Source organism: Brassica rapa, chromosome A01, assembly GCF_000309985.2.
Source record: "Brassica rapa cultivar Chiifu-401-42 chromosome A01, CAAS_Brap_v3.01, whole genome shotgun sequence".
Classification (NCBI taxonomy): Eukaryota; Viridiplantae; Streptophyta; class Magnoliopsida; order Brassicales; family Brassicaceae; genus Brassica; species Brassica rapa.
In genome coordinates, this window is record NC_024795.2 from 13,978,280 (window position 1) to 14,266,637 (window position 288,358).

A 288,358-nucleotide genomic window follows, 5' to 3' on the forward strand; every position below is an offset into this window, starting at 1 on the left:
AATGTCGTTGAAATATTCCGACGACCCTTGTTTTCTCGGAAATTCGTCGGAATTAGCCGACGGAATTCCGACGACTTTAAATTTTTTGTTTTCTTCGGAAATCGGTCGGAAATCCGTCCAAAAAGTCCGACGCCTTTGGCGTCCGTCGGAATCTCCGTCGGAATTCGGCGTATTTTCTTGTAGTGAAACCGAATTATCACAACACAAAAGCTGTCATTTTAAATATTTGCATATCAAAGGAAGGGTTGTTGCTGTTGAATACGAGTTTGGCAGGTCGAATGATAATGAAATGAACTCGGTTTTGTGGATCTTACAAAGACGTTTTATTCCCAATATAAGATAAACGAACGAGATTACAAAGAGATTAGGGAAAGAAGGAAAAGGTCGGAGCTTTGTTGAAAGACTCCGACAGAAACACTAAGCAGAGCGATCGGTTGTAAACCCTAGATCTTGCCGTCAGTGTCTTAGTGTCTGTTTGCGAATCATTTTCTATGTTCTTTATGTTATCCTTTTATAGACTCGGTTGGTCTTCTCTTCGTTCGCCCTAAAGTTAGTTCGCCCTAGAAGCCTGGCCCAAGTCTAAGCGAAATGGGCTTTCGAGTAAAGCGAAGGCTCGTCAGGCTGACGTCGAATAAACGACTCAATCGATTAATGGGTCGAACCGATCGATCAAATGTTCTGGCCGATCGATCCGTCAGCTAAACCGGTCTTGACCGGATTGTCGATGTAAACGGGCCAAATGCCCATTGTTTGATGGGCCTTGCGGAGAATGTTAAATTCTTCTCTAACAGTTGCCTTGTTGGTTCTTCTTAATAGCATGCCCAATATTATTACAAGGCTTCGACGGCTTGGACTGTGCTGCTGTGAAAAGGCAAAATAGAGAAGAAAATAGCAGATTTTACCAATTTTTCTTGTGGTTTACTATGAAAGCAAGCTTGAACAAATGAGAGATTGATGCTCATATAGACAAGTTACAGGAGGTGAAAGACAACACTCGCATATATATCAAATCACTTGGAAAAAAACTTTAAACACATGGCTATGGCGTAATATTGGGCTTCTAAATGATGGCTTGGGCTTATGATTAATACTCTTCTGCAAACTTTGCGTGGGTGATACTGAAGTTGACTTGATATAACCATGAGTTTTTGAACAAAGCTTCGATGTAGGCAGTTTGTTTTATTTGCCACGGAAAACAAATTTAGGGTGAGATCTGTTCAAGTCTATGCATGGAAAGTATGACGAGATATTCTCTTGATACTTGGAGAGTTTAGTTGATTTTCCTCAAAGGTATTTATGACCTATTTGTCTCACTGAGGAGTTGATTGGCAAGTATTTTAGAAGTGTTGTAACATCTCTCTATGGCCTAAATTATTTCTACAGCCTAAATTTTTCTCAATCATGCTTTCTAAAGATTTTTTTAAAGCTACAGATTTTTCTTTCCTTTTTATTTTTTTTAGCTGTAGAGCACTTATTTTTTTTGTTTTAAAAAATTTATATGTAAGTTATTGAATATTTTTAAACCTACAACTGATATTCTACAACAAAATTATCTACAGCCGAAGCAAAATCTACCGTTTTATTTCGAAAGCAAAAATATAAAGCTAAAGCTACAGCTCCTTCCAATCATCCCCTAAGAATTTGTTTTTTTATCCATTTTCTTCTCCTAATCTGTCTCGTGAAGAAAAACATCTTTTTATACATACTAAATACTCCCATTCATTCTCTAATTCTTATTTCCCCAGGGGCGGTCTTAGGTAAGAAGTAGGTGTGGCACAGATCCCACACAGATTTTTTACTTTTTTTAGCAATTAATCAAAATATATTTATAAATGCTTATTTTATATACAAATTAAAATTTGTGCCCCATACTAAATAATGTTCTCCGTCCGCCCCTTTATGTCCCTCTGATATTTATTACAAGTGGGCTATAACATAATAATCGGTTTCTTAAAAATGGTTTCGGCTTGTGGTTGATATACTTTAAGCTTATTTTGTTGGATGGCATGCTTAAAGCATCAGGGATGAGTATTTCAATATCTGAGTTATATAATATTAGTTTAGTTTAAATATGTAACTTCAATTTAAGTATATAAGAAAACTAAACCATTTACTTGAAAACACATCATTTTTGAGTTTCTAGTCATTTGTTTAAAATCTTTTAAATGAGAGACAGTCTCTTTCTCTCTCCTTCTATTTTTTGTCATTTAGAAAATAATATTAACATAAAAGGAGGTACAACAGCACACAAAGACATTAGTCTTTCCGGAGCCAAGAACCGACAAGGATCCCAATTTTTTCGGAGCCTTAAACTGGACGGGAGCAACCTATTTCTGGAAGGAAACAATAAAAGATTATAGACAAGCATAGAAGCATTACATATCTAAAGCCTAAAACCAAGATTATGTAAGAGAATACTTGAACTTCCGGCGAGACATAAGAATCTTGAACTCGGCACTAATGATTGCACTTTGAAGAGAAGAACAAAACAAACTCCAACTTAAAGGATAGAACCAGGTAAGTAACTCTGAGGCAAACCTGAAAATCATTTATCCATAGAACCATAAAGAAAGTTGGTGAAGAACTCAAAAGACGGCTCCACAGAACGCCGTAACCCACGCCGGAACCCGCGCCGGTTCAACAGAAATGAACAACCATTGACCTTCACCGAAAATTTACTTGAACAAACCCTGTTGCAGACCAAAACAGCTAACGCCACCAACAAGAACCCGCAAATATGGAAGTGATTTTTTCAAAATCTTACATTATCGCTACCACATGAAGAGAAGATTGGGTAAGACTACGTCAAACCGGGCAGAGATACCAGATCTAGAATTGGAACATCATATGTGCCGCCAACACCAACCACAACCACAGCTGCATGATCTGTGGCGGAAAAAAACTCGTTTTTGCGGTTTTTGGCGATAAAATTTGTTTTATGGCGGAAAAATTTGTTTTGGCAGAAAAATTCATTTTTGTTTTTGGCGGGAAACCCTTTTGGCAGGAAAAATTGTTTTGTGATTTTTGGCGGAAAATTTCATTTTTACGGTTTTGGCGAAAAATTATATTTCCATGTTTTGGTGGGAAAACTTGTTATTACGGTTTTTGTAGAAATTTTTTTTTTGTGGGTTTTGGCGTGGCACCGGTCACCAGAGACAGAAGATCAAAAGGCTAGAGGAAGTAGATAAAACACAGAGGAGAGACTGGTATTATTTATAAAAAAAATTGATATTTATAATATTGATAGAAGATGTCAAAACAATGTAAAAAATGTTGAGAGGCTCCATGAAAGACTATGTGTTAAATTTTATGAATTTCTAACTTATAATCAATTTGTTTTAAGTTTAAAGCCTAAAAAATTTAATATACTATCAAAGTCCAAACACGCGCTATCCAAGCAAACCAAAATTGATCCGGCCTATCTAAAGAGGCCTGATCAGTTTTAAACTAGCTCCACTTCAATGGTCTGACCGAACTGAATCATAGACTCGATATTGTCAAAACTAATAGTTATACATAATATTATTTCAAGGGGACGGGTGAGAATACAAATCTTCCACATTAGGAGTTTTACTGGGACATGACTAATAAATAAAGGATCTGAACCAATCCTACTATATAAAAGGGGCTAAATTAAAGCTCCCTAAACACTGCCACATAGGCAAAAAAATCCTCACCAATCATTCAGCCATGTCATTTTGGATTGGGTTTGAAATTAAAAAAATTTAGTCACCTTTGCAGCCCATTTGACCCATCTCGCAGCTCATTTAAACCATTCTCACCAGCCTACTAAAACATCTGGAGTTCTCTGATTCCTATCAGTTTTTATCTATTTGAAGCGTGGATTTAATAACGTTATCGATTGATTCTGATCAAAGGCCCTAAAGCCCCATTCTCAGCCCAAAATAGTAAAAATCAATTTTTGGTATTTTATATAAACGTGTATTCCGTGTAGTTGAATAAGAAAGCCTAACCAATAGTAGTTGATACATGGTATAGTTTTCCATCAGTACCCACAGTCAAAATAACAAAATATTTTTCTTTCTAATATCAGAGTCATCAAATGCGAACAAGGTGACACGAAAACGTGGACGGGCCGCTAGAGATACGGAATAAAGTGAAAGGTATACACAAAATTTAATAGAGACATGTCTCGCACTAATTGATCAAACAATTACAATTATTCATTTATTTAATCAATTTTTTTGCGGACAGCTCCATCTGCGGGAATTATGCAACAACATTTCGCCCCTCAATTCTTTGACTGTGAGTTATCCATCTATTATTCACAAGAAACTAATACTATATAAATATATTATATATATATATATAATTAATTGATAATTTCGTACATATATTTTACTAATAATGCTTTTATGGGAAAAAATGTTCCCTCCGTAGGTGGCTGTGAAGTATGTGCGTGTATTTATTGACTAGATGAATATTAACACACATTTAAAATTTAAATCCATGCAGTGTCAAGAAAAAATACACGTGGCATGCGAAGGACAATATTGCTATCTAAAAGTCAATGTTTTTAAATCCGACCCGGACAATGAACCGAACGATTTACCGGGTTGCTGGGTTACTGGGTCGACCGCGGATGAACTGCGGGTTAATAAATAAATAAATTTTATTATATAATAATATATCAGCTATGTACAATAAAAAAATAGAAACTAAAGTTTTAATTTTCTAAATGTTTTTTTAAAAACATAAAATAATAGTTTGGATATGTATATGTTTTATGTTTAAAAACTTTTAGAAAATACTTTACTTTTATTTTCATTTGACATACAAAATATCAAAAAGTAGTTTAGACTATCTAAAATTTTCTCCAACAAAGTAAGATTTACGACATCTAAAAAATCAAGACATAAAATTTATAAATATTTAAATGTCTAATTGAATAATAAATTATACTTCAAATACAAAATAAACCAAAAATAAAAAATTATTGTAATAAAATGTCGATAACGGAAATAAACTAACACCAAATCACATCAACTAATTTTAGTTATCTCTACCATCGTTCACTTCATTTTCTTCAGGTGGCATAGTGAAACTGAAATCTTCATCAAAATCTAAAAATCACAAATATAAAACTGAAAAAGAAAAACCTAACTTTTTTTGTCAGCATCTAACTTCTTAATTGTAAATTTAGAATATAAAATATAATCTAAAAACTTAATCAAAAACTTTAAAAAATGAAGTAAAAGTTATTTATTGGTTCGACCGGTGGTTCAACCGGTATCGGATTCCGGGTTTTACTGGATTTTTACGAGTTTTTACGGGTTTTTAAATATTGGGTTTTTCATAAAATCCAAACCGGATTTTTTCTGAATCATCGGGTTTACCGATTCAACCGCGGGTCCAGGTCGGGTTTCAAGAAGGATGGAAGGCAAGCACCAAATAGTACAACTACAGCTTCACATTAAAATAAATTAATTATGTTGACTAACCAACAACCAGTTTGATTACAGGACCTAACACATCTACGTCCGCAAGAAATAGACAAATCGATAGAGCTCAAGGAAAAGGTACATACTTTCTTACTTTATATGCATTATATATATATTCACATTAGACCATTAATACAACTTGCATCATCATAAGTTCTTAGTGTTCAATATATTTAAATTAAAATTAGAGGAACTTAAAATCGTTAATATAATCAGTATATTAACATATTTCTTAAATTCAATTAGTTATCTATTTATAAAAAAATGTTGTACACGAAAAAAATAAGTTTTTAGATCGGGTCAACTAACCATTTACCTGATAATGGAGTTACCACTGGTTCCAAATACCTATTAAATCATCATCTTATAGTCGTCTCTTGACTATTTAATGTTTTCAGCCCCTTCAGATGTATCCTCCTCCTCTGAAGCGAGAACAAACCCAATTTTAGAATGTCCATCATGTGGTGCTTTGGTTTGAGAATCTGAGAGCACCGGAAGAGACCCTAAAACAAAAGAATTACACTTCAGCATTTGTTGCAACCAAGGACTGATAAAACTTCCGCCTCTGAGACAACCTCCCCCATTGTTAGAAAAGCTACTGCAATATATACAATTTTGCGAGACAATCCTAGTCTACAATGCCCTCCTAGCTTTTACATCTATTGGAGCGAAATTAGATTACAGTGTTGTTTTTGGCAGAGGGTCATTCACATTCCGTATTCAAGGGCAGACTTACCACCATATCGGATCCCTCATTCCTAAGCCAAGTTTACCACCCAAGTACCTACAAATCTATATTTTTGATACGGCAAACGAAATTAAAAATCGGCTGGAAGCTTTAGGTCAAACAACCTCTGAAGGAAAAGCAGACGAAGCCACATTAAAAGTCCTTATAGAAATGATGGATGCCAACAATTGCCTTGCAAAGGTTTTTAGACGGGTTCGAGAATGCTATGAGGCAAACTCTGAACAAGATTTTACAGTCTCATATCTGATAAAGGGGATGGCAAACAATATGACTTACCTCAATCAAATGAGGTAGCTGGACTTATTGTTGGCGACATGTCAGACACTATCTGTGAGAGAGATATAGTCGTCCAGTTTCAGTCAACTAATTTGAAGGAGATACGAGATGATCATCCGCTATACATGAACCTCCAGTTCCCACTTTTGTTCTCTTATGGTGATTATGGTTTCAATACCGAAATCCTTTTGCATTTAGAGGAAGGAAGCTCGAGGACAAGAAAATTTCTCAGTATCCGGTAATTTTATGCTTCCCAAATACAAACGCGGTTAAAAGAAAGAATAACACTCATTAAATCTGGACAATTTTGTTACTTAATTAAACATGTTATCCGCGCGAAGCGCGGACACCGACTCTAGTTCATTTAATATCAATTGCTTTTAAGTTTGGAAACCCCAAAAAATTAACACGTTAATGAAGATGTTCTTCACTCACACAATTGTCTTAGGATGTGATTGGTGATTTGGGCTTTAAAAGTCTTAAAGACTTTAAGATAATTCTATAGTCCTGGAAGTCATTATTTACCCAATCGGGCTTTATTGATCTAAAAGCCTTTAAAGTCTCCTAAAAATCTCAAAAGTCAAAATCATATTTCCTTTCTTTTTGTGCACTAAACGTTGGACTCTTTCTAAAGCCTAATAAAACCTGATTTTTACTGAAAGCCGTTAAAGTTTCTACAATGTTAAAGCCTAATACCAAAAGTCATTACCAAACACAACCTTAAATAGTCACTTCTCTTTGTGTTTTACTTTGCAGCTTATCATCATGGACTCTAAATAAATTGTGAATTGTTTTGAAGGAAAGTGGAAGTAATTCTTTCTTTTTTGGGTACAAAATAATTGCATCCAATCTTGTAGAAGATACTAGGTGACCGGCCCGCACTCTGTGCGGGCATAAGAACATGATCGGTCCGCACCCTGTGTTCTCTCTCGGTCAGTACCTCAGGAGAGGGAACACAGTAACGCCAGTATGAAGAGGCAGATATTGTGTGTATGTATAATTGCAACGTCACAAAATATTTTGTGTGTTTACGAAGATACTTTCATTCAAAAAATGGAATAAATAGTGTATAGTTTTAGAAGTAACAGATTTTATATTATCATTAATTAAAATTGTATTGTATATGTTTCGTAATTCTTTATTTTAGGTGAATAATATTATTTGTCCATAAATAATAAACAAACATTTATGTAGACATATTAAAAGAAAATATAATAAAAATCAAAATATTATCCATAAATAATATAAATTATGAAGTATATTTCACGATAAAGAAAGCAAATTCAATTAGAAACTTGCAAAAAAAAAAAAATTGTAAGCAATTTGACGGGTTAACATTATTTGATAGATTTCTAAATTTCTAAATTTTATTGAACATGAAATAATATTAAATTGACATACCGTCATCAATCTCCTAACTCATCACAACCCATCTAGCAAATACAAAAAATAAATAATTGCAACAGTTTATTCATTTTAAAATTTGTATTTGAAAAAAAAGTTGACTAAAATTACGTACCGTGACTACGAAATATTCTGAAAAACTTGTTTGTAGACAACATTCAATATTTTTGTCTGCGGCTTCCCTTCTTTACCAGTTATTAGGATTTTTAATCCAGATCTCGACTTAACTCTTGAAAGTGAAACTTTGCCTTGCATTTTGTAAGCATTTTATAAATTATTTTAAAATTATGATAAATTTATTCTTTAAACAACGATAAATAATTTAAAAATAATATTAATAAACATTTTTGGATTTTGTAATATTTAAAATAGTTATTATATAATTATATTCGAACATAATTCATCAAGTAGAGTATAAAACTATTATAATTATCTTATATAAAATTTCGTTCATTGTATTTTATAGTTTATAAATATTAAAAGTAATAAATAAAACATTATTAATCTTTCTATAATACTTCCAAGGTAAAGTGGGTGGCAGAGTCGATTCATCAAGTAGCATATAATACTTCCAAGGCAAAGTGGGTGGCAGAGTCGATGAAAGATGAGGAGCATTTGCGTCTAAACACATTTTTCTTAGCATACAAGCAGCATCGTCGTAATACCTTAATAGTATGAGAGGAGAGATTTGTGAATAATACTTTAAAGAATGAAAAGAGAATGTTTGTATTTTAAGACCTTGGGTGTCTCATATATATATACAGTCGATTTATTTCTCATATTAATAACGCACAATATTTTGCACAATAAATAATGAAATCGTTTAAAGAAAGATATTAAATGTGTATTGTCAAAAAATGATTTGCATATGATATGATTTTAACTTGCGCAAGTAATCCATATTAGAAAGGTAAGTTATTAAAAACAAACAACCTAATTATAAACATTAAAATATTTTGTAAGCAATGTAATAAATATGATATCAACATACGCAAGTTTACCGTTTGAATAATAAGGAAAGTTTTTAATATTTGTCTTAATTCTAAATCTTGTCCAAAGGTAAACTAAATCGATAATATTTACTGATTTCAACTTGCGCAAGTAATCCATATTGTGAATAAGTGATTTGCATATTTAATGATTTCAACTTGCGCAAGTAATCCATATTAGAAAGGTAAGTTATTAAAAACAAATTTTGTCAATAAGTTATTTGCATATTTAATGATTTCAACTTGCGCAAGTAATCCATATTAGAAAGGTAAGTTATTAAAAACAAACAACCTAATTAGTACGGGTGGGCACTTTACCCGATATCCGAAGTGGCATCCGAACCCGATCCGAAAATGCATGTCAAGTTTTTTATTTAAAAAATTAACAAAAACTTACATCCAAATTTTTTTTTAAAAATAACTAAATTAATGCCTTTTTAGTTTTATATTTTATGTCTAAATCTATTAACCATTCAATCTATTAAAAATAAAAAATTAGTTAACTGAAAGTTATATATTTAAATATAAGAAACTTGAGAAATGAAAATTTTAATTTTTTTTTTAAATCTAAATATACGAATCCGATCTGAAATAACCGAATCCGAACTAAAAATACCCGAACCCGACCCGAAGCATTAACTGAAATAACCCGACCCCGAATCCATATATAATATAAATTATGATGTACATTTCTCGATAAAGAAAGCAAATTCAATTAGAAACGTGCAAAAAATTAAATAAATTTTGTAAGCAATTTGACGGGTTAACATTATTTGATAGATTTATAAATTTCTAAATTTTATTGAACATGAAATAATATTAAATTGACATACCGTCATCGGTCTCCTAACTCATCACAACCCATCTGGCAAATACAAAAAATAAATAATTGTAACAGTTTATATATTTTAAAATTTGTATTTGAAAAAAGTAGATTAAAATTACGTACCGTAACTACGGAATATTCTGAAAAATTTGTTTGTAGACAACATTCCATGTTTTTGTCTTCGGCTTCTCTTCTTTACCAGTTATTAGGATTTTTAATCCAGATCTCGACTTAACTCTTGAAAGTATAACTTTGCCTTGCATTTTGTAAGCATTTTATAAATTATTTTTAAAATTATGATAAATTTATTCTTTAAACAACGATAAATAATTGAAAAATAATATTGAAAAACATTTTTGGATTTTGTAATATTTAAAATAGTTATTATATAATTATATTCGAACACAGTTCATCAAGTAGAGGATAAAACTATTATAATTATCTTATATAAAATTTCGTTCATTTTATTTTATAGGTTATATATATTAAAAGTAATAAATAAAACATTATTAGTCTTTCAATAATTTCGAGAATAGTTTTCATAAATTGTTATTTGTAATATTCGTTAGATTATATGGCAAGTGATGTTAAACGTCAATAAGTTAAACAATTCTTCCATATTTGGAAAACATATATATAACAATGACAAATTAAATGGTAGAGTATGTAAACACCTGTTTTCTACCAGCGTGAGTTCGAACACCGCCGTATTTAAGAATCATAAGGGCCTCTACAGGTCTTTATTCTTCGCCTTCACGATTCCACTTCAGCGGCTTTAGTTGAACCTTCCTGTATATCCCTGAGAAATTTCCTCCCTGCGTCATTCTAAAAGGTTTTCTGCTATGAGAAAATGACCTCATGAATTAAATAAAAAATGCATAATGTTAGCTTACTTATAAAATAGTATATTCAACAAAAAAAATGATATAAGATAATATTACTAAATGATACTATGTAATACTTTTCCGGACAATATTCAACAAAGAGAGAGAAAGTACTAAAGAACCTCTTCAAGAACTGCTTTAACTTGGCGAAGCTTCTCAGCATGTTCAATCAAGGTTTTCTGGATCACTATCACTCTCACGACCTGGTCTACATATAAAAAAAGGAAGACCATATTGTCGTTACCAGTATTCAACACATGAAAAAGATAGATCAGACATGCTTTTTGGAGACAAGACACAAAGATGTGAGTTCAGTGTTCTAAAGATGAGGAGCCTTTGCGTCTAAAGACATTTATCTTAGCACACAAGCAGCATTGTCGTAATACCTTAATAGTATGAGAGGAGATATTTGTGAATAATACTTTAAATAATGAAAAGAGAATGTTTGTATTTTAAGACCTTAGGTGTCTCCTATATATATACAGTCGATTTATTCTCATATTAATGATTTTAATATTTTGCACAATAAATAATAAAATCGTTTAAAGAAAGATACTAAATATGTATTGTCAAAAAATGATTTGCATATGATATGATTTTAACTTGCGCAAGTAATCCATATTAGAAAGGTAAGTTATTAAAAACAAACAACATAATTAGAAACATTAAAATATTTTGTAAGCAATATAATAAATATGATATCAACATGCGCAAGTTTACCGTTTGAATAATAAGGAAAGTTTTTAATATTTGTCTTAATTCTAAATCTTGCCAAATGGTAAACTAAATCGATAAAATTTAATGTATATATTTAACTTGCGCAAGTAATCCATATTGTGAATAAGTGATTTGCATATTTAATGATTTCAACTTGCGCAAGTAATCTATATTAGAAAGGTAAGTTATTAAAAACAAACAACCTAATTAGTAGAGATGAGCACTTTACCCGATATCCGAAGTGGCACCCGAACCCGATCCGAAAAACTTGAACTGAAATCCGAACCGAAGTAGCAAAATACCCGAACGGATATTGAATAAGGAGAGATTGGATACCCGAACCCGAACGGATAATACCCGAACCCGAATGGATATCCAAAGATAACCGAACATATGTATAATTAACCTTATATTTTTAGTTTACATCTCTCATTTTATATAAAATATTTATATTGATACTACACATACTTTAAGTTCATATGATATACATACAATTACGAAAAAATTGATTTGCTACTCACTTAAAATGCATGTCAAGTTTTTTATTTAAAAAATTAACAAAAAGTTACATCCGAAATTTAAAAAAAATAACTAAATTAATGTCTTTTTAGTTTTAAAATGTTATGTCTAAATCTATTAACTATTCAATCTATTAAAAATAAAAAATTAATTAACTGAAAGTTATATTTTTAAATATAAGAAACTTGAGAAATGAAAATTTTAATTTTTTTTTTCAAAATCTAAATATCCGAACCAGATCCGAAATAACCGAATCCGAACTAAAAATACCCGAACCCGACCCGAAGTACAGAAATACCCGAACGGGTTCTACACCTCTATACCGAAATACCCGAAAATCCGAAATACCCGATCTGAATCCGAACGGGTACCCAAGGCTAAACTAATTCAAGAATTATTATCCCTTAGCTATATATGGGCTTAACGAAATCAACAATAGTTTTGGGCTTGTCTACATAAGTGATTGATTAAAATAAATGAAAAAGAAAAATTCAAAAAATCCAGCCAATAGAATTATAACGTTTTTCCTGAGAAGCTCTATATGAGTGCCACCTCAGCAAAAATCACTAAAGTGACTTCTCTTTTAATGTATAGGGGGATATTTATATTGATACTACACATACTTTAAGTTCATATGATATACATATAATTACGAAAAAAATGATTTGCTACACACTTAAAATGCATGTCAAGTTTTTTATTTAAAAAATTAACAAAAAGTTACATCCGAAATTTAAAAAAATAACTAAATTAATGCATTTTTAGTTTTAAAATGTTATGTCCAAATCTATTAACTATTCAATCTATTAAAAATAAAAAATTAGTTAACTGAAAGTTATATTTTTAAATATAAGAAACTTGAGAAATGAAAATTTTAATTTTTTTTTCAAAATCTAAATATCCGAACCAGATCCGAAATAACCGAATCCGAACTAAAAATACCCAAACCCGACCCGAAGTACAGAAATACCCGAACGGGTTCTACACCTCTATACCGAAATACCCGAAAATCTGAAATACCCGACCCGAACCCGAACGGTTACCCAAGGCTAAACTAAATCGATAATTATTATCCCCTAGCTATATATGGGCTTAACGAAATCGACAATAGTTTTTGGCTTGTCTACATAAGTGATTGATTAAAATAAATGAAAAAGAAAAATTCAAAAAAACCAGCCAATAGAATTATAACGTTTTTCCTGAGAAGCTCTTTATGAGTGCCACCTCAACAGAAATCACTAAAGTGACTTCTCTTTTAATGTATAGGGCGATTCCACCATCTTATTGCCAGTTTATGTAGAGAATGTGACATATATGATAATGTTTTCTCCGGCAATTTCATAAGAAAAATTCATTATGATAGAAATTTTTAGTTTATTTTCACAGAAATAGTTTTCAAAAAAAAAATGACCAAAAAAAATTTTACTTAAGGATAAAATTACATTTATACCATATGGTTAACTAATTTAGACTTATGGTTTAGAGTTAAAGGGTGGGGTTTTGAGGATAGGATTTCAGTTTTTTTTTTTTTTTTAAAAAAAAAATTAAAATTTTGAAAATAAAAAAAAATGCTATTTTGGTCATTTCCTCCTTCAGAGCTATTTTTATAACAAAAACTTTAAAATAATAACTATTTGAGAAAATTGTCAATTTCATAATCATATGATAAGCCCTAATCTGAAGACTCATCCATAAATTTTCGGTAGCACAAATGATGGAAGAACATAGTCAGAGTACAATGTTTAGTTTGTCCATGAACGTAGATAGTAACAACAATTAAAAAAAAAGTATATTAGGTGGACTTCGTCTTGCTAATAATTAAGTGAAGAGCAAGATTTCCATTTCTTAAGGTAAATCTATGGAAGGACGAAGTGTATCTTGTAGTCCATAACCAAATATCGCATAAGAGATTATGGAGAGCTATATCTTTTCGGTTGTGATGAATATTACTAATCAAAACATTAGAATCGCCTTCAAATATAACATTAGGAAAACTAGTACTCCATGTTGATTGCATTGTGAAGAGGAGGGACATTGCCTCTGCTTCCAAAACTGAACCTACTTGCATATACGGATCCCCACAATTTTGTAACTCCATAACTGTCTTGAACTATCCATCCGCATTGAATTTGTTGGTTGTTTAAATTGTAAGCTGCACCATAGTTGCATTTTAGCACTCCATGTGGTGGACGACGAATGCAAGCTCTATTACACCATTGATCATTTCGTCTAGCTTTTTCAGGTTGATGATCCATAAGGGTACTAGAAATCCATTCTCAGTACGAGAGTTGCTATTTTTCACAACGAAAGCCTCATATAGTATTTATGGGCTGACAGATTACCGGGCCGAAAATCACAATTATTAGACTGAAATGACATAAAATCAGATGTAGTTTCAATATGAAACTAGATTTTGATCCGCGCAGGCGGATGTATATTTTGAAAAATATATTGATATTTATTTTTCATATAATTATTAGGGTTTTACAAAATGAATTCAAGGAACAGAACCGATACCGATCCGAAAATATAGTACCAAACCCGAACATAAATTGATTAAATTTCGAATTATTCAAAATTTTGTTATTTAGAGAACCAAATCTGATCCGAACCGAAGTATTCGGGTACCCGAATTTATCTAAAAATAGATTTATATACTTATATATATATATTAATTATTTTTAGATTTAACGTATATAAAACATTAAGAATGATACTTTTAAATTGGTTTAAATACTTGAAAATATATATAGATAGTCAAAAGTAAATATTTGCAATAGTTAAAGTATACTCAAATCACCAAAAATACTTAAAATAATTATTGATTCCGTATCCAAAATTTTAAATCAAGCCAATTGATATGTTAAGCTTAGATATTCTGACATACGTTATTTAAATTTATAGATAATATATTATTTTATTTATAGATTTTGAGAAATTTAAAATAGATAATAATTTAAAACTTTAAAAATAATTTAAATGGGTTATCCAAACGCGAACCAAACCTGCAAAGATCTGTATCAAACTCAAACCAAAATTTAGAAACATCCTAACAGGGCTTAAATCTTTGACCCCGAAAACCCGAAACACAAACCGATCAGAACCAAACCCGTATGGGTGCCCGAAATTTCATTCCTATTCATTATTATATATCGTATACTGTCATCATATAATTAATCGTATTTTATATGTACCATCATATAAGTAATCATATAATTAATAGTATTTTATACGTACCATCATATAAATAATTACATATATCTATCTTATTAAAACTTAATATGAAATATAAAAACCATAATTTGAGTTGGTATTTCAAATTGGGCTTTGTATTGTATTTTTATTATATATATTGACAACATTTTCTTATAATGGTTATTGAAAAATAGTTTAGTAAAAATCTATTTTTGAATATATGTATTATTTTTTAATCAATTTTTGATATAAATCAACTTTAAATTATTATTTTGATTTGAAATATGTGTATAAAGTTTAAATTTTGTTTTATGGTTAGTTTAGAAAAGAAAAAGTTTTAGGCAATTAGATTAACCCTTTTCGTATATTTTAAATCTGGCCGAGATAGATAGTTTCTTATAATATAATGGACTTTTAATTTTTCTTAATAACATAAGCTCATTACTTTTTTTCTTAATACTACTATCATTGTTTTCAAACAAAATTAATTTTTTTTAAAAGACTACAATTCATGTTTTCAAACAATCCAATTTTTTTAATAGTCTTATTCAAGTTTTCAAACACTCCAATTTTGTACTTGAGTTTTAATAAGATAGATGAATCTTTAACAGATAACGCGTGACCAACCTCCAATAAAATAGGAGAGAGACATACACACACCATTGGTCAATATAAACCCAACACACACATACACAAACCAAACAACTATCGAAGTCTTTCAATCAAGTCAACGGAAACCATGGATTCAGAGATCGCCTACGACTTCTCTCCAGCGTTCATAATCTACAAGAGTGGCCGCATCGAGCGCCTCACCGGTGAAGCCATCGTCCAATCTTCTTTAACTCCCCACAACGGCGTCGTTTCTAAGGACGTCGTTTATTCTCCCGGCGAGAGTCTCTCCGTCCGTGTTTTCCTCCCGGAGAAAGCCGCGAAGACCGGTGAGAAGCTCCCTCTCCTCGTGTACTTCCACGGAGGAGCATTCATCATCGAAACCCCTTTCTCACCGACTTACCACACTTTCCTCACGACGGCTGTCTCTGCTTCCGACTGCATAGCAGTGTCGGTGGACTACCGGCGTCCACCGGAGCATCCCATTCCGATCCCTTACGAAGATTCATGGACGTCTCTCAAATGGGTATTCAACCACATCGCCGGTTGTGGACCGGAGAATTGGCTGAACAAACACGCCGACTTCAGCAAAGTGTTCGTCGCCGGAGACAGCGCCGGCGCGAACATCACTCATCACATGACGATGAGAGCTGCGAAGGAGAAACTGAGTCCCCATTTGAGCGGTTCAGGAATCTCGGGAATCATCTTGGTTCATCCTTACTTCTGGTCGAAAACACCAGTCGACGACAAGGATACGACGGATGTAACGACAAGGTCCAGATCGGAGACGCTCTGGAAGATAGCGAGTCCTAGTAGCAAAGACGGAGTGGATGATCCGTTTATCAACGTCGTTCAAGCAGAGTCGGTGGATATCTCAGGCTTGGGATGCGGAAAGGTTTTGGTGATGGTGGCGGAGTTAGATTTGCTAGTGAGGCAAGATTGGTGTTACGCGGCGAAGATTGAGAGGAGTGGTTGGAAGGGAGAAGTGGAGGTGATGGAGACTGAAGGAGAAAAACATGTCTTTCATTTGAAGAATCCTGATTCTGAGAAAGCTCATGAACTCGTGAAGAAGTTCGCAAGCTTTATTAAGGGAGACATGTAAGTAGCTACTACTGATATTTGGTCCCTCCAGCTTAATATTTTCAGGAAAATAAAATTATCACATTTATCATCTTATACAAAGTTTGAACACAAGGACGTGAATTTTACAAAACAAAAAGAGAAGAAACGTTTGAAACAGAGCTTTGCTTTGTTGTTGTTCCGCAGCTATTTATCAAGATCAGATTCGAAACCAGTTAAGAAACATAATGGAAAATTCTAGATGAGAGGAGTAGTGATTAAACCTGTTAATGAAAAGCTTTCTAGACGGCAATACAAAAGGTATTTCTTGAATTTCTCAAACTCTAGATAGACAGTTGAGTAAGGCAGGAACTCAGAGAAGAGGTGGTTAATAGCAACAGCGAGTTTCAGGATTCAAAGGTTTTCCTCATTAGTAAGTGTAGGAATAAACCTCACTGGATGGCACCCCAAAGTTCGATGAGGCCATGGAGCGCACACAACTGTTTTTATGAAGAAGAGGGAAGAATGGAAACGTATGCGACCAACAGTTTATATATTTACTTGAAAATACTTTACAAGTCATCCAATGTTTGGAAAATGGTATTGATTCATTTGTGTATAGATCTCTTCCACGCAACTTTGGACATTAAAGAGACATGACCACGCCATCAAACAGGAATCGTTGGGGCTTGGCTAAACATGGCCTCACTAGAAGAAAAATGGCCGTAGTGGATAATCACAAAGAGAATAGCGTCTGATTTGCTTTCCATCTCTCTCAAACTGAATAAAACAATTTCAAGCAATAACACGCGAACCGAACAAGACTAAACGGAAGAAATGCCAATTGAAGGTAAAGCGAAAACCAGGAATCTAATAAACTGTTAAAACTTAAACCGGATTCTAACGAAGCTAACTTTCACACCACAAAACCCTTAAACCAATTCGAGAATCAAACATGGTAGACTCTGAATATTTAAACTTAATGCATATTCAGATTCACATATTCCAAAGATGTGCGTTTACACCAGACACCGCAAGTTATAAACAAAACAAGAGGAGGAATATTACATTTTAAAACAAACCGGTACGAAGAACACAATGATAAACCAGACAACCGAAAGAAAAAACAATACAAATTCGTCAGGGTAGCATTAACCGGCGTAGATGTGGAGACGAATAGCGATGGTGAAGATGGTGATGAGACCGAAGTAAATGATGGTGTGTACAAGAATCGATGCTCCGCTTGTGTGCATATTCCCAAATTCGACGACTCGACCTCTCGCCGGAATCTGAAAGAGAAGTCCCGGAGTCAGAAGCACAAATAGTACCACAGCGACCACTACAGGTCCCCAATCCGCCATACTTTGAGAGAATTAGCAGAGAAGAAGTTGACAGCGTGCGACGGTTTCTTTTTTGGATTTGAAGAGTTCGAAACGTCTTGTGCTATGTGAAAACGAGACGGCCGTTGGCAATGTCACGTGGATGCGTTGTTTTCGAAAGACTCGACACGTGAACCGTGACGACTAGTGATTGATTGACTCAAAGTTAAAGAATATGACAGAGCAAAGATTAAAATGGCCTCATCTATTATCTGATCCTATCTGGGCCTAATCTCAATTTGGCCCAATACATATAAAATACAAAGCTGGAGCTTCCGGAACCGGAATCAAAACCTTATGATTCCAAAATATTCTCTTTAAAAACACGTTAAAAGCTTATAATTCCATTTGGAATCACATTTCTGTTCTTTTAAAAAATAATATAATGTCATATATCAATAGAAAATATAATCATAGTTTTTAATTTATATAAAATCCAAATTTTTATAGTAATGAATCGAGAGAATATAAATATTAAAATATTAAAATTAATACTATAAATTATTTTTATGTATTGAGGTTTTTATTAAACATATATCATATATTCAAATATATTGTGTTAATTATTTATGAAGTATTAATATAATAATTTCTTTTTAACTTAATTTATGTATATTTTCACAGTTTTAGTACGAAATCATTTCAAAATTATTATAAATGAATAAATACTTTATTTTAAATTTATATCATATAATTCTTAGTCCTAATTTTTTAATTATATTTTAATATGTATATGTATATATAGATATGAATATATGTCTCCAACACGTATTCACTTCTTAATTTTTTAAAAAATCTCGCTTCTGTGCTTCCATACACTTCCGCTTTTACGTACCCGCTTCCATTTCCATGTAACATACAGCACAGTAATATTAATCTTTGCCAAGTTGGGTAGGTTTTTTCTTAATCTCCTCAATATCCACTTGCAGTCTTGCACTGAGTCACTGACATATTCTTCTCTACTTTTCAAAAATGGGTGAACTGTATATACATATCCAGGGGCGAATGCAGATCCAAATTGTGCTGCATGCACACTTTTCATAATTAACTATCTATTAATCCATATAATTTTACATTGAAAAGTTTCAAAAGATAATCCGTGCATGGTGCACCCAGTTTTCTCTCTCTTTGGCTTCCGCTTCGCCACTGTATATATAGATGTATATTAAATCGGTTAAGGACAAAGTTAAGACGTCTTGTGGTTTGTGCATATGAATGCATTCAGTGTTCACACGACCAAATCTAGTTGGTTGGTATGTCGTGATCAGTTCAGTACTCACGAGCTCAGTGGCGAACTAGTGGGCGACTTTTTTTCTCCTGTTATTTATACCATTTTTGGCTTCATTCTTCTTGTAAATAGCTATAGATGAGATCTTGTGACAGAAAAAAAAAAAGCTATAGATGAGATCATAGGAGCAGTAGATATGTACTTGTTCTTCAGCATCGTCTAAGATCACAAAAATAAAACTACATAGTACAATCAAATAAATTCTGAAAACAACTATATGGTAACTTAAAAGCACTATCATTTTCTTGTATGTTAAGCACTATATATACATTGTATATATATATACACTTTTTTTGGTTGAGTCACTAAAGATCAGGTATTTCTTTAATCCCGAATTTTGTAAATGGAAATCAGCGGGGCACGTTAGCCAAAAATAGTGATCATGATGGTGATTATTTTTTGGTAAAGTGTAGTTAATGTATATGAGCACTATAGGTACAGATTAATTTATAACCATACTCCTAAAATAGCTTAAATCAGAATTAAAGTTTAGTCTCTAGTATACACATTTTTAAGATTATTTATCCTAGTAAAAAAATATTAATATCCAAACTAAACTTTTTTTATGTATACAAACTAAACTGTTCATCAAGATCTCACAAAATAAACCAAACAACTAAGAACTCTAGGAATCCACATATAGCATCAAGAAGAAAACAAATGATCATCTACGTGGTTTTCGCAAGGCCATGTCTTCTCGTGTATATGCATTTCAAAGTTTCATATAACACCATTGGTCCCCTTTCAGCTAGTCTTTGCTTCCTGGAATCTGTTTTGGACATCACCACCGGAGCTTAGTAGACAAGCTTCTAAGTGGGTCGAGCTCGTGTTCTTTTCTTGGGCTGTCTCCGTTACCACCGGTCTCAGCATCTCGACAGCAATCTATTACCCTCTTTCGATTCTCGCAGAGGGGGTACGGCATTGGAGGTTGTGGGTTCGGTTGGTCAGTGAACTTTGCGACTCCTTGGTGGTACTGTACGGAGGGTTAGCATTTCCCAGGAGCGTATCTGTCTCATGATAGCTACGGCTGTGCTGGCTCTCTAATCTCATTGTTCAGGTCTTGTGAGCTCAGTCCGAGCTGTATTCAGCGGCTTTCTCTGGCCCGGTTTCTTGCTGTTCAGTTGGCAATTGTATATATGGAATAATCAGGAGTAGTTCTTCTTTGGGATGCATTTTGGTTCCAACCTAGAAGGTCCGCTACGGGTTCTCCGTTGTGGGTGCGCGAGAGGAGTATAGAAGTTGGTCTTGTCAACCACGTCTATCTTTCTTGGTGGTGTCGCGTACTGAGCATGTCGGCTTCAGAGGCTTGATCTTGGGCTGCCTCTTCTCCACCTTTTCAAGGTGGTGCCTGCTCTCTTTGTCTTTTTGGTATAGGTCTTTGGCGTGTGGCGATCCTTGGAGGCTGTTCTGTCCGAATAATGCTCCTCAAGTTGATGCGGGTGATGGACCTCTAGTGTGGCTGTCTGTTCGGGTTAGCGGATGCTCGGGAAGTCTTCAGCGAGCTGTTCTTGGTCGAGCTAAATCTTTAAGAGCGGATCATCGGGGAGGCCAAAATTACCGGGTTTCGACTCTCGATATAACTGTGGCTCTTCTTTTTGCGGCAAGCTGTAAGTGCGGATTGGTTGAGGCCCTGGATTGCAGTTATTACTTGTTGTGTTTGTTCTTGTTTAGACTTGATCGAGTTACTGTTTAGATTTTTTTTTTTTCTTCAGCTTCTTGTTACCATTGTACTTCTGTCAAAAATCTGATAATTGGTAATAATATCTTTACATTTTTACAAAAAGAAAAAAATTCAGATAAATAACCCTCAATTTCGGAGTTACATTGACCATGAAAAAAGAGTAAATCTCTGTGTAGTGTGTACTGAATTATTTTATCAGTGAGAACAGAATCTTCTTTTACGTAACGAGCCCACCAAAATTAAAGCAAAAACAAAAGTAAAAATAAAAGCAGTAAATAGACGCCATAAGAGTTTCTCGTTTAAATCAAACCTTCTCACTCTGTACTTCGCTCTCTCTCTTCATCTTTTGATTTATTGCTTTTTGGTTCAAAGAGACAATTATCTCTCCACTGTCTTTATGTTCTTTCTAAAATCAATCCAAGCGAAAACAAAACCACAGAATCAAATCTTCTTTCTCACACCTTGCTGAGAAAACTAATCCATTCATGAAGCCATCAGCTTCTTTTACTTTCTCACACTTTCTTGCACTCTACTTTCTTCTCACATTGACCCATGTAGCTCAAGCTTCCCATCAATGGCAATCACCAATCAAAACCGTCGTTGTTTTGGTCATGGAGAATCGGTCCTTCGATCACCTCCTAGGCTGGATGAAGAAATCGGTTAACCCTTCCATAGACGGTGTAACGGGTGAAGAATGTAACCCGGTTCCGAATTCTACTCAAACCATATGTTTCACGAGTGATGCTGAGTTTGTGGATCCGGATCCGGGTCATTCGTTCGAAGCTGTAGAGCGACAGGTATTCGGGTCGGGTCAGGGTCAGATCCCGTCAATGATGGGTTTCGTTGAGCAAGCGCTTTCGATGCCGGGTAATTTGTCGGAAACCGTCATGAAAGGCTTCCGGCCTGAAGCTGTACCGGTTTACGCTGAGCTGGTTAAAGAATTCGCTGTGTTCGACCGATGGTTTTCTTCCATACCTGGTCCGACTCAACCGAACCGGTTGTTTGTCTATTCGGCCACTTCACATGGTTCCACAAGCCATGTCAAGAAGCAGCTTGCTCAAGGGTACACCTTTTCAGATTCTTTCTTTATTATTTTCTTGGTACTTAATTTGAACTTAATCATGGAATTTAGTACTCGAGGATTTTCCATAACAAATCTTGAATAACTGAATGAGCGAAATTCCTAATTTTAGAAAATAGTTATTATATGCTATTAATAGCAATGATTTAATTCATTTTAATCGATTTCAAAATTATTTATTTTTTTGTAATGAATGTCTGGGGGGGGGGGGGGGGGGGGGGGGGGGTTGTAACGGTTTAAAGATACTGATATTAATACAATTTCATTTTAAATACTACTCTGTAGCAATAACTTAATTGTCAGACCTTATTTATAAGATTACCATTATAATTTGTAAATTTGCAACTATAAATAAATTTAATGTGATATCGTAGGAGTAATACTAAACGGATATCTATCTTATTAAAACTCAAGTACAAAATTGGAGTGTTTGGAGACTTGAATAGGACTTTTAAAAATTTGGAGTGTTTGGAAACATGGATTGCAGTCTTTTAAAAAAAAATATTTTTGTTTGAAAACAAGGATAGTAGTATTAAGAAAAAAAGTAATGGGCTTATGTTTTTTTAAAAAATTGAAAGTTATCTAGGCCACTTTTATAATATACCAAAATGGGTCAATCTAATTCCCTAAAATTGTTTTTTCTAAACTAACCATAAAACAAAATTTAAACTTTATATACATATTTCAAATCAAAATAATAATTCAAATTTGATTTATATCAAAAATTGATTCAAAAATATACATATATTCAAAAATGGATTTTTACTAAACTATTTTTCAATAACCATTATAAAAAAATATTGTCAATATATATAAGAAAAATATAATACAAAGCCCAATTTGAAATACCAACTCAAATTATGGTTTTCATATTTCATATTAAGTTTTAAAAATATAATATATGTAATTATTTATATGATGGTATGTATAAAATACTATTAATTATATGATTACTTATATGATGGTACATATAAAATACGATTAATTATATGATGATAAAATACGATATATAATAATGACTAGGGATGGGCTTTTGGATACCCATACGGGTTTAGTTCTGATCGGTTTGTATTTTGGGTTTTCGGGGTCAAAGATTTCAGCCTTATTAGAATGTTTCTAAATTTTGGTTTGAGTTCGATTTGGATCTTTGCGGGTTTGGTATGGGTTTGGATAACTAATTTAAATTATTTTTAAAGTCTTAAATCATTATATATTTTAAATTTCTCAAAATGTATAAATAAAATAATATATTACGTATAAATTTGAATAACATATGTCATAATACTTAAGCTTAACATATCAATTGGCTTGATTTAAAATTTTAGATACGAAATCAATAATTATTTTAAGTATTTTTGGTGATTTGAGTATACTTTAACTATTTCAGATATTTACTTTTGACTATCTATATATATTTTCAAGTATTTAAACCAATTTAAAAGTATCATTTTTGATGTTTTATATACGTTAAATCTAAAAATAATTAATATATATAAGTATATAAATCTATTTTTAGATAAATTCGGATACCCAAATACTTCGGTTCGGATCAGATTCGGTTCTCTAAATAACAAAATTTTGAATAATTAGAATATTTAATCAATTTATGTTTGGGTTTGGTACTATATCTTTGGATCGGTATCGGTTATGTTCCTCGGATTCATTTTTCCAAATCCTAATAATTACATGAAAAACAAATATCAACATATTTTTCAAAATATACACCCGCGCGCCTGCGCGGGTCAAAATCTAGTTAAGTATTAACATATTATCATCATTTGATTTCAGGTATCCTCAAAAAACAATATTCGATTCGCTCCACAGCAACGACATCGATTTCGGAATATACTTCCAGAATATTCCGACGACATTATTCTATCGTAATCTCCGACAACTAAAGTACATATTCAAATTTCATCAATACGATCTGAAATTCCAGAGAGACGCAGCAAAAGGAAAGTTACCGAGCTTAACCGTCATCGAACCTAGATATTTCGACCTCAAGGGCTTACCGGCCAACGACGATCACCCATCGCATGACGTGGCTAATGGTCAAAAGCTGGTTAAAGAAGTGTACGAGACACTTAGGTCGAGTCCACAGTGGAACGAGACGCTCCTAGTCATAACCTATGATGAGCATGGTGGATTTTATGATCATGTGAAAACTCCTTTTGTCGGCATACCCAATCCGGATGGAAATACCGGACCGGCCCCTGGCTTCTTTAAATTCGACCGGTTAGGTGTTCGGGTTCCTACCATTATGGTTTCACCTTGGATTCAGAAAGGCACCGGTAAGTTCTTTTTTTTTCTCTCTATAATAGTTTTAGTGTTTTACAATCTTGTTCTTTTAGTAAAAAATTTCAACTTTTATAACTAAATCAATAGAGTATATTAACTCCGCTTTTGAACATGATTTATTGACATATAAACATTGCATATAAATAGAGTTATAGCGTGTTGAAAAAAGAGTTATAGCTTGCGGAGTGTATATATTATGCATATATAAATATTGTAGCCTTTTTTTATTTTGACAAAGCATTGTAGCCTTTAATTAATTGTTGATTAAAAATGTGTATCCTATAATAATTTATTTCGAAAAATTTACCATGAAAGTTTATCATTTCAACATACTTATTCTTTTTATTTATACTTTCCACCTAAAATTATCGAAAATGCTTATTCTCCAATAATTAAGAAAATCTATTGCTAATATGACATGCTTGTACTTCATGTGTTTCCACTTTTTACTGTACTATTTTCGACAGCCTATTGACATTTGCTAGCAAAATCACATGGATACAAAAAAAAAAGACATAGATTTGACAACTATATAACATTATTTTAATATCTTCTTGAATCTTGATTGTATTCATTAATTGTGGTGTAGAAATAATTTGAAATCTATTGATTATTCCATTCAAAGATGTATATTAATTAGAATTTGTCGGCGTCGTCGCGTGACTCGTGTTTTCAACCATACTCTGACAATCCATTTGATTAATTTTTTTTTCTTTTTTTTTGTCAACAATTTATTTTATTATGACTTTGATTGGTGACATGAATTACCCTTGAATAAGTTTAAATTAAGAATATAACTCAAAAATGTTACTATTCATATATATTTTTTTATTTTTTTTGAGTTGTTCTTTGAGTTACAATATATTATATATGAGTTATCTCTTTGAAAAAATTGATAAGTCAAAAATATTAACTCAACATCAACAAATTTTCATGCACTAGAAGTTGACTTATACTGTTTTGGTTTTATGTTAGTTACCCTACGGTTACTTTTAATTTTTAACAATTTTACTTTTCTTTAATATATGCATGGTTGTCTCACGTTTGATTTTTGTTAGTTAATAAAGCACTTTCAAAATTTTACATATATGTTTACTAGTAAGTCAATTTATAATCTACTATTTACATTTAAATTATCTAAGCTAATTCTATTTGGTAACTAAAAGATTCACATACATAAAACTATATATAAATATACATAGGTATCTTTTGTTAGAATAAATGCATAAGTATATTACTATATTTAGTTATTATAAATTTAATTAATTTTATTTAATTTATAAGAAATTTTGTTATTATCGATATTCATAATTTTTTTCTACATAATATATACACATCTCAAAATATCATAATTCATATTTTTACTGCGAACTCACTATATAAATTTACGGTTTTTACTACATAGTTTTTACTGCATGTTACATTCTAAAAAAATGTTACATCGAACTATAACTTTTATCGTAATTCAACTATAATATAACGTTTCACTAAATTTTAGCTTACAACATTTTTTAATATGGCTCGTGTGAGTGAAGTGGTGAGTGAGGCAAAAGGACCAACAGAGAGCTCAGAGTTCGAGCATTCATCAATACCAGCGACTATCAAGAAACTTTTCAATCTTTCTTCCAATTACTTAACACACAGAGATGCTTGGGCTGCTACTTTCGAAGACGTGGTTTCTCACTTAACCTCTCCTCGAACTGATTGTCCCATGACTCTACCTGACGTTGCACCCATGAGAACCACTGAGCCTAATGAAAACGCAGCCCTTTCTGAGTTTCAGGGTGAAGTGGTTCAGCTTGCAGCGGTTCTTAATGGCGATCACTTCCTCAATAGCTTCCCGGACGAAGTTGGGAAGAAGATGAATCTGAAACAAGCTCATGAGTATGTCAAAGGAGCTACTTCTCGTTTCATTAGAGCTAGCAAAGAAGCAATGAAACTTGGTGCCGATAAATCTGCCATTGTTGATATGCGATCTTCGCTCACTACACGGCCACGGAACCTGTGACAAACGAAAAAGAATGATAACAAACCTTTGTGTACTTTATCAAAAAAAAAAAAACAAACCTTTGTGTAAATTTGTAGGTTTGTTTTTGTTTTCCTTGCAATTTTAATTCCTATGTTTTGATCCGAAGATATGGGATTTGATGACCTTATAAACTAATAATTTATCATAATTTCAATATTTTTAATTTATATAGTTTTTATTTCACGTGTTTAAAGATTATCATTATCTTAAATTATCTTAGAAAATTTTATTTTATTAGTAATCAAAACCATTTCAAATTTAAATAATAAAATAGCTGTTCGTTGTAAATGGACTTTATTTAATAAAAGCGGTTGGATCAAATTATTTAACTCAAATGGGCTTTAATTTGTGAATTGTGAAATGAAAAGGGCATATGGGTTAAAAAGAATATTTTCAGTTTTTTTTTTTTGATAACCGAGTGTTCTGGATCTACCGTGGTGGTCCAGACTAGAGACCGAAGCGAGCAAAGACATTGCCAGGGCGTCACCATGTGACTCACTGTTAACGGTCTTTGGTCTCGGGCGCTGGAGGGTCCGCATGTAAATTCCCCAGTGGCCGGGTTTCGAACCCAGGTGGCGGAACTCACAGCCGTGAGCCCTATACCACCAGAGCTAGAAGCCCCAGTTAATATATATTCGGTTTTAACGATTACTAGATCTTGATCCGTACCATAAATATTTTCATTTTTTCTTTTCATAATCAAATATAGAACTGATAATAATTTTAATTGTTTTTACATGGTGTTGGTTGCTCATGTCTTTTGGATATCCAAGTAAGCAAAATGATATGTTATATAAAACATTTGATAACATTTTACAAAATAATATATTTTTCTAGTGTATTTATAAAACATAGTACTTAATATGTTTGTAAAGATAAAATATATTTATTTTTTAAATACACAGATTTCATAGCAAAATAATGTCATATTAATTAAGAAAAATCATTTATATTAAACTTTTTTGGAAAATTACTATTGAGATATTTTTGATATTTTATTCACTTATATATTGGATATGCTAATTTGGTGGATTATTTTAGTTTTTTTTTTTTGTTTAAATAAGAAAATCTGTCTTATTATGATCTACTAGGGGCAATTACTAGGGGCATTGCCCCTGCGCAAGCACGAAGTTGTGGACATAGTTCTTGTTTCATCTCAATATTTGCTAGGATTATTGTAGTTGTGAATTTTGCATTTTGGGTTAATCATTGTTTTTCAAGATTTTTATTGTTATAGGGTTAGAGTTGTGACGATGAACTATATATGCATTGTTCTCCACTTATGAATGACTAAACTGTGTTAGTAATGTGATTGATATAGTTCGTGGTGTTGCTTGTTGTGTCACTAAGACTTATTGTTTGTTTATCTTTTTAATATATTTCTTGTACTGTTGAGAGTACATAAAGTATATTAAGGTTGTTGATAGCACCTTTTGTTTTTGGATATATTTTTTCCAGTTTAGTTGTATAAGTTGTGTGTATTAAGTAATAATTTTTATTATCCTTATTATGTTTGTTATATGTTTTTATTTTATTTTTAAACTTGTTGCTTTTACCGGACCTTTAAAACAAATACATGAAGACTTGTAGAACTAATTATAAAATGAGTGTCAATTCTGAGTATTTGAGCTTAATGGGTTTTAAACGAATTTATGTATTTCTTATAAGAAGACAATAGTATTGGTCTATTGACATTAGTCATGTAAGCTATTTTCATAAGACAAGAGAAGTGAGCAGGTAGAGATGTTGTTGTCGCCTTTGTGTCTGTCGGGATTGTCTCTTGTCTCCTGGTGTGACTGTGTTTGTTTTCCTTTTATTTGATGGATAATATATAAACAAAAATCATTGTTAGTTGTATTTATTAGAGTTCGTAACTTACTCTGATTTTTTGTTTAGGTAATTTCATTGATCTTGGTTGTCGTCTTGGTCTTCTTCGTAAGCATTTGCAAAAGTAAATTTGTAAATTGTTAAATAGATGGTCGTGTAGTTTGTATTTGTTTAGCTGACTCGATGTATATGTCGTTTAGTTTTAGTTTAGGTGATTGGTTTGGTATATTGAAGTTTATTTGTAAGATTAGACAAAAAGAGAGGTGATCATTAATGATTCGTCTTTTTTTGGGATTCGAGTTTTTGGTGGTTTAATTGTTTGAGTTGTTGTGGTTTTTTTTAAACTGTAAAATAAAAGTTTCTGCAAAATTAGTTTGATAAGTAAGGGAGATAAATAGACGACCACATATCTTCGGTAGAAAATATTTTTGATTATTAATGTTAACGCAATATAAAGAGTAATATAAAGAGAATTGAGTGTTGATCGTTTCTTACAGATCAAATGAGGAGACAGATAACGACTCGAATTGTTTCTTTGGTGAGGTCAGAGCCCTGGACATAATAGATTTTCCTAATCACATCTCTGAGTTTAAATATCAGTTATGATATCGAAACATAATATAAACTCAAATGCAATATGATAATATACATGAGAGTTTTAGGTTTGTGTTCGCAATCACTTGGAGATTGTCGAACAGTCTAATCATGACTGAAGATTGATCTCAGGAGCACCCGTGATGACTTCATCAATAATAGTTGGTGAGATGAAACGAATGAGGAATGGATGATCAGTTATCTTGTATATGCTTGAGCACCTTGCAACCTCAAAATGATCGATTTCACAATAGAACCGGCTTTCAAAGATGACATGTAATGATTAGCACGTCCGGCGGGAATAAACCCATGATTAGCACGTCCGGCGAGAATAAACCCATGATTAGCACGTCCGGCGAGAATAAACTCATGAATCACAAAATCTACAAATAACATTATTCAACAAAGAATCGGAAATCAATTAAAAACAATTATGTTAAATAAGTGTGATAGATCGAAAATTAACTTACCTTTTCATCAAGGAAGAGAACCGTGATTCCCATAAACTCACTGTCTTTCTTGAAGTTCAGGGAATCTCAGAAGCCGAGGAGGCCAGAGGCTATGCTCTGACTACTACGACCAAGACGAAGAGACTCGAAGATTAAGTGACGGACGCCGGGGATGCTGGTTTGAGGAACTGGAGAGGCAGAAAGATGCATTTTCTAGAAGATAGTTAAAGTTAAAAGGAATCAATGAGTTTTGTGGAGATGCATATTGGGTTCATCAAAGATGAGAATCATATATATAGGGTTTACAGAGGGGCTAAAAATCATGAACATTTATGATCAAGTGATTTAAGATGGGGAGATGAAGAGTTCACCGGTGAAAAAAATAGATTACGAACAGTCACACAGCGCAACTCTGTAACTCAGACTTGTCTAAGACAATGATGAAAAGAACTCTAACTCATGTTAAACGACGACAATTTACAATATAGGAAAATTATAATTGTTGCAAATTTGTGTTTTTTTTATATATCGTGATGAATCCCATTTAAAAATGAAACCCATAATACACTTGTAGGCTCGACCCTCAGAAGAAGCCGAAGAAAGCAAGGGCTTCCGACCTTTATAAAAATATATTAGTTTCGACCATCAATGTATAAAATATTCTTTAGTTTAGTGGTATAAATATTGATGTATATATCTCAACAACTTATGTTCGAGTCATGGATTTGACACTTTTTCATAGTTTTTAAAAGTAGGACCTACAAAATGCTGATGTGGTGCGCCGAAGAGTGAGCAGCACAATGGCTCATTATAACGTAGATTCATCATTAAACGTCGATCTAGATTAGTGCTTATTTCAATCCATTAACAGTATAATTTTATACATGTCCATTTGCAATAAGATAATACATTTTTCATATAAACTATAGTGTATGTGGGAATTAAAATTCGCACTGTCGATTTCCGTTTAAATTGGAAAACTAGGAAAACCCTAATTTCCCAGAGGACCCGGATCTCTGCGAGAGCCAACGACAAGTGACCAAATATATACGAAAATCATGAAAAGATAACAAACGAGTTTAGAGAAAACAGTAGATCTTATGTCGAGTCCGCGTAAGAGCGTTGCGATCATTACAAGAGATCATAAAAGCTTTGGCCGCAAAGGCTGTCAGCGAGTTACTTAGTTCTAACGGCCTAATAGCTCAAACCTAGTTTAGTCGCAGCTCGATAACAAAAGACGAAATAGATACAGAAAAGGTTTTTGATTGATTTCGGACTGAACGTTGTTGAAGGCTGCCTACGTACCCCTTTCGACGATCAAGCCGAACGTAGTTCAATTGATAGAGGTGGACAAGAGATCGAACTGCCTGGGCGAGTTCGTCTAGTAATTGCGTGCCAGTCATAGAAACCAAACTTGTCGAGAATAAAGCCTAAAGTTTCTAAGTGCAGAGAATTCCGAGTCTAAAAAGTTCCCCCCCCCATGTCTCTCGCCTAGGACTCCTTATATACTCGCTCCAAGGTCGGTTTACGCTTTTACTCTTCTGTCCTTAAGCCATCATAGCAAAAAATGGAGATATTCCATTTTTTCCGATCTTCGTAATTATCTTCAAAATTCCGTATTTATCCGCGGAAACTTGACATTTATCTTTCCTTGCGAACCAAGCGTAAACCATCCTACGGTTTACGGGCTTTTGGTTAAGAAATCGTAAGATGGTCCTCGAGTCGTGCCTTAGGTCCCTTTGGGCCGTATTCCGACTCGAAACGTTTATTGCGACTTCTTTCGATAAAGAACAGACTTTCCGCGGGTTTTACCGCAAAGTTTGATCGATGATTTAGAATGGCGGAAAACATGAACTGAGTTCGCTACGGTGTTCGGGAGATAGCATCGAAGGATAGACGAGAATGCATGGACTGGTGTCGTATCGATGTTTCGGAAGAGCTCGGTCGCTACGCAGCGACCGAGCGGAACGGACGCTCGGTCGCTACGTAGCGACCGAGCTGTGTGCATGCTTGGTCGCCGCGTATCGATCGAGCTTGGCTTGTCTGCGGTCCGATTGCCATACTCGAGCTTGTCCGCGGCTGATTTGGATACATGTCTGTTGCCTTCGGACAATCGTATTTAGTGGTTCGATTGAGATTTAAACAAGATTCTACCGCAAAGCTCTTCGTAAAGATATCTTTTCGAGGATTACTTTTCGTAAAAATGTTCATGTTGATTTTTACGGACTTTCAGATATTGATTTCATCGTAACCGATTTTGACCCCAACAGTGTACAAATATCAATACTGGTACTTGTATGATGTATAAAAACTGATGCATGTATGACATATAAACCGAGAAATAACTGCGGTTGATAACTATATAATTATATATACATGTATATTAACCAGAATATGGATGGTTTAATGGTCGATTTCCAGTGATCTCAAATTTATGCCTAAACCCGTTATCTATATAAATAATAATAGATGTATGATGTATAAACCCATATATAATTACCAGTACATTTATGCTAAGTTATATCAAAAATAACATTTATGTTAAGTATAAAATATGCTAAATATTAAATATTGGAGTTAAAATCGGTCACAATGAAATCAACGCCTAAAATATTCCGATAAAATATTCTTTAATTAAATACAAGCCGGAAATTTCAAATTAACTACACCACACATAAGCCGACTCGGACCATAAATAAGAATAAGATAACAAAGCTCCATGTATTTCATCGCGGACCATAAATGAAAGAGTTTCTGTTCAAACATGAAAAGATCAGAAAATGTTCTTGCGAAGGATTTTTACGATAATTTAGAAGTTTTACGCAACAGTCTTGACAAAACAAAATTTGAAAAATTTCCGCAGAAAAACCTCTCAAGAAATCTATAAAAATAATCTTTCGTAAAACAATTTTCGGGAAATCTTTGAAGAAAAACCTATGTAAAACAAATCAAGTGTTTTTGAAAGTCTACAAAGCGATCAACTTAGATAATGAAGAACAGAAGAAAGGAACCAGCACCCTTCCCACTCACTCAAATCGCCACACACACTCCCTCACTTAGCCACACAGCTTCACATTGCCACACACACTCCCTCACTTAGCCACACATCTTCCCATCGTTACACACACTCCCTCATGGCTTCACTTCGCCACACACACTCCCTCACTTAGCCACACATCTTCACATCGTCACACACACTCCCTCATGCCTTCACATTGCAACACACACACCCTCATGGCTTCACATCGCCACACACACTCGCTCACTTAGCCACACAGCTTCACATCGCCACACACACTCTCTCATGGGCCACACACACACAAACACACAAGGCTCACATCGCCTCACATGAGCTCACATCACCTCACACGGGCTCACATCGCCTCACACAAGCTCACATCACCTCACATGAGCTCACATAGCCACACACAAGCTCACATCGCCTCATAAAAGGCTCATATCGCCACACAAGAGCTCACATCGCCTCACAGAGCTCGTCTCATTGCCACATAAGGCTCACATTGCCTCACAAGGCTCTTCACATCGCCACACAACTCTTCTCGCTCCTCCTGATCGCCACAAAACATTCTCATCGCCCACAAGGGTCTCATCATGTTCTCCTTTGAATCTCGGTCAAAATTTCTTTCGTTTAGTCTCAATCGGAGTTTAGTTGAGATTTTACAAAGAAAACAAGCATGACGTCGTTTTCTCATAAGAGTTCAAGTGAAACGTCAGGGTGATATAGGTTAACTTAACACCATAATATCCTCGACTTGATGAATTGATTTGGTTTGGTTCATAAGACCAACAACATTTTGAAAACGTGCAGCAGACAAATCGATGATTTCTCCGAGAATAATCGTAAAAACACAATGAAATTCCACTTATGATTTAAAACAAGAACATTCCCAAATTACAATGACGATTTATTCGATTTGGATAAAGGTAAATGTAAAACTTCCAAGATAAACATGGAAATCAAGAAGATAATGAAAACTTCCGTAAAGAGATAAACTCCAATCAGGGGCGGAAATGAAAAAAATGGCCGACCTTAGAGACATATATAAGGAGAGCCCAAGCGAGGAGCACGGGGGAGACACAAAAAATACATAGCAACTTTAGCACTTGGAGCAATTTTTAGGAATTTTTTTTGTTTTTGTTATTGAGCGACTCGACTAGGTCTTAAGGTCTTAGGTGGTTAGAACTAGAGAACACGCTGACAGCTCTTGCGGCCAAGGCTTTTTCAGCTGTTGTAATGCTCATACACATATCCGAAATAAGATCATCCTCTTTTTGCTCTTAAATTTCGCATTGTTATTTTTCGTTTTGTTCATTGTTTGATCGTTTGTTGTTGACTTACAGAGAATCTGGATTCTCAAGGAAAGTAGACAGCTTTTTTACTTTCCTCCAATTACTAAAATCAACATTGCGAATTTTTGTTCTCACATTAAACACGTTTCACATGACCTCAAACGAGCAATTATATATCAATGGTTTGGTTTTATAACTATTTTCTTGATCAGTTGGAGAAATGAAGTCCAAACTGTCTAAATGTTTGACGCCAGTAAAAGCTTCTTGAAAAAACGATTGCAATATTTTATGTTAGCTAAGTATTAGGCAATTTGGTGGAACACAAATTCTTTTAAGAAAACTGAGATTTTTTTTTGTAAGTTGATTAAAATAAAGTTTATTATGGTTAAAAGTAAAACAAAAAAGAAGGAATGACATTAAGCGTAAATAAAAGCTTATTTTAGGGGTTAGTTCATATTTATACTTCAGTTATAATAGAATATATAACATCTCACATCGATAAAAAAGAAAATTGAGTTATATACATATGGACATGCTTTGCATATGTTTACAGAATGCTAGAGAGGAGAACGGATCCACCATGTGCGTGCACTGCCGCTGGCTGGGCTTAGGCATTAGACCAACTCCATCGGTCGGTTGAGGAAGGGGTTCTAAACCCAAAAAATGAAAAAAATAAATCAAAAATGGTTTTATTAGAAAGAACCGCTGCCAAACTAAGAGAGTTTAGAGTTGGGTAAAACCCCATACGTAGCAGGAGCGTATTGGGCGATGCATTTTACGGGAAATAAATGTCGTCTCTTTCTCTTTCTCTTTCTCTTTCTCTTTCTCTTTCTCTTTCAGTTCATCTCGACATCTCTTCGCCTTCGCTTTTTCAAAAATCTCCGAGGGAGACGATCTTTCATCTGTTTGTTCGTCGATGATCATGACTCTCTCTTGTTCGATTTCCTCGAAATCACATCCTCGGGTCTCTCTCTTCCTCGTTGATTCCGTCGAAACCTCGAATGGAGATGTCGTTTGATTCGTTTTTTTCTTCGTCGATGTTCTCCCCCAGACTCGTGCATGCAATCACCATGAAAGTCCGTTTCATAAAGCTTTTTATTCCCGTGAATTTGTGTCACACCCGGTTTTCTCAAAATAATATAATTGCGAAAAATAACAAAATAATAAATACTGAAATAATAATAATCTTCATATCATAATATAAAAGTCAATACGATACCACAAGGCCTAAAAGCCCAACATCGATAACATCCGAAATATAAAATACAACATAAACCGAAAGTCTGAAATAGGAAATAACATAAACGATAAAAGTCCAAAGGCCCGATAAAGATAAAAGCGGTAAAAGCGATAGAAGCCCAAAAGCCCAATAGCACCGGTCCAATAATCACTCCTGCTCGTCGGTCTCACCTGAAAGGGGGAAGAGTGAGGGGTGAGCGATAGGTGAATCGCCCAATGAGGTATGGGGGATGCTACCCCGAAATCCATGGACCCGGACATAACACCCCGAATAAATATAATTTAATTCTAATACATGTCAAGCACGGCACCTAAAGTACCCAAGCAACAAACAATGATCCTAGCGAGGCGCGCTCTCGCCGCCCACTAACAGGCCAAACAACACTTCCGAGAGAGTGCTCGGACACCGCCCTCAGACGATTTATCGACCACACCAGACTACGGTCCAGCCGGTCGACTGACTGGCCGTAGCCTCTCATACAATCCGGCATACAGAAGTCCGTCTCTGTATCCGGCAAAACAATTCTAACTAAGAATTTACATTAAGCGAAGCAATCAATGTTGAATCCTCTAACACCCTAATTCCGGTTTAAGCAAAGAACCTAATAACTAAACAAGCAATGACAGACTCGATTTCAAGCAGACGGAACATATTAGAAATAAGATATACTTATTCGAAGTCCTAAGCCGTGTAAGAGGAGTTCGGGAATAGCCCCTCACCTTAGAAATAGGGAAATGTGGTATCTATGAACTCCAGCTGCTCAAATAGACTCTAAATCTGAAATCAGGGCGAAATTCTAAGTCAGAACGGCTTTCGAACGGTTTAAAACGGGTTTAGTCAAGATTTACGGAAAAGTCAACACGCTGGTCAAAGGTCAACCCGGTCAACTTTGACCCAAGCCGGTTAACCCTTGACCAGATTGGAATTGATTTAAACCAACCGGTTGAACTCAACCGAAATCGATTCCAATTGGACCATCCGGTTTACCTTAACCAACAATTGATTAATTAATTAATTAATCTATCTAACCGGTTTATCCTAACCGAAATCCAATTGATTTTAACCGGCGGTTTAACCTAGCCAACCCTAAATCAATTTAAACCAATCAAACCACCGTTTGACCGAGTGACCGAGTTGACTCACCGGGTCGACTCGGCCGAGTTGGCGAGTCGCCGGCGAATCACCGGCACTAGTCCCGGCGGCAACGGCGGAGGGTGGCGGCGGCTTACCGGAAAATCAGCGGCGGCGACGGCGGCGAGGCGGCGACGCGGCGGCAGCTTCTCGGCGGCGGACGGACGGCGGCCGATCACGGCGGCTCCGGCGAACGGCGGTCGGAGACGGCGGCGAGTGGCCGGAATGCGCGGTGGCTCCGGCGGACGGCGACGGCGCGTGCGTTTCACGCTCGCGCAGAGGCGAAACTTCGGGAGGCTCTAGCGGCTTCGTCCGGGCTCCGATTGCGGTGTGGTTGGTGTCTACGGCTTCGTCTCGACGAGAGGAACACGATGGTGGTCTTGCATGCACGAGATGATCAATGGTTAGGAAGTTATGGGCGATTTACTAAACGGAAACGAAACTGAAACTTAAGGCATGCGGTTTCCGGCAGTTACCTAGGGTGTTGATCGGGGGTGACGAGCTGAACGTGATCACGGCACACGGTTGCTCCGGCGACGAGCTCCGGTGACCCACTCACTGCAAAATGATCACACTTCTTCTTCTTAGTTCACTCTCTCTCTTACTCTTCTTTATTTTCTGAAGTTTCTGAAAAAACAAGGTGGAGGTGATGGTTATTTAAGGCAAAATACCTTGGACTTTTTGGAGTGAATTTAGGCCTCGCTGAATGTCAGATGGACCTGGGTTTGGGTCATGACAACTCTCCTCCACTAATAAAGAATTCGACCCCGAATTCGAGTCACCAAACTCTCCAATGACACCCTGAAACAGCTCTGGATAATCAATCCTCATTTGAAGCTCGGACTCCCAAGTCTCCTCCTGAATCCCGTCTCTCTCCCAACGGACCTTGACCAACATGGTCATCATACCATGATCTGCTTTCACTTGGCGATCCAATATCTATACTGGCTGGCACAACCCACGTAAACCTTTGCCAAGGTCTCTAGGTGGCTGCTGCAAAATGAGCTCTGGCTCTCTCACGACTTTCCTCAAAACCGATACATGAAACACATCATGGAAGTCTGATAGCTCTCCTGATAAATCCAATCGGTAAGCAACTGCTCCAATCCGCTCCAATATAGGATATGGTCCCATATATCTCGGTTTAAGCTTCTTTAGCTTCCGAGTCTTAGATCCTCCCTGAAATGTCCTCATTTTCAGGTATACCAAGTCGCCAACCTGAAACTCCAAGTCTTTTCGCCGCTTATCTGCATAACTCTTTTGACGGTCATGGGCTACCTTAAGCCGCATCTTGAGCATCTCAACCTGCTCGACTGTCTCTTGAACCATGGCTGGTTCTATCTCACGTCGCTCTCCCACTTCCGTCCAACAAAGTGGTGTGCGACAAGGTCTACCATATAGAGCCTCATATGGTGCCATCCCAATACTCGAATGATAGCTGTTGTTGTAGGCAAACTCGGCTAGAGGTAGATACTTCACCCAACTACCTTCCCAATCTAAAACACAAGCTCTGAGCATATCCTCCAAAGTCTGAATAGTCCTCTCTGACTGACCATCTGTCTGCGGGTGATAAGCCGTACTCATATGAACCTTTGTCCCAAGCGCCTTCTGGAAGGCTCTCCAAAACTCAGACGTGAACTTTGTATCCCGATCCGATACAATGCTGACCGGAACTCCATGCAATCTCACAATCTCGCTGATGTAAGTCTGTGCTAGCTGATCAGCTCTGTCTGTCTTCTTAATCGCTAGAAAATGGGCTGACTTCGTAAGTCTATCCACGACTACCCATATGGCATTCTTCCCTCCTGACGTAGTCGGTAAACCCGTCACAAAATCCATAGTTACCATGTCCCATTTCCACTCCGGTAATGGTAGGTTTTGCAATAACCCGCTAGGAACCTGATGCTCGGCCTTAACCATCTGACACGTCTGACATTGCGATACAAATGAAGCAACATCTCTCTTCATACCAGGCCAATGGTAATATCGCTTCAGATCCCTATACATCTTGGTATTTCCTGGATGAATAGAGAAACTCGAGTGGTGTGCTTGCCGTAAGATCTCCTTTCTTAACAGCTCATCATTGGGCACACAAACCCGGTTTCGGTACATGAACATCCCGCTGGAGGCTGTATGATAACCAATACTCTCCATCTCGATCTGCTTACGCAAAGCCTTATCACCATCCTGAGATTTGCGTATCCTCCATAGTAAGTTTGCCCGCTCTACAGCCTCAGCGCCAACTGACTCTCCTTCTACAGTAATTGCACATAATCTGAGACTAGCAAGTGTCCCAGTAAGCTCCTGGACCTCTTTGGTTCCCGATACATCGCTTCTGCGCCTACTCAAGGCATCCGCCACATGATTGGCTTTTCCCGGATGATATGTGATCTCCAAGTTGTAGTCTGCTAACAACTCCATCCATCTACGCTGCCTCAAATTCAAGTCCGCCTGCGTAAATACGTACTTCAGACTCTGGTGGTCCGTGAAAATCTTCACCTTCTCTCCATACAAGTATGACCTCCAGATCTTTAATGCGAATACAACTGCTGCCAACTCCAAATCATGCGTAGGATAATTGGCCTCGTGAGGCCTCAATTGTCGTGATGCATAGGCAATGACCTGACCCTCCTGCATCAGTACACATCCCAATCCGGTGCCTGACGCATCAGTGTAAACATCATATGGTATTCCTGGTCTCGGGAGTACCAAAACTGGCGCATGGGTCAGCTGCCGCTTCAACTCAGTGAAACTTCCCGAACATTCCTCTGTCCAATCAAACTTGGCGTCTTTTCCTGTTAGCCGTGTCATTGGCTTTGCAATGCTAGCAAAACTGTTGACATACTTTCTGTAGTATCCTGCCAAACCGAGAAAACTGCGGATCTCCGTCGCACTCTTAGGTGTCGGCCACTCTGAAATGGCGGTAATCTTCTCCTGATCTACGGCAACTCCTGCTTCTGAAACCACGTGACCCAAAAATCCAATCTTCCTCTGCCAAAAGTTACACTTACTTAGCTTGGCAAACAACTGATGTTCCCGAAGCTTACCCAACACAATCCGCAAATGCTCAGCATGCTCTTCTCTACTCCGAGAATAAACCAAGATATCATCGATGAAAACTATCACAAACTTATCCAGCTGCTCTCGAAACACATCATTCATGAGCTTCATGAACGCGGCTGGTGCGTTCGTCAACCCAAATGGCATCACCACAAACTCGTAATGTCCATAACGGGTACGGAATGCCGTCTTCCGCACATCTCCCTCAGCTATCGCAATCTGGTGGTATCCCGATGCCAAGTCAATCTTAGAGAACCATGAAGCTCCCTGCAACTGGTCCAACAACTCGTCGATACGCGGGAGCGGGTACTTATTCTTGATGGTCACTTTGTTCAAACCTCTGTAATCGATACAAAGTCTGAAGCTCCCATCTTTCTTCTTCACAAACAACACTGGTGCTCCCCACGGTGACGTACTCGGCCTGATAAACCCCTTATCAGATAGTTCCTCCAACTGCTTCTTTAACTCTGCCATCTCAGTTGGTGCGAGACGGTACGGAGCTCGTGAAACTGGTGCTGCTCCTGGCTCTACTTCTATCGTAAGTACGTCCGCTCTAGCTGGTGGTGGCCCTTTTAAAGCCTCAAAAACATCCTCGTACTCGGCGACCACTGGTATATCATGCAGCTCCTGCTGACCGTCCTCCTTAACCATCGAAATGGTTGCCAAAAATCCCTCTGCTCCACTCTCCAATAATTCTTCGGCACGCAACATGGAGACGATAGGAATTTCCCGGTGTGTCTGAATGCCCTCGCAAATGATCTTTCCTTCTTCTCTAGGGATATTAACTCTTGCCTTCGGACAATCCAAGACTACTCGATGTCGCGACAACCAATCCATCCCAAGTATAACATCGTAGGAGCTCATCTCCATCTCTGTCAAATCTCCGAGCAACTCGACTCCTCCAAGTAGAACTGGTACATCGTGATGAATGCCAACTGCTCCCAACTTCTCCGTGCCAGCAGTCTGAATCTGCTTAGCCTTCGGTTCGAAGACACCCCGAAAAGACCAAGACTGGACTAAGCGCGGACTCACAAAACTATGAGAAGCTCCCGTGTCGAATAAGGTATAAGCTGACTCTCCTCCAACCGAAACCGATCCTACACGTGATTTTTACTAACTACACATGACAACCACGAACCAAAAGACTCAAACACAAACAAGTATGGAAAAGTCTCATACCTGCTATCGGCTCAGCTCCCTGAAGATCTCCAACCGCAAACACTCGTGGAGCGATGGCTAGACGCTTCGGTGGTGGTGGAAGTGCCGCATTGCCCCTCCTCGGACAATCTCTGATGAAGTGACCTGGCTGACCACAGCCAAAACAAACCTGCGCCACTGCTGGTGCGGCAATCTGTCTGACTGGTGGTGTATCCACTGGCTTAACCTGACAATACTTCGAAATATGTCCCAGCTGACCACAAGTAAAACACCTAGGACACCTCCCACTATGGCGGCGACGACAACGGGGACAAGTCGGTAACCCTGACTGCTCTCCTCCTCGGCTATGGGACTCTGGAGCTTTTCCAGACTTAACATGAACTGCTTTGGTAAGTTTCTGCTCCTCTGCCAAACCTGCCTCCTGCTCGGCAGCTTTCTCCACCAAATCTCCCAATCTGTGGTAAGTGACTACCCGACACCTGTTGCGAATCTCCACTCGCATCCCACTCAAAAACTTCCTGATCAAGTCTTCCTCTGAAATGCCCACTCCAGCAAATCTGCGAAGTTGGTTGAACACAACCTCATACTCCCTGATAGACATCTCTCCCTGGCTTACATGCTCGAACTCGCACTTCTTCCTGTCCATAGCTTCCTTTGGAAAGTATTTCCTATCAAACTCTCGAATGAAGTCAGCGAAGGTAAGCCTCTCTGGCCCAAAATGACTCAATCGTATTCCCTCCCACCATATAAGAGCATCTCCACGAAGATACTGCATAGTCAATCTGAGCGACAACTCTGGTGGACACTCAATAATCTCCAGCTTCCGCTGCAAGGCTAACTTCCAATCATGTGCAGCTACAGCATCCACTGTCCCGCTAAAATGCTCCATATCCATGTTTCTCATCTGACATGTCAGCCTGTAGAACCTCTCATCATAAACCGGGTAAACATGAGGTCGCAGTGGTGGTGGCGGTAGATCCTGAACACCATGAGCAAACTGCTGAGCTGGACCCTGCTGCAGTGGAACCTGAGGAAGGGGAACCTGCTGAACGGGATCCTGATGATCATGCTGATCCTGCTGAACCTGAACCGGTGGAACTTGCTGAACCCGAATCTGTGGACCCTGCTGCACCTGAACCTGAGGACCCTGTTGAACGGCAGCCATCTGACGAGCAACCTCCTGAGCAGCTACTCGGGCAGCCTCTTGAGCGGCCTGCCTGGCTGTCTCCTGGGCAATCTTCTGAAGTGCCTCCTGAGCGGCCTGTCTAGCGGCATCCTGAACCATCTGTCTCAATGCATCCTGATCAACTGGTGGAGCCGCGGGTGGCGGAACTGCGGGCTGCTCATGCTCATCTACATCGTCTCTAACAGCTCTGGTGGTCTGGGCACGGGTGGTTCTTCTCCTTGGCGGCATCTGAAAGGAAAGCGAAATGTTAACTTACGCTCAACTTTTGATACCAACATTTCAGGAGAAGTGATATCGAACGGAAAGGTGCTATTTATTTTCGTTTACAAAATTCCCAAATCCCCGAAAATATTTGAAATCATCTAAAACCGTCTAAAACCGAATAAAACCAGGTCTCCAAAAATCGCCATCCCGGGTCGGAGCCGGGACGGAACCCCGCTCTGATACCAAAAATTGTCACACCCGGTTTTCTCAAAATAATATAATTGCGAAAAATAACAAAATAATAAATACTGAAATAATAATAATCTTCATATCATAATATAAAAGTCAATACGATACCATAAGGCCTAAAAGCCCAACATCGATAACATCCGAAATATAAAATACAACATAAACCGAAAGTCTGAAATAGGAAATAACATAAACGATAAAAGTCCAAAGGCCCGATAAAGATAAAAGCGGTAAAAGCGATAGAAGCCCAAAAGCCCAATAGCACCGGTCCAATAATCACTCCTGCTCGTCGGTCTCACCTGAAAGGGGGAAGAGTGAGGGGTGAGCGATAGGTGAATCGCCCAATGAGGTATGGGGGATGCTACCCCGAAATCCATGGACCCGGACATAACACCCCGAATAAATATAATTTAATTCTAATACATGTCAAGCACGGCACCTAAAGTACCCAAGCAACAAACAATGATCCTAGCGAGGCGCGCTCTCGCCGCCCACTAACAGGCCAAACAACACTTCCGAGAGAGTGCTCGGTGTCACCGCCCTCAGACGATTTATCGATCACACCAGACTACGGTCCAGCCGGTCGACTGACTGGCCGTAGCCTCTCATACAATCCGGCATACAGAAGTCCGTCTCTGTATCCGGCAAAACAATTCTAACTAAGAATTTACATTAAGCGAAGCAATCAATGTTGAATCCTCTAACACCCTAATTCCGGTTTAAGAAAAGAACCTAATAACTAAACAAGCAATGACAGACTCGATTTCAAGCAGACGGAACATATTAGAAATAAGATATACTTATTCGAAGTCCTAAGCCGTGTAAGAGGAGTTCGGGAATAGCCCCTCACCTTAGCAATAGGGAAATGTGGTATCTATGAACTCCAGCTGCTCAAATAGACTCTAAATCTGAAATCAGGGCGAAATTCTAAGTCAGAACGGCTTTCGAACGGTTTAAAACGGGTTTAGTCAAGATTTACGGAAAAGTCAACACGCTGGTCAAAGGTCAACCCGGTCAACTTTGACCCAAGCCGGTTAACCCTTGACCAGATTGGAATTGATTTAAACCAACCGGTTGAACTCAACCGAAATCGATTCCAATTGGACCATCCGGTTTACCTTAACCAACAATTGATTAATTAATTAATTAATCTATCTAACCGGTTTATCCTAACCGAAATCCAATTGATTTTAACCGGCGGTTTAACCTAGCCAACCCTAAATCAATTTAAACCAATCAAACCACCGGTTGACCAAGTGACCGAGTTGACTCACCGGGTCGACTCGGCCGAGTTGGCGAGTCGCCGGCGAATCACCGGCACTAGTCCCGGCGGCAACGGCGGAGGGTGGCGGCGGCTTACCGGAAAATCAGCGGCGGCGACGCGGCGGCAGCTTCTCGGCGGCGAACGGATGGTGGCCGGTCACGGTGGCTCCGGCGAACGGCGGTCGGAGACGGCGGCAAGTGGCCGGAATGCGCGGTGGCTCCGGCGGCTGGCGACGGCGCGTGCGTTTCACGCCCGCGCAGAGGCGAAACTTCGGGAGGCTCTAGCGGCTTCGCCCGGGCTCCGATTGCGGTGTGGTTGGTGTCTACGGCTTCGTCTCGATGAGAGGAACACGATGGTGGTCTTGCATGCACGAGATGATCAATGGTTAGGAAGTTATGGGCGATTTACTAAACGGAAACGAAACTGAAACTTAAGGCATGCGGTTTCCGGCAGTTACCTAGGGTGTTGATCGGGGGTGACGAGCTGAACGTGATCACGGTACACGGTTGCTCCGGCGACGAGCTCCGGTGACCCACTCACTGCAAAATGATCACACTTCTTCTTCTTAGTTCACTCTCTCTCTTACTCTTCTTTATTTTCTGAAGTTTCTGAAAAAACAAGGTGGAGGTGATGGTTATTTAAGGCAAAATACTTTGGGCTTTTTGGAGTGAATTTGGGCCTCGCTGAATGTCAGATGGGCCTGGGTTTGGGTCATGACAATTTGATTCCTTCGATTATTATTGCCAATTTTGTTGCGATGATGAGATTTGACTCTGTTTATTTCAGATCGATAGGGGAGTTGTGGTTTTAGCAGCGACGAAGGGACTATGGAGACGATGATGAACAGAGGCTCATGTTTTTTGCTTGTCGAATCCGATGACTCAACTCGCCAAATTGTCACTGCCCTGCTTCAATAGTTCAATTACAAAGGTCATTGCTTTACTCTATTTAATTGTTTGATGTGTTAAAGGTTCTTTCTTTGTCTTGATTTTGAAGTTTGAGTAGACTCTGGTTTTGATTCAAAACACTTAATTGATTAAATCTTTATTGTTTTACTCTGTTCCAAGTTTCATAAGTTAACTATAGTGTTGGGTTTTTATTTGAAATGACAAGGTTAGCTGTGTGGGTAACAGTAAAGGAGAAGAGACATGGACAAAGGTCTTGCTGGGAGCAGCAAGATACGGATCACGCGTCATCAAAGCGGATCAAACCTGTCAACAGGTAAGTACCAATCCTTTAATGCGTGTTTGACATTGTTTAAGTTGGGTTTAAATGGAATTTAGGTAGATACATTCAGTTCAAGACTGTGTACTTTCAGTTCAAGAGTTTTGTCTGAAATGATAAAGTTGAAGTTTTTGATCAAAGTCCACAAAAAAAAGTTATTGCTTTGTTTTGATTGGCCACAGGTGTACCGAGGCCTTGATGTTGGATCAGCCAAGCCATCAGGTGAAGACTTGTGACACAAGAGAAGACTCGATTCTGTAGTTTGCTTACTGGTGTCATCACTCTTTGTTGTCAAACATTTAGAACCCCATTGGGGTTCTCCCATTGGAGGTCAAAATATTAATTACCATTAACCAAGGTTCTTCAGCTTTCAAATCACCTTTTTAATTCTTAAATTAATCTGAAGAACCCATAAGAGGTTCCTATGGATGGAGGTGCTCTTAGTCTTAGTGAACAGCCAAATTTTGGTTGATTAATTATGGATTAACCATATGTTTTTTCCCTTCATTTGTGTTTTAAATTTGAAAAAAATATACCAAAAATTCGAGCAATGATCCCGACTCTCACGCCACGTGTGCACGCGCCTCCCTTTGCGGGGCTAACAATACTCTTGCATGCCTTTATAACAAAGAGATGGTCTTCTTCATTTCTCACATTTTCACAAAAAATACCAATAATCTTTCAAAATAAGTCAAGTCTCCAGAGTGTTTCGTAGTTTAGTAGTTGGTAGAGACCGTTCACGAGTGTCACGTGAAGGTCTATCATGATTTTATTTGGAATTCCTATTCGCTATGATCCGCTGCATTTACGGAGACAATGTAAAGAGTTAAAGAAAGAGATGCTACATCTCGACTCCATGGTCATGTTTATGAAAACATTTTATTTCATCTTTCATTGAATAACTTTTCTTACTATTGCCTTTCTAATTGTTTATTTCAATTTGTTTTTTGGTCTGTACAATATTAACTCGTAATTGCTTTCTCTCTAAAGCTTGGATTGAGTTTAATATGATGTGTTATAAAACGATTTCTTATAAGATTTTCTATATGTTTTTTGGTTTTCTATCAGATTTTTTTTTTTGCGATTTCCTTTTATTATCTCTGCAAAATGTTTCTGAAACTTTTCTTAAACGTTATAAATCATGAGTTTCCACAAAAACTTTCATGAGTTAGTAGTCTTTAGAGTATTTTGAGTCAATTTAGTTTTCATATGTTTAGATTCATTTCTATTTATGTGGGAGTTACTGGATCAATTATTTAAGCCAGATGGACTTGGAAAATAGTTGTGAGAATATGAAATGAAATTGTCCTACGGGTTAAAGGAAAAACCTATCGCTTTAATGAATTGGAACTATAAATAACCCACATTGCTGAGAGGAAGCAAAATTGAGCTGTGCATATATATGGACATGCAGAGCATGTGTTTAAAGAATGCTAGAGGGTAAAATGGATCCGACACGCGAGTGCGTGCGCTGCCATTGCCCGGCTAGTTCAACTCGGTTGGCTTGGGTCTTGGGTCTAGGTGAAGTGCCTTAGAATTCTTTTGGGCCAAGTTTTGGTTGATTAATTATGGCAAAACCATATGTTTTTATGCCTTCATTTTTCGTAATATACCAAAAAATTGACCTAAATCTTATCATAATTCCGGCCAACGATCTATCCCTCTCCGCACGTCGAGCGACGATCCTTAGTCTCATGCCATGTGCGCACGTGCCTACTTGTGGATCTAACATCTCTCTTGTCTGACTTTATGAATAAAGTGATTGTCTTCATTCATTTCTCAAGTTTTTCACAGAACAAATACCAGCAAACTCTCAAAGTAAATCTCAAGAGTGTTTCGTAGTTTAGTAGTTCTTAGGGATCATTCGCGAGTGCCGCGTGAAGGTCTATAATGGTTTTTATCCTGAGACTCCTATTTGTTATTATTCGTCGCATTTACGGAGGAAATATAAATAGTTAAGAAAAGAGATGTTACATCTCGACTCCATGGTCATGTTTACAAAAACATTTTATATCATCTTTCATTTTGTATCTTTCCTTAGTTTTGGTTTTATCTGATCCTTTATTTCAATTTGATTTTTCGACGCATACATAAATAGAATTATTCCACAAATAAATGCATTTGGTTTTCAGACATTTTAAGGGATACATTGCAAATGGGTATGAAATATTCTTCAATAGCGGAGAGGTATATTGTAGTTAGCAAATTCTTACCAATAAAACTATAAAAATGTCCTCATGATTTTTTTAAATTCCTTAATCAAGATTTTCGACTGACCGGAAAGACCGAAAATGATTAGATAGTTCACGATTATAAAGTACTTGGCCAAATTGCAATAATCTAAAAGAATAAGGACCTAAAATGTAAAAACAAATCTGGATGCGACGTATCGCAAAAGCCCCCTGCTACTTGTCAGAAGAAGGGAGAAAACCAACTTTATATATATACATTTTATTTGATGTTTGAACTTTACGAAAACATAAAAAGAATAAAAATATTTTTCGCATTAGTTCTTGAATTTTTCAGTATATCTTGGTGTAAGACTTATTATAGTATAATAATCAGTTTTCCAACATAAATGTTGATTAGTATTTCTACTTCAATAATCATGATGTTTTAAAATAGTATATTAATTTTTTTCTGAAAAATTCACTTTAAATCATTTTTAATATTGTAGTTAATTGAAACATATAGAATTGGTGTAAACTATCTATGTTATTTATGTTATGTAAAAAAATTCAAAAAAAAATGAAAATCAAAATTGATGTTAGACAACACCAATAAATATGTATGATAGATATTCAGCTAAATATAAAATATATTGATTGATAAACATCAAATTTGGTTCATGCTACCCTACCTTAGCATCAATAGTGTGACTATAACATCTTTCTATATATTATATATTATTGAAAATTTCTTGATATACAATATTTTATAGAACATTATTGATATGTTTTGTGTCTACTTTAAGAATGTTGAGTCATGCAGTTGTAGTGACTCTTTGATAGTGAAGCATACAATTGTCCATGAGAGACCATCTTGCATCTGTTAGTGTGAGAATTATTTTGAGAATAAGAATCCGTTATTTTGGGAATAAGAATCTGTTGATTATTGATTTTAGTTAGGATTTATGCTTTCGTGATCATGTTGTCTAGGCTGGTTATTAGTATTCCATTGCAAATTTCTTTTCGTTGATTTAAATGCTTTAATAACATGACTGGAACATCTATCTTGAGATCAAATTCGTGATTTGAAATCCCTGAAAATTTGAACGTATTTAAAAATATATGGGATACATAATATGCTGATTTATAATTTTTTCTTTGTCGTTACCAATACTATCAGAACACAAATATTCTTTTTGCTCACCTTCTAAGCAAATTACCATATTATTCACTTCACCAACTTTTTCATTCCTTATTCTTTGGAGTAAACATTGCTTTTTAGATGAGATAATTCTTGTTTATATATACGTTGTAATGCATTCAATAGGAGCTGTATTTTTTTGCAAGAAAAATTTGTTGTCTGTCTCAGAAAGTAAATTATGTGAACATCAGTTTAGATGTGAAAGGACATACAGAAAAACTTACCCAAATATAAAAGTCAATTATTCATAAATAAATTGACATTGACATTAACTTAACTACAACAGTGTAACCAATTTATATTTTCGATAAGAACAAACACTTATAAGCATAACAATCACATTAATTTTTGTACAACAACATAACTGCATAACATCTATTTGGCTATATGTACAAACACCAAAGTATAATCGTGGGTGGCAATAACTAACGTACATCATCACGACAATTATGACAAAAAAATCAAAATCAGTTTAAGAAGAAAAAAATGTGACGATCAGGAAACCTAGTTATTTCGTCAATATGTGACAAAAAGAAGATCACGCAAAGATATGAAAAAATATGCAGAAAAACTCACCTACTATTTTTCTTCTACTCTTATTATGTTTGCTGGCCAAATATGAGAGAGCTTAATCCAAAATACATATGTGAATAATTGTAGTTCCTTTTGGTTTATGATTTTTAAACAGAAAATTAAATATTTAATTAGAAGAGTTGATTATTCATAAAAATACTGAAATAATTATTCTACAATTTAAGGAAAATTACTATTAAACACTCTGTTACAATTTTCCTATGTTTAAAATTTAGAAAAGGACAATTACTATCAAATATGTTTTATAGTTATCATTTCTTTAGGATTTTAGAAAAGGAAAATTAGTATTAGATAAATTATTTTACAAATACTTTTTGTTTAGAATTTTTAAAAAGAAACAAATTTGGTAAAAAATACTATTAAGCAATTTTTAAACTTACTTCCTTTATAAAATCATTTTTATTATCTTATCTTATATAATTATTAACCATGAGATATTTTAATATACATCACAATTTTAAAAGAAAAATTACTATCATATTTTCAAATGCTGACAAAAATATATATTTTACAATTATCTTTTCTTTAGGATTTTAGAAAAGGGAAATTAATATTAAGTATGTTATTTTACAAATATTTGTTTTAGGATTTGTAAAAAGGAATTTTTCTAGAAACAGCTAATATTAAATAAATTTTGAAATTAATTATTTCTATTCAATCATTTTCAAATTTCAAATTTATTATCTTAGCATATATATATATATATTTAATTATGAGAGATTTTAACACATGTCGATATATTAAAAGGAAAATCGATATCATATATTATTTGCTTAATATTTTTTAAAAATAAAGTTATTAGTAAATAATATTTATAGTTACTTTTTTTACAAATCACGTTTTTGTTATTATCTAATTATATATATTTTTAAGTTTAACACATGTCACAATCTTAAATATATAATTGCCATATGTCACAATCATGTTAATTAGCAACTTTGAAGAACCAAACTTTAATATACATTACAATTTTAAAAGAAAAATTACTATCATATTTTACAATGCTGACAAAAATATATATTTTACAATTATCTTTTCTTTAGGATTTTAGAAAAGGGAAATTAATATTAAGTATGTTATTTTACAAATATTTGTTTTAGGATTTGTAAAAAGGAATTTTTCTAGAAACAGCTAATATTAAATAAATTTTGAAATTAATTATTTCTATTAAATCATTTTCAAATTTTATATTTATTATCTTAGCATATATATATATATTTAATTATGAGAGATTTTAACACATGTCGATATATTACAAGGAAAATCGATATCATATATTATTTGCTTAATATTTTTAAAAAATAAAATTATTATTAAATAATATTTATAATTACTTTTTTTACAAATCAGGTTTTTGTTATTATCTAATTATATATATTTTTAAGTTTAACACATGTCACAATCTTAAATATATAATTACCATATGTCACAATCATATTAATTACCAACTTTGAAAAACCAAACTTTATATAATAAGATAGGTATGTACAATAAATTTTTTTTAAAGTGTTTTTATTTGATTTTAAAAATATTGGATAGGGCCCCCAAATTTGTGAAGTCCGGCTCTGCATATCATCATGTCCACCAGTGTTATGGAATATATCAGATGAGAATAAAACAGTAATTAAGAATAATAAACCCAAATAAAGTAGTGTATTGGATTCCACTACACCACTAAGAAATGTTTTAATAGAAGTTAGGTAACTAACGTGTCTTTATTTATTCTCATTTAAGGGTTGATATTCACTTTGGAAGATCATATATTCCTAATCCTTTTTTGTCCTTTCGCTATTTCAACCATTCCTAATCCTTTTTTATCCTTTCACTATTTCAACCATGTGCGTTTAAATTTATTATACAAATAGGTAGTTTTTTCTCAGTCTCTACCTCATCAATAAAAAAGAAATTAAATCAAATATTGTTAACTCATTTAGTACATACATATTTATATTTTTAATTTATATTAATATAAGATATGAGCCCGTTGCGTTCCAACGGGTTTTGTTTGATATTTTAATTTAATAAAAATCATAAAATAATAAATCATTTTATTAGAGTTTTATGATTATTTTTTACATATATAGTTTGAGATTTATTTTATATTAAATATCGTTTTCATACATAAGTTAAAGTTAATATTTATATTTTATTATCATGGTGCATAGATGAATTGTTATAAACTTTGTATTTTGGATTAGAGAAAATATTATACCTAAACATTAAAATTGAACACAATCCGAGATAAGAAATTGAATAAAAATTAAAAAGAAATAAAATTCAAATACACCAATCGAGTCAATGACAAAATTATACATGTTCATATGTACTAATTTATTGTTTTATTAAATAAGTCTTTAAAGTTTTATTTTTCTAGGATTTTTCAAAAAAGGAAAACATTCTATTTTATAAATATCCTTTTTATTTACAATAAAAATATAAAAAATAATATTAAATAATATTAACTATTTTTAAAAGTTGCCATTTTCAAATTGTTTGATGTTTTAATTTAATAAAATCGTAAAATAATAAATCATTTTATTACAGTTTTATGATTGTTTTTTGCATATGTAGTTTGAGATTTATTTTATAATTAAAACCCGTTTTCACACATAACTTCAAGTTAATATTTGTATTTTATAATCATGGTACATAGATTAATTGTTATAAACTTTGTACCTCGGATTAGAGAAAATATTATACCTAAACATTTAAATTGAACACAACCTGAGATAAGAAATTGAATGAAAATTAAAAAGAAATGAAAGTCAAATACACCAATCGAGTCAATGACAAAATTATACATTTTCTTATGTACTAATTTAATGTTTTATTAAATAAATCTTTAAAATTTTATTTTTCTAGGATTTTTAAAAAAAAGGAAAACATTCTATTTTATAAATCTCTTTTTTATTTACAATAAAAAAAATTTAAATAACATTAACTTTGTTTAAAAGTTGCCATTTTCAAAATTCATTTTTATTATCTTATTATATATATATATATTTATTTATTTAAATCATTATATATTTAAACACATGTCACAATATTAGAAAGAAAATTAGTATCAAATAATTTTTTGAAATTATCTTTTGATTAGGATTCTGAAAAAGGAAAACTATTATTAAATAATATTTATAATTCTTTTTAATAAAATTTATTTTTGTTAATATCTTTGTATATATATTTTTAATTATGAGATAGATTAACACATGTCAAATCTTAAATATATAATTTTCATGTGTCGCGATCATGTTAATTAACAACTTTTAAGAACCAAACTTTATATAATAAAATACTTTACAAAACGTAACAATACAAACAGTAAACAAATTATAATGTTTTATCTAATAGCTACCAAAATTACTAGTTAAAAATGACTACAATTACTTGTAAAAGTGTTCAAATATGAATTAAATTTAAATATTAATTAATATATAAATATAAAGTTATATAAAGTTTCAAACATATACTTTTTATTTATATAAATTTGTTTATACTATGTTAGATTAGAGAACATTATTAAAACATATGATTTTAGGTATTTTTTAAACGTATTTTTTAAAGTTGGATAATTATAATATTATAAACTATAAAAAATACTACATATTAGTTTACAGCAGATAATTCTACCTGGTTTATGAGGATTCATGCTTAGTGGTACTATTTTCGCTAAGCTATAGATATCTTGTAAAGTTTTTTCTATTAATTGGCAAAATTCCACATTCTAAACAACGCTTAATTATTTGCTCGCCTCTTTAGAAGCAGGTACTTCCCGCAAAAAGATTTCCTTTCAGCTGCAATGGGGTAACAACCTTCGTATGCGTGGAGAAGCATCCAATTCGGTAAAGAGCTTCTCATTCAAGGGCTGAGAAAACAGCTTGGAAATTGTACATCGATATCAGTGTGGGTGGATGAATGGATAGTTGGTGAAATCCCAAGAAGACCTCTCATGAAGAACATTTACGTGGACCTTATGCTCCCGGTGGCAGCTTTATTGGACATCCAGAATAGGTCTTGGAATATTGATAAGCTGCAAGAGCTATTCTATGAGGCTGATGTTGACAGTATTCTGGCCATGAATCCGGTTTTCGAGTTGGAAGATTACTGGGTGTGGGTGCATAACAAGAGTGGGGCGTACTCAGTTAAATCCGGTTACTGGCTCAGAAACAGGGTGAGTAAAGTGGAAGAGATAATACAAGCGGAAGTAAGACCATCACTCAACGACCTCAAGTCTGAAACTTGGAAGATCAAAACTCCACCGAAGATAAAAATGTTAATTTGGAGGGCGATCAGCAATGCTATCCCAGCAGGTGAATTGTTGGTAAGAAGAGGGATCAGAATGGATCCAGTGTGTCAGACATGTGGTTTTGAAGGGGAATCAATCAATCACATTCTATTCACATGTTCTATTGCGAGACAGGTTTGGGCTTTGGCCAGTGTTCCAAGTCCAGAAGGGGGCTTTGATCTGGTGTCTCATTTCTCGAATTTTCACTTCCTCCTAAGGACTATGACAGAAGATAAATTACCGGTGAGAATATCTCAGGTTATTCCTTGGACGATCTGGTTCCTATGAAAGTTCCGCAATGGCATTTTGTTTGAAGATAGAAGGTTCACTGCTTCGGAGACAGTGGTGAAAATCTATGAAGAGGCAGAGGTCTGGCTCATGGCTCAGGTCGCTGAGAAGACTAGAATGGAAGAATTAAGGACTGAAGGCCAAGAGCAGAAGGTTTGGGAAGCTCCTCAGAATGGGTGGGTAAAATGCAATATGGGTGTTGATTGGAATAGAGAAGAAAAAATGGGAGGAGCAGCTTGGGTGGTCAGAGATCCTAACAGGAATAGCAGAAGAGCTTTCTTCAATACCTGAAGTAAGCGGGAGGCTACTTTTAAAGCCTTGGTGTGGACGATTGACAGCCTGGCGTCACACAAGATCAATAGGGTGATGCTAGCAATGGAAGACAAGCTTCGGTGGGGATGATAGTTCGACCCAAGGCTTGGCCGAATTTCAGATTTGAAGCTCTTGAGGTTTTAAAATGTCTATCTAAAATAGAGCGGTGGAGAATAGGAGTGTAAGAAAGATGTACTAACAGAGGAGCTTTCCTCATTGCTTAGAGTGTAACCAAAGGAAGGCGCATTCAATCTTTTTTTTTTTTTTTTGATAACTCTGGTATCTGGGCAGCCACAATCCCAACTATCCCTCCGAAAGGGGTCCAGTGCCCCAACGGAATGGATGTTAAATCCGTTGTGGCCAAGACTCGAACCCGGGTGGCGGGCAGTACAGTTGTACCTCCTTTACCACCAAGCTACGAGCGCTTGGTTAAATCTTACATAGCGCATGGCTTTCCTAGTTGGTTACACGCTTTGTTCGAGAGTGAGGAAATCAGATCCTCTGTTTTGGTATATGGCAGTGAAGAGGCTTGATTTTTTGGTTCTGATGATTGGGAGAGTATTCTCATCGCATCTTGGTTGGCTTTTGGGATGTTCTGTAGGTTTTGGATGGTTGTTTGTAGTGATCCCCTTGTTCTAACTTGTTGCTGTTGTATCAAAACTATATAATTTACAGATGACAAAAAACAGCGTTTAATTTAAGTTTCCTAAATTACACCAACGTTGGAAAACAACAGCTGTAGATTAATGAGAAAAACTTGGGTTCACCTCTATGTAGGTTCACCAACCAATCAAAAAATAGTATATTAAATGCAGTTTTTTTCATAAAAGGAAACAAAATATTTTGAATTTACTTCTTAAAATAAATATATAAAAATAAATAAAAATATTAGTAGCTGTAAAAAAAATATTTTTTAATATAAATTGTTAATTTTGTCTACCCTAAATCCTAAATCATAAACGCTAAATCTAAACCCTAAACACTAAAACCCTGAACTCTTAGGTAAACCCTAAACCCTTATGTAAATCATAAATCCTTATGTAAATCATAAATACTAAACCCTAAATTCATAATCCTAAACACTAAACCCTAAGCCTTTGGATAAACTCTAAATTCTTGGATAAATCCTAAACTTTTGGGTAAAACCCTAAACCCATAAGATTTTATTCAATGGTTTAAAATTTGCCCAAGGATTAAGATTTACTCAAGGGTTTCAGATTTACCCAAGGGTTTAGGGTTTACCTTAAGTTTTAGGTTTTAGTTTTTAGGGTTTATCTAAAGATTTATGATTTACACAAGGGTTTAGAGTTTATCTAAGAGTTTAGGATTTAGTGTTTATGATTAGTGTTTATGATTTAGAGTTTAGGATTTAGTGTGGACGTTAACAACTTTTAGAAAAAATGTTTTTTAGATCTACTAATATTTTTATTCATTTTTTATCTATTTATTTTAAGAAGTTAATTCGAAATATTTTGTTTCCTTTTATGAAAAAGACTACATTTAGTATGCTAATTTTTGATTTTTTGGTGAATCTAAAGGTTCACTATAGGGGTGAACCCAAGTCTTTCTCTAGATTAAAACCCAAAGTTTTATAGTCCTAAGCTCCTAAAAGAAATTAAATATACAGTTCTGAAATTAAATTGTTCCTGGTGATAAAATTATTTCTTGGCCACCGAATCACTCTTCAAATATTTCTTTTCAAAAAAAAAAAAAATTGCCTCCAACTCAGCATATGTGATCTATATAATCATCTAACTGGTCTCTACTACTCCATCAGTTTATTAAAGAAGAGATAGATAAGAGCAGCACGTTAGCGAGTTAGGGAGAGAATAGAGACTAAGAGTGGGAGACTAGGATAAGACACGTTTGATTACTAATCATGGGTTTTATCGATGGAAAATCGGCACCGGTGATAATAATGATTATCGTGATTAACATGATTAACGGGTTGGTTAACGCTTTGACTAAGAAAGTTCTTGATGGAGGCATTAATCATATGATTATTGCTACCTATCGTTTGGGTATTTCTACATTTTTTCTTCTTCCGATCGCTTATTTTTGGGAACGGTAAATCTAATTTTAAATTTTAATAATTATTTTGCTTCTTAAACTTCAATCTATATAATTTTAACTGCTTAATAAAAAAAATTCAATACTTACTTCCTTATTGACGTTTAATGAGGTTTTATGTGTAGACTATAGACAGAATCATAATTTTGTGTTCCGGACAAAATAAATACTCTATTTCATATTTGGTCAGGAATACAAGGCCGAAGCTAACAACAAGCATCTCGTTTCAGCTTTTCGTCAGTGGCCTTTTTGGGTATGTTTTCTCTTAGTCCCTTAGCTCATAATTGCTTACAATTCAGTCCCACTTTTATTGTTAGACTCATTTTAATCTTTATTGAACTACTCCCTCCGTTTTTCAATATAAGTCGTTTTAGAGAATTTTTTTTTTCCAAATTATATGTCGTTTTCGGTTTTCCATGTAATATTTATTAATAATTAATGTTGTCTAACCAATGATAATATATCTTCTATTTTTCTATTGGTTGAATTGTGGTTAGGTAAATAATTAATGATGTTTTTGTTTCGAAAATATAAAAAATTAATGATTTTCTTAATTTATGTGCATAGCTTTAAAACGACTTATATTAAAAAACGGAGGGAGTATTATTTTGGCAGGGCGAGTTTGATGCAATATTTCTACTTGCTTGGCCTCAGCTACACTTCTGCCACCTTGGGATCTGCTTTCTGGGGCACATTGCCTGCTATAACTTTCATTCTGGCATTAATATTTAGGTACACTTATTATCAAGCATTATTACAATTTAAGGGATTTTTTAATTGAGAGTTTAAAATGATTACTGTTGAAATCACATTCGTTGTTATTCAAATATGAATTTTAAATTTTTTCTTAAAATTTAGTGTTATTAAATCATTTACTGTTATCAAAGATAAATTAAGTTATGAAATTTAAGAGGTTCTTATTGATTTTAAAGCGTTTTTTTTTGGAGTTTTAGTTAAAATGGTTAAATTTCAAATCTAATTGTTTTAAATTGTATTTTATACTCCTTCCGTCTTTTAATATAAGTCGTTTTAGAGAAATTTTTATGTTCCAAATTATATGACATTTTCAATTTTCTATGTAAAATTTATTAACAATTAATGTTATATGACCAATGATAATATACCTTTTATTTTATTATTGGTTAATTTCTGGTTAGGTAAATAATTAATGATGTTTTTATTTAGAAAATGTAAGAAATTAATGATTTTCTTAATTTGTGTGCACAATTGTAAAACGACTTATTTTAAAAAACGGAGGGAGTATTGCTTTAAGTAAAATCATAGTCTTTTCAATTCACCTAAAATCATATATAAACTTATGCATGGGCATTCGGGGTCCCAATCGGGTTTCGATTTTTCCAATCGGGTCTCGGGTTTTCGGGTTTATCAAAATCAGCTCCATTCGGGTTATACAAAAGTTTGGTTCGGGATTGGTTAGGGTTCTTTCGGGTTCAGGTCGGGTTAGTAAATCTTCAAAGAACCGGTACAACCCGATGTACTTTCAGGTTCGGGTCCCAATCGGTTCTTTGGTTTAAAAGTACATAATTTGTATTTACTTTGTAACCAAAACATAAGTAAAATCGGTTCTTCGGTTTTAAAATACCTGATTTATATCTATTTTGTAACCAAAACATAAGTAAAATCAATTCAAAAATAAGAAAAGAACATCAAATGCGATCATTCAAAATTAAACGAAAGGTAAATATAGTTATTGATAGAAGGAATACAAAATAAAATAAAGCATAAAACGAAAAACCAAGTTCTCATGAAATGAAAAATATTATTCAATGAAAACAAAACCAAAATCTAAAAACTTCAAGCTTCAAGCTTCAAGCTTCAACCATCAACATTAATGTAATAGATAATTACTTTAGATGTTCAATAATTTCTTAGTGTATTTTGGATACATATTAGGAATTAATATCATGTTTGATACAAGCTATTTTTGGAGATTATGAATCTTTCGGGTTCTATCGGGTATCCATTTAAGTTCAGGGTTCGGATAATACTCATAACCCAAAATACCACAAAACCATCCAATCAGTATTTACGTCGTGTTCGGATCGGTTCGGATTTATTTTTATCGGATCGGATTCGGTTCGAATTTTCGGGTTCGGTTTATTTGCCCAGCCCTATATAAACTTATTAAAAATCAAATTGCTCCAAATCATTGAAAAGTTATAGACTTAATACGCCTATATAAGAGTTTTCATACATGTTATCATTTCAAGTGGATAAAACCATATTTTCAAAGGGTTTCTAACTAATATGAAAAGGAGACTAATAAGGAGGAAACATATAGAAATGTGAGAAAAGTATCTTAAATGAGACATTCAATTTTTTTTTAGAAACTCATTTTCACATGTTATTATATAATCGGTTTAGCTTTTTGAACTTAATGATTGAAATTTAATTAAAAAGAAGTAATCATCTTATATTTGGTTGGATTGTTAAATATAGTGTGTGGGGGGGGGGGTGTTTAATTTGGATTTCGATTTGATTTTCATTTTTTTTTATATTCAGTTTTCTATTTATAACGATTAGCTAATACTTTGGTTTGGTTCAGCTCAAAAACCTTTTTGTTGTGTATTTATTCGGCTTTAACCAAAACATATTATCATTTTTATATTAAATTTTTGTATTTTTATTTGATATAGTTATAAATAGATTTATTATAATATAAATCGATTATTTTATTCCAGGTTTTTATTAATCCATTTATTAAATATTATTAATTGCATAATAGTAATTCAAACAAGGACTCATTGAAGAATCATAATTAAAAATAACAAAAACTATTGATATTTTTAGTCTTAAATAAATAGAGTTAAACACAAAATTTGCAATATAAGAAAGAAGATATATTTTATTTAAGATCTATGAATATGAGAAAATTAGAATTTAAATAATATAATATTAATAAAATCCAAATTTTAAATAAAAGTTATATCAATAAAATCATTTAAATATAAATAATACTGTTTATATTATATAGTTTACATATAACAACACTATTATCTGCTTTTTTTGTTTTAATCAATCATTTTTATGTTTTGTTTTTGTTCGATTGATTTATATCTAAAACATATTTATATACAATTTCTAGATAACAACATTTAAACTTTATGGTATAAGCAAATTTGAATGTATTTTTTTTTGTTTAATTTGGATCAATATGTTTACCGGACTGAGCACTCATATAAATTATCTATCCTATAAATTATCTAACCAATAATAATGCTATAATATAACACATGTTAATGTTCATTTTTTCAGATTCGAAAAGCTAAGTGTGAAAACAAAGGCAGGGTACGGCGTCGTACTTGGAGCTATGATAAGCTTAGCTGGAGCTTTAATTCTTACGTTGTACCAAGGCATTCCATTATCGAACCCTCACGAACACGCAACGATTTCACACATCCAAAAAGGACATGAGAACTGGATCAAAGGCTGTTTTCTTTTATCCTTAGGAGTTATATTTTTCAGTTCATGGATGCTTATACAAGCCAAGGTCAACGTGAGCTACCCGTGTCCATACTCAGGTACGGTCATTTTATCGGTCTTTGGGACGCTTCAGTGTGCTCTTCTTAGCTTGATCAAGACTAGACATGTGGAAGATTGGATTCTCAGAGACAAACTCACCATCATCACCGTCATTATAGCGGTATAAATACATATATTATGTAAATTCACGACAATAAAAAAAATTATCGTCTATTTGTGTATATATGTCTGTAGGGTGTGGGTGCACAAGGAATGTGTACGGTGGGAATATCATGGTGCATCAAACAACGTGGACCTGTCTTTACATCAGCATTCAGTCCTGTCACACTTATGTTCGCAACCGTTTTCGATTTCTTGATACTTCATCGTATTATTTATTTGGGAAGGTAAAATAAAACTGTGTTTTTAGTACAAAAAAAAATTGTGCAAATCCCCTGAACATTATTTCTAAAGTGCTTAAAAAAAATTACTTATGTGTTATCATTACCATCGTCTTAAAGAGAGATGAGATAACCTAGTGAAAACTATAACATGGTTTCAATCATATTATAACACATACATTTTTAGTGATAAATATTTTTACTTTTGATAAAATTCCAAAATAAGATAATACTTAAATATGGTTCAATTATAATTAATTATTGTTTTTTTTTAAGATTTCTAATAACTAAATTGGTTGCATAACAAAATTTTTAATTAAATACATAATTACTGTTAAAATACTAAAAACTAAGATAACAAAAATATAAGAAATTTTTCATTTAACTTAGAATAAAAGTTAACAAGTTTTGTATCAAACACAAATTAATACCTAAACATTATTTTATTTGTGAAGTGACTTTTTAAAATTTTTTTATATGTCACCACTATATTCAGTGATAAATAAAAATAGGATATGGCTTAGTATAAAAATACGACATAGCTTCAATTATATAATGACATCTACAAATTTAGTGATCAATACTTTTTAGTAATATTCCTATAATAAGATAATGGTTAAATTTGGATTAATGATATATATATATATAAATATATATATTTATAATAGCTAAATTTGGTTAAATACCCGATAATAAATCAAGTAAACAATTATTTTTAAAATTATAAACAGTAATATTAACACAAATATAAGAAATTTAACTGAGGATAAAATTTAACAAGTTTTGTATCAAACATAAACTAATCTAAATTTATTTAACATTCAAAATTTAATTATAGTTAAGTGCTTAAAATGTATAATTATACCCATAAATCATCATAGGTAGACGAGATCAATCGAGTTTCTATCTTTAAAATTTTTTTAAAATGATACAGTATAATAATTTTTTGTGATATCATCATAGGAAATTTCATGTTTACCATTTTCATGATACCATTGTTCATCTTTACCATCTTCCATTACTAAATGAACATTTTCAAAAATAACTTCTTTATTGTTAGGGAATTTTTATGTAGGATTTTTGTAAGTACTATGGAACAATAGAAGAGCGAGAACAAATATAAGAAATCGAGACTAAAAGATGTTTTATTGACAAATTGAGCAGGAACTACAACGGTTGGTGTATAAACCCTAGTTCTAGCCGTTTAGCTTTAATTTCTTTGTTTATGAATGTCGATCTTTTATTCTAGGGTATGGGCTCCCCTTATATAGTCGTAGAGAAGTAGGTTGAACATGTCAGACTCTTCCATATATATATTTAAGAATCACTCTTAGTAGAAAACTTCCATTTTACCCGGAGGCAGGTCCGGAAACAGGGGTAGGAGCCCGTTTCTCATATCGAAGGAGTCTGGAGGCCGGTATCCTGCCCGAGGCCTGGAGAATAGTAATACTGGAGTATTTTTCTCCAACATTCATTACACGACAAAAAACTCTTTATACTTGTTCTCTATATATATAATAAATAATTATTTAAACAAATAAAAGTAAAATAAAAATAAACATATATTATGTTTTCAGATTATATTTTTTCAAATTCAAACTTTTTTATAATTGTTTTTTGATTTTTCTTTTTCAAAATTATTTTTTGAAAATCGAAAATTATGTTTGAAACTATATTTTTTTTTTAATATTTAAGTATTTATTAGAATATTAAATTTCGCATTTCAAAAACCCGATCCCATCTCTCAACTCTAAATCTAAAGTCTAGATTAGTTAACACTAGGGGGGGTATAGAAATTTTTTATCCTTCGTTAAAAGTGGTGATGGTAAAAATGATTATTGTAAACCAAAAAGTGGTATTATTAATGTGGTAATTTCCCTTTTATCATATCGATTCATGAAAAGGATTTCATGTGTTTAGTATATAAAAATTCAATTTAAACAAGAATAAAATTTAACAAATTTTGTAAAAATATCTATATTTTATCAAAATTATAATAATTCATTATTTTAACAATACAGAAATTAAGAAAACTTTGATTAAAATTTAAAACTATATTATATTTAAATATATTTAATATGGTTAATTTCATAACTAAACGCATATTAAGTTTTAAATTTAAATTTTAATTTATATTCAAATTTTAGATTTTTTTTAAAAGAATGAAATTTAAATTTTAAATACTTCGTACAGTGTAAGAAACCACTGGGTTAGTGTCAAAACAATCTACATACGTTACTAATTCAAATTTTTCTTTGTTATCAATGCAGTGTTATTGGATCTGTAGTAGTTATTATCGGTTTATACATATTTTTATGGAGTAAGAGAAAACAAATAGATATCAGTAAAATCACTAAGTTGCCTACTACTACAGTAAAGGAAGGAAAGGAAGAAGAAGACCATACAAATGTTAACAATTAGGTTGTCTTTTAGTTATCCCATGAGTACTTTATCTACTTTCCTAAACCCTTTTTTTTTGTCCAGAAAGATCGATATGACCTACGAATCAACTATGAAGAAGATATGAAAGTGGTCATTTGATTGTTATTGAAGTATATTATCGCGTGTGTTGCAGTGTTAACCTTTTGGATTTTACTTTCCAGTGACTTAATCTGGATATTGTAATTTTTATAAAAAAATTAATATTTCTTTGGACAATTTTCAATTAGAAGATTTCTTTAGTATGAATCACTAATGGAGAGAGAGAGAGAGAGAGAGAGAGAGAGAGAGAGAGAGAGAGAGAGAGAGAGAGAGAGAGAGAGAGAGAGAGAGAGAGAGAGAGAGAGAGAGAGTATCACTGCAAGGAAACTAAATTTAGACAGTAATGATACTAGTCTTTGGAGAGGAAGAAAAGGGTTCAGGTCAAGTTTTTCCACTCAAGAGACTTGGGATTTGGTGAGAGAGCATTACTCGGTTTGTACTTGGGCAAGAGGTCTCTGGTTTACTCAAGCTACGCCGAAATTTGTATTTATGGCTTGGATATCAGTTCGTGATCGCTTGTCAACATTGGATAGAATTGCGAAATGGAACCAGGGTATCGATACTACCTGTGTTCTCTGCAAAGGGTGTCTTGAATCGAGAAATCACCTATTCTTTGAGTGTTCATACACTGTGTAACTCCTTAACTAATTCTTGGTCTGAGATTATGGAGATTCTAGCAGATTTGACTAGACACAAGAAAAGTCTGTTCTGTATTCGATCTGCTTTCCAAGCGGTACTATATGCGGTTTAGAGGGAGAGGAATAAGCTCAGGCATGGTGACAAGTTGTTATCACTTCATGTTCTGATACGGATGATCGACAAGGGGGTTCGAAATAGAATTACTTTGATGAGCAGACATGGGGTCAAGGGAATGGAGGGTTTAATGCAATACTGGTTTAGTACTAGAATGTAATTTTCTCAGTACTGTGTAGCTATGGGTTAGTAGTATAGCTTTCTTTGAAGTAAACAGTATGCATTCTATGTAATAAGGTTTTTTTGAATAAATTTAACATTTATTCGAAAAGAAAAAAAGAGAGAGTTGTGACCTTTCTTTACCGCCACCATCACTGCTCGACACAACACCACCTCCACCATCTCTGCTCAACCGGTTTTCAGGCGAGAATAAATGAGATGAGAAAGTAGCTTGTGAAGATTGTTTGAAGAATCACGGATGAGGAGAAGAAGAGAATCTGATAAAGTGGTGAAGGAAAAAGAGAACGAAAAGAAAAGGAGGAGTTGAGAACAAGAGAAAAAAAAAGGTTGTGTTATAAGAGATGACTAGGTAATAACCCGCGCCTTGCGCGGGATGTGATTATTAGTTTCGTTATTTTTAATAAAAAAGACAATAAATCTGTTTAATCTGGATATTGGTTAGGTTTTACGTTTTTTTGTTTTTAATCTTCTAAAATATAACTATTATTTTAAATTAATATTTATTTTAGTTTATTCGGTTAAAACATTTGATTTTTTGGTTTTTTCGGATAAAAACCTAAAATTAATATTATATGTTTATTTTCATATTATGAAGTTTAGATAGTTGTCATGTCGAACCAATAGTTTCATATTATAGTTTTTAAACAGATAATAGTTTAAGAAAAAGAAAAGAAAATTATTAAGACAAATCATTTCACTACAATTTGGTCGGTAGTGAAAGAAACATTAAGAAAAAATATTTCAACTTTCAAAAAAATTAGATACTTCAGCTGTGGTGAATACTTAGTTATAAGATGCTCACATCAAGGTGCACATGTATGTTTATGTAAGAAGTATATAAAAATAGTTAAAAAATATATAAAGATATTGTTAATTAATATTAAATGACATTTTTGTTTAGAATAATACATGAAAGATAAAATTAAAATTTATTTAAAATAAAAAAGACCTTGACATTAGTCATTTTTTCATTAAAAGAAAATAAAATTATATTCGTAAATAGGGGTGGACACATATCAAGTATCTGGATATTTGGAAGCATTCTTGTCAATTCGATCTTTAGCCACCTAGATATTCGGTGACTCCGATATCCGAAATGTTTTAGAATTTTAAAGAATATCCGATTTGATTCGTAAATAAAATAAAATTTTAAAAATAATTTAATAATAACATTTTATTACAAAAATAAAACATTATATAACCTTTTAATTTTAGTACCTAATATAATAAATTTATATTGTAAAACTGATATAAAGTATAATATATATAATTCTTTTCATATATGTATATATATGCATATAACATATCGAATTAGATATATGTTCCTAAAAATATTGGTATTAGTGATTTGCTTCTTTTTTGGATATTGTATTTTAGTATTTGATTTGTTTCGTAAAGTTTCAAATATCAAGATTTTTTGGTTCAAATCAAAACGGATAACAAATCGAATCAAAATTTATGAATACTTTGCTCAATTTTATCTGTAAACAATAAAAATAATATATATATAGTTTGGCTTTTGATTCGTTATCTATTTTTATTCGAACCGAAAAATCCAGAGTTTTATTGGAACTATGTATGTGAGTTTTATATTAAAAAAATCACAAAGTACATAGTGTGAACACATTTATGACTATAGTGTGAACGCGTTAGCATATTTATTATCAAATCATTGTGAGGCTGCCACGTGTCTATTATAATGTGAATGCATTTATTACAATGCTTCTCTTTTAATATATAAGGGATTAATCATTTATAGAACAGTTGTCCCATGATCAGTATTATGTTTGTCCTAGTTACTAGTACACATGTTTTTTTGGGGTGTAATTATGAATGTGTGTCGATCATTTAATCTACTATAAATAGTAGTCACTTTATTTATAACTTATAAGAGAAACATGAAAATATAAAAACGCACAAGTCTTGTTTTTCTCCCTCTCTCATGTTTTCTCTTCTCCAAACACAAACAATATATATATATATATATATATATATATATATATATATATATATATATATATATTATAATAAACACTAATATATAAATATATTACACGAACGATACCATACCAACGAGATAAATTTTAATTTATGTCTTTCAATGAATTTAATTTAATTTAATTTTATTATTGTTCTGGAGTGATACTTAGACCTTCTCTGTTTAATTTTTGGGAAGCTAGGCGTTGTCTTCTACAACTTATCGTTATGGTAAACTATGCTTTCACTATCAAAGGATCACATATTAGGTTTTACCTCCGTAAATAAAAAAGATCAAAATAGTATGTATCCACTGACCATAGGAAGACTTTGCCTTCTTGAATATAAAAAGATTCAAAACGGTAGACCATGTTTCCTCGGATCATATGGAAGGCTTTGCCTTATTGAATAAAAAATGGTCAAAATGGTAGACTATGCCTCTTCGAATCTGTGGAAGGTTTTGCCTCCCCGAATAAAAAAAATGTTCATTATGGTAAACTATGTCTCTTCGATCATGTGGTAGGAAAGTCTCCAATTTTCTTTACGTTTTTTAAATTTCTGCATTTAATTTCTGCAGTTAGTTTCCGTATTTAAATTCTCTTCTTTATTATATTTTTACATTACTGTTTTATTAATACATTTATCATGTCAAATTTAACAAATCTCGAAATAAATGTCACTGATATTACTGAGAATAATTATATGACCTTGGTAGTAGGTGCAAAGATGGCCCTAAGTAGGAATGACAAACATGTTGATTCATCCCGTTTCGTTCTGTATTGCAGCGGGTTCGTATGGAAGCTGGTCACAGCGGTTCAAGCCCACGGATTGCGGTCTTCATAATGGCTGACCAAACTCATACCGCAAAATATGTAGGCCTTTGCGGATCAGCCCGCAGGACTTCCGATCTTCAACTGCCTGCACATGAGATAGACTGTGTTATGGACTGACGTATTCTGTTATGGTACTAGCTATGCCATTCAAGACTAGCTCGTTTTGGCTAAAGTACATAAGTAACTTCAGTACTTTAAAGATGAGAATTAGCAACAACAATAAAATGGTTCAGGGCACGAATTGGCATCAACACATGTGAAATTGAAGCGAAATAAGTTCATAACCAAAGCAAGCACACAGATGACTACTCTGTTTGTAGCTAGCTACTTTCAATCAAAATATATCAATATTAAGCTCTTTATCACAATACGAAGCAAGCACACAGAAGACCCAAAAAAGCTTAACAACTTAACAATAAAACAATTTAATTGTAAAAACAAAAAAATTCAGTTCAACATTACAAAAACTTAACAACAAATCAAATCTTAAAGCATTTTCATGTACTCAACAAGGTTTCTACTCATGACCCGACAAGGTTTTCTTCTCAAGGGTTAAAACCCGACAAACAAACAAGCACTCAACTTGACAAACAAACAAACAACTGAATAAATTCCTTTGATTGAAGATTCACAGATAGTTAGAGACCAACAAATAATGTAACCATTTCGTTAGAAATAGTGAGAAGATGAAGCAGGTAAAGGCAAACTCTGGCGTTGAGAACAGCTTCAAAGTGACGAGAAGAAGATCGTGGTGGTGTTTTGAAAATCCAAAGTGATGAATTAGACGAGTGACTGAGTGAGAAAGAAAACAAGGTCTGGTAGTGAATCGGAACTAGAAGGTGCAGAACAAGACAATTCATGGTGGACTGGAGGTGGATCGAAGAGTCGCCTCTCGGTGAAGAATAAACACGAAGAGTCAAAGGAATTCGCGGGATTACGGATGTCCCGCAGTACAACCAAGGCCATCCTGCTTTTGACCAAGTCGCGTTTCAACCTGCCCCGCAAGGCCCGCTTTTTATGGGCCTAAAAAATGCCGGCCTAAACCCGCCCGACAACAGTAATTATTGGGCCAGGCCCGCGCTCCAGGTTTCCAATTGCCATCTTTAGCCCTAAGAAGAAAATGAGCTTTTAGAAATCATTGATAAATTCAAAATTTTATCGGATGAGAAAGGGATATTTTACACCACTTCAGTGATGGTTTATAAGATAAGATGTATCATGAGAAAAGATCTTGGAGATCTTTGAGTGATTAAATCTTTGAAATAGGATTCACCATGTAACTCCTCCGTGTAAATTGACTACAAAGAAGGAACTTATGATAATAAACCATCATGCCCGTTGTAATGGATCTGATCCACTCTCTGAAGTGAGTTTTGCATTATCGAGTTATAATACTTTGAAAAGACGAGGACGTGGACACAGTAGAAACCGCTATCGTGGTCAAGGATGAAAAAGAGAATTCCATCTTTATGATGAAATAAATAAAAGAAACCATCATGGGAGATGAATCATAATCTTTATAAATTTCACTGGATATGATTTCTTCAAGAAGACCCCAAATCATGATCCCACACTAGTGAAAACTCCCTGGGAATCAGAACTTGAAGGTTGGTAAATGGATAGGCTTTGAATCGAATAATCGATCAAAGGAAAGTGGAACGAAGGGTCACATAAAGGTTTCAGAAGACCTTTGATTTACCCACTCCTAAGCCCAATGATAAGACGCACCAACAAAACCTAGGAGGATTTGTTGCTCAGATTCGCAGACCTCAGAATAGAAGTACGATGTCCATACATACAAATGATTCAACAAGTCTAAGAAAATGTTTTGTTTGATAAAAAAAGTTGAATGATCTGAAATTAAACATACAATGTATTTAAATAGAAAACAAATAAGGCTTGCATGTCTACCTTGGAAGCAACACAAGGCTTGCATGACAGCTTTGAAATAGATAAAAGTAGAGATGGCAATTTGGAGGATTGCCTGTGGCCGGGCCCGTTAAGCTCTGCAGCGGGGCGGGATTGGGCATGAAGATTCAGGCTCATTTTCTTAGCGGGTCTAGCTGGATAGGGACTGTGCGGGATGGGCCCAGATGAGTCTGCGGGAAATTGAGGATCCACATCATTCTCTCCAGTAGCCTCTTCACCTGAAAAAAACGAGAAGAGTGAGAGATATGCGATTTAGAGTATATCTATGCCGACGATGGTTCTTGGGGAAGGTCCAGTGATGGCGTTTGAGCTCGGACGGTGGTTCTTGTGGTACCTACATCTTCGATACCATCAGAGTCTCACCGACAAAGAAAAAGAAGTTTGGATCACTGACAAAGCTCTGACAGTGGTTCTTGTGCTCCGGCGACGACGATTCAAGCTCCGATACTTTGGTAAGTTTTTTTTTTTTTTTTTGCTTAAAACATCGGTTAATATTTCTTGAAGTTTTCATTGTGATGAAACTATGGCTAATATCTTGATTTATTTGTCTATCCAAGTGCCCATGTACATGAGATGACAAAAAAAGAGAAAGCTTCTGTCAGTTGAAGAAGCTTGTGTCTTAGCAAGAAGAACAATCTACCATACGACGTTCCGTGATGGAGCCAGTGGTTTAGTTATCTCAAATGTGATACCAAACTTTCAATATACTAAATATTTGGCTAATATAATAATATTCGTCTCTTGTCATAAGATCAGTGTACAATGTGGGTCCTAATGGATTGAAGAATTGTCAGGAGATGATATTGATGAGCCTTGAAAATAAGCTCGACAACATGGAGATTGTCTTAATGTGTAAGCTCCGGTGATGTTTGTTCTGTTGCTGGTTATTTTTGTATGTTTCTGTGTACGCTTGTCTTGTTCTATCTGCTCCATTCCTCAGCTCTGCTCCATTCCTACGATTCCCAATGCTTAGGCTGAGCATCATTGTGTTTAAATGATTCATAGAAGGACTTATGTTGTGTTCTCATCTCTATTGGTCTCTTCTTCTTGCAGGTGATATACGCAGGTGTTGATGAATATCGGAGTCACGCGGGGCTGAACCTCCAAGGCTTGTGCAAGTCGTGGGTCGGGATTGGGCAACACTTCTACGGACAGCATCCCACGCGGGCATGTACTGCCAAGACCCGCATTGACCGTGTACCGCGGTGGGCGGGACAAGGCGGTCGGTACAACCCAATTGCCATCACTAGATAGAAGCATAAAATAAAAAGACTTAAATGAAGTAGGTGCTGGTTGAGACAATGGTGGTTGCAGCCTTCTCCTCATGAATTTCGACCAAGCTTCTTCTTCACTCTTCTTAGGCAGATAGAAGTTGATACTGATGTTGAAATCCCTCCTCCTCCAACCCAATCCTCTCAGCCTCGCAAACAATCTAGTTTTGGATCAGGGAGTGTCTCAAAATCAAAGAAAACCATGATCCAGTCATCTATATCCGATGGAATTGCATCGTCTTCAAAGGCGAGTCAAGGCAGAAAAAAATGGTTGCTGCTGCAATACGTGGAGGAAGAAAGTCTTCCAAGCCGATTCCAAACAATAGAAAGAAGAACGTTTTCCAGGCAGACTTGATTTAGCCGAAAAAGAAGAAGAAAATTCATGATGAGGAGATTAACGAATGTTGATTATGATGAGGATGATATGGATGATGAAAAGGAGAGTAGGCAAATGTCAGATGTTTGGGTTGATTTTGTTGTGATTCGAAAACCCAATGGCGAGGAGAAAGCTAAATGCCATCATTGCAAGAATGAGTATGCATGGAGCTCTCACTCGCATGGAAATTCCGCTTTGAGAAGGCATCATCTAATAAGTATGCAAGGATTAATGGAAAAATGAATTTTAATGTTGAAGGCAAATTACAACCGAAGGCAAATTACAACCTCGCAAGTATGATCATCTTGTGTTTAGGCAGCTGGTAGCTAAGAAGATAGTCCAGCATGACCTACCTTATTCTTATGTGGAATATGAAAAAGTGAGAGAAACTTGAAAATATTTGAATGCTGGTGTTGAAACACGGCGAAAGCAGATGTGTATCAGTTTTATGAAAGCGAGAGAGAGACAATGAAGAGGGAATTAACGAGTCTTCCTTGAAGAGTATCCTTCACGTCTGATTTGTTTTCATCACTAGAACTTGAGGGTTATTTGTGTATGACAGCTCATTATATTGATAGGAATAATAAGTTAAACTCTAAAATTTTGACTTTTTGTGCTCTCCCACCACCTGCGATGCAGCTTCTTGAATCTTTATAAGAATAGGAAATTGAAAGAAAAAGTTTTTTTTTCTCACATTAGATAATGCTACAAGTAATGACTCGATGCAAGATATTGTCAAATCACAGCTGATGTTGAGGGATGACTTGTTGTGTGGAGGCGAGTTTTCCATGTCAAATGTGCAGCTAACATACTCAACCTCATTGTGCAAGATGATTTAAAGGATATTAGAGGCTCTTTGCACAAAGTAAGATAGAGAGTATTAAATATGTTACAACAATAGAGGCGCATGAGATATTGTTTGGAAATTGCATTAATGTTGCAGGTGCAAAGCTGAAAGCATGTTTGATTTTGGATGTGCAGACAAGATTGAATTCTACTTACCATATGCTTAAAAGAGCCATCCAGTACCGTGAAGCATTCGATAACTTGGAAAAATTTGATAGGAGAACCTACAAGTTCTTGCCTACAGCTGAGGAATGGAAAAGAGCTGAGAAGATGTGCGGTTTCTTGAACCCTTTTACTGAGATAAATTGTTTGATGTCAGGTTCAAATTACCCAACTTCAAACTTATATATCTACAAGGTCAGAGAAATCCATAATTGGCTTCAAGTGAATGAGGAAAGAGAAGATGATATATTCAAACACATGGTCATACCAATGAAGGAGAAGTTTGATAAGTACTTGGAAGAAGTTAGTGATGTTTTCACTATGGCATCAGTCTTTGATCCACGTCTGAAGCTTACACTTTCAGAATATTGTTTATGGAGGCTTTACATGAGTACATGTGATTTGAAGTTGAAGAATTTGAGCTTTAAGATGGATACTCTGTCTGAATCCTGCGATAAAATATCAAATTCAGCTCACCGTCTAAAGAGCCATGTGAGACGGTTGCAGAAAATGTTTATGATGAGAGACCTAAGGCAATGTTTAACAACTATGATGTGAGTGTTTCTTCCAATTAATTACATTCTGATTTTTTTAAAGGATTGGTTCTGATATTTTTTAACCTTCATAGGATTTCTTTACATTTTACAAAGTCAGTGTCGTTGCAAGTGGAAAGACAGCTCTACAATCTTATCTTGATGAACAAGCATTGAACTGTGGTAATTTTGAGAGCTTGTACAGTCCCTAGTTCTGGAAAGATATTACTCGTAGGTATGAAGATTTGTTAGCAATGGCTTGTGATCAACTTAGTATTTCTATTACAACATGGACTTCAGAGTCATCCTTTAGCATTGGATAGCGAGTTCTTAACAAATACATGAGTCTACTTCCAAAATATGTGAAAGATCTAATATGTAGTAGGAAATGGCTAAAGGGAAATGAAGCTTTTGAAAATGGTAAATTATTCACATATATCTATCTATACATATAAAGTAGGTTTTTTCTATTCTTATGAAATGTGTAAAGCGGATTTGCTGACACATGTCCCATATATTCTTTCTTTTTACATTTTAAGTCGTTCTTCTTTTAGAATAATGCAATCTGGCCTAACACTTTCTAGTTGTGCACTTTTCTTCTTCGATTGGTCACAAATTTTTTAATCGTGGCCCTAACCATACATACAAATGACTCTTAAATACAACTCAGAGCACTAAAATGATCAAAAATATGAGACGTCACATGCTACCTCCCATCTTTCTCTATCTCTAGATTTGAAGCTACAATCATTCCATTGATCTTGATGATCACCGATTTTTCTCAAGAGAAAAAAAAGTCTACAAATTCTTATTGGATTTGTCATCATCGAATCCACTATAAATGTAAAAACCTAGAACTCTATAGGTATTTAAAAAATATTTGAGAAAGAGACTAATTTTTTGGTTAAGAAAAATGTTTTCTTTTTCCATTACAAATAGCAAACGAAAACGTGGTCTCAGCACACAATAAAAAATGGTTCAAGTTATAGCGTCTAAGTGGCAACATGCAGAACAACTGCAGTGTAGTACTAATAGTAACAAAAACATATAGATATAAAGGTATGTGGAGATTTGGTTACTAAAATAGCAATGCGGTTTGTAAATATTCGGAGCTATAGTTTCTTTTTGTTGGTTTAAGTATTTGAGATTTGGAAAATCAATAAAATAGGGTATCAAAGCGAGAGGTAGTTAAAAGAGCATTTTCTTTTTGTAAATGTCTATTTTCTCTTTTAATTTCAATCACTAAATTAAACATGATCTAATTTGATAGTATGACAGGTCTGAAGCTTTTAGTTAATCCTTCTCGCATTAACCATCATCTTATGAAGTTTTGATAAACTATTTTATTGGTCATTAAAATTCAAGATGAATAAATAAATAAATAAAATAATATAAATAATTTTTTTATATTTAATTTATTTACAACTAAAAATAACATAAACATTTACTATATTTATTATTATTTACTATTTTCTATCATTTATTTAGAAAATTACATATTTATTTAACTATTAAAAATCATAAAATAATCAAACTAATAAGAAGAAAAAACTAGAACACAACACAAATGTAATTCTAATACCTCTACAATCACATAGAATAGCAAAATGTCATAGTATCACTAACTCAATAAAGGTTTGGCGCTGAAAAGAGATCAAGAACAAAGACTAACTTACCTTACCTTACCTTACCATAGAGTGTCTTGGCTAGAATAAGTAGAGGTCGGAAAACGGCAGAATGATAAAATCTGAGATAAAGCAATCCCTCGAACACAAATTAAAGGAGCATGATCAAGCACCAACGCAAATAACCAAGAAAGCAGGTAAGAGGAAGAATAATCACTGGAAGGCCAAAGTCACCGCAAACAAGAAGACACATGCCTAAAGCACAAGAAGCACAACCACCAGCTAAGAGGTAAGAAATACCTCACAAACTAAACAAGCACAGACAAGTTGCTCATGCCAACGAAGAACCACAAAACTCTAGATAGAATAGACCAGAGCTCTAAGAGACTAACTCCGCACACCTACACCAAGTGAAGCAGGAGAAGAAAAGAAAAACACCTGAGGGAGGGAGAATGAAAGACAACCACCGAGAAATCAGAGCCCAAGCTTGAGGCCAGAAATAATCTTCCAAACACACAGAGCGTACACAGAGAAAAACACTATCCAAATCTGGAGTGGCAAACATGGCGAAAGGCAGAGTCACTAAAGATATGAGCTGCGATGAAAGCTGCAACAAGATGAGAGAACAGAGAGGGAAGGAGAGAAAAGTGAATAAAAAAAACTGTGGAGCCGTCCTTGAGCTATGAAAGAGAGCATAGAAGCTGATCACTAAAAACCATATCTTGAAAACAAAGACGAGCAGGGAATATCGACGGCAAGCCAATAACAAGGAAGACACCATCAAAGACAACTAACTCTGAACCAACCCATGGAGATGCAATCCCTAACATCAGCTGAAATCTAAGGAAGAATATGAGTAGCCAATATTAACCGGAACATCCTACAAGGCCGTAAGGAACAACCGCACAACTGAGAAATCATGAATCCGATCTACAACAAATACTAGATAATCTCACAGGAGAAGAAGGCGAGGAAGAACAAGAGCACATAGGTGAGTGTTTTCTGGTTATGGTGAGAAGCACCACACACCGGAAAGGTAAACAAAAATGCATAGATGGTGACGCCTCAAGATTAAAATATAGGGAGAGGATAAAATAAACTTAAAATAATGATTTTCAAAATGTTGAAAGAAATAATATACACTTTTGACGTTGAAACCGTAAATCTTAGAATCAGAAAATACCTAAATGCAAATTTATTAAAATTTAATATGCTTTAAATAGAGGCTCACTTCATTATTAACAAGTCCAGTATATACACAACAACACATTATTGAAAAAACAAACATAAATTAAATATATTAACATATCACCTACTACTGAATAACACAATAAAAACACCAAATCATTCTTTTAATAAATAAGACGACCACATAATTACATCATCCTAAAAATTATAATTAACAACAATATAAAAAGTATCCCGTGCGAAGCGCATAACGACCGAGCTTTCCCGAAACGTCGAAAACAACACGAATCCATGCATTCTCGTCTACTCTTTGATGCTATCTCCCGAAGACCGTAGCAAACCCATTTCATGTTTCTCGACATTTGAAATCATCATTCGAACTTTACGATAAAAACCGCGGAAAGTTCGTTTTTTATCAGAAGAAGCCGTAATAAACGCTTCAAGCCAAAAGATGGCCCAAAGGGACCTAAGACATGACTCGAAGCCCATATTATGATTTCTTAACCAACAGCCCTTAAACCGTAGGACGTTTTACGCTTGGTTCGCAAGGAAAGAAAAATGTCAAGTTTCCGCGGATAAATACGAAATTTTCGAAGATAATTACGAAGATAGGGAAAAATAGAATATCTCCATTTTTTGGCTATAACGGCTTAAGGGCAGAAGGAGAAAAGCGTAAACCGACCTAGGAGCGAGTATATAAGGAGTCCTAGGCGAGAGGCATGGGGGAAAACTTTTTCAGAGCAAACTTAGCAATCTCGCCGACAGCTCTCATAGCCGAGACTTCTACCTTGTTGTAACGCTCATACGCGAATCGGAATAAGACACCTTTTGCTCTTTTTACGATTTTTTTTATATTTTTATCGTTGTTATGTCGTGTTCTGATTGCTTGGCGTGTGATATTAGCAGATATCTGGAACTCTGGGAAACTAGGGTTCTCCTACTTTCCTAATTTAAACGGAAATCGACAGTGCAAATTTCGGTTCCCACATCATACGAGTAATACACACGAGCTACATACGTAAATGAAGCATTGGTAATGGTTTGGTAATGACTTGGTTACGAAGCATTGGTTTGTGAAGCGGATTACATATGATACACTCGAGCTACATACGAGTAATACACACAGCAAACTACAAATTACAACTTATATTTATGTTCTCTCTTGTTATCCTAGGTAAAGTACCTTTCTTTCCAAGCAACAACCAAGGAATTAGAACTCTACAATGTCCAAACCACAACAAACGTGTTGCAGCAGCTGTTGGAATTTGGAACATATGGAATAAACACTGCATTTTCACGGCCTGTGGGATATCCCGCAAAGGCCTATCTAGTTAGCAGTGCAGGTTTGGGCAGAGGTGTTGAGTACTGCAGTCACGGCGGGCTGACCCGCATTGATCCGCCAGAGATCGAGACGGCGAAGGGGTGGGACACGGCGGGCGGGTGATTCTAATTGCCATCACTAACACCATGTATCAAATAAGAATAATTATTATGTAACATTATACTAACCACTTATTAATTAACATGTATCCTAAACGACGATGAAGAATTGAGAGTCTACTGGTACGTATGTAATGTCGGGTAATTACAAAATTGCTAGCCAACATAAATGTTATTCGTAATGAAGGAATTTGAGGATGATCATGTTAGAAGTCATCTTCAAGGAGAGAAAATCTGTAAATCGAGACTTCTTCAAGCTTAACGTCAACAATGATGGTGGTCTTTACAATCACCAGCGCGGCGGATTCCAGATGAGTGAAAGAGACGTTTGATTTTTTATTGTTTACACGGATTTGTTATCTACTCCCTCTGTTTCATATTAAATGTCGTTTTGGGTTTGTGCACACGGATTAAGGAAACAATTAGTTTTGTACATTTCCTATATAAAAACACAATTACCAATACACCTAACCATATTTCAACCAATAGAAAAATAAATTATTAAATAAAACTAATAAATTTTGCATTGAAAGTCGAAAAACGACACTTATTTTGTAACGAAAAAAAATTCTCTACAATGGCACTTAATATGAAACGGAAGAAGTACTTTTTACCAATCAACTAACTATGTATCATGTCAACCAACAACGAACAAAACATGTGGAATTGAATTTTTGTGTTGTTCAAGAAAAAGTAACTGAAATAAAAGTTCTAAGGGTTCCACTGCGTTCCAATAAACAGATATACTCCTTGCGTTTCATAAAGTTACATCTTCTAGAGAAATTTTTTGTTTAAAAAAAATCTAATTTTTTTGTATTTTTAATGCATGTTTTATTAACTAATTGCAAACTTTAAAAAACTTAATTGCACTTATTAGATTTTTATTGGCTTAAAATTATGGGAAAAAGATAATCACAAAACTTATGCAAATTTAATGTGTTTTATTAAAATGTGTGAAAAGTCTAAAATATGTATTCCCTCTCTATCAATTTAAGTGATTTTTAAAGTTTTTACACTTGAATTAAGAAAATACAAACTTCTATACAATTTGTCTTTGTTACATAAAAATATCATTAAATGAAATAAATTCAACCAATAAGAAAAAAATCAGTATTTTGCAATTGGTCACAAAGTTTAAATAATATTAAATTATATCTAGAATAATGAAAACATAGGTGATGTGGTGACCTTTGCAACTGGACCTTGAACCAATTCGTGAAACCATACGGGATAATAAGGATCGTCATAATCAACCTGCAAAAAACATATATATATTCTTAAACACTTACTTAATTAATATAATAATATGAGATATATTACCTGCGATTTTAACCACTTGACAAAGTGCTTATCTTTACGTGTATCCACATCAGTTGCAGATATTCCTGGTATTGCTTCTTCAACTTGAGATACAAACATCCTGCAAATTGAACAATAATCAAATCATACATAATTAACTTTAATTCATATAATTAACATTCACAAAAATATTTACCTTTCAAAGTAACGGGTCATTGCATCCTCGCAGTTGAGCAGAATATAAGTGTGGGCACTATGTTTATCTTCTTCACATGACCACCATACTTCTTTCGTTTTACCACCAAACCGTCCAATTTCGCAGAAAATGTCAGGAACACCATCAATTGGATATGATGTCGGTACTCCACCATCATCATATCTCCTAGGAACTCTTTTTCTCGTACGAACAGTTGGAGCAAAGTAGTATGATGTGAAGTTAGATGTTTCGGCTGTCAAACTCCCTGCAACTATTGAACCTTCTACTTTTGCAAGATTTCTTGCTTTCCCCTTCAAATGTTTCATCTGTCGCTCATACGGATACATCCATCCGTTGTGAACAGGTCCACGAAGCAATGCTTCATACGGTAGGTGGACAACTAGATGCTCCATGACGTCAAAAAATGAAGGAGGAAATATCTTCTCCAGGTTGCACAATATGATCGGAATGTTCTGATGAAGTTGTTCGATGACTTCTTCTTTGAACGTACGTGTGCTAAGATCTCTGAAAAATGCTCCGATGGCTGTATATTTTAAAAGGAATCAAATTAATACATTTCGTAACATATGTATATATATAAATTTATAATTACCTGCAAGTGCTTCGTGGACATTTGCTGGAAGGAGCTCGGCAAATCAAATGGAAGCAGTCGTTGCATAAACACATGACAATCATGACTTTTCATTCCGGAGAACTTTTGACTCGTTCAATACATCTTGACATATTTGAAACATAACCATCAGGAAACTTAACTTCCGATGCAACCCAGTCAAACAAGGTTGTTTTGGCTGCTGATGACAACCGGAAGATGGGAACAGGAACGTTTCCATTGCTCTTGATATGTAACTCACTTCTTGAGCAAATATCAGGTAAGTCCATCCTTGACTTTTTGTTATCTTTTGTCTTCCTAGGGACGTTAAGTAATGTATTCATGATGTTCTCAAAAAAGTTCTTCTCGATATGCATGACATCCAGATTGTGGCGTAAGAGAAGATCCTTCCAATAGGGTAGCTCCCAAAATATACTCTTCTTATGCCAATTGTGAGATACACCATACCCATCAGGCATATTTCCAGAAACATGCCAATTTCCTCCAACCTTAACTGTTTCCTGAGCTCCGTAATAATCAATGTCCGCTTCGATCTGCTGGCCGGTGAGATATGGAGGAGGACTGTCTCTGACAATTTTTTTGTGTCGAAACAATGTCTTATTTCTTCTGTACGGATGGGCAAGTGGAAGAAACCGACGATGACAATCAAACCAACAACTCTTCCTACCATTCTTCAGTTGGAAAGCATCCGTGGATCCAAGACAATACGGACAAGATAATCTTCCATGTGTTGTCCAGCCAGACAACATCCCATAAGCAGGGAAATCACTTATCGTCCACATCAGAACTGCTCGCATCGTAAAATTGTTTTTCAAGGAACAATCGTACGTCCTCACCCCTTCTGACCACAATTGCTTTAGCTCTTCTATCAACGGTTGAAGGAAAAACATCAAGAGACCGTTTTGGATGCTTCGGCCCTGGGATTAATATGGTCAAAAATAGAAATTCTTGTTCCATGCACATATCCGGCGGTAAATTATACGGCGTAAGAATGACTGGCCACAAAGAATATTGTCTACCAGACATTCCAAATGGACTAAATCCATCGGTGCATAACCCAAGATAGACATTCCGAATATTTGTAGCAAAATCTCCGTGTACCTTGTTGAAATGTTTCCACGCTCTTGCGTCTGATGGATGTGCAACCTCACCATCTCTCTGGACATGTTCGGCATGCCACCTCATCGACGCAGCAGTCCTCTCAGATTGATATAATCTTTTCAATATGTCTGTAATTGGTAGGTACCACATCCTTTGGTACGGTACCCTATTCCTCCCACGGCCTTGCGGTTTGAATCGTGGTTTTTTGCAGAATCGACACTCTTCTAACTTGTCATCTTCCTTCCAGTAGATCATGCAGTTGTCGATGCAAACATCAATCATCTCCGAGGGTAACCCAAGACTATAAACCAATTTCTGAATCTCATAATAAGATTCAGCAGACACGTTGTCTTCTGGCAAATACTCTTTAAACAACTCCGCCCATGCATCCATGCAATTCTCAGGTAAATTATGATCCGTTTTAATATTCATCATCCTAGCTGCTAGAGACAATTTAGAGAGACATTCTCTACAACCAGTGTAGATTGGTTGATTTGCAGCATCTAGCATTTCATAAAACCTTTTTGCATCCAAATTAGGTTCTTCTACATTTCCAGTTCCATCTGCTATTGTTGTAGTTGTTTCTAAAAATGCATCACTAATCATATCTTGAACCCTATCATGATCTACCATCTGCTCCTCTTGATGATAATTATATTCATTATGCACATGATTCAGTTCTTCATTATGATGAGCATCCTCAAAATTAGCATTACTACTACTAGCTTCATTTCCCCCATAACCCTCTCCATGTTGATACCAAATGTATACTCTTACTAAATGATTCTATACAGTTTCACTACGTGCAAATTTCGAATTCTTGCATTTTGAACAGGGGCAGAACATCTTACCGCTTTCCTGCGTGATCGGTGTACAGCCCGCCTGGTGCATGAATTTCTCTAGCCCGTTCAGAAATGCATTCGTCACTCTCCCGTTGGAATCTTTGTGCAAATACATCCAACTTCGTAACTCGTAAATACTACCGCCACCGACCATTTTTTCTTCTATTTTTTTTTAAATTTTTTTTTTCCGTTTGGGTCTTGTGAGGAAGAGAGTTGTGTGTTGTGAGGAAGAGAGTTGTGGGAAATGACATATATATAGAGAAATTTTCGAGTTGGGTAGTTGAAATATAACAACGATTTTACAAGGAAACTTTTACATGGATTTTACATAGTTTTTTTACAACGACTTTACAACGAACTTCGATAAGTTTTTCACCTAAATATAACGGTAACATGATTCGTTGTAATATCGATGTAAAGTTTTCTTTTCGACGTACTTACGTCGTAATATTACATGGCGTTTACGACGAAATTTGGTTTCGTTGGTTTCGTCGTAATTGCATTGTTAACCCACTATTTACTATTTCTAAGACAACGATAAGAAACCTGTGTCGTTCGTCTGTCTGCCAATTCAGTGGAACGACAAGGAGAAAGTGGACGGAAGTGCAGCTGGTTTGTACTTGAGAGGAACCTTTGACGATGGTCGGAGGTTCCACTCAAGTATAAACCAACTGCACTTCCCTCCATTTTCTCCTTGTCGATCCACTGAATTGGCAGACAGACGAATGACTCATGTTCGTTATCGTTATCTTCGAAATAGTAATTGGTGGCTGAATGAGGAGTTGTGTGTTGTGAGGAAGAGAGTTGTGTGTTGTGAGGAAGAGAGTTGTGGAAAATGACATATATATAGAAAAATATGGTAAGTTTTACATGGATTTTACATGGAAAATTTACAACGCGTTTACAACGAATTTAGGTAAGTTAAAGCACATTGAATACACGTTTTCACCTTTATATAACGGTAACATGATTCGTTGTAATGTCGATGTAACGTTTACAACTATTTCGCATTCCACGTACTTTCGTCGTAAACTTACATTGACTTTACGACGAAAACGTTTCGTCGTAAATTACCATGGAGTTTACGACGAAGTTATGTCTCGTCGTAATTGCGTTGTAAAGCGTATGTAAATTTACGAGGAAATTATTTCCTCGTAGAACGCCGTTGTTACTGCTACGTTTTCTTGTAGTTAATTATTTTGAAACATTTTTTTTCTAAACACCACTTAAAGTGAAACCGAGAGTAACATTTTGAAAGGGATGGAATATTTACAAAGGGATTTCTGACATCTATGTTCAACACATTTTTTAAAACTTCTCAAACACGGGTGAAAGCGAAAAAGAAAAAGCTCCCCCATGAAGATAAACCACCGCCCCCTTCTTTCTCCTCCGGCCTGGTTATCGCTGTCACTGGTGCCGAAGTTATTTGTTCTTCTTGTTTCTATTTCCTTTGCTCTCCTCTCTCCTTCCTCTCTTATTTGATATGCTCGGCACCCTGGAGGAGGTTTCTCAGATCTGTTTTTCCGATCCGGTAACTTTGAATCTGGTGTGATGGCGAGACGAAAGGGGTGAAGGCAGTAGAGTAGGGTCCGCTTTTAGGGTATCTAGGGGTTGTATATGTGATATTTTGCTCCTCTGTAGAAATCCAATCCCTTTAAGGAGGTAGCGTGTGGGGACCAGACGAGTCTCCTCCTAGTCGGATCTAGAAAAGGGCTTTGGTTCTTCTCAATCTAAGGGTCCGTTGTTGGAGTGGGCTTTGGCTAAGGGCAGATCCTTGTCTCGGCGAGTTGACTACGGTGAAGCTCTTAGTCGAAGCCAAGGTCATGTTCATCGGGATTTTCTCGGTGACACACGTGCGGAGAGGCTTTTGGTTTTCGTGTGTTAACAAATTTCTTCCGGCTAAGACGTGTGCATCAAGGTTTGCAGTGCCATGTAGGGTCGTCTATGGCTCCGGCGGTGGTGTGTCTAGCGTTTTCTCTTCTTTAGAAAGTTGGTCTCATGGCTTCTTCGCGTCGTAGCTTTCTCGGGAGATAGTGATGGTGTTTCTTTGGGACGTTTTATCAGTCTACGGTCTTCTCTGTTGTGGTGGGTCTCCGTTGCTAAACGGATTTTTGCTTCGGTGGAGCAATATAGAGCCGTCCTTTAGTTCTTAAAGGCGGAACGCAAGAAAGAGATAGCGGATCTGGTGTGGTCTACCTGAGTCGTTTTTTTTCTCTTGGTGGTGGCATGTTTCAATTTCATGGCCTTCCAGTTGCTAAAAGGCGGTAAATCTGGGTCCGTATTTGGCAGGCTGTGCTTTGTCTCTTGTTGTGCAGGTAATTGATTCTCGATCGATGTGGCGGCTTCCTCCGCTACCCCGATTTTATTTTGGTTCTTAGAGAAATGCTCTTCTCGTCTTGTCTTTTTACATTTTAGATACTTATTCTTTTGGATTACTGCAATTTGGTTCACTATTTTCTAATTATACAATATCTAATCATTCTCACACTAACCATCATCATTTGAAGTTTGATAATCTATTTTAATCTATTTTATTGTTCAAAAAATAACAAAACGAATAAAGAAATAAGTAAAAAATAGAAATATATTTTAAATATTTAATTTATGCACAGCTAAAAATAACATAAATTTTTGCTATTTTATTATTTTTTAATATTTTCTATTATTTCATTTACAACTATACATTTATCTTAATATTAACCAAACTAAAGGAGAACACATAATCTAAACACAAAACCTCCATGATCACAGAGAAAAAAATGCCAAAGTAACACTAACTCAATAAAGGTCCAGAGCACAAAGGCGATCAAGAACGAAAACTAACTTACCCCACTTTATTATAGATTGTCTTGGCCAGAACAATAAAAAATCAGTAAAATGTAGAAAGATAATCTTGAGATAAAGAAATCCCTCAAACACAAATGAGCGTGATCAATGACCAATGTAAAGAACCAAAAAAGCAGGATAGAGGAAGAATAATCAACAGAAGGCCAAAATCACCACGAAGCAGGAAGAGACATACATAAGGAATGATAAGCACAACCAACAGATAAGAGGTAAGAAACACTCCACAAACTAAACAAGCACAAACAAGACGCCTATGCCGGTGAAGAACCACAAAGCTCTGGATAGAAGGGACCAAAGCTCCAAGAGACTAATACCGCACACTTATACTAAGGGAAGCAAGAGAAGAAGAGAACAACATGAGTGAGGGAGAACGGAAGCCAACCTCCGAGAAACATGAGCCTAGACTTGAGACCAGAAACAATCTTCCAAATCTACAGAGCATACTCGGAGGAGAACACTATCCAAACCTAGAGTGGCAAAGATAGCGAAAGGGAGAGTCACAGAAATGCAAGCAGCGGTGAAAGCTGCAACGGATGAGGGGACATAGATGGAAGGGTAGACAAAACTAAATCATCAAATCGTAGAGCCGTCCTCGAGCTATAGAATTCATATCACCAAAACCCATATCTTGAAAACCAAGACAAGAAGGGAGTATCGATGGTAAGCCAACGACAAGAAAACCAACTTCAAAGACGACTAAACTCTGACCCAACCCAAAGAGATGCAGTTCCTAACATCAGCTGAAATCTAAGGAAGAAGAGGAGCATCCAATATCGAATGGAGCAGCCTAAAATGACGCGAGAAACAACCGCACAACTGGGAACTCCTAAACCCGATCTACAACAAATACAAGAAATCTCAAGGTGAAGAAGGCGATAAAGAAAAAGAGGAGGAGGTGAGTCTTTTTCGGTGATGATGAGAAACACTGCATACCAGAAAGGTAAACAAAATACATAGATGTTGAAGGTTCAATGTCAAAATATGGGAAAAAGGCAAAAACATCTTGAAAGTTATAATGTTCAAAAATATAAAAATAAATAAAAGACAATTTTGACGCTGAAACCGTTAATCTTAGAATCAACAAATGCATAAATGCAAAGTTATTGAAATTCAATATAGTTTTTACAATAGAGACTCACTTCACTACTAACAAATAATATACAGGCAAACCAAATTATTGAAAAAACAAAGATAAAATATATTAACATATTACTATTACTACTACATAACACAATAAAAACACCAAATACCAGTTCTTAACAAATAAAAGTGATCACATAATTACATTATCCAAAAAATCATACTTTTAACAACAATAAAATAATATTGTGCGCGAAGCGCAGACACCCCCTTAGTATGGTATAAATATAACATTTAAACTAAAAACAAAAATTTATGTTCAACACGTTTAGATACGGCTTGACCTTTTGAAGATACGCGTCCACGAGGGTGAAAGATTTTATAATGTTCTTAAGGGCAATTCTTTCGGATAACACTAAAATAGTTTTTTTACCAAAAAATCACAACAAAGAAAATGACCAAAAAAGTTTTATTAAAGAGCCAAAAGATACTTGTACCCTTATTTTATAGATATATAAAATAGTTGTAAATAAAATAAATAAATATAAAAAATTATTTAAATAAATAAAAATTTATATTTTTATATTTTTCGAATTATACATTATTGAATTCAAAATTTTATAAAAAAATCAAAAAATAATTTTTAAAGTTTTGTAAGAAATTTTGTTTTGATGAAATTAATAAAATTCTTTTTAAACTATTTTAAAATTTTATTTTAAATTTTAAGCATTTACATTTTTTAAAACAAAATTCTAAAGCACATCCCCAAAGTTCAACCCTCAAATCTAAACCTTAAGTATAAATTAGCTAAACATAAAGGTATAAATGTTTATTTACCTGTTTGAACAAACATTTTGGTCATTTAACCATTAGGGGCTATACTTGTAATAAAAAAAATTAGGGTTTAGAAATATCTCTATTCTTATTCAATTTATGGCTTGATTGGCAGAGCATTAAGATAAACATTATGCTGTTTATTGTCCAATCAATAATTTTTTGAAAAGCATTCAGAATAGCATTTAGATGATGCAAATGCTCTCCAAATACTTTCTACCAAATTTGGGGTACCCAGATCCGGATCCGTCGGATCTGTGAATTTAATATCCGGATCCGGATTCGTGGTTTCCGGATATATGGATTTCGGATATCCGTCCCGATATTCTATTACCCGCAGATATCCGGATCCAGATCAAATATTTATAAATATATTTATATATCTCTATAATATTGTAAAAACTAAAATATAATATTATAAGATTAGTGCATGTATAAATATTAATATATTAAATATAATATTAATAAAATTTAAAAATTTAATGTGTTTTAAAAATACGGATCTGGATCCGGATATTTGAACCTAAAAATTAAAATATCCGGATTTGGATTGGAAGGATTCCAGATTTTACTATCCGGATTCGGATCCGGGCACCCCGGATATCCTATTTTCGGAGCAGATCCAGAGCAGATCTCAGATCGAATTCGGATCTCGGATAATAAGTTCCAGGCCTATTTGTCTTTATATACGTTTGTACATTCACTCAATCAATCAAGGAAATATACAGGCTTTCGCTCAGAGTATTCGAGATGAATGCTAGTTTACTTTTTTGTTGAAGACAACGGATATTACTCAACTCTGCCTTGAATTTGGATGTCTGATTGACAATGCCTGAAATTTAATTTAAAAGGCTTTACAAATAAACAGTAAAACACAACTCTTGTATCTCTGTTAACTTGTAATGTTACTGTAGTAAAATCAATACAACTAATTAGCTAGCGATGGCAACAAAGTAGTCATTTTAAATGATACTCCTAATATTTGATAGTAACAACTTATTACAAAGCATGTTACAATAACATTTGTTCTTGTCTCAAAGTTTTTCGTTTTTGTAGGCTGATGACTCTTTGAAAAGTATTGATCTTTCTCTAACCGTAACTTCTGCATTCTTGAGGCACCTTTGGATATCGCTTTCTGTCCAAGCAATAGTCGTAATCCAGGTAAACCTTCCTTGCATTCATATACAGTTTCCTCTCTTTAGAGCTTAGCTCCCAATTCTCTTTACGGTTCCACCAGTATTCAAGACTAAAGCATTTATCTATGCTCATAAACTCAGTCGCACACCCATCGATCTTTGATGCCTGGAACTTAGCAGTGCAAGACATCTCCATAGGGTCAACCATTGTTCCGTTTTCCACACTGCCATGCATGAACATCGTCTGCACCGATGGGTAGTAAATGTCTGGATTCTTCTTGTACACCCGGATGGCTGTATCATCTACATAGAACCTGAAATTTTGAAGAAAATAACACTATTTTGTTATGTTAATCAATTGATTGATGATCTCATTAGGTATTAATAAATACTCACACAACTTGATATGGGTTCCAAAGAAACCTATAGGAATGATAATCTTTGGTTGGATCAAACCAAAGACGAAACCTCTGATATTTATCTCCTTCACCGTATACAAATATATTTGTATTCAGCAAATACGCTGTTTCGTTTCCAAAAATCTGGAAACAGAGCCCGTCATTGCGGCTTGATTTGGATCTTAGCTGCAGTATAGCATTCAAGATCAAAACATATTTCAAGAACTCCTCCAGGTAGGTACGTAACGTAAATCTCACCATCATTCATACTTACGTAGAAGGAAGTAGTCACTTTCGTAGACTTGCTTTGGGGTGCCTTGATTCTGATGTTGAAAGATCCTGATCCGTATATCTTGTAGGACTCAAACCCGGACCCTGTCAAGGAACATTTGACCAAACATAAGCACCGTATAGAGACACAAACACAAGTTCATAACACATGTAGAGACAAAACACACAACCAAATAGAGAGAAAAGATAGAAACCAGATTTATGATCGAGGGTGAGCTGGAGCTCAGAGGTTTCATTAATAACCAAAGCTGGATGTCCCCATGTTGTGTAGTAGTTATCGCCCCATGTCACGAACCCGTCTTCACCTCGAGCCGTCGCTGCAACTATTACAACCATCATAACAATTAGTATATTCTTCTGATCAGATCCTCTCATCTTCATATCTCTCTTTCTTTGCTTATTTCTCATTTCACTTGACCATAATAATAGAACACGACCCTCCTTGGCTGTATTATATAGCAGCCACGTACGTTACGTTCTTTTTATTTTCACCAAATGGGTATCTATTCATTGCATCATCATAGTCCATATTAATTAATTAAGATGTCTTTTTGTTTTAGTTTATCCCCTCTAGCTAGGATTTGAGCTGTTTGCGATAAACTTTTTCGTAGTGTGGTGAAAGCTATTAATAGCTTATTTTATACGCAACAAGCAATGCATCACAAAAGCTACAATTTCCCGATTCATTTTTTTTAGCCTTAAATAGTTATCTATATAATATTAAGTCGAGCAACTCTATTTATCTTTTGGCTAGTACTCATTGGGTCATTATATTCTAAACTTTTTCATTATGGTAAATCATTGGTGATGTCTTGCAAGTCCTTAATACTAATTGTTTATAATACATCAATTTTCAATTTTAGTCATATTACATTTAATTTTTATAACATTTTCTAATCTTTTTATTAAAGTTTGTTATTGTTATGCTGATAAACATGATATTTACATGAACATACATACCACTACCAGTCTAGTAGTAATTTTTTTTTTACAACAAATACAGACTCATATTAACTCTATAAATCAAATTGATAACACTCATGTCTAGTTGTACTACTAATCTAATAATATGAGTAATATTTAATGTAATTAACCAGAGGAAAGGAGGTTTGTCTGTTGTGGTTAGTGATCAAAATAATAAATATTTTCAAGACTAGAGAGATCATTAAAGATTAGCTGAAATGGATGGTGACTGTTGGTTGGCTTGAATAATTATCATTATTTTTTTGGTTTGAATAATTAATTAGGTTTAGCAAAACGTGCAGCCAACTCTAACTTTCGTAGTTTGTTTGCTCTGTTTATGGTAAATACATAAACAGAGTACAAAAGAGTTGCCACCAAGACGACAGTTCATTGCACAACATGTCAATACCGCAGTATACCACGTCGCTTACGTGTTCAAACTATGCATTATATTGTCATCAGCAGCGTGAATCACATACAAATTACTTTATCAGAATGATGAAATATTTGAGCGGTTTAAAACTGAGAGAATTAGGTGTTGACCTAACAAGATCTGATTTAGACCAGACTACATACTATTGTGTTCTGTGTTCGTTCGCTGGCCAATGCTGAAACGCTTTTTTTCTTAACATTAGAGACTCGTTACCAAACAGAGTCCATAAAACTACTCACACACAAACACCATCTAATAATAAACGAACACGAATGTGAAATAGGGCTGCGGGTTTGGGTTAATTCGGTTAGTTCGGGTCGGTGAAAATTTCACCGAAGTGAACCGAAAACTTTTTTATAACAATAAAGAGTTTTGAGTTAGAACCATCTACCATTAAAGAGGGAAAATTGGGTATACGAATAACTAGCTCTTTGAGTTAGAACCATCTACCATTAAAGAGGAAAAATTGGATATGACCAAGTCTTGTGTGCCATCTTGATGATTCAGTCGATGTTGTAAGGTGTATGCATTGAGTGCCTTCGGCTTCTAGAGTGACCTTATACAAGCGATTCCTTGTGTTTACTAAGGAATGAATTGCATCTTTCGTGTGTGTACGTCTACAATCTACACAATCAATTTTCTCCAATCTAAAACCATAAAATCTCTTCGATTGTGACGGGTTAGACGAGCTTATGAATCATTACCGCTTTCCGATGATTGTGTACGCACACACACATGCCTTATATTTTGATAAGAGTGGCCATTGTATGAAGCTCACAACCGCAGCAACTGATGGTATAACAGACTGTCCTGGGTACCATGAGATACATCCATCCCAACAAGATGGTAGGAACTTGTGTTACTAAAAGCATTGCTGGTGAGCTCCATAGTTAACATACAATTCAGTCCACCAAGCTTGGCATTTATCTTCAGGAGAACATTGGTATACACGTAGAAGCTATACTATCAATATTCTCACATCCTAAAAACAAAAAATCTCTACGTTTGGAAACATTCATAAAATCAGTCGAATTTAGTTGAAATTACTACTTCTATTCATTAACGTCTCTTTAATATGGATGCCAAGTCAGCTTGGAAAGGTACTTTTTCGCTACTATGATAGAGCGAACAAATGACTTGTATTGAATTGCTGTTTCTAGAGATATTCTGAATGGGAAGAATGAAAAATTCAACAGGGACAGTAAATTGAGTGATAGCAGAGAAGAAATAGATAGGATTACTCAATAGCTAAGTGAATTCAACAGAGACATAATAAGAAACTGAATTTACTGGAAGAGAAGGGAGACAATAAACTCACCAGATAGTCATCAAGGACAGTATTGCAGGGAAATATATCGGATTGAAGAAACTAAATAGGGACACTAAACTCAACAGAGACAAAATATGAGAGTGAAATTACCTGAAAATGAGAGAGGATTAAAGGAAATAAGATATCCGGCAAAGCATGGCAACAAAACAAAGGGAAAGAGAGAACAAGAGAAAACCTCAAATAAATTTGACAACCTATTCAATCTTCAATATATAGCATTATGAAAAGACATGTCTCTTAAGGGAAGATGACGAGTGGGGGATACGAGAAAAATTCTGCAGTTTTTTTTAAGAGGCACCTTTGAACATGTATGACTTGGTGGGATGAAGGCGTCGATTGGTAAAACTATGGTGTCATACCTTTCACTTTAAACAAAAGTATATCCCTTAGATCATATTTTTAGAAAAATCTCCACCGTTAGGTTTTGATTAAACAAAAATATGCTTATTGTAATTGCAGAAACTCCAAAGGGAATAATTATGATAATTAGAGAATTGCAGAGAAATAAGGGTTAACAATAATATAATAGAGTCTGGGATTAATAGACGGTTCCACTGAAACAATGAGTGTGAAAGAATACAATTCTCAAAGGGAAAATAACTTTCAATTTGTTTTAAGAGACGTCTTTGAAGAAATACGATGAAGGCATCGATTGTTAAATCGATGGCGTCCTACCTTTTATTCTAAACAAAATTATATCCTTTAGATTATATTTTCAGAATTATCTTCACCGTTAGATTTTGTTTTTTCTCCTATAAAAATACGATGACGTCAGCGGTTAACAAAAAATGAGTTTATTATTATATATAAATTATATCATAGCCTAAACATTGTTATGTACATATTTTTAAATGTCGATATATTGTGGATTTGGTCTTAATTTCTGTAAAATAAAATTACTTCATTGTTTTATATAAACAACTCTATGGAAGCCTTCTTAATATCTACCTCCTATCCTTTTCATTTAAGTCAATCATGTTTAATTTTATCCTTAGAGCAGCTAACGTTAAAGCTGACTCTGTTGCCAAACATGTTTTATGGGCTTTTTTAGACCAAGTTTAAAAGTTTAATGAAATTAGTTTGAACAAAAAAAAACTCTATTATTGCAGTTTCCCAACTTGTTGCTTAGATTCAGGTCTCACAATCAAGAAATCAAGAACGGTTAGATCTGTAAAAGCCGGAAAACCGGACTGACATAAACGATAAAATAAGAAACGATGTTAAGGAAATATACGAATGTAAAGACGAATACAAGAACGATAAGAAATCGTATTCGCAAAGAGACATGGAGTCGAGATATGATCTCTTTCCTTAACTCAAAATATTCGCTCCGTTAGTGAGACGGAACTGTACGAATATAGAGTCTCAGGATAAAACCATGGCAGACGAATCACGCCTCACTCGTGATCGCCCTATCGAACTATAAACTCTACGAAACACTCTCGCAGAATAGACTTACGCAGAGGGATTTTTGCTGTTGGATTTCGATACCGAAAAAGTTCAAGAAAATGAGAAGATGAGAGTCCGTATTTAAAGAGAAGACTAGGAGCGGTTTTTCGAAACTGTTGCGAACGTTTTTCCGAAAATCTCGCAAAGATCTCGGAGTGGAACGTTGAGCAGCTTTCTCCGCAAGTTTCTCTCTTGTTGACTCGTTCTGATCCATTTCGAACGGATAAACTTCATGTTGTTTTTAAACGAACTACATGTCTTTTTAGAAATAAAATGGCAAGCGTTGAGCTTAAATTAGTCCACCCAAACCGAGCCGGCCGGACGGCGGCGGCACGCGCGTGGTGAGCCTTTCTCTCTCACCAAGCCGTTTAAACTCTCATAGTGAGAAAGTATATTTATATCACTCCAATTCTCTCCTCTTGGCCGATGTGAGACTCTTCCCCTTAACCATATTTCATTTAATTGACATTCATTTGGACTCACAACATCTGAGGCCCAATGTCATTTGTATTCACATTATTAATAAAAGCCTAATGGCTATTATTGTATCCAACAAGATCCACAAATTCTACATTTTATTTAATAAGTAAAGTGACAAGTAGAGAAACGAGATTAGATTCTTTCACTTGAGAGTTCGTTCCTCTGCATCCATAATTAATAAAGAAAAGACCAAACAAACAAAAATCATATTCCAAGGGTATTTTCGTAAACAAACAAAACCCTCACAAGCCTCGTTTTATAAAAACGATTCACGTTCACAAACTCATTCATCATCTCTCTCTCATTTCTCTCTCTCTCATCTAACCATGGCGGCGGCAACATCGTCTTCTCCGATCTCCTTAACCGCTAAACCTTCTTCCAAATCCCCTCTACCCATTTCCAGATTCTCCCTTCCCTTCTCCTTAACCCCACAGAAACCCTCCTCCCGTCTCCACCGTCCTCTCGCCATCTCCGCCGTTCTCAACTCACCCGTCAATGTCGCACCTGAAAAAACCGACAAGATCAAGACTTTCATCTCCCGCTACGCTCCCGACGAGCCCCGCAAGGGTGCTGATATCCTCGTGGAAGCCCTCGAGCGTCAAGGCGTCGAAACCGTCTTCGCTTATCCCGGAGGTGCCTCCATGGAGATCCACCAAGCCTTGACTCGCTCCTCCACCATCCGTAACGTCCTCCCCCGTCACGAACAAGGAGGAGTCTTCGCCGCCGAGGGTTACGCTCGTTCCTCCGGCAAACCGGGAATCTGCATTGCCACTTCGGGTCCCGGAGCTACCAACCTCGTCAGCGGGTTAGCCGACGCGATGCTTGACAGTGTTCCTCTCGTCGCCATTACAGGACAGGTCCCTCGCCGGATGATCGGTACTGACGCCTTCCAAGAGACGCCAATCGTTGAGGTAACGAGGTCTATTACGAAACATAACTATCTGGTGATGGATGTTGATGACATACCTAGGATCGTTCAAGAAGCTTTCTTTCTAGCTACTTCCGGTAGACCCGGACCGGTTTTGGTTGACGTTCCTAAGGATATTCAGCAGCAGCTTGCGATTCCTAACTGGGATCAACCTATGCGCTTGCCTGGCTACATGTCTAGGCTGCCTCAGCCACCGGAAGTTTCTCAGTTAGGTCAGATCGTTAGGTTGATCTCGGAGTCTAAGAGGCCTGTTTTGTACGTTGGTGGTGGAAGCTTGAACTCGAGTGAAGAACTGGGGAGATTTGTCGAGCTTACTGGGATCCCTGTTGCGAGTACGTTGATGGGGCTTGGCTCTTATCCTTGTAACGATGAGTTGTCCCTGCAGATGCTTGGCATGCACGGGACTGTGTATGCTAACTACGCTGTGGAGCATAGTGATTTGTTGCTGGCGTTTGGTGTTAGGTTTGATGACCGTGTCACGGGAAAGCTCGAGGCGTTTGCGAGCAGGGCTAAGATTGTGCACATAGACATTGATTCTGCTGAGATTGGGAAGAATAAGACACCTCACGTGTCTGTGTGTGGTGATGTAAAGCTGGCTTTGCAAGGGATGAACAAGGTTCTTGAGAACCGGGCGGAGGAGCTCAAGCTTGATTTCGGTGTTTGGAGGAGTGAGTTGAGCGAGCAGAAACAGAAGTTCCCGTTGAGCTTCAAAACGTTTGGAGAAGCCATTCCTCCGCAGTACGCGATTCAGGTCCTAGACGAGCTAACCCAAGGGAAGGCAATTATCAGTACTGGTGTTGGACAGCATCAGATGTGGGCGGCGCAGTTTTACAAGTACAGGAAGCCGAGGCAGTGGCTGTCGTCCTCAGGACTCGGAGCTATGGGTTTCGGACTTCCTGCTGCGATTGGAGCGTCTGTGGCGAACCCTGATGCGATTGTTGTGGACATTGACGGTGATGGAAGCTTCATAATGAACGTTCAAGAGCTGGCCACAATCCGTGTAGAGAATCTTCCTGTGAAGATACTCTTGTTAAACAACCAGCATCTTGGGATGGTCATGCAATGGGAAGATCGGTTCTACAAAGCTAACAGAGCTCACACTTATCTCGGGGACCCGGCAAGGGAGAACGAGATCTTCCCTAACATGCTGCAGTTTGCAGGAGCTTGCGGGATTCCAGCTGCGAGAGTGACGAAGAAAGAAGAACTCCGAGAAGCTATTCAGACAATGCTGGATACACCTGGACCGTACCTGTTGGATGTCATCTGTCCGCACCAAGAACATGTGTTACCGATGATCCCAAGTGGTGGCACTTTCAAAGATGTAATAACCGAAGGGGATGGTCGCACTAAGTACTGAGAGATGAAGCTGGTGATCCATCATATGGTAAAAGACTTAGTTTCAGTTTTCAGTTTCTTTTGTGTGGTAATTTGGGTTTGTCAGTTGTTGTACTGCTTTTGGTTTGTTCCCAGATTTACTCGCTGTTGTTGTTTTGTTTCCTTTTTCTTTTATATATAAATAAACTGCTTGGGTTTTTTTTTACATAATGTTTGGGACTCAATGCAAGGAATGCTACAAGACCGCGATTATCTACTAATCTTGCAAGGAAATTGCACTTTACATTGGGTGTGATTGTCATGTTCAATGATTTGGATTTAGATTAGGACTTCGTTTACACAGATGACAGTTTCACTGTGTTCATACCTCATATTTTCAGTTTTGTAGCTACGAGAACGATGAAAGTTCAGATTTCACACACTATATTTATATGTTTGATCGATGTTGTATGCTCTTAAACATTTCTATCTTTCCTTTTATCATATTATCCATCACACTCTTTAATATGATGTAAATTGCTTCTTCTCTAAGCTACACCAGTCGTAAGCAACATACGAAGAAGCTTTTTGAAAACATCTTTTATTCTCTCATCACACTTTGTGCATGTGTCAGTAACATGTCAACTACATCTGTGTTGAAATAAACATTCGGTTCATTGTAACAACAATAATTTCTGTCCTTTTTTTTATCAACACAATAATTTTTCTGTCTTACACCTATGTAACACATGTTCTTTTCTTTCATTCTCCCCATTTTTATTTAAGTGCGACAGTTCAAACCCATTAACAGATCAAACAACCAAACCACATACAGCAGCTTCACATCAGATAAACGAAGGAATGCATTCTTGACGTCAAGCTGATATATGGGCCAATCTCTCGCAAAACTTACATCAAGAACATCACGAATTGTAGCCGGTTTCACCACTGTTGCGAAGGTGTCTGTGTAGTCTATGCCTTCCTCTTGAGACTTTCCATTTGCAACCAGGTGTGCTCTATGGCGTTTAGGCTTGCCTTATGCATCAAGCTTATGTTTATAGAGCCACATACAACAAATAATATTAGTATTAGTAGGCTTTGGAGCAAGATCCCAAGTCTTAGCCTTATCAAAAGCATCCATTTCTACAGTCATTGCAGGTGTCCAGTTTGGATCTTTTAAAGCATTTATATGGCTAGTAGGCAAAGGTGAAACAGAAGAAAGAAGAGAAAACTGTTTCTTAGCTATTCGAACACCTGTTTGACTACGAGTCTGCATTGAGTGATGTATAGGCTGCTCAGGCCAGTTCACATTTGCATTGACTGGTGCCGAAACAGAGGAAGCTGAAGCAGAGGCAGTGTTTGAGGTTGAAGCAGCTACAGACGGCGTTGCGACAGGAGAGGAACCTTGCAAAATTATTTTGAAAATAGGAGAAGGTTCGTCATTGTCTCCTAAATAATGATAAGTTGCCAGAGCGCCTTTAGGTGCAGCAGCATGAAAAATAGATTCATCAAATAGACTTGTCTACAAATGATGATCTTGTTGGTTTTTAGATCCATGCACCGATAACCTTTTTGGGGTACCCAAGAAAGAGGCACGGTGTGGATCTAGGCGCCAACTTGTGAAGGTGAGAGTGATTCAAATTTGGAAAGCAAAGACACCCAAATACCTTAAGATGGTCATAAGTAGGTGGTTTATGGAAGAGAAGAGTGAAAGGAATTTGGCTTTTTATAGCAACAGACGGAAGAATGTTCAGGATGTGCCCGCGACATGTAAGGCTTCCACCCAATACGCTGGCGCCATGTGAGCTTGAAATAACAAGGACCGGATTGCATTGTTAATGGTTCTGATCATCCTCTCCGATTTGCCGTTTTGCTGGCATCCTCTCCGATTTGCCATTTTGCTGGGAGGTATGAGGGCATGAGAACCGCATTTTGATTCATTTGTCATCGCAAAACTCATGAAAACTTCTATTATCGTATTCACCTCCATTGTCACATTGCACATCCTGAATATGAGCCTGAAATTGGTTTTCTACATAGTTAGAAAAGTGTTTAAACTTTGAGAAAACCTCACTCTTCCGTCTGAGAGGATACACCCATAAGAAGTGAGTATGATCATCAAGAAAGTATCGAATGTTTGTGTTAGAAGAAATATGCGAGGTCCAGACATCCGAATGTATTAACTCAAATGGTATAGAAGCATAAGAGTTTGATTCTCTGAAAGGTAATTTTATGTGTTTTCCCAACTGACAAGCTTTGCAAGAACTCGCAAGTTTGTCTTTATTACAAAAAATAGAATCTGAAATAGCTAAAGAGCGCAAAGAAGAATTATTGATGTGCGCAAGCCTCTTGTGCCAGAGTTCTGGTGAAAAAGAAAGCAAAGCAGAAGATGTGGGTGTTGGTTTTGAGTGTGATGATGGAAGCGAGTAAAGATCACCAGAGCTGTTACTGCGAAGAAGTGTTGTAGTGCTGTCGGTTGTTATTGTAACGACCCCGTCCTCTGTTTCCATTGCGACGACCCCCGCGATTATTGTTGTAGTTGTTGTTCTGACGTGGTTGCTGAGTGGGTGGGCGGTTTCTTGTCTTGATCCTCCGTGACTGCAAGGACCGTGGAGGAGGAAGATGAATTATCTTTTGTCGTTGTAGTAGTCTTGTTGAACTTGAGAATTCACTTTTCTTCCATCTCCAGCATGGATTGAGCCGCCTCAAATGTAGGAAATGGATCACGATGCTTGATGACGTTAAGGACATTGTCAAAGCGATCGTTGAGACCATTAAGCATGTACATTACTAATGTACGATCCGCAACCGGGGCATCGAGATTTGCTAGAAGATCGGAAAAGGACTTGAGTTTTTGACAGTATGCTTGAATTGTCATGTCACCGATCTCCAATGTCCGAAGCTCGTTATCAGTCTGTATGACTCTTGCTTCCTTGTTGTTGCGGAATTGATTTTCAACACGTAACCATATGTCTCGAGATGTACCGCCTGGTTTGAATGAACTGCAAAATAGCTTAGGCGCTAACGTTCCATAGAGCCAGAGCTTCACGAGACTGTCTTTCTTGAGCCAGGGGACATCATCGTCGTTGGCAGGAGTAGAGGTGCCGTCGAGATGTCCTAAAAGATCAAAGGCATGACAATGAGTTTGGAACAACTTGCGCTTGGCGTCGTAGTTGTGATCTTCCAAATCAAGGATTAGCAGAATGTGGGTTTTGATATTTGTAACCCCAAACGCTCTCGTTCAACGGGATGAGGATTTGCAGCCATTGAAAGATGAGAAGAGAAATAAGTAAAGAGATTAGAAGAGAAAGAGAGAACGAAGAGAACTGGTTCAGGAGCAAAGAGGCTCTGATACCATGTAATTTGATGAAATTCCCTTGAGGGATACGATCTTATTCACATGCCTTTAATAGCCAAGTCTGTTACAGAATATTAGGAGAATATCCTTGTACAATATCTAAACTATACAGATTTGCTAGTAACAGAATATCAACATTCTATCAGACACACCCCTATGTCATCGCATTTCATTCTCTCCTTGCTTAAATGGTCAGAGTCTTATACAAACCATAATTTCTAGTGACATTGTAACGGCCCGATCCTCCACGTCCGACCGGGGTTATGAAAGGGTGTTATGGACACGTATCTACTCGTTTAGACAATCCTACGTGTCCTGTTACTGGTCCCAAGAGTCGATGGACGCATAACCTTCTGTGAAATACTGTCACACCCGTATCCATATACTTCTACTTACAGTCATGCGCACATAGAAATGGAAAGGGAAGGCCTGAGTAAATGGGTTACTCAGTGAAGTGACTATAGACCAGCCTGCCCGCATGACACTCTACACTACTCTATGCGGGAACCAGGACTGACTAGCCACTACAATCAATCAAATGCATTCTTAAAATTTCATAACATCATCATTCTACGCATTTCTACCAACCTAGCCCATTCTGTTAAGACACATCCTTACTGATGGCTTCAAAATAATCATCTAATGTTCTTTAAAATCTTTGCTCGACTGACACATGGTAAAATTGTGAAATCAAATGTCCGTTGAGGCGTTCCAACCGGCTTGTCACCGCATCAATCTTCTCACACTCACAAATGACCCCACGTACCACAATCATAACATCTCTTACTTAAATCCCAAATCGAGTCTCCAAAAGCGTTCTCATCCTCAGATTCCTTTCATCTCGTATGCATTTTCATAACACAACCACTCTTGTCGGCTTAATCCTCTGATGGTCATGTACCTCTTCTATCCTTTCATAAAGTAGTTCATCAACAACAATTATATCTGCTAAACGGTTTCCTGGATCATCTTAGGCTCTAGATTCTGATCTCCCCCACTTTGGTCTAACATAAGGGGTCCAACATGGTTGCTCATACAAGTCTCATAGGGGATATTCATTTGCTCGAGTCGTAGCTAATGTCTTGCATGGGTTCAACTAATATCAGATTCATTAACCAACTTCCTCTCCAAGCTCAGCACACATGTACACCACATAGGTTGATTGACATGTCCTTGGCGACCCAACAACAAAAATCTATTGTTATCCTATTCCATTTGCATTCTGACACAGACAACTCTTGCATCAATCATAGACAGACTCACATCCTACCGTTCTCAACTAACAAGTCTCAACTGCTAAACTCCATCAAAAAACATCTTCATCCTTACCCATGGCAGTTCCTCTTCGAATTCTGATAAATCTGTTTGATGCCCACTATAATGACCATTGTAACCAATAAACTTGTCCGATGATCTCTTCCTTCACCGTTGCGTTGCATCCAACCACATCTCCGTTGATTAACTTAGCGAACACTTCATCTCACGAAACTTAACAAGCTACTCCCAAGTACCAGCACACTCCTCATGTGGAATAAAATATTGCATCTTCGATCATCACTACCGCATGCGTATCTTGATACTCTTGAGGCACCTATGCGCTATGCCCTATAAAACTGTGACGGTTACCTTTTAAACTGCATAAATAATTACTAATAATAAATCATTTATACATATATAATTTACAATTCATAAATTATAATAATCATCTTAGATTAAATGAGAAGTCACTTACGTGACTTTTTCTTATGTGTCACTTACTTGTGAAGTCTTATGAACATTTTAAAATTTGATTGGTTGATGATTTTTAATTTTTATTTATTGTAATAAGATCTAAACATTTAAGGTAAGTCTAGAATCAATATACATCACTTGTCAAATAATGTTAAAAATATTTCAAATAATAACTTATGGTAACTAATTTTCGAAGTTATAGAAAGGCTAATAATGTTTGATCAATTATTTTTAATATTTATAAACTATATAATATAGCGAACAAAAAAAATTATATAAAAATAAATATAATAATTTTATATTTTACATAATGAATTATATTCATATATAACTATATAATGACTTTAAAATTATATCAGGTCCACACATGCTTTATAAATCATTAATAATGTTTTCTAAGACTTAAAACTCATTTATAATCTATTGCAAAATCAATTTATCCGAATTTAAAAATAATTTATAAAATTACAAAAATCATTTATAAAAATGTAAATTATTTATTTAACAAGAAGTCACTTAAGTGACACTTGCTTATGTGTCCATCATTGGTGAAGTCTTTAACATTTGTTATAATTTAGTTGGTCGCTGATTTCTAATTTTTATTTATTTTAGTTTGATTTAAAAAATAAATATTAAATCCAGAACAAATTAATATCACTTGACAAATATCCAATAATATTACAAATGGTGATTTATGGTAACTAATTATTGAAATTATAGAAAGAGTTATGATGTTTGATTAATTATTTTTATATTTATAAACTATATAAATAAAAATATATATATAAGTGAATATAGTAATTTTATATTTTACATTAAAAATTATATTCATATATAAGTATGTAATAACTATAGTGTATTATACAATTCATACAAGCCCTACATGTCATTTATATTAATTCAATAACATTTAAAATTAATTATGATGGTTTAAATATTATTTTATCAGAAATTTTAAATTATTTATAAGAACTTATAAATTATTTATTAGATAAAAGTAGAAAAAATAAACAACGATTAGAAACTTACAATAGAAAAATGTTATGTATTCAATTAAAAATAAAATAAAATAAATGTGATAATTAGATGTCAATATAAATGTGTGATTATAGCAATGTACACTGAAGAATATATATGTTAATCGTTCAATATATAAGCTTTAAAGACATATGAGAATTTTGCAATTATAAAATATTTTGTGTTTAAGTCAAAGAGACCATAATATAGTAGATATATAAGATAATGTGAAGGTTGAAAAAATATTTTAAAATTGATTTTTTTGGTTCACTGATTATTGATTGTATTTTTTGTGTTATTATTTAGGGGGAGATTGAGATATTTGGCAAAACAACATGTAAGGAAATTAGGAAGAAATTAGCATATTGTGTTAAATGTGATAAAAAGAAAGAAATTATAATGAGATAAATAAGAAGATACAAAATAAGACAAATACGAAGAAAATGTATAATATGCATTGGAGAAGTTAATTTGATAATTGCATATGTAATTCTATAAATATTTGTTATTACTAAATACTCATTATTTATTTTGTATTAAACTTATGAAAACTTTGCAACTCGGAATTATTGTGCATCAAAGTTAAAGGGGGTGATATATAAGTTAATGTCATGATATATAAATGCTTTAAAATATATTTTACGTCCACTGATCATGAGTTCGTTAATAATTTGATCCAACTCATGTAAAATAAATAAATTTAGCAACTTAGATTAATATTTTGAATTATCACTAAATTTAACGTTTCTAAAATTAGAATACTGAATTTTAAAAATTTTAAACTATTTTGAGTTAAAAATTATCTTTTTATATTTCTAATCATTATTCAAAACTTATGGACATGATATACATAATATATATATTCATACAATATTTAAATTTGCGAATTCGTAGACAATCACTTAGTTGATATATATTATAGTATATAATTTTATAAAAATAAAATTTGTGAAGAATAAGTTTTAATATAAAACATTACATATTTAATATATTGTTATAATTTATAAAGCATAAACCACCTAAATAATAATTTAGGCTCTGATTAGTCATTGTAGGCGTTAGGCGTTGAGTTACTGTCTGTTTAGCGCCTCACACTTCTTAGAACATGTACACTTATTGTGATCTACTGTTATATAGATTGTACAGTATCAAGCATATTATACTTGACTACCATCAACAGCACTGGTGCATCAATGTCTTCTCCGACAATGCAGTGTCCGTAGAATTACCACCAACCCATCTAACAACTTGTTTGGTCGTGAGGACGTCACACATATATCCCTGTTCATTTCACAGTAGAACCCTAGGTACGTAAATATTTCAATAACCATCTGTTCCTATTTATTACGAAGGGCATGATCCCCTTCCTAATCGTCGTAGGTTGTCGCGCATGTTTATTTCCTATAAAACAAAGGAGACTCCGCCAACAGAAAATATATTTGGTATTTCCAACTTTCCTTCCCATATCACCGCATTCTTTGGTATGATGTCAAGTGCTTCTTCTCCAAGCTACACCAGTACGTACAATACGAAGGAGCCTTTTGAAAATATCTTTATTGCCACATCACACTTCTTGTATGTGTCAAACTGTCAATAACATGTGAACTTCATTTATATGTTGAAACAAACTATAACGCATTTCTCTCTCGACCTCACCTTCTAAATCTCGTGAATCTTACCCTCCGGCGTACGGCCGGCGCGTCCGCGCGAGTGCCGGAGCCGGAGGGGTCTCTTTCATCCCTTTCCTCATTTTTCTCTTTGCTCTCAACCCCTTCTATCCTCCTTTGCTCGATATGCTCGCAGTTCTAGATTAGGGCTCACGGAATCCAGCGGAGGCTTCAGTCGCGAGTAGCTGATTCATGGTGGAGGTGGCTCTTTCTCCGGACCTGCAGCGAGGGTTCTGTGAGATGGAGAGATTGAGAGTCGGTTTTGGGTTCATGGAGCGTTCCGTCTTTCCCCATTTAGGATCGCTCCGGTCTTCGTCGTCGTAGTGTGGAGGCGATGGGTCTCCGCACGGCCAGGTTTGTTGGTGGTAATCTGCTGCAGATCTTGTGTTTCGTGCTTGTTCGGTGAGGGTGGTGGTTACTTAGGGTTTCTTCGGGTCGGAGTTATTCCGGTGGCCACTCGCTGTTATCAAGAGTTCTCCATTCTTTGTTTGAGATGGAGGCGAGGCTAAAGGCGGATGTAATCGTGGTGAAAGTGTCCGGCTTGATGCCTTGTGCGCGTGCCTCTGGTTATGCTTCGACGGGTCGTCTATGGCCTTGAGAAGGTTGCTATATGTACCGCATCTCTTTCAGAGCCTCCGCTTCCGGTGTCCTGCTTAGTTTTTCTCCGTGAGTTTGGCGACGGCCTCACTTGAGGAGTCAAGTCTCCTGTTCTTCATCGTGGTATCAATCCTATGGCTCATGGGTTGATTTGTTAGCGTTCAAGGAACTGGTCCTTTGGTTCTCAAAGGCCAGGGATGCGTAGATGGTTTCTCGGGAGTCATTGCCTTCTACGAGCCAGCATCTCGTCATAGCTCACATCCCGGCACTGTAGTGTTCTATGGTGGTGTAGCTGACTTTCTTGCAGGTTTTGGGACTGCTTTTCAGGATGTGGCGGTGTAGACAACCCGTCTTTTGTTTAGGTTTCGTTGATGGCTGAAGCGAGTACTTACTCGTTCTGGGATCCGGTTCAGGCGTCGTGTGGCGCTTCGTTCATTCCGGCTTTGTTGTTGGCAAGGCTCTGGTATGTACTTGAACTCTCCCCTTCGGACGTCTAGAGCTTCATTGACAGAGAAAGTTGTGAGCTTCGTGGAGATCATCGGGAACTAGCTACTCCAGAAACGTCAAGGGAACTCCCCGCATCCGAGGAAACGAGGAGAACTTCACTTTCCCGAGAGTTACGTTGATGGTTGAGAACGGCTACCGATATCGAAGGATTTCGAAAAACAACCTAGCGGAACGTGCCGGGTTTAGTGGGTGGGCGAAGCTAGGTTTGTAATAGTTAGATTTCGACATTTTGTTCAAAACAAGCTTGTAACCACATCTGATTCCCGATTCTTCGGGCAGATTTTATATATATAAGTATTTAAAAAAAAAAAAAAAAAAAAAAAACTATAACGTCCCGACCACCATTGTTAATGGGCTTTCTGTGCCTGCTCAATCGGTCTGTAGACTCCATTACGTGCAAATGGACGGTGACTTATTTTTTTGAAAGATCATAAGCTTTGTTTTCTGGCTGAAATACCAATGAGTTCTCCTCTTGCTTTAGCTTCACTCGCACGATACACAAATCATTTTTTGATAAGTAACGCATCCTTCTACTATTCCAATTAAAGCACACTTAACTCATGGGTTCTTTCTTGAGGAATGTGAGCCCATACAAGACTTGTAATGCCCTGACCTCCCAAGGCTAATGGCCTTCCAGACCCGTCACTCGGCCCGTGGACCCATCCTTTGTGACGAGCGATGAGCTAATTTTTTTTGGAGGCTTATAATTCTTGTTTACTGACCATGTAATTATCACATGATTTCTCTATGTGCTTTATCCTCATTCGCATGATATCGTGAATCCTTTCATGGTTATTCATCCTTCCACAACTCTAGATCAAGTACACACAATTCTGGAGTTGTTTTGGATGACCAAAAAGATAAATACACTTTGATGATATAGTCAATTTTTTTTAACCTTTTCAAACGTGTACCACAAACAATTTTTTTGTATCAGCAACAACTTATAATGTACTAGATTCTTGGCCGCGCGTATGTTTCAATTTTTTTTGGGAAATATAGATTATATTTTAAAATTTTGGTGTTTCAATCGATTAGAGGTGGAAACTATTATAATTTAATATTAAAATTATTTTGAAGTTGATAAATAAAAATAAAAATTACGATGTCTCGTGTTTGCGCGTTCGGTCGTTACGCAGAGACCTTATTCGGGTTTTTCTCCGCTGTCTCGTGTTTTCTCCGCAAGGTTCTTTGTAAAAATAACTCTTTTTCGAAAGAGTTTTTGTCGTAGAAATATTCTCACTTATTTCTTCGGACGTTTGAAGGTTAACTTCGTCGCAACCGTTTTTTACCCCAACAATCTACAACAAATACAAGATAATCTCACAGGACAAGACAGACAATAAGAACTCTACTCCAAAACATAACAATCATTCCTGGGAGAAGCACCGGTGAGGTAAACAAAATACAAAGATGGTGATAGGCAAGGTCAAAATATGGAGATATGGCAAAAAAACATCTCAAAAGAAAAATGTTCAAAATTTTGAAAAAATGTAAAATATAATTTTGACTCTGAAATCGTTAATCTTAGAAGCAACAAATATATAAATGAAAGGTTATTGAAGTTAAATATGCTTTATATGAGATGCTCACGTCACCACTAACAAACTACTATATACACAACACATTATTGAAAAAACAAACACAAAATATATTAACATATCACCTATTACTACATAATACAATAAAAATACCAAATAATTCTTTTTAACAAATAAAGACGACTATATAATTACATCATTGAGAAAAATCATACTTATCAACAATATAAAAATATTCCGCTCTTCGTAGTCCCAATATTGACTAATATACATGAATTAACAAAAAAAAAATTAAAAAATCCTTATAGTTTTAGTGAAAATGAAAGTTTATTAAACATTGACGCAGACGACTTCCACGGAGGTCGTCTGGTAGACTTATAGGAAGTCGTCCATTTATGTTAGTTTTGTAATTGATTTTTAACCTAGACGACTTACATGGAAATCGTCCATCCTTGTTTGTTAAAAAAAAAAATTTGAGACGACTTCCATGTAAGTCGTCTAGGTAAACGGGTTAGTTTTGCATTTGATCGGATTGTGTCATAAATTTAACTTTTTTGGACGACTTACATGTAAGTCGTTCAGTAGAAAATTAAAAATCATTATTTTGTTATACCTAGACGACTTCCATGCAAGTCGTCTCAAGGTAGTTTTGCAATTGAAAAATAAAACAAGAAATATTATTTTTTTTCTAGATGATTTACACGGAAGTCGTCCGTTCCACGACTTACATGGAATTCGACCAAGATAAGCAAGGTTTGAAAAGAATCTCGGAATAAAATCATGGACGACTTTCGTGTAAGTCGTCTGAAGGACGACTTCCGTGTAAGTCGTCTAGACAAAAATATTTTTTTTGTTTAATTTTCATTTGCAAAACTAACTTCTGCCTTGACTAGAAGAATTCCATGTATGTCATCTACAGCCAGACGACTTACCCGGAAGTCGTCTGGACAAACAGATCTGGAAAAAAAAAAACTAATTTCATAGTTTCAATCAGTGAGATAACATTTTTAGCACACAAAAGTCTTCTCCAAGCACCCATAATCTCAAACAAAAGTGACCCACCAAGAATTGTAACCTTTAATGGCTCTGTGAACCATAAAATTTTTAGAATCAAAATCTTGGGTTTTCTTTGGATGAATATGGAGAGAAAGTGAAAGAGATGTTGTTTTTAGTTCATAAAAATTGATTTTAAAAAAGAGTGTAAATCAATTTGAGGTGCATTACTAGCTTCAAATTGGTTATTCATGGTGGTTGGTGTATTGGTGGCAATGTTAATTTTGTAAATACTTGAAGATGATGAGGTTGAGAGAGTAAAAAAGCAATTTTCGAAAAGAAAAAAAAACTAATGACATTTTCGTGAATAATATGAACTTGTGGGGTGAATAGGGCAAAAAAAAAATCCAAAAAAAAACATGGATTTGTTTTAGATTTGACTTTGAGTTTTCACTCAATTTTGCAAATAGCCCTAACATTAATTATAAATAACAAATTTATCATATAAACTAAATTATTAGTAAGATAAACTACATAAACAACTATAATAATGTTAATTAAATCATATAAAATAAATATTATACAAATAAATTCGTCTTAGCACTAAATAATATTCAATTAATTTATTTTAAAAAATCAATTTAAAACAAAATCCGCGTCGTCCCCCAGGTCATGATCTAAACTATCTTTAAAACATAAAACTTTACGAGTACTAACAGCTCCGCGTACACTTTGATATAATTAAGCCTAGATCTATTCTTTAGTTTTAGTTATTACCTTTTCGTTTCTTTCATTAGTGGAACAACTGAATACGCGATTTGGACCATTAATATATCTCCACTAGATCTCGATCCGTGCAATCACGCAAATTTTTATTTTTATTTAATTTTATATAAATATTTTGTTTTCAATTCTAAATTAGTATAATTATAATATATATGTATTTATCAATTTTTAAAACATAATAAGTTTACTGAATATTTTTTCATTGAATAAATTGTTTCAAACTTTCACATGTATTAGTATCTTCTTCTATATATATTTTTCGGATTATTATTTCATTATTAAAACCGTAACTATATATATAAAAATTAGTAAAATATTATTTTATTGTCATATTCAAAGATATTATAACATTTCACAAATTTATAAAGTTTTTTAAAAATTAAACTTTTCGCTTTATAGATTTATATTATCAAGTAAATAATTAAACATTTTGTTTTTGTTTCATTTTTAAAATAAAATATATACTTTAAAATTTGTTTTCATTGGTTTAAGGTAGTAAATATTAATCATTGTTAGATAATATGATTTTTTGTTATTTAAAAAAAATATTTATAATTTTAAAAGTTAACATCGACAAATATTTAAATATTTAGCATATAGAGGTATAGTATTACAACATTAAATTATATCTATTTAATTTATAATATATATAATTCCAATGGATTTATATCTAATTATTGATATAGTCCAATAAAAATTTCTGGTATGCCCAAAATTTAAATGATAAGATTAGATATTAAATGTTACGTGACTTTCTAGGAATAGGTCCATTAAGTTTATTTTTAAAAAAATTACATATGAATCAAGATTGTGACTTCTGTTTTAATATATAAGATACAAGAAATTAGCCATTTTTGGGGATATATTTATGTTTTTCATTACTGTTTGAATGGTGTCTTCTAAACTAGGCATGGGACGGATCCAGATATTCAAAAAATTTGGGGTACCCGGATTCGGATCCGTGAATTTAATATATGGATCCGGATTCGTGGTTTCTGGATATCCGGATTTTGGATATTCGTCCCGATATTCTATTATCCGCGGATATTCGGATCCAGATCCGTAAAAATAAATAAAAATAATAATGTTTTTAAAAAAATGCAAATTTTGTTAATATAATACATAAATCAAATATTTATACATATATTTATATATGTCAATAATATCGTAAAAATTAAAATATAATATTACAAGATTAATTCATGTATAAATATTAATATATCAAATATAAATATTAATGAAATTTAGAAGTTAATGTGTTTTAAAAATACGGATCCGGATCCGGATATCTGGACCTAAAAATTAAGATATTCGGATTCGGTTTGGACGGATCCAAGATTTTACTATCCGGATTCGGATCCGGGCACCCCAGATATCCTATTTTCGGAGGGAGTCCGGAGCGGATCTCGGATCGAATCCGGATCTCGGATAATAAGTCCCAGGCCTATTCTAAACTACTACTTGTTTAATTTTTCTTTTAAAGGAATAAAAAGATCAATAAGAAACTCTAAAATGCTAAAAATACTCAAAATATAAAGAGATTCTTCAATTATCAGGGGTAGGGGTGGACGTTCGGGCACCCGTTCGGGTTCGGATCGGGTATTTTGGATTTTCAGGTATTTCGGTATAGAGGTATAGAACCCGTTCGGGTATTTATATACTTCGGGTCGGGTTCGGGAATTTTTAGTTAGGATTCGGTTATTTCGGATCGGGTTCGGATATTTAGATTTTGAGAAAAAAATTAAAATTTTCATTTCTCAAATTTCTTGTATTTAAAAGTATAACTTTCACTTAACTAATTTTTTTTAATAGATTTGGACATAACATTTTAAAACTAAAAATGCATTAATTTAGTTATTTTTTTAAATTTTGGATGTAATTTTTTGTTAATTTTTGAAATAGTAAACCTGACATGCATTTTAAGTGAGAAGCAAATCATTTTTTTCCCGTAATTGTATGTATATCATATGAACTTAAAGTATGTGTAGTATCAATATAAATATTTTATATAAAATGAGAGATGTAAACTAGAAATATAAGGTTCATTATACATATGTTCGGTTATCTTTGGATATCCATTCGGGTTCGGGTATCCAATTTCTCATAATTCAATACCCGTTCGGGTATTTTGCTACTTCGGTTCGGGTTTTTCGGTTCGGGTTCGAGTGCCACTTCGGATATCGGGTAAAGTGCCCACCTCTAATCAGGGGTAAAGTGAAAAATGGTCATCGAATGATCCGTAATCTGAAACAATTTCTTATTACAAGGGCATCTCCAACCCTACTCAATATTTGATTCCAAACTTAATTTTGGAGTAAAATCTTCTCCAACCCCACTTCATATTCAATTCTAAAATAGAGTAATTGCTAGAGTTACTCCATTTATGGAATAATCTTACACATTACTCTATTTAGGAGTTGAACTTTTTCGATTTTATGAAATGGTCATTGTAATCTTTAATGTTTTTATTTCATACTTAAAATAATATAATAATATGAAAAATATAACACTCCGCAAAAGATTATGGAATAGCTTACATAAAATATGCATAAACTCATAAAAGTCAAAACTAAGAATAAATAATATAAAATACAATATAATGTAATATAAATAAGTAATTTAATAATTCTGTAAATTGTTTTCGAAACTACCAAAATCGGTGAAGTATTATTCAAACGAAATAGATGATTTTTTTAATCTTGTGGGTCAAAATATTGATTGATAACATTTATACTTGTTGAACTTGATATATGCACAAACAATGGGACACAATTAATACATCATTCAAATTACAACAAAATTTTGTTTTTTTTTATGTTTTTTAATGCATATAAATATTTTTGAATTATAAAATATGCATATGATAAAAACTGCACTTGTATTATTAATGATAAATATTTAATTTAAATAAAATATATTATTATGGAAATTTTGTAAACATAAAATAGTTGGGTTAATTGTTAAATTTTTATAAGTTGAAGGTACTACTAACAATTATTAAATAAATAAAAAAAATTGGAGTAAAAAATGGAGTAATACATTGGAGTAAAAAAATGGAGTACTACATTTGAGTAAAACTCAACTCCATTTTGGAGTAAAATTTGGAGTAATACATTGGAGATGCTCTAAGTTGCCTTCAATTTCGTTTTTAGTTTATCTACCGTTTTACTACGGTTATAGTTTTTAACTTTTTTTTATCCATGTATTAATATATGTAAAGTTAGACCCAGTAATATTTTTAAAATAGGTTCACTGCAATATGAAATTAAAAAGTCAAAATTTTACATAATTATGATATCTTCGTTTTAAGTAATTATATATTTTGTTAATTACTCTCTTTATTATTATGTCGTTTAATAGCGTTGGATAGTTTTTTGGAAAACATAATTAGTTCAAATTTATCTCTGTTGGTTGTGTTTCAATTGTAGAGAATCCCAACATCTTTTGTTTAATGTCAATCTTTGGCTATTTAATTGATGGAATTTTTAAAATATTTCCTCATTTTCATTTAATTGCCATTTTAAACTTATGCACACATGCTTAAAAAATATTTAATTTATCCAGTTTCTAAATAAAAACAATATTACCTATACACATTCATATTTCAACCATTAGCAAAATAAAATTAAAAACAAAATTAAAAAAATTGTATTAAAATTTTCAAACAACACTTATTTTGAAACAAAAATTTCACTTTACAATGACAGTTAATACTATAGAGGGACTATTTGTTTAATAAAATATATGTAAACTAGATATAAAAGTAGTGATGGATCACATGATGAGAGTAACTTGCATCATCCATTGTCCCCTCTTCCTTCCCTAACACTGTCTTTTCACTCCCTTCCATTCTAAGGGCATTGTCACTTTCTCTTTTAAATCCAACCGAACTTGGCCTCTTCTTCTTCCCCCTATTATTAGAACTAACTGAACCTCCATTTATATGCTATAGTTAATAGCTAATTTTATCTTCAACAAAAGAGCTAAATTTTTTTTTGTTGAAAAGAAGAGCTTATGTTTGTTGTTTATACAAGTACATAATAATAACACTAACATATATTACGTATACATAGGCACATATACCGGTTATAAGATTAGTCTTGATTCCCAATTCACCTAGATTCAAATCAGTATAAAGTTTGTTGTTTATACAAGTACATAAATGATAATGTCTTAATATAAATATAATTGTTGAAGGTGGACGAAAAGGCGATATACATGCACAATAATGAAGCTAACTTGTGTAAGGACCACAAATATATATATATATATATGGACATCGAAACTAAATCAAATCTCTGTCGTAACGATATAGACTATAAGAGACAACACCACTTACTATTAAATCGTTTATATTGTAGAAAGAAGCAGTTTGAGATTGGTGTTCAAAAAAAAAAAAGTAGTAGTTTGAGATTTAATATATATATATATATATATATATTTGGGAAAAAAATATAAGAAGAGGGGACAAGCAAAGATCCATCCCACATGGGATTCAGAAAATATGCAAATTGGTGAAAAAGCTGAACAAAGGAAAACAACATTTGGAAAATGATGGCTCTCTTTGATCTCTTTCTCTCTCACAGACACCAATATGATTGATTCTGTATACACTGATATATCACATGTATATGTGTATGTATATACAAAAGGTATGTATAGATATACAGACTGATGATACACACACACGCATATAAATAAATAAATAAATATATATATATATATAAAGACAAATGGTGAAAAGACAAATGTTAAGGTTGTGTCACAATGGGCAAGATTGCTATATGTGTCTTGATGTATCTAATCAGTTTCCATGATCTTCCATTTCTCAGATAAACCTCTTTCTTACTAGTGACTTCAACGTTGTAGTTATACATCAATACTATTAAATTAGGAATCTGCTCAATTGATAATAGTTGAGTCCAATTTATAATTTAAATAATACATTTCTTTTTAATATAACTACAAAGAAAATAAAATGTAACCACCACTTTATTTGCTAAAAAATTGGCGGCCACCACCATAAAATGTAACCACCACTTTTTTAAATAAACAGATGAATAGGTAATAATATATAACGTCAGTTTTTCGATTTGTTACCTAATAATATGGACCATATAAAATCTAATTTCTGGAATATATATTAGATCTATAGTAAAGTCAGTTTTTTCATTTGTAGCTTCCATCCTAAATTCTCGGTACAAACACATATATTACAGACAGTTTTTGTTTTCGAAAAATATATTAACCACAGTTATATATATATATATCAACAAATGTTCCTTCTTTTTGGGTTTATATCAAACGTGGTTTGATCCTAAGCTTTTTTTATTTAATCATCACTCCATGGATTTAAGTGGAATGAATTTTGAGTACTGAATAATTTTAATCTAATAATAACATTAAATATGAAATCAAATCATGAAAATTTAATGAAAATATATAATTTTATCTATTTAATTGCTAAACAAAATTGTAACTATACTTTCTTATTTAAAAAAATAATAATAATTAACCACTATTTAGAAATAAAGTTCAAAACTAATGAATGAAATGACTATGACATAATCTATATTATTAAAGTTGAAGTACACATTGAGATTGTTTGGCAATATAGATAGTAGTTAAAAAAATAGTACTGTTTGGAAACATGGATAGTAGTAAGTTAGGAAAAATAATAATGGGCTTATGCTACTAAAAATTGGAAGCCCATTACATTATATTAAAAAGTAATGGGTCTATGTTATTTGATATATAATATATTCAAATCAAAATAATAATTTAAAATTGATTTATATTAAAAATTCATTCAAAAAAAAAAATATATATATATATATATATTCAAAATTTGATTTTTACTAACATATTTTCTAACAACTATTATAAAAATATTTTCAATATATATAAGAAAAATACAATACAAAACCCAATTTCAAACACCAACTTAAATTATGGTTTTTATATTTCACATTAAATTTTAAAATATAATATATGTGATTATTTATATGATTGTACGTATAAAATATTATTAATTATAAGAAACTTATTTGATGGTACGTATAAAATACGTTTAGTTATATGATAACGCATATTTTGTAACCTATGATGACACATATAGGATATATATGTAATAGTGATTAGGGGTGGACGTTCGGGTTCATTTTCGAGTTTTTTTGGGATTTCGTGTTCAGTTTAGATCTTTGAGGATTTGGTTCGGATTTGGATAACCAATTTAAATAGGTTTGGTTTAAATATTTAGATAGAGAATTAATAATAATTTAAGTATTTTTGGAGTTTTGAGTATATCTTAACTATTTAAGATATTTATGTTTGATTATCTGTATATATTTTCAAGCATTTAAGCGAACTTAAAAGTTTACATCATATATATAAGTAATTTAAGCGAACTTAGAAGTTTACATCATATTTTCAAGCATTTAAGCGAACTTAAAAGTTTACATCATATATTTAAGTATTTACGTTTGATTATTTGTATATATTTACATCATATATATTCTGGATGTTTTTATATATATTAAATCTAAAAATAATTAATATATATAAGTATATAAATCTATTTTGGATACCCAAAATACTTCGGTTCGGATCGGATTAGATTTCAGTTCTTCAAATACCAAAATTTTGAATAATTCAGATATTTAATCAATTCCGGTTCAGATTTAGTTCTACTTATTCGGATTGGAATCGGTTCAATTCTTCGAATTCGAGTTTTTTTACCAACCTTAAATAGTGACATAAAAATCAAATAGCATCATATTTTTTTTAAAAATACACCCGCACGGACGTGCGGGTCAAAATCTAGTTTCCTTTTATTTTTGTATGTACGTAGAGGCACACTCATAATGGTAACATATATAAGTACTCTTCCGTGACTGTACAACAAATATATGTATCTTTGTATACACACTGTACTATCTACTAGTAAATAAATTAATTTTCTTTTACTGAAATAAATTGATTATTTTATACAAGAGGTGTACATTATATTGGTTTCATGATATTTTAGCTGAAGATTATTTTTTTTAAGTAATAATATAGATCAATAAAAATTGACACATCAACTCTCTTTTGTTGAATTTTAAGTAATAATAATAGATGTTTGAAAGTTGTTTATAGACTGAGTGTGTAACTTTTACTTACTACAAGGATGTCACTACAAGAAAAATACGTTTTAATAGAAGACCGGAATAGCATTTCTTACGATTGTGCTATGGTTGATATACACGTGTTTTTAAGATAGCGTTTGTATATTTTGAAATGCTATATAAGAGTGTCGAGCTGGAAAAACAAAATTAAGCGTATGGTTAAAGAAGAAACGCGAATGTATAATAGCAATAAATGATAAAAAGTGTTATGGTTGAGTTTCGCGGTAATGCACGCGACAGTTGACAAATATTTGGCTCCTAAAACAATTAGAATCGACAAAAAAACCCAAATTATTAGGGTTACGATCTTCCCTCTCTCTCGTATCTCTTTGCGTCCGATTTGCTCGATAGAATCAACCTCAATCTCTCTCACTGCTAATTTCATTTTCAATTCCTAAGCTCTTACCTTTACTCATCCCGAATCCACTTTGATTAAAATCCCCTCTGATTGAAATCCATTCTGAAACCGTCGAAGGTGAACTCGTGTTTCATCACTTTGATATCCCGTCAGATTCAAAATTGAATTATCTCTTTCTTAGTTGTGATATAGGGTTATTGCATGTTCAATTGATTTGTTTTTTTGTGTACTATTTTGCAGGAAGATTTTGATTCTAGAGCTTTGGATTAAGGCCCCTCTACTTCTTAATATTTGGGTTTCTCTTTTACTTTGTGATTTCATTGTATTCTAATACAATTGTCTTCTATTGAAGCTGACTCTAAGTAAAATTGAAGAGATTTTATTGAAAGGTAAAAATAAGTCACACTATCATCTTTAATTTAGAAATCTCGTTGTGTTTTGTTGTTGTGGCTTGATAAAGTGAGTGTCTTGTATGTACATTTGGTCGGAACTGTAACATAGATAAATCTTGGGTCTTGTTACCAAGGTATTAACTTCACTTCACTGTCTTTTACAAATTGTTTTTGGTTTATATAATTTGTTTGTTAGTCTGAATTTTTTGTTCTTACTTAATCTAACATGACAGGAATAGCCTTGAGTATGAGAAAGAAGCTAGTGACTTTGTGTCTTCTTCATCAAGACGTTTAAGTGATCCATCTGAAATGTTCTGCCCATGTGTTCATTGCCGCAATGCCTGCCATCAATCTTGTGAGACAGTTTTGGAGCATCTGGTGATTAGAGGAATGGATCAGAAGTACAAGAGTTGTATGTTTTGGACAAAACACGGGGAGACAAGACCTGATAAGTCAGCTGATGTCTACTCGTCTGAAAATGAGGCTTACGAGTTGTTTAGAACAATCTTCATGGCAAGTGAAGGCAATGAAGCAGCTGAAGAAGAGAATGCAGGAGCGTCTGAGGGGACTGACAGGCCAGAAGAAGCTGAGTTCAGAAAGAAGTTAGACGATGCAGAAACTCCGTTGTACCCGAAGTGTGAGAAATTTACAAAGGTTGCTGCAATCATGGGACTTTACAGGATAAAGGTCAAGAGTGGGATGTCTGAGAACTATGTTGATCAGCTACTGTCGTTAGTTCATGACATGCTTCCCGGTGAAAATGTTCTACCTAAGTCTACAGATGAGATGAAGAAGTTTCTGAAACAGTTTGGGTTTGGCTACAATGTCATCCACGCCTGCAACAATGACTGTATTCTTTATAGAAAACAGTATGAAGATGCGGTTAGCTTTCCAAGATGTAGTGAATCAAGATGGGAGAAGGATAAGCAGACTGGTGAGGAGAAGAAAGGGATTCCTGCTAAGGTGCTTAGGTATTTCCCGATAAAAGACAGGTTCAAGCGAATGTTTAGATCAAAGCGGTTGGCTGAGGACTTGTGTTGGCACTCCACTAATGCTTCTGAAGTTGGAATTATGCGACATCCAGTAGATTCATTGACTTGGGTTCAGATAAACAACAAATGGCCGGAGTTCGCTACTGAAGCAAGAAACCTAAGACTAGGTATTTCAACAGATGGCATGAATCCATTCTCCATCCAGAACACCAAGCATAGCACATGGCATGTTCTATTAGTCAACTACAATATGGCTCCAACGCAGTGTATGAGGTCCGAGAACATCATGTTGACAATGCTAATACCTGGCCGAACCGCACCTAACAACAACATTGATATATATCTACAGCCATTGATAGAGAAGTTGAAGGATTTGTGGACAGAAGGTATGGAAGTTTATGATTCCTTTAAGAAGGAGAGTTTTACTCTTAGAGCTATGTTGTTGTGGAGTATCACCGATTATCCTGGTTTAGGGACATTAGCTGAGTGTAAAGTGAAGGGGAAGCAAGCGTGTAATGTCTGTGGGAAGGATACACCTCATAGGTGGCTCAAGTTTAGTCGCAAACATGTTTACATGGAGAACATGAAGCGGCTCATGCCTAGTCATCCTTATAGACGAAGGAAAGGATGGTTTGACAATACAGTGGAGGTTGGTACTGCAAAGAGGATTCAGAGTGTGGTGCAGAAATCTTTGACAGTCTTAGGGACTTTAAAAACGATTTTGAAAAATATTTACCTAAGAAGAATAAGCGAAAAAGGAGTGAAACAGATGAGGATGATATTGTTTAACCTTATTGGAAGGTATGTTTTATTTCAACATTTGAGAATAGAGCATATGATATCTGAAATTGTTAATATCATGTTCTGATAAATACTTGTACAACTTATTGCAGGATATGCCTGTGAGGCATAAAATCGACGTCATGCACTTGGAAAAGAATGTGTATGATGCCCTGTTGTCTATTCTGATGTATAGTTGCAAATACAAGGATGGCCTGAAAGCAATAAAGGATTTAAAAGAGATGGGTATTAGAAGCAACTTACATACACAAGTAAGGGGGAAGAGAATTTATTTGCCTCCAGCTGCGTATTAGCTTTCTAAAGAAGAAATGTTGCACACACATACAAGGGATTTATAGTTAATGGACATCGATACCAGACAGACGATGTCAAGCGGAAGACTCAGAACAGTGGGGTTTCAAATGAAGCATTTTCCATGTGCAGAGCTAGTTCCAAAGATTCGAAGCAAATGGCAGACATGGTAGCATACTATGGAGTCATAAAGGAGATCATATTGCTTGACTACCACATGTTTCAGGTGCCTCTGTTTAAGTGTAGTTGGGCTCATAAAGGGAAAAGAGTTAAAGAGGAAGACGATTTTACACTTGTGAATCTCCATATGAACCAGTCATCATTTGTAAATGATCCTTACATTCTGCCTTCTCAAGCTAAATAAGTTTTCTACTCTAGAGAGGATGACAGCTCACCTTGGTATGTTGTAATGAGAGCACCACCGAGAGGATACCATGAGTTAGAGACTGAAGAGGAAATTTGTCCGGCAACGTTAACAGCCAAGCATGAAGAAGATATTGGAGATCAAGCTTCTGATGACGAGAGTTTTTGTGTTAGTAATGATTGTGAGGGTGTTCGAATATATGAGAAATGTTAAGTTTCTTGTTCCTTCAGGTAATCTGCTACAATGAATAAAGTGCGTCAGTAAACGGCAAGCCGGCCTTGATGTTAGTCCTGAAGTGTCTTTAACTACGAAGAAACAAGGGAAGAATGGTCCAAAGGTGAATGTGGAACTACAGTCACAGCCTAAAGAAATGGAACAACATACCCATTCTGAAGAAGTCGAACAAGAAGCAGAACCCGTAGACGATGAAACTCAACCACCCGAAGAAGATATAGACGACGAAACTGGACCACCCAAAGATGATATAGACGATGAAACCGAAGAAGAAGAAGGCGTTCCTCCTACAATAAACGGAGTGAGCACTCCCTCTGTGACACAGACACAACAATCCGATAACCAAATAAAGAAGACAAGAGGTCCAACAAAAATGTGCAAAGTGGCAAAACATATAGAGGACAAGGTAAATGTGGAGTTTAACTCTTTAGGAGAGCATGTTGGTCGTGGATCAGTGACATTGTCCTCCTTCCTTGGTCCTCTTGTGAGAGAGCATATGCCTGTACTGCTAGATGACTGGAGACATCTCGAAGAGAAAACAAAAGACGCTTTGTGGGAGGAAATTCAGGTAATTTTGTTAACACTTTCATTTGGATTTATGTATAAGTATTTAAATTGAATATGTGTTACAGGGAAGATTCAACTTGACAGAAGAATGGCAAAAGGATGTAGTCTTTAAGCAGATGGGTTGTTTGTGGAGGGCCTATAAATTTAGACTCTCTTCCAAAGTTAGAGCAACATAAAACAAGGCTCAACTACAGATAATTAAACCCAGCAACATACAATCTGCAACAGCTTGGAACAATTGGGTGAAAGGAAGATGTACTACAGCTTTTCAGGTAATATATATTGTGTCTTGCATAGGATCAATTGGGTTATATAAGTAGAATTAATTTCAAATGGTAATTAGTTTAGGTAGGAACAAAGTGTTAAATATAGGGAACTCAGGAAGGGTCAAATTCCTCACACCACTAGCCGTAAAGGCATGAATCGCCTTGCAGAGGAGATGGTATGTTTTTCAATTTGATAAAATTAGTATGTTTTTCATTAGGAAATCAACAACTGTTGACATCAATTTCATTTAACTTGTAGAAAAAAAAACAGTTCTGATCTTAAGCAAGTTACCAGGTAACTAAGGTTTGGGTAGCTGGTCATACGCATTCTGATGGAAGACCCGTACGTCACGAATTCGCAGATACAATGTAAGATTAATTTTAATAATATTAACTTTGTTTTTAAAGTACATTTTACATAAATTGTGGAAATTTTGATTGCATGAGAAGATAAAGAGAATTGACAGTGAAATGGAATCAAGTTCAGCAGATAAATCCGTGAAGATGCTGTCACTCAAGTTCTAGGAAAGGATAAACTAGGAAGAATTAGGGGGATGGGACGAGGGGTTACTGCCACCAAGTTGGCATACTTACATGCTAGGGATTCACATGTCCAGAAGCTTGAAGCTGCTCAAGCAAAACTAATCAATAAGGTTGAAGATTTGCAAAATGTGGTTAAAGACTTAGCCGGTAAAAAGGTAACTTCCTTATTCTTGTTTTTTAATTATTCAAACATCTGTGATCTATAAGGTTTTAAGTTAAATGTTTTTGGTTATTGGGTTAGCAAAAAAATGGATATGATTCTACTTCTGAGTTAAGCGATGTGAGCAAGGGAGGAATAAGGTGCCAGCTACTGGATTGGGTTTCGACTGATGATTTGGTTGTTGCTGAAGGAGAATTCTACTCTAGTGAACGGACATATAAGATTGGTCGAATTCCACTGGGTCCTAATGCGGCTGCTGTTGTAGTGAAGTTTGTATCAGTCGTAACAGTACCTATATGGAGACTTACTCCAACTTGTGTATCGCTTACTCAGGCTGTTGGGGTCAAAATTGCATGGCCATCTGAGAAGCTCATCTTGGACGATGCTATTGACTTATCAAACAATGGTAACACTGACGGGTCAGAGGTAAATATAATCCGCTTTGTCTTGTTTGATAATCACTTTAACTTTTCTAATGGAAAATTTTGAATATATTTTGCATGATTCAGGCTATAGCTGCATCTTTAGGAAAAGTTCAAATATTTGATTACTGGAAAATACAAGATGAGTTGATTGCTGAGGGTATTGTTGACAACTGAACCTACTCAACTCGTCAACCAAATTCCCCTGGGACCGAATGCCGCAGTTCTTAGAGTCGAACTGGTTTTTAAACCTGATGCCTTTATCTGGAGACCGACGCCTGAAATGACAAAGATGGGTGATGCAGTACACGGGACAATTGCATGGCCTCTAGATAAGCTAGGACTACCTGATCAACGTTCACCTACTGAAACAAACAAGAAATCCAATCAGGTAAGTTAGTAAAATCTGAGAATGGTATTAGATATTGTAATGTCTTAAATTTGTTAGGTTTCTTGTGATGATATTGTGATGAATGCGTTTGTCATTTTTGGTTTTAGAGTGGTAGTAACAGCAGTGGTAGTAGCAACAAAGGTGGTAAACAGAAGTGCGCTCTCTTGGACTGTCATAACTCAGAACAGAGAGTTGCTTTAGGTCGTGTGTACTCAACTGATCCAGCAGAGAAGGTGCATTTTGTCCCTTTAGGACCCAATGCTTCGAAGGTCTGGGTATAGGTTTCCGAGTTTGATGGGGCACGAGTGTGGAGGCCAAACTCTGAAATCGAATTCATTGGTGATGCAGTAGAAAGCACCGTGGCTTGGCCAAATGATAAGCTTGTTTATATCTAAGACAATTATGTTGCTTTAGTGTGAACTTTTAATGTTTGTAGTGTGAACAACTTATGTAATCTGTTTATGTTGAATCTTTGAAGTTTATGTTTCTTAATATAAATTGATGTTTTGTTTCAAAATCCAAAATTCGAGTGTGTATAAATATATAAATATAATATATATAGCACTTATGTAACTGCTATAGTAGTTTTAACAATAACAAATCGAAAACGCTGTTAATAATATAAGTAATAGCATTAATTATACGCTATTAAATAATTTTTAATTGCAAATAGAAAAGCGCTATAGTATCGGAAGAAAAGATAGCAGCGCATAAACCTGCTATGTCATTTACCTATTATGATGGACGATGATACAACGCTTCAAAAACCACTATAGTATCGTTATATAGCGTTATTTGTACGCTATTAAAACACATTTTTCTTGTAGTGTGTTATCACGAATAACAAAATGAATCACGATTTAAGTGTATTCTCCTGTCTTTAGTCAGATATTTAGAATCATAAATCTTTTGACCAACGTATCTTAGTTATTTAGAAGCACAGCAGGAGGTTTTTGCTAGAAAAGCGAATTAGGTGGTATTGGTTACCGAGGAAAGGGAAATCATATTTGCAAGTGTTTAGCAGAAATATGTAATCTCAATCTGATAAACAAAATAAATATAATTTGAAGTTTGTGTTAGAGAAAGGTCTAAGAAGAAGAAGTCGAAAACAAGTGGATACTACTCCTCCACCCCTTGATGTCTTTGTAATTCTCTCATCAATTATTACTCTATATATATAAACCGATCGATTGTGTTTTTTGTTTGGTCCATTTGTTCTATCTTTCAATATCAAAGGTTCCTATCGTGAAAAATATGAGAGCCATGGCCCCTCCAGTTCCACTCCATTTTGTTACTATGTATATAATTTATATAGTACAGTGATTAATCCGTCCAGTATAGTTTCCGAGCTTCTTTTGTTGACTTAATAATTGATCACCAGGACACACATACTTCACCGCTGTAGAATTCCTCTACTTTTCGTTAACTGTCCAATGTTTTATCTATGCAGAACCCTTCTCTCATTTTATCTCCAGAAATTATACAATATACAGTTTTTTTTCCTTCCTCTTTTGCTATTTTTAATCTCTTATATTTTGTTAGCATCGTGGACTATTTTCGGATCACGCGTCAAACTTTTAAACATGTAAATCCTACCAGATTTTATCATCGATATTTTATTTTTATTATTTTTCATAAATATATAAATGTACTTAGCATTGGGTTTATATACTTTTCATAGACTTGAATTGTTTTTTAGAGCAAGAAAATGATAACTATGTTCTTTTAGATTAATATATATTTTGTGCCAGTTTTGTCTATAATACCTTTTAATATTTTTAAAAATAAATTTAATAAATAGTTTTACAAACAATTCTTTTGGAAAAATAGTAATTATTGATAAAATACCTATATGAACTTAGTGGTATTTTTTTAAATTCTAAAAATGTTTAAATCAAAAATTTCAGATTATGTTCTAAATAAAGTAGAAATGACATTTTATGAAGTAAAAAACGAAATCCACTTCTACAGATTTACTGTCAATCTAAAACATGTAGAAATCAAAATATACACATTACTATTTTTTTTTTTTTGTCATCAATTTTACAGACTCATATTGACTCTGTGAACCACATTGGGAGATATTGATCCATGTGAACTACAAAAGACGTTTCCTTCCTAGCGCTTCTAGCTAAGCTATCCGCCTTCTTGTTCTGTGTTCTTGGTACATAGATAATCTCTGCACTTGTAAAACTCTCTTTCAGGATGTGTATATCTTCCAAATAACTTGCAAACGCTGGCCATTCTTCTGATTCCGAAACCATCTTCACCAGTTGAGAACAATCCGTTGCAAATGTAACTTGAAATTGTCTTAAGTTTTTCATGCATTCCATAGCCCATAGTAAAGCTTCCATCTCTGCATGGAGAGCAGTGAGTGAAGCGCGGACATTCCTTGCTCCCATTAGTCCCGCAAATCCTTCTAATGTGCTGTACCACCCTTGACCTGAGAAACTTTCATTTTCTTTCCAGGATCCATCCGTAAAACACCATCTTCCTGGAATTGACGGAACAATAGTAGCCTCTATATGTGTCGTCCTCTTTTTATCATTCAATATTTGTGCCTCCGCCCATAGTTTTGATTCCGTTTCCGCCAGTTTAAGAGTATCCATAGGATCCACATCAACATTACTAAATATTTTATTATTTCTTCCTTTCTAGATATACCAAAGTATCCAGGCAAACTGATGATCCTCCATTTGTGGGACTACTCTCCAAAAGAGATGATCCATATTCACAAATAGAGAGCTTGTGGGGAACAGAGCTGGATTTGTTGGGATCTTCGAAAGCGCCCATACCTGAAGTGCAGGGGGACATTCAAAAAAGACATGGTTAATCGATTCCTCATCTGCTCCACATCTTGGAAAACATATATCTCCGGGTATCCCTCGCCTATGCAGATTTTTCTTAACGGCTATGCATCCTGTCACCAATTGCCATAGAAAATGTTTAAGTTTCGGGGCACACCTTATTTTCCAACAATATGCCTTCAAAATATCCACTGTGGGTCCAAACACTAATGAGGGTTTTTCCTTATCTGGGTATATCCTTTCAACTTGATATCCAGATTTAACCGTATATTTTCCATTATTTGTGAAATGCCATCCTTCATGGTCAGCCATCTGAGTTCTACTCAATGGTATACTTTCTATCAATTTCACATCATGTGGGTCCACCAAAGCCCGTAGTATCGGCGAATTCCATCTTCGCAAATGAGGATCTATAAGAGAATCCACTGTGAGGTCTGGGAAAAGATTGTGTTGGTTTTTATTGGCTGGTCTCGGGCGAGTGGTTGGGAGCCAAGGATCATTCCATACTGATATAGATGATCCTGTTCCCACCCTTTTGATTAGTCTTTTGCTTACCAGAGATCTAGCAGATACAATACTCCGCCATCCATATGACGGAGAATATGAACGAATCGGATCCAGGGGTGATGCATTCCTGTAGTACCGACCTTTAAAAACTCGAGAAAATAAAGTATTTGGTTTCTCTATCAGTCGCCATAACTGTTTACTAAGCATCGCTGTATTGAAATCAGTGATGTCTTTAAACCCTAAACCTCCTTCATCCTTACTGATGCATACTTTATCCCATGATTTCCAATGCATTCCTCTTATGTTGCCGCCAGGGCTCCACCAATATTGCGCGACCGCACTAGTCAGTTTTTTTGCAGTAGCCTTTGGTAAACGATAGCAAGACATCACATGATTTGGCAAAGCCGTAATCACTGATTTAATAATCACTTCTTTTCCTCCTTTCGTAAAGAACTTAAAAGTCCAACCATTGACTCTCTTATTTAGCCGATCCTGTACGAAGACAAAAACCTGTATCTTAGAGCCCCCAAGACTTTCCGGCAGACCTAGATAATTTCCCATCCCTCCCAAATTTTGTATGCCTAAAATATCTCTTAGTTCCTGCCTGGCAGATTCTTCAATCTTATGCCCAAATTGAATTGAAGACTTATCAAAGTTTATTAGTTGACCTGAAACTTCCTCGTATTTCTTTAAAATCCTTAGAATTGTGTAACACTCTTCCTTTTGAGCCTTATAGAAGAAGAGACTATCATCCGCAAAAAGCAGATGAGATATTGAAGGACATGCTCTGGCCACCTTGATTCCTGTTAATTGTTTTTCCCTCTCTGCCTTCTTGATATTCGCTATTAAAGCCTCAGTGCACAAAATGAATAAATATGGAGATAAAGGATCTCCTTGTCGTAAACCCCTTTGAGGCACAATGAGCCCCCTAGGTTGTCCATTTAAAAGGACCCGATATTGAACCGATGATATACACTCCACCATTAGTTTAATCCAATGTTCATGAAACCCCATTTTCTGTAGTAATGCCTTAATAAATTCCCATTCTATTCTATCATAGGCCTTACTCATATCCGTTTTTACTGCCATATACTTTCCTTTACACGCCTCATTAGTCCGTAATCCATGAAACATTTCCTGTGCAATAAGAATATTGTCAGAAATCAGTCGTCCTGCCACAAATGCCGATTGCGTTTCTGATACTAGAGAGGGTAGCAACGATTTCAAACGCTGACATAAAACCTTCGAAATAATTTTATACCCTACATTACATAAACTAATGGGTCGCAACTCCGTCATCCTTGTAGGTCTCTCCGTTTTTGGAATCATACATATATTAGTAATATTTAACCTCGAATCCAATTCTCCAGAAACCAAAAAATCATTCACCATGTCCACTAAATCTCCCTTAATAATATGCCATGAGTGTTGGAAAAAAAGAGCTGTCATGCCGTCCGGTCCTGGTGCCTTCTCTGGATGCATCATAAATAGAGCCTCTCTGACTTCCTCCTCGGTCGCAATCCTCATTAGACGTTGATTCATTTGTGGAGTTATGCCCGGTGTTACCTCTGAGAGAAATTCCTCAAATCCTGATGGAGAAGTTGTAGTGAATAATTCTTCGAAATAGTCAACCGCCACTTTCTCTACTCCGTTGTCCTCTGTAATCCAATTTCCATCACCATCATATAGCCCTACTATCCTAATACGAACCCTTCTTTGTTTAGTTAATGCATGATAAAATTTTGTATTTAGATCCCGAGATGAATACCACATATTTCTGCTTTTCTGATGCCAGTACTCCTCTTCATCCTTATATGCCTCTTGTAACTTTCTAGACACTTCCAAAATATCCTCCTGAGATCTAGTATCATCTGTTTGTACTTCCTCTAGAGCCTTCTGTAAATCTGATATTTTTTCCTTCCCATAAGGGGGATTATTTTTCCTCCATTTTGCTATTTCATGACGACAATTGCTAATTTTTGCCACTAAACCCCCTCCTGTTCCTCCACTATTATCAGACCATCCCATAGTGATTGATTCAATAAGGCCTTCTTGTCCTACCCATCTTTTATCAAACCTAAATTGTCCTTTTCTCCTGATAACTTTAGTTTCTATGTAAGCCACCACTGGACGATGATCCGATGCCACCAACCCTAAATATTCTGTATAGGAACAAGGAAATAGCGTGTGCCACTCCTCATTTGCCAATGCTCGATCTAAACGACATCTAACCGTTACTGCCCCTTTTCCTTTCCCTCTTCTTCCTTGCCATGACAACTTATTTCCTTTGGCAGGAAACTCCAGTAAACCACAATTCCTTATCATGTTGTTAAAAGGAACAAATGAATTCGCACTTCTCAAAGCTCCACCTTCTTTTTCATGATTTCCTGTAATCTCATTTAAATCACCAATAATAAACCATGGCTCGGATCGGGAAATTCCATATCTAGTTAAACGTTCCCACACTCGTTCTCGCAAATCTTGAACTGGATCTCTATACACAAACGTCATATATACCGTTTTCCCAACGCCACTGCTTCTACATCTATCATTCGATTACTTGAATATAGAATATTAACCTGGAACTCATTATTGTAATAAAGCGTCAATCCACCACTTCGTCCCACTGGATCCACTGTGACCAGATTATCAAATCCGAAATGAGCTTGAAATTTCTGGACAAACTCAAATTCTTGTTTTGTTTCCGATAAAAATAAAAAATCCGGTTTATGTTTATGCCATATCTCTGTTAAATAACTTATAGTCCACTTACTTCCCATTCCTCTGCAATTTCAACTTAGTACTCTCATTTAAAAAAATATAGAAAGCCTCTGCTGAGCTGGCTAAATTGGGTATAATGAGACCCTAAAATTTCTAAACCCCATGATAAAAGGACTGTCTCCACTCCCTCCCTTAAAAAAATTCCTTGAAGCCTCCAAAGAAACCACTTGTATATCCCGTGAGCAAGTAAAATATTAGGAAAATATCTAAACAAACACAAATTGCCAAACTCCAATCGCCTCTTGTAATTCATTATTTTCCCAAATACCATATAAATTACTATCTGAAATAACAACAAAAAGCTCCTAATTACCAGTTGCCGTAGAACCAATACACATAGCATGTCCATAAAATACAAGAATTCTCGATCCATATATAAGTAGCCCCAATCACAAATCCAAACCATATAGTAACAAGACCGACCAAATGTGCCTCCAGCAATATCATAATCCCAAAGACCAATATATATACAAACCAAAAAGACGTAATTCTTTACTGTTAGCTTGACCCAATACTTGCTCAACCTACTATCCAGACACCGTATATCTTTGTTCCTGCTAGGGAAGAGACAAAGTGCCAATATTGCAATCCCTAATGCAAGCCTCCATGCACCAAATAAAACCTCAAACCCTATAACCCAACATTCATTTGGGATTTGAATTTGCAGAAACCATCCATTACCGTGAGATCGAGCATCCCACCCTTCTCGTTCTTGGTTACGCTCCACCCCACAAGCCCTTACCCATCTGCAAGACCTTGCCAACCTGTGAAAGATACATTGAGTTCGTGACAGCATACAATTATCGACTCCCACATTCATTCCTCGCATCCCCTTTCCTTCAAACAAGATACTCATATGAAGAAAATAAAAGATATCACCTTTAAGTACATTCAAGCTAATCTTAAGAATGTTTGAAAACAATTTTTGTTTCTCCTGCAAAAACCTAATATCCTTAACGCACCAACCTCCATAAGTTAAATTGAAAACCCCCAAACCACGAAGAAAAATCCCTTTAAAATCCAAGTGCCTCCATATTTTTCCCCCTAAAAAATGATGTAATCGGGAAGACAGATTACCACTTTCCAAAATAGAAGCGAAAGAGGATCTTTCGATTATACCAAATCCCATACCTTGTAATCCGTATGATTGATCTTCTGGATACTGCATCCATATGAAAGATCCCAATAATAACCATTTCCTAACAACCGCGATCCTTCTTCCCAACCTATGGAAAGCCCGTGGATCACCCCTCAATGTTATCGCTAACGAATCAAAATCCAAATCTCCAATAGACGAATTCGATTTGCTTTCCCTTCCCCCAAGCCATAGATCTCCTCGATCCCCAATCTTCCTCTGAGATCCCGGATCCCAATCTCGATCAATCATCAAAACCCTAGAAATATATCGCCATCGCCGTCGCCAGAGCGTTTTTCGCCGCTATCACACATTACTATAATTCTAAAAACCTGTAGAAACCGATTTCTATAGATTAGATGTATTCTACGGATAAGAAATCAGTTCCTAAAAATATGGAAACAAAATATTTGGGAATATTCACTTTCATATTTAAAAAAAAATCGATTTAAAAAAAACCAAAAAAAATGAATTCGGTATTTATTATATTTAAAAATTACAATTTTAAGGACATTATTACCATTTTAAAAATAATTAGCTTAATAGGACATAAAGTATATGAGATTAGTTTAAAAGGACATAGTTATCATTTTTTTGCTCTAAAAAAAAACAATTTTCCCATCTTTTTTTTTCTTTTGGACAAATGCTTCTCTTTAATACTAGTTCTTATTTCTTAATGATACATACATATAGTAAATGACAGGTTTAAAAAAGTAGTAAATGAAACATTTAAAAGAAGTAGTAAATGACACACATATATATACAAAATTTAACTTTAATAGCAGTAGCACTGATCTGTTTTCTATCTAGTAACGAAGAGTCTCTCGACTGAAAACAGACTTATTTAGTTATATGTTTTATTCGTTAACTAGATATTGACCCACACGACCGTGTGGATTTATTTTAATATAAAAATATTTTAGGTTATGTAATAAAATATATCAAAAAATTAATATAATTTGGTGGTATATATTATCTAATTTTATAATAATATTAATGTGGTGTATAATATTGTTTCTATAAAATTTATAAATTTTGTATTTTTGTTACAAAATGTAATTTAAAAACATTATTATATAACAATACTGACTTACATAGTTTTTATTTTATTTCTAAATTTGAAATATATGTGAAAATTAAATTTAGTTGAACCTACATAATAGAAAACTTGTTATATAGTCATTAATTAAGCCAATTTAGTATAGTTGTTTAAATAACAAACCAAATTGGTTTTTAACTCAGGCGAATACACAGACGTTAATAACAGTAGACTAAACTCTTATATATGCGATATGAATAAAATCAAATGTTTCATATATTAAGTGAGGTGTAAACTAATTGTATTACATGGTTAAAGCATATAAAGGTATGACTTTTAATTAATGGTCTAGATTAAAAAGAACATCACATATGAAATAAGTCGTAATATATGTGCTAAATAGATAAGATATTTTTATTTTTAAATTGGAAATAGAAATGAATATTTCTTTTTTTTTAAAAAATTAAAGATATTTCTTAAATTTAATTTTGAAAATTTAAATCAATTTAAAATTTTTATTATCATTAAAATATTATTAAAAGTATATATATTATTATTAATTTTTGTTTACAATCAAAACTAAACTAAAATTATCTTCTAACTATACTTTGTGATAATTTTAATTTTAATCAACTAATTTTGAAAATATATTTTTAAAAGATTCTAAAAGATATTTGAAAGATTTTGTTAGACATTTGTTTAAGATATTTATTAGTATTTCAAAAAAAAAGATATTAAAAAATATTATCATTAAGTTATGTAAAATTTTAAAACATTTTTAAGGATGGTTCAAATAACAAATCATACATAAAAGAAGTCATGACTTCTATTTTAATAGTATAAACTAGATTTTGACCCGCGCTTTTAAAGCGCGGGATTCTTTTGTTGATTTTTTATTTATTTAGAAGTGCATTAACATTTTAGGTAATGAATATTTTTCATGCACCATCCATTAAAAATTAAATTTTTGAAGCAAATTAAGTTCTTATAAATGTACCTGATTTTATATATTTAATAGATTATTTTATCAGATAAAATTTTAACATGTGCTAACTGCAAGATCATAATATTTAAAACGTAAATTTAACCTGTACCAAAAAAATATCAGAATATTTTTATTGAATATATTTCAAAATGTTGTTATTGATTTATTAAGTTTTTATTTTATTTTAATGATATGAAATTTATCCTATTTAGGTGAGATTTAAGTTTCTGATAAAAATGTTAAATACTTTTATTTCATCAAATATACAAAATAAACATATTCAAATGAATACATATATGTAATAACTATGAATTAGATTAACACTACATGGAATTTATTATAAAATTTGCAGACCCGTAATATAAAATACATTATAAATAGTATATAATCAATATGATATATCTGTTATTTTTAAAAATAACAAAAGAAAAATTGTTAGTACTGCATTTTGGACGTATGGAAATGGAACCAAATGCTCATATAGCTAAATTTGTATTCCAATACAATATTCAAACTCTTGTTCAATTTTAGACTATTTAAAGATTCTTTTAATTTTTCATTTTAAGATTTTTCTACTATATCTTAAAAAAATTAAAATTTATTGTTTAATATTTAATTATTGATATGTTGTAGCCATTTTTAATATGACAGAATTATTCTTAATTACATATGATAACTAAAAAAAAAATTTAATAGCATTTTCATGATATAACATTGATATTGAATATAATATATTTTATATAACGGGTCTGCAAATTATCTATTTTATTATAACTAATGATGCAAATCTTATATTAAAATAAGGTTTTTGGATGCTTAGAGCACCCGCAATGGTGTTACCCAAAGAGGAGTCTTTAGAAAAAATGTATTTTGATTTTTTAAATATTATTTTTTTTCTTTTTTAGGTAAAAAAATAAAAAAATATCAACCAATCGCGGGTCGCCACATGTCGTGGAGACCCGCAAATAGTGCAAGGATTCACTAAAAAATAGTCCTTGTTTAGATATTTTAAATATTGAATCTTTAGCTTTTGGTGAGGTCTACTGATATTTATATACAATGACATATTCCACTTTAAGTCATCCCTATTTAAATTTGTTTATGGTACACCATGAAATTAATTTGATTTACAAATTAAGTCATCCCTATTTCGTATATAATGGAATAATATATGTACCACCAAAACATTTTAAATAGCTATTAACATATCGTCTCTACCGATAAGATTAGAGAAACCACGCGATATCCACAAAACAATGAGTACGATTGGTTTAGACTTCAGAGCCTTTTACTTTTTTCCTAAATTCTCCAGAAAAAACTTTTCAATAAGATTTTTTATGTTTAAAATCCTCAAAGTTCTCCTAAAATTTCTCACAGCCCACTTTTTGTTACTTTCATTTGTTCCGTTAGTTTTTTCTTAAAACCCTTTTCATTATTACACAAAGCATTAAAAGTTTGAACAACAACTTCTTGTAAAAACCACATCCATGACAGTTCAAACCAATCACGTGATTGTATATTCCTCCAACTGAGACATCTATTACTACACTCTTTTGTGTAACTATATAGCACCTTGTTTATTGCTTGGATACAGACGTATCAGTTGTATGAAAACAGTGGATACAGACGTATCAGTTGTATGAAAACAGTCGTACATTGTGAGGCTACCAAGGTCAACCGTCGTACACTCCACTCTTTTATTATACCCATCACCATCATTGAGCAACTAAACTGTATACTCAGAAACCAATTCTTCTCCAATCTACTGCTTTGAATCCTGATATGGTTAGAAGAGATTTCACCAGAGACACCAAAGGAAACAAAGAACTTCGGAGAGGTAATACTATGGTTTAAGAAGATCGAAACTTATGCCAAAAGACCAACCTCCTAGTCTTCCAACCACATTCAAACTCCCTATATGCTATCGACTCCGACCTCAAACCTTTAAAGGCATGACAAAGATCCTCTTTCAAGACAGCAATATTTTCTTGTCCCACCATTAGAAACCTCGAATCTCCATAGATTATTCTTCACAACTCCGTCTTGGAGATCTTTTTTCCTTGTTAACAAACTCCTAATACGATCTTGAGAATCCTGAAACCCAAAATTAACACCCACATAATCTTTAGTTCAACCACTCATTGCTGTCTTCAGATTATAATTGCTACCCTTAAGACTCCCGAGTTGCATAACCATATTAATTCATATTCTCAAAATCTAAAAATCTACACCATATATAAAGATATCAAAAATTCTGAGACAGGTTTGTTAACTTTTGTCGAATCACTTCACGCCGATTATAGAGTTTGTGGACCCTGATAATCCTCTATTAATCGCAGAGATCGTAATCATAGATTTCATCAAAAAGGTGGAGGCATTGCCATGATATATATTCCCTTTTTGAAACCCTATGGTGTGGTATTGATATCTATCTATTAATCTCAGTACTCAATAGAAAGACCCAACATCAGTACCTTAGTTGTCGTCTTTAAGAAATGATTTAAAACACTCTCAAAACCACCGATAAACAGATCTGTGCAGATTCTCCATTGCAAAACCTTAGATCTCCATCGAAGGTAGCATATACCAGAAAGAATACACGGACCTTGATTGATTCGCCTCACACACAACATAGAAACCATAGATGTGGATAATCACCTCAGTCTTAATTTAAGCCTTCATAAACGTGAACATAAGTTGGAGCCGAAGTTAAAAGGTAAGGAAATTAAAATCAATAGTTTGTTGCATCGTTTGAGTTAATTACGCTGAAAAAGAAATTAAACAATAAATGTTTTTTTTTTGATATATCTATAATACAAAGCATATGTTAAAAAAAATCCAATGGCAAAAATCCGTAAATACTTTAAAATTTCAAGGGGACCTAAAAAAAAGCCCTTCAGTTTTAATAGTATTGATATCTACTTAGCTCGAATCAATTGACAAATTTTTTTTGAACTTTTATTTTGTAAAAATAATGTGCTTTATTTAAATTTATGCATCAATATATATGTTTATGTATAAAACGACACTGTAATTTTTTCCACAGTAATATTTTCTCGAACCTGAACCAGACACAACCGAAATAGACGATGTATAACTATTCAACTACAAAACTGATAAATAAACTTCATGAAGTGCTGCATATATATGTAGAAGTAGAACAAAGTACGTATATACCTGGCATTAAACTTTTCCAAAAATTGGAATCTTGATTAATTCTTTATTTGATTATTTCTATAAAAATATGTACAAGTACATGTACGTGTTTTCCGTTTATAGGAATTTTGTTTGTGTGTATAGCTAATGACACAATTTCATGTATTACTATTTAATGAAAAGGTTACCTGTTGGAAGAAGAGATCATTATCATGACAAAAGAGATCTTTATTTACGTCCAACGAGAAACAATGAAGCTCTCTAGTTTCAAAAATAAAATAAAAATGAAGCTGTCTAGACTCTAGGGTTTCATGAAAATCATTTTTAGCATTTTATTTATACTTTGTACCTATTTAGAATCTATTTTAGTTATATATCCTCTATTTTGTATTTTCCCTTGGCATTAGAGTTTGGTCCTTCATGATTCTTACACTGCGGAGTTATACTGAAAAACAACTTTTCATCAAAAATAGTAACGAGAAAATCTAACAAAAGGAAATATCTATTGAGTTCCAAAGATGATTGTCCTATAAGTGACAAAATATAAGACATTGACAATTTGCTTTTGATCATTTTATATTTTCTAATGGTCTTTAAAGTCGTTTATCTCACTAACTAACCAAAATCAGATCAACCCTTTCTCTTTTATCTTCCTATCTCTCTTTGCATAAAATCATAAGAAACTTTATTCAAACACTCTAAAATCATTTGAAAACTTTAAACTCAGTAACTTAAAATATTTTTAATAACAGTGGATTTCATAGTACTTTATGAAATATCAAGTTTAATAACATTGATTTTAAATGAGTTTTTGAATTTTATTTTTAAATAGCAATGAATTTGTCATTTTAATGCAAATAATTTCATACTCTAAGTTGAATACACTCCCCTTATGGTTTAGATTTGAAGGGTGAGATCTAAGTCTTTTAAAAATAAATAAATACTAAATTTAAAATACATTTTTAAAAATATTTTTAAAACGAATTTTCAAAATTCAAAAAAGTTTCATAAAAATTTGAGACTGTGCGAGCGTACTTGGCGTCGGCTGGGAGTTTGTACTTTGTTGTAGCCGCGTACAAGTGAGACTGTGCGAGCGTATGAACGTCCTGAAAGTTGATAATAAAATCAATGGCTTCACCATGGTGCTGCGTCTTGTTCGGTGTAGTAGCCAGATCCAACGGACCATGAGGAACAAGACCATACACAATATAAAAAGGCCAACCTCATACTGCGATTTGTGGCATGATTATGAGCAAATTCAGCTTGACCAAGCTTAGTGTCCCACGACTTTATGTTATCTCCCACAAGGCAACAAAGTACATTACCCAAAAGAACGATTCACGACCTCCATTTGACCAGAGGATGGTAAGCTGAACTCATGTCAAGAGAAGTGCCTAACAATTTCCATAAGGACCCCCATAAGTGACATAGAAACCGTGTGTCTCGGTCGGAGACGATAGACGTCGGTAGATCATGCAACCTATATATCTCGTTGAAAAACAAAGTAGCAACACTTATGGCGTCGGTGGTCTTCTTGCATGCGATAAAGTGGACCATTTTAGAAAAATGATCAACCAAGGCAAATATAGAATTTCCTCTCTTGTTCCGAAGTAGTCTCAACACAAAATCCATACTAACGTCGGACCAAGGCTGATTAGGAATTGGAAGCGGAAGATACAAACCTTCATTATAAGCTTTGCCTTTAGCCATTTGGCAGACACTACTACTCGACGAATCTTTCCACATCCCTTCGAAATGTAGGCCAAAAATATGAGTCCATCACTAACTGAAACATTCTATATCTTCCCACATGTCCCTCGTTATGTAGTTCACTGACTATCTTCAATCGTAGGCTGCATTCAGGAATACAAAGACGTAATCCCTTGAAAAGAAAACCATCATGTACTGTGTAGTCGCTTTGCAGGTTGTGCTTGGCCTCGTGGTAAGTGCGACCAAAGAACGGGTCGGTCGGATACATATCCGCAAATGACGCAAACCTTATAACCGACGAATGCATAGTGGTTAACAAACTATGCCGTCGACTGAGTGCATCGGCCATGCGGTTGGTCTTATCGGACTGATGCTTGATGACAAAGGTAAATTCTTGAAAATATGAAATATATGCTTGATGTCGTGCCGAGACTTTGTCTTGACTTTCCAAATGTCGCAAAGCGTCTTGGTCTGTGAAAAGAACGAACTCGCGGCGAACCAAGTAGTGGCACAAGTGTTTAATCGCCTGAACGATAGCATAGAACTCCACATCGTACGTTGATACACTAAAATTGTGTCTTGCTCTACTGCAAGCTAACAGTGTAGATGTAGTATTTGAGATTCAATTCCAGAGGACCAGTTTACACTTTATTCTTATGAGTTCTTAATTTAGCTAAAACAATGAAGGGGTTTTGATTTGAGGGGATGTGCAAAGCAAGTAAAATAATGTAAAAGTGAATTCAACTTAAAAGAAGCCAGGCTAGGGTTAGTTCATCGGGTGCTAATACTTGTGAGCTGAACAATTATTCAAGCGCTAATAAGAGCAGGTCCAGAACTCAGATCACTCAAGTAGAACAGTCCACTGTCGTGGTACTGCTCCCTATGTCGATCGATCTTGATACCTAAACTCTCATTTGGATCAAGACACGACAGCAAGCAGTAGAGATCAAGTCCGATAGGTTCACCAAACACCCTAATATCTACATTCGCTGATTAGGGATGATAGGCTCATTCATAACATGTCTAGCAACCTATTACACGGTTAATGAATATATTAAACCTAAGTTCATGCATTAAATGGCCAGATTAATGCAAGCAGTAAGGATGGATATAAACGAAGACAACAAAATGATTCACTTATCTATGTTTAGCTCACGTGATTAACACCCTAGAACCCTAGACAAGCTAGCGGACTACTCAGCCATGACACAAGAAAACACAAGCATCAATACTGAATAATACTGCATAAGAGTAACATAAACAAAAAGAGGGTTCAGGATAATCTTCTCTGGACGAGAGAGATGGAGCCGTCTCCCTTTACAAGGTAGCAAAATCACAATATGAAAAGCTCTCGCGTCGTTTCTCTCTGAAAAAGAAGCAAAGAATCATAAAGAGAAACATAAAAAGAAGATACATGGAAGCCACATGCGGCTGGGAGAGAAAATAGGGAGAGTGGGAAAAATCCCAAAATAGGTTGTAGTTTCTTTAAAAATCTATGCCGCTGGAACATGCACTCGGGTTGCTCCGCTCGATAGGGAACAATCACTTCAGACTATTCTGCATGAAAATCACCAAATTGCACTGTTTTCCGCCTCTTTTGCTCCAACTGGTCCATCACCCATCCAGTGCAACTCCAAACCTGAAATGACTCGAGAAAGACTAGGAAGACTCGATAAAAACCTGAAAACCAATTAGAAAACAAATATACAATGATGTCAAAAACACCATACATCATACGTGTTGTAGCGACCACGCGCCCATGTCAGTTTCTCACTATAGAACGCAACAGGAAGACCTTGTTGAGTTAAAACGCCACCGATGACCAGTTTGGACGTATCTTAATGTAACTCGAACGGAAACGAGAAGTCGGGAAGAATAAGTATTGGAGCTGTATAAGTCAAAGATCAAGGGTTTAATCTCGGACTTCTGAAACTTGTCAACGAAGGTAACTTCGAAAACAATAAATCGGGCGCAAATACTCTTTGCAGTGCTCGTTAAAGCTCTTAAGGGCGTGAATACTCTTCGCATTGCTCGTTAAAGCTCTTAAATAAACTCAATATCTTCTAAATATCAAAGGTGTCTTACATAAGCATTTGATGCCCTTATTTATACTAACTTCATATTTCTTTTTGCCTAAGCTAAAGGATATATGTTTATCCTAAACTTAAAAGGAAAAAAAAAACATAAGAAGAATGGAAAGACATGTGAAAATAGAAATACGAATGCTAAGCAAAAGAGGAAAAGGATGTATGTCTATGCTGCATCACGGATTATCATCCATAAGCTGTCCTATGCTCAATTTGACGAATTATGCGGAATGAGAAATCAGAGTAAATGTATTGCTTAAAGTGCACAAAGTGGAGGTTGTTGAATAAGAAAGCACTGATGGAGAAAAGAACAAATTGCTTTGCTTTTCTAATCTATACCGGAAACACTCATCCTACAGGTAGGAGAACTAGATACAGAAAAACACGTATATGATGCAATAAAATCACACCATATGGGAGCAGACAGGGTGAGAGAAGCCCGACTTCAGACTCTAATGGCTGAGTTCGATAGATTGAAGAATGAAGGATAATGACAAGATCGATGATTTTGTTGGCAAAATATCTGTAATATCATCAAAATTTGCTGCACTAGGTGAAGCTATTGAAGAACCTAGACTGGTCAAGAAATTTCTTTCAAGCCTTCCTCGTAAAAACACATTCATATCGTGGCTTCCTTGGAACAAGTTCTTGACCTTAAGACTACGAGTTTTGAAGATATTATAGGGCGTTTGAAAACCTATGAGGAACGTGTTGCTGAGGAAGAAGAAGAAACAACACAGGATAATCAAAAACTGATGTATGCTCCCACAGATTCTCAACCTCCCTTGACAAGCTGTGATTCCTATGGATATTCTAGAGGAAGAGGACGTGGTGGTCGTTACTATAACAGAGGAAGAGGACGAGGCCGTTACTACGATCGGTACTAAGGTGATATTTATTTATCGAAGATCACTTGCTATCGCGGTAATAAAAAGGGTCACTATGCATCATCATGTCCCGACTGCTTGCTGAAACTACAGGAGACATCTGAAAACAAAGAGAAAGAAGACACGCATGAAGCAGAGGAACACACAGGAAGCAGAGGAACACGCAAGATAAAAGTTCATCATGCCTACTTGAAAAGCAATCAAGACATTATTTCCCGCAAGCAACCACATATCATGCGGACGATCTAATTGATCTGATACACGGTGATCTTTGTGGTCCTATCACGCCTCCTACACCTAAAAAGAAGAGATATATTTTGTTCTTATAGATGATCATTCCCGATACATGTGGTCAATTCTTCTTAAAGAGAAAGGAGAAGCATTCGATAAGTTTAAGAAATTCAAAACCATGGTTGAGCAAGAAACATGAACAACTATCAAGACATTCAGAACTGATCGTGGAGGAGAGGTCATATCAACAGAATTTTAATCCTTTTGTGAGCCATCTGGTATACTTATACACTTGACAGCTTACTACACTCCTCAACATAACAGAGTTGTAGAGAGACATAACAAGACGCTGTTAGATATGACAAGAAGTATATTGAACCATATGGAGTGTCCAAACTATCTAGGGGAGAAACCGTGAGACATGCAAACTATCTCATTAAGAGAGTAGGAACTCGTGTTCTTGTGTCTAAAACGCCATACGAAGCATTCAAGAATAAGAGACCGAACGTTGAACACATACGAGTCTTTGGATATGTCGGGTGCGCCAAGTAGACAGCCCACATCTAAAGAAGCTAGACGATCGATCACGAGCGCTTGTACACATCAGAACAGAGCCGGGATCAAAAGCCTACAGGTTATATGATCCTACAACTCGTAAAGTGAGTGTAAGCAGAGACGTCATCTTTGATGAAAATAAGATGTGGAATTGGAAGAGCAGTACTGAAGAAGTAACCGTACCTGGAACGTTTGAGATGAAATTCGATGAGTTTGGAAACAGAGGAATCAACAAGAATGACGATATTGTTGGGAATGCAGATGAAGAAGGCGATAATACAGTTGCTGCGATAGACCAAGATTCAGAGATACCTACTGTTGATGAAGAAGAAGACATAGACGATCACAATGAAGAAATTTTAAGAAGATCAACAAGAGAGAAGAAGAAAGATGCATACCTTGATGATTATATACAGCTAGCCGAACTTGAAAGTGAGCGTCTTCTTCTTACAATAAACGATAAGCCATGGGATTATAATGAAGCAAAGGAGAAGAAAGTGTGGAGAGACGCCTGTGAAGATGAGATTGTTTTGATTGTCAAGAACAAAACTTAGGAGCTGGTCGAACTTCCTATTGGAGCAAAAGCCATCGGGTTAAAGTGAATCTTTAAAGTTAAACGTAACGCTGATGGGAGTATAAGCAAATTTAAAGATAAACTAGTGGCCAAGGGTTATATACAAAGACATGGTATAGATTTTGATGAGGTCTTTGCGCCTATGACACGCATCGAGACGGTGAGGTTTCTTATTGCTCTAGCAGCTTCAAGAGGTTGAAAAAATCATCACTTAGACGTCAAAACCGCCTTTCTTCATGGTGACTTAATGGAGGAAGTGTATGTTTTCCAACCAAAAGGGTTCGTGGTCAAAGGGAACAAAGACAAGGTATATAAATTGAAGAAGGTACTTTATGGTCTACGACAAACTCCAAGAGCCTGGAATGAGAAACTAAATAAAGTGCTTGGGAGTTTGAATTTTGTAAAGTGTTTATCGTAAGCAAGAAGAAGATCATATTCTACTTGTAGCAGTCTATGTTATGATCTTCTAGTAACTGAGACGAGTCGTGATCGCATACTTGGGTTCAAGAAAGGAATGGCTGCAAATTTTGAGATGAGTGACTTAGGTATGCTAACCTATTACCTTAGGATTGAAGTAGTACAACATGAGAAAGGAATCACACTAAGATAAAGATATGCGATGAAGGTATCGTCTGAAACCGGGATGGGAAACTGGAATGCACTTCACTTACCTATGAATCCAGGTCTGAAACTGTCGAAATCATCTGAAGAAGAGGGTGTGAATGAGAAGGAATATAGAAAGAACAGCGGGTGCCTTAGATACTTGATTCACACACGGCCAGATCTCTCTTTCGCCGTTGGTGTTCTGAGAAGATATATGCAAGCGCCTAAATGATCTCATGAAGCAGCTTTGAAACAGATCTTGAGGTTTCTACAAGGGACACAATCATATGGGCTTGAGGTCGTGCGATCGAATGAGACAAGAGTATTGGGATACAGCGACAGTAGTCATAACGTGGATGAGGACGACGGTAGAAGCACAACCGGACATGTCTTCTTCTATGCCGACAGTCCTATTACATGGTTTTTTCAAAAACAGGAGACAGTTGCATTATCATCTTGTGAAGCCAAGTTCATGACAGCGACTGCGGTAGCTAAACAACCTATTTGGCTTCAAAAGTTTCTCGGAGAGATAACTAGAACAGAGTGTAAGAAAGTGATGACCAAGATAGACAACTAATATGCTATAGCCCTAACGAAGAATCTTGTGTTCTACGGTCGTAGTAAACACATTCATCGATAATACCACTTTATACAAGAATGTGTTGATAATGAGTTAATCGAAAAGCAGCACGTACCCGGGACTGAACAAAGAGCTGATATTTTGACTAAGGCATTGGGAATGATCAAATTCAAAAAAAAAAAAAAGTCTTGTCGAAGTTCAAGATGTAAAGCAAGGTAACTTCAAATTTAAAAGGGAAATTGTTGGAGGTGAACTTGAAGTTAGTAGCTTGGTTGCCAAGCTAGCCTAATAATATTTGAAATAGGAAATATAACTTATATAGGATATCCACTGAGTTCTTATTCGTTGAGTTCATTGAGTTCACATATTCGAGATTTTGTAATTGACACTATTAGATATTTCCGTATCCTTTGCCAAAAAAATGTTTATGTACGTAGGCATAAACACAATATTATATAAGTAAAATAGATGAAATGAGCATAGTAATGCAATAATTATACCCATCATTTCCATGCATACATCTCTTTATGTACATGTACGTGTGTGTTTTATAATTTTTTTATTTTTAAAAAAATCATCAATTTTTCATTGAACAAACATTAATTTCAAAGATGATGATTACAGAAAATAAAATGAGCCATATATAGGTTAGCCAATTATATTGAAACCATACAAGTAATTCATTCTTTTTCTATTTTTCTAGGCGTTTATTATATGGTTAATTTGATGTCTAACCAAATTCTGAATCAAAATTAAGAATATAACAATGATTTTGACATAATTAATTCACTAACATTTAACACTCATTTCAGTCACTTATACCTTTATTTTTTGTAAGTACCCGGTAAAAGAAGGAGAAAATAAATGACATTGTATAGACAAAAATGAAACACAACTATTTCTGATCACCTCACATAATACCACACACGTTTACTATAACATATACAAATGACAAAAAAAAAGAGCAAAAAACATCATCTAATAAATATTAATATTAAAATATATCATATATATGTTACTATCATTTAAATTTAATTATATATCTTATTAAATAGAAAAAATATTTTTTCGATTTATAAAATTTATTTATATGTTCGCATCAATTTAATTATATAAGTAGTAGATAATGGCTTTTTTAATTATTCAATATATATTTATTATTTTATAATATGTTATAAACATATAATATATAAAATAATTTATATATATAATGTTCATTCCGCGCAAGGCGCGGGTCTTAACCTAGTACTTATTTATCACATGTATATTCATTGTAGACAGTATAATGGATGGTTAAGAGTGAATTGTGCCATCTCATATAAAAAATGTCAAAATTTTGTGTTATCTGAGATTATATTGATTGGACTTCAAACAACATGGAATGCACAATCAAATGGTTTGGAAATTTATGAATGTTCTATTCCATATCACTGAAATAGTATAGGATTTCAATCTCACTTCAACCTTGAAGACTAAACTCTATCCACAATCACTAAATACTAAACCCCAACCCCAATCTCTAATTACTAAATCTAAATCCTAATCACTGAACCATAAACCTAAACATAATCTATATAATATTTTATAATATTTTATTTTTATGTAGAAAACATAGTATGGATCCTCCACTGATAGTATGGATGACCTATTCTATTCCATTTACATTAGTTGAGCACCAATGTAAAATAGTATGAGAAAAATAAATCTTTGTTGATGGAAAGTGACCATGAATTAGACTCCTAACTTTTGTCCAACATTCAAACAAAAAGAATTTCATATTCAGACGTGAAGAAATTTGTGAACAGTCTTATTGATTAAGAGATTTTTGAAAGAAAAAAAGAGTGAAAAAATTGAACCAGTAGATGTAAAGGGCATTTGGTATATAAGACAGAAAATACATTAAATATCACTGTCAACTTTTTTTTAGTTATTCAATGAATTATTAATTGTTTGAAGGTTATACAATGCAATTTTTCTTTATTATATATGGTGCAATAATTATTTATCATTAACTCTAATCTCACGGTACTTTAATATCAAGCACTTAACTAACTGATCACACTAATTGGCTTTGTTCTGGTGGCTAATTAGGGACATAATTCGAGTTTATTTCTCAATATTATTAATGTATATGATGTTGCAAAATCGACATGGTTAATGTATACTCCGTAATTAACTTTAATTTTAGTACATCTCCGATTATACACATGTAATTTATTGAATTGTTTTATAATGCCTATCTAAAAAGTCAGGTCCGAAAAGATTATGTTGAGCTAAAAACAGAAAAGAAAAGAAAATTTTGTGTAATTAATAGTTCATGAAAAAACAAGAAAACGTTTAGTGAATATCTTATCGATCTAGATATATTGTTTTCCTTCGATTTCAAGAAAACAAAAGACAAGGACAAATATTACCAAACTCGAAAATGAACAAAAACTATTTACCACAAATTTGTTTATGGGAAAGTAACAAAATAAAGATTTAAACAAAATAATTTCTCTTTTTTTCCAAATTATTTTCTCATACAAAGTAAACCAGTACTCAAATTTCATTTATAATAACAATAGTTAAGAGAAACAAATTAACACATAAATTAAGGCCTAAAGCGTTGCCTGCAAGAGTGGCAAGTGATCTCCAAGCAAGTCGTATCGATCTTCGTCATTGATCTCTCCTTCAACCTCTCCGCTCTTTCCACCTCCTCCCTAGCCTTCTGCCACATCACCCTAATCCCAAACTCAAAACCATTAACCAAACCAAACCGGAACTAAATATAGTTTAAGCTTCCTTACCTTGCACGAGCAAACTCAGCTTGAGCCATCTCCATCTCACGGCGAGTCAGCTCTCTGACTCTCTCTGCGTAAGCTTTCTCTATCGCCGCTAGTCTTATCTGCTCCGCTGCCTGCCACTTCAGGGCCTCCACACCACCAACTCCTCCTCCGCCATCGCTTAGATGCTCCACCGTCGCTGTTGGAATTGTGCTGAGGCTGATGGAGAGTTTGAGGTCGAGATCTTGGTGGATCATGGATGGGGAATGGTGGTGATCGGTTGTTATAACTGTTGGTCGGAGTTTCCTGACCCGAGATTCGGTCGACGGTGGAGAAGGCAAAAGCTGAAGCTCTTTGTGATGATCTTCTTGTTGTTGTTGCTCAGCCATTTTTTGGTTTTGTTTTTTGTTGGGAGCTAAAAGGCTGCTGTTTTCAATAAGTGGAGGGTGGCATTACCAATCACTTTATATGTAAGCTGCTTCGTGTCTGTGAACATATATATCCATCGAAATGTCGATTGCACCCTTTGTTTTGATATTTGCGTTCAAAATAATAGGCTTGGAAATGGAATCTAGCTGAAATTGATAGTTGTGGAATCAACTCTGTGTTTTTCTACATATAAATAATCAAGGATCTAGATAAATATTTTTTTACCAAATAAAGAAATACTAATATTAAAAATATTGAAGGAAAATAATTTATATGTATTTTTCTTCATAAATTTTATAAGTCGGAAAAATTAACCTAGCTAGATATTATAGAGATTTTTATTACTAGACACTACATTCCTAGTATATATTTTGAGTTATTTGATAATTTTGTTTTATAGAATGAATATCTGGATAATCCTCTAACAAACGACCGCCGTACCATCATTATGTGAATTTGTTGTTAGCTCTGGCTCCATTGATTATCCCCATCGATAAGACGAAATGATTTGATTGTATAACAATTAGAACTTAGTTTCTTTAAACACCGAGTTAGTTTATCTTATAAACGAATTAATATTTACCATTATGACGTTTTAATCTATGTTTTTAAGAGGAGAAATCATAATATACACCAATAATTAGTTATATATATAACGTTGACAAAGATGGTTGGTTTTTCAAACATAACCATCATTATTCTCATCTATGATGCTTTTTTATGGATCATCAACTGTAAATGTATACCTACACATCTCCATATTATCCATATGTTTCGTTTGAAATTTGTAAATCCCTTTCACGTAGGAAATAGTTTAAATAGTGTAGAGTAAGTCTGTTTTAAACCAAACCCAAAACCCGAACCAAATCTAAACTGGAAAAAAAGATCCAATTAGACTGTTATAAAAATATCCGAACAAAGACTAATAGCTAGGTACAGTAAAACCTCTATAAATTAATAATGTTGGGAATATACCAAAACTATAATATTTTTATGAATTTATAGAAATATTAATTTATCGATATACTAATTAAACTAAAAACTCAATTTGAGACTATAAAATTATATTATTTTATAGAGATTTTAAGTGTATATTAATTTATAGACTATTAATTTAAAGAGGTTATACTGTATTTTTGGATTCGAATACAACCCAAACTGAACCGAAATCCAAACTAAGATCTTAAAACATCTGAATTAGTTAAATCTACTAATTGTTTTTACATATATTAGGCTAATTTAGGTATTTAAAGTTTTTAAGAAAAAAATAATTTGATTTTTATTCTTGTTTCCAATACTTTTAGTTAGTTTAACAAGTGTAACTAGTATTTTGTAAATAATTTATATATTTTGAATATATTTGGTCAATTTCATTAGTTTTTTAAATTAGCTTTTAGACAATTTTATACATTGGTTATAATCCAATCTAAACGAACCCTGAAGGAATTGAACTGAACCCGACTTAAAAATTAATAAAACTTGAATAGAATTTATGAACATAGAACAAAAAACTCTGAAACCCCGAATCAGCTGAAACAAACCTAACTGGGAACCCAAGCCTAGTTTTGAGAATTTTTACTAAGACTCAAGATAAGGAGTCACCAAAGTCCTAAATTTCAGAAGGTTTATACCATGAATTTCATGCAAACTACTGTTTATTTACGTTTTCGTTTATGTTTAAATAATATAGCATTTAAACGAAAACCAAACTTTGATCAAAAAAAAAAAAACGAAAACCAAACATGTCTTATACACAACGCTTAGTTAAGATATTAATGACATATATAACTCATAAGTTCAGATTGAAATTTCTTTATTGGTTTTGAAAAACACACTGGAGCACTTGGGTAAAGAGAGAATAATGGTCGACGGAGGGCCGGAGGGGTAGTTTTGTGAAATGAGGGTATAGACGACTAATAAAGTCAATCAAGCTGTAGAGAAATTTTTCGTTAGATCAATGACAGAGAGGGGATCGTATAACGGATCACGTTACTGAAGCATGAAAGGCTTTTCAAAAAAACCCTTTTCACTTTTCATCATCTTTCTCATTTCAAATGTTATTATAACTAATAACTTTTGGGATTATATATAGGGTGGTATAAACATATATCTGTTTCTTTTTTCTATAAAGATATGGAAAATGAGAATGTGGCTGTGTAATAATTGGAGATGCACGTGGGTTAATGGGTTTGAAAAGCTAGCAAGCTTATTATACTACTAAGTACGAATATTTTAGTCATTTAATCAAGTTCTCGTTGTGAAGTTAAAAGGGGTTTCTTCTGAGTTGTGTATAAGATAAAAATGTAGTTAATGCTTTCTATGTTTTCTATTGATCTGTTTCTTGATGTAATTCTGATCCTGATACTATCACAACCAAGTATTATTATCCTTTAAGGTTTCCAAACTTATGTTCCTCTTTTCGTGTAAGTATCTTTAATATTATACATTTTCTGATATCCCGTGATAACCAATATATGTATATTCCTTCCATTTAAAATGCACCACAAAGAAAATCGTATGTCTTCGTTGCACCCAGAACTAAATGCGTTAATTTGGGCAATGAACACCATATTACAACACTAGAATTGCCAACATTTTGGGATAGACTACAAAGATATTATATCGATGACTTTGGATCCGAAAGCATGGGGAACTAAGCATTGCTTCAAAGAAGATTTCTAGACTTCGAGATTTCTCAAATACCAAGAGAGCAGAATCGGACATTAGATGGTTTGGCTACGATAGTTCGTACTTTTCAACGTAGTTTAATTTTTATTGATTGTTCTATTCCAGTCTAGATTCTCATACCACATTTAGTTTGAATAATAGAATAATGTTTTGATGTTAAGAAAAAAAAACGCACAACACATTTTAAAGTTTAGGTAGTCCGTCAATTATGGAGCTAATGGTAAGGATAATATCAGTTGGAGTGATTTGTCTTGTAGATTTATACTTGAGTTTAATCATTAAAAATTTATCATATGTGTAGATCCTAAAATCTACACTAAGAATTTGATAGTGATCGAGAGTTTAATCAGAAGAAGATAAATGATGTAGACAACGATATCTTTAGAATACAACGATATAATCAGTTTCCAGTAGGCAAAAATATACTTTTATTGATCAATGAAATCGAATACAATAAGCAAAACGAGATCGAATGTTACAATCAGATGGTTCAAAAAAAAGATCTAAAAGTCGATGAAAACAAGGTCGAAGTGTGGGTGTAGCTCTCTCTAGGATTTTTAACGTGTCCTCCTTCATGTATGTTCCTCTTTCTTTATAGTGAGTCGACACCGTGATATTCGTAACCGCTTCGCGATCTCCGGGACCTCGGGGTCTCCGTCTCGAGCTCGAATACTCGCTATGGGCTTCGGTTCTTACGGCTCATGTCTTTGATCGTGGTCCAATAATGTATTGACCGAAATTGGATTATTTTTACTCGAGTCATGATTTTAATTGAAGCCTAAGTCCGATCCAATTATCCAAACCTTAGTATTATGCTTCTAAACATGTCACATGTAGTCCAGTTTCTTCATTGTCGGTGTAATCATCTTTACTTTATCAAACAACTTTGTTTTGAAGGGCTGCAAACCTATAAAAGTGATTGAATGTAAAAGTTAAAGAACTCAAAATGCAAAACATATATATCAAGAAGCTGAAAACCGTACGTTGGAACGAACTTAGGCTTCAATGGAATCAATCTCAGCCACTTAATTATATTATTGGCAATTGTTAACATGTATATATCTTAGCAACTCATATAAACTGTATGACTGAAAAGTCATCATGTGTATTTTAATTTAATACCTTTTTTTTTCAAGAAAAAGTTTGTTAACCCGTTTTAATGAACTTCACGTACACTTTGTCTCGTATTTTTTTTTCATTTTTATGATATTTGGTCCACTAGTTTTAGGTCGTTTTTCTTTTAAATTTCTTTTGCTATTTCATTGAAAACATTTTAGGAATTTCATGTTTAAATATTAAAATAACATAGTTATAAAAAACAATTTATTTGATTGTCAATAAATTTTGAATTTAAAATCCATACACTATAGTTTTCCATCAAAATAAAAAAAGGGGGTAAAAGATGTATAAACTACACACTGAAAACCGTATGCTGGAATACTTCACACTTCTGTCGTTAATATAAGGCTTATTTGCTATCTAACCCAGTTTAAAAGTAAAATTAAGTTGTAGATGACATTGATTTTGACATATTGAATAATCTAACATTTACATCCAAAGTGCGCCGGTTATACCCTTTTTATTTTCAGTTACCCGGTAAACATAACGTATCACAAATAGTCATAAATGACAGAACTATTTCATATGAAAGTAGAAAGAAACACCTACGTTACACGTTTAGTAACCACATACATATGCACTAAGTATTATATTCCATATTGCCTAAGTAGTATATGAGGTTAAAACCACACCCACAATCCTTAAATATTAAACACTACTTCTACTCCAGTTCCTAAATACTAAACCCTAAACTCTCATCACTAAGCTCTAAACTCAAATATAAAATATAATCACGCGACTGAATGACAGTAAAATTAATAGAAAAATAGAAAAAAATTCAATAAAGTTGTATTCCATATCACCGAAATAGTATAAGACTCTGACCCCACACAAAACTCTTAAATACTAAACCCACTTCCAACTTTTAAGCACTAAACTCTAAACCGTTATCACTAAACCCAAACTCAAATGTAAAATATATTGTATATCTATTTTAAAAATAAAACTAGAGCTTGACCCGTGCGACTACACTGGTGTTTATGTAACGATTTATGTATATTATAAATTTTGTTATTGTATCGTGTTATATATATTTATTAAATTTGTGTTAGAGCAGTTATGTAACTATAAAAAAATATTGGATATATATATATATATATACTACGTTGGATCAAATTATATTGACATTCCGTTCATATTTAATTGTATAATTGAAATGCATTATTAGTATATTATGCGTTTGGATCAAACTAAAAATGAGTTACAACTATTCTAAAAACCCGAATTGGACGGGATATAAATTCACCCGCCTATTTTAACTAAAATCATGGGAATAAAGTTAATTTTATATTCAAAATATGAAGCTCATATTGCTGAAATATTCCTTTTTTATTAAAACAAATTGATGATAATATTTCGAAAAGTTTATAATAAGGAAGGTTAAAACATAAGTGAATCACATCTAGTACATATGCAAAATATTTTATTGGTAAGTTATAGTAATAAGCATTAATTTTATTTATATATGGTAATGTATATGTATTATAAGACCAAAAGCGTGAAAGGTAACTTTTAAATTGTTTTTCATAGTTTAGGTTGTTTCAATAGTTTGTTATTATTTGTTTCAGTAGTTTGTCAATATATGTGTATTTTAAAATTAATTTAATTCCATTTAACTCAAATTTATTTAAGGAAAACACATTAATCTAACTGAAAAAGACAAGCATTAAAATAGGAAATTCAATTTAATTCTCATTGGCATGGAAGTGTAACTAAATTTAAAAACTAAGAGATATTTTTAATAGGTACTTCTCTTTTAATAATATAGATTAAAATCTGAAACTTGTAAAAAATATTTTGTGATACTAAACTATACTATATAATCATCTGATAATAGTATATAAGAGAAATTTGTGTGAATCTACACTTGTATGGATATGGTTGACGAAATGATAAAATTGACTTTGTAAATGCTTAGTTTTGATAGTTACACGCATAAGCCAAAATTCGTATGAATGATACAATTACAAAACATACCTCATGCTTATTCAGAGGTTCTTCATATTAATGTTTAATTTTCTTTCATTACAAATTACAAATATTAATAGATATGAAACAATGATTAGTACGCACTATCAATCAAAGCAAAATAGAATTTTTTTCTCAAGCAACGAATAAAATATAACATGATAAATAGCATCATAGTACATTAATATGAACACGTCACGAATTATAAACTAGGCATGAACATTTTGGGTATCGGTTCGGTTCAATTTAGATAATCCGGGTATATGGCAGTTTAGATAGGGACTAGAGGATCTATTTACTACTTGACCTAATTTGGTTTGGGTTCAGTTCTACTAGGTTTGGATTCGGTTCGGTTCAAATAATAACAATAGGAACTGGAAAATTCCTGGAAAAATTCAGTTTTCATTCGTTTTCGGTGCATGTTCGATCATTTTGGATAGTTCGAATAATTTAGGTAAAATATCAGGTATTTTGGAAAAATATCGAATAATTAGGATGATCCGGATAAAATCTCAGATATTTCGGATAAAGATATCCGAATATCTTTGGTTAATCACAGATATTTCGGATAAAAATCTTCTTCACCTTTAAAAAAAAATCATGTAAACTAAGTTCTTATTTGATAGTTTAATCCTCTTATTTATTAAATGAGAAGTCACTTAAGTGACTTTCGCTTATGTGTTGATCACTGGTGAAGTTTCAAGAAATTGTTATAATTTGATTGGTCGATGATTTTTAATTTTTATTTATTTTAATTATATCTAAATTAATGATAAGTTTATAAGCAATTAATATCACTTACCAAATAATCTATAGAATATTGCAGATAATAACTTATGGTAACTAACTATTGAAATTATAGAAAGATTAATAACGGTTGATCACTTGCCAAAAAAATTACATAATAGAAAGAGAAATAATAAACGACAAACAGTTTAAATTATAGAAAGAGAAATAATTGATCATTTTTTATATTTATAAAATAAATTAAATAATAAACGACAAACCGTTTATATAAATCAATATGATGATTATATTCTTATTTAAAAGCATTATATTTTGTATAAATTATCATAATAACTATTAACATCTTCTAAAGTTCATATTATATGCTTTTATAAATCATTTATAAAAACATTTATCAAATTATTTATCTTGGCTTATTGTATATTTTAAATCATCTATAAGAGTTTATAAATTAATTTTTAAAATCTATTTTTAAAATTTCATCCTACTATCCTACTATATATTAATTGAAAAGTCACTTAAGAGATTTTTACTTATGTTTTGATCATTTATAAAATCTTAAAAAAATGTTATAAATTGATTGGTCGATTATTTTTTAATTCTTATTTATCCTTTTTAATTAGATTTAATAGAAAAAATAACTCTATAAACATTTAATATCACTTGCCAAAAATATATATAATATTACAAATAGTTATTTATGGTAACTATTTGTTGAAACTATAGAAAGAATAATGTTTGAGCATTTTTATATCTATTTTTAAACTACATAAAATATATTGATTTTATATTCTTCTATAAATCCTTATATTTGTATATAAAGTATTATAATAACTATTAACGTCTAATAAAATTCATAAAGCTTTATAAATCATTTATAAAAATTATAAATACATTTATAAAATTATTATCTTAGATTATCATATGTTTTAAATTATTATAAGAGGTTTTAAGTCATTTATACAAGCTTATAAATTAATTTATAAAAACTATTTTGAATTTTTATGTTAAATGAGAAATCACTTAATTGTATTTTTTTTTGTTAGGTATCGATCATATAGAGAGTTTGAGAAATAATATTATAATCATTATCCAAACGACCTAAATATATTGACACGATAATTTATGGTAATTAAATATGTGATTTATATAATATATCTAATGCTTCATAAAATAATTTTTAGGAATCAATAATTTCTAAACTATATAAAATATTTCAAAAGTTTCAGTATTATACCTTCAAAACTTAAGTAATTTTATTAAAAACTGAATCATGAATATTATATATAATTAATTTTAGTACAATCATCAATACAAAATATCAAAAAATATTTAAAATAGTCTTATTTATCCTTTTTAAAAAACAATCATTCTTAGAAAAATATTTAACAAAAAACAAGTAATGCTAAAATAAATTTTAATTTGAAAAATTATAATAAATATATTGTTACAAAACATTCAAACCCGCGAAATCGCGAACATCCACCTAGTGAGAAGTAAGAATAAGTACAATGTTTTGTTCTTTTATACGAATTTGGAATTTCATGAATGTTAATGTTTTAGTTATTAAAGTTTTCAACGCAAGTGATCATATAATAATATTTAAATAAAGTAAGAAGTAGACATAAACAATATCTTTACCTAAAAATTTATGGTTGTGATCTCCTGTGATTTGTGAGTTGCAAAAAAAAAACTAACTACGGTGTTGTTTTATTAATTGTTTTATTAACAAAATTTTGGTTCACATACAAATTTAGATTTGGTCGATTCATTGGGTTGTCGATTTCTAGACTTTTAACGGCTTAATACGGATTTTAACCGGTTCAACTTTAGATGGGTATTAATTCGATCCGGAATAGTTTTCGATTCGCGGTTTAACCTGGTCCGACCGATGGTCCGATCGGGATTTAAGAACACTTGAATATAGAAAATGTAGAAACTATTAAGGTATTTGAAGTTTTTGGTCTGATTCCGGTTTTTGATATTTTGGTTCGGTTCTGCTTTGGGTCTTCGGAATTTTTGTCTAGGCCTACTATAAACCAACGATCTGTACCGGAAACGGGTGGATGTTACTCTCTCTCTCTCTCATAGTTTCCCGCTACATTTTCTGAGTTGATAAGAGGGAACAGAGAAGATTTCGGTGAGTACAATAGAATACAATCGACTTAGAAGCTTCCATGAACAACGCTCGAGATCTCGCAGTCGTCTCTACTTCTGCAATTGTCGGTGCTTTGATTTCAGCTCTTGCGTTTCGCTTCTTCTCATCAAACCCTAAGCCCCGAAGAGCTGCTTCCACCGAAATCTCCGCAGTTTCCAGAAGATTCCCTGGTCTAGATCCTTACAGCCCTTTGAAGCGAAATGGGTTTGTCTTTAAAAAAATTGTCTTCTGAGAGCTCGAATTCTTTTTTATTTATTTTTTAATAGGGAAAGCTTCCAACTTTATCTCTCGACTTTGCTTTGATTGCTGCGAAGGTACTTATCATGGGATGATTATTTCATGGCGATTGCATTCCTTTCAGCTGAAAGATCAAAGGATCCTAACAGACAGGTACATGTTTTCTTGTAGGTTTCAATTGAGATTATGTTTGCTTTAGTGTAAGTTCTTAGTAAAGTTACAGCCTTAGGTGAATACAATCTTTAACTGAGAGTCATGAAATGTATTTGATTCTAAGAAGACTGTGGTGGTTATATGGGAGTTTTATGATTCTTGAAATCTTTTGTTGTAACTACCACCAATATATATAGTATAAAATCATTCAAATATTTATGATGATACAGTTTGCTATCGTCGTTTTTTAGGTTAGAGACTCCGTGTTAAGGTATTTTGTTTGGACGTTAAGGTCTAAAAGGTTAGAAATTTGAACCTGAGAATTGGACTCAAAGGCTTACAAATTAGATAATGTTATATAAGATGCCTTCCTTTTGTGACAGTTTTGTATATATTTTTCTGATGGATCATAAAAAAGGGTTGTATTCATTTTTAGATGCTGCAAATATTCTAAATTGACCATTCTTACGCTTGGGCAGGTCGGTGCGTGTTTGGTGAGCCAAAATGGGGTAATTCTTGGTAAGATTACTTTTGTCTTTTGATATCTTTCTTGAATATTTATGAGAAAATGAGTTTCTGTAGGGATTTGACATAATAGTCGGTCAAAAGATGAATAAAGAAGTTTCATCTCATATACTTACTTTAGGAATTGGCTATAATGGCTTTCCAAGAGGTTGCTCGGATGACAGACTTCCATGGGCCAAGGTATGACAAACGCATGCCTTCTGTCACAAAATTGTTGTATTTGAGTTACTATCAAAGCTTGGTTTATGTAGTCACTAAACGATAAAAAGACGATGAAATGGTGGAAAATGAATGTCTACACTTTTTCTAAATTTTTCTGCTGCCAAATTTCAGAAATCCAAAACTGGGGACCCATTGGAGACAAAGTACCCGTAAGTACTAATCTCAAGTTATAAATCCTCATCCTGGTTCATTGCTTAGTTATTATGATGTTCTGTTTCTGTTTTTTGCAGATATGTTTGTCACGCTGAAGTCAATGCCATTCTAAACACAAACCACGCATCTGCGGCTGGACAGGTTAATCTATTTGAACAATGTTTTCTTGTTTGAGCCAAAAAACCAAAATAATATTCTATGCAACAGCTATCTAGTTGAAAATGCTATCTATTTGCTGTAGAAACCCCAAAGACTCTTTCACCGGCAGGTTTGAAATAACAGCTATTCTATCTAGTTGAAAATGCTATCTATTTGCTGTGGAAATATTCTATCTAGTTGAAAATGCTATCTATTTGCTGTGGAAACCCAAAGACTCTTTCACCGGCTAAGAGAGTGAAACAGCTATTTGCCATATACAATTTGTGTTTCAAAATATTTGTGTGTTTGGATAGTTCACTTACGTTTGTTTGTCTTCCTCAAACCTTTTGCAGAAGCTTTACGTCACAATGTTCCCTTGCAACGAATGTGCAAAGATTATTATACAGGTTTGTTCTTGCAACAACTCGTATTGATTTTTCAATTTTGGATCCTAATAAGTTTCTGGAGGAGCAATGTTATATTGCTAGCGTCTTCATATCAAACACCAGAACCCGAGTGATCTGTTTAGACCTGTTAACAGTAATGCAAATAGCTTCATTTTGGTTTTCGCTGTTGTAGTCTGGTGTTGCTGAGGTAATCTATTTTGTGGAAAAGAGATTGAATGACTCAGATGTTGCCTATGTAGCATCTCACAAGCTCTTAGCCATGGCCAACATCAAAGTAAAGTCCCTTACATTAATCAGTTGATGACCTTACACTAGAATGATTGTTTTGTGGATCTAACACTCTGTTAACCAAAATTTTCAGGTTAGGAAACATCAACCGGAGATGGACCAGATCTTGATCAAGTTCGAAGAAGACTTACTCTGACGACCAGGGACCTAACCGGTTCTAATTCAAACTGTAGGAGCAAACCTGAAGACATATTCACTCAAAGACTTAGCTCTTTCTTCATTTATTATTCCTGTTTGAACGTTTAAACACAAATTCAAGGACTTTCGCACAAACAGATAGAGAGAAGCAGCATTACGAAACCAAAGACAAATTTACACAAAGAAAGCTTAAACTCGGTAGTTTTGAGGGAGAGGCATAACACCGTCAAAGAAATCACCAAAATAGCCAGGCGGCTCATGTACAAGTCTTGCAATGATGTCTCTGAGAGTGATGAGTCCTTCAAGGTTACCTGAATCATCCACCACATACATTCTATGAATCTTCTCTGCGTCTAGCATCAAAATCAGTTCCTTGAGCGTATGGTTCTTAGTGCAAGCGATGACACCACTCAGGATAGGTGCTGATGTATCCCCATGCTTCTCCAGATGCTCTCTAACCGCTACTAAGAAGTTCTTCGTTGTGATTGACCTAAAACAAAACATCAAGAGAAAGCATTGATGATTGACCAATGCCGCCAACATGTAATAATATTACAAAGTATTATTAACCTGTAGTCATGGTAGATCTCAGGTGCAATGAGGAGAAAGTGGACATCTCTAAGGCTAATGTTGCCTACTGGCTTCTCACTTTTTCTTTCAACGACGGGTATGCCTCCGATTCTCTTTCTCCTCATCAGCTTGAACGCCTGAAGAACTGGTTCATCTTCATATATCTGAAACAGAAAAAGGGTGATGGTATGTTTAGAAAAACATAAATCTAAAAATTAAGATTTCATGCTGACCTTTATGATATGGTCCTTTGACATAATGGGAAGACCGACTTCAGAGAGAGTTTTGAGACCCCAATCCTCAAACCAGTGAAGCCCTACGCATTCTGCAAGCATATGGATAACTCCTGACTGTGTGATTATGTTCTCTATCTTTGCTTCCCCTAGGTCAACCACTGGGATGCTCTTCATTTTGTACTTGGAAAGAAGTAACAGCATGGTTAAAAAGGAGTTGTCTTTCTGCAGAGCAAGGAAGGGTGCCCATCTGAATGTTCCAGAGATATCTCGAACCTGTCAAGAGAGAGGAATATCAATATGCGTTTCACAAGTGATAAACTTAGCCTTGTGGGGGTTGATACTTCACCTTGGTGTTCTTGTATAGCTCTGAAGAAGTAAGGACCTCAAAGAAGTTTCCAGAAGTTACAGCTGAATCTCCATTATCCAGGATATCAGCGGCGAAGTCATGAGAAACTCCATCTGAACCTGCAACAGCAGGGCTCCTAGGAGATGTTGGGTCCAACTGTTTTTAATAAAGTAGACAAGTAAAGCAAATACATGAAATTTTAGTTCACTCGGTATCACAATCTAGTTGGTACCAGGTCACCTCTTGAAGAAGGTTAGAAGAAACACTGACCTGATGCAAAAGCCAGACAACAATGCCTGGAAACTCCACAATACCGATGTAGCGGTCAATCCAGCTGGCGTCTTCAGGCGCGTCAACATCTACAACAGGAGCGCTCAAGACCTTGAGTTTCGATAGTGTCTGAACAGCTTCAGCCAAACTTGTGTCTGATCTTAACTCGATGTCTACACAAGAAAACCGCAAAGAGATATCACCACATGTGTGAGTTAGCTGAACTGAAGCAACTTCTGATAAACTGTGATACGAATAATGCAATATATAGTCTTCCAAACAAAAGAGATACAATAAAAATGATAAGGCCCCAAAAGCTTAAGAGAGAAACTGTTTTCAATATTCTAAATTGGTAAGTTCTGTCTGACTTGAAGAACTTTCTTTAACTTGAATTTTAATCCAGACCACATAGCCAACTACAATTCATCAACACATACTTATTAAGAGATCATGAGTAAGGATATGATATTATGATGGCATCCTTTTTTTTTTTTTTTTTTTTGAAACACCAACATACTTTCCATATACTAATCAAATATCTAATCTTTTCATAAAACATCATGAGCATCCTTCAAAAAAAAATATGATCATACGTCTCTATCAAATTGATTATGGCGCAAACTCAAACCAAAGCTGATTGAAACACATAAGAGTTGACCAACGCCAACTAAATACCTTGTGAATGAGAGGAGAGAGGGAAAGCAGAGACAGGGATGCTCTCGAAGCATGCGTTGAGCTTCTCGTTAGGGCTGAGCTGCGGCTTCTGCTCATCCCAGAGATCTTCCACACGCATCCCTACCTTAGCTTCCGGGCTCGACACCTCACTTCGATGCCCTAAGCTCTCGCTCCTCACTATCTTTATCTCCCGCACACTCGCCATCTTTCCAACAACACTGTAAAGGTACCCTCTTTTTTCTCCGGCAACACCAAAGACCCCTCTCTTTTGATCCGTCAGAAGGTTTCTAAGTATACCCATTACGATCGCGACACCATAGTATAGTAGAGATCTCGCTGCGGAGAATAATTCAGAAGAAACAAAAGACCCCCATGTCTTTAATGTTTTGAATTATACCCTATATGTTATTAATTGATCAAACAAATCCATGAATTTTCTATTGGATCATTAAGATACGGGCTTATTTGAAACAAAATGGATTTATTGGGTGTAACTTATAATTTGTTTTCTCGTTGCCTTCCAGTCGTTAGTGGAAAGGGTAGGGTAGACTGGAGTAGTTGTATTGTACTCCTTCAAGTACACGCACGATCTGAGTCGTTGGATTGAAACCTATTGACACGTGGAAGATCGACAGGGATTGGTTGGGTATTGGTCGTGATAGCGGAAAGCAATGAGTATCATAATATGTCTCCTTCTGTGAAAGTCATGCTTATCTGTATCATCATCATTCATCTCATCTTTAATAGTACTACTTTTGTGTCCGCGCCAAATATTTAATTTATTTATTTGGCTTAGATCATTATGCCGACCTGTATAATGCGGATAAACTATCTGAAAGTGTATTATCCCACCTCTATATGATTTTTTTATTTTGGTTTACGAAATGGAATTCTAAAACTGTATTTTCACACAAAATTTTTGTACCTTAGTTAAATAAATGATAATTTTTTTTAATTACGGTCAGTGCGGCCTTGAAACTTGAGAAGCACCAGCTTTAGGCATCAAATTAGTTTATATATTTATGGGCATCATAAATACCAAAACATGTCCATATCCTAGTGATTTTGTGCTTTTTAACTGAGTTAAAAGTTCTCGATTCAAAGTACATGGAACAACAAAATTTTTTTTGCTTTAGGCAATAATCTAGACTGGACCAAATCTTTTTACAGCCAATGATATTTCACTTCAGTGGTAGATGCAGCACAAAATTTTTGAGGTTGCAAATTACACATAAATATTAAAACTACGATTAAAATATAATTTTTAGTAGAAGAAAGCAGTTAAAATTTGGGCATGTTACAAAGAATTTAAAATTTTAATAGGAGCAAGTGCCAGCAACTTAATGTATGTATATGCGCCATTGTTTCACTTTGAAACTCAAGAGTGTTTAGAAAGTAAACAAAAATGTTTTAGTCAGCTTATTAGGGATTTATCAGTCTAATTTACTCGGTTAGCAGAGTCGTGCTTTATGCAAAAAGAAACATTGGCTTAATCGCTTAGAGCATTACTTTATAAAAACACTTAATTACATGTATCTAATTAATTTCTAATCTTAACGAATAAAAATTATCTATATGGGTTTTATGAATATAAGGAGATGAATTCGAAAAATGTTTAGAGATTGTATTCAACTAGATTACATAAGACAAAGGAGCTTTAGTATATAAGGATCCACATAGAATAATTTGGAATCCTTATCCATACATCTAGCATATACAATTGGAAAGTTAACTAAGCTGGATATAGCGATAAGAATTGATTATCAAAACGATTTTGAAGGATTAACGCTTGAGTTGTACAGCCAGCTTTTTTTGTTGTTTCACCTTTCGACCGTTGAACGAAGAGGTTTTAACTTCATGGACTGAGGTTGAGTTATCTTGGGCTTTAGCTATCGGATGCCCCAATACCTTATGACTCTCATTTCCCCTCAAACTTGTGTAGACAAAGGTGTCTACACCAAATTTGTTTCATAGTTCAGGGAAGTCTCGACGAGGTAAAGACTTAGTAAAAATGTCTGCCAGTTACTGTGAAGCAAGTATGTGTCTAGTCTCAATCAAACCCAAGACTGCCTGCTCACGAATATAGTGATAATCTGTATCGAAGTGCTTTGACCTGTTATGGAGAGTCAGGTTTGCACTCAGGTACACAGCCGATAGATTATCACACATCAGTATGATAGCTTGGTCTCGAGTAATACCAGTATCACGAAGAAGAGAGGAGATCCAAGTGATTTCTTGAGCAGCAGGCCCAAGGTCTCTATATTCCGCTTCAATAGACGGCTCTATATTCCGCTTCAATAGACTACCTTGAAACAGTCGGCTGCTTTTTGGCATACCAGGATAGTAAGTTGCATCCAAGTAGAATACAGATAACCGTTGTTGATCATCTAGTTTGTTAACAACCAGCCCAGTCACTATCATAGTAAGAAGAAGGAAACAGTGGAGCATATTTCTTAATGTGAAACCATACTCTAGTGTCCCCTTTACATATCTTAGAATCCTCTTAAGAAGACAAAAATCTGATACCATAGGAAGATACATCCTCTGACACAAAAAGTTCGCTGCATACTGAATATCTGGAAGTGTGATTGTTAAATACTGCAGTTTCCCTGCCAAGCTTCTGAAGTATGTTGGCTCTTCAAATGGTGTGTCATCGACTTTTTCTAATCGCTGAGGAAGAGGCGTTGGCAGTCAGACAATGATGCTTGATGAAGGATCTCTTCAGCATAAGCTCTCTAATGGAGCAAGAGACCATCTTTATAGGACTGAATCTATATTCCGAGAGAGTAGTGAGGAGTGCTAAGGTCTTTCATGGGAAGCATATCACGGAGTTTCTGTAATAACTGTTGGAGAAGGCGAGGACTACTTCCAGTCAGTAATATATCGTCTACATAGAGAAGCATAAGCAATGTCTCATTATTTTCGTGATAGGTGAACAAAGAAGGATCAGACTTACTACAAGTGAAGCCAAATTCCATTAGAAAGTGGCTGAATTTGTTAAACCATGCTCTAGGAGCATGTTTAAGACCATAGAGTGCTTTGGTTAGTTTACACACATGATTAGGCTTCTCTGGATCAACAAAACTTTGAGGTTGATACATGTAAACATGCTTGAGCAACCCTCCATGAAAAAAGCACTAGTGACGCCAAGTTGTCTCAAAGACCAATATTTGGAGATATGAACATCAAGTACCAGTCGTATAGTAGTTGTTCGAACCACTGGACTGAATGTTTTCAGATAATCCAAACCTTCTTCCTTCTCATTACCTCTAGCAACCAACCTGGATTTGAGATTGCGCACCGTTCCATCATGATTGAATTTAATAGTGAAGACCCAATGTCCACTTTGAATATTCATATCCTCTGTTATTGGAACCAGAGTCCAAATATCCACCATGTGTATAGTACCAATTGTTTCTGACACAGACTCATTCTAACCCGAATGTGTCAGCTTCTGCAATGTTTTCAAGGAGCTTAGCATTGTGCTTTGATGCAAGCAGAACATATCTTGTACTCGGTTTGTGAATGCCAACTTTTCCTCCTGTCTGCATAGAATGTGTGTTAACAGCTGCATATGGTTCTTTGTGATGAAGATCTTCATCAGACTGATGGCCATGATCACTTCAAGATTAACGTGAACCTCTACTTGAACTGGTACTGGAGTGGTGTCGGTTGAGGAGGTAGAGACCGAGATACCTGAGACGTAACTTGTTGTTCAAGTATTGGTTTAACTTTCTGCCAAGCCTGAAGAATAGTCGTCTTGTAATTTAGGACTAGATGCTTATGCTGGTCTTTAAATAGTAAGCAATCTTCATTAAAAACCACATGTCTCGAGATGTATACTATACCAGTTGGTGGATATAAACACCTATAGCCTTTGTAGTTGGAGTTATACCCGAGAAACACACATTGCAAAGATCTTATCTCAAATTTTGTCTGCAGTGATTGGTCGGAGACATGGATAACATGCGGCACCAAATACTCTTAAGAAGAAGTAGTTTGGGTTTTCTTTGAATAAGAGCTCATATGGACTGCAGATCTTGATGGAAGGAGATTGACTACATAGTTCACAGTAAAGAAGGTTTCCAACTAATATTGCAGTGGCATACGAGAGTGGAACATCATAAATAATGCCAACTCGACAATATGTCTATGTTTCTTCATTGCAGTTCCATTCTGCTCTGGAGTATAAGGACAAGATATTATGTGTTTGATCCCACATTGTTGTAAGTGAAGCTTAAACTGAATGCTAGTAAACTCGCCGTCACCATCACTCTTGAATTCATTGATATTTCTAGTAAATTGGTTTTTAACTAACTTCTGAAAGGCAACAAAGACTTGAAAGAACTATGATTTCATACGAAGAGGATCAACCAAGTAAAACATGTGTAATCATCCAACTGGAGAGGGACCCATAAATCACAATGAATCACTAGAACTAGAAGCAGAAAAAACTACAATCTACTGCTCTTACCCTTCCGGCAAGGCTGACAAACCGGGAATGATCTTCTCTTATTAACTTCAATATCCTTACTGATTATGAGTTGTTGAAGGACACTATTGTTGGAATGTGCAAAACGATGATGCCACAGTTCTTCCGAAGCTGCAACATTCATGTTTGAAAAATACACCTCCAGCACATGATCCTTCAACACATAGAGACCTTTATTTTGTGGTCCTTTTGACACCACCCTTTGTTTTTGCAGACCAATGACATAAACATAATCAGCATCAAAGAAGACCCCACAAGGTAATCTTCACACAATGTAGAGATAGACAGCGGAGATTTCTTTATATCTTGACAGACTAGAACTTCGTTCAAGGATAGTATACCTGAAGAAGAGTTAGGTGTTGTGGAACCAATATGTGTGACCGGTAAGTAAGGCCATCTCCCACCATCACAGCATCATTTCCTTCATACGAATGTGCTTCTTGAAGATTGTTGACTGAGGAAATAATGTGTGCGGACGCTCCTGAATCAGGGAACCACTCTTTGCTGGTTTCATCAATGACACGAACAGAGGTGTAGGCCTGAGACCTCTGGTAGTTGTTGTCAAACCGATTATAACACTTTAGGGCAGTGTGGCCAATACGCCCACAGATCTGACAGGTGGGTCGTTCCCCCTGAGTGTTAGGTGCCGTTTGATGCTGAGTAAAGCCTCTACCTCGTGTTGTGTATCCTCCTCTTACTCTTGAGAAACCCGACCTTCCACGTCCACGGTGATGAGGATTGTATGACGGTGCGTTGGACTTGTACTCTTGGTTGTAACCTTTTTGCTTAACATTGAACGCAAGATGAGGTGTAGTTTCTCATACATCTTCATATGACCACAGTTTTGCATCAAAGCTCTGAATCTATGAGATAACATCGTTAAATTTTGGATCTGGAAACTTAGACAAGGAGCTCTGAATCACTGTTGCAGTCGGATCATATTCTCTGCTGAGGCCATTGAGAGAGCCAAAAAATCCATTAATTCTTCAACTGGGTTCCTAATGGCACTCAACGAGTCACATGCAGTCTTGAACTCACGACAGTACACCGCTAATTAAATTCTTGTCTTTCTTCGTAAGAAGTTGCAAGCTATATCTTGAGAGTGGGCTCTTGTTGAAGTTCTCTGCGAGACACAACCACACATCTCGTGAAGTAAGCAAGGTGTGAGGGACCTCTTCGGACAGAGTCCCAAAGATCCACGAATGGACTAGCTGATCAGTGCAGGACCAGTGCTCGTACAGAGGGTTTTTTTTACTTCGATCTTGTCATTGCCACGAGCCATGATGCGAGTCAGAGCTGGTAATGGGGCTGCACCGTTCACAAAACCTAGATGTTTCTGGCTTGCTATGTCTTCCTCAGAAAGTACTTGCTGTCATTAAGCTTCAAGGTCACTGACCCAAGGACATGGAAATTGCTTGGAAAGAGGAAAGGATTCAAAGGATCCGCATTGACACATGTTAAGGCCAGAGTGTCTCTGATACCATATGAATATGAAGAAGATGAACTGGTAAACTGTTTAAAGATTGTATTCAACTTGATTACATAAGACAATTGAGCTCTAGTATATAAGGACCCAAGTAGAACTATCTGGAATCCTTATCCATACAGCTGGAAAGTTAACTAAGTTGGACATAAAGATAAAAATGGATCAAAAAGGTTCCGAAGGATCAATGCTTGAGTCGTACAGCCAGCTTGTTTTGGCGTTCCTCTGTTTTCACCATTCGACCGTTGAACGAGGGTTTTAACTTCATGGGCCGAGGCTGAGTTATCTTGGTCTTTAGCTATTGGAGGGGCCAACACCTTATGACCCTCAGTTTAAGTTTAACGTTACTAATCTTAACTATTAAAAAATATCTATATGAGAATAAGTTTAAATTGTTAAATAGTTAAATATGGGTCACAATTAAAAAAAAAGTTTATTAATTAACACATTATTAGTTTATTAATGAAAATAATAATAAGATACTTAAATATTTTGATTAATTTTAAATAACAAATTAGCAGCAAAAAAAAACATAAAACTATTGTCGACTTACCATCTTTTTTTTACTACAATCACAATAAAATTAAATATTTCTTATTGACAAAGTTTTTATCTCACTTTTTCTGATAAATAATTATAATTAAGCTATTATGCTTCTTATTTCCAATTACTTTTTATTTACTTGAATAATTTTTTATGGTTTGCCAAATCGTGAATAATTATCATAATCTTATATGTTGATAGAAAGATGACAATTTCAATTATATATGTCGAAAAGAGTTTTTCAAAACTGAAACTGATAAAATATTGTACTCATTCGAGTATGTCAGAAGAAAAATTAAGTGATTTGGCTATTTTTTAAGGGCAATTGTCAATAATAGCACCTTTTGAAGTTTATGTCTCAAAAATAGCACTAGAAGGAGAAAGTCACAAAAATGACATTCATTAAAGGGTAAAATATCCCTAATACCCTTGGTTTAAAATTAAATAAACAAACAAAAATAAATAAAAATAAATAAAATAAAAATTTTAAAAATGAAAAAAAGATTTTTTTTTTTTATAGTTTCAGATTATATGTTTTCAGATTCGAAATTTTTACAATTTTTTTTTTCGAATTTTTTTTTTTTTCAAATTTTCTTTTTATAATTTAAAAATACTTTTTAAAACTGTTTTTAAAATTTTTATTTTTTATTTTAATATTTTTTTTTTATAAAATTTTAAACCCTAATTCCAAAACCCCACCCCTTAACTCTAAACCCTAAGGTTTGGATTAATTAACCCAAGGGGTATAAGTGTATATTTACCTCTTTAATGAAACCTATTTTTGTGACTTTGAACCTTGAGTGCTACTTTGGGAACATAAACTTGGTTTGGTGTGCTATCCTAGTCTTTTTCTCATTTTTTAATTTAATATATATTTTTGGAAATATTGATTTTCAAAGCTTGGTCAATGAGTTTATAGAAGAAAATGGAAAATAAATGTGTTTAAAATTTTTTTTTTTGTTATTTTGTTGCAAAAATGGTATTTCTAAGACATTTTTAGGAATGAAGGCATATTTTTCGCTCATGTATACAATTTGTGCTCGCACGGATCTGGTAGGTTACTAGATTTGAGGAAATTGTTGGCGGAGTAGAGAATCCATATTTTCTTTAACTAGTATCAGAATATAACTAAAAATATGTGCCTATAAAAAAACTTCATAAAGTAATTTATAAAAGCATCTTTTAAATTTTATCTAAAATTATGTAATCATTTCTAATACATCTTTAAAGAAAACATATTAAGCCAATTTTTATAAAGTTAATCCCCAAATCCAAATTTATTTATCTTCACAATCTTAATTGTTGAATAGAACTGTATATTTCAATAGTTGCAATCAGTGGCGGATCTAGGATGGATTTCTAGCAGGGGCAAAAAAACAAAACACTAGTAATATATTTATAAATTCAATTTTTCATCCAGGGCATTAATAAAATTTTAAGCAAAATTACACCCAAAAAAAAGTCAGGGGGGCAGCTGCCCCACCCACTCCCCACCTAGTTCTGCCACTGGTTGCAATATCAATATGCCAAATTAAAAACAAAAACCTAAGAATAAAAATAAATGAGATGATTTCGTATCACTAATAAGTTCTCCAACGCAAATCAGTTTATCATTCTAAAGCCTATTACAAGAAAAAGTCATCTCCACTAAAAGAAATCCACAAAAAGGGCTAAGTTTTTTTTTACATTTTTTTTGACTGAAGGTTTTCATATTAAAATACAAAAGAAAATGTAAAAATATTACAAACCCATAGAGCTATAGTCTACCGGCCCAAGGCCATTTTAAAGTATAACCCATACCCAATACCAAAGATCAAGTGAACTAAAAATCCCAAACTAAGAGCTTCCGACAGAGAGAACGATGGAGGAAAACGAAACGGTAGTCGAAGGCGATCATAGCCAGTTTTGCATAAGCCTAGAGGAGGTTACCCGTGAAGTGATCCTGAGGCTGAGGATCTTTTCCCTTATCTGCCTGTCTGAGTAACCGGAGAATCGCATCAGTGGAGCAGAACAGGTTGCAATGCAGTCTATTGTTTCTCTCAGTCCAAATCCAGTAAATTGCAGCTTGCCAACCTAGTAAGGTGAGTTGTCTGATGATTCTATTCCCAGTTAAACTCGGCATCTGCATTAGACTATCTACCCACTGCCGCTGTGGTTGTAAGTTTCACTTTGATGACACTGCAGACCACATGTTCCACGAGAAAGAGCATTCGAAGAGTAGGTGATCCCTCGATTCATCAGCCGCATCACAGAGGAGGCAAGTGGAGTCACTCTGAAGTCCCCAGCTAAGTAATCGATCGCAAGTAGGACACCTGTTGAGGGTAAAGAGCCAGGCTAGGAAACTGTGACGAGGGATTCCTCCTTTGTTCCAGATTACCTTCGCCCAAGGTACGGACTGATCATCTCCCCTAAGCTTGTTGTAGACATCGCTAGTACTGTACTTCTTGGTTGGCTTATCTTCTAGTATCCATTCATAGTAATCTTGATCTTGATTGAGGGAGACAGTTGTTAAGTAAATCTGAAGTTGTAGCCATTCATCTGATCTAGCAGGTGGAAGTAGCCAATTCCCATCGTCATTCAAGTCAACAAGGGAAGCAATCCGAGGGATTCCTAGTCTAGTCTCAGAAGTACTAAGTAAGAAGGTCTCCATCGATCCATAAGGTGACCAGTTGTCCGTCCAGAACCGACATATACGCCTGTTTCCCACACGCATCGTTATCCAGGTAAAGACTTCTCCTCTCATTTTGATCAGCTTATTAGCAAGCAAGGAATTTTTTGGATTCACCGTAGCAGTCCAGAAGTTACTCATGTTACCACCCAAGACCTCACTCCTAAACCAAGCCACCCATACTGAACCAGACTGGAAAAAGAGCAACCAGATAAGCTTTAAACAGCAAGCTCTGTTCCATGTTATCAAGTCTTTAATCACTAGTCATCCCTGCTCCTTAGTCTTAGTGAACACTTCCCAAGAGACCCGTGTAGTGTGGCTATCTTCAATATTCCCATTCCATTGAAACATCCCACAAAGGGAGTTCATTTGCTTAATGCACTCCTTAAGAAGTAGAAATGTAGAGCACCAGAAATTGTTTATTCCTGCAATAACTGTCTTGATTAGAAGTAGTCTTCCTGCAAAGGAAAGGCTCTGCACACTCCATGAACTAAACTTCCCTTTGATTTGATGCAGGATGACTTCACAATTGTGGAGAGATAGCTTCTTCGTGCACATAGGAATACCTAGGTAACGCACATGCAGAGAGCCTTGGTGCATCCCAGTAGACGCTTTGATGGTATCTAGTTCCTGCTAAGTGAGACCAGAGGCAAAGAAAGAGGATTTTTGGACACTGACCGCGAGCCCCGAGCGAAGCTCAAACTCTTTCAAGACCTGTAACACATTCTGCACTGAAGACAGTGAGCCATCAATGAAAATCAGAAGATCATCAGCACAACATAAGTGAGTGAGCTTAGAGGAGGAGAATTTATGGTGATATTTCACTTTAAGATCCGATGCTGCCTTGTTGAGTATGACCGAGAGGACATTCATAGCTATGACAAAGAGGTAAGGGGATAGTGGATCCCTTGTCTCAACCCTCTGGTTCCTTTGAAGTATCATTGCACCCTTCCATTGTACCCTACAGTCAAGTTCGTTGTACAAACACACTTCTTAAGCCAACCCACCAGCGCTGCAGGTACATTCAAACCTTCTAGCAAAAAGTCCCAAGATAGCGTGTCAAAGGCTTTAGCTATATCCACTTTGATAGTAATCTTTTTAGGACCGAGTCTCTTGTGATATTCATTGACTAGTTCTCCCGCTAAGACTGTGTTCTCTACGAGTAGTCTGTCTTTAACAAATGTCGTCTGTTTGGGGACTATAAACGCACGTAGCATAGGCTTCAATCTCTTCACTAAAAGTCTTGACACCACTTTATAAACAGTGTTTAAACATGATATAGGCCGTTATTCCATGATGAGCTAAGCACCAGTGTGCATTGGGACTAGAGCTAGGATTATGGCATTAGTTGTGGCTGGCAAGAAGGAGCAGTAGAAGAAATGTTGGATCGATATAATGACTTCCTCTCCTAAGAGGCTCCAGGTTGCTTTGAAGAATCATGCAGTAAGGCCATCAAGACTAGGGGCTTTGTTGGGATTCAATTTGAACATTGTTCGAGTGATTTCCTCCGCATAAGGGATTAAAGTCATAGCAGCAGCAAGGTCCATAGTACAGATATAACCAGTGAGGGAGCTGAACCATTCCGAAGTGGAAATGATTGGAGGAGGAGCCAAGTTCAATGGACCTAGGATGCTCTGAAAGTGTTGGACAGCATGTAGGCTCATGACTAGAGGATCATCGATAAAAACTCCCAAGAGGAGTTGGAAGGAGCGAATGTAGTTGTAGCTGAGCCTAGTTTGGAACACTCTGAAGATATAGGCAGTATTCAAGTCACCTTCTTTGAGCCAGTTGACCCTTGACTTTTCCGAAAATAACTCTCCTTTATCTGTCGTAGGAACATCCACCTTTGAAGTAGATCACGTTCCTGCTGTAGGTTAGTTTCAGAAGGATTATCCAGAGCTTGTACCTGCACAGCTTGCAACAAACAGTTAGCCTCAAAAACCCTCACTTGAATGTTTTAAAAATTATGTATGTTTAGTGGTTTTAACATTCCTTTGACACTCTTTAACTTCCAACACAGGTTTGCAAGGTTAATGGCCATGCTTCCGGCGTGATTCCAAAGTCTCAGTAACCAACTGGGTGAATAGTGGGTGCTTGGTGAGGTAGTTGAAGAAACGGAAATGCTTGGTTCCAGCCACAGGGAGGGGGCAAGATAGGTCAATAAGGCAGGGCGAGTGGTCTGAGGTTAAAGGTGGTAGAAAGTAGGCTGTGCTGTTAGGGAAAGCAGAGATGAACTGGGAGTTCGCCAAGAGGCGGTCTAGATTTTTACATTCAGTACACAGATAAAGACATAAAGTAGTGGAGACAAAAATATTTAGGAACCAAAACAAACAAAATATAAAGGAGACAAAAATATTTAGGAACCAAAACAAACAAAGAAGTGTGATTTGGTATTTTCTTTTTATTTACTTTTGGGATTAGCATCTTTGATTTGGTGTTTGGTTTTATTTAATTTTGGATTCAGAAAACTAAAGCATTTGTTATTAGGAATGTCAAAGGAAGGCTTGGACCGTGGGATAGGCATGTTTAAACCTGTGGCAGGGCGGGCTTGGGCCTAAGATCTGTTATCCCGCAATGTCGCAGGCCTCGCGGGAATAGACCTGTGCGGGATGGGCTTTGTGTGGGATGGGCCGAAGAAGACCGCGGTTAACCCTAATGTCCCGCAGCTTCTTCTCTCTTCATTTCATCCACCACCTGAAAAACAAAAGAGAGAGAGAGAGAGAGTGAAAGAGGAGTCGCCGCCACAAGAAATGGAGCTCCGGCCATGTTTTCTTCAACGATGATGCTTCCTGTCTACCCTTCGCCATGGTTTCTTCATCGACGGTGCTCCTGGGCTCTCCTGCGGTCCATGCATGTACATCTTCTTCTCCATTTCTCATCTTTAGTTTTTTTTTAGTTGTGTTATGTCTCTGTCTCGGTTAGGTTAGTTAATTTTTTTTATAAATTGTGAATGTGTTTGTTGAACTCGCTACAAAATCTAGACAAGATCAAATCCATGTAATAAATCTTCTATAATAATGTGAATGTGTGTTGTTGTCTTTGCTTGTCTTAACTCGATACAGTCTATGCTTGTTTAACTTGAAGTTGATTCAGTCACTGCTTATCTTAACTCGATTCAGTCACTGCTTGTCTTAACTCGATTCAGTCTGTTCTTTGTATTTGTGTTCAGTCTCTGATTAGTCTTTTGTTTTTGTAGGTTAACAAGGAGCCGGCTGGTAATTACTGTGAACGCAGGAGTAGGCTCAAAACGATATAACATGTTAAATTGTTGACTTGATGTATGGGTTGAGCGCACACCTGCGTGTCCGGTAATTACCAGCCGAGGTTGACTTGTTCAAGAAAAGAGTAAACAAGACAGATTTGAAACTTGAAATTCTTGTAAGTTGTTAGTACTTTTAAAATTGCCAATGTATGCTTTTTTAATCTGAAATCAAGTCTCTTATATGTTTTTTGTTTATGTAGATGGAGAAGGAGGCGGATGGTAATCACTGTGAAAGCTGGTGTAGGCTCAAAATGATATAAGCACACCAGCTTGTTCATTGATAACCAGCCGCCTCCTTGTTCAAGAGAAGAAGATACAAGACCCAACTGAACATGTATGGTCTTACTTTATTTTGTCCCTGCTTGTCGAATCACATTGATAACCAGCCGCTTATAATTTTCTTCTTTGCATTGTGTACGTGGATCATACTGTTTACACGTCTTCTTTTTTTGTTTTCTGTCTTGAGGTATTGGATTTATCACAAGGAGAACAAGAGTCCATAGAGCAGCTGCTCCAGGATTTACCAGCTTCGTCCGATGTAGGTGCTTTAATGACCTCAGGTTAGTAAGTTGTCCATAGAACACAGTCAAGATTAGATGGCTTAGCGTAGGTTATCAAATCACTGACTTGTTTAGGTTGCTTTCATAGATGATAGAACATTGACTTGTTTAGATGGCTTTGCGTAGGTTATCGGATCACTTGCTGTTTACGTTGCTTTGCTTGCTTACGTTGGTTTGCTTTTCGAATCACATTGAGTTGTTTAGAACGTGATTTTAAACCAGAGATTTGTGTTTTTGTACTTGTATAATAAAATTTGGAAATTTGAAAATAAACAAATCTAACAGATTTTTAAAAATATATTAACAAAATTTTTAAAAAATAGACAAAATTTAGGAAACTCTAAAAAGGTTATTTCATTCCACGGCGTGAAAAAAAAAACACAAAAAACTTGACAGCGAGAGAGACCATGGGATCAAGGAGCGAGTCCGAAGATCAGTCGACGTTTGATCCGCATTACTCCCCACCAAATACTGTGGACTTTGCCTCTCAGGAAGTCTTAGCTACTCTTGCTGCAGCAGCTGAGGTTGCTGATCAGATCGTTTCTCAGGAAGCTGGTGTAACTCGTGCTGATGGGAAGCAGCAAGGAAGCAGAAAAAGGCTTATCAGTCTTGTCGATGATACTGATGATTCTGATGTTGAAATCAGTCAACCAACCCAAAAAAACCAAGCCTCGCAAACAGACCAGTTTCGGAACAGCCACGAGGAAACCCATGTTGCAATCCACTATAGATGGTGGCGTTGGCTCGTCTGCACAGGCGTGTAGTAAGGGGAAGTCTGTTCCTATGAAGTCTGTGATTCATGGAGGGAGAAAAAAGCCGCCTACTAAGTCGAAAAAGAAGAAGGTTTCGCCTACTCAGTCGCAAAAGAAGAAGGAGAAGGTCGCAGAGGACATACCGGAGCTTGGTGATGAACTGGATGAAGAAGAGGTTTATGAGGATGAAATCGGTGAATAGGAAAGGGAAGAGAGGCAAAGATCAGATGTCTGGAAATATTTCAAGGTGGTCGAAAAACCCAATGGAAAGTTGAAAGCTGCAAGCAATCATTGCAAACGTGAGTATGCATGGCAATCTCACTCGCATGGAACCAGTGGATTGAGAAGACATCGGGGGAGATATAAAATGTATCCAAGGAATCGAGGAAGGCAGCAACAACTCAATATCAAAGGGAAAGTGGTATCTCGCAAGTATGATCATACTGTGTTTAGGCAGATGGTAGCTAAGACAATAGTCCAGCATGATCTACCTTACTCGTACGTGGAGTATGAAAGAGTGAGAGACACCTGGAAGTATTTGAATGCTGATGTCCAAACCATTTGTCGAAACACAGCAAGAGCAGATGTGTATAGACTATATGAAAGCGAGAGAGACACACTCAAGAGGAAAATAGTGAGTCTCCCTGGACGAGTCTCCTTTAAGTTGTATGGTTTTGTTTTGAGTACTATGATTTAGACAATTTGGTGTGTTTCTAAAATTTACTTTGGTTGAGACTTAGCTTTTCATCTTCTACATGCAATTGATACCAATTGATTCATGTTCCAACAGTGAGTGTATGAATGCAAGTACGTCACTAATCTAGCAGTCCTGTCAATCGTGTGAACCTTAGCAGTCTTGTGTATCTGTCTTTAATAAGCTGTATCATCAGCTTATTTGGGTTAGCTAACCATATGATTTATGATTATTGTTTTGATGCTTCGAGGTTTCCTGTTACTCCTCTTGAGTGCCAGCACCATCGCCATTTGTAGTCTAAAGTCGATCTTTGTGTTTTAACTTAGTTAAGAAGTTGTTGTGATCAAAGAGAACATGTGTTGTGTCTCTTTGGTGATTCTGTTTATGTATAAAAAATCAAATTATCTATTGATTTTGTTGAATTCAAAAATAACCCACAATCTAAGATCACTTCATTTAGATGTTATTCATCAGGTCCAACATCTTTACATTGAAGTCACTAGCCAAAAACTACTTTTAACTTGTTGGATTATTACATTTCAAAATGTAAGAGCTTTGAAGCTTACATTATTACCTCCTTCATCATCAGTCCTTGGAGGTTTTCAAAAACGTACTTCACTCTTCATATTCTACATGCTGCACTCCTTTCGCGTCCAGCCCGCGGGACGGCTTGTAAGGGACTGTGCACTTGGGCGGTACGGGATTGGGCTGACCTTTTGGAGACCGCAGCCCGCGCAAGACGGGCCCAACTGGACCCGCGAGATGATGAGCCCGCGGCGGTACGGAACGGGATGGGACGGACCAACCTGTTTGACATCTCTATTTGTTATGAACTTATGAGTTATAATATTTGGATTCAGCAACTAAAGCATTGCTTATTATTAATATGTTTGGAGTGTAACAAAAGTAACTAAACTAGTGTTTTGATCCAACTGAAATCTTCAACTAACAAGTGTATTGCCTTATCCAGTTCAATCTTTGACTAGATTCACTTACTGATTCGTCATGAAGCTGATAAAGCATGTCTTGAAGTAGGGATGGCAATCAATGACCTTGACCACGGGCCTGGCCCGTAAAGGCTTGCTGCGGGACGGGATTGGGCCTCCATTTGGTAAGCCCGCAAAATTGCAGGCCTCGTGGGACGGGTTCAAAGCGGGACGGGTCAAAAGCGGGACTGGTCGAAAGCTGGATGGGCTTAACCTGCGGGATTTTGAAGACCAGCAACCTTAAGTCCCCATTTCTGCTTTCGCCTTAAACATTGAGAGAGAGAGAGAGAGAGATAGAGAAAGAGAAGGTGATTCGGCGTTATGTAGCTCCGGTGATGGTGGTTTCAGAGTCGATGATGCACCGGTGGAGCTTCTTCGAGTCATCATAAGAAGTTTGAAAACTCACTTCCGAAGAAGAAGATCTAGTTCCCGCCAGGGGTTCTTCATAGTTTTGCCTATATATATTTGTTCACATTATGATACGTTTTGGAGTTTTAGGTTTCAATATATCTTTAACCGACTTCTATTATTCTTATTTGCAGAAGATGAAGTTGATGGTGAAGAAGAGAAATTTCCATCTTTTTGTCGCTTGTTGCTGATAAAGACGAAGAACAAAAAGTGTGATTGGTGTTTTTTTTTAATTTATTTTTGGGATTAGCATCTTTGATTTGGTGTTCGTTTTATTTAGTTTTGGATTCAGAAAATTAAAGCATTTGTTATGAACTTATGAGTTATAATATTTGGATTCAGCAACTAAAGTATTGTTTATTTTAAAAATGTTTGGAGTCTAACAAAAATAAATAAACTAGTATTTTGATCTAACTAAAATCTTCAACTAATAAGGGTATTGTCTTATCCAGTTCAATCCTCGACTAAACTCACTTACTGATGCGTCATGAAACTGATAAAGCGTCATGAATCATGTCTTGAAGCGTTCAGGAGCCATATGTCCGTTTGTAATTCTATGTCCCGCAGGCCGATCCGCAAAGGCCTACATGTTTTGCGGTACGGGTTTGGTCAGCCATTTTGAAGACCACAGCCCGCGCGGGCCTGACCCGCGGTGACCCGCTCGAAGACGATCCTGCTGCAGTACGGGACGGACGGATCAACCTGTTTGACATTCCTATCTTGAAGCGTCCAAGAGAAATATATCTGTTTGTAATTCTATGTCCCGCGGACCGATCCGCAAAATCCTACATGTTTTGCGGTACGGGTTTAGTCAGCCATTTTAAGGACCGTAGCCTGCGCGGGCCTGACCCGCCGTGACCCGTTTGAAGACGAGCCCGCTGCGGTAAGGGACGAGACGGGACGGATCAACCTGTTTGACATTCCTAGGTATATTGAAGGAGAATGATATGGTAATAATATAAGTAATGTAACTCAATATCACCATCCGACCTTAGCTCAATTGGTAGAGCGGAAGAATGTAGTCTGTTACAGCAAATTTGTGTTTTCTTTTAATCATGGGTTGGTCAACTAAACAATTAGTACAATATTTGTTAAACACAATATAGAGAGCAGAGACGGTGATAACACCAAACGACCTTACGATATTGTACGGCCCATCTAATTGACCCCGTCAAAGAAGATTGACGAAAGACCCATCAGAAAAAGCTTTCTAGAAATTAATGTATTGTGAAGTTGTTTTTTTTTTAACGCTGAATAGTTATGCTAATACAAACTATGAAAAATATTACAGACGATTATATAGCCGACAGTTCTATATGCCTTGTGAGAGTTCACGCATGACTGCATAATATGGCCGGTACTCCTTGCATCATGCTGCAGATCTTTTTTAAACTTTTTCTCCATTAATTCGCATAATTATGTCTTCTCTAGGGCTCGAAACCCATACTTCTTGGGGTAGAAGAATCAATGAATTTTTAGTTAAACCACTGGATCAAGGGGACTTCCACATAATGTGAAGTTGTTAGTATATATAAAATTCCTAAATAGATATTTTAGAGATTGTTACTTTTTAAGGTTTTATTCATTGTAAATCGTATTTAAAGCAATGGAGTTTTTTTTTCTTAACTACGACAAATTGAAAAGCTTGTTGAAAAGATCAAATTATACGTGGAATCAAAATTGACTAGTGTTTAAAGTTCAAATGGTTATATTACAGGTATGGATTCAATTTTTAGGTGATGTAATTTTTTGCAGATTATAGTATGCAAACTTATCGAAGGTTTCAAAGTACTGTAGGTAAAACCGTTTGTTATGGTTGTGTGTGGTAAAGAACATCCATCGAGGATGTGGTACACTCATAATCATATGTCGATCAAAGTGTCATAGAGAAAACTTTGCATTAAAATTATCGGTAAAATTGTTTATCAATATTGCATATATTACAGATAATTTATTATTATTTTTAATATAAAATTATAAATAATAGAAATAAAAATTATATGATGATTTACTCCATGTTAAGAGAAAAAATCATCTTGGAGAGTCTCTTTGATGTTTGGATATTGAATTTTGTTTTTGTTGATAAGTGAATAAAACGACATGTTTAGTTATGATTACATAATCACTAAATTTCCCAAATAATACAGAAACTTTATGGTTAAGTCACTCGATAAGAGTATACGACTGTAGATCATAACCATATTAAGAATTCTTAGGTTCAAAATCATATGGTCAACAAGAGTCATAAAGTGGAGAGAATTGATTCTCACATTTCTCATTTTGACAAATATTAAGACTTATTTTACAAATAAACCAGAACTACTGGTTTTTGTATACTTCATATTCCATAATAATGATATTAATAACATAAATTAGAAAATATTTTTTTTTACTTTTCTCAACAAATTTAAAAATAAATTTGTAACAAAAGAATAATCATTGGTCCATTAATCAAATTGCAAAACCTGAAATTCGAGACCAGTTCAAGTATCTTCCTTATTCACTTTATATTAGAATATGAAATATTTTGTAAAAACTTTTTTCTAAATTTTAACTTATTTGGAAGCATTTTGATTTTGACATGTGGTTACACTATTTTATAGTGTCCAACATTCGATTATTTTGAAAAATGGTTTTGGCGAAAACTTAATGGGAAAAGGAGTTCTAACAATGGTCATAAGTTAGCGTATTTAACTAACATTAGGTCGCTCGATTTATATAAGTTATGAATTGAGTGATCTTAAATGATCAGTTTTGGGGGGGTAAAGATTGAAAAATGGGAGAAGTGGGAGTCGTGGCTACTTTGGTATAAGTATAACTGGAGCAAAGAGTTATTGTCCCACTGGGGACAGTAGCTTTGCCCTAATGTGGACAGTAGCTTATGTGACTCATCCTGGTTTGCCAATGAGATTACAATCCCCACACGTGGGTGCAAACCATTTGCCTATTTTACATGTTAGGATTCTTGATTTTTGTGACTTTTACGGCTTTCAAGACGAACCTAATTCTTCTCTTCACACGAACTCCTTAAACTCCCAAATATCTAACTATAGTTGGCGGACTTTCATTCGTAGAACATGCTTGCTCTTAACTAGAGCAATCTCCATTGGTGTCATTAATTATTAACAAAAAGAAAGATGTCGATGATGGTATTTTAGAAAAACTGTTGGCCGGAATGTGTATTACTCTTATCGGATACTAATTAATAATTAGTACACAATTAGGTATCAAAGCAGCAGGTGAGATTCAAAAATGTAATCTTTCAATGTACTAAACTCTTTCTGTTCCCAAAAAAAAAGATTTTCTAGAATATTCACATATATTAAGGAAATAATTAACTTTTTACAATTGAATTTATTATTTATTTTACTATACATTTTCCAATAAATATCAACTAATAGTATTCAACCAATTCAAATATTTTCAATTAATGTTTCTTAAAAATATATAACTTTTCAACATTAACTACTAAAAGTACCTTAAAATTTTAGAAAATATATCATTTTGGAACAAAAAATAAATTTAAAAAATCCTACTTTAAAAAACAGAGGAAGTATATATTTATATTCTCAAAGATAAGATATTGTCCGTGTTTCAAAAAAAAAAAAAAAGATATTGTCCACCTTCTACTTTTGGAAAGCAAATCGGCCCATCTAGTTATTCTAATCACCATTCCTAGGGACGTCTGTAAAGGGAAACCCTCCAAATATCAAGTAGAAATTGTATTTATATCATTTACTATATATAGATGGACAACATTTTTTTATTATTGGACCATTTCATGTTTATAATATATAGAGTATAGGGGATGTAAATATTTTTCTTACGTTAAACATGATAGGCCAGGGACAGATTGGATATCCGGACAATTTTAAGGTATCCGGCGGATCTATAATTTTACTATCTTTATCCAGATTCGGGGTTCTCGCATATCCGGGTGTTGGATATCATTCAAAAAATTTGTAATATCCGGCGGATATCCGGATCCGAATTTGGATCCTTAAAATAAATAAATAAATAATATTAATATATATAAAATATTAAAATAATTTAAAAATAAAAAGCATATATAATATTTTTAATTATTTCTATGTATAATATTACAAAATTTACATAAAATTATATATACTATTATAAAAATGAAATTACATTAAATAAAATTAATTTTTATATATAGATATTACTATTTTTGAAATAGTTATTAATAAAACTTATGGATCTGGATATCCAGATAAAAAATTAAGATATCCAGGTCCGGATCCGGCTTTGACGGATCCAACATTTTACTATCCGGATTCGGATTTGGCCCCTCCAGATATCCGGATTTTTGGAACGAATCTCGGATCGAATCCGGATCTCAGATAAAAGTACCAGGCTTAATACATGATATGTGGCTTAAATCTTGGTCGTATCATTTCTAATACTTTTTTAACCTCTATATAATATCAGTAACAGTGTAATTTGAGAATACTCTATATATTGAAGTTAAAGGCTCTCATACGCAAGAATAATGTTTTATAGGAAACTAGACGTAATATGTGGGCAGAAACTTTATGATTGAAGTTTATCTTAAACGAAACAAGCAATTTATATATATATATATATATATATATATATATATATATATATATATATATATATATATATATATTTTAATAATATACTTATATATGAGTTGATAAATAACACAACATGTTTTGTAATGGCTTCCATGAATATATAGTTTTATTTAGAACCATCTTGAAGTTAAATTTGAAGTTGAATATATTATATATGATCCTCATACCTGTCTTAATCCGAAGATCACAAATAGTTGAATCCAGTCTTAAATTTATTAATGAAGTAGATTAGTAGAAATATGAGTTGATAAGATTTTTGAAGCTTATCTGATGAAACATTCCAAAAATTCAAATTATGTAGGTATTGTGGTACCAGTGTGGGATTTGCCACGTGCTCCCAAAGGCATATTAAAAGAGGATTAACATTTTTTGTTACCAAGCCAGCAAGCCTTGTCGACCAATCAATGAATTCACCTAAATTTCCCCCACCAATAATGAATTGACACGCTCACACACACACACACACATCTATATATATATATATAAATTTTTTATTTATAAACTGATAAAATTTTGTTTGAATAATATAATAATCGTTTTTATTGCCAAAATATGATAATATTTTATTTTTATACACTATATATATTATAATGGGTTTAAAAATGAAGTAACCAAATTTTAAAGCTATAGTTAATTGTTGAGATGGAGGGACAATCTTCATACATTTTCCTAAAGAATATGTTATTTAAGTTTATAGTTCATGGAGAAAAGAAACAAAAGCTAACTTTTTTATGGAATACCAATTTGTAAATGTCACCAGGTCTAAACAAAAGATGATATATCTTTATTTTACGGCGTTTAAAACCCAATATTTATAAGGAAACATTCTAACATTATCATATTTATAGTGCATAATCATAATTACAATGACTTATACCGAATTAAATTTGAATATTTGAGCTCTGATGTCTTTGTCAAAGAAAGATTTTGGATCTAGAGTGAAAACATTTACAGCTATAAATGTGCTGTACTTAAAACCATATAAAAATAGATGGGTCATGGGGGTATGCTTAGCTACTGAGTTTTGTTAATTTATTTCTAAAAAGAGTTTTTTCAATACTAGTTTTTTTTTGGGGCCAAATTCAATACTCCTAGTTATTAGTTATTACTATAAAATAATATAGTAACACTGTAATCATCAGCTAATAAGATTTCTTTACGTATCCGCATGCGTGTTCTCATGCAAAGTACGACCCATCCATAACATTTTCTAGATTCCCTCGCACCTTGGAACTCTATCCCAAATATAATGTAAATATCAATAACTATATTTTTTAACATTGCACCAAATTTTAGCAATAAAAAAACTATGATTTTAAACAACCTTTTGGGTTAGAACTGGTGTTTAAAATAAAGTTTACTCTAAAAACATCATATGCTAAAATACGGAAAAATCATCAAACTCTTCTCTATTCTTTTTTTTCTTCTCTCTATTCTTATTGCCTAGGTCCTCTGGTTAAATATTTATTTTATCCCATATGGAAAAACTTGGATCGATATCTATGGCCGGTAACAAGACCAAATGGCTTATAACGAAAAAAAAAAAAAAACGAACAAGCTATTAAATCTCCGGCCATCGAACGCGGTTACTTAATATGATTTCTCAAATCCTTTATCAAAAAAATAAAATAATATATATATATGATTTCTCAGATCTGACTAAATCATCTTCAAAAATCAGAATTTTTTAAGTACCATATTTGATGGATGTATTAAAGTTTTGTCCATGCATGGTTTATGCATCAGAGTTCGCCTTATATGGTAAACTCATAATAGTATATATCTACCCAAAATAAGTTATACATTTATGGATTCCTTCTTTATGTCAAGAACGGTTACCTAACTCCAATTGGCACTAAATCTTTAAAGACGCTTACGCATGAGATCATCTTGTCCCCTTTGAGATCTAATTTGTCACAATCACGTTAAATTTAATTAAGATGCCATTTCCCTTTAAATTGAGACTTGGTCAATGATTGTAATTATAATCGATCCTCACATCTTTTTGATCTTGCTTGATAAAAAAAACTTTATTCTTGTAAGACATATAGTTTAATCTAATTTATCAATTGACGGAATATGTATTTTAAAATAGTGTGGTAAAGAAAATATATGAAGAGTCCAAGAATATTAATGTCGTTCACAAGGATAGGAATGATGTCATTTTAACCAAAGTACTACCCTTTAGCTCGGCCTAACATTTTCTTGATGTTGTCCTAAAACAAAGCAATGACTTGAAGATTAGTGGTAAATCAATCTTTCTAGAACCTGATATCCGATAACGTAGCCTAAATCTACACATACAAAGAAAGATCTGTTTATAAAACGTTCGCAATGTATACCGTAAAACGCGAGCATCAGTATTTAGAATATAGTCATAACATATATTTTCAGATTTGAATATCGATAATTACAAAGGCCTTAAATAATTTAACGGAATATAAATAGAAACAATATTTTCTCGCAGTATTTTATTGGAAGAAGAAAAACTAATTATTATTTTTTAGACACTGAAGCTTGATATTGTTATGATATAATATAGTACAGTTTACTTAGTTAATAATAAAACAAAAGACTGTCTTCCATAATGTTGGCGTAATAGAAGGTTGTCTTTATCTAAAAATACTAATTAACAAATATCTTTCCTTTCCTTTTCCTTTTCCTTGTTTTAAAATATTTCCTTCCCCGCAAAGATACGAAACTAGTAAGTTCTTTTTTTTTGTCGACAACCAAACTAGTAAGTTCAAGTAAATAACAACGGTCCTTGTTTACAGTAAAAAAAAAAATTGCGGTCAACACAGTGTAATTAATACTATATCAAATTGTTCAAAAAACTAAGCGCTAAAGTGATCAATAGTTAATTATATACTAATTTGTTCAAGTACGGATATTAATTAAAAATCAAGTACATAATTTTGAATTAAATATCACCTGTGTTTTGTAAATTAATAAGTTTCTTCTTTTATTATTATAGTTAAAGTGTTTCATATACATCTTACCAAAGATAAGAGGGTATATGCAAAAAATTATTCGCCGCAGTGGCGAAATTTTGGTGGAGCACTAAAGATAATAACCGCGGTATACATTGGATTGCATGAGATAAAATTTGTGTTTCTCTTGATAAAGGAGGGCTAGGATTTGGAGACTTTAGAGACTTCAATCTTGCTCTGTTCGCGAAACAGGTCTGACGCTTGCTAGTGTTTCCAGACTCTCTTCTTGCGCGTGTCCTTAAAGGTCGATACTACCGTCATTTGAACCCATTGCAAACTAGTAAAGCATCAACGCCATCTTATGGCTGGAGAAGTCTGATGGCTGCAAATCATAATCTGGAGGAGAACGTCTGTAGAACAATAGGGACAGGAGCAGAGACAAGCGTATGGGACGATGCTTGGATCCCGGAAGAAGTGGCAAGACCAGCTCGTAAAGTTGGAATGTTTTTCAAGCGGATTTCGATGCAGACCTTCGAGTGCACCACCTAATAAGACGATATTCCAACTATCTTGGATATTAAAATTAGCAAATCAGGGTAAAGAGACGGATATTGTTGGAAACATACAACGTCGGGAGCATACACGGTCCAATCAGGCTATGATATCGCAGTTGAACAAAGACGAAACCATAACTTTATGCCGATAGTAGAACCCAGTGTCATTGTAATAACCCTCACGAGCCAGTTAATTTTTGGTCGAGAAAAACTCCGCTCGACCAGTTTGGAGTTGGTCGATCAAATTTAAAAATAAAGTCGACCCGATGAATTAATACCTAGACGGAACTGTCTTGTGGTCGAAAGGCCTCTCATTGATAGTTCTGGTAGAGTGTTAATAATGTTGGTCGGATTTTATTTAAGGTAGGCAAGCTTAGTTGAAAGCAAGACGAGATTCGAAGGATGAGAAATTTTAGTCGAAAACTGTCCGAAATTGTCGTTAAGTTTCTTAACTAAATTCCGACCAGTCTAATACCTTCACCATCTATTCTGCTTGCTTTCTCAGTAAATCAGTCACATGAGCTGCACCTACCTGCTTGCTTGCTTCACTAAAGTCACATGAAAGTCACAAGCTGGTTGCTTGTTTAATAAAAACAAAATAATCATTCTTCAAAGGAAGGAAAGGACAGTAACTTGCTTTGGTTTAAGTAAACCCTCACCTGAAGCAACTTCTTATGTTATAAAACACCATCTTCTCTCCTCTGGACGTTCATAACCTGCAAGAAAAACCAGAGAAAAATTCAGAGAGAAACAGAGAAAGAAGAGAGAAAATTTGTGAGAAAAACTAGTTGAAAAATTCAGAAAAAAATCAGAGAAGAGAATTGAGCATGGACAAACCTTTCTCACCATCCTGTGACTTTATCCAGTGTGTTCTGGTGTGGTTAAGAGCTGAAGGTTTGGTGTCCAAGATTTTAGAATTACCCACATTCTTCAGCCTTTGATTTTGATCGGTAAGATGGTTGTAGATCAGTTTCTGTGAGAAGTTTTGTTGGTTTGCCTACACTGGAGATAAATTATGAATAAATCCAACCATGGATTCTTGTGGTGTTGATCAGGTTAATTCGTGGTTAGCTTGAAGACAGACAACCAGTCAAGTTTAATTAGTTGAGTAAAACCGGTAAGCTTCAGCTTCTTGATTCAGCCATGTTTTGATGAGAACCAATTGCTGTATGTTGGTTAACCTGTCAGGATCAGTTGTCTAAGGTCTTGTTCTCTTCAGTCTTGGTTGGTTTATGATTTAATCAGTCTCATAGAACCAATAGACAAACTGATAAGAATTATGGGAATTAAACCGAACTGATTTTATCTTGTTTAGAACTGAATTGATCTGAGTATGTTCTGATCTGATCTGAGCCGAGCTGTCTATGGTCTGAAATTGTCTTGAACTGATGTCGTCTGAGTATAACCGAGTTAAGCTGTTGGGAACTGATTAGAACCGGAGTTAGCTGAGCATGAACTAAGCTGATATGAACCGAGTCAAACTGTTAAAGCTTGAACCGAGTTGAACATCGTATCAATCTGTCTTGAACCGAACTGATATGAGAGAACTGAACTGAAATGTTATGAACTGAGTTGAGTTTCTTCTTGAACCAGACTAGTGAACCTTGTGTTCCAACTGTTATGTTTTGAATTCAGATGGCCAAGGAGAGTATTCGGATCAGCCGGATCCTTGTGATGGTTCTGAACCGAGAGTGATCCAGAAGTGAAGTGTGATTAGCTTGAGCTCGAGTCTAGTCATCCTTAGCCAATCTCATGGATTTAAAGGTGAGTCTAGATAGATGATGAATGAATTATGAATGAGTATGCATGATTGCATATTGAATATGGTTGATTAATTAAGAATTAATCATGAATTAATTAAGGGATAATCATTGATTAATTAAGGATTAATCATGGATTAATTAAGGAGTAATTATGGTTGATTGATTAAGTATTATCCCTTGATCTATATTTATATATGAAATATTTATCTAGTTTAAATACTTAAGAATTAATAAGAATAATTTTTTGATGTTATCCCGAGCCTTAGTACTTGTTCTCAAGTACTAATCTATAAGTATTCTATTAATAAGTGTGAATCATGTGAAGTCTTATTGTATAGTCACTCTCCCGAAAGTTCTGCATTGCCGTGAATTGGTCCTGCGATATGGATCAAGGTCATGAAGACACGATGATGGGGTCGCACCCTGGAGGCCGTGTAACTGCATGCAGCGTTGGATGTTCTATCTTGGAATATATGATGGAGATGATGGTTATATTTATTCCCCGTTAGGCTCGGTTAGCCTTGGTGGTTTTCCGGGTTTAGCATATATATATATTAAGAGTATGAGTGATTGGCGGGTATCGTGGAGGTGATGTTTAAGATAGATTCACATGGATGGATTGAGAGGCCTTATAATTATATTAATTATGGAATATAATTCCACTGCATTCAAATGGTGTCGCTTGCTCGGGATTCTATTGATATGTGTTTGGGTGTGGGATTAGACTCACTGAGTAAACTAGTTACTCATGACTCACTTGTAATGCAGGTAACCAGTAGACGGGAGACCTTACTCTAGGACGGGAAGGAACATTATTAGCCAGCGGTAGTTTTATTATCCTTGCAAAGTCATTTTGATATATCTTATGTATAAGATTTGTAGACCGAAAACCTCGAGGTTAATTTATAACAAATTTTGAAGATGCTTTTAAATGATATATAAAAGAATGTTTTTAAAGTACGGGTTCCATATGATATTAGTCCTTGTCCGGACGAACTAACTATCGGGTATTGCTTTTTCGGGTTGAAAAGCCTAGAGTGATATCTGATAGGAGCGTTGGTGTTCTTTGGTTGTTAGTCTAAGGTGATCGGAAGTATTCTGAGAACCTCGGATCGACCATCGAGGAACATCAACCGTGTCATTTCCGGTCATCTACGATCGGGGGTGTCACAAAGGTGGTATCAGAGCATGGTTATACGATGCTTGAATGGGACTTGTTTCAAACGTTTTTCGAGTCAAAATGAGTCGCAAGGATAATTAGGATGTGCTGGCTGGTTCCTTCATCTTAGGATAGATAGTCATGGGTAGTTACCTTACTGTTATCTTTCATACGAGATGCATCAAGACAAGCTCGATGGAGCGGAGTGTACTTACCAATTTTGATCCTGTCAAGATCGAGATTCCTACAGGCATGATTGAGCTTTCTATCGTCATGATTCGGTTTGTTATCGTCATGTTTTGGTTCAATCCGGTCATGCTTCAATCCATTATCATCATGCTCGGGTGAGCTAACGACGTGCTCGGGTTTGCTACCATCATGCTCGGAGTTGGTATCATCATGCTTTCCTGCGGTTCCTACAATTTCTAGTGTGGATATCGATATTCAAAGATATATGAGACAGAGTTGACACATCAATTACATCTTCGGCCCGTGTTTTATTGAAGTCAAAGTTGACGTTGTTGGTGATGATCCGGTTCAGAATATCCGACTTCATATGACTTATTCTTTCGGCTGCTCATTTCAATCCAGCTTATGCCCAAACGTACCAGAACCAGAGACGTACAAGCCTGATTGATTCAGCACTTGTTTCAAGCTTAACGTTGGTGGCGAAGATAGTTCAGCAGTAGTACAAGACGATGGACGCACCAGCACCATTCCGTTGCAACAAGACATCTTGAAGTTTGTGAACAAGATAAAGAAGTTGGGACCATAAGATACTGAAGAAACACTAAACCGTTTGAGAGAGGTGAGATCGATTTGGACAGATCTCAAGAGTTCAAGAAGTAGAATTTTCTACACAAGATATGGGACCGATTGAAGATTCAGTTTACGGAGTTGGTACAGTGGGATGTTTCCGCCAGGAGGTTGAGGTTGAGTTAATCATATACAACAATTTTAGCATTGAGATATGTGGTCGAGTGAATTTGATTCATCGATTATGATTTGGAGAATAAGCCAAAGATCACACAGAAAATCTTTGGGAACTTAGCCAAGAATTTTGGAGTAGATAAAAGACCATGGAGTTTCAAAGCTTCGAGGAGATGTTAGAGTATGACGTGAATGTTAAAGAAGCTATTATTGCTGAAGAAGTTAACCAAGTCATGCAGACCGTTTATTTTCCAACCGCTGCAGATCAAAGGTCAGTTTCAAGAAGTGAGTTAAGTAAGTCGTTGGGGATGATTTTGGGTGTACATTTCATCAGATCAAGATCGAGGACCTTGAGCCGTTATGCTTGTGACTAGCAAGGACAGAATGGTTGTGATTGTCAAAGTTTAGGACATCCTGGAACATTTGCATCATTCGCGCTTTGGTGGTTCTTGTGAAGAGTTAGGATTTTAGGTTACCCTTCCTCATGAAGTTACCCGATCTACCTTACCTATACCTAGGATAACACTTGTTGAACTTGTCCGCTTTTCCGTACCGTTAGTCCACATCCAAGTGTTAGGCTATTTGGGTAGAGCCTACACTTTATAGTTGACTGGACCGTCAAAACCCTGAAAGGTCCAATCACAGGTTTGCTTCTTATCCCATTGTGTGTTGTGTGCATTTTAAAAATTTTATGAATAATTGAAATTAAAAAAAAAATGTGTGAATTGTGATCAAGGTGTCGTAATAGACCTTGCATATGGATGGAATTTTTCGTCCATATTGTGTTTGATTCGGGAACAACACATGGTTGTAGTTCCTGAGTGATGTCATAGTATTAGAGAGGATTCACTTTTGTGAATTCAAGTCTACCGTTCTTATTTGGAAGTACGGGCTGCCAGTTAAAGTTATGGTATGCCTTCCCCATTCAATAGTACTTCCGTTAGAGCGGTATGTTTCTATCTAGAATGAGATTGGCTATCTAGTTACCGAGCTCAATTAGGATATTAAGGAAAGAAGTCTTTTGAAGAGGACCAGTTATTGTTGGCCTACAATGGTATACTACTAAGTGTTCGAGTATCACTCAAATCAGTCTGGCGTGTTGAAAACCTTTTGGGAAAAAGGTGAAGAAGTGTACTCTAGTAACTTGATTGTTTAAAAAGTAAAAGATGAAAAGTTGCAGAGTAGAAAACAGTCTGATAATTAGGAAAGATGAAGATGTGGTTAAGGCATTGAAAGGATGGTAGACATATAAAAGCAACATGTTCAATATTCTTGTTGAACCTGGATTCGCTGCAATAGCCTAGGGATCTCACCAAGTGGTTCTTGCCGAGTTCTAGTAGTAGTCAAAAGATTATGAAGAGCGTCTCAGATAGATCAGAAGTGTAAAGAATACTGTAAGTGAAATTATTCTTGGAATGGGTGAGTGTGTTTATTTGAGAGTAGCACCCCTAGTCCGAATCATGTTGGCGTGATTCATCGTGCATGTTCTTGTTTGATTGTTGCACGGTTAATCAAGTTAATATTGACCAGACTGGAGATGTTACATTCACGTATGGCACATCACCTCACGTTCCAAATTTCATGTTGCTGTTATGGGGGAAAGTCAGATAGAAAAGGTTGAGAAGTGATAGTCTACAGATGCAAGATTGTTAGAAAAAGTATGCAGACCGCAGTTGACAAGAGCTGTGCAGAGTAAATAATTTGGTTATCTTGAAAGTGGCTACTCAGAAAAGAAAGGATCGGTTGGGGGAAATCAAGGGATCAATCATGAGTTGTTTTGATATGGGAAGATTAAGATAAGGTAAGAGCTAATATACAGAACTCCTTTCAGAGACTGTTCAGTAAAGAGTGTATAACTATGCTTTGAGAATTCGGGGACGAATTCTTTTAAGGGGGGAAGAATGTAATAACCCTCACGAGACAGTTAATTTTTGGTCGAGAAAAACTCCGCTCGACCAGTTTGGAGTTGGTCGATCAGATTTAAAAATAAAGTCGACCCGATGAATTAATACCTAGACGGAACTGTCTTGTGGTCGAAAGGCCTCTCATTGATAGTTCTGGTAGAGTGTTAATAATGTTGGTCGGATTTTATTTAAGGTAGGCAAGCTTAGTTGAAAGCAAGACGAGATTCAAAGGATGAGAAATTTTAGTCGAAAACTGTCCGAAATTGTCGTTAAATTTCTTAACTAAATTCCGACCAGTCTAATACCTTCACCATCTATTCTGCTTGCTTTCTCAGTAAATTAGTCACATGAGCTGCACCTACCTGCTTGCTTGCTTTACTAAAGTCACATGAAAGTCACAAGCTGGTTGCTTGTTTAATAAAAACAAAATAATCATTCTTCAAAAGAAGGAAAGGACAGTAACTTGCTTTGGTTTAAGTAAACCCTCACCTGAAGCAACTTCTTATGTTATAAAACACCATCTTCTCTCCTCTGGCCGTTCATAACCTGCAAGAAAAACCAGAGAAAAATTCAGAGAGAAACAGAGAAAGAAGAGAGAAAATTTGTGAGAAAAACTAGTTGAAAAATTCAGAAAAAAAAATCAGAGAAGAGAATTGAGCATGGACAAACCTTTCTCACCATCCTGTGACTTTATCCAGTGTGTTCTGGTGTGGTTAAGAGCTGAAGGTTTGGTGTCCAAGATTTTAGAATTACCCATATTCTTCAGCCTTTGATTTTGATCGGTAAGATGGTTGTGGATCAGTTTCTGTGAGAAGTTTTGTTGGTTTGCCTACACTGGAGATAAATTCTGAATAAATCCAACCATGGATTCTTGTGGTGTTGATCAGGTTAATTCGTGGTTAGCTTGAAGAGAGACAACCAGTCAAGTTTAATTAGTTGAGTAAAACCGGTAAGCTTCAGCTTCTTGATTCAATCATGTTTTGATGAGAACCAATTGCTGTATGTTGGTTAACCTGTCAGGATCAGTTGTCTAAGGTCTTGTTCTCTTCAGTCTTGGTTGGTTTATGATTTAATCAGTCTCATAGAACCAATAGACAAACTGATAAGAATTATGGGAATTAAACCGAACTGATTTTATCTTGTTTAGAACTGAATTGATCTGAGTATGTTCTGATCTGATCTGAGCCGAGCTGTCTATGGTCTGAAATTGTCTTGAACTGATGTCGTCTGAGTATAACCGAGTTAAGCTGTTGGGAACTGATTAGAACCGGAGTTAGCTGAGCATGAACTAAGCTGATATGAACCGAGTCAAATTGTTAAAGCTTGAACCGAGCTGAACATCGTATCAATCTGTCTTGAACCGAACTGATATGAGAGAACTGAACTGAAATGTTATGAACTGAGTTGAGTTTCTTCTTGAACCAGACTAGTGAACCTTGTGTTCCAACTGTTATGTTTTGAATTCAGATGGCCAAGGAGAGTATTCGGATCAGCCGGATCCTTGTGATGGTTCTGAACCGAGAGTGATCCAGAAGTGAAGTGTGATTAGCTTGAGCTCGAGTCTAGTTATCCTTAGCCAATCTCATGGATTTAAAGGTGAGTCTAGATAGATGATGAATGAATTATGAATGAGTATGCATGATTGCATATTGAATATGGTTGATTAATTAAGAATTAATCATGAATTAATTAAGGATTAATCATGGATTAATTAAAGAATAATTATGGTTGATTGATTAAGTATTATCCATTGATCTATATTTATATATGAAATATTTATCTAGTTTAAATACTTAAGAATTAATAAGAATAATTTTTTGAGGTTATCCCGAGCCTTAGTACTTGTTCTCAAGTACTAATCTATAAGTATTATATTAATAAGTGTGAATCATGTGAAGTCTTATTGTATAGTCACTCTCCCGAAAGTTCTGCATTGCCGTGAATTGGTCCTGCGATATGGATCAAGGTCATGAAGACACGATGATGGGATCGCACCCTGGAGGCCGTGTAACTGCATGCAGCGTTGGATGTTCTATCTTGGAATATCTGATGGAGATGATGGTTATATTTATTCCCCGTTAGGCTCGGTTAGCCTTGGTGGTTTTCCGGGTTTAGCATATATATATATTAAGAGTATGAGTGATTGGCGGGTATCGTGGAGGTGATGTTTAAGATAGATTCACATGGATGGATTGAGAGGCCTTATAATTATATTAATTATGGAATATAATTCCACTGCATTCAAATGGTGTCGCTTGCTCGGGATACTATTGATATGTGTTTGGGTGTGGGATTAGACTCACTGAGTAAACTAGTTACTCATGACTCACTTGTAATGCAGGTAACCAGTAGACGGGATACCTTACTCTAGGACGGGAAGGAATATTATTAGCCAGCGGTAGTTTTATTATCCTTGCAAAGTCATTTTGATATATCTTATGTATAAGATTTGTAGACCGAAAACCTCGAGGTTAATTTATAACAAATTTTGAAGATGCTTTTAAATGATATATAAAAGAATGTTTTTAAAGTACGGGTTCCATATGATATTAGTCCTTGTCCGGACGAACTAACTATCGGGTATTGCTTTTTTGGGTTGAAAAGCCTAGAGTGATATCTGATAGGAGCGTTGGTATTCTTTGGTTGTTAGTCTAAGGTGATCGGAAGTATTCTGAGAATCTCGGATCGACCATCGAGGAACATCGACCGTGTCATTTTCGGTCATCTACGATCGGGGGTGTCACAGTCATGGCGCTGAAATAAAGAGTTTGGAAGAAAAAGACAGCGAGGAAGATCAAACACTTTATTTGGCAGGCCCTAGCAGGTTTTGTTTCATCGGCAAGTAAGCTGGTGGAGCGACACTGTGGTACATATCCTTCGTGCCAGAGATGCGGTGCTCAAATGGATAATATTAATCATATCCTCTTCGAGTGTCCACCACCACTTCAGTGTTGGGCTCTGTCACCGATCCCCTCCGCTCCGGGTCTATTCCCGTGTACGTCTCTATTCTCAAATGTCGACTTCCTTTTAACTCAAGTTGCGACAGCGAATAACCAGAGAGATGGCTTCTCTATTTTCACATGGCTTGTGTGGTATATCTGGAAAGCGAGAAACAAGAAATGCTTCAATGGAAAAGATATACCCCCCCCCTCGACACACTTCATGCAGCATCCCAAGAAGCGGAATCATGGAGAGTGGCTCAACTTGGAGACATCCTGGAAGAAGTAGAAGACGAAACTAGTGCGGAAACACGACAAACAGCTCCAGTACAGGTAGATACTGGACTTCGTTACAAATCTCAAGTAGATGGATCTTGGTCTGAGAAAGACAAATGGATGGGAATGGGCTTCACCCTGGTCGAGGCTGGTGTAGTAATCTTGCAGGGACAAAAATGCACCCACCGTGCGCAATCACCATTGAAGACGGAGGCGGAAGCACTCATATGGTCTCTGAGTGAAATGAAGAACCGAGGTTGGGATGGAGTTGCCGTGGAGTCAGATTGCCAACAACTGATAAACATCATTCTTAATGAAACTGGATGGCCCTCTCTTGCACCCGAGCTGGACGAGATTACTCTGCTTAGTACACATTTTCAAGATCTTGAATTCTCTTTTATTCCTCATACTTTAAATTTCCGTGCGGATTCGTTGGCTAAATGGGGACGATCACGAGGCAATTGCTTCTCAGTTGTAGATGTTTTGGTTCCTAATAGGCTCGCTCAAGTAGCGTACCTTAACGGACCACAATAGTTTCTTTAATAAAAGTTGGACGATGACAAAAAAAACAAGTCGTAGTACATAAAAGTAAACGTGGTTAGACTGTGTGATCAATATCCTAAAACGTAAACATAAATCTTTTAATTACCCGTTCCATATGTATAAGAGCAGCCTCATCGGACAAACAAATACTGAAAAGAGATTCTTAGAGCATTAATATCGGTGCCTCTTAAGGCTGACTCTTCCAAAAAAAAATTATTTAAAATCATATGGATCCCACCATTAATTAAAACCTGCCTCTTCTACCTCTTCCGTAAGAGGTGAGTTCGTGAGGATTTTATCACTTTTCGCAGGCCCCATTGACACGTGTCTGCCCGCGATTGGTCAGTTTTTAATTTTTTTTTTTTAAAATCGGACAAAACAAAAAAATAATAATAATAAAAAAAAATTAAAACCCACTCTCTCTCCCCTTGCGTTAATGCTGCTCTTAATAATTTTATGTATATTTTAATTCTCTTTTCATTATATAACTAAAGTTCATTATTTTTAAAGCAATATAACCACTAAAAATAACATGTATGAAAGACGGAAAAAGGTATTTTATAGGGTTATAATAATAAATGCTTACTTTTGAATTGATATCTCATTCTCATTCTCTTTTTATTTTTATTTTATTTTTCTTAACTAGTTATTCTTAAATGATTCAAATCCAAATGGAGGTGGTCCAATAAAATGAATATCTAAAAACATTTGAACTAATTAAGTTAAATAAATATTTTGAAATAACAAAAAGCTTGATCCAAAATACAAAATGTTCAACAAGAATGTGTTATTATAATTATATTCTTTGACATCAATAAGTTACCTTGTTTATCTAGAAACATGCAATTGACCCATAAAACGGATGTGAATAAGGAATTCCACCATCGTATATTATCTACTACTCACACTGGACCTAGTGCTCAGAGGTGGTTTGGCACCCGGATGGCAAATGAATATTTAACCTTACAAAGTACACTATTTCACTCGCGGAGTTTTACAACCTATGGTTCATATTTGTTTCTACCGGAACGATAATGAGCCACGTTTAGCATTATAACTAAAGAAACTATGAATGTAGTTTCATTTTCATTATCATTATCGAGACGATAGCTCGTAGCACGAACCAAGCTCAAACTATTATAGAAGATTAGAAAGTATATAAATGCAATAATGCAAATACAGATTTACGTTTTTCCATTTTCTTTGCCGGCGTCACATTTATCATTCTATGTGGCTGATACTATTATTACGAGGGCGAATATAAACTTTTTATTACGAATATAACTTAGGCAGAAAAGAAACGAAGTAGGGAGAAGAATAAAAAACTTTCCATGTGCAACCAACCAAAACCCTTCAAGACCAACAAAACCCAGCACTAGCGTGCTTAGCTACAACACGTGTATAGATCACAATCCTTGTAGACCAAAGCACGAGTGTAGACTCAACACGTGTTCAGTTCACAGACGTTATAAAACCCTTAACCATTGGTTCAATGTTCCTCACTTCCAGTAAAATCTTATTAGCTTATTCTCAAACATTCTTCTATACAAACTACAGAGAGAGAGAGAGAGCGATGGACAGTAGGGGAGGGTGTTGCATAGCAAGGTACGCCGGTGGAGGTGGAACGTACCATTACGATCTGTCTAAAGCAGATCGCATCATGCTTCGGTTTCGTCCCATAGCTCCCAAACCAACTAGCGACGGCAGCGGAGGAAAGCCCGTATCCAGCGGAGAGAGCGGTGGCGGAAGCTCTGATGTTTCCTTTAAAGGAGGAAGAAGAAAGAGGAAATGTCAGCAGAAAGAGAATAGTGGTAACGCCAGGAGGTGCACTCCGCGGAGAAGATCAGATAAATCCGTCGGTCACGGCGGACATACTAAGGTGACACTTTCTCTGTTACCTGAGACGCCGGATGAAGGTGATTTTACAGATCTTAAAGTGTCGGTGCCGTCGGTGGAGAAGCAGCACGGTCCATTTTGGCTGAGTTTCAGCGACGGCGGTGGGATGTTTACTCCGGCTTACCAGACGGATGTTATGTGGAGGAAGGTGGTGATTTCTTCTTGTATGACGGTGGAGCGTGTATCGGACGCCTGGATGGACGGCTATGGTCTAGGGAGGTCTGACGAAGAAAGGAAGATGAATCTTGTGAGAGACACGTGTCCTGGTTTCATATCGGACGGTTCAGGTAGAGTGACGTGGACAAACGACGCTTACAGAAAGATGGCGAGGGATAATATTCCGGAGGAAGATGGTTCACCGGAGAATATGAGCGGCGATAGTTTTCAAGTTATCGTACGGTTGGTGATGAAGGATAGGCCGATGCTAACGTACCCGGCTTTCACATGCAGGGTGAAACTACAGTTCACGTGTCAAGATCGTGAGAGAAGCTCCGTCACGGTGCCTTGCGACGCTTGGAAGATGGACAATGGAGGTTTCGCTTGGAGGCTTGACGTTAAGGCCGCTTTGTGCCTTTGACCGGTAGTGAAAATGTACACTGTAAGATCAGTATAGTGACGATCAGCGACAAACGATCCCGATCGTTGCATTGTATGATATCCTCGAAAAATATAAGCATTTGCAAAACTTAGTTTCTATCTAGCTAGTTATTTCAAGATAATAGTTATGTCGTTTATGTTCCATCTTCTTTTATTTTCTTTTCCTCGAGTAGATTTTGTTTAGGGTTATTGTAAGAAATGCGTCTTTTTCTTCTTATTAATGGATTTCTGATTCTAGATTCCGAGATAATTATTGTTTAAAGACAAATAATGAAGGAAAATTGCAAGTGTGGAAACATAAAAAAAATTAGATGCGTTTATCCCCGGTTTCATATTTCACGGCAGGGTCGTCACCGCCCAACCATGAAAAATCCAAAAGTGGTCCACAACATGAAATGTACGTTATCTATCGCTACAAATAAATGTAGAGTTCATAAATGTACAGAACCGGTTTTGAAACACTGATGTACAGAATAATATGACTGAACTGTTTTCTATTCTTGGATTGGTATATGTCCCCCTCTAATTTAACGATTTCAATGATACCATTCAATCCGATATCTAAACCGACCTCTTTGACCAAATGCTATTTCCATTATTAAATAAACAGCTGTCGATGGATTATAATTGAGAGAGATCTTGAATCCATTCATAAAACTCAGATTTTTCTACAAATGATTTGAAACACTGAAAGTATTTATTTTTGTTACTTTCTTGAAGATACTTTTCAGTCCAACTGATTTTTTTTGTATCTTTTATTGTTTTGTCGACACTCACATTTTGAGCAAACAAGGAATATAACGGAGTGACAACCCAATAAAAAAGTGACGTGTTGATTAAACGAAACAAAAAGGAGGGTAAAGAATAAAAGTTGTACTACAGTTTAAATGTACTACAGTCTACAGACTCTACACCTGCGTTAGAAAGTGTGATATCCAATGTTACGTGGGACACCTATCATCTATGCAATAATCCAAAAATGTCACGTGTGCCAATGGTAACAATGCGCAGCTGTTTATTAAACTAAGGATACAAATGGTAACCGTCGTTTTGGTAATAAAAACGGTGCGGAATTGAAGTATGGTACAGTTCAATTACAGTTTTTGTGGTTTGTGGGATAAATGCAATTTTGATAAAAAAAAGTGCGGTTTTGATAAAAAAAATAGTGTGGTTTTGATAAAAAAAATAAGATAAATAAATATATTAATATAATTAGAAATTATTTCTTTAATGATAATATTATATTATTTTTGTAATTTTATATATTAAAATTCATTTTTAAAATATAAATTCATATATACTATATTTTAATTTTTTAATTCACATTAAATATTTAACATTTTGAAATAAAAGATGATATTTTAATATTTGGTGACATTGCAATTGAACTGTACCATCCTAGGTTATGGCAGCAACAAGGCTATACTCATCTTCACTTTGGTGTAGTAAGAGTTGGTTTAACTTTACATGCGAGAAAAGGTTTACCTGTCATTGCTCGAATAGCTTTGATCGACTCTCGATTAAAGTCTTACCAGCAAGTGTGCATTGGAACGGTTCAAACAACATTAAACGCAGGAACAGTATTCATAACACTGTTTCCAAACTTTAATGTTTCATTACAAGACCAAAATCTCTTAAAGACGCTTAAGGTTCAACTTCAACTGATCAGAGCAGCTATGCAAGAAAAAAGTATAGCAGCTACCTTGCATCATCAAATAATTTCATAAAAACCTCTCTCTATATTTTCTCTCTCCAATGTTCTTCTAAATTCCCAAGTTTTCCAGAACTTATCTCATCTTTGATAATCTTTGTTTTTTATCTTCGATCGCAAGTCCCGATTATGTCTGCTGCACTAATTAAGCATAAGCGGTTCTGTCAATACGACACTGTCAACACGATTTTTGTGGGGAGGTAATTTCCTAACGGTGGTTGAGCTAGGCTAGAGTAATGCTCAGATTGCTCCCAATACTTGGAAATTACCATGCCCTCGTCTGTCAATAAGACTTTGTCAACACGACGAGCCGTTTACCGCTTGGCACAATGGTATCAGAGCCTAATTCTCAGACTTGCGTTATGATAGATAGAATCCTTGTTTATCACTGATTGTTTTAAGAATTCTGGAAAACATCCTCTCATAATGTCTACCTCAAACCCTACATCCATTGATTCTCAGTTTGCGATTTCTACTTTCCCTAGAAGTAAAAGCCGTTCTTCCTCTTCAAAAATAGATTCCCTATACGAAATCGAATATGTTCCGGGCGACCAACTACCCGAAACAACCCTTCCCTTTGTAAATCCATATGAATATTTTTCAAAAAAGCCTAGCGCCTTTTCTGTTAAAGGCGTTTATGATCTCATAAAACCTTCATCAAGTCATAAAGTCATGGAATATGTCCAGTCCAACAAATTCTCATCTTGCCAAGTTCCAGCTACGGAAGAAGAGCAATTCATTTCTCTACGTCAAAGGAGAATAGCATAAATGGTTAACATTGATCGATTCAATAAAAATAGAATAAATAGCTAATAGTTGCATCAAAGTAAATATAGTTGAATTTGAAACATAAAGTTAACACTTGTTACTAAGTCATCAAGGTTAGACACCAAGTGCGCTTTATCATTTGCCATTTGTCACTAGGTTGCATAGCTTGGTCACTAAGTTACATTAGTCACCAAATTTCTTTAGCTTAAGCCATTTGTCACCAAATACACTTAGATTAGTCATCAACTTAGTAAAATGCTTTTTAATCATTTTACTCAGCCCATGGACTTGAAAATATGATGGACTTTCCGTATAGAAATGACAGCATTTACTTCACATTAGATTAGATTTCTTACTCAGTCTAATAGGCTTGTAAAATTCTATTCACACATACTTAATTTTTACTCAGTCCAATAGGCTTGTAAAAATAGTTTGAACAATCTCCACATGAATAGAAATAATCTAAACATATGCAAGACTCGAAAAAACTTATATAGACTCGGCTGACTAACTTAACTAGAACTAGACAGACGAACTTTATAAGAGTATAAACGAAAAAACTAATTGTATGTGATGTAGTAGCATTTTCCAGCCCGTTTAGGATAAGTCGAGCATATGTTAGTTTGCATGTTAAGAAAAATTACTAATGTTTTAGTTTGCATGTTAAGAAAAATTACTAATGTTGTGACTTGTTTTTGCAAGGAATGAAGTTATATCGTGTCCCGTGAGCCGGTCCGCCATGTAAGAATATTTTATATTCTAAGTGACCTATGTATCTATTGGTTTAATATAAAGTTCAAGTTCATATTAATGTTTTAGATTCTAATATAAAAGGCGATACCGTGATGGATCGGTTTCTATTAAAGAGTTAGAATCTGGGTGTATTGATAACCCTCCTACTTTACCTTATATCTATAAATATCCTTAATCTCATGATCATATATGTAAAAGGTAATAATAATGGAATATATTACCATAAGGTCAAATATATATGATGATATATTATAATGCACTTGTGCGGTTAATATCGAAGTGTTGTGTGGAAGAGGTGTGTTGGTTAAGACACACCCTTTGATTAATATAAAAGTGACTCGTACATCATGTGTTGTACGTACTTATTCTTACGAGTCTCTCTAAAACACAGCACAACAATTATATTTATCAAAAGGAGAGATTAAGGAAGGTTTGGGATTTCTTGTCCATCAAGGAAATCACCAAAGGAGAAGGTTAAAGAGGAGAACATCAATTGGTGGGATTGCATCCAAGCATGGATCAAGGTTAATGTTTCTACCTTCTTTAGAAATATGTTAGGGTTGAATTAAATCAAATCTAGATCAGTTCTTGCTGTTGAAATAAATTAACATGTGGTATCAGAGCCATTCTAGATTTAATTAATTCACCAATTAAGCGTTTGGAAAAGTAATGAACATATATGGTTTAATCCATTTTAAAGAGTGTTCATGATCCATGTAAAAGTTAACATAAGTTCTCGTAAACTGGACGGCGTAGATTGTAAACGTACTTACCGTTAAAGTGCATTTGATCAAGTCTGAGAACAAGTGTAAATTACGGTTATGAATCGAACTGCAAGTTATGCGCGGATCTGGTATCGTTGACGTAACCTTATTTGCATGAATTAATAATATGTTCCGTTAAAAGACAAGTAGGATTCACATCTCTGCATAAATTTTAATTGTTTAAAAGTGTCAACGTGAAATCTGGGTTTCACGATAAAGGCACATGCATGATTAAGGGGTTTTGTGTAGTGCGCCGTTACAAAAAGATTGGTTAGAAATTAATTATTTTACTCAATTAAGTTACAGCAACATAAATTGCTGGTTTCGTTGATTCATGAATGCGGTTGAATTCATAATTATGAGTGAAATAATTAATTCATTATGGTTAAAATTCTGGACGTGTTAACGGTTACTACACACATGTATGAAAAGCCAGCAATGAGAAGTTGTGTCATGGAACAAACGTGTGCATGCATATTTTTTTTTTTACGGTTAAATGCTTCCGCTGCATTTTTTTAATAGGTAACTTGTGTTATGAAATATTAAAAAAAAAAAAAAAAATATATATATATATATATATATATATATATATAACATAATATTAGGATAAATTTACCTATTAATATTTTAATGTTTGTATAGTTTATAACATGTTAGTCACCAAAGTGATCTTGTTATTTACTTACAAATATTAAAATCTATAGAATTTATAATTGATCTTGATCAAGGATGCTAAATGACATAAAAGTTTGATTAATCAATTAAATTATTATTTATATTTTAGGAGATCACCCAAAGGTGGATCATTAAATATAATTAATAATAAGAAATAATTAATCATTTTTTCTACTATAGTGAATAATATGTATATCCAAAGATAACATATTTATTTGACTAATGTTGATTTGATTAATATTAAAGTATATATAATTAGCATCAGTGAAAGTACTTATATTTAAATATTGCCCAAAGGTTATTTAAAATATAAGTGTTAAAGTTTCTATTAGTCTGAATATATATTAAAGTCTCAAAGCACTAACGGGTAAACATGTATGAATGCTTGCAGCTTCATCAAATGTGTTTGCATCTGCTAACTCTGTGGTAAAGTTTAATGGCCTCAACTATGGTGAGTGGTTCGAGCAAATCCGGTTTACACTGGGTGTAATGGCTTTGGACTCCGCCATACTAACTGATGAGGAACCCTCAGCTATTACAGTAGATAGCTCTGAATCTGAAAAGTCTCGTTATGAGAGATGGGAGCGATCTAACAGGCTGAGCTTGAACCTTATGAGGTTGACGATGGCAGAAAGTATTAAGCCATCGATGCCTAAGACAGAGAAAGCAAGGGAATTCATAGAGAAAATTAAGGAGTGTTCACAATCGGAATTGGCTGACAAGTCGATTGTAGGAAGTCTCATGAATGAGCTAACTACAAAGAAGTTTGACTGGTCTCAGCCAATCCATGATCATTTGACGCACATGTCTAATCTGGCAGCAAAGTTAACGACCTTAGGAATGGAGGTACATGAGCAATTCTTGGTCCAATTCATCATGAACTCTCTACCTCTTGAATTTAGCCAGTTCCAGGTGAATTACAACACCATTAAGGATAAATGGAACTTTAAAGAATTAAAGGCTATGCTAATTCAAGAGGAGGGGAGACTAAGGAAGATGAAAGATCAAGTTGCTAACCTCGTAGGTCTTGGAAGTGTCAGTAGCAGCAAAAGAACATCAAGTAAGAAGGACAAAAGGAATGTTAAAAACTTCGTGAAAGGACCTCAAAGTCAAATCCAGAAGGAAAAGAAGTGTTTCTTTTGTAAGCAAGTAGGACACTTCAAGAAGGATTGTCCTAAAAGGAAGGACTGGTTCGACAAGAAAGGTAAACATTACAGCTTTGTTTGCTATGAAATGAATCTTGTTGAAGTTCCTAATAATACTTGGTGGTTAGATTCTGGTGCTACTACTCATGTGTCTCATATTAAACAGGGATTCAGTTCGATCCAGCCCATAAGAGGACCTGAACAGTACTTGTTCATGGGAAACAGGATGAAGGCACAAATAGAAGGAATTGGGACGTATAGATTGATCTTGGACACTGGAAGTCATGTGGATCTTGAAGGGTGTCTCTATGTACCTGAGTGTGCTAGAAATCTTGTTTCTGTTAGTAGGTTGGACAATTTAGGATTTAGTATTAAGGTTGCACATGGTGTTTTCACATTGTACCGAAATGATTACTTTTATGGTAGTGGTATTTTATTTGATTCACTTTATAAATTCAACCTTGATGCAAAGTTTTCTGAATCCCTATTTAATGTTGAAAATCGAGGCATTAAGCGTAGCGCAATTAATGAAAGTTCTGCTTTCTTGTGGCATCAACGACTAGGTCATATTTCCAAAGAAAGAATTAAGAGGTTAATAAAGAATGAAATTCTGCCTCAGTTGGATTTCAGTGACTTAGATGTATGCATAGACTGCATTAAGGGAAAGCAGACGAAACATACTTTAAAGAAACCAGCCACAAGAAGCACTCAGCTTCTTGAGTTAATACACACCGATATATGTGGCCCTTTCGATGCTCCTTCATGGAGTGGCGAAAAATATTTCATCACATTTATTGATGATTACTCACGGTATGGATATACCTATCTACTGCATGAAAAGTCTAAGTCTGTGAATGTCCTAGAGGTATTCATTGACGAGGTGGAAAGGCAGTTAGATAAAAAGGTTAAAATAGTGAGATCTGATAGAGGTGGTGAATTTTATGGAAAATTCGATGAAAGTGGACAATGTCCTGGTCCATTTGCAAAGTTACTTGAAAGTAGGGGCATATGTGCACAATACACAATGCCTGGTACTCCTCAGCAGAATGGTGTAGCTGAGAGGCGGAACCGTACTTTAATAGAGATGGTTAGGAGCATGTTGAGTAATTGCTCATTACCCCTTTCTTTGTGGATATATGCATTAAGAACTGCAACGTATGTGCTGAACCGGGTTCCTAGTAAGGCAGTTCCTAAGACTCCTTATGAGCTGTGGACGGGAAGGAAACCTAGTTTAAGACATCTACGTGTGTGGGGTTGTCCAGCAGAAGTAAGGTTATATAATCCACATGAAAAGAAACTTGATTCTAGGACTGTTAGTGGATTTTTCATTGGCTATCCTGAGAAATCAAAGGGGTATACATTTTATTGTCCTAACCATAGTACGAGAATAGTTGATTCGGGTAATGCTAGGTTCATTGAAAACGGTGAAACTAGTGGGAGTGGTGAACCACGAAAAGTGGACATTAATGAAGTTCAGGTTGAAATTCCTTCACCTGTAGTTCCACCTGAAGTAGTTGTTCCTATTGTTCCATCAGACTCTAATGACACAATAGGACAACATAATGATGAGCCAATCCCACTAGCTGAAAATACTGTTGATGAACATGTCATAATTCAAGAAGAGAATAGTGAACCACAAATACCTTTAAGGCGATCTGGAAGAGAAAGAAGATCTGCCATTTCAAACGATTACGTGGTTTACACTATTGAAAATGAATGTGACTTAAGCATGGATGACGATCCGATCTCATTCAAAATGGCCATGGAAAGTGACAATTCTGAAGAGTGGTTTGATGCCTCAAAAGAAGAAATGAAATCTATGGATGATAATCATGTATGGGACTTAGTAGAGTTGCCCGATGGTTTCAAAACCATTGGTTGTAAATGGGTCTATAAGACTAAACGTGACTCGAAAGGGAAACCTGAAAGACGCAAGTCTCGTCTTGTTGCTAAAGGTTTCACCCAGAAAGATGGCATTGACTATAAAGAGACCTTCTCTCCAGTTTCAAAGAAGGATTCTCTTAGAATTGTTTTGGCTTTGGTGGCTCATTATGATCTTGAGCTTCACCAGATGGATGTGAAAACCGCCTTTCTGAATGGAGATCTTGAGGAGGAAGTATATATGGACCAACCAGAAGGATTCGTGGTCACAGGAAAAGAAAATTTGGTGTGTAAGCTGAGAAAGTCAATATATGGACTAAAACAAGCTTCTCGACAATGGTATATAAAGTTTAATGATACCATCACATCATATGGTTTTGTAGAGATCATTGTTGATCGATGTATCTACATTAAGATCAGTGGGAGTAAGTTTGTGATTTTAGTCCTATATGTTGATGATATCTTGCTTGCTGCAAATGACATGGGTATGTTACATGATGTGAAGAAGTATCTCTCTAAGAACTTTGAAATGAAAGATATGGGTGAGGCATCTTATGTGATCGGGATAGAAATATTTCGAGATAGATCACAAGGACTGTTAAGTTTGTCTCAGGAAGGATATATCAATAAGATCTTAAAGAGATATAAAATGGAGAAATGCTCTGCAGGAATAACTCCAATTCAGAAGGGGGACAAGTTCAGTAAAATGCAATGTCCTAAAAATGAATTGGAGCGTAAAGAAATGGAAAGAATTCCCTATGCATCGGTGGTTGGGAGTTTGAACTACGTTCAAACATGTACTCGACCTGATATCAACTTTGCTGTTGGAATGTTGGGTCGATATCAAAGTAATCCCGGAATGGACCACTGGAAAGCTGCAAAGAAGGTTCTCAGGTACTTGCAAGGCACCAAAGAGAACATGCTTACATATAGGAGATCTGATCAGCTGGAAGTCATTGGATATTCAGATTCAGACTATGCCGGATGCGTTGATAGCAGAAAATCGACGTTTGGCTACTTGTTCCTATTAGCTGGGGGAGCAATATCATGGAAGAGTGGAAAGCAGTCTGTCATTGCTACTTCCACTATGGAGGCTGAATTTGTGGCATGCTTTGAGGCCACAATTCATGCACTATGGCTGCGGAACTTTATCTCAGGGCTTCGGATTGTCGACACTATAGCCAAGCCGCTGAGAATTTACTGCGATAATTCTGCAGCTGTCTTCTTTTCGAAGAACGACAAGTACTCGAAGGGTGCTAAGCACATGGAGTTAAAGTACCTGTCTGTTAAAGAAGAAGTTCAGAAACAGAAAGTGTCATTCGAGCACATAAGGACGGACATGATGGTAGCGGATCCGCTAACTAAAGGTTTACCACCCAAGGCGTTCAATGGCCATGTAGAACGTATGGGTATTATAGATAAGGCTTTGCTATTTTAGTTATGGGATGCTCATTATGTATTTGACACTGAGAATTCACATAAAGTTATGTTTCTGATTTATTTATTATGTTATCATTAAAGTATGTGTATACACTTATGGTTTGTAGATAACATATGGTTGGTTTGAGAAATAAAAGTTTTTCTCATATAAGGTTTGATATAAAATTAGAATTGATTTGTGATACATGGAAGGGACTATGTCGTTTAATGGCATACAACCGCTATGATTCGATCAATCCAAATTTTAATAAAGATCAAGTGAACTCGATAGAAAAGTGCACATTAAAGTTATTGAACCCTTAAGTCGATACAAAGGTCAAGTGGGAGAATGTAAGAATATTTTATATTCTAAGTGACCTATGTATCTATTGGTTTAATATAAAGTTCAAGTTCATATTAATGTTTTAGATTCTAATATAAAAGGCGATACCGTGATGGATCGGTTTCTATTAAAGAGTTAGAATCTGGGTGTATTGATAACCCTCCTACTTTACCTTATATCTATAAATATCCTTAATCTCATGATCATATATGTAAAAGGTAATAATAATGGAATATATTACCATAAGGTCAAATATATATGATGATATATTATAATGCACTTGTGCGGTTAATATCGAAGTGTTGTGTGGAAGAGGTGTGTTGGTTAAGACACACCCTTTGATTAATATAAAAGTGACTCGTACATCATGTGTTGTACGTACTTATTCTTACGAGTCTCTCTAAAACACAGCACAACAATTATATTTATCAAAAGGAGAGATTAAGGAAGGTTTGGGATTTCTTGTCCATCAAGGAAATCACCAAAGGAGAAGGTTAAAGAGGAGAACATCAATTGGTGGGATTGCATCCAAGCATGGATCAAGGTTAATGTTTCTACCTTCTTTAGAAATATGTTAGGGTTGAATTAAATCAAATCTAGATCAGTTCTTGCTGTTGAAATAAATTAACACGCCAAGCCCATGTTAATTGCAGAGCGGATTGGTAATGCCCTAACGGGACCGCAGTATCAAACGGGACGACGCACAGAGACCCGCTGGAACTGAAGACTGCTGTGGAACGGGACAGGCCAAGCTGTTTGCCAAAGAGGATGGTGAATTTAGTTAGTGATCATTTTTGTGACAAAAGAAATAGCAATTACGAACATGTTTTATTAGACCGAAAATTTTCTTTTTAATATAACAAGATTGAGATGCTAACTAACATTGAGCAAGTTATAGTTTAATTGATAAAATGATCAAAGAATCAATAATCGTTTCTCATCTAAGTTACGAAAATCATTGTGTAAACTAAGCAAGTGTTTTCTTCAATTAACCATCCAAATTCCAAAGAAATAAGAAGACATGTTCTTCTTTTTTGCATTTCGTCTAAAGATCAATCTGTGAAAACCTGAGTACCGTTAACAAGAGGTTGTTGTTCCGAGTAACCGATACTACTCTCATCACTCAAAATGCTATAATCAAAATCGTCAAATTCATACTCATCATCATCGTCTTCTTCTTCCTCCTTAGACTCTGTTTCTTCCTCTTTTTGACTCACCACGTTAGACCCATCTTTCCTTCTTTCAATTGTCTGCTTAATGGCATCATCGTAAGACATATCATACCACACATTCCCTTTCCCAACGATGGATTTGTTGTGTGCATCCTTCATTCTCTCTTGCTTGCTAATCTCTGAGTTCTTTGGCTCTCCCCAGTAGTCATATTGGTACAATGCGCTTGTCGGATCATATTGGTCTTTCCCAAAGAAGCTTCCTGGCTTATACCTCCCTGGTTCCTCCAGTGGTAAACCAAGTGCTTGACGACTGCAAAGACATAATTTTAAGAACATCAACACCCTTTTCAACAACTTGAACATAAATCTCTCACTTTATCAGCTTTTTGATTGAACTTGTAGTGTCATGATATGTTTTGTTACTTACGAGCTGATATCTCTAAGCAATGCTTCTCTTTCCTCCAAAGATCTGCGCCAGTGTAAAGCATCATACTCGTCCATCTCAATGTTTCTTCTTAGCTTGTCGATTTTGTATCCTTCTCCTCTTGCTTTAGCCTCCATCATTAGTTTATTATGGTACTGCACAACACAATAGAAGACATTTAACCATTGTCAGTATAAAAGATTCATACAACTAACTGAATCTCTCACGGTTGCATTACCAAGACAGAGTTAAAATATTAAGTAGTTAAGGGAGAAATCAACCTTGCGCTCTATCAAGGCAGCCTCTAAGTCAAGTTCCTTGACACTGGTTTTCTGTGAAAAAAACAAGAAAACATATAATCACATAACTGAGACAGTATGGTTTCACCAACACACCAGTAGAAATTTCTTACCAGAATAACTTTTGGCAATTTGGTTTTCTTAAAATAAGCTTCGCCATGCTCGATTTCCTTTTGTTCATCAAAGCCTTCGTCATCAGATAGATCTGACAGTTTTTTGCCTTTGTACTTTTCAGGGTTAGCTTCGTAATCATCCAAAATCATTTGCTCAGCTACATGTAACTGCCACAACTGCAAAACAAGAAAGAAGAAGAAGAAGAAAAAGAGATATCAACATTGGTGATTTTCATAAAGCCAACAACTCATAACCAACACGTATACCTTGTCAACATATGGGTGATCAGAGAGTAGCCCTTCCTCTTCTGGCTTTGATCCTGGATCTTTTCTAGGCTCAGGAGGTCTTCCACAATCTCGCTGCACATGATAATGTATATAGAGGTAAAGGGAGAAGCTTAAAAGAGAGATGAATGACATTTGAAGAAAGGGTTCCACTAACCCGTATCTCATCTGGATTAGTGTCCCCATCGCGATGGAATATTGGTGGAAAGTCAAACTTATTAAAGCTGAAGCAAGATTGGAGAAAAAAACCCCGTCAAAACACATATATGAACCAAAGCCATTTGAAAAGAGAAGGGAAAATAAAGATGTGTGAGTTGCATACATCATGTGATCTATATTAGGATGGACGAAGCGCAACTCTAAGGGAAACCGAAACCGGTATGGATCTCTTTTTGCCTGGAAAAACAGACAGAAGAAGAAGAAGAAACATGAGCATGGAAGATTGCCATATTAGCTTTTACGAACGTGCAAAAGAGAGGTCTGTCTAAAGAATACCGTGATCTCAACGATAACATGCATCCCAACTCTTATGAAATGCCTGATCCAAAACCAATCATTACCTTTGATAGGAACCCACCTGCAAACCAATGAGAATGAGCATATGAAACTTCTTTCATTGACAAGAGACGACAATCAAAGAAAGTTTTTAAGTAAACAACAGCAAGTAGATATACCCTTCATGAACACCTCCAATGTCAACAAATGCTCCCTGGTACAGATGCAAAGTGGTGACTGTGCCTTCACAAATCTGCATGGACATTGCTCATAACCAAAATCATCTGATGAGTGATGACCAACAGTTAACAAAAGGCCTAGGAGTAGGATTCTTACCATCCCTGGATAGTAAAAGGGAAGCTCATACTGCAAACAAAGATAAGAGTATCTCTTTAGCTAGCAATCTAAGTCAAATAATCAAACAAAGAGTAGGACTTTTACCATATCCTCTTTATAATCCTTCCCTCTGATCCTTCTACCTGGATAAAAATCTTGATCATACTGCACAAATAAAAACGTTATCTTGATTAGACAATCCATCTCTCAGACAGTAACAGTAGCATCCTCTCCCACCTTGTAAGATTCTTCCTCAAGCCTGTCTTTATTAGCGTCGACCCATTCATTGTATTGCTTCAAGAAAACCTGAAACCTCTCCAAACACATGTTATCAACAGTAGCATCCTCTCCCACCTTCAAATCCTTATCCAAATCCTCTAACCAAACCCTCTCAGCCATCAACTTATGAGCTTCCCTTATGAACTCAAGCTCCTTCCTATCAACCTCCCAACCTCTGGGCGGCCAATCACGCGGCGGAATCTGCCTAACCACCAACGGACCAGCCCAGGAGGTGTCGAGAGGCGGCGGTTTATCACCTCTGATCTCGAACTGCTTAGCGTACCATTCATCCTCCGTTATACCCATCTCCTTGATCTTCTTCTTCCGGTAGGAAGGTCTCAGCATCTTGAACGCCTCGATTGCTTCCGGCGACTGAAGCGGAACCTCCTCGCCTTCGTTCAGAGACTTTCTCGCGAAATCGGCTTCGGGGGTGAGAATCTCCTCCCAGGGAGCCCAGCCCCGCTCGATCCAGTTGCGTCGGCGAGCTTCGTCCTCCGTGTCTTTGTCCTTGGGTCCGAATTTCTCGAGGAAGGTTTCGTCGACGGGGAACTCGTCGGAGCTGAAGCCACGGCATGGCGGCAAGGCGACGCGGCGAGGGGGTTGGAAGCTTGGGAAGAGAGGTTTGGGTTTGCAGAAATTAGGGTTTGTTGGGTTCGTGAAGGTGAAGGTTAGCGTTGCTTGGCAAATCTGCATGATTCGCCTTCCTCTTCTTCTTCTTCTTCTTCAGGGGTTTAAGAGAGTGAACAAGTCTGTGTGTGTGTGTGGATAAGGAAGGGGTTTATATTATTTCATTTGCAGTGAAGAAGAGACGTTTGTTTCACTTATGGATTAACCCCCTATTTATTAAAACATTTTGTTTTTACCATAAGAGTTTTTCATTTATCACTAAAGACCCCAAGTAGGAGATGGACTAATAGTTCTAAACCTTCAAAATATCAAGGGAAAATTGCCAAATATGACTCAAAACTTAGTTCTAAACACAAAAGTATACCCCAATTTAAATTAAATATAAAACTAATTCAAAAAGCTACTAAAATTACAAATAGCATTTTATGACCAAAAAAAAAGAATGTATTTTTTACGAATATATCTTTTGCGATAAAATTTCTAGGTAGTCTTCTCATATTGTATATTTTAAAAATAATTTATAGATTTTTTAAAATATGTTTTGATGCTCCTTTTGGATAGATCATCAAGCAATTTATCCATATAGTTATTATCCCGAGGTTGAAATACAATCCATTACATCTGGATTGAAACTTGAGAACCTCGAGAACCAAAGATATAAACTGAAGGGATAAAATTGAAATCATGTAATTATAAAAATTTATAAATGATATAAATTAAAAGATAGCAAATTTGAAAAGTTTTCAACACAGACGGATGAATATAGTAAGTCGTTGTATTCTTTGATTTTGGGTTTTGTAACATATGTTGTAGTATTATTTGTATTTTTAGGGTTAGATTTTGGAAGCTAAACATTTTTTTTGGAAAATTAAAATTTGACCTCTATGTGTTTAGTTTCGTGTATATTAAACACTTTCAAAGTTTATTTTAAGTTTAGTGAAGTGTTTTGTTTTCTATTTAGTTAGTTATTTAAGTTTAGGGTATAAATTTAGGGTCTAGAAGACTTCCTGTAAATCTTCTGTGCAAGTAGCATATTTAGAGGTAGAGACTTCCATAAAGTCGTCTAGTAGAAGACTTCCATGAAGTCGTCTAATAGAAGACTTCTCTAAAAATCTTATGAATCAAAAATATTTAACGTAAATGAAAATTTTTGGCAACATATATCAAAAAATATTATACGTTCTCTCAAAGTGGCTGCAACAAAAATGGGAAAAACGGCCTATTAGTACCTGAACTAGGATCATATTGATTAATCAATACCCAAACTATTTCACTGTGCGTATTTGTATCTGATCTAACAAATATTTGAATTTGATACCTGAACTTATAGAAAACAGCTTTTACATACATACGACCGACACCATGTCAGTTGACTATTCATCTAATCGGTTATCATGCTGATGTGACACAGAATTACGGTCAAACGTTTCAAACGATGTCGTTTCAATTTAAATAAAATAAATGGAGCTTCCTAGCGTCGAACCCGGGTCTGAAGCTTTAACTCGAACATCCTAAACCATTTGTGCTACGGAATAAACTTTGTTCATATTTTTTTTTTTTGACATCAAACTTTGTTCATATATGCAACTAATAATAATATATGTTAGATCGAGGAAATATAATTTATTTTTATTCTTTATCTTCTTCTTGTGAAGCTACATTTAAATCTTTCAATTGACAAAACAAGAACTATAAGATTATAATCTAGGTCTTCTTGTTTAATAAGCATCATTACATTCATTCAAGTCCAAAAGCATCATCAAAGTACCATAAACTTCATTACATAACCGTATTAGAACCAAAAAACTACAGTTATGTAATGACGTTTATGGTCATAAATTTTACCCCATTTTCGAAGGATTAAAACGCCCTTAGTGTCGATTGTTCTGTACTAAACTCGATCGAATCGCTCCAAACCAATCAACGCCTCATGATTACACATAATCTCACTCGTGATTTTATTTAGGATTCATCGAATTGGGGAAAGGAAGAGAATTTCGGTGAGGAGAGTTTAACTGATTGTTTTAAATTCTAATAGGCATTTACCAAAGTCATATAGTTGTCGTTACATGAGGAAACAATGTATCTCCACTAGCAAAACTGGTATATAATGTCATTGTAATTGTTTAGAGTTCCGGGTTTGATACTCAGTTAGCTTTTTTTTAATATTTTCTAAACGACGTCATAGGTATTAGGTGTGTATATGAACAAAGTTTATTTATTAGCACAAATCGTTTAGGATGTTCGAGTTAAAGCTTCAGACCCGGGTTCGACGCTAGTAAGCTCCATTTATTTTTTTTTAATGGAAAGGACATCGTTGAAACGTTTGACCGTAACTCTGTGCCACATCAGCATGATGACTAAACGTAACTCTGTGCCACATCAGCATGATGACTGGTCAACTGACACGGTGTCAGTCGTGGGTACGTAAAAGCCATTTTCTACAAATCCAGGTATCAAATTCAAATATTTGTGAGATCAGGTATAAATACGCACATTAAAATAGTTTGGGTATTGATTAGGCAATATGACCCTAGTTCATGTACTAATCGGCCGTTTTTCTACAAAAATGTAATGATTCTCACTATAATTCTCCAATCTCTCTCTAATCTCTTTGAACTTAAAAACATCAAACTTTATATGAATATTTCACTTTTTTGTCTCATCTCACTAATTTATCTTGTTTTTGCTGATTTTTTTATCACATTGTTCTCGTCTTCCACTCCTTTAAATTTAAATCTATAAATTTTGGATATCTATTTTTTCGTGTTCTATAAAGATAGATATATCTAATATTTTCCTCATTTTTTTCTTTTTAAAGTCATTTGAACGTTTTTTGATATACAGTATGTTTAGCTATGCATGTTTCTCAAATCTGGATAAGACTCTGGAAGACTTTTGAGAAGTCTTCTCGGAGTCTTCTAAAATATTATGCGTAGAAGACTTCTTGTCTTTTTCCATGTCTCCTCTTTCATAACATATCTGAGCATTATGGTAAATCTTCATGTCTGATTTTTTTCAATTTGGTAACATTTTATTGAATAAAGCTCTTACATTTTTCCAAACTAACAGTTCCCAACCTCTTTCTAATCTCTTTAAACTTAAAAACACCAAACTTTTTATCAAATTTTCATTTTTTTTATCATATCTTTCTCACTAATTTAACTTGTTATTGCATATTTTTTTAGAGACAATTGGCTGAATATACCTAAATCACCAAGAAATTAAGAAACTACCCTAAAGCAAGAAAAACTCATGTCCACTGTAGATATTTTTGTTTCCCTTTCTCGTTTTACCCCTGCCCTAAATTTTTATATGTTTCTCTTTCTTACCCTAAATTTTGATTATATATGCTACAATAATTGTTAACCGCTAGGATAATACTAGTTGAATAGATAATGATTAAGTTAACACGTTAACATAATTTGTAACTTCTAACATAATATATATATATATATTAGTTAATGATTGCTAATTTAACCATTTTACCAAACAATGTAAAAAGCGATAACATATTTTGTAACAGTTAACCAAATATGTATCAACTAATCATAATATGTAATATATAACATGAATACAAAGTTTCAACGTAAACTGTTATGTGACTTGTTTTAACCTACTAACTTATTTCATAGCATCTAACAAACTATTTAACAGCCAAGACAAACTATTTAACAGCCAACACCTCAGCTGTGTAATAGATGATTGCTACTTTAACCATTTTACCAAACAATGTAAAAAGCGATAACATATTTTGTAACAGTTAACCAAACATATATCAACTAATCATAATATGTTATATATAACATGAATACAAAGTTTCAACGTAAACTATTATTTGACTTGTTTTAACCTACTAACTTATTTAATAGCATCTAACAAACTATTTTACAGCCAAGACAAGCTATTTTTTTTTAAATGACAAACCGTTTTAAAAGGCTGTTAACATGTTTTACAACAGCTAAGTAAACATTTATCAACATTTATATTTTGTGAAAAAATCAGCATCCACCGGCTTATTAACAACTAACCAAACATGCATATGCTCACAATATTTGATTTGTAGCATGTAATCAAACAATTATCCGTTAACTTAATAAATATCGACTACAAGCACAAATAACTTAAATGTTAGATTCAAGTTTCATCAATGTCGGGAAATCTCTATATTTCTTGATTATACAAACCATCAATACAACCATATGATTTTACCAGCGAATGAATCGAAGAGATCTCACATGTATATTAAACAAAATTTCTTAGACTTCATATCACGGTTAAATTGAGTAAAAGGATAGAGATGACAGATAGAAAAACTCATGTGAGGATAGTACTCATTAGATTCATACTCTGTATTAATTAAAATTTTCGTACCTGTTGCTGATTCACATCGATCGTTGGAAATAGAAAAGATATGAAAAAAAAACATTTGTAGATTAATAGGAAAAAAATTGTGTTTGGTGATTTTAAGAAAATACAAGAGAGAGAGAGAGAGAAATAAGAAGATTGTTCTGGGCAGAAAATTATAAGAAGACACAAGATAGAGAATGATTCAGATAGTTAGGGCAGGGGTAATTATGTATTATAAAAATATCAACAGTGTCAAAATTAGTCCTAGGGTATTTTGCAAATATTGGTTTTTTTAGTGTACATGAAGCCTAATTTCTCTATTTTTTATCACATGATCTTCCACTCATTTAAAGGTAAATCTATAAATTTTGGATATCTATTTTTGTGTGTTTTATAAAGGTAAATCTATCTATATTCCATTCATTTTCTCTATTTTGAAGCCATTAAAACCTTTATGGATATGCAGGTTTTTCAGATCTGGATTTAACTCTGGAAGACTTCTGGAAAGTTTTCTCGAAAGTCTTTTAAAATATAATGCACCAGAAGACTTCGTGGAAGTCTTCTAACAGAGTCTTCTCTCATGTCTCCTCCTTTATAACAGATTGAGCGTTTTGGTAAGTCTCCATGTCTTATTTTTCTTCATTAGGTAACTTCTTATTGCATAAAGCTCTTACTTTTTTTTCAAAATGTTGGGTATCTAGAAAATGCTTAATCTTGTATTTTCCAGCAATATGCCTTCAAAATATCCACTGTGTGTCCAAACACTACTGGTGGTTTTTCCTTATCTGGATATCCAGATTTAACCGTGTATTTTCCATTATTTTTGAAATAATATCCATCTTTGTCTGCCATCCGAGTTCTACTCAATGGTATACTTTCTATTAATTTCACATCCTGTGGGTCCACCAAAGCCTGGATCGCCGGCGAATTCTATCGTCGCAAATGAGGATCAATAAGCGAATCCACTGTAAGGTCTGGGTAAAGATTGTGTTGATTTTTAACAGAAATTTGTAACAAATTATATTTGGTTTCATTATCTCTTCACATATCATTGTTCTTCATTCTATTCAATCTTTTGTTACTGCTCTGCATTTTTACTTTTTAGACCATCTCATTTTTTTCACATTTTTTTCCTCTCCAACCAAGTTATTTCTTAATTTATTGTTCGCGTGGAATTTCTTTCAGTCAATCATCTTTCTGAAAAAACCAACTGATCTCCTCTACTATCAATACCCGTATATCAATAGGTTTCTTTTAATCCTTCGTTTATAATGTATTGATATGGTTACGAATACATTGGAAAACAAACTTATAAATCGACATTGTCTAAAAGTTAGTTTAAGTCTTTTATTTCTTATTGTAGACAATTAACTATTCTAGCAAAGCAATTATTTCAGAAAATTGTATTGAGTCATCTAGAAGATGTCTTTCCTTCAGAAATATGTCGAAAGTTTAGCAAACGAAATATCAGAAGAAAAGTGGATAACAAATTAATTTCAATTATCTCTTGTTGGATTTCTGATTCCCACTCCCACAAAAATCACGTTTCCGGTGGCTAAGACCTTAAAGAACTAAGAAACAACATTGAAGTGATAAAGGTCAATCACAAATTCTCAAATTTAGGGTGTTCGGTCTGGTAAAATCGATTAAAACCAAACTGAACTAGAGAAAATGGTTTGGGTTTGCTAATATCGAATCTACCAAATGGTTGTTATTTTTAAGAAACTGCGGTATATGGATATAATTTGGTATATAAATTGAATAAACTGATTAATTAAAATATAGTAGTATAACTATATGTAAATTATATAATATAGTTATATAAATATAGTAGGAACTTCATATTTAAAAGGTTGACTTTAGTAATTTAATATTTTAATTTAAGTTACAAGTTGTATTTTCCTTTTTAATCAAACCAAATAAAACACAACTTTTATATATGTGTGCTAATTCAGTTATTTAATAATATAATCATATTACTACTTTCTTATTTTAGTTTATAAAAATTATTATTATAAACTTAAAAAAAAATTTCTAATTATTTTAAATAATAAAATAAAATAAATTTTCTATTTAAAAATTTATATATATTTATGTTTTAATAAAATCAATATCTAATCATATAAACAAACTTATAAATCGACATTGTCTAAAGGTTAGTTTGAGTCTTTTATTTCTTATTGTAGACAATTAACTATTTTAGCAAAGCAATTATTTCAGCAAATTGTATTGAGTCATCTAGAAGATGTCTTTCCTTCAAAAATATGTCGAAGTTTAGCAAACAAAATATCAAAAGAAAAGGGGATAAAAAATTAGTTTCAATTATCTCTTGATGGCTTTCAGATTCCCACAAAAATCACGTTTCCGGTGGCTGAGACCTTAAAGAACTAAGAAACAACATTGAAGTGATAAAGGTCAATCACAAATTCTCAAATTTAGGGTGTTCGGTCCGGTAAAATCGATTAAAACCAAACCGAACTAGAGAAAATGGTTTGGGTTTGCTAATATCGAATCTGCCAAATGGTTTTTATTTTTTAAAAAACTGCATTATATGGACATGATTTGGTATATAAACCGAAGAAACTGATTAATTAAAATATAGTAGTATAACTATATGTACATTATATAATATAGTTATATAAATATAGTAGGAACTTCAAATTTAAAAGGTTGACTTTAGTTATTTAATATTTTAATTTAAGTTAAAAAAATATAGATGGCTAATGAGTTGCATGCATGATAATGTAAAGTTTAACTACTTAGTCAACAAGTCCATCAGCGTTTGCAATGTTTGGACTTGTCTATTAACTAGATCTAATGATCTCAACTATCGTATGTCGACCAATAGAAAGTGTCGATCGATGATCCAATAGGGATATCGATCGATACAGCTTTTGCTCCGTCGATCGATTATTCAATAATGATATCGATCGACGCCAGGGGCGGAGGCAGCATATGAGGAGGGGGTCAGCTGACCCCATTACTTAAAAAAAAATATTGTTTTGTTTTAAGCAAAATTTATGTTGACCCCACTAAAAAAATAATTTTGACCCAAAAAAAATAATTACTAAACACTGAAGATAAAATTTAATTATTCAACTAAAATAATTATACTTTATATCATTAAAACTTTGGAGTTATATTAGTTTTAAACTCATTTTTTTGATAATTATCCAAAAATATAAAATCCCTAAATATGTTTTGTTATTTTAATCTTTAGTAATATGTTAGTTTACTCCCAAATTGTATTAGGTCCAACTAATTTACAATATAGAAATATTATAAAACAAGTAAACATAAAAAGAAAAGAAAATATGTTCCTCTTCCTCGGGAACAGAAGATGACGGCGGACTCTTAACTCGTGCTCTATAATTATTTTTTAGTTAAATTTTAGGTTGGTTTTTTATATTTTTAGCCAATAAAACTGTTATAAAAAAGTTTTAAGCTATAAGTGTGCGTAGAGTAGAACTGCAATAATCATGTGGTTCGGTCTGAGAAGATCTTAGAGATAGAGATAGAGCTTTGTTTTTATTCGTTTTTGCTATTCTTTTCTTGAAAACTTTAAAAATACAGAACACTCTAAACAAAGAAGCGGTCATTGTACAAACGTTTTTTTGTTTGAATAAATTTTTACATTCAACAGAAAATGGAGTGTGCCTAGAGTACATGTAGTTTTTGTGGTATATAAATTATATTTTTGATTTTTTTCCGACCCCGGTACAAAAATTTTCTGGCTCCGCCACTGATCGACGCGCTTCTAGTTAAGCTTTATGCGCGGGTTGAATGAATTCTTACTAAGCTCACTAGATCAGCTCTCGCCTTACTCATAGCAAGAAACTTAGCTCAGTTAGAATGTTTTCAGGATGAGAATGAAGCTCTCGCTTTTATCTATCAATCTTAGGGCAGGTTCTAGGTAGCTAATCTAGAGACATGCATTAGTGAACAATCCTAATGACAATTACCACAACTCAACAATCTATAGTTGAGGCTAATCCCTTTTAACCTATTTAAACCCTAAAATCTAACAATGAAACTACTCAGACATGACTAAGCAATTCATAACAACAATTAGGTAAGAAAAATTCATTAGAATAATAAATATATATTAATGGAGTTCCAATCACAAATTATAATTTTGGATCTTCTCTCCAATCTATCAAAAATCTTGCTGTGAAATAATAAAACTTGAAAAGCACACTTTGCCTTTAACATGGTGGCAAAGCTTATATAATTAGGTTAAAACTCATCAGGGGTAATCTTGTAAATTGGTGAAGACTTGGACTTCAAGTCGGCTGTGACCAAACGGGCTTCCTGCGAGCTTCGCTGTCGATCGATGTCATGATATGAACATCGATCGATTATTCTTCTCCAATATCGACCGATGGTCGAACTCGATGGTCATCTTGGGTGCTTGCTCCAAATATCTCCAAAATGTTCCAAAATCATCACTTATCTCCAAATCACTTCTGATCTTATAAATATAGTAAATAGGCTCTACCCATCAGTTAAAAAAACTTTGAAGGTTTCTTAATAATATAGTATTAATACATTTTGTATAATTAAGTTAAATTATTAATTTTAGATATCTATAAAGATATGTAACACAAGTATCGTTTTGATATCTAAGGAGTTTATATAATCTCTTAATTGAGAAGTGGTATCTTAAAATGTTCCCACTGTGTTTGGGTGTATGTGCTATGTGTTGCTAACAGGTGAGCAAAGGACTAAGCTTGATCCCAAGAATATCAAAGCTATGTTCATAGGATACTCTCACACACATAAAGGATACAAGTGTTACCTGCCAGACTCAAGAAGGGTAATGGTCTCAAGGGATGCCAAGTTTGTGGAATCAAAGGGGTACTATGATGAGAAGAGCTGGGAAAACCTTAGGGATCTCTCACTGATAGAGCAAACAACCTGAAGATCATCCTGGAAAGTTTAGGAATCAGTAAGCCTCAGAGCAGTGAGGCGCCTAGAACTTCTCCATCAACACCAGTGGATGTAACCATTGAAGAAGCAGTACCAATTGTTGAGCCAGTCCATCCTGATCCCGAGGGGGACAATGAGCATGAATCAACACCAGAAACACCAGAAGATGATTCAGCATCAGTTCATGATCAAGATGGAGCTGAATCTGGAGATCAATATGATGGTGATCAAGGACAGGAAGAAGCAGTGGTAGAAGAGCAGATTCAACCATTGAGGAGGAGTACTAGAGTGAAAAAAACATCCAAGTGGGTCGACACCAGAGTATACTTCAACAGTAATGCAATGGCTCATCCTATCCAAGCAACATGCTCTTTGCAAGCTATCCTCAAGATCATATAGCTTTCATCACCAACCTAGATCAAAAATATGCTCCAAAGACTTATGAAGAAGCTATGGAGGAAGATGAGTGGAGAGAGTCTGTTGGAGATGAAGTTGGAGCCATGATCAAGAATGATACTTGGCATGAAACTGAGCTTCTTAAAGGGAAGAAAGCAGTCACAGTCGCCTACTCTTCACCATCAAGTACTTGGCAAATGGAAAGCCAGAAAGGAGAAAGACAAGGCTAGTTGCAAGAGGATACACTCAAGTCTATGGAGAAGACTATATGGATACTTTTGCACCAGTAGTTAAGCTCCACACCATAAGGATTGTTCTCTCCTTGCTGTGAACTTGGAATGAGATTTATGGCAGATGGATGTCAAGAATGTTTTTCTACAAGGAGAGCTAGAGGATGAGGTTTACATGAGACCACCACCTGGTATGGAAGACCTGGTCAAGCCAGGAAATGTCCTAAGATTAAAGAAGGCCATCTATGGTTTAAAACAATCACCAAGAGCCTGGTATCACAAGCTGAGTACAACTCTCAATGGAAGAGGGTTTGTAAAATCAGAAGCTGATCATACTCTCTTCACCCTTACAAGCAAGCAAGGAATTGTAGTGATTCTGATCTATGTGGATGATATCATCATCACATGAAGCAACAAGGAAAGTATCATCTCTACTAAAGCTTTTCTTAAATCTAGCTTTGATATTAAAGATTTGGGTGAGCTAAAGTACTTTCTAGGGATAGAAATATGCCGTTTTAAAGAGGAGCTTTTCTTATCTCAAAGAAAGTGCACACTTGATCTTTTAAATGAGGCAGGAAAGCTTGGAGCAAGAGTAGCTAAGACAACACTTGAAGAGGGTTACAAAGTCTTGCGTGAGGGGGAGATTGAGGACACTCCTTTTGGCGACTTTAAGCTCTATAGAAGAATGGTTGGGAAGCTGATCTATCTCACCATTACAAGACCAGACATCTGCTTTGCTGAGAATCAAGTCAGCCAGTATATGCAAGCACCAAAGGTTCACCATTGGAAAATGGTGGAGAGGATCATGAGATATCTAAGGGAGGCTCCTGATCAAGGTGTTTGGATGGGTTGCAACAAGAGCACTGAAATTGTGGGATATTGTGATGCAGATTAGATTGGAGATAGAGTGGACAGGAGGTCTACTACTGGTTATTGCACCTTTATAGGGGGCAATCTGGTTACTTGAAAGAGCAAGAAGCAGAATGTGGTATCATATTCAAGTGCTGAAGCAGAATATAGAGCAATGAGGAAGCGGACCAGTGAGCTCATTTGGATCATAAACTTTCTAAGGGACTTGGGCATAGAGACAACAACACCAGTTACAATGCACTGTGATAACCAAGCAGCCATTCATATAGCTTCAAACTCAGTGTTTCATGAGAGGACAAAGCATATTGAAGTGGATTGTCACAAGGTTAGACAAGTTATGGAGCAGAAAATCATTCTACCTTGCTACACTAGAAGTGAAGACCAGCTACCAGATATCTTCACCAAAGGAGCAAACACCAAATTCTGTAAGTTTATCCATCTAAGATTGGGACTCATAGACTTGCCTAGATCATGATCCTCTAAATCCATGAATCATCTACTCTTTTTCTTCTTGTGTGTTTTTGTCCCATTGGATTTTTCACACAAGAGTTTTTAATGAGGGATATCTTCATGGTTCCAAGCTCAACCATACCTTATGGTTAAGCTTGAGGGGGAATATTGACATAAATATAGAACCAAACTTGAGAACCAGACTTGACTTGAGAACCAGACTTGAGAAGCAGTCTTACAAGTTCAAACTCGTCCAAGATGTGTTCGAAGGTCAACCAGACCGTTGGCAAGATCAGAAACAAGTTGAAGTTCTAAATAATTTAAAGTCACATGATCTATATAGAGGAGAAAGGAAAAAAGAGTTGTTGAGGTGCTGTCCCTTTCAGCTTATCTTGAAGCACCATTCTTTATTATTTCTCTCTTTGTTTGTATCTAATCTCTGAGCCTTTTAAGTATTGTAAAATTGTGAACTAAAAAATTAAGGAAACAAAATCCTTCTTTACTCTAACTCTCTTACTCTTGAGTTACTCTCTCTCTCTCTCTCTCTCTCTCTCTCTCTCTCTCTCTCTCTCTCTCTCTCTCTCTCTCTCTCTCTCTCTCTCTCTCTCTCTCTCTCTCTCTCTCTCTCTCTCTCTCTCTCTCTCTCTCTCTCTCTCTCTTGTTCTTAAGCATTATCTCTCTTGTTCTTCATTTACTTTCATGGACATCTACTTGATTTTTCACATCTAAAGAGAATATGTTTGACTCTTGACTCAAGTCCTTACAGGTCAGTATTATCTTTAGTCATCAGAATGTTTCAAGTGCATTTGAAGTTGTACTGAGTTTTGGATATCTTTTCTATCTTCAGAAATTTGAAACGTACGACTCAGAAGGCATTGTAGTGGCTGTAGACAATAACAAAGGGCAAAGTATACATGGATCATTTCTTTCTTTCTAGGGGCGTGGGTCAAATTATTGTCTAGAGGCTACAACTAGTTGGTATTACTTTAAAAATAATATTTGACATGTATCAATCAAAATCTGATTTCACTTGTTGTAACCAACTTAGAAATTTAAGAACGTTTCTATCTGCAAGTGAGACACATCGATGCTGCTTTTGCAGGTGCTTGTACGTGACACTACAAGAAAACATATTTTTTACGAGGGCAATATACGTTGTACCTTCGTCGTAAACGGGATGTTACGACACATTAACCTCGAAATACGTTTCGTCGTAAAACGCCCGTCGTAACCGAAGTTTCGTTGTAAATGACTTGTTAACTTTAAGACGAAATATATTCCTCGTAAAGCGCAGGACATAGTTTCATCGTAAACGAGACGTAATAATTCGTGGTAAACTCAACGTAATGTATTCGATGTAAAGCAGACGTAAATACTTTCGTTGTAACGAACACGTAAACATTTCGATGTAAAACCCTCGTAAATATTTCGATGTAAACTCCACGTAAATGTTTCGACGGTAATCAGTCGTAAATATTTACGTCGAGTTTACATCGACGTTTCGTTTTATAATATAGATTTTGAATATTTTTTTAACCTCAAATATATTTAATTTTATAATATATATTTGAATTTATTTAAAATTCGGAATTTTAAATTATTTTAATTTTAAAACGAAATATGAAAATAAAAAACATATATTAAAAAAGCATTTAAAAGTCATAATATTTAAATTCATAATACAAACCGAAATATTAAAAAAACTACATATCATCGAAGTAGTCGGTAGGGTTGCTCGGCTGTTGACGGGTTGGATCGGACTCTTGGGGATCTCGTACTGGCAACCCAAGAGCGGCTCGTCTGTCACTCAACATTCTCTGCATAAGCGGATTTCCCACGGCCATCACGTCTAGCAAATCCTCAAGAGAGTCTAAACGAACCTGCTGGCTATCCATTCGAGCTTTCATCTGAGAAGTCTCTTCATCCCGTGTCGAAGTGTATGACGAAGTTGCCCTTGCAACTTCGTTAACAGAGCCTATACCGACTATTCGTCCCTTCTTTCTAGGAGCCAGCTATAAAATTAAAACATATATTAATATAGTTATTAAAAATAATGTAAACAAAAATTTTTAGTTGTACTACCTCTTCGAAGATTCTGTCGGCTTCTTCGGTGGACAATGTGACGGGTAATCCATCGGGAGACTCCTGAGTTAGTTGCGTCGTAATTGCGTTGTAAAGCTGATGTAAATTTACGAGGAAATAATTTCGTCGTAAAACGCCGTTGTTACTGCTACGTTTTCTTGTAGTGTGACATGTGAGTCTGTGAGAAGGCTCTATTCTATACAAAAGCTTGCTGACGTTTTTGTGGCCAGTGGCAGGAGCCATATGGTGGAGAGGGGACCCACATGACTTCTGCAAATAAATGAGTTTAGCTTATGTATGACTGATTTTGGCCGGAACATTTGGTTGAGATCCATTAGCTTGACCCCCATGACACTAGTTCGAACCTTTACTTTGACCCATCTTAAACTTTTTTTTAGTAGTATTACATAATTATTTTAATAAATGACCCCTATGAGAGATGATGTAGGGATTTAAGAGCATGATTAACCCTAATCTTTTAGTCGGAATTCTTAACTCATGATTTTATTTTATTTTTTACATTTTTCTGTTAAGAGACGACTCTTATATCTCTTATTTAATAGACCGTTTTTAGTTTTTCTTAGTTAAAATCTAAGAAAAACTAAGAAGTCTCTTATCCGAAGATAAGAATCCCAGTTAAGATACTGAGGTTAGTCATGGTCTAACAAACTCATTGGCCTTACCTTGCTTGTATACATATTCCACCTAAGAAAAAACCAAAATGTAAATGCACTCCGTCCGCAGACTAATTGTTTTAGCCTAAAAATTGTCCATAAATCACTTAATTAAAAACTCAAGTGATTTCTTAGAAGAAAAATATATAAATACTACCAACCTAAAAAATCCTAAAAATCTTTAAAGGCTGCTGAAACTTTGCCATGCTCCATGTTTTTAGTCTTTGTTCTTCAATATCTTTTATTTTTAATATTTACTAATTTAGTTTAGTTATTTCTGTTGGGAAAGCCGCGGGATAGAGAAAGGTGTGTATGAAAAAAGGAGATTGTTGCTGTTTTCACAAGGACGACGTGTTCTTCCTCTCTCCTCCTCTATATTACAACCTCATTTCCTTTTTCCCAGATCATCATCATCATCATCATCATCATCACCATCATCATCATCATCATTCCCTGTCTCTGCTAGAACCGAGATCATCTGTTCTAATATCGATAATGGCAACGGTAAAAACAATATACATCTTCACATCGTGATACAATTTTTGTCCTTAATTTTATCTTGAAAAAGGTCTCAAACTTTGGCTTATCAAGAGAGGCTAATCTCATTTTATTTTGGCGGTGTGTAGGGAAATAGAGGAAGACAACTGCCAAAGTTTGGGGAATGGGACGCGAGTAGTCCAGGCGCCGCCCAAGGATTCACCGTCATTTTCAACAACGCTCGTGACGACAAGAAGACCAAGAAAACAGCTGTTGCAGGACCTGAGAGTCTGGTTACACCTCCGATAAACAATGAGTCTCATCAGAAAAACCACAACCATCATAACCATCAGAACAAAAACCATCATAATAAACGTAATTCCCATATCCCACGAGAAAAGGTATGTTCTTCTTTTCTTCCTCATACATACCTCACAAACCCAATCTTGACTACTCACGTGATATAAGGTACTTATATGTTTGCAGAAGAAATGGCTTTGCTTCCGTTAAAATATGGTTCGGGTCTTTTTTTGAAGAAAACACTGATAAGGAAGCAGAACCGGTGAGCGGAGTAGTTTTCAATCTTTGTTCATTATAAGCTTGTTGCAAACTTCTTTCTTCTTCGTTGAGTTTCTCTATTCAACTTTGCTTTGGCTACATTTGTGTACATAAATTAATATACGTTGTTCTTGCTGCTTCTTGGTTTTATAATACAAAATATTTGAGACAATGTCCTTTGTAAGCATGTCATACTGCATAAAATACATGATTACTTAAGACTTACGGGCTTCAAAAACCATTGCGAAGAAACAAAGCATTCACTATCCTTGTTCAAAACTTAAACTAATTGCAGTTTCAGCCCGTGCAATCTGGAACAGAACACCCATCACATCCAATATGAACTTTAAAAGCAAAATCCAGTAGAAAGGTTAAGACGAGTAAACGACCAATGAAAGAACACATGCAGGCTCCATTTGTCTATAGGCTTGCCACATAGATATTGTTTGGAGAGTATAATCTACCTAAACATTTTTGTAACGAAAACTCAAACCCACACTATAGAGACAAAAGGAATCAGTTATGTTAGCTTCCGAAGCTTGGTGTCGATTCCAACATGGGAACCGTCATGACTCTCCACCATTATTACCATGAAAAGATGGAGAGTCAGGTCCCTCCAATAGTTGGGGGGGATCAGGTTGGGTGATTAAATGTGCAAGTCACCTCCAAATTTTCAGGAGCCAAGGTGCATGTTGGTTTTAAATGGCGCATGGCGTGGTGAGGCAATGGGTGACTCGCCTCTCACGGTCTCACCTTGCGCCACTGCGACACAAAACTAGCACTTTGTGTATGAAACAATAAAACGGTAATGCATATACATAGGCATAGATACAATAGAAGTTAAAAGCAAAACATAAAAGAAGAGTAATCACGAGTGTAGAAAGAGGAGAAGAAACATCAGAAACCAAAGCCTTGAATTCACGTGAATAATGAGGAGAATAGCAGAAAACCCGGTATGTGTTCTTTTCGATTGTAATTCGGTTTAATATTCTAATTTTGACAAACCAATTCGGTTTGAATCAAAAACAGTAAACTGTCGCTTTATGCACAATGCCACTTAGACCATCTCCAAAAGACACTCTATAACTTCAAATATGAAGTTTTTTGTTCTCCAAAAAGAAACTTCAAAACTTCAAATTTGAAGTTTTGAAGAGTGAAACTCTTTATTTGAAGTTTCACTATTCAAAACTTTAAATTTGAAGTTTCATATTTTATTTACATTTTGGTCCATACAATCACACACCACTTTTATGATTCATAAATATTTCTTCGTTTATTGTTTTAATCTTTAAAAAAAATATATCTCATAAATATTTTAAATTTTTTTTACGGATTTTAAATTTTACACATAAAATTAAATAAAACTTTAAATAAGATTTAAAATATTTTAAACTAGATTTAGACAACAATAATCTACAAACGAAACTTAACAATTTTTTTAAAAAAAGTTACATGAAGACATAACTATTACACAAATTTAAATATTACAACAACACTAATAGTCAAGTAAGTTTGATCCAGAAACTTCAAAATTTTCAAATATTGTCCAAATTTTTTTGTGTAACTTAAGATGGTTGTTGTTGTTGTTTTTGATGTATTTTTTGTACAATTTTTCTTGTTCATATCAAATATATTCACGAGTATTAATATCATCGAAAATAAATTAGTCTTTTAGCAATATTTTATGTTTCTCTTTTACTTTCTTGTTCCGATCTAATGTATTTACAAGTATCAATATCACTCGATTTCAACAATTTTTAGCTCGTAATCTACAAAGTAAAAATGAGGAGAGCCATTTTTACTTCGATATGCACTAATATATCATATATGCATTACGAAAAATCATTTTATAGAATAATATTGTATTTTGTTTGAAGTTCAATATTAATTCAGTTATTTTTATTTAAATTTTTATATTTTAATAGAATATTTTATTAATTAATATTGTTGTAATATGTTTATATATCTGTTAGTTATTTACAATATAAGGACCATATTATAAAATACAAATAGTTTTAAAGTTGAGTTTGAAGTTTTGCTTTTGGGGAAGAACAATTTTAAACTTCAAATATAAAGTTTTGGAAACTTCAAAATAGAGTTTTTTTTAGTAAGAAAGTGTTTGCTTTGTGTATGTTGTCACGCCTTGAGGTGCTGAGATAGGGACATCGCTACACTTCGCCTTGATGTAAGCGAGCGCTTTTTTAAACCAAAATGTGCATGTAGTAAAGACATTAGAAACAGGAGACCAAATATTATCTGGTCTATGGATTTTTAGATTTCGAACTTTAAAGACACAAGGGTATATGTGTCAAACTATTATCTCATGAAAAGTTAAATTTAAAACTTTTAATACGGAAATATGTAAAATAAAGTTATAATTCGAAAACATCTGATGGTATATGATAGTTCCTGTGAATAAATACTTTGTTGATCTAACAAAATGGTTGACACATGTAAATATTCCTTAATTTTCTAATGTAAATTTAAGTTTGAAAAATAATTGTTCCAAGAAGCATTATTCAACTTAATGTATTTACTAATGTCATTATCAACATGGTAGGTCGTGAAGTCTTTGATTATGATTGGTAACTTGAAAAATGGTGGAATTGCATTGCAGTCAGTCATTCAACCATCCAAAATGTGCCATGCCGACCATTACTAATTTTAAATATTTAGAGGGTGTATTCACTTTAAAAATTTAAAATAATTAGAAATAATTTATTTTAATGAATTTTAAAATATTTTAGGTGAATTAGAGAATTTAATATTATTTTAACTTAATTTATAATTATATTTAAAACTATGAGATTTAAATTTTTTGTTACATAATAAGAAATCCACTAAAACTCTCTAAATCACTAAATTTTCTAAGAAAAATTACTAACTTAAAATATTTCCAGTAACAGTATATTTTAATATTTCATATGAATTCAGTGACACTAAATTTTAAATGAGATGGTAGAATTCATAACTGAATAACAATTTATTATCTTAATACAAATTATCCTAAACTCTCGATTGAATACAATTCATAGAAATTATTGCTCATGTTAAAATATTATAAATATAAACTTCAAACTGGATGAGATGAAACACAAAAACTCTATGGATATAATTGCAAAGTCGGAATGTTCATGTACGTGTATTGTCTTTTTGAATTTATTTAAATTGATTTTTTTATCAATATGTTGGTCCATGTGGTTGATTTGGTTTAAAGAACGTTTAAAGTTCAAGAAAAACAAAGAATGTTATCCATGCAATAAACCAAACGATATATTTTATATGCCTTCAAATACACAAGCATATCTGAACATTTAACAGCGGATTACAGATTAAAACACTTAAAAATTTGAAGATTTAGTTGTAAAGATAAGTTACGTTGCAGTGCTAAATGGGAGATACAATATGTACACAGCCTCAGCCTATAGCTTAATGTAAAAAGAAACCAAATTGTTTTTAAGTTGCATGTTTTCATATGTGAAAGTGGAACATTGCTTGTCCATATACATAAAAAAAATTATAATTGATAAATTAATAAAAAAATAAATTAATAAATTTATCAGTTCCAAATGGGACCAGTTCAATATATGAAACAAACAGATAAAATAATAATATAATAAAGTTTAAAACTTTATATGTAAATATGTGATCCTAATAAAATTATAAATTAATAACTACAAATAAAACATTGCATTGTGTATTTTATTTTCATAATGGAGTTTATCTGATTTTTTTCTTAACATTTCAAAATATTTGATAATACTTAATAAAATTATATATAAAACAAATTTAAATTGTATATATATTTTTATAGACTAATAATATAATTAAAATAAATGAAAGTCGGATTTATAATGTTTAATAATATAGAAATCAGATATTCTTATTTTATAAAATATATGTTCTAAAATATAAAAAATTTAATTTTTTTTTTGTAAATTAATAACTTTAAAAATTAATAAATATTTATAGTTCCAATATTAACTTATAGAGTTGAGGTGTAGTCAATTAATGAAAAATTTTAAAGATAGAAATAATAAATCATCCGTAGATAAATTTTATTTTGTCATCAACGTTTCATTAAGGTTCAAAGGGGCTAATACGTGTCTAATTTAGGGCCTGACTGGTTCAAACGCAGCGGTTGCAGTTGCAGTTGCGGGAGTTTGTAGATACGGGCGATTGCGGTTTCTAGCGGTTTTAAGAGATTTGTACGACTGGTACTGCGGTTAAAAATTTGTGCGTTTGCGGGTGACTTATGACTGGTTAACTACTAAATACGGTAACAATCAAATAATAAATTAACAGTATTTACATTTAATATAATTATAAAAATATCAAAAATCATAAAATTATAATAAATATAAAATTTATATTTAGAAAGTTATAATTTTAAATTTTGAAAATTTATTGAAATTGTTTTTATTATAAAATTTTATAATATTAATTAAAATATAATAGATATATTTAATATTTTTATAATTTTAATTTTAAATTTTTTATTAAATATTTTTACTTTTGTATATATATTGTTTTAAAAAAAAGAAAAAAAATTATCTTCCCGCAATCGCCCGCAACCGCAAACGCTAGCTGGAGCCAGCTTTTGAATTTATGAGATTCGAAGCGGTTTAGAGCGATTTGAGTGATTGTTGCAAACCGCCGACAACCGCTAACGACCGCAAAAACTGCGTTTGCGGGTGGTAGCGGGAAAACCAGTCGCCCCCTTATTGGGCTTGTAGATAACTTTTTGAGGGAGATTTAGTGAACTATCCAAAATTGAGATCCATATTAGGTGATTTCCCAAATTTCATTACAATTGTGCTTCGGACTGAACAATTTTGCCCATCTTACGCTCTTTCTTCTGCTATGTTTCTGACACTCTCGCCATACAGTATGTTCCCTCATCTGACACTCTCTTTCTTCCAGCTTCACTCTTTTTCTTCTACCTCTTCCTTTTCGGTTTACATATAGTATATTTTTTTTTGTTTTACACAAAGACAAACATGTAACTTCTTTTGCATTTTATCTTCATCCATTCTTTTTTTTTCTTACATTTAGAAGATTATTGTTAATAATAAAATAGGACCTACGATATTCGCATCTATTCATTATGTGATACAAAGTCAATTAATAATGAGAAGTGAGCAAAGTGCCACATTATAATGTAGATTTATAGATTTTTGTTCGATAGGTATAACAAGTAACAGTTATGCAAAATGTTATATCATAATCTATATGTAGTGATTTGTGCAAATTCTTTTTTGGAAAAGTTTAAGAAGGATTATCTTTCCTAAGGAAAACAATAATGTAAGCATTCAAAAGAAGTTGCAATGTGGTGCTCAAACAAAATTATGTAGGAAAGTATTTGGTCGTTTACAAAAAATCATATGCAGCAAATTTCATAATATATGGAATGCTCTCTAACGAATAAAGATTTGCTTAAACAAAATAAAAAAATTGTGGAAGTCCCCTTAGTCCGGTAGTTTGACTAAATGTTCATTAATACTTCTATACCAGGAGGCCTGAGGTTCAAATCCCAGAAAATGCAAATTATGCGGATCATGGAGAAAAATGGTTACAAGAGGTCTTCAGCATGGTGCAAGGGCGTATCATCGAACATTGGTTTCATATGGCGGCTTGAAACGATGCAGTCAGACGTACATTCTCATATGATGGTAGAATTGTCGGCTGTAGAATCATCTATTTAATATTTTTCATCGTTGTAATAACATAATTAATCGTCTAGGTGTTTTGCCCACGATGAGGGCTTAAACATTTTTGAAAAGTTCTTTGTACACTATATTCATTACTAAAATAAATGTTAAAATAACTCAATAACATCTAGACTTTTTCAAATAACAATACAATATATACATAAATTATCTCCTTTTTAAATTATATTTTCAGAATTTGGATAATTTTTACTATTATTAATATTAGTAAATTATCGAATCAAATCAATTAATTTTTTTTATTTTTCAATTTATTTATATATTTTATTCATTAAGGGTATAAACGATATAAACCACTCTAACTTTGAACGTGAGAGCTCGATTCCAAAAATTTACTTTATTTGATTAATATTTAATTATATAATTTATGTTCTTAACGTTTTACTAAAATACTTTTTCAGATAACAATACAATATATATATAGAAATTATCTTCTTTTTTTAATTATATTTTAGATTTTGGATAATTCAATATTTTATTTTATATAATTAAGAATTTTATTTGATTAATATTTAGTTATATAATTTATGTTTTTAATTTTTTACTAAAAGACTTTTTCAGATAATAATACAATATATACAGAAATTATCACTTTCTTAAATTATATTTTCAGATTTTGGATAATTCTTACTATTATTAATATAAATCAATATCTAATCAAATCAATTAAAATTTCATTTTTATTTTTTAATTTAGTTATATATTTTATTCATTAAGGGTATAAACGATATTAACCACTCTAACTTTTAACATGAGAGCTCGATTCCAAAAATTTACTTCGCAAATAATAGTATAGATTTAAGAGATGTGGACTTTAAATTGATTTAAATCGATTTAGATTGTTTTTAACTGATTTAGACAATTTAAATCCATTTAAATCGCATAAAATATATTTTTAGGAAATCATTCTGGTTATGATCGATTTGTCATCTAGGCCCGCCTAAACCTTTTTTAGAATCCTGGTGATGCCCATTGAGAGGAAACTATGACATCCAGTTTAACAGAACAGTAAATCAAGCAAGCTCACTTGGCGTTCTTAATTATTATTGAAATTCGAAACCATAAATCTCAAACATTTCTTTGCTAGTACAACTTTCAAATGAAGAAACATTTTTATTTGTAAACATAATATAACAGTAAGCATTCATTATATAGAATGCGCCTTAATCAAGTAGCAGGCGACGCAATGACATAAAGAGGGTTCATGCGGCGAATCACAGCACCGATTGATTCAGGAACATCGGTCTTGGTCTGATCTTCTGTAGATTTCCAATCAAATCCAAGCATTAAGTTAGCCAAAGCTACCTCATTCAACACCACAGCAAATGATGTTCCGGGGCACATCCTTCTACCTGCTCCAAACGGAATTAGCTCAAAATCCTGACCTCGGAAATCAGCAGATGAGTTTAAATGCCTCTCTGGTTTGAACTCATCCGCATCTGGTCCCCACGTCGCAACCTCTCTCCCGACCGCAAAAAGATTTATCATAACCTGCGTACCGGCGGGTATGTGGTGACCTCTTAAGTTGGCATCTTCTGTTGATATGTGAGGTACCATCAATGGAACTGGAGGATGTAGCCTAAGTGTCTCTTTGATCACAGCCCTTAAGTAGTCCATGTCTTGAATGTCGTCTTCTGATACACTTGATTTTCCCTTACAGACGGTACGGACTTCTTCTTGAAGTCTTTTCAGACACTTTGGGTGATTTAGAAGCTCTTGCATTTCCCATTCCAAAAGTGTGGAGGAAGTGTCTGTACCACCCACAAAAGCATCCTGAAAAGTGAAAACCAAAACAAGAAATGTGAAAGTCGGCTACAAAATTGGTTTTATACAAAATAATTATTGGATCTGAATTAGATTTTTTTTTTTGGTTCTCCATTACCAAGATGATAGCCTTAATGCTCATCCGGCTGACCTCAAACCCCACACTCTTGTCTCTCTGAACGCCAAGTAATACATCCGCAAAATCAGCTTTATCACCGGCTCCATCTTCATGATCCTGAACAATTTTCTCCAAGAGCTTATCAAAATCGTTTGCCGTCTTTTCCAGTTTACCCTCCAAACCGCAAATCCAATCAATCCACGCAAGTGACGGTACGTAAGTCCCGAAAGTAAACGTACCCAATTGCCTCATAAGCCTGTCTATCAACTCTTTGAAATCTGTTCCAGCACCATATTTTTGTCCCAAAGCAACTCTACATATAACATCGTTTGTTAAAGTAGTAGTGATCTTGCTTATATTCATCGGTGAAGAACTCTGCTTCCGGACCGTTTCCATCATCAGACTGATCTCTTCTTGTCTCACTTCTCGAAAGGTCCGTACCATTTTGTTGCTGAGGAGATGGATGACACTCACACTCTTCATTTGTCTCCAATATTCTCCATATGGGGCTGAGGCCATATTACTGCTCCCATAAAGAAGCTTGTCGTAGATTTTGGAATGTGGACGACTCGCAAAGACCCGGTCATGCGTCTTCAAAACGTCTCTAGCAGCGTCAGCGGAAGAGGCTACAAGAACAGGGACAGTGCCAAAGTGAAGTAGCATGAGGTCTCCGTAACGTTGGCTGAGGGAGAGTAGTGATCGGTGAGGATGATTGCCGAGCTGATGCATGTTTCCGATCAACGGAAGTCTTGGTGGTGATGGGAATGTGTTACTTTTCTTCCATGTAGTCTGTTTTATGAAGACGAGAATGGTAATGAAAAATATCAAGCACAAGAGAAATATCATGATCATATTTTGTAAATTTAGATTCTTCAAATGTTTCTCGTGATCTTTGTGTTCTTCTAGTGGACTGAATATATAAGCCAAGTTTCTATACGTTACGTTACTACTGTCCACTCAAATTTTTTTTTTCTATTTTTGCTTCAGTTAGAAATACATTTGACTCAATATAAATCTTTCAAAAATCCATTTATAAAAGCTAAGGGAATCAAATCTCTCAATATAGAATGACACCCAACAGTTAGATTGACACGATTACATTTTGCTATGTAAATATAAAATAAAGAAAAATGTCTTTGACCAAACAAAAGAAAAAAAAATGATATGTTACTCTATAATGTTTCAAATACCTTATTGCAATATTTTTTATAGTAATCACAAGGTCAGAAGGTCAGCATACAAGATTTACTTCCTATTAGATATATACATTATTTGAAAATAAAGAAATATATATAAAACAAAATATTTGACCATTCAGAAAAAGATTCCACTTTTCTAATGTTTTAATTACCTTATTTCTTAGATTTTAAAAAGTCAAAAAGTCCACAAAACTATATATCTCCTAATATTACATTCTTTATTTCTATATTTCAATAACAACAAAAATAAATTAAGAATATGGAAGGAAGTTTTGTTTCTCTTGTTGTTGATAGCAGGGCCGGTGGTAAGAGTAGGTGTGGATACCGAGTACTTGGTATTTTATGTATAATTAATATTCAGTTTAGTATTAATTTGGATTTGTACTTGATTTATCAAAAATGAGAATTTGTTAATTCAAGTATTTTCCAAAGATGAGTTACTTGTAAGTTATTCGACATCTCTTATATATTAATTGAGGAGAATTACAACATTCTTTTGTACCGACGTGTCATCACTATGATCATTCTGAGAATTTTTAGAAAAATTACTTAGTTCAACTAAACATATATTATACTTTTTATTAAACTAAATATTTAATTTATAGTAGTGTACACAAAAATATTTTTTTTTCTTTCCTTAAATAAAATATACAGAATTACCAAATACGATTAACATATATATGAAAATTAATGATTTTGAATAATAAAGATTTGATAACAATTTGTGTATCCTTCACTATTTTTGTTTAATTTTATTTTTTGTAAAGAAACTAAACAATCACAATAACCGTATAATAAAAAAATATTATATTTTTTCTTATATGTTTTATTTTGAATTTTTTAAAACGAATATAAAATATTAATATTGTTAAAAGTCTCACATTAATATTTTTTTGATGAATGGTTTAATTTTTTTGTTATAACAAGATGCAAATGATCATAAAATCTTATGAATAAGAAGTTTCATTTAATAATAGATATTCAGATTTTATATATATATATATATATATATATATAAACACAGAAATATGTTAATTTTTTTGGTACAACAAATATACAAATGTTAGTAAAATTGTATGAGTATGAAGTCTCTATTAATAAATATTCATATTAAAATATACTATATATCTATTTCAATATCATTTCAATTTAATTATATAACATATAAAATTAATAAAATCTTTTATTTATTTATTTACCAATAAAAGTTATTATAAATAAACAAGAAGAATTATTTTGATTTATGTGATTATTCTAATTTAATTATATACATATTAGTTACTTGCTTTTTAATTATTCAATATATTTATTATTTCATAATACGTAATGAACACAAAATAAATAATAATATGTAAAACTAATTTTTATATATAATATTCATTCCACGTCTTTATTCCTTGCAAGGCACGGGATCTTCACCTAGTGTTCTATTATTTGCTCATTCTGAATACTTGTGAATTGTTTATAAATTGTTTTGAGTTTCCAAAAATTACTTACTAAAAGATTACTTGTATTTGCCGGAGGACACGAGAGTTTTTTTTTATTTATTCTAGAGAAAAGCACGACTATTACTTTAAACAAAATATTTGTCTATATTAAAAAAAAAGCAACCAAATGAACTTCTCGACAGGATTGTGTTGTCTATTTCTTACATCAAAAATATATTTTCTGGGTCTGAAATTCTGTTCTTATGGTCTGGTCTGGTTATCATGTATTTTCTAATTATAACATAAATAATATAACTTATCAAATATTTTATTTATCTTATTATAAAAGAAAGTAGCAAATAGTATTAAACTGAGTCACTTAATTTTTTAAATAGTTATTACTTGTCTTGTACTCGTAAATAACAACACTTCACGGTTTGATATTCGAGTTGAGAACAATGAATCCTTGAAAAGTTAAACTGAGTACATAACAAATAGCGCGTACAAGGCAGATAACGAGCATTCATGTCGAGCAATACTTAAGAGTAGATGTTGCTCAAAGAAATATACCAATACAAAACTAAAATATATCAAGAGAAATTGCACCCAGTAGACACAAAAAAAAACAAAATTCACTAACTAACTAAAAACACCCCCTTTCTCCTACTTTCTCTTCCTGTCTATTATTTTCTTAAAATAAAATCTTTCAGTGTATTTTGGCATGTTGGATGTAATCCATGGTCCGCCATAGTTGAAAACTTGAAAGACACTAGGTTTTCAAGTTGGCCGTGAGCTTCAAATATTTTGAGATTCTTTTTAACATTCTGGACCCACTAAGTTTTTAATTTGTTTCAATTGGATGATTTGCAAGGTGGGTTGAGTTTGTTGGGAAAATGGCTTATTTCTCTATAAATTATTTTTCACCTTTTTATGTATACACGATTTATTCAACAATATCATAAAATATTAAATATTTAATTTTATACATACTCTTTGAAATATGATCAATTTTATCAAAAATTCTAAGGTTTTTCGTGGATAATTACTGGCATAGATGACAAATGTAATACGAGTTAATTTTGTTTTAATGAACAATGCTAAAATACACAAATTACCTAAATATTTTAATTTAGTATACATCTATATTTATCTATCTATCTATCTATAATAATAAAGTTGAGGATAGTCTCTCCAGGTTAGTGCGAGAAATATATATATAATTAGCTTTTTTATTTCTTATGACAAATGGCAAGGGGATCTTATGACATGTGTCCCGATGTATTTTTTTTGTTTTACATTTTAGGTCATTCTTTTTTTACACTATTACAATTTGGCTTAGTACTGTTTAATTGTGCACTATAATTTTTCTCGCACTAACCATTATTATATGAAGTTTCATAATATATTTTATTGGTCAATAAAATTGAAGATGAATAAGGAAAAAATAAAATAATACAAATAGATTTTTAATATTTTATTTATTCACAACTAAAACTTACATAAACTTTTACTATTTTATTATCTACTATTCAAAATCATAAAATAACTAAACTAAAAAAAAAACAGAGTAAGACACATAATCTAAATTTAAATCTCCACAATTACAAAGAAAAAATAAAATACTATAGTAACACTAACTCTGGAACACAAACGAACGCGATCAAGCACTAACCCAAAACACCAAAAAAAGGATCAGAGGAAGAATAATCACCGGAAGACCAAAGTCACCACGAAGCAGAAAAACATATGCATAAAGCACAACCACCAGCTAAAAAGTAAAACAAAGAGCCCATGCCAATGAAGAACCACAAAACTATGAATAGAAGAGACCAAAGCACCAAAAGACTAGCTCCACAAACCTATACTAAGGGAAGCATGGAAAGAAGAAAAGCAACATAAGGAAGGAAGAATCGAAGCCAACCACAGAGAAACCAGAGCTCAAGTTTGAGACAAGAAATAATCTTCCAAGCCCACAAAACCTACACGAAAGAAAACACTATCCAAACCTGGAGTGGCAAACATGATGAAACGGCGAGCCACCAGAAACGCTACCAGCGATGAAAACTGCAACGAGATGAGAAAACAAAGAAAGAAAAAGAGACTACACAAAATCAGCAAACTGTGGAGCCATCCTCGAGCTATGAAGAGAACATAAAAGTCAGATCACCAAAACCCAGATCTTGAAAACCAAGACGAGCAGGGACTATCAGCGGCAAGCCAACTACGAGGAAGAAAACTAAACTCTGACCCAACCCAAGGAGATGTAGTTCCGAACATTAGCCAAATCTAAGGAAGAATAGGAAAAATATTGACCAGAACAGCCTACAACATCATGAGACACAACCGCACAACTGAAAACTCATAAACCTGATCTACAACAAATATCAGATAATCTCACAAGAGAAGAAGACGAAATAAACAAGAGCAACAAAGGTGAGTCTTTTTCCAGTGATGGTAAGAAACACTGCATACCGGAAATTTAAATAAAATACATAGATGGTGACGGCTCAAGTCAAAATATGCGGAACAATTTTTTTAGAAGAATAATGTTCAATGTTGTTAAGAAAAAGAATAATGTTCACAAATATGAAAATATGAAATACAATTTTGACGCTGAAACCGTTAATGTTAGAATCAACAAATGCTTAAATTCAAAGTGATTGAAATTCAATATACTTTATATCAGAAGCTCAATTCACCATTAACAAACACTACTATACACACAACAATACATTTTTTAAAAGACGAACACATAATATATTAACGTATAACCTAATACTACATAACACAATAAAATACTAAATCATATTCTTCACAAATAAATACTGACCACATAATTACATCATCCAAAAACATCATATTTAACCATAATTAAATAATATTCTGCACGAAGCGTAGAAACCCACCTAGTATAAAATACAGTTCTCTCGGTCCTCGGGCTGCCATGTCATCAATTATTCTCTTCTTGGAGTGTCACATGTTGTTTTTAAAGTTTGAAATCTTTGTTTACGTCGGTCTTCTAACTGGGTTTGTAATGTATTTGTAACAATTAGATTTGCTTGGGCTGGGTTATTCCTTATTGGTGGCCCATGGTCTTAGTTACGCCGTCTGAAGTTAACTTCAGAATATGCTTTCGTTCATCTTCCCGACTAGGACAGTCAGAAACCATTACAAGAGTTACACAGAAGCGAAGCGTCGTCTTCAGAGCATTCATCATCTATTGAATGCATCCCCATTTACTTTCTTATCTCAGAATTTTCGACTATAAAAAGGTAATACATCCGTTCAAGCTTCTGATTCATAAGTTTCTGGAAAACGGCTAACTCCTCTTTGGATGGTTTCTGGGTTTAGATCCTTTGTTAGTGGTTTGATTATATGACTGACTTTGATTGGAAGTTTCGTTAGATTAGGGTCTGTTGGTTTATCAATTTAATTAATATGAAATGTAAATTAGCGTTATTTGTATCTGGAGAAGAGATTATATAGTTTAGTCGCTTTGTAGGCTGAGCTAGATACAAACGTGTTTTAGGCAATTGAAGAATATAGATGAGGATAGAGTGGTTGATAACAATGAAGGTCTACCTCAGGCTTTGTTGGGAAGCTGCAATGATCATGCAAGGAGATATATATTAAGATGCCCATTAAAGATCCTTCAATCAATCCTCCCACTACATCTCTCTTTTGGAAGGTCCGAATGTTAAGAGGAGGTGAGATCAAGGGATTTAAGCTCATCAATGTTGGACAAGAAGCATTTCCACTCTCCACTGCCACACACCTCACCAGATCGGACGGCTTGAATTGTATACTCTCTTTTTCTCTACACAATTGTTTTCTCCAGCTCTTTCTTTCTTTCTTTTCGCTTATGGTTTTGTTTGCAGAGCTTTCAATGAGTGTCAACCTCCAGATGAGACACAGAGGATGCAACTTAGGAGAGAGTTGGGTTTGGCTCCAAGACAGATCAAGTTTTGGTTTCAGAACCGAAGAAAACATAAGAAGGTTTTGAAGTTTTTACTTTCTCTCTTCCTCCCTTCTTCTCTTTTCCAAAAAAAAAGAAGTCCTTAGTTTTGCTTCTCCATCGTTTCTTCTAGCAGGCGCAACACGAGAGAGCTGATAGGATTTGTTGCGAAAACATTTCCATTAGAGAAGCTCTCAAACACACACCATTTGCCACACCTGTGTTCATGAAGACTTAAACAGAAGCTTCGAATCAAAAAAGCTTAGAGAAGAGGTTCTAGCTTTTTCTTTATGAAACCCTCTTTCCATCAAGTTGTTCTTCAATGGCTGCCTCGAGTTTACTGTCTCTACCAAACTTTGTTATCTCAGACATGGATAAGTCTCGGATGACCAACAATGCTGTGACCCGCTATGGAAGAATATCTTAGGCTTAGGCCCTGTTCGTTTGCTCACCCAGGTGATCCATATGGGTGAAGATGCAAATTGATGTTCGTTTTGTACATTATAATGCTACATCCAGATGTATTACACAGCTGAATTTTTAAAAATTCATCTCAAATTTCCACCCAAATGAAGGTGAGTCTTGATGGTGCATCTGGATGCAGATGCAGATGCATCTAGTTCAGTCCAAAATGATAAATGACAAAAATGACCTTTTAAAATCAAAATATTATTTTCAAACTGTAAATTTCTATTTTTTGCATACAAATTTTCCGCTATAACCAAAAAATGCATTTTCTTGCAAAAACTGAAAAACACACTTTTCTGCCAAAACCGCAAGATGCATTTTTCTGCAAAAAACATAAAACACATTTCATAAAAACACATTTTTCGGTTAAACCAGTAAAACAACACTTTTCGACCAAAACTGAATTTCCCGCCAAAACCCAAAAAACGCATATTCCCGCCAAAACTCCAAAAAGCATTTTCCGGCCAAAACCGCAAAAAGCATTTTCTCGCCAAAACCGGAAAACACACAATTTTCCCGCCAAAACTGAAAAAACGCATTTTCTCGCCAAAACCGGAAAACACAATTTTCCTACCAAAACCGGAAAACTGAATTTTCCCGACAAAACTGGAAAAATGCATTTTTCCGCCAAAACTGAAAAACATAATTTTACCACCAAAACTAGAAAATGAAATTTTCCCGCCAAAACCGGAAAACACATTTTCCCGCTAAAACCGGAAAATGCATTTTCCCGCCAAAACCGGAAAAACGCATTTCCCGCCAAAACCGTAAAAATGCTTTTCCCGCCAAAATCGCGAAAAAAAATTTCCCGCAAAAATCGCGAAAAAAACTTTTCCCGCCAAAATCGTGAAAAAAACTTTTTCCGTCAAAAACATTTTTCTCACCAAAACTTCAGAACACACTTTTTCCGTCCAAACCGCAAAAACATATTTTTTTCGCTAAACCCATAAAACGTATTTTTCTGCCAAAACCATAAAAATGCACATTTTCACGAAAAACACATATTTCCTCAAAAACCGCAAAAATATTTTCGGCCAAAACCGTAAAAATGCTATTTTTCCGCTGAAACGAAAAAATTTATATTTTAGTCATTTTATTAACAAGTCTATCTTGATGCAAATGAAATTTAAAAAATGAAAAGCAAACGAACATAGTTGCATTCAGATGGTTCATCTGGATAAGACATCTAGATGGACCATCTGGATGCATCTTCTAGATGTACAAACGAACAGGGCCTTACACAAACAAATGAGCCTCTATGGATCAGAACAGATGGATGCCTAGACATTCTCAATCTCAAAAGCTACGAGAGTGCATTCCCAATTCCCAAGATTAAGTAGTCGTGGAGGAAAGAACCACAACCTTCGAGTGGAAGCAACTAGATCTTTTTCAGTCGTTGCAGTATCTAAAACGCTTGCGGTGGTTTCAGGTCAAAGCTGCAGAGCTTTTTCAGTCGTTGCAGTATCTAAAACGCTTGCGGTGGTTTAATCTAGATAGCGTGGAAATCAGGGAGATCACTTACATTTGACAACAAGAATGCTACAACAATCTATGAATATAAAATATACTTCAACTCTCCCTTTTAATGTTACCACTCCATTAAGAAGCTATCTAGAAATTTGTTACTTTATAATATTAAAAATTGAAAACTAATCTACATTTTCATCTTTTTATTATTTAGATCAAATCTATTAACAACACATTTAACAATTGATAAATTATTTCTAACCAACAGTTTATTTTCAATCTAACCAAATTCTTTTTACCAAACTTTCTTTGAACATATAATAAATACATAATATAATTCAAAATATATAGATTTTATGAAAAAATAAAATAATAAGAATAAAAGATGAAAAATTCATTTACGCTATTTTTCATGTTTCATCAAATGCACCTTAACAAAATAAAAAGTGCTTCTTACATACAAAATTATTTTTTGTTCCCCAAACTCAAGCATACATAAATTAACAAGAAAATGAAAAATCACAACTAATGATTAATATATAAGAAAAACAGAAATCTAATAAACAAAAAGTTTGTAAAATGAAAAAAAATAGTGAACATACAAAATATAACTTGAACTTTGTAAAATTAGTCAACAATTAATAATTTAATAAAAATACATAATATACTTTAAAATACATAAATTTTAAGCATACATCAAAAAATCAAAAATAATTAAAAGGGAAAGTTTATTTATGATATTTGTTTTTACGTTTATCAAACCAGAGACAACAAAAAAATAAAAAGGAGTGAATCTTACATAACCTTTTCTATTTTTAATCACCAGACTGATGTTCTTAGAAATTAATAAGAAAAAATGATGGATAAAACACAATTTGAAGAACAAATACTTAGAAAAATAAAAATAACCAACATAAGGAGGATAAAACAATTACAAATATTGGAAATACATAATATAATAAAAATCCACTATATAACCCAAATTAAATAATTTTCAAGAATACATAGGAAAAACTCATAAAACCAAAAATCAAAAATATTTATGATGATGACAAAAAAAATATTTATGAATATTGCTTTTTCGCGTTGAATCTAACCAAGCGGAAAAAAATTTAAAAGAAAAGTATTGGATCTTCTGGAATTTTCTGTCTTTTATGGTGGCAAAATTCAAGAAAAAGGAAATTAACAACAAACTATTGGAAGACCACAACCAAGAGTTCAGAAATAGTATAATAAATCAGCAATAAAAATAAAATAAAATAAAATTTCTGTGTCAAGTGTAGAAAAACTTTAGAACAGTTGCATAGGAAATGTATGGTACCAAGCACAATTTTAAGTCTTATCAAATATCAGAAACACATCCAATTTCCTTACTGAACGAATAAAGAAAATGACATGTTAAATCAAAATTTAAATAATACTAACACCTTTGAAAACAAACACGATAAAACTATATGTAGATAAATCGCCTACCTATAATAAACAAAAATTAAACGACCACAAATACATATCCCGGCCAGTGAAAGTCTAAACATTCATGCATTTCTTCTTAGTTAACTAAATCATAAGAAATAAAATGACATATTATAGGGGTAAAATGTCCTCTGAAATATGACAAATAAAATTTATTCATATTCCAGCAATACTCATATAAACACTTCCTTATAACACAAGTTGATTTGGTCATATTACACATCCTTTATAATTCTTGGTTAACTTTAATAACATCTACTTATTTTACAAAATATAAAATCACAAAAGAATAATTGTTAATAAAATGAAGCATATTTTGATCGGTAAACATAATGAAGTAAAGTATTTATTTAATAACAGATTTTTAAGATTATACCATTTTACTATTTATTTTATGTTTTATATTAATTTTATATGTAATCTTTTGGAAAGACCAATATGCTAACTAAAATTAAATTGGTAGGGATGGACGAAATCGACAACAGAACCAAGACCTTGGCCAAAGCCACAAGCGACTACGGGAGAAAATAATTTATCAAGAGTCACATCTTAATCATGAGTAAAGCCATCATGTATATATTACAAACTAATATGGTTACTAAAAATATTTTTATAATAATTAACTGAAGGCATAGAAAAATACTTTTATATCACACATGTGGTGGATGGTTCGCTGGCTGCACGATGTGAGGTTAAAGGGGTACTACATATGGTCGTTAATGGACACCTTCGAGTGGGAGAGAGGTTATAAAATGAGGTTTGGGTTCTATTACGTAGATTTCAATGATAACTTGAAATGACACATGCTGGAAAATGGCTTAGTGAGTTTCTTGATTCGAAAGATTCTCTCCACAAATGCTATTTCGAGGGCCATCGTGAGAAAGGATATGCTCCTAAGCTGTTTGACACACTAAATATTTGGATCCTGATAATTGGCGTCTAACCTATGCGAGCGATATCTGAAGAAATTATCAAAGTATGATATGATCATCGTTCTATATCTGAAGAAATTATCAAAGTATGATATGATCATCGTTCTACTCTTTTCGGATATAGTATATAGTAAAGCTTCAGCTAATCATATAGTTTATAAAATAAAAATAAGCAATCATAAAAATAATAATTCATTCATACTATATAACCATATATTTCTAAATAAATATTTTTATCTCATAATGCATCTTACCGCTGATAATTCATACCTTCTCATATTTTATTATGAAAATAAAATTTTATATATATAAAAAAAAGTAAATAACAGAAAATTAACGATGCTAATTGATGGTAAGTATTGATGTGTCAAAACGTAGATTGTATATCATGTTGTTGAAATCTTATAAGAGATTATATTCCAATTTATTTGGTTGTAAATATTATCATAACCTATATTAATAAAATTTTAAAACCTCAATGACTAAAAATGAAAATTTCTTTGCAAAAATATTTGACTAATAAAAAATATACAGAAATGTGTAAAATAAATACATAGTTTACAATATAAATATGTTTAAAATTTCTGCAAACCATGTCAAAGTTTTAGTATTTCTGTAATGAAAATACAAATAGTGCTAATTTCTACCAATGGGTCCTCCAAATCTTGACAACAAAAACATCTTGGTAGTTGATCTCGAATGGAACATAGAAACAATTATGAATTTCTTCCCCTATCATCTGAAATCTTATGCTTAAGAATTAAGACCAAGCTAGAAATGTTCTAGAGATGCTCATATTTGTTCCTAAGAAACAATAGAGTTTATTTTACTAAAACCAAGTATCACCCGGTAATAAACTTAAGAAATGAGACCGATGAACACCAGGAACACCATTTCCAATCCAACTGGATGGCTAATCTTTTGATTACCAGTTTTTCACCAAAGTTGACATATTATTTTTTGAAATTATAAATGCCTTACGGCTGGCGAGAACATCAAAAAGATTCATATACATTAGTTGTTAGATTCAAATCATTCAACTGATAATTGACATAACAACTCAATCATGGTGATGCCATATAAGTAAAAATTCAAAATAAAAATTACTTACAAACAAACTAACCAACAACTTAAATTAATAAAATAGTATATCTCATACACATCTCTTGCAAAGGTAAACCTAAAATACAAATCACAAAATCATATAAAAAATAATAACCCAGATCACAAGTAAAGTATATTCAGTCCGTAGGACGGGCCAACCCTAGTCTATATATAAATTAGAGTTTTCTCACACATGGTGATGCCACATCATTAATTCGAACATTCTGGAAGCAACAACTGTCCACTTTAACAAAACTAGATTTTTTAACCGCGCTACGTGCGGATAAGATATTATATGTATTTCTCAATTCTAAAAAAATAATGTATAGTATTGAATTACATTATTTAGAGAATATAAAATAAGACTACATAACATAAATATATTTTTAAAATTTTCTTTGTGGAAATCATTATGTTGTTTGATTGTTGTACTTGATTCACATATTTGCATAGATATTTGTGATTGAAGAATAACTATATTTTTATTATTAGTAAATAATATATATTTATTATATAATATAAGAAAAATGAAATTATTTACTTTTTAAACAAAGTTGTCTCATGTTGGGGATTCGATTATAGACATATAATATTCGAATGAGACATTTTTACAGTTATCAATCTTCTTAACAGTCAAGAAATAAATCTGAATATCAAAACAATATCTCATACGATCTCTTTGGGGAATAACTACTCTGAAGAAATTGAATTTAGGCATCAAAAAGGACTGGAAATGATGTGCAGATGTGTTATCTAAGTTAGCTTTACAAAGTACTACTATTCATAGTTCATATATCATTTAAGTTCATCCTTTCTTAAACATCTTGAAATAACTGATGCTAATTAATAATAAACTTTTGGCTGGCAAAAAAAATCAAATTTGTCTAATTATCGCTTAAATATTTTATTAATATTGTCTAAGAAGCTTTCAATTGATATCATAGTTTAATTTTTATTAGTTTTTTTTGTTAATTTTAGAGTTTTTTGTATTTAAGATTTTTTTCCATATTAAGCTTATATTTCTTTCACATAATATATATATGTCATAAAAATTACCATCAAATCAGTTTTACTTATTTATTATTTTTTTTAATGAAAATACACTTTTTAAATAATTTAATTTAAAATAAATTTATATATTAATTTGTTGTATTCTAACAATTTGATTTATTTAATTAATTTGCTTTGGTGGATAACTTAAAAAGTTTTCATATGAATCGGGGAAAGCAAGTTTATGTTGTTATATTATATTTATTTGTGTATATGAAATCTATATATAATGCTAGTGTAATAAAGAAAGAACATTATTATTTTGTAAATTCAAAAAGATACATTATTACAATTTGAAATTAATCAAAATTGAGTAAAATGGTAATTACATAAATTTAATTGTTTTTATCTTGTTTAGTTGGATTCTTATGAAAAGAAATCGATAGGCTACAAATGTTTCAAAATTTGTTGTGTTATTGTTTTGTCTATAAATTACAAAATTTATTGAATTGATACATTTAATTATTGTACCCTTAAATAATATTTTATTAAGACATTAGAGAACTATGTTTTGAGTTTTTTGTCAAAATTGTACAAAAATCTATGCTTTTTCATATTTGTCACGAAAATTTATATGTTAAATTTACTTTTACAAAATTCTTAACTTTGTCACGAAAAAAAAAATCTATGCTTTTTTACTTTGTTTTGTAAAAAAAAATAAGTAAGTGACTAAGCTAATATATTCTTTGAAAGTGTGAGAACATTGACAAATATGATTACATATTTTGTGATTCTTGTATATGTGTCCAAGAAAGTTTCAATGGTTTAGTGGTATCTTTCATATATTTATGTCATACTAACCCGGGTTCGATCCTTTCCTTTGCATTGTTTTTTTCATTTTTTACGAAAAAATAAATGAGATGATGTGGCAACTTCAGACTCTCTGATTGGACGATTTTTTGTGCCTACCTGGACACTCTAAGAGGAGCTTATATCTCCCTTTTAGTATAGTATAGATGATGCGGTTCATTTATTTTGGTTTGTAATTTGTTTGGGCTTTTGTTTATAATCGGACTTTGTGTTTTGCTTTATATAGTCCACTAGATTTTGCTTTATATAGTCCACTTGAAAGGGTTGGTATATTTTTTGTTTTAAATTTTTTTAGAAATTTAATTTTTTTAATCATATTTGTGTTTTTTTTTGTAATCATATTGTGTAAAATATTTTTCTTAAATAATTAGTAAGAGATTTTAATAATTGTATTAAATTAGTTGGACTAAAACTATATCAATAGGTCATGTTCTTGTTTTAATAGAATAGATTAAACAAAAATATGATTATAAAAACCTAAATATAAAAATTAAATTTTTCAAAACAATTTAATGAATCTTATATATTATGATCCTCACAATAATTTTATTATACAACAATATAATCATTTCTTTTGTTAATTAGATATTTATATATATACATTGTTGAATTATGTAAATTGTCTATTATAAGGATTTAGCATACATGTCCTGTTCGGAATCGCGCTAGGGGTAACGCGTGCAGTGAGGTACCGCCTAGCGCCGAATCTGTTATTCGGGGATTATACGGGGATTAAGCGGGGAGTAATTACATGGATTTTATACAATTTCAACGGCTATATATATTTAAATATGGGAAGTTAACTAATTGTTCAGGTCGGCCTATTGGTTTATTTTGGCTTTAATGATGTAGAGTTGAGCGGTTCGATGCCAGATTATTACTTTTTGTCCTTTTTTTTCAATTTTAGGGTTAATGAGTAAAATACACAGCCTTCATCTTCAACCTTTGTTTTCTGAAGCTGCAGCCGTTTTACGTTTTATTTATTTTGACGATTTCAAGGTTTTATCTCCTTAATCTTCTAAGATTTAATCAAAATTCATCAGATCTCTACATAGCATGTTATTTTGAAATTAAAAACTTCAAAATCGTAAACTTTTTACACAGCCCGAGTAATAGAGCGAACATGGTCAACTCGCCACGGTTGATGGTCGTGTAACGGATTTGCGGCGATTAAACGTCCGCCTAGAGCGCGTTTTTGAACAGGATACATGCAGTAGATGTTGATGAAGAAGACGTTTGTTATTGAATTTATATTTATTTAAAAGTAAATTATTATTTGATAATAATTGAAATATAAATTTAACAAATTTATTATTTGTTAGGATTTCTGATGAAAAGGCTGTTTTAAATTTATTTAAAATATTTAATAAACAGATTTAATTTTCAAGTATAAAATAATAATAAAATAATGTAATTTATCATTATAAGATATATTTTTATAGTTTTGAGGTATTAAAAATTTTCATTTTTTTTAATTATATAACACCAAAATGGCAAAACTTACTCAACCCGATTTGCTTGACATCACCTACTAAAAATCATTGCGTACACAATTCAATATATCTCCTAACATTTTTGAAGGTATTGATATAACTCTAGAAATTATAATTGAAATTTTTTGACGAGAGTTTGCTAGCGTGTAAGTACATCTTTATTTATATGATAACAAATATAAATATATAACATAATATTGTAATTTCACCCAAAAAAAAAAGAAAATATATTGTTAATAACACCTATCATATGTTACAACTTATGACAACATCCAATGGAGCGTATGCTCTGTTCATCTCATGAAAGTATGAAAACATTACCATTTTCTACAATTCAATATCAATATTAAAAGAAGACATGTAAAACCACCGATGCAACTACCGTGGCTTCTCCGGCTCGTGACCACCGTTAGACCATCTCCTGCCCATGCACAACTCTTTCCTTTGCAAACAATATCAAAAATTACAGTTAGCATTCTAAACCAAAGAGTAAATATCTACCATTTTCCCCACAAATTTCACAAGTGGTAGCCAAATCTTAACAATCGAATGGTTTTAGGTTTCATTTCCATCAGCAGATATTTTAACATATTACTTCGTTCTCAAGCTAGGCAGATACTTTATTGCAGAGTATTGTGATGTGAAACAAAGAAAACATACAATATACGTTATCCAAAACTAATACATTCTAAATTGCTTCACCAAAGCATAACAGTATTCAACTAACACAAATCTTTATACCAAATGATATATAATCTCGTATGTCGTACTTGGCAGGTGGGATACTCTGTTAATTTGTGAATAAGTTCCTAAGATGAACAACAGTTTTGATTTTTACTAATTGGTTGAACCTCCTCATGATCAAGTACCTATTTGTAGGCTTCTTGCTTACAGAACCATGTCATGAAACTGTGAAGCACTTTAATCTAATTCTAGAAACTCTTCTCTATCTCTGCAGCAGACAATTATTTTCAGTTAATATCAATATTACTAATTTAGGATCATTAGTAATATTTACCCCTACAATTACTGGGCATATTACTTTTTATGCCATCACGTTTTCAAACAAGGCTTTACCCTTCATTAATGGTAATATGGTCATTTTGCATTTAGACCAACACAACTTAATTGGCGGTTAACTAAACCAAAAAATATAATTACATTCATCAATAAATTTTTCTCGGTGTGTTACTTATGCCTTCTTAATTTTTTGTTCGTCTGAATAAAAAAAGATGTGCATACTATTAAAAGCCTACCCGGTCAAACTCCATACATATAAATCCATGTTTAAACGGTGGCGGAATGCTCAACGGTGACCCCGCCGTTGCGATTTCATCATAGTCGGTCAAAAAATTGGATTTGTCACAAAAAATTACTTTTTGTCGTTTTAGATGTTAGAAATTGATTGCTAAGTAACACATATATGTTTGATGCATAAATAATACGATAAACTGTAAAAAGATAATAGATTACATCAAATCTGATAAAGGTTGATGGGCTAATTGAATTTTAATACAGGAGATTAATAATATTGATTATTAAACAAAATTGTAAAAATACGGTTAGTTTTTCAAAAAGTTATATCAGTGTTTAATGATAAAAGTACATAATTAATGTGTGAAATAGTTTTGGCACAAATGTATAGTTATGCAACATCAGAAATTCAATATAATTATCAAAAAGTTTTAATAATAATTTTAAAAAATATCAAACACAAATATATAAATTAAAATTCTTTAAAATATAAGAAATACTTTTTTACAGAAATAAAAACAAAAAATAAACCAGCATTGCAAAACAAAAAATATACCCGCATTTTGTAGCACAGATCAAAATTTAGTCTATTCTATTAAAACTCAAATGATAACCATGGAAAAAGCTGCAGTAAACTTACAAGATGTCTTTAGGAAGAAGAATGTTTAATAATGCTTATGCCATTAATAAAAAAAAACAAGTTACCAAAGGATCTTTTAGACCAATTAATTAACACTAGATCTTGACCTACGCAACCGCGCAGATTTTTATTTTCATTTATTTTTATATAAATATTTTGTTTTCAACTCTAAATTAGTATATATTATAATATATATATGTGTCTTTCAATTTTTAAAACATAATAAGTTTACTGTATATTTTTTTCATTGAAGAGATTGTTTCAAACTTTCACATATATTTGTATCTTATTATATATATATATATTTTTGGATTATTGTTTCATTATTAAAATCGTAAGTATATATATAAAGATTGGTAAAATATTATTTTATTGTCATATTCAAAGATATTGTAACATTTCACAAAGTTAGAAATTTTTTTAAAAAATTTAACTTTTCGCTTCATAGATTTATATTATCGAGTAAATAATTAAATATTTAGTTTTTGTTTAATTTTTAAAATAAAGGATATAGTTTAAAAAAAAATCACTGGTTTAAGGTAGTAAAGATTAATCATTTTAGATAATATGATTTTTTTTATTTAAAAAAAATCTTTATAATTTTAAAAGCTAACATGGACAAATATTTAAATATTTAGCATAAAGAGGTATAGTATTACAACATTAAATTATATCTATTTAATCTATACTATCTAAAGTTCATATGGTGTTTTACTAGTGATTTTGTTTGGTATTTTATTGAGGATATAATTTGTGGTAAGCAAAGCTTCCCTCCACATGTTCTGGGCTAACCCAGATTCCTGCAACATCGAATTCATCATCTCTTTAAGAGTTCGGTTTTTACGCTCCGCAACACCGTTAGATTCAGGTGAATATGGAGCGGTGGTTTTGATGAATAATGCCATGCTCTTTACAGAACACATCAAATGGTCCATCATACTCGCCTCTTCTATCAATTCGAACTATCTTTATAGTTCTATCGAGTTGGTTTTCAACCTTGAGTTTATACTCTTTGAATTTTCTCAAGGCTTCATCTTTGCTTCTTAGCAAATAGACATAACAATATTTTGTACAATCATCTATGAAAATCACAAAATATGTTTTTCCATTTCTAGTTTGAACAAATTTTAAATCACACAAATCTGTATGAATTAAACCAAGAGGCTCAGTTGTTCTCTCAACATGAGAGAATGGGGTTTTTGTGAGTTTTGCTTGTACCCATACTTCACATTTCTCTTTGCTCAATTTGCATTTCGGAATTAGGTTTAAATTAATCAATCTTTGAACAGATTTATAATTTACATGCTCCAATCTTTCATACCAAACTTTGAACGGTTCAACCAAATAAGCATTTGGTTTATTTGTGAATAAGACTGTCTTAATACACATTTTGACCAGTCTATCCTCAACCAATCATTTGCCCAAGAAAATATCATTTTTCTTTATCACAAGTTTATCAGACTCGAAAGTTACTACAAATCCAGCTTTGCTTAGTAGCGAACCGGAAATAAGATTCTTTCGCATATCTGAGACATATTTCACATTTTTTAGAATTATCTCTTGTCCAAAAGTTAGCCCAAGTTTCACTTCGCCACAACCTTCAATAACGAACGAGCCGGTGTTACTCATTAACAACCGCTCCTCATCATTGCATTTTTGATAGGTACTAAACATGTTCTTATCAATGCATATATGAGTGGTGGCACCTGTGTCATACCACCAGTCTTTTGAATTATTTTTAATCGTACTGACTTCTGTGACCATAGCACACATGTAATTTTCAATATGAATGCTCAGATTAATTCCAGCAGATATTTCAGTTCTCATAGCAAATGAAATTAAAAATGGCAAACTACTCTCAAACTTAATTTGAGGCGTCGACTCATTTAATCCATTGCCGATCACACCATTTGATCTATCCAAGATAGATAAACTTGTGTTGTAAGACATACTTGAATTTTGAATCTGCTCACAAAACCCAACAAAAGATTAGTATATTTCAATACCAAACACAAATAGTTTCAACAATTTTAATAAATGTCAAACGATTAAGTCTAATCAAAAATCAGAAAATGTAAAATCTGCATCTTTAATATAATGCGCACGAATCAAAGTCAATAATTATTAACTAGGTGTTTTGCCCGTATATGCGGGCATAAACTTCTTATGAATACTTATTAGTTTATGTTTTATTAATCTAAAACCAACGTACTAAGTTATTATTTATGGTTTTAAATAGTTAAATCAAACATCAAAGTATTTATATATGTCAAATATTTTTTTATCAAAATATATACTTACTTTTGTGTTAATTTTTTTTAAAACACTCATATCTTAGAAATAGTTTAGAAAATATCTTTATATAATTTTCTTGCTTGACTAATATTTAATTATCAATTGTTTTTTTATCTTAACTTTTTTAACTTTTATAATAAAATATTGTTTTCAGATAGCAACACAATATATATAAGAATAATCTTATTTTTTATAATTCTATTATATTATTTTATAATCAATTATTTAATGTAACATATAACATATAAACTTTATACTATTAAAATAAAATTCATTTTTAATTATATATCAAATTCAGTAAAGATATTGTTTAAATTCGTTTTTAGTATAACATAAAAATTTAATATTATTAACATTCATTTTTAATTATATACAAGATTCATTAAGGATAATTTTAAATTAATATATTAATGACTCAGCTAATAACAAATAATAAATCAATGATTTAGCTAAAACCTAATAAAAATATGACAAGTAAATAAAATTACCTAAAATCATGGAGAATATGACAAATAAACAAAATCACTTCATAAATAATAGTATAGATAAACAAGACAAACGAAACATCAATGCTGGTGGATAATTAAATTAAACCAAGAGCTGAAACCGGTTAACTAAAAAAGAACCACGACACAAGCTTAACCTTTTTTTAACAAATAACACAAACTGAAAAGCTTTCTATTCAATCAAAAGAGGAAAGACGGAGACCGGGACTTCTCTCTCTCCTCTGTGAGATGAAATGAAACTTTCTTCGGTGCTCTATCGGTGGTTTTGATTCCCGTTCTTTGGGTCCGGCTAGCCGTTGCTCTCTTTGCAGGTTTTGCTGGCTCTGTTTCCGGGAGAAGGAGGCTTCTCTGGCTCCGGTCTCACCGGCTTATGACTCCGGGCGTGGAGGTTCTGAGCCTTATGCCATCGGCTTTTGATCGTCACCCCTTTCCTGAAGGGTGTGACTGTAGCTTTGCCCATGTTTTATGTGTTCTCGGTTTGATTCCTTCAGAAGAGATCTCGAATAGATCTATTGAATCTCTTTGATGGCGATGAAGCGATGGTGTTGACGACAAACAAGAGGAGGTGTGGGATTTCTTTAATCTCGTGATTGGCGGCTTGGTGGCTCAGGATGAGATCTCGACGTCAGTGGATGGAAGCTCTCTGCGAAAGGAGCTCAGCCGTGGATGGTGGTGGTGATCGGGTGCGGTTTCCGGTGATAGTTGCGTGTTCTCTCTGGCGTTGGAGGAAGGAGAAGGGATTTGGTGACACGTGTATTTCGCAGTTGAGATCTCAACACGTGTGCCATCGTGTTGGCGTTTGGGGCGGTGCCGTTTTTAGGCTTTGTTGTTCGGGCCGGGTCTTTGGGCGTATATCCCTTGGATGGGTTTTAGGATAGTTTTATGGGCATGTTTTTTGGGCTCCGTTGTAATGGTTTTGGGCTTGGTCCAATTGGACCTTATCCCCTTAATATATATATATATATTTTTTTTTTTTTTTTGAAACACCCTTATCCCCTTAATATAATAATAATAGATGGAAAAAAAAAAAGCTTTCTATTCTTTTACGAAACAGAGAAGTAAAAGACAAAGTCGCATAAACCCAGAAGCTCTAATGGAACGAGTATTTAAGATCAAAAGATTTATTATTATTTTTTTCCTTTTAAGAACAACCGATAAACCCGAATCAACAATATAAACTTAAAGCGACTAAAGTTAATAACGAGAAGAGCTGAGTAGGCATGGACATTCGGGGCACAATCGGGTTTTGGTTTAGTCCAATCGGATTTCGGTTTTTCGGGTTTATCAAAATCAGCACATTCGGATTATATGAAAATTCGGTTCGGAACCGGTTCGGGTTCTATCGGGTTCGGGTCGGGGTTAGTAAATCTTTGAAGAACCGGTACAACCCGATGTACTTTCGGGTTCGGATCCCAATCAATTCTTAGGTTTAAATGTACCTGATTTATATCTACTTCGTAACAAAAAAAATAAGTAGAATAGGTTCTTCGGTTTTAAAATACTTGATTTGTACCTATTTTGTAACTAAAACATAAATAAAATCAGTTCATAAAAAAAGAAAGGAACATCAAATATGATCATTCAAAATCAAATGAAAGGTAAACATAGTTATTGATCGAAAGAAAACCAAATAAATGAAAGCATAAAACAAAAACCAAGTTCTCATGAAATAAAAAACATTATTCAACGAAAACAAAATCAAAATTTAAAAACTTTAACCTTCAACCGCCACCTTCAACCATCAATCTTCATATAATAGATAATTATTTTAGATGTTCAATATATTTTGAATACATATTAGGAATTGAGATCATATTTGGTACAAGTTATTTTTGGGAGTTTTGAATGGGAACCTGTTCTGGATCGACCAACACCTGTTCTTAAAAAAAACTCTTTTACAATAATGTTAAGTGCAAAGCAATAAATGGATATTTTGAGTTAATACTGATAAAACTGTATTATATAAACTACGAAGAGCTGAATATTGCAAAGAATAAATTTGATAAGATTATACCAAAGATTAAGAAAAGGATGATTCAACTGCAGAGGCGATATATTATCTCTTTCCTCAACTCAAAATAAGTCCCATAGTGTGACGGTTCGATAACGTAATGAATCCAAAGATACAACTGCAAAAAATCTTCTGATTTGCGTCGTTTTATCAGAAGCCTGACGAAACTAGTTTAATGTTTATTCTCAGACACCAAAAGAAAAATCAAAGAGAGAGAAAAAAAAGAGAGATTGTAAGCTTTTGCTGGGTTATGTAATTGAATGGTCCACTTAACGTACCAATTGAATGTCATAATGGAATTGATTTCCACGATTCATGCACGTTAAGTTTGCAAAGTAATATTGTGGCTTTGACCAAATCAACAACCATTAATATACTTTTCTTGGGTTTACATATTTAAATAAATATGTATAATATTATTATGCAAAATCTATACTATACTAAAAGGGGGATATAAGCTCCTCTTAGGGTGTCCACGTAAGCACAAAAAATCGTCCAATCAGAGAGTTCGAACTTGCCACGTCATCTCATTTATTTTTTCGTAAAAAATGAAAAAATAATGCAAAAGAAAGGATCGAACCCGGGTTAGTACGACATAAATATAAAGCATATACCACTAAGCCATTGAACCTTCTTGGACACATATACAAGAATCACTAAATATGTAATCACAAACTCTTATGTAAATTTACAATAATATGGATTCAACTTTCAATACTTTGTTTTGTAAAAAAAAATAAGTAAGTGACTAAGCTAATATATTCTTTGAAAGTGTGAGAACATTGAGAAATATGAAAAAGCATAGATTTTTGTTTTCGTGACAAAGTTAAGGATTTTGTAAAAGTAAGTTTAACATATAAATTTTCGTGACAAATATGAAAAAAGCATAGATTTTTGTACAATTTTGACAAAACAACTCAAAACATAGTTCTCTAATGTCTTAATAAAATATTTTTTAAGGGTGCAATAATTAAATATATCAATTCAATACATTTTGTAATTTATAGACAAAACAATAACACAACAAATTTTGAAACATTTTTTTAACCTATCGATTTCTTTTCATGAGAATCCAACTAAACAAGATAAAAAGCAATTAGATTTATTTAGTTACCATTTTATTCAATTTTGATTAATTTCAAATTGTAATAATGTATCTTTTTGAAGTTACAAAAAAATAATGTTATTTCTTTATTACACTAGCATTATATATGGATTCCATGTATACAAATAAATATAATATAACAACATAAGCTTGCTTTCTCCGATTCATATGAAAACTTTTTAAGTTATCCACCAAAGCAAATTAATTAAATAAATTAAATTGTTAGAATACAACAAATTAATATATAATTTTATTTTAAATTATTTAAAAAGTGTATTTTCATTAAAAACAAAATAATAAATAAGTAAAACCGATTTGATGGTAATTTTTATGACATACATATATATTATGTGAAAGAAATATAAGCTTAATATGGAAAAAAAAATCTTAAATACAAAAAACTCTATAAATTAACAAAAAAACTAATAAAAATTAAATTATGATATCAACTGAAAGCTTCTTAGACAATATTAATAAAATATTTAAGCGATAATTAGACAAATTTGATTTTTTTTTGCCAGCCAAAAGTTTATTATTAATTAGCATCAGTTATTTCAAGATGTTTAAGAAAGATGGACTTAAATGATATATGAACTATGAATAGTAGTACTTTGTAAAGCTGACTTAGATAACACATCTGCACATCATTTTCAGTCATTTTTTATGCCTAAATTCAATTTCTTCAGAGCAGTTATTCCACAAAGAGATCGTATGAGATATTGTTTTGATTTTCAGATTTGTTTCTTGACTGTTAAGAAGATTGATAGCTGTAAAAATGTCTCTTCCGAATATTATATGTCTATGACCGAATCCCCAACATGAGACAACTTTGTTTAAAAAGTAAATAATTTCATTTTTCTTATATTATATAATAAATATATATTATTTACTGATAATAAAAATATATTTATTCATCTATCACAAATATCTATACAAATATGTGAATCAAGTACAACAATCAAACAACATAGTGATTTCCACAAAGAAAATTTAAAAAATATATTTATGTTAGGTAGTCTTATTTTACATTCTTTAAATAATGTCATACAATATTATACATTATTTTTTTAGAATTGAGAAATACATATATATCAGTTAGACAAATTAAGCGATAATTAGACAAATTTGATTTTTTTTTTCCAGCAAAAAGTTTATTATTAATTAGCATTAGTTATTTCAAGATGTTTAAGAAAGGATGGACAAAAAAATAGGATGGACATAAATGATATATGAACTATGAATAGTATTTTGTAAATCTGACTTAGATAACACATCTGCTCATCCATTTTCAGTCATTTTTGATGCATAAATTCAATTTCTTCATAGCAGTTATTCCACAAAGAGATCGTATGAGATATTGTTTTGATATTCAGATTAATTTCTTGACTGTTAAGAAGATTGATAACTGTAAAAATGTCTCTTTCGAATATGATATGTCTATAACCGAGTCCCCAACATGAGATAAGTTTGTTTTAAAAGTAAATAATTTTATTTTTCTTATATTATATAATAAATATATATTATTTACTGATAATAAAAATATAGTTATTCATCTATCACAAATAACTATGCAAATATGTGAATCAAGTACAACAATCAAACAACATAATGATTTCCACAAAGAAAATTAAAAAAATATATTTATGTTATGTAGTATTATTTTATATTCTTTAAATAATGTAATACAATATTATACATTATTTTTTTAGAATTGAGAAATACATATAATATCTTATCCGCGCGTAGCGCGGTTAAAAAATCTAGTAATATTAAAAATAGGTTAATTGACATAATAATCAACAAATTTAAGTTCATATTCAACCCAAATATCCAAAATGATCAATTTGCTAAATGTTTTATATTTAGCCAAATTTAAAAATTTATAAGCTTTGCACATCATTTATTTTGGACTTCTATTTCTTATTCAACACAATTCTGATTTTGACCAACAAATACACTAATTCATAGTGTTCACGGTGACGATTACATCGTGCAAAAATTTCGGTCCTTCCGACAGACGTCTCTGTCGAAACCCCATCAGAAAATTGGTCCACACCACTTTGTCTAAAACGAGTTTCAACATGTCTTTCTCTTTCTCCTTTGGTTCTGCCATGGTGTCTTCGTGGTCTGTTATTGTCTTCTTGATTTTTTATCTTTGGAGCTCTAGGTTAGAAAGTATAACTCGGCGAGTGTCTTCTTTTCTACCTCTATTTCCATGCACCTTAAAGCTCGGTCGCGAGCATCCTCGACGGTGACACGTTGGTCCCCAGAAGGTCATCACGAAAACGTGATTCGTGCCATATGACATGCACTCTCTAACATGTGACCTGTGGGGTTTGATACAAATGCGAAGTCGGATATGTTTACTCTAGTCATTTTGATGTGTGTTTTCACTTTGGATCTTAAGAGGGTTGTTTTGTGTTCCCAAAATCCACTCAAAATATAGGGTTAGGATTTGAACTAACGTGTTGAATAAAAATAAATAAAAACTCTTTTATTATGAGTCGAAGATGAAAATGTGTTTCTTATTGAGTATGAATATTGATACAATGAAGATGAAAATAAAATATATGATTGTAAGTAAATCAAAGTACAAAAGGTTTATAGAATTGGTGCAAGAGGTCAATATCACCTTCTCTTTCCTCTTCTTTCTTCTTTTATATCTAGTTGTATGAGAATTTGTAACGACAGCATGAACTCGGACGAGGATCCTGCATGATCTCCTTTACTGCCTTAATTTCTTATACATTTTTGATTGACTCTTTCAAGCTAGGATTGACTTTTTTTTTGGGATTGTAATGGGCCACGGTTCTTTTATGGTTTGGGCGTCATCCTAGTGGACCTTCAGACTATTGAGCCGGATTTTTGAATCGAATTTAGAGTAAGGTAAAACACACATCCATGCTTTTCAACTAAAACTCAAATTTAAAATTTCATACATTAATTTAAGATCTTAAACCAAAACTCCAAACACGATAATCAAAACTCCATTTTTTAAATCATAGATATCAAACCGTAAACTTTAACTAATATTAGATCTCGACCCATGCAACCCGCAGGTTTTTGTTTTCATTTATTTTTATATAAATATTTTGTTTTCAATTCTAAATTGGTATATATTATAATATATGTGTCTACCAATTTTTAAAAAATAATAAGTTTACGTTATATTTTTTTCATTGAATAGATTGTTTTAAACTTTCACATGTATTTGTATCTTCTTCTATATATATATTTTTGGATTATTATTTCATTATTAAAATCGTAACTATATATATAAAGATTAGTAAAATATTTTTTATTGTCATATTCAAAAATATTATAACATTTCACAACATTTAGAAAGTTTTTAAAAATTTAAACTTTTCGCTTCATAAACTTATATTATCGAGTAAATAATTAAAAATTTAGTTTTTGTTTAATTTTTAAAATAAGCTATATAGTTTAAAATTTGGTTTTCATTGGTTTAAGGTAGTAAAGATTAATCATTGTTAGATAATATGATTTTTGTTATTTAAAAAAAAATCTTTATAGTTTTAAAAGTTAACATCGACAAATATTTAAATATTTGACATATGGAGGTATAGTATTATAATATTAAATTATATCTATTTAATTTATATTATCTATAAATCCAATTATTGATAGCTCAATAAAAAATTCCGGTAGACCAAAATTTAAATGATAATATTAAAGATTAAATATAACATAGTTTTCTATGAATATGTCTATTTTTAAAAAAATCACACATGAATTAAAGTTGTGACTTCTGTTTTAATATATAAGATATAAATACTATAATAATGTACCTAAAACTTATATCCAACACTTATACAAAATTATAACTTCGATTCTTGTTTTAAAACCTTAAATCCAAACTTCAAATCCTAGTGTCCAGACTCCAAAACTCAACTTCGCATATTCCACATATCGGATTCGTTTGATGTTCCTTTTTAACATTGCTTGTTCAGTGAGTTATTGCATTGTTTCAAATAAATGCATAACCAGCCGTGACGACAATTGAAAGGGAATCATGACATCCAGTTGTACAGAACAACAAATTAAGCAAGCTCACTTGGCGTTCTTAATTAGTTATAAAAACTCAAAACCTTAAATCTTAAACATCTCTTTAGAAGTGCAACGTTCATATGAGAGAACAATTTCTATTTGTAAACATAACATAATAGTAGGCATTTATCATATATAATGCCTTAATCAAAAAGCAGGAGACGCAGTGACGATAAGAGGGAACATGCGGCGAATCACAACACCGATTGATTCAGGAACATGATTCTCTGTCTGATCTTCTGTGGACTGCCAATCAATTCCAAGCATTAAGTTAGCCAAAGCCACCTCATTCAACACCGCAGCAAACGATATCCCTGGGCACATTCTTCTCCCTGCTCCAAATGGAATCAGCTCAAAATCCTGACCTAAGAAATCAACAGGCGAATTTAAATGCCTCTCCGGTTTAAAGTCATCCGCATCTGGTCCCCATGTTGCAACCTCTCTCCCGACCGCATAAAGATTGATCATAACCTGTGTGCCGGCTGGTATGTGGTAACCTCTTAGGTTGACATCTTCTGTTGATACATGAGGAACCGTCAATGGAAATGGAGGATGTAGCCTGAGTGTCTCTTTGATCACAGCTTTTAAGTAGTACATGTCTTGGATGTCGTCTTCTGATACGCTTGATTTTCCTTTACTAACGGTACGGACTTCTTCTTGAAGTCTTTTCAGACACTCTGGGTGACTTAAAAGCTCTGACATTTCCCATTCCAAAAGCGTGGAGGATGTGTCTGTACCACCCACAAAAGCATCCTGAAAATTGAAAACCAAAACAAGAACAATGGTTATATACTAAAACATTATTGGATGTGAATTCCAATTTGTTTTTTTTATCTCTCCATTACCAAGATGATTGCCTTTATGCTCATTCGGCTGACCTCAAACCCCACACTCTTGTCTCTCTGAAGGGCGAGTAAAACATCTGCGAAATCAGCCTTACCACCGTCTCCATCTTCATGATCCTGAACGACTTTCTCCAATATCTCATCAAAATCGTTTGCCGTCTTCTCCAGCTGACGCTCCAAACCGCAAATCCAATCAATCCATGAAAGACACGGTACAAAACTCCCGAAAGTAAAGGTACCCAATTGCCGCACGAGCCTGTCCGTCAACTCTTTTAAATCTGTTTCAGCACCGTATTTCCTTCCCAAAGCAACTCTACATATAACATCGCTAGTACAAGTCATCATGATCTTGCTTAGATTCATAGGGGAAGAACCCTGTTTCCGGATCGTTTCCATCATCAGACTGATCTCTTCTTGTCTCACGTCTCGAAAGGTTCGTACCATTTTGTTGCTGAGAAGATGGAGGACACTCAGGCTCTTCATTTGTCTCCAATACTCTCCGTACGGGGCTGAGGCCAAATTACGGCTCCCGTAAAGAAGCTTGTCGTAGATTTTGGAATGTGGACGACTCGCAAAGACGCGGTCGTGCGTCTTCAAAATGTCTCTAGCAGCGTCCGCAGAAGAGGCTACAAGAACGGGGACAGTGCCAAAGTGAAGGAGCATGAAAGGTCCGTAATGCTGGCTGAGGGAGCGTAGTGATTGGTGGGGATATTGGCCAAGCTGGTGCATGTTTCCGATCAACGGAAGTCCCGGTGGCGATGGGATTGTGTTGCTTTTCTTCCATGCCCTCTGTTTTATGAAGAAGAGAATGGTAATGAAAAATATCAAGCACAAGAGAAGTATCATGACCATATTTTGTAACTTGGATTCTTCAAGTGTTTCTCGTGATCTTTGTGTTCTTCTTGTGGACTTAATATATAATCCAAGTTTCTGCACGTTACGTTACCACGGGCCAGTCAAATTTTCTTCTATTTTTGATTCAATATAATTCTCTCAAAATCTATATATAAAAGCTAAGGGAATCTCTCAATATGGTATGACACCTAAGAAAATTGACATGATTTTTTTGCTTTTTATATATAAGATGAACAAAAATGACTTTGACCAAACAAAAAAAATATATATTACTTTATTATGTTTCAAATACCTTATTTGTTACAACTTTTACTAGTCACAAGGTCCACAGAAACTATTTACTGCCTAATATATATACTTTAATTTTCATAAAATATAATATATAAAAAATATCCTTGATAAAATAAAATAAAAAATATATTTCTTTTATCATGTTACAGCTACCTTTTGAGATATATTTTTAATAGTCACAAGGTCCACAAAACTATTTATCTTACTATAAACTAGTTTAACACCCGCACATTACATAGAATGAACATTTTATATACAAATTATTTTTATGTATTATCATTTGTTTAACTTTTTATATATTATAAAACAAATTAATAAATATGTATTGAATAATTGAAAACTATTAACTGTTTCATATATAATTAAATTAACACAAATACATAAATTAAATAAATCCCATATTCAAAAACGCGGATTACGCGGCCGCTTACGCGCCGGAAACTCGTTGTTCCGTAAGAGACAGATACAAATATGGTGAAATCGGTTAAAAAATCAGTTGACTTTGAAAACTTGATTTTTGTACCTTTTGAGGCTCTATAAATCGATTAATATATGCTGAATCTACAAGTAATGAGTAAGGAAGTAGATGAAAAAAGGGTTAAATTGAAGAAAAATGACTTAACACAAACAGCTGATGTATTTTTTTAGGGTTTAGAATTTCAAAGCTATGAGGAAGAAGATGAGTTAAAGTTACCTTTATGCTCCTCATTAATTAAAAAACCGAAAAATAAACAAAAACACTTACTTACGGTCGAACCCATGACCAGGGACATAGAAAATGAAATTTCCACAACCACACTAGCCAGATCTTTTTGTTTTCTATGCATATAAAATATATTTTGCCGCTTTTATCAATAAAACCTTAAAAAAATCTCCGATTATTCCCCGATTTATCTCCGATTTTATGTTAAGTCGCTAGGCTCGGGTGGACCGCCCAACTTGCGCCTAGCACAATTTCGAACATGGAATAAATCACTTTTGTTTATTTACAATCATTTTGTGGTAAATTAAAACAATTATTTTCTCTATTTTGTAAATTCAAAATAATATTAACCAAACATCCTTTGGTATAATAGAGAAGACGGAAGTTCTCATAGCAGAAGATATACAAATGCACCACCAAGTTTGTCAAGCATCCTATGTTTAGGAGCATTGAGCCTCTTCATATGCTTCTTTAAACCTCTCTCCTGTGTAATAACCAAACATAACACATCTGTTAGAGCAATACAAATGATATAGCCACTGATAGATGTTCCATTGAGATCTAAGTAAGCCAGATCTAAGGAATAATATCCACTAAATGATCCCAACACCAAAGCCTTCTAAAAGTCTTCCCTGTAAAGAAAAGAAGTATCCTACAAAACCAGTATGATGCAAGAAGGCCAAACTAACATTTTCAGAATGAGGTCAAATAAAGATACTGGAAAACAACAGACACTCACTTTTGCAAATGATATGCAAAGCCAACCAGCAATCATCAGAGACTGTCCAAGAAAACACACAATTAAAGGGTTAAGTAAAGCAAGGAAGATGTCATTGATCAAGATTCAAAATTGTGTGATATATACTTATTTTATTTGACGTTAATTTATTAACATTTTATTTATTTAAACTTATTTGATGTTAACTTAAACTAAACATATATAATATCGCGTATATAATTATTAATTATATACTTTTAAGAAAAAAAAATCTAAGAATAAGAATCTAATATGAAAGTTTTACTGAGTTTGAATGAATGCAATTTCTGTTTATGAAAATATACGTAAAATAATTCATTAATTTAATTAATATTATATCAAACAAATAAAATGTTAGAATCAGTAAATTGACATCAACTAAGTCTTATATTAAAAATGATCAAATAAGTATATGTCACACAATTAATCAAACTAACTACAGAAATTTTATTAAAAGTTAATAACAAAACAGATTAAAATAATTAAAAACAAAATTAAATAATATCTTATAGAACTTTAATATTTAATATAAATAAAATAATATAATTAAATAGTTTTCAAATACACTAAAATAAAAATGTTAAAACAGTGACATGTCTTGTGGGCTACATTCTGGAGCTCATTAAGGAGTTCTATGCAGGAATTCCAAACGAGATTTCTAATGCCTCCAAGGAAAAAGTGGAAGTGCTGGGTTGTCAATTCGCATTTGAATTTTCTCCATTGTGATCAACGCTTATCAAAAGCTTGATCCCTTGACTGAAGAAGAAATATAGGCTTATAAAATGTTTGATGCACTCTCCAGCGATGAGCTTGCTGACTTTCAACATGTGTATAAATAATAAAATTCGATTTAGGCATGGATGTTTGTAATCAAACTCAAAATCTAAATTAGGATCCGAATAAGAAAACTTGAATCTGATGCAAACCGTTTAAAAGAAAACTGAATGAAATCTAAGGGATTACTTTGAATATTGAATATTGGAAATTACATAATCTGAAGCGAATTCTAAACAATATCAACTAAATCTAAAGTTAACTAAACTTATTAACTCATTTTATTTAATTTTGGATAATTTAGATATCTTTGAGTATTTTTGGAGAGTATAGTAATTTTCATAACATGTTTGGTAAATTCAGATACTTCCAATTACTTCCAGATACTTTATTTCGAATACTTTAAGTAGTTTGGATAATTTTATGGTGTTTTCGAGTAATTTAAATATTTTTAATATTTTTGGTTAATTTTGATAATTTCTGATTTTTTTGTGTGATAGTTTTCTAATTCCAGAATGTGTTCTAGAAAATTTACCCATAAGAATAAGTGATTGCTTGATACCCACAGACTTTGTGGTACTGAAGTATGGGCAGGAACATCATAACCCTCTTATTCGAGGAAGACCATTTTTGGCCACAGATGGTGTCATTATTGATGTGAAGAGAGGATGCATCAGTTTGAATGTGGGTGATTTGGTGATGAAATTTGGCATGGACAAGCTGGTCAAGAGACCCATGATCGACGGTCAGAAATTCTTTGTGCATCACTACACCGAGATTGTTGAGGAGATTTTTCAAGAGATGTGTTCTACGGATCCTTTGGAGAGTGCTTTGACTGAATTTGAACCAGAAGGATGTATCCGGATGACAGGATTGTTTAGTACATCAAGATAATGGATGCAAGCAAGAAAGGGATGCATTTGGTCGCTAATTAATCACTCAAAACGATGAAAAGGAATCTATTAGTACCCATCTGGTGTCACTAGACACCACCAACAGTTTGGAAAAAGCACCTAAGGTTGAGCTCAAAACAACTATCAGTAGGGTTGAAGTATGTGTTTCTCTGTGAGAACTCTTACCATGCTGTTGTTAATGCTAACTTGAATAAAACAGAACTCACTTTACAACTAAATAAGCTGCACAAGTATCGCAAAGCTCTTTTCTATTCTCTTGATGACATTTCAGGTATGTCTCCGCATTTGTGCATGCACAGGATCCCCTTGGCGGATGAGTCAAAGTCCTCGATCGAGCAATAGAGGAGGCTGGACTCAAACTTGAAAGAAGTTGTCAAGAGGGAGATCATGAAGGTCTTGGAAGCTGGGATCATCTATCCGATTTCAAACAGTAATTGGGTCATGTGATTCCTAAGAAAGGAGGAGTCACAGTGGTGAAGAATGAGAAGAACGAGTTGATTCCTACAAGGACAATGACAGGGTATAAGATGTGCATTGATAACATGAAGTTGACTGATGTGACTAGGAAAAATCATTTTCCTTTACTTTTCATTGATCAGATATGAGAGAGGCTAGTGAATCCAAATTTCGAAGAAATTAAACATAAGGCCATCCTAAAATTTAGAAACGTCTGAATGAAATTTATGAACATGGTACCCAAATTTTGAAAATTTGATATGAACCTGAACGCCCATTTTCTGGGTTCCTCCTCCAGCTTCCAGGTATATTTGTATATTAAAAAAAAGTCTAAGAGTTTTATAACGATTCGTTTTTATTTGAATGGTCATGTAAACAAGTTGTATTTGAGTAGTATTTTCCCTCTCCACTACGGATGTTATTAATACTCACAAATTTGGGATTGACTTGGCTCTGATACATATATTTCGGTCCTCGACCTGTTTTCGTGTTTTTTAAAGTTTTCGCTAAAATTTGTATAAACTACATTGAAATTCTAAAATAACATTTTGTGTAATAAAAACGTCAAAATAACATTTTTATGAAAAAAAGTAAAAAAATGTTATTCGCTTGAGTTACTATATTATAATCTCTTATATATTAAAACAGAAGCATTTTTAATAAATGTGTTCACACACTAATTGACACGTGGCAGCCAGAATGCTGATGTGGCAGTCTCACAATCTTTTTAAAATTAATGTGGTCACACACTAATTTTCTTAACTCCAGCACATACAATGTAACGTGTTCACACAATAATTTTTTTAATCAGCTCATTTTTAGTTCATGTAATCTTTGTATTTGTTAATTGAAGTTGTCTTTGTGCAACTACCGAATAATATCATTGTTGAAAGAAACAAATTTCAAAATCATTAAGAATCGCATCAACTAAAATGTTAGAATGAGAATGTTTTTAGAAATTGAAAGTTTCGTACCTTGTTGAACTAGGCCATGGTTGAGGTTTCTATACACGAAGACAAAAAATAATTGTGATTGGGTAGGAATTAAGGAAACTAAGGTGAAAAACACCACACAAAAAGTCAGATCTTTAGTTTAGCCAAATAATGCTTTTCATTATAGATTTTTCATATCAGACCAAGAATTAGAAATAAAATCAAATTTCTAGAAAAAAAATCAGAAATAAGAAATCAGAAAAAGCTTTAAAAGGAGAGAAAATTCGCAAAATCGATTGAAAACAGAATTCATGTTCTGAGTGAAGAGATCATATTATTTTCCGATCCAAATTAAAATATATTGAAAATATCTAAATCACAAACAAATATATACTTAAATATATTAATTATTTTAATTTTATATCTATTATATATTCTAAAAATTATCAAAGTAATCAAAAGTAAATATCTAAAATAACAAAAACAAATTCAAAATACTGAAAATATCTATTTGTTCTCCATCCAAATATTTAAATTTCACTAATTTTTATGTAAATTTAAGTATTTAATCTTACATTATTCAAATTTTTATATTTTATATTATTATTATTGTGGATTTTGCAAACTTCAGTATATTTAGACTTTTGTTTAAAAAATTACATAATTAAAATGGGTACATGAACTCGAACCCGAACCAAACTCACAATCATTCTAACCAAACCAAGACTAAATTCAAACCAAAATTTGTAATATCTGAATCATATTAAATTTCTAACTCTAAAAATTCTAAATCCCAATAGATAAATTGAATCCGATCGGATATTTAAATGTCCATCCATAGTAAAAGTTCTACGATAAATACTTAGTATAATGTAAAATAAATAATATAATCAACTATTTCACTCTACACACGGCGTGGACCATTACCTAGTCCATGTAAACGCGAGTGTGGAAGCTATTTACCTTCCGGTTATGCGTTCAATGGTGAAGAGTCATGATGGTGGAAAATAAAATAAATAAAAACACAAATTTTGATGATCATGACTCGAAATCGTGTGTATTACATATTATTTTATCATTCTAATGTTAAATCTTTTTTAGTTTGTGATTAAATTGGTCGAAGTTCGAGTTACGGTAGAAACTATAGAAATTAATATTCAATAAATTCAGAAACACAGTAAATTAATAAAAAAATTAGGTCTCTAATTGGGATGATTCAAAATATAACACAAATCGATAAGATAATAAGATAATATTTTTTTAAAAAAAATCTAAAGTAAATATATGGCCTCACTAAAATGATAAATTAATAATATATATATATATATATATATATATATATATATATTTTATATAAGTACAAACAAACTATTGAATTATTTTTTATATTCATAATAGAATCATATTTACATTTTCTTAATATTTCAATATATTTTGTTGATATTTAGTAAAATCATATCTAAAACCACATTTAAATTATATGAAACATATTTCATATACACCAAAAATATAATAAAATATATATATGTCTGATTTCAAAATTTTAATTAATGTACATATGGTAATATTTTTTTATTTTATAAAAATTATATTTCAAAATAGAAAAATCTAAAAGGAAGCTTTTTGTAAATTAACAACTTAATAAATTAATATAATACGATAGTTACAACATTATTAATTTATTGAATTTTAGTGTACAACAATAATGGCTATGCACAAAAAAATAAAAATAAATCATGGATGAATTTTACCATTTTACCTTGTGTAGTAAAAATGAATTAAAATGTCATTATATATGTATGCATTAAAGAAGCCTTAAATCTGCTATTTCTTCATTATACAATGCAGTTAAGACTAGAGTGAATTGGGCCAAAATCCCATAAGAAGTTACAAATTAGGGGAATGCACAATGAAACAAAATTGTGGGCTTTAGAAAACATCCATGAGATGAGAAATGTCGATAGTATCCTTATGCCTGATAAGAAAGAGAATGACGACGTAACCGGTTGCATCGGGTCATCAGGTTAATCGAATTATATATATAAAAAAAAGTAAATATGTAAAAGGTGTAATGATTAACCTAGTATTTATCCCGCCGTTACTTTAGGTTAGGGCGGCTATAAACGAGCGTGGCCAATGAGCTGTGTCGTTGCATTGTCACGACGTCTGCATGTTGAGGAAGATCGGTGCAAAAGATCTTGTGTCGGCATGCGAGAAGTTTGTGTATGGGAGTCGAAACGAAACTTCTTGTGGGGATCCTCTATAAAAGGAAGACAACCAAGAGCTGCTGCAATAAACACTCAGAGATTCAGCGACAAAACTCAAGGTATTTATTACCGACATTCTTAAATAATAGAATGTTCTTGACAGTGTATTTACTTTCTTTCACTGATCTGATGTTGTTGTGTCGTGTCTTAATACTGAATCATTGTTCTCACCTGACATTAATGGCTTGCATGCAATCACATATATATCATTACTCGCATTTAATTGTTTTAGCCGCTACAAACTTATTTTGTTTGTTATTTTTTGACTCTGATTACAAGGATGGTTCGTTGTGTGCGTCTTTGGAGAGGTGAATGGAAGAAGAGTGTTGATCAAGAGTGGGATTTCGTTACGGACCCCGAAGATTACGGTTATAGGGTGTTGGTGAGTAAAAGTGCAAGCTTTGAGGCGGTAGACCAACTCGTGCGCCGCCGTTACAGTCTCGGACCGCGAACTCCGGTGGTCGTCTCTTACCGTCTTCCAAGCTGGCTGCTCGTCCCACAGGGGAACAAAACCCCTCCGTTGACGATCAATGACACTGCTCGACTCTCTATGGTGCTGAATGTGAGGACTTGGTTAGACGAGCTTGCTCTACTTGTCACCATAGGAGCAAAGGGGGTAGCGGAGTATCAATTTCTGTGTCGGACAAATTTTACTGTTGGAGCTACTTCGTATGTGTTTGACGAGTCTGCAACGGATAACTCGAGAGCCGCTTATGAAAGTAAGTGTGTTAATAAAGGATGCTTTTGTTTTTTTTTTTAGGTTTTGTACTGTGTTTGGCTTTTAAGTAGACTGATAATGAAAAATATGCAGGTCTTGTGTTTGGAGATCGTGGAGCCCAGATGGAGAGGGTTATGAATGCCATATTCCCCGAGGAAGGAATGCTCCTTTTTCACAGAGTTTCATTAGAAATGTCTTTCGCTGACAACTTTCTGGTGAACCGGAACCGTAGAACCCCACCACCGAGGGAGATAATAGAGCTGGATGACGATGATGATGAGATGGGTGAGGGAAGTCAACCAACTATGCGAACAGGTAATAGGTTTGGAAATGTGTTTTGCATGTTGGGAAACAGTATGTTAGCAATCTAAGCTTATGGTTAGCAAACATATGTTAGTCTTCCATTTGTTAAGGAGTTTTGTTAGCATGGTATTATAGGTTAGCTTGCTAAATGGCTGGTAGAAGAAGTTTTAGCAATCTAATCTTTTGCATGCAACGTGACACGCTTTTAAATAATGCTATCGTCTAGCATGGAAGTAGCAGAACCAAATTTGAAATGTTAATGAAGTTATATTCTGCATTAAATTAGACTAATCAAACGTTGGGTCGACGAATGATATGATATAGTAGACATACTAGATGATTAACGTATTGATTTTTTGTTAGCTTGCTAAACGTTATACATGGTAGCTACAAGATATTCTTAAAAGTAGATAAATTTTTGTTAGCTTGCTAATCGTTGCATTTTTGTTTTGAACCTACCGTTTAGCTTGATAGTCTTCATACCTGCATGGTAACAAAATTACTTAGGTTGATAACATTTTACACGGAAGACGGCACTAGAAATTTTTTTTTAACTAAAATATGTACAAATGTCAACCAGCTAAGGCTAAGTTAGAAAGTGGTAATTAAAAAGCGAATAAAATTGAAAATTAAAATGCTAAGAAACTGTCTTAAGTAGGAATTGCTTTTGCTTTAGCATGTGAGGGCGGTGCTGCAAATGCTCCGAGAGGACGTAATGCACAGGCAGAGGCGCCTCCCATTTTTTGGGATGTTGGGATGAACGTGGTTGATTACACAGCTCGCAGGGGCTCACCCCTCCCAACTGAAGCAAGAGTGGAAAATGGGATGATGTTTTGGGAAGGACTCGCTAATGAAGAGGAGGCGCTTGCAGAAGAAACGAATGTTGTTATGGAAGCAGAGAATCTAAATGTGGGTGTCGCGGTTGGGGTGACCGACAACATTGCGTTGGCCAACAATGTTGTCAACCCCACCGTACAAGCGGTTCGTGTTGACGATGGAGGGGGGTCATCGACGGGGTCAACCGACCTTATCTTGACTACTGGTCGTCACCAAGTCAAGCTCCCGAATAATGTGCAAGTTGGAAATGAGGAATCTCCCATCATCCATGGGCCCAGCAGAGGTGAACAATTATATTTTTGAGCGTTAATATCTAGAAATCTTCTCATAGCATTATGACTGAAAGTAGCAGGTATAAGTTTGTTGTTAATATTTGAATATGTGGCAGAGCTGGTAGCGGCACAGGGACTTGTATTAGCTTCCACCGCTGTGGCTGGTAGTGGTAGGACTGTGTCAGAAGCGACGCTGCCATCTATGATGAAATTAGCCATGTGCTGCGCGGTGAAAGAGGGTGGAACAAGCCGTGCTGTGAACAGAGCAACAGAAACATCTTCCGAGGGGAGTACCACTGACGGTGGGTGTTGAGTCTTTCTTGTGCTTATTTTGGGGTTGTGTTTTCCGTTAGTCCAAATGCTTTTGGTGTTGTGTTTTATGTTGCTGAAATTATGTTGTCGGGACCGTTGGATGTAATGCTAAACTTAAGTATGGGTATCTAAAGTCTGTTTCTTCCGGATTAGATGTTTTGTTGTAAGGTCTATCATCATAACAGTTGTTTGTTTCGATGGCTGAATTTTTAATATTAGACAAACGGGTAATATCTTTCAATGGTCATGAACAAACTGTTTTAGCATGCTAATCATTTTCGAACACGGAAAAATATTAATTACAAGTTAGAATTTAGTTCGGTGGTACAAGATACCATGGTAATCATTTGAGATGTCGACTAAAATTGAGTACAAGTTAGAAGTCTATAATCATAACTGTTGTTGGTGTGGATGGCTGAATTTTTGATATAAGACAATCGGTAATCTCTGTCAATAGGCGTGTACAAAACATTTTAGCGTGCTAGGTCATTTTCGAACGTTGCTGGTTAGCAGTGCAATAACATTGGTGTGGCGTATAACATTTCTTTTAGCAAAAGTTAAACAATGTTGTACCGTTAGACGTTGTTGTTAAAATTACTGAATCGTAAAGCCAAAAATATATTACAGGTTAGCAAATTAAAACAATGCTGTAGCGTATTTGTTGTTCGTTTTAACCTGGAATTCGAGATTAGCATTTTGTAGTTACGAGTGACGCTAAAGCATTGTTTTATACAGAGGACATTGGAAATTATGGCAACGAAGTTGCCGTTGGAATGATGTTCAGGAATAGGGATGCATTCAAGCAACATATGGCGCTTTATGCTATAACCAGGAAGTTCCAATACAGGAGTCGGAAGTCGGAGCCAGGGCTGATGGTTTTGGAATGTTGTGGGGACGATTGCCCATGGAGGGTGTATGCAGTGAAGCTCAAGGAGGCTGATGTTTTCGAGATAAGAAAGGTCGTGCCTGACCATTTGTGTACCGTGGATGAGCGCGGAGGCTACCAGACCCAAGCCACATCTTCGGTGATTGGAGAGCTCATGAGAAGTAAGTTCGGTGGTTCTTGTGGGGGGCCAAAGCCAAGGGAGATAAGACAGATGATGCGTGGTGACCATGATGTAGATATATCATACTGGAAGGCGTGGCGTTCTAGAGATGTGGCGATTGACAAGGCGAAGGGGACTAGTCAATCATCATACAGACAGCTGCCTGACTACCTACACCGACTTGCAGCTGCAAACCCCGGAACAATTACAAAATTGTTGACAGAACCGGTGGAAGGTGGTGCAAGCCGGTTCAAATATATGTTTGTGGCCTTTGGTGCGTCTGTTCAAGGATACGCATTTATGAGGAAAGTCGTTGTCGTAGATGGAACACACTTGAAAGGAAAATATGCGGGTTGTTTACTAACTGCATCCGCTCAAGATGGGAACTATCAGATTTTCCCGCTTGCCTTCGCCATTGTTGACAGCGAGAACGATATGTCTTGGGAATGGTTTTTCAAACAGTTGTCTGTTTTTGTGGCCGGGAGCGAGGGATTAGTGTTTGTATCTGATAGACACACCTCAATTTTCAAAGCGGTTAGCAAGGTATAATAGAGTTTATATTATATTTTCATTTATTTCTGTGTCTACCATTATTGCGAGTAAGGCTAACAATGTAGTTGTTGTGTCTACAGGTTTTCCCTTCAGCAGGCCACTGTATTTGTGTTGTTCATCTGAAGAGAAACATTCGTTCCAACTTCAAGGCTCGTCACTTGGAGTATCTAGTCGCCAAGGCTGCAAGGGCGTTCAGGCTGCAAGAATTTTATAGCATCTTCAATGAGATTAAGACAATGGATCCAAAATGTGCAGAGTATCTGCTAGATGTTGGGGTGGAGCATTGGGCCAGGTCGCATTTCTCAGGTAATCGTTACAATGTAATGACGAGTAATCTCGCAGAATCTTGGAATTCGGTGTTGCGTGAAGCCAGAGAATATCCGGTGATACCGTTGATTGAGTTCATTCGTGGGAAGTTGACTGCTTGGTTTGCATCTCGTCGGGAGGCGGCGCAAAAGAATAGTGGAAAACTTACACCTAAGGTCTCGGGTATTGTTACTGACAATTTTGAGCAGACTGGTGGATACCTGGTTACTATGATAGGAGAGGATGAGTATGAGGTGAGGAACAAAAACGGAGCAGGTTTTCATGTTGATCTGGTCAACAAAACTTGTAGCTGCGGTGAATTCCAAATGCTTTCTATACCGTGTTCTCACGCTATAGCTTCAGCAATTAAAGGAAAGATTGGTGTTGATTCATTGGTTTCGCCTGCTTATACGGTTGAGAAACTCAGGTCTGCATATGCAGGGAGCGTTTTGCCAGTGCCTGATTTCACTGGATTGGCAGATTTGGTCACTGATTTCGGTGGAATGCAGTTGTGTCCTCCTTTGACAAGGCGACCACCTGGGAGGCCGAAGAAGCAAAGGTTCTTTTCAAGGGGGGAGAAGATTGTAAGTGAAAGCCGATTTGACAATGTAATGAAATGATTATCGATGCAAACGTATTTTAGAAGAGCTAACTTGAAAAATGTTTTACAGATGAAGCGAATGCGCAGAAGGACAGTGTGCAGCCGGTGCAAGGGTTTTGGACACAACAAAGCCACTTGCAAGGAAGCTATATAAAACGAAAGGGATGGATTGTGGAGGGGTTTTAAGGCAACAGAGGAGTTGTAATGGAAAGTGGCGGAATCATGAAGTGGCTTGACTAATAATCTTGTGTGATATTATGTTGGTACTTGTTCTCTTCATGAAAGGGTTGTAGGATTAAGGTTGTATTGCCATGTATAAAAAAAATAAAAAATTTCCTCCATACGTGTGTTCGTTGTTACATGCTAAACTTTTTTATTTTATTTGTTAAACAAATAGTTGCCGGGCTTTGCGTATTGACAAAATGGCAGAAAATCCCCATAGCACATTATCATACTTGAATGTAGTAGGCATGCTGTGTAAAACACCATTCCAAATCGTGGCAATATATTCGTATGATTTGAAAAATGAGTTTCAAGAAAGTGTAACAAACAAGTGATCTAACAATATTTACAAGAATGTATCATTATACGTACTTTAGAGTAAAGTTGAAGTGAATCTCGTGACTTGTGTGTACGAATACATGTTAGCAAAATTAATTGAAGCCGTTTCTTGAAAGGAGATATTCAGTTTGTTAAGTATATATGTTGGCTTGCTAACATATTAATATGAATGATTAGAGGAGTATTATTTGTGGACTTGCTAACAATATTAAGAAGATGAATTTGAAAGACAAATATTTTGGTGAGAGACAGTAATTTGGCAAGCTAAATATCGTAACTCACACATAATCGTAGGAAAATGAATCCCACATCATTTGCTAACTAAGATCATAGATAATTTGTAGCCGGTTTAACGAAGAGACGAAGTTTGATAACATAACCACTATAAATTTGTAGCCCTGTTAAACAATGTCTATTGTTGATCTGGGCATACAAAACAACATGATATAACAATGTTTGTTTGAAATTTGAAAGCAAAACATTAAAACATTAGATAAGATAGAGTAGTAAGATAACCAAATGATAAGAGAAAATTAACACAACATTAAATTCACAAAATAGTACAGCAACGATTCCTCGCTAACCCAATCATAGCCATGCTATGTTCAACCTGTTTCTCCAGACCAGCGACATCAGCTTTGACCTCCGACACCTCCGCTTCTAGATCGGAAACCAAGCACTTTAAATCCTCCACCTCTTCCACAACCCGTTCGTCAGTCCAGGTGAACAAATGGTATTTGTCCTGTGTTATATTAGATACATATTAGTGAACCGCATCGAAAGAAGCGCACCAATCACCAAAATTGAATACGCATAAGTAGATAAAAAAGAGTTAATTACGCCTTCAGATCCATTGGGACAACAGTAGAAGAGCCTCCCGGGGTTCTTTGCTGTCCCGGAAGTCTTGATAGTTGCTTCTTCACCGCAACGGCAGAATTTCGGTAGGCCCCTCTGCTTCTCCCGTCGACGACTACCACCATTCCTGCCGCCTGAAAAGTTGATACTACAGTTACAGTAGTCGAAGTTGATCGACTGAAAAGATCTTCAAATGTAACTACTCAACAGTAATGTATTCGAATTACCTGAAACAGTTGAAGAGCTAGGGTTCGCGGAGGTCGACATTCTTATTGGAATGTTCAAGAATTGGATACCCGGAAATATTGACAGAATCGAGGTTGTTTACAAAATAAAAGAACAAGACAAGTAGATAGACATAACGATGCCGTTTCGGTTATAAGACATCAAAAAACGGGTTTCTGCCCTAGCAAAGTCTAGGCCCAAAAAGAATTAATCGTCGGTGATGATCAGTTAGCCGGCTACACGTTTGATTGGTGAAGGCACAAACAAACTTCAACATTCCGACATGTCTCTGCAGTTTCGTTACCCAGCTAAAAATATGAACGTATTTTACGTAAGATTAATTTAAATGGATACTTTTTTTTATGTTGGGTGGGTATGGAAGTTAGATTCGTAAATTGAAACGAGAAATTATAAGGGAAACTTTAGCTTGCTAACAAAGTTTGATGATGGATTTTTGACTCAAACCACATAGACGACAACGACTTTGGTTGTTTTCTTGTGTCTTCGCATTTTTTGGGAGCTATGAATCTGTACACAAGTTTAAAGTAGAGTTGATAGTAAACTAACGGAGCACATGCAGTTTGCTTAGTACGAGCATAGTACACTTATTGATCAAACAACATGATATAGCAAATAAGATATCATTCATTGATTGCAACCGGTGCAACATTAGAAGAGTCCGAGATAACATAAAGTCTGGAAAATGTACAAAAAAACCAAAAAGCCAAAGTCCAACGAAACAGAGTAACGGAAAAAAATGATGCAGAGACGATTAAGCATTATCAAAGGACCCCAACATTTTCTTCGTAGACAATCACAGCTGTCTTTTGGGCCTCGACGTCAAGCACATCGGGTGTGATGCATTTGCATAGATCAAGACCTGCAACTGCGTGTGCTTGTATTAAAAGGATTGAGGTGAAGCCGGAGTCAAAGTGGGTGTGGTTCTGAGGGACGATACGAGGTCTCTCAATGGTTAGTGCCTTTGGATTTTTCGAAAACACTTGTCTGGCCGCGCGCCTGAGAAGGAAGGGAAACATTTCGGAAATGGGTCGGATTTCTTTGTTGATCATGCCGTCTGTCCTGAGAGAAGTGTTGCAGTCTAACACTACAACCTTTGAAAGGGAGCAGTCGAGACAGACACCTACCCAATGCTTTTTGTCGAAATTGAAAGGGAAGTATATGCGAGTAGCTTCGGTGATAGGGCAACCGACACAAAGGTATTGAAGCAAAGCCGCTGGGAACCGATAGCTTTCTTTCTTAGCACACTTGGAGAACTTGACGAAAGTCTCTGACAGTAGGGAAACAAACTTCGTGTCCAGTAAAACAACGCTGCTGGGTTGACGCTCTTCGGATAGTGCTTCTATCAAGGATCGAGTATGATGGATGAGAACATCCATCACCTGAAAATAAAAGGTCCAGTGCACAAAGAGGTGACATGAAACCCAGTGGTCACTTAAAAACGACAGAGACTGTAAAAATACCTTGGCAGTTAAGTGAGAAGATCTCGCAAGAATTGCAGACAGGTCACTGCTGTCTAAACTTTGTCCACTAACGTCGATGACACTGCAAAGAATAAGTTGGAGTTAAAACTTAAGTGTTAGCCGGATAAAAAGGTCCAGTGATTATTGGAATAAGATAGTTGTAAGTTAGAGGTGAGGAACAGACAATTCTTTTTGGAGCTTTTCGGCCAGAGCAGCAGCTTTAGCCGCATAGTCAATTACCGGGCCACGATGTATAGCGTTAACATGGGCCTCCCAAGCTCGGGTGAGGAATCGTTTATCGCACTGATAGTCTCCGACGAGGCTACGGGGCACAACTTTCTGTCTCTTGCTTTTCCTGTTTGCTGGAAACGGTTCTTGGTCGTCATTGAGAGAAATGGATGCACCCTCTTCCAATGATTCATCAGCGTCCACCAGATCTGTTTTACTAAGGTAACGTTCTTCTTGTGTTAGTCCTAGCGAGAATGTAGGCTTTGGGAAGGCCAAATTAGACTGTGCATTATCCTTTCAATAAACAAACAACGAATGAGTGACCACGTTGATGTATTATGAAACAAAATAAAAAAACGTTGAACAAAAACATCAATGGTATGCTAACCAAACAGGAACTCGGTTGAGGGATGACATTGGGAGTTGGTGGGTTGCTGTCGGAAGAAGTAGATGACGTTACTTTGGCACTTTCTGCATGACTTCCACCCGTCCCCGCTGTGGTGATGTTAGCATGTTCCTGGACGAAGTAACCGGGATTTTATCAAGCTAAAAACTCTTTATGAACCGCTAAGAAACAAATTACGCTACTACATGACCATGTTAGCATTGCAACTCCTCCACGACCATCTAGTAATATACATCAGTACATTGATTATCGGTGAAGAGAATGATGGCTCACCGTCAAATCCAATGGTGCAGGTTGCGTCAAGGGTGGACTGTTGATCATGTCCACCGCATCTTCAGGATCCTCTTCCTCAGCCTCCCGAGCTTCTCCGTCAGCAGATGAATAAGCGGGATGGACCTACATCGGTGAGATGTGTTAGCGAGATAGTACATACTGAAATAAGAAAGGAGCGTTGCTAAAAGACCAAACCTGCTCCTCTCTAGGATTAAGATCGTTATTACCATCATTGCATTTTTCGGGGCTACCTTCCTCGTTTAGAGAGGCATCGCCCATATTAACCTGAAAACAAATATGTATGCGTAAGCCAAGTGGAACAACGATAGGGGTAATGATGTTGATAATGACTTTTTCTTCCAGGCTTACATCTCCGGACAGTGGGGCCACGTGGTCTGCAAAATGAATAGCGTCCTGTATGCTGCCACATGGATCAAAATGACCGGTCCGTCCCGTTGACTTGTTCCTTTTGTGCGACGCATTTGCTACGGGAACATTAGGTGGTGCGCCGGGGTTGGGCTCCGTGGTTGTCTTCTCTCTGCTGAAAGTGGTCTCTGCTTGCTGGGCATGCGGAGGATCAGCGTGTCTCCCAGAGGACGGGGTAGGAATCATATTACTAATGTTCCTCTGAAATGTGTCAAACATGTCTTGTATGTAAGACCGCATTTGACTTTGCGATTTCGTAAACATCTGACCAAGGTTTTTAATTTCTTCCTCCATACGACACAGGTCCGCAGATAGACTACTTTTCAATATGGAGACAACATAATCAGGGTCAGCAGCGTCGGCACTATTAGCATTCACACTCCGCTTGTTCTTTTTACGGGTGTTGTTTTCTTTTGCGGCTTCTTCGCGCATTCGGATGACATCAGCGAGGGTCGCACCACCGAGAAAATGGGACTTCCGGAATGAGAAACCATCGTGAATACACTTCTCCAAGTTTGCCACAAGTATATCCTCCTCATCTCCAGGAATGTGGTTTTCGTCCTCGACATTGTCGAGTTCCACGCCATCAGAAATAATGGAAACAACATGCGTCTGCGTAACAGAGAAAAAATCACTAAAAAGGACTGATAACAAAAACATGATATAATGTTGCTGTTAATGACAAATACCTTCGAAGATGAATCAATATCACGTACACGCGCCGGATTGATACATTTCTTTCTCTCGGTATCATCGTCCACAAAGTCATCGTCGTCTTCACAATCAAGTTCGGAACCGGAGGAACTCCCACTTTGCACTACTCGTGTAAGTGAAGGAGTTGCTTCTATCAGAACAAGTTGTATCGATAGAACAAACCCTTTAAGTGCAATTGTTTTCTGTGAGAGTGAGACTTCATCCCTCTCTTTTATACTACTAATGAGCATTTCAAATGAAACACGGCCCCACGGGTAAGCAAGAAACTGATCGATATCTTTTATCTTCTCCGCGTGTTGTTCCAAAATTTTAGGATTATGCGATGTCGGTAGAATGACGGCTGACAACAAAGCAAGCAGGGCATACTTGATCCTCGTTTCTGTATCAGCAACCGTCTTCTTCTTTAGCATGCTAATGACATAACTGACAGGGACTTCCCTCATAGAGCCAAATAGCTCTCCCCAATAAGGCTTCTCTATTAGGTTCTTCGAGCTCTTTTTCTTTGTACGCGGCGGGAAGTTTCGACAATTGAGCCCTGTGACTAGAGCAAATTCTCTAATTGAGAATCTTACGGGTTTGCCAGCAAATATAAACCAGACTTCGTTCTTCTTGCCCACTTTCAACTGTCTTGATATAAGAAAACGGCCAAACCGACCGGAGTATGGGGGTTTATCTGCGATTTCGACAAGCTTTCCAAACGGGGTCTCCTTAATCCTCCGGACTTCATCAGGGCCGAGTGCGTTGAGGATTTTTCGAATGGATGTGGGTTTGTGGTAAGGTGTAACCCTAACTCCCTCGGGTTCTTCCCCTAACGCAAACATTCGGGGAGGAAGTGGTAGTGGAGGAAGAGATTCATCGCTGTGATCCATAGAAGGATTACTACGACCGAAGTGGAATCTAGATCTGTTTAGAAACTGATTGGAATGACAAGAACAGAGTATCGACGGTGAATAATATAGTAAAAAAAGATGGAGAGAATCACGGTTTTCGATACCAACTACCAAATAGGGAGGTTTCGAAAAATGCAAAACATCAACTTGCCTGACATATTAGATGCGTGTCCGTTTGGTAATGAATTAAAAAAATATATATTAGAAATACAAGAGGTAACCGGTTACTTTACTAAGGAAGAGAAAAGGGTTAGTAACGTCAATTACACACGTTCTAGATGCCTCGAATATGTCAAAACGGTATAGACCTAATTACCTCATAAGTCTTGTGTGTGCAGTGCAAATTCTCTTAAGACTATGTGGGATGTCAATAATTATTACACACTGGTGCAGCCACAAATTATACAATCTTCAAACATTTTTTTATTTAATAAATATATTATATAAATAAAACTAAACCAAATCTGTCATTAGTTTTCTTTTAATTTCTGAATAACTGATTTAGTGCTAGGTATTACCCGATCGTATGGATATGCATTGCTTAACAAGAGTTCCAATATATATAATCATTATACAAAGTTAAAGAAACATGAATCTTACGATTAGCAATATATCGGGGATCAAAATATTTTCGTAAACCCGAAATTAGTGGACAAGGAAAAAAATATTGGTACATTTCTCAACTTGTTGACTTCGTGTTGGTCTAATTAGAAGCAACCACATTTCATTAAATGTTGGGGTTAAGGAAATTTGGTCTATTTTTGTTTTGATATGGGTAAGCTTCTGGTGCCGATTCTTCAGGAAATCAAGATATGGGTAGTAAAAATCTTGAATTAGAAAAATATTGATATTCGGATACAATATAGATGATGCAATGGCGTTAAGAGGGAACAAGCAATGAGTGGAAACGCACTAGCCGTTCTTTCAGCGCACTAATCCTAGAATTGATCATATCATCGCAAAAGTGGTATAAAAAGTCTCTCTTTCTTTTTTTTTTCCTTTTTTCTTTTTGTGTCAATATGATTCAGTATAAATAGTACCGAGTTTCATATACATGGTCCTATGTATACTCTAGTTTGGGCTATAATTTCATTTATGGTATTTGCAAATGGTAAACAATTAAACAGAGGACTGAATGTTGTTCTAGTGGAGTGTAGGTATACAAAATGATATCTGATTATTTAAGTGGAACATCACTTCTTTAATCAAACTATGTGGAAACATTCTCTTCATGCTAGGTTGTACTATAGTTCGGAGTTTGGGACGTTAAAAGGATATAACTAGTCCTATACAACAAGGTAGACAATCTTCCTTCACAAAGAAGATGAACGCAAATGAACGCAAAGTTACAGTTATTACGTTGATCAAGACAACTTGTGCAAATTTAACAATAAGAGAACACATAGCAAACATTTAACTTTGGCTGATTGAGAATAAAAAAAACTTCGGCTGATTGAGATAATCTTTTAGCGAATCATGTATGACATTATATAATTTTGAGTAGGATAGGCGAAGCTTCTTTTATGGTAACTTTAATTTAATCTACTACTATACTTTTTCTAGTATTTGTTTTCTTGTCTAAGCTACTTTAAAACAAAAATCTTTGCGGGGTTGAAAAAAAAAACATAGAGGTATGATTATAACCCCCAAAAGCAATGCAACTGCAACCATTCACACTACATGCAATTGATTGTTTTCTTTTGTTTTTTTTTTTTTTTAAATTAAAAGCATACCGTGTAAATAAAAGACAAGATAAGAAACCTTTCGAACTTTTCACCGAAAAGCATAAGTAATAAACAGCACACTTAATTGACTTTTTTTTACTCCATAATCAACTAAATATTACTTTTTAATCAGTACAAAAAGTGAAAAAATATCCAAGTCATAGATTGCGGTTATATAATTAATTATATACGTATATAATCAGCGTTAGTATTTTTTTTAACAACAATAACTAAACTATGATAATAAACCTACCGGTTCGGAAAACCAAACTGATGGAATAGAATCAACATAAAACACAGCTGAAAGAAAACTCCAAGCGCCTCATGCAAGTTTATCCGCCACTAAATTAGTTGCTCTTGGTATATGTCGAATTAGCGGTAGTATAAACTTCTGTTTATGACAATTCATAGCATTTTTTACGAAATTATCCTATTTTTACGTTAACGACTCAAGTATCAATAAGTCACTGGAATTTGATCCGGGCGATCCGGATGCTCATGCAGATATGTTTTTTTTAAAAATTTGTTGTTATTTGTTTTTTTTTCATGTCTCTATTATATATATCATGTGTCATCATATAATTAATCGTATTCTATGCATACCACCATATAAAAAATTATATAATTAATAATATTTTATACATATCATCAATAAATAATTTTTTTGTCAGCTATATAAATAATTACATATATTATATTTTTACAATTTAATGTGAAATATAAAAATTATAATTTAAGTTGGTGTTTTAAATTGGGCTTTCTATTGTATTTTTCTTATATATATTGAATTTGTTTTACAATGGTTATTGGAAAATATTTTAGCAAAAATCAAATTTTGAAATATGTATACTTTTGAATCAATTTTTGATATAAATCAATTTTAAATTATTATTTTGATTTGAAATATGTATATAAAGTTTAAATTTTATTTCATCATTATTTTAGAAAAATAATGTTTTTAGTTAATTAGATTAGACTATTTTTGTATATTTTAAAACTGACTCAGATAGAGAGTTTCTCATAATATAGTAAACTTCCATTTTTTTTTAATAATGTAAGTCCATTATTTTTTTCTTAATATATTACTATCTATGTATCCAAACAACATTATATTTTTATACTATTATCCATGTTTCTAAACAATACCAAAAAATACTTCAATCTTAATAATATAAATGTGTTTAAGAATATATATATATATATATATATATATATATATATATATATATATATATATATATATATATACTTACTAAGAAGTCTTATATTATTAGCATTTCGTGATTAATAAATAGTTATCATAAACTGAAGTGTTTTAGATAGTCTATGTTCTATCTTTTTGAGTAATTCTTGGGTTGAATCCCGTAAAGTAGATTTATAGGTTCATCCCATAGATATTAACCAATAAAAAACTGTCAAGTGTCATATTTTATTTATCGTAAAAATAAAAAATAAAAAACAATAATAATTGCTAACAAAAAAATTGACATTATAAAATTTGGTAAACCTTAAACTTTATAACTCAAATTCTAAACACTAAACTTTAAATACTAATGCAAATAGTAAACCCTATAGCTCATACTCTAAACATTAAATCCTAAACTCTAAACTCTATGATTAATACTAAATTGTAGGATTTAGACCCTAAATTTTAAATACTAGGGTTTAGGGTTAATCCTACGATTTAGGGTTTAAAGTTTAGGATTTAATGTTAATCTTATAATTTAGGGTTTAGTATTCAGAATTTAAATTCTAAGTTTTAGGGTTTAAAATCTTGCAATGTCAAAAAAAAATTCTGCAATTGATATTATTTTCTACTTTTTTTATTTTTCATAAACAAAATATAAGATGTAACAGATTTTTATTGGTTAATATAGAGGGGTTGAACCTATAGATTCACCACATAGGGTCAATTTAAGAATTACTATTTTTTTAACAAAATCATACAAATCAATCATCAGCTAAAAACTATTATTACCACATGTGGCCCAAAAAAATAAATTACCGACTAGTAATAATTGGATGAAAACCACTGTGACATGAGATCAAACACTCAATACCCATAGTCTCAGTCTACCTATAGTAAGCGGGATTAGTGTCCTAATTTCCGGAAGATAAAGTAGCATTAGTATAACTTTTATATTGATTAATTTAAATGTCCATGAAGCAATAGTATTCATTATTTGAATTCTTTACTCACTCCTCCGCACAATCTTTCATATTGTAAAGGGAGACAGAGACACAGAGAGCATTTGCAGCCGACAGAAAGAACAATCTTGGTAGAAACACAAAAGCATATGTGCAGGTCTTTGCGATAACATTGGTTTGCTAAATTTTGTCTGATAAGAAACACCAAAACCAAAACCAAAAAGAAAGTTTGGATCTGTTTTGTAAAAGAAGAGATAAAATGGGTGTTGTTACTGTTCCTGAGTCAAAGCAAAGTGTCTCTGGCAAAAAAGCATTTCGCCCAAGTTCAAGCATCAGACACACTCCTCAATGGTACTAATCTCTTTTACTTTCTTTCTTTCTTTCAGACAAGAATGATTTTAACGTTTTTGGCTTATGGGTCCTCAAAAAATTGTGTATGTGTTTCCAGGCCGGTCTCGGACGTTACGAGTGACTTGACCATAGAAGTCGGCTCTGCAAGTTTTTCACTTCATAAGGTAATGAAATTCGAACTAAACTAGTGAATGGGAAGACGAAAGGCAAACCATTGTCTCTGTTTTTTTTTTCAGTTTCCTCTCGTCTCTCGGAGTGGAAGAATCAGGAAGCTCCTTCTTGAATCAAAAGACACGAAGAACACTTACCACCTCAACCTACCCGGAGTTCCCGGCGGGTCAGAGGCCTTTGAGCTCGCAGCGAAATTCTGCTACGGCGTCGTTCTACAGTTCACGTCGGCAAACATCGCGTCCTTGCGATGCGTGGCTCATTACCTGGAAATGACGGAGGAGTTATCAGAGAAGAATCTTGAGGTGAGAACAGAGGCTTACCTGAAAGACTCGATCCTTAACGACATCTCTAACTCCATCACTGTTCTTCACTCTATCGAGAAGCTACTACCTGTAGCTGAAGAGATTAGTCTTGTCGGAAGGCTCGTGAACGCCATCGCTGTGAACGCTTGTAAAGAACAGCTCGTCTCTGGTTTGCTCAAGCTTGATCAGAAGTTTGAGAGGTTGGCCCCGGAGACGGAGAAACCTTCTGATTGGTGGGGAAGGTCTCTGCTCATCCTCAAGCTCGATTTCTTCCAGAGAGTTGTCTCCGCCATGAAGTCCAAAGGTCTGAATCATGAGATCATCAGCGATATACTGATGAGCTACGCTCGTAAGTCACTGCAGATCATCAGAGAACCGAGTCTCGTCAAAGGAAGTGTGATTCTTGATTCGGATCCGCAGAAGAAACAAAGAATCGTCCTCGAAGTGATCGTTGGTCTCCTCCCGACACAAGCCAACAAGAACTCGATACCTGTCTCGTTCCTATCCACCTTGTTGAAGACAGCCATAGGATCCGGAACCTCTGTCTCCTGTCGATCGGATCTGGAGAGAAGGATAAGCCACCAGCTGGACCAAGCGATTCTCGAAGACATCTTGATTCCTGCGAACGTCGGCGGCGCCATGTACGACACTGACTCGGTGCAACGAATCTTCTCCATGTTTCTGAATCTTGACGAGTGCGACTACGAAGACGACGACGACGGAGATGTGGTGGACGAGAGCGAGATGGCTATGTACGATTTCGAGGGGCCTGAGTCTCCGAAACAGAGCTCTATCTTCAAGGTCTCCAAGCTAATGGATAGTTATCTAGCTGAGGTGGCTCTCGACTCCAACCTCCCTCCTTTGAAGTTCATAGCTCTCGCTGAGCTTCTCCCGGACCATGCCCGCGTCGTCTGCGATTGTCTTTACCGAGCCATTGATATATTTCTTAAGGTAACTGTAAAGCTAAGATTATCTCTTTAACGTGAGTTTTGGTTTGACTGTTTTTTTTTTTGTTGGTTGAGTTAGGTTCATCCGAACATGAAAGATTCAGAGCGTTACCGTCTCTGCAAGACAATTAGCTGTCAGAAACTGTCTCAAGACGCAAGCAGCCATGCGGCACAGAACGAGAGACTTCCTATCCAGATAGCTGTTCAAGTCCTGTTCTACGAACAGACGCGGCTCAAGAACACGATGACCAGTGGTGGTGGTGGTAGTGGTGCATGTGGTTCGAGTCAGAGCCAGTTCTTCTTGTTCCCGGGACAGTTTCCCAACCGTTCAGGAAGCGGGATGGCAAGCGGGGCGATTTCGCCCCGGGACAACTACGCATCCGTGAGAAGAGAGAACAGAGAGCTTAGGCTCGAGGTTGCGAGGATGAGGATGAGGCTGACTGATCTCGAGAAGGATCATGTTTCGATGAAGAGAGAATTCGTGAAGCCGAGCAGAAGAACACGTTATGGACTGTTTAGGAAGCTCTCTAGAGGTCTGAACAAGTTGAACGCAATCATGTTGAGATTTAGAAGAAGCCAAAGTGTTGCCGGTAATGGTAAACATACCGAGGAGAAGACAAACTCGGAGAAACGCTTCATGTTTCAGAAGAGAAGGTGTCACTCTGTTTCTTGAATTTGTTGTTTCTGATGCTTTTGTTCTATTCCTAAAAGAAGAGAGAAGTGTGTGTGTGTATGTGTAAATTTGTAATTTACATATAATATAGGGAGCGAGTTCATAATAGTTTTTGGACTTGTTGGGATAAAAATCTTCTGGATCATTTCTTTGAATGAAGTGAGTAATAGTAACCGTAGGGATGGATCAAGGTTCATGACAAAAAGGAAAATATCACTAAACAGATTTTTCGTCTCTCTTGCTTTTTTTTGGCACAAGGGAAAGAAAGTGTTGCATTATATCCAGAAAATAGAAGAGTGTTGTTGTATATTTCACAATTTAAATGAAACACCCAAATGGGTAAAATTCAAAAGGGTATATGGCATGTGGATGACTGCCTCATGTTTGTTACATCTTGGAATCCTTCCCCAACTACTAGTTTACCAAAATTTCAGCAATCCCTATCTGTTCACTCTAATGAACATACCAAATCAGTTATATTCTATTAAATGTATAGATTGGACTGCTTAAGGAAGATAGTATGAGAATATAGGATATCAATTTGCTCGTTTTGATCAAAATGACTTATTTGAAGATTCATCTTCACAAATGAGCGGAAGTGGGAGACAAATCAAACCAACTAAAGAACTTCAAAAATGCTCTAAACTACAGTATGTCATCGTGGAAACCGGAGTCTACGAAGCCTAGGTGGACACGAAAAATTAATCTACATTTTATGAGATCCTCCCATACATCACTCTAGTCTCGTTATAACTTCGTTTATTGTTTAAAGTCTAGAAAACTTCTAGCTCCGATCACTCTCTACCATATCAACTAGTACGAGTTGGTGAGGTTCTCTGGTCCCTCACTCATGTCTTTTTTTTTTCTTTCGAACATAACTGTAACATCCCGGTCGGTTAACCGGGGCTTCTAGCTCTAGTAGTAAAGGGCTTACAGCTGTGAGTACCGCCACCTGGTTTTGAATCCCGGCCACTGGGGAATTAACATTTCGGCATCGCCAGGGACAGAGGACCGACACGTGGCAACACGTGACTAGTCTGGATCACTTCTGTGAGGCCAGGATACCTCTGTATAATTCAAAAAAAAAAAAAAATATCCCGGTCGGTTTGTGGTTTATGGAAATGTTTAAAAAAATTGATTTGATTACCTATGTCACCAAAATGTATTTATTATCTTTTCGTCACACATCCGTTTAGAATTCCATGGTTAAGCGTGCTTGAACTGGAGTAGTAGAATGATGGGTGACCTACATGGCAGTCATTCGCAATATCATGTGAATGAAACCAAAACAAATGGAAAAGTCATATGCTGATTGCAGGGTCAGTAAACAAGCATATCGAGCCTCTGAAAATTAATGCACTCCCCGTCGCATGGAATGGGATCCATGAGCCGAGTGTGTGGGCATGATAGGTCCATTAGCCATGAGCAGTCATGGTGTTACATGTGGTATCAGGGACGAACTCAGACCAGTGTGAGGACCGGTGGGAAGGTTCACACTAAAATGGGTAGCGATCTTGGAGCGAACTAGGACGTTGTGTTCTTTGAGAGAGTGTGAATTGTAACAATTCGGTTTGTGGTATATGGAAAGAGAATTGATTTGACTACCTATGTCACCAAAGTGCACTTACCTTTTTGGTCACACATCCATTTAGAACTCCAGGGTTAAGTGTGCTTGAGCTTTAGTAGTAGAAGGATGAGTGACCTACCAAAAAGTTACTTGCGGTATCGTGTGAGTGACGCCAAAACACGGAGAAAAGTCATGTGGTGACTATAGGGTCAGTAAACAATACTTTCGAGCCTCAGAAATATTGATGCACAAATGGGCCCCAGAGGCCAAGAGAGCTAGCGTGGAAGGTCCATTAGCCGTGGGCGGTCGGAGCGTCACAACAACTTTGTCAACAAAGCTTAACTTTTGGGACTAAAAACGCAGAGAGGATTATACATCATATTTTATAAGCAAAATTTGATGCGTCGAGAGACAAAGTCAGACTGCTACAAGATTTAGACACATAAAGTAGTGATGTTAAAAAACAGTTCACACCTACGAGAAAAACTGAAATAATTTCGGTTGCCTCTTGCAGCCCCTTACAGACTGCTTCACAAGAAAATAAGCTGGTGTGTAAACTAAAACTAAATATCGAGTATTGATCCGACAAATCTTCCTATTTCAAAGAAAGAAAGTATGGTAATGGTAAAGACTCCTTGATAATTTCTTCATAAAAAATGAATATGATAATAAGCAAAAAAATTAAAGACCCCGGTGAATCCACCAGAATTCTTAAATGGACTAGCCAACCGTATCAAGGCCAAAATGGATTGGTATGAATTCATCTCCATGGATATGAGATTTGGTGAAAAAAATTGGGCTGCGAGATATTATAAGTCTAATGGCCTGGGCCCAGTTATATGAGCGATGCGGCTCAGTCTTCATACGTTGTTCAGTGGGTCTAGACAGCCGGAAACACTTTGGCGATGGTGGCGAGCACATCCACGCAGAGAGAATGACCAGAAACTTGAACGACAAGGAGAGCAAAGGGTTTCAAAATAATTCGGATCTAACAACAAAAAGATCTGAGATCTGGTGCCGGTTGACGAATCAGGAGAAAGCGATAGGAATCTGGGTTCAAATCTCTTCAGAAACGGGGAGGAAATAATTTGGTTATGAAGAAGGAGATCCACTGGAAATTTAACGGCTTGGACACCTCCAGTTGAGTAGAGAGTCCAACTGCAACCAGAAGCAATTTAATGGGGCTCAAACCTGAGATGCAGATGTCATATGTGGCGACGGAGAACTTTCGTATTGGCGAGAAATAAACGATTAACCAGAAAGAGGGTAAGAAAGGGAACTGGTTGAAGGCGCCGTTTCATTTGTGTCCGCCGAATAGCACTTGAGTCTCCTTTAAAAGGGTGATTAATGTATAAAAAAACATAAAAATATATGAATATAAAGACAAGTATTTGAAAACATTTTTGGAAAAATGGAGTTGACATGAAAAGGATGTTGACCGACAAGAGTGTAGTACACATGTTTCAGCTCAAAATCATTCCTCTGGAATGAAGTCTAAAGGCAGACCTGTTAGCATAGAACTAATCAGACCTAATGTAGTCTTTGTGTTCTTCCATGAACAACTCCAGCATTCTAGTCATCGCTAGCAATAACCACTGTACCAGAGATCAAAGCTCCTTGTGCACCAATGTTGTGTCCTTCTTTGTTCCTTGTATGGCCCTCTTGGTCTCTTAAAACTCCTTCAGCATCAACAACTGCTATGACTGCATCAACCATCTTTATAGATTTCTTTGATTTCGGTTAGTGCGTTATAAGTCAAGCAACTCCTAAGTTGAAATATTCAAAAGTTGTGTTTCCTTGTTGCTCATGATGCTGCAATGTTACACATGAAAATCACAAACTTAAAACTAAAATACTATATATAAGAAAACCATAAGATCCTAAAATAATAAAGATAATTATCTAAAACAATATTTGAAAATATTCCAAACATTTATTTACATCATTTTTTTCCGGATCGAAGAAGACTTTTCCTCAAATCTTAACCATTGTTTTTATCTCGTTTTTCTTCTTCTTCTTTATCCATTGATAAATTTTTTCAAACCATCTGACGTAATTATTTCAAACTTCAACCTCATTAATCTTTTCATAAGATTCTGCATCAAGCGATTCCAAGAGATTATAACTCCTCTCATCAACTTTGTTATTAATGTGAATGTCCTTTGTTGGCTCAAGTTGCACATTTTCCACCACATGAAGACAAACTTCATCAACGTTCTCTTGAACTTGATCGTCGTCGACTCAGTATTCCATTTGAATCAGACCTTCATCTTCATAAACATCAAAGACCGGATCTCCAACAATTTCCTTGTAACCAATCTTTTCATGTTTAGAAAAATATTTTTGTGAGAAAAGGGATAAACACATAAGATCACCATAGGATTAGCCTAATACAGTAATAATTTAAAAATAATAGACATAGGTCTAAAACACGTTAAAGACTTAAACTGCAAATAAGCAGAAACTTTGGGAATTGTTTAATTCTTGAAACTTGATAAAAACATGTGAGGAATTTCAGTCAACGATAAGTGTCGCCAAACACGATTGTGGGTGTCGATCATCAACTCCAAAAATTGATTCCAACTTCGGGTTTCATCTCCAATTTTCTCTAAGTTCGAGAGTGCTCTAGACTCTTCATTCTTGTCCAACCGTACCTGAATCTACAAAGACTCATAAAAGACTCGAACGATAATATATCATGTCTTAAGATGAATGTGGTTTCCGCATAAATACCCACCTGTTTCTATCTCACCGTGCAATTCTAGGCGCATGAGTTTTCTGTTACCATCTTTTGCTATAAACCCACGTCATTTCCAAGTCTTCGGTTTCTCTTTGAAACAAGGCACACGTGAGTCGTGACCCGTTTTTGAATTCTAAGCTCGTTTCTTTTTCCACTTTTCTTTACACCCACGTCATTTTTTAGCTCCAGTTTCTCTTTGAAACAAGGTTCACGTGACACTTTTTTGAACTTTAAAACTTTTGTGTTAGAAGCGGAGTGTTCGATGAATCCCTCGTCCGTTAATATCTTTTTATTAATTTAAAGGTTCACTAATATTTTTTTCTTCTAATCCACAGTTTTAAAAACCAGTTCTCATAGAAATGTTTAGAGTTTTTTATAGAAAACTTTGTTTTGTTGGTTGTCTTCGTTATAGCTTTACTGATCACTTCATGTTTTAGTAATGAAATGACTTTTTAATATAAAAAATAAAGACCCATTTTCTCAATGCACCAAAAAAACGTGTACTCTTTCAGGACGGTTTTATGTATTTTTTGTGAAACGCAGATTCTTATTTTATCAAACACGAGTTCTTTTGAATATGATAGAGAAAACAAAATAAGTGATTTAAAACAAAATCACTTGACAATAGGTGAAAACAACTTTAGGAAGAAAAAAACAAATAAAACCAGATACCCTGGCGCAGAAAAAGGTAACCCCCTTACATAAAGTAAATCATTATATAACGCCCCAAGTTAAGTAGTAGAAGACGCAATGGCATAAAGAGGCAGCATGCGGCGAATCCCAATACCAATTGCTTCAGGGACATCAGTCTGATCATCATCTGTGGATCTCCAATCAAATTGATGCACTAAGTTAGCTAAAACCAACTCAATCAGCACCGTAGCGAACGATATCGCTGGGCAAATTCTTCTTCCTGCACCAAACGGAATCAAATGAAAATCCTGACCCCGGAAATCAACAGACGTATCTAAATGCCTCTCCGGTCTAAACAACTCTGCGTCTGGTCCCCAGGTTGCAGCCTCTCTCCCAATGGCCCAAACATTGATCATAACCTGCGTACCGGTTGGTATATATAGTAATCTCTTAATTGGACATCATGTGTTGATTCATGAGGAACCAACAACGGAAGTGGAGGATGTAGCCTCATTGTCTCTTTGATCACAGCTTTTAAGTATTTCATGTCTTGAATTTCTTCTTCTGATACATTCGATTTGCCCTTACAAATCCCACGGACTTCTTCTTGAAGTATGTTCAGACACTCTGGGTGACGTAAAAGCTCTGTCATTGCCCATTCCATAACTGTAAAAGATGTGTCCGTACCACCCACAAAAATATTCTGAAAAGTGAAAACCAAAACAAGAAATATGGAGTAAGGTTATGTACTAAAACTTAATTGCATCTGAATACGTTTTTATTACCATGATAATAGCCTTTATGCTTATTCGGTCGATTTCAAACCCGATGCTCTTCTCTCTCTGAATTGCTAGCAATACATGGACAAAATCATTCTTATCTCCGCCACCATCTACATGATCTTGTACAACTCTCTCTAAGAATTCATCAAAATCATTTTTCGTCTTTTCTACTTCAGCATCCAAACCGCTGATCCAATCAAGCCATGCAAGCCATGGTACATAAGTTCCGATACTAAATGATCCCAACAGCTTCTCGAACCTCTCTATTAACTCCATAAAATCCGTGTCACCACCGTATTTCTTTCCAAAAGCAACTCTACATATTACATCGTTAGTTAAACTCGCCAATAGCTTGCTTAGATTAATCCGCGAAGAATTTGATTTCCTGATATTTTCCATCACTATTCTGATCTCTTCTTTTCGTACGTCTCGAAAGGACCGTACCATCTTGTTGCTTAGGAGATGAAGGACACACACACTCTTCATTTGTCTCCAATACTCTCCATAAGGAGCTAAGCCTACATCACGCCCGTCGTAGTGCAGCTTTCGGAAGATTTTCGATCGTGGACGGCTCGCAAAAACGCGGTCGTGGGTCTTCAAAACATCTTGAGCCGCGTCCGCTGAAGAGACTACAAGAACAGGGACACGGCCAAAGTGAAGGAGCATGCGAGGACCATAACGATGGCTGAGAGAGCATAGTGATCGGTGAGGGTAGCGGCCGAGCTGATGAAGGTTCCCGATAACCGGAACTGTCGACGGTGACCTTGGTGTACTAATTTTCTTCCCTGTTGACTGTTTTTTCAAGAAGAGAATGGTAACACAAATTATTGACAGTAAAAGAAGTATCATCATCATCTTTTGCATCTCTTGATTATTCAAAGTCTTCAAGATTTTTTCTTGTGAACTTGTGTTTTTCTTTTGGACTTGGGTACCGTATATATAAGCCTAGTTTATCTATGGTACGTGTTGTCTGTCCACTTGAATTGTTTAATCATCAAAACAAAAAACAATTGGTTATATGTTGCCAACTGTTAAAAATGGTATCTGATTATTAAATGTTTGCTCTTACAAACACGTAAGTGATGGAGAATATCCACATAGAATTTAACAAATTACCAATCGAAAAATCATCATATTAGTTTTTACTTTTAAAATATTGATATTTCCAAAAAATATTCCAAAACTGAAAAAATAACTTAAAAATATACCCAATCTTGAAAAAATTATAATAAAATCAGCTGAAATTAAAGTTCAAATTACTTGTAAAGAATACAATAATTTCAGAAAAAATAAAGTTATACGTTATTTAGAATGTTCAGATAAATTTTAAAACATCAATTAAATATTTCATCAACATCTTAATGTAATACTGATAGAATATAAAAAAATTCCAGATAAAAATAATTCTTTCAACAAAATTAAATTCTATATCAAATAATGTAAACTAACAAAGGAAAAAAATCACTAAAAAATAACTTAATATTACTCTATAAAATTTATAAGCCATTGAACATCTCTACATCAAAGTTTGGAATGTTCAGATAAATTTTAAAATCAATTAAATATTTCAATCAACATCTTAATGTTTTACTCATAGAATATCAAAAATTCCAGATAAAAATATTTCTTTCAAATAAGTTAAAATATATATCAACTAATTTAAACTAACAAAAGGAAAAATATAACTAAAAACTAACTTAATATTACTCTATAAAATTTATAAGACATTGATCATCTCTACATGAAAGTTAAAATCACTAATCAAAATATAGCAAATTATTATCTTAATTTCTCTCTGTTTATCTTTTTAAAATAAATATTAAAAAAGCCTAAAAATCAGTATCAAATAAGTTAAACTAACAAATAGGAAAATAGCTAAATATAAATATATTAAAATAATTAAAAAACTTAACTGAAAAATTGAAAATTATTTTGTAAAGAATACAAGAATTACAAGAAAAAAAATAAGAATACTTGAATTTAAAAGACATGAGATTTTCAGTATAGAAGTTATATATTATTGAGAATGTTTACCTATTTTAAAACACCAATTAAAATATGAAATATCCCAATATTAATTAATTCTTAGTAAAATAACAAAATTTCTAAAAAGATTTCAAAAAATGAAAACTTTTATCAGTTTATGTAAACTTAAAAATTATAACAACCCTCAAAATATGTCGAATCAACCTCTTAATTTAATATTTATAGAAAATGAAAATATCTATAAAAAAAATTATTTTAAAATAAATGAAATTTTGTATTCAATAATATAAAATAACAAATGAATATATCATTAAATAATTTGATATTACCATATAAAAGTTGAGGCTATACAATGTAAGGAATATTTACAAAGAATTTAAAACAACTAAATGATACATAAAAGAGCCAATCACTTGTGAACACTTGAGTTGTGATACTGCTTGTCATGTATTAGGCATAAGCTTGACACTCGCAGCCATGGAAGTACTCATTGGAAAACAATTCTCCCAATTGAACTTCTTAAGAACTTTCTCAATGTAATGAGATTGTGTCAAAAATAGTTCTTTGTTTTCACGTTTGATTCTAATTCCAAGAATCACATTCGATTTCCCCATGTCTTTCAATGCAAATTTGATGACAATAAAAGCTTTTCAAAGCTCTATTTGTCTAAGATCAGTACTAAATATCAACATGTCATTAACATACAAACAAATGACTAATCTGTTACCAAATTCATCAATATTTCAATATAAACATTTATCTGATTGGTTTTATTTGAAAGCACTTGATAAGACAACCTCATCAAGCTTTTGATGCCACTGCGCAGGTGATTGCTTTAGCCCATACAATGACTTGATCATCTTACACATCTTATGACGATTACCAGGCATAATAAAACCTACAGGTTGCTTCATATACAACTCATCTTCCAAATTACCATTTAAGAACGCTGTCTTAACATCCATTTGGTGAATCACAAAGTTATCAATTCTGCTAAAACAATTAATAATCTTATAGAAGAGATCCTAGCAACTAGAGCATATTTATCAAAATAATCAATACATTGCCTTTGTTTAAAGCCTTAAATAATCAATCAAGCTTTAAACTTGTCGATTGTTTCATCGACTTTCATCATCTTTTTGAAGATTCATTTGTAGCCCAAAAGCTTGCAACCAAGTGGGATATTCGACAAGATCCAAGTATTATTATCCATGATGGAATACATCTCATCATTTATTGTTTCATTCCAAAAAACAACATCTTGAGATTTTGTAGCCTCACTATAAGTTCTTGGATCATTATCGATATGAGTGTTGGATACCAATCTCATCTCTTTATCGTTCAACTAAATATATTTGAAACTCAAGACCAAATGAGTTTTCAATCCTTCCTCGCTTGCTCCTACAAAGCATATGTGACATGTTAGGAGACACAAAAGTTTAATCTCCGTTAGTAGTTACACTTGAAATTGAAACCAAAACCTTTGACACATGTATATATAAAAAATGAGTTTCATCAAATATTGCATCTCTTGATTCAATTACAGTGTGAACTGCTATTGAATCATTGTGTTCTATACATAAAACCTATAAGCCTTAGAATGCTCTGCAGATCCAATAAAAATGCAATCAATACCTCTGTCTCTCAAAATATTAATCTTGGGTTGGGGGTAGTCTTAAAACAGCCCTACATCCTCAAATTCGAAAATAATTTAAGTTTGGCTTTCTCTTATACCAAAGTTCATAAGGAGTAAGTTTTTTCCTAACAAAGATATTGTTGCCTAATTATATTTGTTAACATTTTGTTCCAATCACTACAAGAAAACAGCGGTATTCTGACGGACATTCCGACAGAAAATGAAATCCTCGGAATATCCCGAGGAATTTCCGAGGATATTCCGA

General features: G+C 34.4%; 22 protein-coding genes, 6 long non-coding RNA genes and 1 pseudogene across 51 annotated transcripts in view; 13 read left to right on the top strand and 16 right to left on the bottom strand.

Moving 5' to 3' along the window:
* LOC103854820 overlaps nucleotides 1–1,196 on the bottom strand; it is a 5,094-nt gene extending 3,898 nt beyond the window's left edge. For all 4 annotated transcript variants that reach the window (XM_033276975.1, XM_033276987.1, XM_033276979.1 and 1 more), the window contains exon 1: nucleotides 1–1,196. This exon is cut by the window's left edge. The gene's annotated coding sequence lies outside the window, so the exon portion shown is untranslated.
* A 14,417-nt stretch (nucleotides 1,197–15,613) lies between these two features.
* LOC103874808 (probable carboxylesterase 12) lies at nucleotides 15,614–17,356 on the top strand. Of its 2 annotated transcripts, XR_004457101.1 has the most exons (3): nucleotides 15,614–16,727; nucleotides 16,896–17,009; nucleotides 17,123–17,356. XR_004457101.1 is itself a non-coding variant. In XM_009153246.3 (2 exons), exons 1-2 carry the CDS (start codon nucleotides 15,760–15,762, stop codon nucleotides 16,948–16,950), a joined length of 1,023 nt encoding a protein of 340 aa, XP_009151494.1. In that variant the 5' UTR covers nucleotides 15,615–15,759; the 3' UTR covers nucleotides 16,951–17,356. The 2 variants fall into 2 exon arrangements, 1 of the variants encoding a protein (XP_009151494.1); XM_009153246.3 differs by having other exon boundaries at nucleotides 15,615–16,727; nucleotides 16,896–17,356.
* Nucleotides 17,357–17,635: 279 nt separating this feature from the next.
* LOC103874798 lies at nucleotides 17,636–18,270 on the bottom strand. The gene has a single exon (XM_009153238.3). The coding sequence runs from the start codon at nucleotides 18,047–18,049 to the stop codon at nucleotides 17,840–17,842; it is 210 nt and encodes a 69-aa protein (XP_009151486.1). The 5' UTR covers nucleotides 18,050–18,270; the 3' UTR covers nucleotides 17,636–17,839.
* A 3,064-nt stretch (nucleotides 18,271–21,334) lies between these two features.
* Nucleotides 21,335–26,625, top strand: LOC103874784 (non-specific phospholipase C6). Its single transcript, XM_009153227.3, has 3 exons — nucleotides 21,335–22,099; nucleotides 23,906–24,408; nucleotides 25,951–26,625. The coding sequence occupies exons 1-3, from the start codon at nucleotides 21,522–21,524 to the stop codon at nucleotides 26,421–26,423; spliced, it is 1,554 nt and encodes a 517-aa protein (XP_009151475.2). The 5' UTR covers nucleotides 21,335–21,521; the 3' UTR covers nucleotides 26,424–26,625.
* On the bottom strand, nucleotides 26,024–28,360 carry LOC117133300. Its single transcript, XR_004457102.1, has 2 exons — nucleotides 26,483–28,360; nucleotides 26,024–26,448 (listed from the first exon to the last, which is right to left on the bottom strand). It is a non-coding gene; the product is annotated as an uncharacterized LOC117133300 (long non-coding RNA).
* A 5,802-nt stretch (nucleotides 28,361–34,162) lies between these two features.
* Nucleotides 34,163–44,770, top strand: LOC117133441. Its single transcript, XR_004457228.1, has 3 exons — nucleotides 34,163–34,701; nucleotides 43,904–44,338; nucleotides 44,524–44,770. It is a non-coding gene; the product is annotated as an uncharacterized LOC117133441 (long non-coding RNA).
* A 9,815-nt stretch (nucleotides 44,771–54,585) lies between these two features.
* Nucleotides 54,586–61,808, top strand: LOC103874767 (WAT1-related protein At4g01450-like). 2 transcript variants are annotated; one of them, XM_009153208.3, is made up of 6 exons: nucleotides 54,586–55,256; nucleotides 55,450–55,512; nucleotides 55,875–55,991; nucleotides 58,536–58,923; nucleotides 58,998–59,149; nucleotides 61,414–61,808. In XM_009153208.3, exons 1-6 carry the CDS (start codon nucleotides 55,069–55,071, stop codon nucleotides 61,562–61,564), a joined length of 1,059 nt encoding a protein of 352 aa, XP_009151456.1. In that variant the 5' UTR covers nucleotides 54,586–55,068; the 3' UTR covers nucleotides 61,565–61,808. The 2 variants fall into 2 exon arrangements, with proteins under 2 accessions (XP_009151456.1, XP_033130657.1); XM_033274766.1 differs by having other exon boundaries at nucleotides 54,587–55,136.
* A 22,597-nt stretch (nucleotides 61,809–84,405) lies between these two features.
* Nucleotides 84,406–86,142, bottom strand: LOC103874753 (probable xyloglucan endotransglucosylase/hydrolase protein 11). Its single transcript, XM_009153192.3, has 4 exons — nucleotides 85,587–86,142; nucleotides 85,376–85,476; nucleotides 85,100–85,287; nucleotides 84,406–85,017 (listed from the first exon to the last, which is right to left on the bottom strand). The coding sequence occupies exons 1-4, from the start codon at nucleotides 85,798–85,800 to the stop codon at nucleotides 84,657–84,659; spliced, it is 864 nt and encodes a 287-aa protein (XP_009151440.1). The 5' UTR covers nucleotides 85,801–86,142; the 3' UTR covers nucleotides 84,406–84,656.
* Nucleotides 86,143–90,323: 4,181 nt separating this feature from the next.
* On the top strand, nucleotides 90,324–92,534 carry LOC103874743 (acetolactate synthase 3, chloroplastic). Its single transcript, XM_009153182.3, has one exon. It carries the CDS (start codon nucleotides 90,374–90,376, stop codon nucleotides 92,330–92,332), a length of 1,959 nt encoding a protein of 652 aa, XP_009151430.1. The 5' UTR covers nucleotides 90,324–90,373; the 3' UTR covers nucleotides 92,333–92,534.
* A 2,423-nt stretch (nucleotides 92,535–94,957) lies between these two features.
* LOC103828277 lies at nucleotides 94,958–95,556 on the bottom strand. The gene is made up of 2 exons (XM_009103890.1): nucleotides 95,523–95,556; nucleotides 94,958–95,406 (listed from the first exon to the last, which is right to left on the bottom strand). Exons 1-2 carry the CDS (start codon nucleotides 95,554–95,556, stop codon nucleotides 94,958–94,960), a joined length of 483 nt encoding a protein of 160 aa, XP_009102138.1.
* Nucleotides 95,557–112,648: 17,092 nt separating this feature from the next.
* On the top strand, nucleotides 112,649–133,234 carry LOC103828255. Of its 12 annotated transcripts, XM_033272654.1 has the most exons (4): nucleotides 112,649–115,923; nucleotides 116,000–116,093; nucleotides 116,177–116,286; nucleotides 116,368–123,987. In XM_033272654.1, exon 1 carries the CDS (start codon nucleotides 112,712–112,714, stop codon nucleotides 114,260–114,262), a length of 1,551 nt encoding a protein of 516 aa, XP_033128545.1. In that variant the 5' UTR covers nucleotides 112,649–112,711; the 3' UTR covers nucleotides 114,263–115,923; nucleotides 116,000–116,093; nucleotides 116,177–116,286; nucleotides 116,368–123,987. The 12 variants fall into 12 exon arrangements, with proteins under 12 accessions (XP_033128545.1, XP_033128540.1, XP_033128543.1 ...); XM_033272649.1 differs by having other exon boundaries at nucleotides 112,649–116,093; XM_033272652.1 differs by having other exon boundaries at nucleotides 116,177–123,987.
* LOC103874724 (zinc finger protein SHOOT GRAVITROPISM 5) lies at nucleotides 123,818–147,140 on the bottom strand. The gene is made up of 2 exons (XM_009153165.3): nucleotides 139,860–147,140; nucleotides 123,818–139,793 (listed from the first exon to the last, which is right to left on the bottom strand). The coding sequence occupies exons 1-2, from the start codon at nucleotides 140,222–140,224 to the stop codon at nucleotides 139,664–139,666; spliced, it is 495 nt and encodes a 164-aa protein (XP_009151413.1). The 5' UTR covers nucleotides 140,225–147,140; the 3' UTR covers nucleotides 123,818–139,663.
* A 166-nt stretch (nucleotides 147,141–147,306) lies between these two features.
* LOC103874707 (deoxycytidylate deaminase) lies at nucleotides 147,307–151,372 on the top strand. The gene is made up of 9 exons (XM_009153142.2): nucleotides 147,307–149,148; nucleotides 149,259–149,334; nucleotides 149,814–149,853; nucleotides 149,981–150,039; nucleotides 150,193–150,230; nucleotides 150,312–150,375; nucleotides 150,726–150,779; nucleotides 150,952–151,053; nucleotides 151,141–151,372. The coding sequence occupies exons 1-9, from the start codon at nucleotides 148,964–148,966 to the stop codon at nucleotides 151,201–151,203; spliced, it is 681 nt and encodes a 226-aa protein (XP_009151390.1). The 5' UTR covers nucleotides 147,307–148,963; the 3' UTR covers nucleotides 151,204–151,372.
* LOC103874716 (SNF1-related protein kinase regulatory subunit gamma-1-like) lies at nucleotides 151,258–153,676 on the bottom strand. Its single transcript, XM_009153155.3, has 6 exons — nucleotides 153,303–153,676; nucleotides 152,628–152,800; nucleotides 152,358–152,513; nucleotides 152,009–152,284; nucleotides 151,776–151,939; nucleotides 151,258–151,695 (listed from the first exon to the last, which is right to left on the bottom strand). Exons 1-6 carry the CDS (start codon nucleotides 153,601–153,603, stop codon nucleotides 151,395–151,397), a joined length of 1,371 nt encoding a protein of 456 aa, XP_009151403.1. The 5' UTR covers nucleotides 153,604–153,676; the 3' UTR covers nucleotides 151,258–151,394.
* An 8,308-nt stretch (nucleotides 153,677–161,984) lies between these two features.
* LOC103828230 lies at nucleotides 161,985–163,705 on the bottom strand. Its single transcript, XM_009103849.1, has 4 exons — nucleotides 163,496–163,705; nucleotides 163,167–163,436; nucleotides 162,795–163,118; nucleotides 161,985–162,680 (listed from the first exon to the last, which is right to left on the bottom strand). The coding sequence occupies exons 1-4, from the start codon at nucleotides 163,703–163,705 to the stop codon at nucleotides 161,985–161,987; spliced, it is 1,500 nt and encodes a 499-aa protein (XP_009102097.1).
* Nucleotides 163,706–188,025: 24,320 nt separating this feature from the next.
* LOC103874689 lies at nucleotides 188,026–189,507 on the top strand. The gene has a single exon (XM_009153128.3). The coding sequence runs from the start codon at nucleotides 188,260–188,262 to the stop codon at nucleotides 189,238–189,240; it is 981 nt and encodes a 326-aa protein (XP_009151376.1). The 5' UTR covers nucleotides 188,026–188,259; the 3' UTR covers nucleotides 189,241–189,507.
* A 10,264-nt stretch (nucleotides 189,508–199,771) lies between these two features.
* On the bottom strand, nucleotides 199,772–202,815 carry LOC103874673 (protein PLASTID TRANSCRIPTIONALLY ACTIVE 10). The gene is made up of 12 exons (XM_009153116.3): nucleotides 202,081–202,815; nucleotides 201,949–202,008; nucleotides 201,844–201,873; nucleotides 201,687–201,760; nucleotides 201,508–201,589; nucleotides 201,335–201,408; nucleotides 201,170–201,236; nucleotides 200,995–201,087; nucleotides 200,728–200,904; nucleotides 200,597–200,647; nucleotides 200,319–200,470; nucleotides 199,772–200,201 (listed from the first exon to the last, which is right to left on the bottom strand). The coding sequence occupies exons 1-12, from the start codon at nucleotides 202,813–202,815 to the stop codon at nucleotides 199,772–199,774; spliced, it is 2,025 nt and encodes a 674-aa protein (XP_009151364.1).
* An 11,882-nt stretch (nucleotides 202,816–214,697) lies between these two features.
* LOC103848136 lies at nucleotides 214,698–216,540 on the bottom strand. Its single transcript, XM_009125102.3, has 2 exons — nucleotides 216,057–216,540; nucleotides 214,698–215,986 (listed from the first exon to the last, which is right to left on the bottom strand). Exons 1-2 carry the CDS (start codon nucleotides 216,297–216,299, stop codon nucleotides 215,678–215,680), a joined length of 552 nt encoding a protein of 183 aa, XP_009123350.2. The 5' UTR covers nucleotides 216,300–216,540; the 3' UTR covers nucleotides 214,698–215,677.
* Nucleotides 216,541–216,818: 278 nt separating this feature from the next.
* On the top strand, nucleotides 216,819–217,937 carry LOC103840492 (hybrid signal transduction histidine kinase M-like). The gene is made up of 3 exons (XM_009117002.3): nucleotides 216,819–217,234; nucleotides 217,357–217,608; nucleotides 217,694–217,937. Exons 1-3 carry the CDS (start codon nucleotides 217,043–217,045, stop codon nucleotides 217,715–217,717), a joined length of 468 nt encoding a protein of 155 aa, XP_009115250.2. The 5' UTR covers nucleotides 216,819–217,042; the 3' UTR covers nucleotides 217,718–217,937.
* Nucleotides 217,938–224,562: 6,625 nt separating this feature from the next.
* LOC103874649 (cytochrome P450 71A23-like) lies at nucleotides 224,563–226,267 on the bottom strand. The gene is made up of 2 exons (XM_009153086.3): nucleotides 225,377–226,267; nucleotides 224,563–225,267 (listed from the first exon to the last, which is right to left on the bottom strand). Exons 1-2 carry the CDS (start codon nucleotides 226,226–226,228, stop codon nucleotides 224,662–224,664), a joined length of 1,458 nt encoding a protein of 485 aa, XP_009151334.1. The 5' UTR covers nucleotides 226,229–226,267; the 3' UTR covers nucleotides 224,563–224,661.
* Nucleotides 226,268–229,221: 2,954 nt separating this feature from the next.
* Nucleotides 229,222–232,541, top strand: LOC103874636. 6 transcript variants are annotated; one of them, XR_004455333.1, is made up of 4 exons: nucleotides 229,222–231,802; nucleotides 231,881–231,998; nucleotides 232,094–232,230; nucleotides 232,326–232,541. It is a non-coding gene; the product is annotated as an uncharacterized LOC103874636 (long non-coding RNA). The 6 variants fall into 6 exon arrangements; XR_004455330.1 differs by having other exon boundaries at nucleotides 231,073–231,274; nucleotides 231,532–231,802; nucleotides 232,094–232,541; XR_634245.3 differs by having other exon boundaries at nucleotides 231,106–231,274; nucleotides 231,590–231,802; nucleotides 232,094–232,541.
* A 1,120-nt stretch (nucleotides 232,542–233,661) lies between these two features.
* On the top strand, nucleotides 233,662–237,497 carry LOC117131896. Its single transcript, XR_004455336.1, has 2 exons — nucleotides 233,662–233,886; nucleotides 233,939–237,497. It is a non-coding gene; the product is annotated as an uncharacterized LOC117131896 (long non-coding RNA).
* A 15,143-nt stretch (nucleotides 237,498–252,640) lies between these two features.
* LOC103874629 (cytochrome P450 71A23-like) lies at nucleotides 252,641–254,558 on the bottom strand. The gene is made up of 2 exons (XM_009153063.3): nucleotides 253,479–254,558; nucleotides 252,641–253,386 (listed from the first exon to the last, which is right to left on the bottom strand). Exons 1-2 carry the CDS (start codon nucleotides 254,328–254,330, stop codon nucleotides 252,781–252,783), a joined length of 1,458 nt encoding a protein of 485 aa, XP_009151311.1. The 5' UTR covers nucleotides 254,331–254,558; the 3' UTR covers nucleotides 252,641–252,780.
* Nucleotides 254,559–260,700: 6,142 nt separating this feature from the next.
* On the top strand, nucleotides 260,701–267,469 carry LOC117126474. The gene is made up of 2 exons (XR_004449057.1): nucleotides 260,701–262,146; nucleotides 262,239–267,469. It is a non-coding gene; the product is annotated as an uncharacterized LOC117126474 (long non-coding RNA).
* A 16-nt stretch (nucleotides 267,470–267,485) lies between these two features.
* LOC108871878 (uncharacterized protein At1g43920, Chloroplastic-like) lies at nucleotides 267,486–268,057 on the bottom strand. Its single transcript, XM_018658893.2, has 3 exons — nucleotides 268,018–268,057; nucleotides 267,776–267,924; nucleotides 267,486–267,677 (listed from the first exon to the last, which is right to left on the bottom strand). The coding sequence occupies exons 1-3, from the start codon at nucleotides 268,055–268,057 to the stop codon at nucleotides 267,486–267,488; spliced, it is 381 nt and encodes a 126-aa protein (XP_018514409.1).
* Nucleotides 268,058–268,640: 583 nt separating this feature from the next.
* LOC103828211 lies at nucleotides 268,641–274,851 on the bottom strand. Of its 3 annotated transcripts, none has more exons than XM_033274473.1 (7): nucleotides 271,519–274,849; nucleotides 270,773–271,441; nucleotides 270,599–270,688; nucleotides 270,404–270,526; nucleotides 270,113–270,241; nucleotides 269,681–270,018; nucleotides 268,641–269,578 (listed from the first exon to the last, which is right to left on the bottom strand). In XM_033274473.1, the coding sequence occupies exons 1-7, from the start codon at nucleotides 272,410–272,412 to the stop codon at nucleotides 268,798–268,800; spliced, it is 3,024 nt and encodes a 1,007-aa protein (XP_033130364.1). In that variant the 5' UTR covers nucleotides 272,413–274,849; the 3' UTR covers nucleotides 268,641–268,797. The 3 variants fall into 3 exon arrangements, with proteins under 3 accessions (XP_033130364.1, XP_033130360.1, XP_033130356.1); XM_033274469.1 differs by having other exon boundaries at nucleotides 268,641–269,415; nucleotides 269,497–269,578; nucleotides 270,599–271,441; nucleotides 271,519–274,848; XM_033274465.1 differs by having other exon boundaries at nucleotides 270,599–271,441; nucleotides 271,519–274,851.
* A 1,557-nt stretch (nucleotides 274,852–276,408) lies between these two features.
* LOC103874612 lies at nucleotides 276,409–277,102 on the bottom strand. The gene is made up of 2 exons (XR_634239.3): nucleotides 276,869–277,102; nucleotides 276,409–276,797 (listed from the first exon to the last, which is right to left on the bottom strand). It is a non-coding gene; the product is annotated as an uncharacterized LOC103874612 (long non-coding RNA).
* On the top strand, nucleotides 276,415–278,908 carry LOC103874619 (BTB/POZ domain-containing protein SETH6). The gene is made up of 4 exons (XM_009153051.3): nucleotides 276,415–276,656; nucleotides 276,754–276,820; nucleotides 276,893–278,080; nucleotides 278,156–278,908. The coding sequence occupies exons 1-4, from the start codon at nucleotides 276,565–276,567 to the stop codon at nucleotides 278,747–278,749; spliced, it is 1,941 nt and encodes a 646-aa protein (XP_009151299.1). The 5' UTR covers nucleotides 276,415–276,564; the 3' UTR covers nucleotides 278,750–278,908.
* A 3,728-nt stretch (nucleotides 278,909–282,636) lies between these two features.
* LOC103874600 overlaps nucleotides 282,637–288,358 on the bottom strand; it is a 5,947-nt pseudogene continuing 225 nt past the window's right edge.

Coding starts and splice junctions, on each gene's coding strand:
- LOC103874808 (XM_009153246.3), top strand. CDS start 15,760: ATGGATTCAGAGATCGCCTACGACTTCTCTCCAGCGTTCATAATCTAC. Junction 16,728..16,895: donor AGCTTTATTAAGGGAGACAT/GTAAGTAGCTAC, acceptor GTTGTTCCGCAG/CTATTTATCAAGATCAGATT.
- LOC103874798 (XM_009153238.3), bottom strand. CDS start 18,049: ATGGCGGATTGGGGACCTGTAGTGGTCGCTGTGGTACTATTTGTGCTT.
- LOC103874784 (XM_009153227.3), top strand. CDS start 21,522: ATGAAGCCATCAGCTTCTTTTACTTTCTCACACTTTCTTGCACTCTAC. Junction 22,100..23,905: donor AAGAAGCAGCTTGCTCAAGG/GTACACCTTTTC, acceptor ATTTGATTTCAG/GTATCCTCAAAAAACAATAT. Junction 24,409..25,950: donor TTGGATTCAGAAAGGCACCG/GTAAGTTCTTTT, acceptor GTGTGAGTGAAG/TGGTGAGTGAGGCAAAAGGA.
- LOC103874767 (XM_009153208.3), top strand. CDS start 55,069: ATGGGTTTTATCGATGGAAAATCGGCACCGGTGATAATAATGATTATC. Junction 55,257..55,449: donor ATCGCTTATTTTTGGGAACG/GTAAATCTAATT, acceptor ATATTTGGTCAG/GAATACAAGGCCGAAGCTAA. Junction 55,992..58,535: donor ATTCTGGCATTAATATTTAG/GTACACTTATTA, acceptor TCATTTTTTCAG/ATTCGAAAAGCTAAGTGTGA.
- LOC103874753 (XM_009153192.3), bottom strand. CDS start 85,800: ATGAGAAATAAGCAAAGAAAGAGAGATATGAAGATGAGAGGATCTGAT. Junction 85,477..85,586: donor CACCCTCGATCATAAATCTG/GTTTCTATCTTT, acceptor GTTCCTTGACAG/GGTCCGGGTTTGAGTCCTAC. Junction 85,018..85,099: donor TGGAACCCATATCAAGTTGT/GTGAGTATTTAT, acceptor TCAAAATTTCAG/GTTCTATGTAGATGATACAG.
- LOC103874743 (XM_009153182.3), top strand. CDS start 90,374: ATGGCGGCGGCAACATCGTCTTCTCCGATCTCCTTAACCGCTAAACCT.
- LOC103828277 (XM_009103890.1), bottom strand. CDS start 95,556: ATGGCTGCAAATCCTCATCCCGTTGAACGAGAGC. Junction 95,407..95,522: donor TCATCCCGTTGAACGAGAGC/GTTTGGGGTTAC, acceptor TTGATCTTTTAG/GACATCTCGACGGCACCTCT.
- LOC103828255 (XM_033272614.1), top strand. CDS start 112,712: ATGTTCTGCCCATGTGTTCATTGCCGCAATGCCTGCCATCAATCTTGT.
- LOC103874724 (XM_009153165.3), bottom strand. CDS start 140,224: ATGGCTGAGCAACAACAACAAGAAGATCATCACAAAGAGCTTCAGCTT. Junction 139,794..139,859: donor GCTGAGTTTGCTCGTGCAAG/GTAAGGAAGCTT, acceptor GTTTGGGATTAG/GGTGATGTGGCAGAAGGCTA.
- LOC103874707 (XM_009153142.2), top strand. CDS start 148,964: ATGAACAACGCTCGAGATCTCGCAGTCGTCTCTACTTCTGCAATTGTC. Junction 149,149..149,258: donor AGCCCTTTGAAGCGAAATGG/GTTTGTCTTTAA, acceptor ATTGCTGCGAAG/GTACTTATCATGGGATGATT. Junction 150,780..150,951: donor GTGCAAAGATTATTATACAG/GTTTGTTCTTGC, acceptor TCGCTGTTGTAG/TCTGGTGTTGCTGAGGTAAT.
- LOC103874716 (XM_009153155.3), bottom strand. CDS start 153,603: ATGGGTATACTTAGAAACCTTCTGACGGATCAAAAGAGAGGGGTCTTT. Junction 152,285..152,357: donor AGCTATACAAGAACACCAAG/GTGAAGTATCAA, acceptor CTCTCTTGACAG/GTTCGAGATATCTCTGGAAC. Junction 151,696..151,775: donor GAGATCTACCATGACTACAG/GTTAATAATACT, acceptor GTTTTGTTTTAG/GTCAATCACAACGAAGAACT.
- LOC103828230 (XM_009103849.1), bottom strand. CDS start 163,705: ATGCTACGTGCGTTTATAGTCCCCAAACAGACGACATTTGTTAAAGAC. Junction 163,437..163,495: donor TGAATGTACCTGCAGCGCTG/GTGGGTTGGCTT, acceptor GTACAATGGAAG/GGTGCAATGATACTTCAAAG. Junction 163,119..163,166: donor AGCTTCGCTCGGGGCTCGCG/GTCAGTGTCCAA, acceptor CTCACTTAGCAG/GAACTAGATACCATCAAAGC.
- LOC103874689 (XM_009153128.3), top strand. CDS start 188,260: ATGTTCCTCACTTCCAGTAAAATCTTATTAGCTTATTCTCAAACATTC.
- LOC103874673 (XM_009153116.3), bottom strand. CDS start 202,815: ATGCAGATTTGCCAAGCAACGCTAACCTTCACCTTCACGAACCCAACA. Junction 202,009..202,080: donor TTGAGGAAGAATCTTACAAG/GTGGGAGAGGAT, acceptor TTATTTGTGCAG/TATGATCAAGATTTTTATCC. Junction 201,761..201,843: donor CCTTTTACTATCCAGGGATG/GTAAGAATCCTA, acceptor ATGTCCATGCAG/ATTTGTGAAGGCACAGTCAC.
- LOC103848136 (XM_009125102.3), bottom strand. CDS start 216,299: ATGGCTCCTGCCACTGGCCACAAAAACGTCAGCAAGCTTTTGTATAGA. Junction 215,987..216,056: donor CCGACAGAATCTTCGAAGAG/GTAGTACAACTA, acceptor TTAATTTTATAG/CTGGCTCCTAGAAAGAAGGG.
- LOC103840492 (XM_009117002.3), top strand. CDS start 217,043: ATGAAAAAAGGAGATTGTTGCTGTTTTCACAAGGACGACGTGTTCTTC. Junction 217,235..217,356: donor TAATATCGATAATGGCAACG/GTAAAAACAATA, acceptor GGCGGTGTGTAG/GGAAATAGAGGAAGACAACT. Junction 217,609..217,693: donor CCCATATCCCACGAGAAAAG/GTATGTTCTTCT, acceptor ATATGTTTGCAG/AAGAAATGGCTTTGCTTCCG.
- LOC103874649 (XM_009153086.3), bottom strand. CDS start 226,228: ATGATCATGATATTTCTCTTGTGCTTGATATTTTTCATTACCATTCTC. Junction 225,268..225,376: donor GCATTAAGGCTATCATCTTG/GTAATGGAGAAC, acceptor TTCACTTTTCAG/GATGCTTTTGTGGGTGGTAC.
- LOC103874629 (XM_009153063.3), bottom strand. CDS start 254,330: ATGGTCATGATACTTCTCTTGTGCTTGATATTTTTCATTACCATTCTC. Junction 253,387..253,478: donor GCATAAAGGCAATCATCTTG/GTAATGGAGAGA, acceptor TTCAATTTTCAG/GATGCTTTTGTGGGTGGTAC.
- LOC108871878 (XM_018658893.2), bottom strand. CDS start 268,057: ATGTCGACCTCCGCGAACCCTAGCTCTTCAACTGTTTCAG. Junction 267,925..268,017: donor TAGCTCTTCAACTGTTTCAG/GTAATTCGAATA, acceptor TCAACTTTTCAG/GCGGCAGGAATGGTGGTAGT. Junction 267,678..267,775: donor GTCCCAATGGATCTGAAGGC/GTAATTAACTCT, acceptor AATATAACACAG/GACAAATACCATTTGTTCAC.
- LOC103828211 (XM_033274465.1), bottom strand. CDS start 272,412: ATGGATCACAGCGATGAATCTCTTCCTCCACTACCACTTCCTCCCCGA. Junction 270,527..270,598: donor TTAATCCTAGAGAGGAGCAG/GTTTGGTCTTTT, acceptor TCACCGATGTAG/GTCCATCCCGCTTATTCATC. Junction 269,579..269,680: donor GAAAAGCTCCAAAAAGAATT/GTCTGTTCCTCA, acceptor TATTCTTTGCAG/TGTCATCGACGTTAGTGGAC.
- LOC103874619 (XM_009153051.3), top strand. CDS start 276,565: ATGGGTGTTGTTACTGTTCCTGAGTCAAAGCAAAGTGTCTCTGGCAAA. Junction 276,657..276,753: donor ATCAGACACACTCCTCAATG/GTACTAATCTCT, acceptor ATGTGTTTCCAG/GCCGGTCTCGGACGTTACGA. Junction 276,821..276,892: donor CAAGTTTTTCACTTCATAAG/GTAATGAAATTC, acceptor TTTTTTTTTCAG/TTTCCTCTCGTCTCTCGGAG.